Below are 276521 nucleotides of genomic sequence, written 5' to 3' on the forward strand. Positions count from 1 at the left end.
GCGGACCCCCGTCCTTCCCACGGCGCCTTGGGTTCGGGCAACACGGACGCGCCGTCTCCCCCCGACGCCCGTGTCACTGTCGTCCACCTCAGTGTGTGTCTGTGTTTTTGTTGTGTTTTGTGTTTTACTTTTAAAGGAACAAAAACCAGCCCTGGCCGGGGCATCTGCTGGAAGCATCTCCCCGGAGACCGAAAGGTCACAGGTTCCGTCCCTGGTGGGTGAGCGCACAGGAGGCCCGCGCTCCTGGGTGTGTCCCCGCCCCCGCCCCCACCCCCACCCCCTGCCGTGCGTGTCTCCATGGCCAGGGTCCAACACACGTGTTTACAGTCCGTGTGCTCCGCCGGTCAGGGCCAGATGTGCCCGTGCCCGACCCGGCGGCCCGTCTCCGCCCGGCCCTGCCAGCTGCACGCGCCCACAGGCGTGCGAACTCGAGAGAAGGCCTCTGGGGTGGTGGTGTCTCCGGCTCGCCGCGAACCAGACGGGTACCCGCAGGAACGCCGCATCTCTCCGTACGCCTGCCGACACGCTGCTTCTGCGGCCGCAGAAGGCACACACGCAAAGTGTCCCGCCTCCCTGCGGCGGTGGGGAACGGGGGCCGCGGGGGACTGGGATGCACCCCTCCCTCCTTGTGAGGCCGTGTCCAGCCACGCCGACTCTGCCTCACGCGCGTGTGGCTGGCGCACGAGCACCCCGTTTGTGTAAGAGCCCCAGGGACTCACTTCAGAAGAGACAGGCCCGGCCCTTCGGGCCTCCTGGCTCCGAGAGAGCTGCGGACCCTCGGCCACGGAGCCAGGACGGCACGGAGCCCGGCGGCCCAGCCGGACGACGTGCCCCTCGCCATCACTTGCCTTACCGGAACGGACTGTGCTCCTCTGCACGTGGAGAACTTTTCACCCCCCCCCATCTCTGTGTTCTGTTCCCTCCCCCTGATAGAAAGGTCCACCACGGTGAGACGTGGAGGTGGGCTTTGCGACAGGAGTCCCCCACCTCCGGGAAGCCGGCACCCTGAAAATAAACCGCTGTCCTTTCCATCAGCACCTGCCTCTCGCGTACTGGCGTTTGCCGCGGCGGTCCCACCCCTCCCGTGAGCCGGGTCTGAGGGAGAGAGAGCCGCGGACTCGCCCCGGCAGGGGCCGGCCCAGCAGTCACGGTTGTGGGAGGCTTCCAGCGCAGCCGGCGCCTGTGTCCACAGTGCCGGGCGGGCGTGGGGCCTCCGGGCGGGCGTGCACCGGCGGGGGGGGGGGGGGCTGGATGAGGAGCCAACTCCCCGCTCTGCACAGCCCGCACCGTGGTGCCGGCACGGCGCACCCGCGGCCAGCGGCACGGAGGACGGGCACCCATCCTCACATGCACGCACACACGGCGGGCAGGGCCGGGCTGCGGGAGGGCTGGTCTCCACGCTACCGCACAGGTGTGTGGCCGCCAGCATGCCGTGGTGCGTGCCCTCCATCCCTTGCGGAGGAGTAGCCAGGCGTCGGGGGGCTCGGACCCAGTAAACAGGGGGAGGTGAGCAAGTCGTCAGGGGACAACACACGCCCACGTGACGTGCGTGACGTTTTCCCGAGACCCCTGGTGGCCATGAGGAGGCCCCCAAGGGCCGACGAAAGAGGGAGGAGGCCGAGAAGAAACCGCCGGCTGAGCCCCTTTGGGGAGCAGCTCCAGGGGGGGCGGCAAGGGGCTGCCAGAGGCCAGGGCGGGCGGAGCGGCGGCCCCGGGGGAGGTGCCGAGGGGACAGAGGAGGGAATGAGGAACCCGCCGCACCAGGGCCGGCCTCGGCCGGGACCTGGGGCTTCAGAAATGCCAGCTTCCTGGGGAGGAAGGGGAAACCTCGCTGTGAAGTCCCCTCGCTTTTTCCACTTGGGGCCGAGGACAGGAACAGGGCGGCGTCCCTGAGCTCTGCCCCCCGAGGCCGCCCTCGGCCGGGGCCAGTGGGTGCCCCGGGGGAGCAGGCTGCCCGTCCCCTCCCTGCTCTGGGAACCCGTCCCCTGGGACCGTCCTCCCGGGCAGCGGGGCCCCGCCCGGCCGGCAGATGGGCCGCGGCCACCCAGAGAGCAGGCAGGACGGAAGCAGATGCACCGCCACGGCCCCCACGCGCAACGGGGGCCGGCCGCAGATTTGCATAACGAGGGCTGGTGGGTGCCCGAGCCGTCCCCCGAAGGGACGGCCCAGGCCTCGGTGCAGCTGACGGATTTCACTTCTGCTTTCCCACGTGGCGTCGGGGGGATGCGGAGCGTGTGAACCGTCCGGGAGCTTCTGTTCCCCCTTCCGCAGCGGCCCCTGCCTCCGGCTCCCGCGCCCCGGGCTCCGCTCCCCACTGCTCGTCACTCTCAGGGACACCAGGATGGGGGGGCTCCCGGGGTGCCCGCAGGCCTGCCCGCTGGGCCCCCCGGGCCGCGTTGCCCCCGGAGCCTGCCGCTCCCGCACCTGTGCGGCTCCCTCCCGGCCGCCGTCCCTCCAGCTTCCGGACCCACGCCCCGCCCCGCCCCTGGAGGCCTCCCCATTCCCATCACAAATGGACTTCACGGTGCCCACGGGAAACAACTGTCTGTGGACGTCCGTCCGTCCACGGACACCCAGAGAAAACAGGCTTGTGTGTGAGCCCGGGGTCGACCCCGGGGCTCCCTCGGGCCGCGCGCCCAGCCCAGGGTAGAGGTCCTCAGGCCCCGGCGGGGCGTCTGGGCCGGTCGAGTCCTGACCCCACGCCCGAGCTAGCTGTCCAGCCTCCTCCCAACCCCCCGGCCGGGCCTGACGCCCTCGCCGCTGCCCCAGAAAACCCCCTTGCCTCGCTGGCTTCTGCACGCGCCACGAGGCCCGGCTGAGCTCGGACCCGCTTTTGCGGCCCCTGCAGCCCAGGGCCCTGCGCTCCCGCACCCTCGTGCCGGCCTGTGCCAGGCCCCCCTGTGGCCGCCGGGTGCCACCACCCGCCCCCGCTGGACTGTGCGGGCGCACATCACGCCGCAGTCACCCCCGCACCGCGGCAGCAAGCACGGTGGTCAGGGCCCTGCAGCTGGGGACACAGCGTGCATCGGAGGGGCGGCCCTGCAGCCCAGGGCCCTGCCCCGAGGTCTGTCCATCCCCTTCCGAGGCGAGGACCTGGACCTCTGGCCACGGCTCTTCCGTCTGAAGGCCCCTCCCCCACCTCCCCACCTGCTCAGGGCCTGGGCATGCTCCCTGGACGAAGGTGGGCAGCCACGGGGCACGGACGTGGACCCCTGGCCCCCCTGCACCCTCCCGGCATCCGGGCCCTCGGGCCCTCTCGGGGCTCGTCCTGCAGGAGACGGGCCGAGCCATCCTCGGGGGCGGGGGGGGCTGCTGACCCAGGACAGATGGGGCTATGGGGTGGGTGAGGCAGGCCGTCCAGGCCGCCCCGGCCCGAGGGCGTCTCCCCTGAACCTCGGGAGACGGAGGCAGGCAGGAGAAGGAAATGCTGTCGTCCGGAACAGTCACACCGGAGGGGGCGGAAAGAGTGGGGGACGAGAAGGAGGGAGGGAGGGAGGAGGAGGGAAGGAAAGAACGACGGACCGGAGCGGAGAACAGCGCAGGAGCACACGTGGCCGGTACGACCCCGGCCGCGCCGAGACTGGCTGTGGACGCCGCTGTGGACACAGCCGTCGGCGCGGCCCCGGGCGAGGCCAGCTCTCCGAGGTCCGCCGGGAAGCCTCCGTAAGTACCGGACACGCGCCGAGTAAGGGCCGAGGGTCGCATAGACACCGCGAGGCCGGCACTCAGCACCAGAAGCCGGGGGCTGACTTCAGACGGAGCAGAGCTCAGGTGGGGGGGCCACGGGGGCAGAGAGGGGCGTATGCGACGGACGGGAAAGGGGTCACATCTCCAAGGAGACACGGCACCCCTCCCTCGGATGCACCTGACAACCGAGTGTGGACGCCCATGGGGCAGACCCGATAGGGCCACGAGGAGAGACGGTGGACGGGCTGCTGCACCCCGCCAGGACCCCGTCAGGAACGGGCAAGTCCTGCAGGCAGGGTCGGCAAGGGCACGGCTGAGCCGTGTGGCGGCATCAGGCAGAGGGACAGTGGGAGGACGGGGCCGGGCCCGAGGCAGGCAGCCGGGAAGGGCTGGCTCTCCGTGTCCCCGCTGGGCAGGGGACGGGGGGCAGAAGGGGGGCCCAGTCCCGGTGCTGGAGCCCCCGGCCCGGGAGGGGACAGCACGGCCCTTGGAGGAAGGGTGGGGATGGGCGTGAGCGCCGATTTCAGGTAGTGAAACTCGGGCCTGGGAAGCACGGGGACGTTCTCAAGGTCACCAAGAGTCACCCTTGAGCCACATTTCCTGACGCCCTCACCAGGGTGCAGAAAGGGGCATGGGGCAGAGGGCAGCCACTCGCTGCCTCCCGGACCATCACCATGCACCTCGGCTGCGGTGCGTGCGGGCCAGCTGCCCGCCGGCAGAGCCCAGCCTGGGTCCCTCCGCCCCGTTTCCCTGCCCCCACGCACTGTCGCTGTGGGAGGGCCGGCCTCTGGGCAGGGCCCACCGCAGCCAGCCTGTCCCCACTCCAGGAGAAGCTCCCTGCCCGTCCCTAGGTGCCGGGACCCCTGTGTGTCTCTCATGTGGTCCCCTCACCCCATTGGGATGCAGATGAAGACATAGTCTCGGCACGGAGACCCCAGAGACGCCCCACGATCTGGGGGCGGAGCCTGGGGGAGAACTTGGGGCCCCGGCCCGGAGCCCAGGCCCCAGCCACCTGATCGCTGGCTCTGCCACAGAAGCGTTCTCCTGTGAGTTCCTCCGAGGCTTCCAGAATCAGCCTGTCCCCAGGAGTGGGACCGCCCGGAGGTCACGGCCGCCTGCTGCCAGCAGACCGTGTAGCCAGGCTGGGGCCATGCGTCCCGTCCCGCCCCTGGACAGCAGGCCCTGAGTGTCAGTGTGGACCGGGAAGTGCAGGCCGCACACCCACCCTCCCCCGACAGGCTCCGGTTCGGGCCCCGGTGGACGCTGCCGTCAGACCAGACCGGCTGGGACGCGCTGGGAGGCCCAAGAGGAGGAGGAGGAGGAGCATTCGCTCTTGCTGAGCCACCACCGCACGCCAGGCCCCTGCGCCCGGGTCCCGCAGGAGCACACGCCTCCTTCTCCCGGGTGTCGTCACGTCTGTCAGCCAGCGTGGAACCCTCAGCAGGCGGGTGGCGGCCCCAACACAGCGCGGTGTTCGCAGGCCCCAGACGCCCAGGGAAGCCCCCTCTACCCCCACAGAGTAAAGGCCACACGCCCACCGCGCGGAGGCCATAGGACAGCTTAGTAACATGGCGGAGACGCCGTTTCTAATCTGAAGAAAACACACCAACTGAGCCACTGAGCTGCCCCTGTGTTCCCAGCGGGCCCTGGGGCTGTGCGCCGTCGGGGACCGGGGACCGCTCGCACCCACCAGGAAGGCAGACCTCCTGGTTTGGACTCGGGCCTCTGGCGTCTCGGGCAGGGGGGCAGGGACCGTCCAGTCTGCCCGCGGGGGCAGTCAAGGCCACGTTCTCGGACACGGCGGTTCGGAAAGAGTTTCCCTCACAGACCCTAGTTGATGCAACACAAAACCCGCCCCCCATCTGACGATGACGTGGCGTGTCCCCGGGGGTGACGGTCCCCGCCGGTCACAACGCACGTTTATGAAGCCGCACAGGCCTCGGGGCCTCGGAAACACTGACACGCACCCATGGGGCCAGCACGCAGGAGCAGGTGCTTAGCAGGTGCTCGATAAGCCTCTGCAGAAGGTCCACAGCCCTCGCTGTGCGGTGTGGCGCCGGTTTCCCTGTGGGTCTCTCCCAGCCTCTCCTCGCACGGGGAGCTAATGGGCAGGGAGACGTCTGTCCTGCCCCCCATCTCCCCGGGGCGGGGAAGTGGGGCCCCGTCTCCTCCAGCGCCTTCTTCCGAGGGGGACCCAGGAGAGGGCGCATCTCACGCCCGGCTTCCCGGTGCCGGACCCCCACCCCTGCTCCCGGAGGCAGGAGCCTCCCCCCATAGCAGACGCAGACACGCTGTCACCGAAGGGGCGTTTCTGTGGGTCGGCACTCGGAACAGAGACACCCGCGGCCGGCAGTCCCACCACCCGCCAATCCCGCACCCCAGCTGCCCTTGGCCACGCCGCACAGACAGGAAAGGCGAAGAAGCTTCGCACGTTGCCGACCCCGCCTGGGGCCCCCCACCCCGTGGGGCTGGGGGCAGCTCTGACTCCCGGGGCCGTGGCTGGGACTTGTGCAGAGTGGGACCAGGTGGAGCCACCGAAAAGGGAAACCACGTCGTGGTCACCCGTAGGACCACGTGGTCACCGGCAGGCGTACGCTCTCCCCAAGTGGCGCGAGGGCAGGCGGGGAGCGGCGGCAAAGGCCCGTGCCGCAGCAGCGAGGAGCAGCCAGGAGCAGCCCGAGGTCTGCGCGGTGCGCACCTGCAGCCCGGGGCCGCCAGGGGCTGCTCAGGCCGCTCCCGAGCAGAGGTTTGTCCGCAGGACAACGCTGTTTCGTTCAGCAGCCAAGAGCCGCGGGGGCTGCTCACAATTACCTTCATTAACATGAAACGAAACAGACAATCCCGCCCCCCTGGGCCACAGCCCTGGCCCACGTGCCCCCTGAGCCACACGTGGCCGTGGCTGCCGTGCTGGGCAGCACAGACGTGACACCTGTCCTTCTCCGTCGCCGTGGTCTGCTCTGCGGCAGCACGCCCACACGCACGCCCCACCCGCCTTGCTCCCCAGCCCCGGGGGCCGGCAGGGCCCCCAGAACACGGCGGCGGCGCCCAGCACTCCCGAGTCCCCTCCCCCAGCCAAGTGCCGGTTCCCGGCTTGTTCCCCACAGCCTGCCCTGGGGACTGGATCCTGAAGGCCGCCTTCAATATTCAAATAATGCAGCAACTTTCACTTCCCCGCTGGGGGCGGGGCCGCACTGTGCCAGCAGGGAAAGCACACATGCCCGGGGACATGTGCTCTCGGTCAAGCGGGCTTGCGGTCCTCTCAAGGTGTTGGCGACCGTGGGAACCGGCTCCCCCCAAGCCCGCGGGGCCCGAGAAGCGCCTCGACCGCCTCCCGGGCTCCTGGGGCTGGGCCGGGCCCTCCCGTGACCTCCAGTCCCTCCCCACCCCCCGCCCCGGGAGCAGCGACCCACAGAACTGAAAGCTCAGTGGGCAGGAGCGGAGTGTGGGATTTCCAGCAAATAGGGAAGGACCAGCTCTGCCCTGCCGGCCGGTTCTTGCAGGATCATCCTCCTCTCGGGAGAAAAAGAGGAAAAAAAGGCAAATCACTTTCCTCTTGCTTCTGCTTCTCCTAAACAAACTGCTTGCCTAATTTCCTTTGCAGTTAGAGAAATGTTCCTTGTGAAAGCTGCTATTTCCACACATTCTCACCCTGTGCGGATTCGGGGGTCCAGGAGACATGTCTGCGTTTCGGGGGCCCACCCCCGGCCGGGCGCCCCGCACGGCCAGGAGTTGGAGCTGGCTTGTGTCTCCGCTGGGGGGCAAACGCCAGCTCGGACGCCTGGTTCGTCTGCCAGGGGAGCGTGCTGGGCTCCGCCGGACCCCAGGGCCAGCAGGGATGAGCTCTGGCGGGTTCCCCTGGAGGAGTGGAGATGGCCCAGCCCCACCCGTGACCAGGCCAGCCGGCAGCAGCCACCAAACGTCCAGACTTCTGGGTGCCCTTGCAGCACCCACTCCCGGGGCCGGGGGCGCCAGGGCAGGCACTCGGGCACATGCGGAGACTCCGGGCGGCTCCCTGAGCCCGGGGTCCGTGTGAGCCGGGTCCGTGCGGCTGCCTGGCTCACGGCTCAGCCCCACCCGCCTCCTCTGTAAACGCCAAGGTTAAGGACGTAGGCGTGTTTGTCTCGGTGCCGCAGACTGGACTCGGGGGTCTCGGGTAGATAACGAGAGTGTGCCGGCACACAGGAGAAAGGGGGCGGCCCTCCCGCTCCAGCACCCCCACCCGCTGCCCCTGTCCGGCGGGCCCAGGGAAGAAGTCCACTCGTGAGGAGGGCAGGGCACCTTCCGTGCAGACGGAGGTCCCCCAGGAGCACAGACAGGCCAGAGCACGGCGCCGGGCACCGAGAACGCCCCCTTTTTTTATTTCAAAGTCTTTTATTGCAAACTCGCAAACGTGTCATTCTGTGCCGTGACCGTGCCGCACTCCAGCACACCCTGTGACACTTCAGGGGCCATGTTCGAGTTGGAGCTGTAAACCCTTAGGTCCCTGTTGTCACCCGCACCCACACTCCGCGGGCCTTCCTTCTGCCGGACCCTGAATGTTGGAACGTCTGGTTAATTAAGCATAAATGTTTTGTTAAGTGTCAGCGATGTACATTGGTGTAGACAAAAGGGAGGGACGCGTGAGCTTTCGGCGAGCTCACCGCACGTCTCCCGGTCTCTGCGTTGGGATTCCTGAAAACGGCGAGAAGACGGATGGATGGACCGACGGGGAAGCGGAGCGCGGCGGCGCGCACTGCGGAGGCCGGGAGGCGCTCTCCCCCTAGTGGTGAGAAGGACGCAGCGCAGGCCGGGCCGGGCCGAGACGGCCCGTCGGGGGCAGGAGGGGGTCTTCCGGCGGCTCCTCCAGCACCGCACACAGGGGAGAGCCCTTTCTGGCACCCAGCTCCACGGGAGGGACAGGCGGAGCCCCAAGGTGGTGAAAACTTAACCCGGTCACTTAAATCCGCCTTCCAGCTGCTTTGCCTCTGGAGGTCAGGCCTGGCGTGCACTCCGCCGACGCCAAGAGCCCGGATCCCTCCGCCCCGCGGGGCTGCGGGAGGCCCCGGCTCTGACCCTGACCCTTCTCCGGGACCGGGATCCCTGTCCCAGACTCCCCCGGAGTCCCAGGCTGGCTTCTGTCGAGCTTCGTCCCGGCCTGGGCGAGCAGCTGAGGGGCTCACCTGCCTCCTCCTCCGGCCCCTGTGCCCTTGGCCTCCGGGTTCCTGGAGCCCAGGTCCTGATGTCTGGCCGGGAGAGGGAAGAGTTCCCTCTGCCCCCCCTCCCCTCACCCTCAGGGTTAGGGGATGGGTCTGTGGAATGAACTGACATGAGTCAGGGGCGTCGGACTCGTTGTCACCGGGGGCTGCCTTCACAGGCCCGAGTGTACCTGCGGGACTGTGTAAGTGTGACTGCTCCCTGACAGGTAAGTGAGAGCTCGGGGCTGCCCCCGGGGGGAGACAAGGTGCCGGGCCAGGTACAACGAGGTGGGGGCCTTGTGCCTGCCACCTGTGCAGTAATGGATCCACAGGAGAGGAGGCGTGTGGTTTTGTTTGAGGTTAAACGGTGTACTGCGTGGAAGGGGGGGACTTCGCACAAAGAGGAGAAAATCCTCGAGGAAACAGCGAGGCTTGGAGGCTGCCGTGCCGTTGGGACGGCAGAGGTCAGGGTCACTGATGCCGGTCCCCCTGAGTGACAGCACACTCTCCCGGGGCCCGGCTTGGAGGCCCGGCCCCCCGGCTGGCGCACACCTATCCGCGGCCACCTCTGGGGGAGGCTCCCGGGCAGGGGAGACTTTGCAGGCAGGCTGGGAGCCGGCTGGCGCGTCTGTGGGAGAGCTCTGTGCTTCCCCGGGAAGCGCGGGGCCGGCGATGCCGAGAGCGTGTTCCGGCTACGGGCCGTGTTGTCGTGGGGGAAGCTGGGCGAGAGGGACAAAGCTCCCCGTCCCAATTTTTTGCAATTTCTTGTGGTCTCAAATTTTTTAATACGAGATATTTTTCAATGAGTAAAACATGTTTTAATCAGACAAAAAAAAAACCCACAACTGTGTGGGTGGGCCAGTGAGTGCCCAGTCGGGAGTGGGGTCCTGGCCTTTCAGACGAGGCACAGCTGCGGGAAGGCCCTCCGGAATCTTCCGACGCAGACCGCAACTCCTGCTTGGACCGCAGGCTTGACACACTTCCTGGGGCAAAACCATGCCTTTCAGCAGGAAAGTAACGCCCAGCACGGTACGTTTGCATTTGGGGCCACAAATTCCAGCGTGCCAGAAACGTCATTTTACTCGTCCATTGCTGGATCGAATCCGCCCCCAGACGGGACGGCCTCCCACAAGAAACACCTGTCCTCCCGGGCCCAGGGCTCCAGGTGCGGCCTCGCAGGAAGTCTGGCTCCAGGAGCCCCGCGGGCCGCCGTCCAGGTGTGTCGGTTGGGCTGAGGTCTTGCCTGTTGCCTGAAGGCGCAGCTGGGGGGCGGTTCCCCGGGAAGACTGGGAGTGCGATTGGCAGGGTGCACTTCCTGTGGGGCCGGAAGCCCAGCTCGTGCTGACCGCTGGCGCGGGCCTCTCTGCGTGCATCCCAGGCTCCTCTGGGGGCTGCAGCCAGCTCCTGTCGGAGCGAGCGGGGGGAGGCCGGAGAAGGCAAGGAGACTGAACACAGACAGGACATCCCGCCGCTCTTGCTGCGTCCTTAGGGTCACGCGCAAGGGGGGCAGATGACAGACGTCAGAACGACGGGGACCTCCCCTGGGTCCGTCCGCCGGAGCCCGCCCGGGAACTCCGCCCCGACACTGGTAAGACAGGGTCGCACCCCGTTCAGGCATGGACTCCAAGGCCCGACTCTCATCGCCAAAGTGAAGTCCAGGTCGCACCTGGCCCCTGAGGCTCATTAAGTGCCGTTGGCCTACAGACCGGCGAACGGGAGAGGGGTGTCATCTGCCCCGTCCCAGCCCATGTGCAGTGGCACTGGTGGGGCGCGGAGGTCGGGGGGTGCGGAGGGCAGCTGCACAGGGCCAGGCCAGTGCCGGGAGCCTCCGATGTTCCAAGTCCCTGTGGCTCGGGGCTGTGCCCTTGGAGTTCAGGTCCCTACCCCCCCCCCCCCCCGCAGCCATCCTTCCTTTTTCCTGCAAAGTGTCTGCAGGTGAGACGTCCTATCGGCCTCTTTCCTGCCCAAGGGTTGGGGTGGGCTCACGGGCCCCTTGCATTTCCACTCTCCTCGCTGGTCCCGGGCCGTCTGAGCCCGCAGTTTCTGCCCCGTCCGTTTTCCCAAATACCCCCCGGGGCTTCCTGTGGACTTCCTGGGCCCACGCCCCTGGCGAGTGCTGCTCACAGGCCTTCAGAGACGGCCCTGGCCCCTGTGGCGTGGCTGAGCGGCGCCCTTGGGCTTCCTAGAGGCGCCGTTTCAGCGAGAGCCTGCTTGAGATTTCCACCCTTTGGTGGTTTGCCCAAAGGACGCCTAGTCACGCCCCACCTTTCCCCCAGGATGCAGGGTCCCGATGAGAAATCTCTTCATTTTAGTAGACACTGACAGCACCTTACTTCTCCAATCACTGTCCAGGAAACCTCATCTACTGCGTGAAGGACAGCACAGAGATAAAGACGGGATGAGGGGGAGGAAGGGAAAAAAGCGTTTTAACGCATGTGAGCACGCCCCCGGTTATTCCCAAACACGCGTTTCTCATGGGCTCCTTGTGACTTTCAGGAAACACTGTCCTTGAGGAAATCAAAACACGGGCGTGAGGAGGAGGAGACAGGAGCGCACAGAGTCTGGCTGCCAGCGCGCAGAATCCCGCCCAGGGCGGGCCCCGCAGCACCGCAGCTGCAAGTGTGGGAAATGACGGCTGCTGCCAGGCGCACTCCCACTCCCGGCAGATCTGGGCCCGCCGCTCTGGCCTCCCCGGTGCAAGTGCGGGCTCTCTCAGGCAGAACAACGCAGCTCCAGCCCCGCAGTGCACTCCTCCTGCTTCAGGTGGACGCCTGATCTCCACGCGGCTCAGGTGCATAGTGTGATTTACCAAGTGGGCCGGGAATTGGTTTCCTTTTTTTTTTAAGATTTTATTTTATTTTTTAGAGACGGAAGGGAGGGAGATAGAGAGAAACATCAATGTGTGGTTGCTGGGGGTCATGGCCTGCAACCCAGGCATGTGCCCTGACTGGGAATCGCACCTGCGACACTTTGGTTTGCAGCCCACGCTCAATCCACTGAGCTGCGCCAGCCAGGGTGGTTTCCTTGCTCTTCTAAAGCTTTATTTTCTCTACAGGATTATGGAGTACTGTGTTTCAGGTAAGTTAACATTGAATGTGTTCAAGGGAATAGCATACCGAATTCTCCGGTTTTCAGAATAGGCCTTTAGGACTCCAACCCCCTCCCTGGGTAGGGCGTTAGAAGCATGTGAAGTGATAGAAGTGTACCCTGAGCTCCCCCGGCCAACCCACCTACTGTGTGCATGTGTGCGTGCGTGCATAGGCTGCAAGAGACAAGCCCGGCTCATCACTCAGCATTGTTGCTCACCCCCAGAGTCACCAGGGTGGAGGGGTCACAGTCCCTTGAGGTGCATGGGTGGGGCTCACACCCCGAGTCACCGGGGTGGAGGGGGGCATCACAGCCCCTTGAGGTGCACGGGTGGGGCCCCTGGGCAGTCGCCCGCCCGTCTGGCAGCGAAGCCCAGTCTCGCTAAGGCACTTGTGGTTAAACAAAAACACAGCCCTGGTGGCCAACCGGAGGAGACCCACTCGGTCCACAGGGAGTGGGTGTGTTCCCTTCGGGGGCGAGCACCTGGCGGCTGGGGGTCGCGTCTGGCAGCACAGGAGGCGCCGGGAGGCCACACGGCAGAGCCGAGAGCAGCCCTGGGCTGAACTGGAGCAGGGTTCGGGTGTCCCAGCTGCTGGAGCAACTGGGGAGACGGCTTTCGCCGTTTCTGTGCAGCTGCGGAGTGGACGCTGTGTGGGCGTTCACCCTAATTCACACGTAGACTGGTCGAAGGAATAAATAATGAAACGCATTTATTTTACATCTACTACGCCTGTCCATTAACACAGATTTACCTGCACCATTTCCCTTCAGGGGCAGTCATGCCCTCGTTTTCCAGCAATCTTCTGTGTTTTGTGAACTTGTGTGTCCAGATTGTCCCCCCTTCGCGCCGCTGAGCCCCGCGGGGCCAGAAGCGTGTGCTTGGCCGGGCGGCCTCCCCAGGCGGGGGAGGTCTTCGCCGCCTGCACCCCAGCCTCCGGGAAGGCGGGGGTCGTCCGGTCCCGCGGGGGCTGCGGGTGGGGCGCCACACGGGCACGCCGCCCGCCCAGCCCCTGTGTGACACGGGCCTCCGACCACGCGGTTTCCTAAAGCGAAGGGGGAACCCGTGTGTGCCTCCCGGCCTCCGTGAACGCAGTCCCGAGGGCCTGCAGCCGTCTGGAGACGGGCGAGTGACCCTGCCAAGGACTCTGACCCTGGGCGGGTCGCCTCTGCATCCGGTCCCACAGATGTGCACACGCGGATGAAAAGCCCGTTTTCCACCGACGGACTTGCTGTGTGGCCACCGCGTTCCCAGCCCCAGCCCCAGCCCACGTGCGACGCAGTTCTCTGAGGGGTGGACCGCGGGCCGCACTTCTGACCCCGTGCCCCTCTGCCCCTCACTCACAATCCTGTTGGTGCACGTCCACACACACACACACACACACACCCCCCAACCAAAAAGCCCACTTTATTCAACTGTGACATTCCACACTCTGAAAATACCATTGTGTTTTTTTAAAAAAAGCCAATGAGTCAACCAAAAAATCACCAGAAAGTGCATTACGGTAAAGAGTCAAAACGTCGACACTGCACGGGGAGTCCGCCGTGGGGACGGCCACCCCCACCCTCGGCCCCAGGACGGCGAGGACGTGTCCCCTGCGTCTCCCTGCCCCCGCCCCCGTGAGGACCACAGTGCTGCCGGCCCTTCCGCGGCACGGGGCCGGGGCTCGCTCCCCGCCGGTGGGCGTGCACTGGGTCGTTAAGAACCGCTGCGTGAGACCCCACGAGCAGACTCGACAGTCTCCGTTGCCGGATGTTTGGGTTTCGTGCTCTTTCGTGTATTAAATGTCCCGGCGACCTTACCTGTGCGGCACCGACCCCTGGCAGGGGACAGGTTCCGGCAGACACCATCAGGTTGCCTCCTGGAAAGCCGGACTCAGCACACGCCCTGCTACGGCCGGCCAGCGCCCGCCTCCGAGTCCGCACTGACGCGGCGGAGTCCGTGCTGACATGGTGGAGTCTGCACTGACACGGAGAGCCACGGGTAGGAAGTCCCCCGCTTTCCCCAGGGTTTCAGTGGTTCCTGGTGCTCAGTTCGGCTCCACGCTCATGGCACATGCAGGCCGCGGCGGCCGGGAAGGCGGCGGCAGGCCCAGGCCCCCAGGCACCCGGGCGCTGCTGTCTGCGGGGAGCACAAGGACAGCGAGCCAGCGTCCCGCCCCACCCGCCCCAACAGAAGGCTGACCCAGCCCACCCACGCACACGCTGGGGCCGGCGGCCGTGTGGGGGAGGTGCTGTCGCGTGTACTCACGTGGGAACAGCGATCACAGTCTGAGGACACGGCCTGGCTGCCGCGGTGAGCGGGACAGCCCGTCCTGGCGCCACACCCCGGAGAACCCACTCTCTGGGCAACGGGGATTTTCACCTCCCTCCCCGGGCTGCTCCCCAGCACCCAGCGATCCCATGACCAGCAGGCACCCTTCCCAGGGCCCCCTCCGCACACACCTACTCTCCAAAGACACCAGCGCCCCCGCTGCCAGCTGCCGCCGCACGGGGTCGACCACCAACCCCCAGCCAAACGTCCTTCACCTCCCCGCCCCGCGGTGCCCCTCGGGCACTAGGCTGCACCCCACTCTTCCCGAACACGCTTCATTCGTCAGTCCCGGCGAGGGCCGGAAACAGGGCGAGGCTACAGCCCCCGGTGGAAACGGGCCCGGGCACGGCAGCTCCGGGGAGACCGTCGACACTCAGCTGCGTGCCACCCCACGCGGAAAACACCACCTGGCAGCGAGAGCTGCGTGGGAGCCACACCACCGCGTGCACGAGTAAGACTCGGGGTTCCACTGTGAGCCCCCCAGGCGCCCATCACCCACCCCCCCGAAAAGACCCGTTAGAGAGAGAACGAGGAAGCTCCTTAGTGTGTGGCGCGAACAGGTGCACCTGTCGGCAACGGACACAACAGAACCCGTGCTTCCACCGCGCCAGGCGGCCAATCGGCTGCAAAGCCGCGCTGCCGCGTCCGCCGTGCGTGGCGGCACCAGACTCAGGGCGCACCCTCCGAGCACCGCGCCGGAAGCTCGCTGCTGTGCCGAGCGGGAGAGACCGCGCCACGGAGCCGCCCTCCTTCCCCTCCAGCGCCCGCTCACTGCCCGCTCACTGCCCGCAGCCGAAAGTCCTGTCCCAGCTCTCGTAGAGCTCCAGGTCCTTGGGAGACACGCTGGGCCGCACCGTCCGGAAGGCGTTCTCGAAGTCCACGTACGCTATGGGGGGCACCTGGTCCGCCGTTATGGTGGCGATGTCGGCGGTCCGGAGGCTGCGGATGGGGCCCAGGGACGCCTCCCTGCACAGCTGCGTCACGTCGGCGCCCGAGAACCCCTCCGAGCGCTGCACCACCAGCGCCAGCTCCTCCTCGCGGAGGCGGCACCGCTCCCGGGACATCAGGCTGAGCACGATCTGCCGCCGCGCGGCCGCGTCCGGGAGGGGGATGTACAGCCTCTTCACCAGCCTCCTCCGGGCGGCCTCGTCGATCTCCTGCGGCCGGTTGGTGGCCCCCACGACGAGAATCCGGTCTTCGGGAGACGTGGTCGCCCCGTCCAGCTGAACCAGGAACTCGGTCTTCATCCGCCTGGAGGACTCGTGCTCGCCGTCCCCGCGCTGGGACAGCAGGGAGTCGATCTCGTCGATGAAGATCACGGCGGGCTGCTGGCACCGGGCCACCGCGAACAGGGCCCGGACCATCTTCTCCCCCTCGCCCACCCACTTGGAGGTCAGGGAGGAGGCGGAGATGCTGAAGAAGGTCGCCCCGGACTGGCTGGCGATGCACTTGCCGATCAGGGTCTTCCCGGTGCCGGGGGGCCCGAAGAGCAGGATCCCCTTGGGCGGCCCGCGCAGCCCCGTGAAGATGTCGGGCCGCATCATGGGCCACACCACGATCTCCTTGATGGTGGCCTTGGCGAACTCGACCCCTGCCACGTCCTCCCAGTGCACCGGGGGCCCGTGGTCCACGATCTCACTCGTGATCAGCTCGACCATCTTCGGCTCCAGGCCCTTCAGGCGCTCGTCGGCCGGGGCTGTGGGCCCGGCTCCGTCGGGCCTGCACTGCATGCCCCCACCCGGGTCACCCCCATCTGGCTTGGGGACAGGAGGGACAAACTTCCCGAAAATCCCTCGGGACCTGCTGGCGCCCAGAGACTTTTTCACGCCACCATAGGAAGACCCCGACACACGGGCAGGCGGGCCGTGCCTTCTCTGTTGCTCCGCCCACAACTGCTCCTTCGCGGTTTTGAAGGTCGGCAGCCGGCTCTCCTCTCCCTGGCCGCCGTCTTCTGTCTTACTGAGGGCCTGGCTCAGGGGCGGGGCCGAAAGAGCGTCAGCGGGGCTGCAGCCGTAGAGAGCGAGCCTTTCGCGGGGACCCTCACCGCCAGCAGGACCGCTGGGCCGGCCGGGTAAGAACACACTCAGCCCCACGCTGGCTTTCGGAGAGCTGCCGTTTTCCTTCCTCACACCGCCAAATAACGGGGTGGCGTGCCACGTCGCAGGGGCTAGGTCCCCAAAAGGTGCTGAGAGTGGGGGACACGGCTTCGGGGTGTCCGTCACCCCGGGTGGATGGGCATTCCCAGGGCCCGACACACCGCCCGCTGGGATGTCTCGGGTCCCGTCTGCACCACGGGCAGGGCCCGGGAATGGGCCGCCCTCCCCGGAACCACCAGGAACACCGGGTTTCGGAGGACCGAGGACCGCGGCCCCCGTGTGGACCACCGCCGAGGCACCAGCAGCCGCCAGCAGGGAGTCTCGGGACTGGGCGCCGGCCCGCATCATCTCCTGCACGCTGCGCCTCTGGAAAACACTGGTGACTGACAGTCCGGACTGCCACTTGTCGCTGTCGGCCTGGTGGGGCCTTGCCAGAGCCAAAATGCTCTCCGCGTAGTTGTTCAAGCCGCTCTCGGCGTTGTCGGAGTCCACGACCGCAGAGTACCTCTCCGCGCACCTTCTGAACAGTCTGCATGCGCAGGCCGGGGAGAGCTCGGAGTTGGCCCGCGCGTACTGGATGCGCAGGATCTGCGCCCGGCAGGCGTCCGCCTTCTGCCCCGCCGAGCACGCGCCCGACGTGGCGGTGAAGTGGCTCTCCTGCCACTCGCTCAGGTGCGCGGCCCGAGCGCCGGGGGCCTGCATCCTGGGGCTCTGCAAGGAAGACGGAGAGGAGGCGTGCTGAGGGCGGGCGCAGGTTCAAACCCTGCTCGTCTCAGAGAAGGCGCACTGGCCTCTCCTTCGCTCATAAGGTGAATCCCTGAAGGCAGACCGCCTCGAGGGAAGCGCTGGCCACCCCTGAATGTCAAGCATTCAAGACCCAAAAGACTGCAGATGCCTGACTCAATAATGCCTCACGATGGGCTGGACTACTTTAGTCATTTACTAGTTTTCCCTGCAAAGAGGGAAAGCATTCATAAGGGAAGGATTTAAAGTTAATCAGCAAAAGAGAGGCGATACGGAAGGCGCCGGAGCTACAAACGAACCTGGCCCGGGGTTCACGTCTGGTCTCCAAGAGAAACTCGATGGACGATCTCAAGCGAGCCTCTTACCTTTGAGGCGCAGTCTTCAGTTTTATCTGTAAAGTGGGAGAAATCGTCATCAGAGTCGAGTCAAACAACAAATACAAAAATGCTCTGGAAACCACCACCGGCCCTACTGCGCAAACGCAGACACTGAGGCTGAGCCTGGGAGGGAGCTTCCAGCGCCAGACCTCGAGTGTAGTCTCGCCCTGGCAGCAGGCACGTCTGGGTGCCGACGCCACCACCAGAGGCCAGAGCAGCGGGCGTCACAATGACGGACACTGTCGTCACTGTTTTAAGGCCTTATTTCTGCGTGAGCACTAAAACCAGGGAGCCTGTCACCACCGCCCAATGTCTCACGAATGTTAAAAAGTGAAACTGTCAAAAAAGCAAACAAAATATAACCAGAGACACTGAAATTAAAAACAATCTGCCCTGGCTGGCGTAGCTCAGTGGATTGAGCACGGGCTGTGAACCAACGCATCGCAGGTTCGATTCCCAATCAGGGCACATGCCTAGGTTGCAGGACATGACCCCCAGCAACTGCACATGGATGTTTCTCTCTCTCTCTCTTTCTCCCTCCCTTCCCTCTCTAAAAATAAATAAATAAAATATTTTTTTAAAAAATAAAAACAATCTAACAACAGCCAGAGGGGAGGGTGGAGGGGACAATGGGGAGAAGGGTTTTCACTATAAAGGACACATGGAGACAAAACTAAATAAATAAAAAGTGAAACTGTCACAAAACATGAATGATAAGAACCCCACAACCTGCTAGGAAAGTGCTTATAGTTTAGCTTTCTTCTCTCAAGTTATTTTCATGAGCCTCCTCACATTGAGTTAAAGTTATTTGAGCACAATCGCAGGTGAACATACCACATTGCTGGAGGTGTGGAATTAACGTGCTGACCCACAAGGAAGACTTGTAAGAAAACTTTAAGCATCTTAACAGTATTGCAATACAGGGAAAGCGAAGAATGCATGCATCTTAAAGCATACCTTCCGAATTACCTGTACATATAGCCTAATAATCATAGTTTATAGTTTTTTAATGTCCCATAGTACCCTGCAAAGATTCTGTCACATTGTGGGCAGGTGTTCATAAATCTTTGTGAAGAAAATAAACGTAAGACCCAGGGAGATTCTCCTTTGCTCACAGTTATAAAGGTGAAAAAGAATCAGAGCTAGAACGGAGGTCTCCTGGCCACACCATCTCTCTCTGCTACACCATCTCCACCTCCTTCGTGCGGCCCTGGCAAGGGGAAGCTGCAGGAACACCCTCTTCCTCCCTCTGCGGGGCTCCGGCCCCCCTCGCCTGCAGCCCTGGGGCTCCTCCCGGCGGCTGAGCTCTCCTGGCTGTCCCCAGCACTCCGTCCCTTCCCCGTTCTCCAGAATTCATCTCCCCAGTCTCCCTGCTTCCTCCGAACTCAGCCACTGGCCCCACAGCTGTGCCCACGGATGGCAAACACCTGTTGCAGCGCACACCTGTTGCAGCGCACACCTGGTCGACGACGCGGCCCCTGTCCCCGGTGCTATTCCCGAGCCCCTTCCCTTTTCACAGCCTTTCCAGATCTTCCCTCGAACTGACCTGGGAACCGCATGCTCCCCTCTTTTATTCGGGTAACTCTCCGCTCATGGCAGGAGCGAGCTGTTCGTCCACCTGGACAGATGACTCCTGCAGGGAGGAGCGGGCTCCGTTACTCCCCGTCTCCCGGCCGCGGAGCCCGAGAGCGCGGCCCGAGCCCCACCCGCCGGGACCCCGCGCGGACCCCCGCCGCCGGCTCCCTGACCTCTCCGTCCCGGGGTCGCGGCTGCTAAGTCCGCGCAGCGCTCGGGAAGGTCGCCCCCTTATTAAGGGCCGCTCCCCGCAACAGCGCCCCCGCCCCGCTCCGCGGGCCCCGCCTCCCGTCTCCTCCGCCGTGACTGCGGCCTGGGTCACCAGCCGGGCTGGGCGTCGGGCCGCACACGGCGCCGCCGTGAGAAACAGCGGGCGCGGGGGCCCGAGACGCCCACGCGGGGCGTCCCCGCCCCGAGAAGAGGCAAGCCCTCCGGACGCACGGGTGTGGAGGGCACGCCCACGGCGAGAAACGCTTCCGGGCCCCGGCCTTTCCCCCGCCGCCCGGGCGGCCCCTAGCCCCGCCGGCCGCCCCGGGAGGGGCTGCGAGCGCCGAGCCGGCCCCTCCCCGCCCCCGGCTCCCGCCCCGCGCCCGGCTCCCCGGAGCCGCTCGGGTCCCCGCCGACCTGCGGCTTCCGAAAAGCGCGCGGACCGACGTGCGCCTGCGCGGTGCGGCCGAGCTCAGCCAGTGCCGTGCGTGCGTCGTGCGTGCCCGACGCGCTCCTCGGGGGCGGGGCCGCGCACTGGGGGCGGGGCCTCGCGGCGGAGGGGCGGGGCGCTGGCCCGGGGTCTGGTCCCTCGGGTTGCAGGAGGCTGTTCTGCTGAACGGGATGCTGTAGCTGTGCAGCCGGCGGGTCTACATAAGGGGACGAACGCTGCGCCTCCTTGCGAGTGTACTCCGTTCGTAAACTCCGAAATAAAGGCGCGCAGGCCCCGAGGTGACTACCGTCACCGAGTTCCCACAGCAGGCGCTCATCCGGACTCGCCTGGCTCGCGCGGTCTTTGCAGACGATTCCCGGCGATCCCGGGGGCGGGCCCCTTCCCTCCACACAGCACGTCAGTGGGTAGGCACTGTTCCTCACCCGGGGACATTGGGTGGAGTGGCGTGTGAAGTCCACGTGCGTTTTTAAGAAGAGGGGATTCGGAATGCCCGCTCTGAGCCCTGCGGCTCAGCCCCGCCCCTCAGCCCGCACCTCCACCCCGCTACCCCGCCCCCACGCCTGGGCTCCTTAGGGACCCTCCCCTGGAAGGCTGAAAAATGCTTCATCACTGCCTTGGACTGGGGCTGCAGAGAACCACGTTCACATTAGTTGACGGAATTGCGTTTTCAGACCAAGTGACAGAATAGTCACTAACAGCCACCTGCTTGGTAATTAATGTCAGTATATGACATAAGTCTGGAAGGTGGCCATTCCGCGTCTGATGACACAACCCAAGGGTGTCATAAAGGGCCGTCTCTTGGAAGCAGGGAGAGTCCACTCCCAGGAAACCGGAGGAGCCTTTCTCTCCCTCTCTGGGCTCAGCGGGTCCCTGGGTGGTCCCTTCTGGAAACAGAAGCTATCTGGAGGTGAGGGGTGGAGAAGATGACGGCTGAGCAGCAACTAACACATGAGACACCTGAGTGACTGAAAATAACCCACCCTGCGGTGGCATTTCTGCTTTTTATGCCCCTTAATCCTGCTAGGTATGGGTGGAAGTTGGAGTCATCTCCAAGTGAAAATGGGTGTTGCCAAAGCATCTGAAACCGTGCCTGACATGTCCTACACCCTCGATAACTATTGCCGAACACATGGACGCCGGTTATAAGTACCTGAGGACACCCTGTCTTTGGCCACATGATAGCAATCAGCTGGGTACAATGTAGCCCAAGACGCTCACCAGACACAAGGGCCACTGCACTGCAGATGGTTTATTAAGCACTGAGCCACGTGACAGAGCGAGGGAAAGGCCACAGGGACAGTCTCCTGTCCCATGACCACAGACTGCCCTGGGGAACATTTCAATAAGCTTTTCCACCAGGGATGACGCCAGGAGCACGAACCACCGATTTTCCTAATCAGCAGACATCACAGCCAAGTGATGAACAAAGCCTACGTCCACTGGAATCAAGGCCTCCTGCAGCACATGAGGTTTTTTCACTGACGAGAGGCTGAAGATGCACAGTCACAAGCTGCTGGGGAACTCTGGAGAGCGGCGTGAAGCTGCACACAGGCTCACTTCCGCGGAGCTGGGATGGCGCCTGTCTCCTTCTCCGTGCAGTTTTCAGATGTACTTCTTTTCAACTTTAGATCTCTGCGGGGGTGAGAGGGTGGGGGGGAATAACATGAAATCACGGCTCCATTCACAAAAACTCCAGAATCAGGTCTCTGTGTACTTCCCGTGCCGTGTGGGCTTTGCTATGACAGCCCCAGCCACGCACGAGGAAACCCGCGGTGCTGAGATTTCCGTCTCTCCAGGGAATCTGGCCAACACAACGTGGGCGCATCGTGACTCACTGTTACGGGCAACACCGAGGCACAGGTCCTATTTTTACCCTTTGATTTCAGAGCAAGTACAAACGAGCCCGCAGTAACTGTGACTTCTCTCGGAAACGTGGCTCTGCTTCCGATCATTTTTCAGAGCGACAGGCTCTCCCTGTGTTGCTGTGGGCACGTGGGGACACGACCGAGACGTGGCCCATACACCTGGGGTCTGTGCAAACACAGGGCTGCAGGAATGGGCATCCGGGATGTTCGTCTGACACGGTTCTGTTTTGCATTTATCTTCTAGCAGCTACCCACCCACACCCCCCACACATGCACACACACATCTTATCTTAGAGCAACGGAGAATGGAAATTGGAGCCTTTGCCCAGCACCTTCTAGAGATGCTCCAACTATGACTCACTTTGAAGTTGCTTTGGGCAGGGCAGTCCCCCTCAGCCAATGAGCAGTGCACCAGGGCAAGGTGGTTCCCCCTCAGCCAATGAGCAGCACACCTGGGCCGGTGCCCCCCGCCCCCTCAGCCAATGAGCAGTGCACCTTAAAGAAAAATCCTTTTTATGCTGGGAAAAGGGTCAGACAGCTCAGGACCAGCCATGACCACGCCCAGGGGCGGGGTGGGGGGTGTCTTTGACCTCACGGGTCAGGAGGCATAGGTTTCATCTAAATGAAACTCAACTTTCAACTTCTTGTTTTTGAGCACTGTAGTATTTCAGGTATTCCCAGTGAAAATTAAGGGCAAAGAAGGTGAATTCCAACGCCGCCAGTGGAGCCGTGCGTCACACCCTTCGGGGCTGCATGCCCCACAGGCCGGGGGAGCGGGCAATGGGGGGACAAGAAGGGTCCCAAAGAGCAGCAGTAGCTAAGGAGATGGTCACAGAGGCACGCCCACCACCCTCCTGCCCCAAAGTGGGGTGACCAGGCTAAAAAGACAGAGAGAAAGTAGGCAGACTCCAGTGGACTGACCTTCTTAAGATAATCTAAAGAAAAGGCTTGCACAGTTGCCGGGCCTCCCACAGACAGGCTTTGCACACCCTCCCCGTGGCCGGCTCTGCACCTGTGTGCACGTTTTCCGTACACGTTAGCCACGTGCCGTCCTCGGGGGTCTCACTGGCTCAGCGTAAACACCGCACACAGCGAGGAACCCGGGAGCCCGAGCCTTTTCTTCCTCAGAACCATCGACCACTCGGTTCCCCCGGCAGCAAATCGCTGGTCATGTCAAACTCCCTTTGCAATGCTTTCACTGATCCTCGTTTATCCACAGTGTGCCTGCTTAATGTGTAAGCTTGTCGTGATACTAAGTTGCCTCCGCGAACAGGGAGAAATCGGGGTGAACATTCTAGAAACACACCACTGGGAGTTTCACGGAAGAATTCAGAGTAAACGTCTAAGTCTCTCCAGCACGGAGGTTGCGCCTAGCTGCTCCCACCCCCCTCTCCCCTGCTCGCAGCGGAGGACGCCAGCCCGCTGCGCAGGAGGGCAGGAGGCGGGCAGCTCACCTGCAGCGCCCCCTGGCGGCGCTGACCCGCACTCCCGCCAGGCTCCCAGCAGCGCGGTCGCCAGCGCCTGGATGTGCGCCCAGGCCGACTGCACATGCGCAGACTCCACCGTGCGGGAGCAGATGGCGAAGCGCAGCACGAACTTGTCCCGCAGGTGGCAGGGCACCAGGTGGATTTTCCTGGCGGCGTTTATCCTCTCCAGGAGAGCTTCGTTCAGCTGGTTGGAACCCTGCAGGGATCGCGAGAGGGGGGCCACGTCTCAGGAAGGAAAAATTCAACCAAGTAATGGTTCCGTGGCCCTGGAGGGCTGCAGCTGGCCCCTGGGTGGCAGCAGGGGTCCCATTAAACGTGAAGGTCCAGAGACGACCTTCCGCGGTCCAGGGCTTGCAGAAAGAGTGCAGGCCCCCAGCTGTGCTCCCCACACACGGCTGAGCTCACGTGAGCTCACGCAGCAGACCGGACTCTCACGTCCCCAGGGAAAGGGTCCGTCCAGGAGAGAAGAAACTCTCAACGACCAGAGAAAGGAGCGTGGTAGTCAGCTTCTTGTGAGAATCGGGGGAAGCTGCTCAGGAACTGGGGACCCCGGGCGCCACTGCTGGATGGACGCTCTCCCTCCGGTAGGGAGCAGCCTCCAGCCGGGGCAGGGAGGCCGGGGCCCGGCTTCCCACTGACGGCGCCAGAGGGCGCCAGAGGGCGCCAGGCGGCAGGCTCGGACCACACGAGCCACGCATGGGGGAGCCACCAGGTTCCCGCCCAGAGGCTGCTCCCCCTGCCGGCAGTCTCGTGGCATCTCCTGCACCCCCCCCCCCCGCCCCCACCAGGAGACAGGGCCATCCTGTCTCCTGTTTCCCAGCAGCACCTCCAGCCCCCCATGCCGGAGTGGCTGCTAGAAGGGGCTGGGAGTGGGCCCTGCGTCCCTGGTCACGCGGTCCTCGCAGGATTGGACTGTCTGTGTCCTCGCTCTGTGTGGAGGGTGGGGTTGCAGAAGGGCCCGTGGGAGGAGAAGAGCCCAGTTCTGCCAGGTGGGGCACGCCGGCAGGACCCTGGCCACCAGTGGGGCTCCCACCGGGGCCCAAACGGACATGGGGGGGAGGGGCAAGCCCACTCGGAAACGCCAGCACACAGGGCTGGACAGGCTTGTCCCGCTGGAGCGTGCGGACGGGGAGAGGCGGCCGTGCAGAGGGCACAGCACTGCACCAGGAAGACTCAGCGGAGGAGCAAACACCCGAAGACGCTATCGGGCTGAGGCTCTTTAAGCAAGTCACTCAGGACGGATGTCCTTGGCATTTTCAACTGGGTGGGACGAGACATGTTTTGGATGAAATAGTGGTTTTAAATCAGGAAGGGCCGCGGGGAGACACAGCCCGAGATGGAGCAGCAGCCACGGAAGCAGAGGGGGAGAGACGTGGCGGGGGGGGGGGGGGGCAGGCGGGAGGAGGCGCTGTTGGAGGACGAGGTTCCACTCCGCAGCCCCACGTCCACTCCGAGTGCCACAAAGACCACACAGGCTCTGGGGCCGTCGTGGGGGGTGGGCCCAAGATGGGCCTTGGTCACCACCCCCCGCTGACACTGACACTGACGCTGGCCCAGGGCTGACACCAAGGGACCCCGGGGACAGGCGAGTCCTCAGCAAGTGCCCGCGGCCGAGAGGGCTGGCTGGCGTGTGTGCCTGGGAGAGCGGGCAGCCCCCGAGGAGACCTCGGAGGGCGCCGTGGGCAGGTGGGTGGCGTCGGGGCTGGGTTGGGTGGTCCGGGGATGCGAGGGTTGGCGCCCAGAAGGGAGGAGTGACACCCTACCCGAGTCACACTGAAAGGAAGTGGAGACGGAAAGGGACGCGAGCGTACCTTCAGGCGGAAGCAGACCAGCCCCAGAGTGACCTCCGTGCAGATCTCGAAGCGAGGGTCCTGGGTCACCAAGGACTCAAACTCGTGCGCCAGCTGCACGTGCTGGAAAGGGAGGGGCCGCCTGAGCGTCCGGGGGCTCTCGGTCCAGAGCCCGGCCCCCCCAGTGGGTCTGCACACGTCCGAGACTCAGTGCTGGGCCCGTGGCCATTTTCTCCCGCCCCCACCGGCTGCTCCCGCGCAGGCTGGGGCAAAGCTCCGTCCCCACGGGAAAGGGTGGTGCCTTCAGGAACACGCCACCCAGTCAGTCGCCTGTGGTTTTAGAGGGGGCGTGGCAGAGAGGTGTTCGCACACAGCTGCGCCCGTGTGCAGGTGGGGAAACCGAGGCTGGGCCTACGCAGCTGCCCGACGGCCCAGCCCTGGTTCTGCGGTGGCTGCGGTGGCTGTGTGTCCTGTGACAGCGCTCACCGCCACCGAGACTCACTCACACCTGTCCTGCACCCTCTGCCTTCCCCTCCTCGAACATGGTCACCTGATTGCCTGATTGGACGTCCAGGTGTTTCTGGAGCCCTTGATGGCACTTGATCTGGGGACCAGGTCTGGGAGTGTGCCCCGCTTATTCTAAACCCGGGCACCCAGCACGGCGCCCACCCTGGGAGGGGCTGGGGGAGCAGCCAAGCCCGTCACGCCCTCCTCCCAGCGCGGTTGGGGCTGAAACACCGGGGAAAGGAGCGGCCCAGTCACGTGAGAAGCTCTCGCACCACCAGAGGGCGCCAAAGCCCGGGGCCTGCAGCTGGGCTCTCCCCACAAGGGGGCTCCCCACCACCGGCCTGCCTCCCCGGGGCCAGCCTGGCCATCCCCTCTCCTGGCCAGTGGTCAGTCAGTGGGGCCCACTCGGAGGGAGGCTCTGAGTGTGTTTTACACGAGGCAGCGAGATCACACGGAGCTGCCGCCCCTGAACTTCAAGACGGCGTCATGACGAAGACATCACCCCTACTTTCCACGCGCCGTCCCCAGAGAAGCAGGATGCTCATCGTATGCAGGGACAGGCTCTCAACCCGGGGGGGGGGGTGGCCTCTCACCCGTGGACCCTCACACTCCTCACCAGGCCGATGGGGCCAGTGCGTGACGTGAGCGGGGGACGCCTGGCCACAGGCCCCGTCCCACGGCACGGGCCCGGGACCCCTGCCCGGCCCGCAGGGGCACAGCCTCAGCCCCGGGGCTGCCGACAGGCGGTCAGGTTGCCGCACCAGTGTCGGGAGCTGCGGGTGAGCCCCGTTTCCGGGGAGACAGAGGAGGCCCTGTGCCCCCGAGGGCGGGGGCACGGCTGCGGGTGGGGATGCCAGGATGGGAGGGATGGGCTGGCTGTGGGCCAGTCCTGGCACACACTCAGGCCTCAGTTTCCTCGAATGTTAAAAAGAAAAGGCAGGTGACAGCCTTGCCACAGACGGGTGTTTGTCACCCCGGAGGGCTCGTCGCAGCCGAGATCCCCCACCCCCGAGATCCGGGCCCCTCGTGGGGGGAGCGTGTCTGGGCACCACCAGGCCAGGGCACACCATCCCCACCCTGCCTCTAACTTCTCCTTTCCGGAATGTTCTTGAAGCAGAACACTGTGCTCTCCCCATTGCCCTCTTTGAGGGGACCCCGCTGCCGGCCACATGGGGCTCAGTTCACTCTAGTCTCCGGGGCTGGTCGCCTGCGGCCTCGATGGATGCGCTGACCATCTCGTGCACCCCCCGTGGCACCTGCGTGCTGGCCCTGACGTCTCTGGCCGCTCCGGAAGCCCCCAGACCTCCCCGGGGGAGCCCGGCGGGCAGCGAGGAGCGGCGGTCACCTTGCGGATGTGGGCCTGCAGCCCCGCGACGCCGTACATCCGGAAGACGAACCACATCTTCAGGGAGCGGAACCGGCGGCCCAGCGGCAGCTGCCAGTGCTGCAGGGAACACAGCGGGTCTCAGGGGCCCCGGGGGACAGGCCACCCCCCACCCCCGGCACGGGGCAGGTGGTCGCTGTGCGCTCATGGACGTGAGGGGCTGGGCTCGGAGCGCATTGGCCAGAGCCCACCCTCGAGGCAGAAACCATCAAGGAGCCCGGGGCCGCTGCGCGCCCATGAGGGAGGGAGGCCGAGTCTGGGCTCTTGGTGAGAGAGCCCAAGGCCGCCAGACACAGGGTCGGGGCGGAGGGCATGGGCTGCGCCTCAGGCAGCGGACACCTGGGCCTGTGAGGAGAGGGTGAAAGGAAGAAGACCCAGAGCGTGGGCAAGACGGGTGCCCCAGGCCCTTTGCAGGCCAGGGGCCCGGAGACAGGCCCCCACAGCCGGGCCTCCGCCGGGAGTTCCAGGTCGGCAGGGCCCTGAGCTTCTCCGAGAGGCAAATCCCCACGTACCCTGTAGTCAGTGATCAGCCCTGGAAAAGGGGAGAGAGAGAGAGAAGGCGTCAGACTCGTGGGTCGGTGACACGCCGGATCCTTCGCATGCTCAGGGTCAGGCCTCCTGAACCAGACCTAGGGCCGGCGGGCAGGGGCTGCGGGGTCTCTGTGGCGCTTCCCCGGGTGCCAGGGAGCACGCAGAAAAGCTGGACCGCGTGGGCTCCCGTCCAGGTCGCTCCCTGCGGTGACAGGAGTGCGAAGCCGCGAGAGTCCCCATCACCCAGGGTGATGCCAGCACCGGGCTCACGTTGGGCCCCATCACCCACCCACTCACTCACCCACTCACGCGTGGGAAGGGGGGTTGCGAGATCAGTGATTGGAACGGAGAAAAGGGGCCGCCCTCAGGGGGCGGTCAGCTCCGTATCCTGGGGTCTCGGTCCAGTGCCTGGCACAGGGCGGACCCCGGCGAGGGTCCCCTGAGTCAGTCTCACTGTCCGAGATGCCACGGCTTCTCCGTGGTCACGGGAAAGGCCGGCTAGCCTTTGCCGAGATCGGATGGGGAAAGGACGCTGGACCAGGCTCTCATAGACGGGACTTCCTACGTGGGGATCCCGGGAGGAACTGGGGGAAATTTGGAGATGTGCAGCTGTCCCGTGGTGACCCCTGACCCTCTCCTGCCTTCCAGACCAGGCACAGTGGGGCCCCCCAGGGGCCCCCACTCCCAGGCAAGAGTGACCGTGGCACGGTCATTGCAGCCCTGACTGCGGTCAGCCGGGACGTGCCGTCCACCTAACCCGACCCTCCACCCCCCTGCGCTGGGTCCGCGGTGCAGGCGGGCAGCTCTGCACGGCGTTGACCGGAAAACCGAGAGTCTCGGCTTATCGTGACTCCCCACCTGCCACCCGGAGGGGGCAGACCATGCGGTTCCTCCCCGGGTCTAAAACAGCAGAGACAGGGACCCGCTGGGCCGCTTTGTGAGGCTCGACCTCCTTGTTTCTTGAGGGACCCCGAGACAAAGCCACACAGCTGTGGGATGTCGACCGGTTCGGTCCGTGGCACAGCTGAGGGGGGGGCGGGGCGGTTAAACCTGCGTCCCCGGCAGTCGGCGGAAGGCACGGAGACAACTCGAACCTCCCCGAAGCACATGCCGGCGCAGGGGCGGCACTCAGTGAGGATGGGTTGGACCCCGGAGGACCTGGGGACCCTCCGTTTGCTCTGTGTCACCGTGCTGGCCGCACAGAGCCCCCGGCCACGTGTGGCTATTTGAATTTAGTGAAAAGTAAATGCAGGCACACATCGAGTTCTTCGCTCAGACCAGCCACCTCGCCGGTGTTCAGTGGCCATCTGTGACTCGGTGGCGCCCTGAGGACAGTCCTGTCAGCCTGGAGCGCCCCCTACAGGTGCCCGCTGTCCGGTAGAAAAAGCCTAGGCCCTCTGGGCCAGCAACTCCTGCAGCGAAGGTTCGACTCGCCCTGTGGACCATTCAATCGGTTCTACGTGTGTAGTAAGTCTTTCCCACCACGCAGGGCTCGCGTGGGCCGGGCAGCTCCTACGTGGGCGGACAGTGGCCTGGTGGAAGCACACGTGGCAGCGAGACTCTTGGCCACCCAGAACAGCGCCTGCACGGGTGGCGGTCACGGGAGCTCTCCGGCTCGCCCTTTGCGCACTCCTGGTTTCCCAGTGCGCACAGCTCCTGCACCCCGAAAGGACCTATCTGAAAGGCCTATGCACCACGCATAGCCCCTTGTCCCCGTCGCCGGCACTGGGGAAGGGTTTTCCGCGATCGAAACAAACTCCCCGCTGACTTTGGCCCCGGTGCCCCGTCTCCCACTGGCTGCCGCGCCTCCGAGGAGACCGCGTGTGAACTCGCAGGACCGACACGGGTATCATGAGCAGAATCCCTCCCGCCGCCGCCCCCTCCCCGGGGCCAGGCCAGCACCGTCCCAGCCCGGAGCAGCGGGGCCGAGGCCCCCACCCCAGGACCACACTCGTGAGGGAGGACGGTGACCAGGTGACCAGCGCAGTGAGCGAGGCTGAGGGTGGAGTCACCGCCCGAAGGAGCCACCAGGGGGAGTGACAGGCAGGAAGACGTCCTTGTCGGGGAGACTCTGGTCCTGGGTCCCCATGACGGGAGGGTGGCACCCTGAGGGCCCATCGGAGGGGTGGTGGGCCGGGGCCTGGGGAGCCGAGAGGCGCGAGGCCAGGGCCCCGTGGCCGGGCTACAGTGGGGTGAATGCCCCTTGCTCCCCCACCAGACGCTGCGGGTGGGCTCCGGGCCTGGGTCACGGCCCCCCCACAGGGCCGGGCGGAGAGCAGGTGTGCAGAAACGGGCATCGGGGTGCCCGTCCTTCCCGGGCCTGCAACTTTCTCTCCAGGCCCCTCCCACCTCTCTCCTCCTTTCCTCTCTGCCTTGTAGGTCCCGGCACCCGCGGACACCCACGTCCCAGAGACTTGGGCTGTCTGTTCTGAAGATCGGTGCAGGAGGGGCCACAGCCGTCCCGGGAGCTGCCCCGTGTCCCCCACGCCCCGCCCTGCAGGCCCCCGGCCCCTGCCCTGAGCAGCTCTGGCCCATGGAGCCCGGGGCCTCGTCACCATGGGCCCCGGGGCAGGGGGCGCATCGTCTCGGCTCCACACCCAGCGCCCCTGGGAACCCTCTGTGTTTGGGGATCTCCCTCTCGGGCCCCAGGGCACTGGGGACGCAGCCCTGGCGGAAGCAGCCCGCCCACGCAAGGCCGTTGCCCACCTGAGTCCTGGTGGGTGTGCTTCAGGTACACGGGGTCCATCTTGAAGGTGCCGATCAGGTCCGATCTCCGCTTCACCCTGGTGTCAGAGGACAGGCGATGGGCTTAGGGGAGGCGGCAGCCCCCTGCCCCTCCTCCACCCCACCCGGCAGGGGCCCACCTGCTCCAGGCCCCCGCCCTCAGCCCAGGCCCCACACCTGCGCCCCCACCACCCGGGGCTTCACGGTGCCACGGCACGCACCTGCGGAGCCCCACGCACCGCGGGCAGGTGGTACAGTCAAGAACAGGTATCTGGTCTCTGTGCCAGGTTCCCGGCACACACCCCCAAATGCCCGGGATTCTGGGTGGCGATAAGGGCGCCCTTAATGCGCCAAGGACACGGCAGGCGGGGGTGTCCCTGGCTTCAGAACCCAGCTGGTTGCCCGGAAGACTGGGCGGTGGGCCGGGAGGCGGAACTTCGAGCCCCACTGCCCCTCTCAGGAGAGGGAGGGGCTGCAGGCCGAGCTCCTCGCCAGTGGCCGGGGAGCCTCCGCCCCATCATCGTGCCCGTGCAGTGACAGCTCCGTCAAACGCCATGTGACGCGGCGGGGTTGCTGACCCCCGGACTCGCCTGGAGGGGAGGCTGTGCCCCGCCCCACCCCCCTCCTCCCGGGCGCCCCTTCCACGTGGTCGCTCCTGTATGTCCCTTCTAACGCACCGCACACGTGAGCACAGCGCGTCCCTGCGTGGGGAGACAGGGGGCGCGGAGAGCGGAGGGGCGGGAAGAGCCGTCGCTCCGGGCTGCTCCGCCCTTGGGGAGCTCCGCCCTTGGTGGCGAGGGGCGCACGGCCCTCCCTCGGATGCCGGCAGGACATCAGCGCTGGTTTTCCTTTCTTCCAGTTTAAAAATATCGTGCAGTGTTGACACTGTGGGAGCGGCGAAGGGGGGGTCAATAATAACGCTGCTTCCGGAGAAAACCCGGACACACGGCCCAACCCGCGTGACGCTCCCCCGCCCCCTCCCTCCCCCCGGGGGACACCGCCTGGCGCTGGCCACGCCCACGGGGTCCGGAGCTGCCCTCGCACCAATCCCTAACGCGTCCGTAGTGTCGTTGGGCACGCTTCTAAAACGTGACACAGGGATCTAAGCCTACGCGGCCTCATTTTTGTGTCCTTTTCTGCAATTTGCCTTTTCTCTCAAAAACGCACGCGTGCCTGTCTTACGCGCTCATCCACGGGCCCCGTCCGCGCTCGCTCCTGGCCACAGGCGGCTGCCCACTGGTGGTCAGACACGCTCCTGGTCGCGCACAGAGCGCCCGGGGCACCGTCTCCCACGGAGGGCTCGCCCCCGAGGTCGTCCCCAAGGTCGTGCGGCCCGTGAGCTCTGCCAGCACGCGGCCTGGGCTTCCTCCACCGACTGCCATCCGCCATCCGCGTGTTTCTCGCTGCCAAAGGCCGGGCGTTCCCATTATGTGCGACTGGAAGTGCGGGGGCGCCGTGTCCTGGGGGGCCGCACGCGTTCCCAGGTTGGCCTCTCGCGGGCGCCGGTTTGAGGAGGCGTCTCTGCCGTCCCCGAGTCTGCTGGTCCGGAGCAGTTTCGGCACAGCCGCACACTCCCCGCGACGAGGCTATGAAACCTCTGTCGCACCTGCGGCTCGGTCCCCGCAGCTTTCCAGGACAGGCTCCTGTGCCTTCCCCTCCGCTCCGACCTGGGACCTCCACTCTGACCGCCTTCCCGAGGACGCCGCCTTCGAGGCAGGCGAGGGCCCACGGGCGGCTCCATGACCCGCCCCATGGCGCTTCCACTCGCTGTTCCACCAGCGTCCCCTCCCCTGTGTGGTTTCCCTCCTGCTGGCCTCAGGGGCTGTTCTGTCGTCGTTTCCTGACTCCGTGTCCCGGTGGGCATCCGTCTCCAGGCCCCGCCCAGGCGCGAGGCCCAAGCTCAGTCCCAGCTGCGCACCCTCCTGCTCCTCGGAGCCCCAGCTCCCGCTGAACCGCACTCCCTGGATCCGCAAGCCCAGCGGGTCGGGGCGGCGGCTGCCCATCAGCTGCGGGCGTTTGGGCACCAGCTTCGCTGCTCCTGGTGGAGGGGACCCGTGCCAGGAAGAGGCGGCCTCGGTCAGACAGACCTGTGGGCGGGGTGGGGGGGCGGGGCCCGCACAGAGACGTCCCTCCTCCGCGTCGGTCTCACTGGGGTGGGGAAGGGCCGCGGGCGCGCGAAGTCTCGCGCCACCTGACACATTCCTGCCAGCTGGTCCTGAGGGACGGCGGGAGGGGGCTCCTGGGTGGTGCTGAACGCAGGGGCTGCCGAGGTCGTCTTAAAAAGCCTGCACTTATGCTCTGGCTGGTGTGGCTCAGTGGATTGAGCACCAGACTGCAAACCAAAGGGTCGCCAGTCCGATTCCCCATCAGGGCAAAGACCTGGGTTGTGGGCCAGGTCTCCAGTAGGGGGCGCATGAGAGGCAACCACACATTAATGTTTCTCTCCCTCTCTTTCTCCCTCCCTTCTCCTCTAAAATTAAGTAAATAAAATCTTAAAAAGACACTTTTAAAAATAAAATAAAATAAAATAAAATAAAATAAAAACCCTACACTCTTCATAAGTCTCCCTGAAGGAGGGCTCCAGTTACCAGCTTAAAGGATCCAAAACACCACCAGCACCGGGACCAGAGCACACAGAACCCAAAAACACAAAGCAAAACATGGTGCCCGGATGGCCGGGGACCAGGGTCACAACCAGGCGTTCCCATGACTACGGTGGTTCACCGTCTCCCAAAGTAACTGAAGGGGGGAAAAAACCCTCCGTGGAACAGAAGTATACCAAAGCTGTAAAACTTTCCAGGATAAAATTGAATTTTTTAAAAGATTTATTTATGTATTAATTTTTAGACAGAGAGGGAAGGAGAGGGAGGGTGTGTGGTTGCCTCTCACACGCCCCCTACTGGGGACCTGGCCCACACCCCAGGCCTGTGCCCCGGCTGGGAATCAAAACAATTTAATTTCATTTGGGAAAAAAAATCAAGCCTCTTCCTAAAGGCAGATAAAACGTGCCCTCGGTGTGGGGGGAACCAGCGGCTGCCTTTGGACGGTGCCTGGCACTAAAGCAACAGTAGCATCCGAGAGGAACGTTCCCTAGTCACTCACAACAGATTCAAAAGGCCCCACGAACAGTGGGAAGCTGGGGAAGGAGCGAGGGGGTTGCGGGGACCGTGTTCACGGCAACGGCGGAGCCCCGACTGTCTGGGGCACGCGGGTGTTCAGAAACCACAGCCGACGTGTTTACTTTGAATCACGGGCCCGCCGTGGGTGAGGTTTCCTTGGAGGGGAGAGAGGGCCGCCTCCCGCTGGAAGGAGCGCTGGAAAAAGAGACCCGAGGGCGGCCTGCTCGCTGCGTCAGCAGAACCTGGGAGCGCTGCGCCCGGCTTGCTGGTTTGCGGCCCAGGCCTGCAGAGGGCCGGGCCCTTTCTCTGAAAGGCGCCCCAACCAGCGTCCTGACCCCCATCGGGGGGGCGGGGGGCACCTCCTCTCCATGCAGTGACGCCCTAGAGTGGCCAGTCCCTGTTCCGAGGAGTGGACCCCCAGGACGGGCATCCACATTCTCCGGACCCGGCGTCACCCAGCTGCCGGGCACGGCCCGTCTACCCCCTTGCAGACCTGCCGGTCGGTCCTGCCCCCGGCCCGCACACCCGGCGGGCCCCCTGCTCCGGGGGGGGGGGGGGGCCAGGACAGAGCTGCTACACCCAGCCGTCGGCCTGGGGCCGTGAGCCTCTGCCCGCCTGGCCTCCCGCCGGGGGCAGTGAGGGCTCGGGGAGGAAGCGGAGGCAGCAGGGGCAGCCAGAACAGGGGCAGAAGCGGCCCCGGGGCCCGAACCAGCCTGGAGCCTCAGGCCAGAACACAGCAGCCCCTGCTGTCCCGCGTCCCCGGCTCCGTGGCAGCCGCTCCCGTGTGCTCCACGCACGCTGCTCCGTGCACAGAAGTGCGTGTGCTCCCGGCCTGCGTCCCGGGAGGCGTGCGACGCTCTCCTGTCACGCAGGGCTGGCCGCTAACCCTTCGCCCCAGCGGGGACCGTGAGGCTCCGTGAGAGGAGCCACCTCAGCCCAGCAGACCCTCACGGGCAGCGGCCACGGCAGAGCGGCCCCGGGAGGTGATGGGCGCGGTGGGCAGGGCCGAGAGCACAGGGAGGCAGGAGCCCCCGAAGGGCAGGGCCGACTTCTGGTGGAAAGGGCCGTGCCCGGTCCCATAGTTGGTCGGTTGGTCGGTCGGGTCGGCGACTGTGGCGGGGGGAGGGGTGGTGGCACCCCGGGCGAGGGTCCTCACAAGGACACATTTGAAGACAGTCTTTCAAAGGGTGATGAAGTTACACAAGGTCCCATGTCTCATGAGCACGGGTGTGTCCTCGGAAGACGAATCACTCTCACAACCCTGAAAGCACCAGCTCCTGGCGGCTCCTACGACCCCCGGTGCTGTGTCACTGTGTCTGTGCCACGAGCCTGCCGGCGCCTGAAGGTCCGAGCCCTGCTCTCGCTGCGCCCGAGCACGGTGCCACTGTCCTGAGCACGCAGAGGCGGCCTGGCGGGGAGCAGTGCTGGCCCGGTCCTGAGCACCCGCCTGTCGGCCTCCAGGCTTCCGTTCTCTCTCGACAGCCCAGTGCAGAGCGCGGAGGCAGCCGGGCTCGGGCTGCGGCCCAGGCTCCCCGCGCTGGTGCTCTGGGCGCGTCAGACCCCCGTCAGACCCCAGACTCCCCGGGCCAGCTTCTCCTCATGCTTGCCCTGGGTAACAGCGCCCCCACGGGGGCGGCTACCACCGGGGGAAGGGGGGGGGGGATGCTGTTCTAAGGCGCCCGGTCAGCGAACGCACGGGGAACTCACCACATAGTGGAGCAGTCAAAGTTCACCAGGAGCCACTTGTGGGGGTTAAAATTAAAGGAATCTGCAAACTGCCAAGAAATAGTAAAAACAGAAGGACACATGAGTGATGACCCCTGAGGTGCAAGGCAGGACTCACAGGAGATAATGAGCAGTGTGTCTTCTTGAGTAAAACAGGGAGGTCCCGTGGGGGTGGGAGTGGGGGGTTGGGGCCACCACGGCCTTGGGCCTGGTCTCCAGGGCCCCTCGGGGGCAGCCACCGGACCCTCGGGGCCTCTTTTTACTCCCTTTCGAGTGGCAGTGACAAAGCACAGCCCGTGAAAGGCGAAGCTGATACTCGTCCCATCCTGGGCTGGGGCTCCTGGGGAGGAGGAGCGGGTCAGGGTCAGCGAATGGGTTCCGGCCCCCGCGGGTCCCAGCTGCAAATGACTGGCTCTGGGACCATTCACCCGTGGCCGGCGCCGCCCGACCGACCGTGCAGCAGAACACGAGACTGCGGCAGCTACGGGGCCACAGGGAGCACGTGCCTTTCTGCAGGGCTGTTCTAAGGGCCGAGTTCCTGTGTTTTTCAAAGTGGGTGCCTGGGTCCCCCCGCCCCCCGACCGGTGATAGGACCTGGGTCCACCTGGAGTCCTGGGGACAGGGCCACGGCCCACGGGGCTAATCGGTAATCGGGGCAGAAACGACCCTCTGGCCAAAGCCCCTAAGGGGTGGGGGGGGCAGTTGGACCCCTCCCCAGGCTTCCTCTAGTTGTCCCAGGATGAGCCCCACGGAGGCAGGAGGGGACAAGGGGCCAGGTGCACATGTCGGGGCCATGGGGACAGCTGAGGGCCCCACTTGGGGGGGGGTGCAGGTTCATTTCCTGCCAGGCTTCAATCAGAGTCACTTTGAGACACAGACAGGAAATTACAAAGTTTCGTTTGTTGATCAAAGGTAACAAAAGGTGAGAGAAAGGCTTTGTTTGCTGGGAATGTTATTAGCCCGCTCCTGGGGGCTGATCTGTTTAAACTTCTTTCATTACCCGGCTGCGATATTTTCATCTTCCTGCCGACAGGGAGAAGGCGCTTATCTCCCGCCAGGATATTGCAGCCCCTTATCTGGGCAGCTGACAGGGGCGGGGCGGGAGGCACGGCCCGCCAGGCAGGAAAGGGTCCCGGGAAGATGCAGCCCTCCTCGCTGGACCCGACATCCTGTCTGCCTGTCTGCCGCTGATGGAACCCTCCCCCTACCCCCGGCCAGAGCGCCCTCCCTCCCTCCCCCACCACGCTGAGCTGACCAGAAGGCACCCCTGTGAAAGGTGAAACCTCAAGTTCATGGGGAAGAGAAGGGACGGCAGGAAAAGGTCTGAAACCCTAAACCGGTGGTTAGAGAGGCCTGGTCCTGGGAGAGCCTCCCGGAGCCCCAGGGACGCCTGGCCCTTCCCCTGACCCGCGGGGGAGGTCGGTCCTAGGGAGGCGCCTGTGCTGTCCCCGTGACAAAAGGCACTTCTGGGGCAGAGGGAGGGAGCCTTCCGCTCCCAGCACCAAACAACGCCAGCAAGAGGGCGGGGGGTCAGCACCCCGACACCAGTGCCTCTCACACAGCCCCCTGCTCACAGAGGGCTCCGGGGGCTCTGTGTCCGTCCGCCCCGAGGATCGGTCTGAGCCCCCACGCGTTCCGTGATCGATGAATCGTCACCGGACGAACGAGGCGATGAGCAAACGCGATGGGAGCGTGCACCAGAGGCGCGGGACTCATCGGTGCCCCGGGGACCGCCCCTTTCAGAGCGGGGGCATTCGCACTCGGCCCCTCCGACCCCCTCTGCCTGGCGTGCCAGCGTTCTGGGGCCCGGGCTGGTGACTAGGTGGCGGGTGGGCGGCCGGCGGGACGTGGGAGCGGAGACAGGCTCCGAGGGACGGTCTCCCCAGGCCCCGGCGACAACTAATAACAGCATCGGAGGCCGGCCCGGCACGGACTGCGTGCCGGGCCGGCCCGAAACCCGTTAAATAGGATTAACTCCTCTGATCTCGCAACTGCCCTTCGAAGGAGGTGGCCGCCACACCCGTCGTGGGAGATGTGGAGAGGGCACCCACCCTGCCCAAGGGGACACAGTGCCTCCTGGGGTGACGCGGGGGTCCGCACAGGCCGCCGAGGGCCCGCACTCCTGCACCCGCCTGGCTGGTGGGGTCTCCGGAAGCCCCTCCTCTGAGCACACAGCCGATACGTGTCTCCTGCAGCCCCGCCCTCTCCTCCCCCGACTCCAGACGCCTGAGGTCCGGGCGGGGGTGGGGAGCGGGTCCTCGGATGAGGAGTTACTGCTTCTGCAACGCGATCGCACCGGAGCGTGCACCCACCTCCACGCCATTGAGAAGGTGCCGGAACTCGGGGCAGATGAAGGCGCTGCCGGCGTAGGCGGCGTCGATGTGCAGCCACAGGTCCTCCTTGTCACCTGGAAGCCGGAGGCGGCCGTGAGCTCCCCAGCCCACGCCCTCCTGGCGCGGGCCTGACGGCTGGTCTCCGGCCCGGACCCCTGAAGGCCTCCCCACCTGGGGGCAGCGCGGCTGGGGGGCGGGGAGGGGCGTGGGCTGCTGGCCTGGCGTGCCCAGCACTGACCAGGCTCTCGGTGCACAGCGCGAAGTAGCGCTACGATAAAGTCTGAGCTCGCTGCATCATATTTAATGCCCGATCATACGAATCCTAACAGTGAGATGGCGCCGTGGCGGAGAACCCCGAGGAAGGTCTCCCCGACGCCCAGAGAAAACGGCGTCGGGAGGGAGTGTGGGTGGTACTCACAGACGGGCCCCAGCTCTGGGAGGCGGTCGAAGGAGCAGCAGGACGTGGTCCCCAGGGTCGCCACCACCTGGAGGGCACAAAGCAGGCGTCCACTCGGGCCCTCGAGGCTGGGTCTCCACGCTCCCCCCCCCCCCCCCCCCCCGCCGGGCCTGGGACGCGGTGCCTGGTGACTGGGCTGCGCGGAGACGTGACCCTGAACATGACCCTGAGCACGCAGTGACCCTCACGGGAAGCGTTGCAGCCACCTCTCCCCTCGAGTCTCCTCTCCCTCCCCCCCACCCCCACACGTCGTGGTCTGATTCAGTGCAGCGACTCCTGTTTGTGGGTCGTGGAAACGGGACAGGTCCCCTCGTGGGGATTCTGTTCTGTCTGTTCGTGGGTGCCCAGGGAGGGCCTAGGAGGAGACTGACCGAAGGTCAGCGCTGCTGGGCTCGTAGGGTGAGGTGCGGGCGGATGCACGTTTCACGAAAACCCGGGTTCTGGGGTCTGCACGTCCTGACTGGCGTCGTTCGGAGCCTTTTGTAAAAACGACACTCGGCTCCCGCCCCGGGAAGGGAGGAAGGGAGGCGTTCGCTCTGCAGACAGAACGTGCGGTCGCCACCACAGCCCCCTCCGCTGGACGCGGTGACGGTCCCCGCTGCGCCTGACCTACGTGCGACTCCGAGGGGGGCAGGGACCCGCAGGGAGGTGGGGCCCGGGTGCGGTCAACTCTTGTTGTCCACCCGGTTCAAGGGCCCAGCCCCTGGGCCGTGTCCCAGCCCCCGCAGCCAACTGGAGCCCACGCAGCCCCGGCAGGCGGGAGGGAGGCTGGGGGTGCCGGTGGGGACCAGACCCTGGGGGCAGGGGGGTGGGGGGCAGCCCTGCCTGCTCAGTGTCCTTGCAGCACGCCCTCATTCTCAGAAGCCACTCCAGCGCCCAGCACCTGCTCAGCCCCAGGCCCTGACAAGCGCGGCTGGGTGACAGTAACCTGATTTAAGCAGAGGCATAATCGAGTTTGGGGCAGGAGGAGGGAGGGAGGGGACAGGGCTGGCGCCTCATCTCTGACAGCACCCCCCACCCCCACCTTCCTGCTGCTCAGGACAGGGTCCCTTCCAGAGCCTTCTCTCCTGCCTTAGCCATCGACCTGCCCGCTGTGCTGGGGTGTGTGCCCGGGGCACTGCCCCCTGCCCCTGGCCTGACATCGGCAGCTGCCGAAGGCGAGTCCCCCAGAGGCAGCCGAGGGAGCCACCACCAGCCCCAGGCGTCCCCGCAGGGCGGAGGTTCGGCCTGCGCTACGGCTCTCAGCGGGGGGCCGTGGACTTTGAGGGGTGTGCAGCCCCTGGAGCATGCAACAAAGCCAGAGGCGCTGAGTTATTAGGCATGTGTGCGTTATGACCACTAGGTCTGTGCGTCCCGGCTCCGCCCTGAGGTCCGGGCGGCCTCTCCCGCTGGCGTCACAAGCCCTCGTTGCTGGGTTAGGACGCAGATCGGCTGCGTTTGCTCGAACTTGCTGTGATCATTCTCATCGCTGCTGTCCACGGCGCCGGGGCGGCTCCGGGGACCGGGAGATGCCCAGACAGCCGAGCGCCCACGGAGAGGCACCTCCTGTCCCGGGTGCACACGAGGACCCCCCACAGCTGCCGACTGCGCTCAGCGCCCGGCTCCGCCCTCGAGATTCCAGTAAAACTGAACCATCACCACCCTCAGGGCCGCCCCCCTGCGGCCGCTGCGCCCCCAGGAGTGATGCGGCTGGACCCCGCCCACTGCCTCGGCCACGTGGGGGCGACAGTTCCCGGGTTCCGGCGGCCACGCCCTCCTGCCGTCCCCATGGGAACACGCCGGTCTGCGCGCAGGAACACCGGGGCCTCCGTGCGGGCCGCTGTGTCACTCACTGCGCGGCTCACTGGCGTCTCTCACCGGGGTCGCGGCTTAGCGTTTGCCGACCACGCTGAGCTGCACCGCGCAGCCTCTCGCTTTAGCGGTGACTCGGCACACGCGCCCGTCACGCACACCGCTGGGCGGAGCCGTGACCCAAAGACCCTTCAAACTGTGACCTCCCTTCCCAGGAAGCAGGAGCAGGCGTCTCGCTGCCTAGCAGGGCCCTCCGCGCTGGGGTTCTCTGCCCGCTCCGGTATGAGGTTTACGCAGGGAAGGCAGATGCGCGCGCCCTGCTCCGGCCTCGCTCAAGCAGGGGCCCACGCGCCACCTGGCTTGGGACCTCCCTGGCCCTAACCCCGGGCCCAGGCCGGGCTCAGGCGTTTGCACCCCGCTCCCCGAACTTACGAAGAAAGGGATCAGACCGGCCGCCTTGTCCCTCTCCAGCGCCTCCTGCAGGGCGGACGCGCGCATGGTGAACTTGTCGTCCGAAGGGATGGCCTTGAATTTCACGCCTCCGATTAATGCGGCTCTTTCCACGGAGCTGTGGGCCTGCGGAGAAAGCAGCGGAGCTAGACCCGTGCAGCCCACGTTGGCCCCGCGTCCCCCTCCGCGCAGAGCGTGCCCACAGGCCAGGCTGCGGCTCCACCTGCCCGGAGAGCCCACCCTGGCCAGGTCCCGTCCTGCCCGCCTGCTGCCCCGGCCCCGAGGGGCTGCCCAGAGCACATCCCCGGGATCCACGGGGAACACCTCCAGCCCCGACCCCCGTCACATGGGAGTGACGCCTGGGGCCCCCAGACCTCCTCACTGGTGCAGTGAGTTCACCTGACCCCAGCACCTAGAACGGTGCCCACCGTGCAGCACCCTGGAGAGAGTCAAGATGCCACCAGTTGCCCTGGCTGGCGGAGCTCAGTGGATTGAGTGCGTGCGGGCTGCGAACCAAAGCATCGCAGGTTTGATTCCCAGTCAGGGCACATGCCCGGGTTGCAGGCCATGGCCCCCAGCAACTGCACATGGATGTTTCTCTCTCTCTCTCTTTCTCCCTCCCTTCCCTCTCTAAAAATAAATAAAATCTTTTAAAAAAAGATGCCACCAGTTTCTCTGGGGAAGGGCTAAACTCCCTCACCGACCCCCACAGGGAAAGGCCACCCCACCCCTACGTTCACGGCAGCTTCCCTTGTGTTCACCAGGCACCTGCGTGTGCGTTTTCTCGAGCCTCCTCCGGCCTCCCGGGAGGCCAGGGAGACGCGAGCACAAAGGAGTAAGTTGCTCCAGGTGCAGACGCCCCTGGTGTCTGGAGTCAGACCCCACACGTGGGGACCGGCCCCCACGCAGGCGGCCAAAGAAGGGCCTGACGCCGTCTTGGCCACCTGTCTTCGCCACCCTGCACCGAGCTGTGCCCGGCGAGACGCCTGGCTGACACACGCGTCCGGGGCGAACACCCAGGGCGAGCGCAGTGGCTCTGCGTGGGGCCCGGGCTCCCGAGGGCGCGGCCGCTGAGCCCCCCTGGTGACCTTCCAACCTCGGCCCCCCCCCCCCCCCCCCCCGCACCCTGGAGTCCCTTCCCCAGCTCCGGTCCGCTCCTCTGCCGGTTCTCACCCTGTTCCATTGCTGATCCTGGTTCTTTAACCCCCTTCAACCCCCTTCAAAGGGCCGGTCGGTGGACCCGCCCTGGATGCTCCTGTTTGCCCCGTTCGCCCCCCTGGGTCCCGCATCTCAGGTCAGCGACTGACAGAGGAGCGGTGACCCCCAGGGCAGGTGCGTTTGTCCCGGTGGACGGTGAAAAAGGCTCAGAGGAGTCATGCGGTTTGCCAGAGACCACAGAACTTAAAATAGCGGAGCTGGGAGGGGAGCCCAGGCCTCTGAGACCCGTGTCTCCGTCCCCTCACGGCCCCTCTGAAGGTGGCCAGGGGGTCTCAGGGGGTCCCTGCTCACTGTGGGCAGCCACAGCGCTGGCCGCCGTGACCTCACGGCCTGTTCGTTTCCAACCGGGTTTACCTAGTCCCCACCTGCAGCCCATGCCTTCTTGCGAGTGTGGGCGTCCGCCTCCGCGTCCCCGGACGGGGCTGCTGCCCGAGGCCGGAGGACACTGTCCCACGGTCTCAGTGCGACACGGTGCAGCAGCACCCGCGGGTCTGGGAGCTGGGCGGCCCCGTGCAGCCGCGGGGTGGCCCCGTGCAGCCGCGGGACGACGCCGCGCTTACCTGGTCCGAGAAGTATGCCACCAGCTTCTCCAGGACGGCGGCGTCCGTGAGCCCCGGGCGGGCAGCCTGCAGGCGGCGCGTCGCTCTGCTCCGAGCGGCCAGCAGGGCCATCAGCGTGGCCTCGCTGGCGCTGCCCTAGAGCGAAGAGGGGTGGACACGCGCCTCAGAGCCCAGCGGAGGGGCCGGAGTCGAGACTCCGGCGGGAGACGCAGGGTCAGAGCTGCCGTCCTCAGGAGGTGAGTCCGAGGCCTGGGAGGTCACACTCCTTCCCACGGGAGACCCGGGACCCCGGCGACCGCCCGCCACCTTAGATTTTCCTCCCTCGGAGGAGCCGTCGGGTCAGGGGCCAGCACCAAGCCTGGCTCCGTGAGCCTGGCCACTCGGACAGAGACAATTGTGTCCGCTGGCGGATGGGGGGTGCTGGCCCAGGGACTCAGAAATCACCCTGGAGCAGGGACCCCCACCCCCTGGGCATCAGCCCACGGCCTGTCAGGAGCCAGGCCACGTCCCACCACCTGCTGCCCAGCCCCTTCTCCCACGAAACAAGTCCCCGGTGCCCAAAGGGTTGAGGGCCGCTGCCTCGGAGGATTCCCCCAGTGCCCCGTGTCCCGTGTTAGGGGCTGATCACACCCTCCCAGGCCTGAATCCCAAGTGGCGGGTGCGCTCAGCAGCCGGGGTGGGGGGGGGCACAGACATGGATGCACGTGGAGTGGCGACCACCTGAGGACACTGGGAGACCACCATCTGCTGGTGGCCGAGGAGCGGCCTCCGGACGCCGCCACCCTGGGCTCGGATGCCCAGCCTCCGGGACTGGGAGCCAGCGCCTCTGGGCCGTTGGGGCCGCCCCTCAGCCAGCGAAGGCAGCGCATGCCAACCGCGAATCTGGGAAAGTGGGAGTGCAGGGGTGGCCTTCACTCCTCCGAGACCGGACTCGGTGCCCGCCTTGCCATCCCACGGGATGGGGAGGCAGTCTGGTTCTTAGGTTTCGTCATCTTCAGGTGGAGAACTGCAGCTCAGACAGGCGAGGGGACCCGGCCCAGCCGGTGGCCCGTGAGGGCTGGGAGCCTGTCCTGTCCGGGCTGGCGGGCGCCCCCCCCCCCCAAGTCTGAGCAGCGTCCCCCACACAGGCTGCTCGCGACCTCTGAGCCTTACGGAAATCCCACAAGGAACCCAGGAGCCAGACGGGACCGAGGTTAGAAAGACGACCTGTAAAAGGTGGGTGTTTGTTGACTGTGAGAAGGGGATTATGAGATTTTAGAGTTTGACCAAGACACATTCAATAATAAAAAAAATAAAGGTTAACCTCTCTGCTCACAGCTTATCCTCTCTCTGCATTTATCCGGCTCGCCTATTTTTATTACCGATTTAATGCTCTCGTTTCTTTCCAGCCAGCTCCCGTCCTCGGGGAGGACGGTCGGGATCCAAAGATAAACACGTTTCCTCCCGGCTCTAAGACGCACGCACTCTCCGCGGGTCCGGAACCCCCTCCCTGCAGGCGGCCCTCCCGCCGGAGGGTGGGGGGAGGGGGTTGCAGCAGGTGCGGCGTCGACCCTCTGCTGCACACCTGGTCGGAGACGCCAGCCGGCGCAGTGGAGTTGGCTGCGGCAGGGGGTCCAAGCTGCCCGGATGGGGCTCGGGGGCCCTGCCCCTGGGTGGCTGCTGTCCTGTTGCGCCCCCATGTTCCTTGTGCCCCGGACCCACACCCACCCTCGCTGCCGGTGGGAAACCTCACTGGAGGCCCAGCTGTCACGTGAGCAGCCTTGCCCCCCGGCCCTCCCGTGGGGCTGCAGGCTCGCTCAGGACCCAGGTGACCTCGCGGTGTCCCCATGCTCTGAGCCACATTTTCAGGAAAGACTGTGAACCCCCGTCCACGGCGGTGCCTCGGGGGTCCCCCCAGGCTCTGTCCAGGTCCTGAGAGAAGATTCCCCTCCTGCAGGCAACCAGAAGTGACTCTTAGAAAGCCGATGGGGGACATGACTCTCCGTGAGCACCGGCACGCTGGCCCGGGGGTGGCCCTGGGCTTGTGGCCCCTGGCTGGAAGCAGGCTCCTACAGGGGGCGCAGCGGGGCGCCCGACCTGGTGCTGACAGCTGACGGGGCCTCTGCTGTGTCACCCCAGACAAAGGTTGCCATGGCGAAGCTGCCCTGAGTCAGGAGATGCGGGGGGCAGGGGGCTGGCTGCTGAGCTGGGAGCAGAAAGGGCCCCCCACTTCCTGGGTGTTCAATGCCTCCCACGCACACATGGGAAGTGACTTCCCCCCACCAGCACGCTCAAACCCAATTACGAGGCAATTTGCAGCCCTGGCCGCCCCGCTCCGAGGAGGCTGTGACATCTGACTCAGGCACCCGCCGCTGCTCCGGTGCCAGCAGCTGTGATTATGGCTCCAGGGGGGCGGGGGGGGGGGGGGGCTCAGCGTCCCCTGCAGCGGCGGCCGGAGGGCTGTCACCAAGCTCGGGCTCTCTGGAGCCTGGCAAATTACCACCATCCGCCTGTCAGTCGGGAAGGGCGAGGGCGCACTTCCTGCCTCAAACAGAGCCTCGCTCCCTCCTGTCCAGCAACCCGCAGGGGTCAGGCTCCCGTTTGGGGGGGGGGGGCGGACGGAATCCCAGCCTAGGAGCTGCCAGGACTGGTCCCAGCCAAATGGTGGGACTTCCGTGGACTCTGGGAAACAGAGTGGACTCTCGGGAAAAGACCACTGAGAGATGTGCCCAGGGCAGCAGCACCCAGGGCTCTGGACACCGTGACCGAGCGGACAGTGGCCAGGCGAGCTGGGGAGACATGCCCGGGCCCAGCGCGCTCTGGGACGAGCCTCGCCTGTCACTGGCTTGTGCTCTGGGGCAGGACACACCGCCTGCTGGGGCCCTGCTTCCTCTCCTGCGGAAAAGACGGTCGGCCGTGCACCCGGGGGTGCCTGCTCACGCCCGGCTCGCTCAGGGCGGCAGCCGGTGCAAAGCGGATACTATCTTAACAGATGGCCTCGGCATCAAGGGAATTGAGAAGATCTTTTGAGCAGCAGCCCTTTAGAAGTAGCATCCCGGGCTGCCGCGGAGAAGAACTGGAGGACACACGGTCAACGTCCCAAGGCCCAGGAGCACCACGGGTGTCTGCTGGGTGTGGGTTTCAGGGGAGCAGGACCCTGGGCAGGAGCTCAGCCAGGGAGCCCGCCGCTGGGAGCTGGGGGCTGTTTCTTCAAAAAGACTGCGGCGCCTGGGCCTGGGGGTGCCCTCTGACACGTTATCTATGAGAGCGAACATGCCGACACAGTGCGTCTCGCAGGCTGTCGGTAGGAACCGCAACACGTCCCAGAAAACCACGCGACGACACTGCCCCCAAAGAGCGTTTGCGTGCCGGGAAGGGCTCGCGAGGGGCGAGGGAGGGCGACGCCGTGACAGGAGCCGGCACGGCCGTGGGGCCCGTCCCTGTGGTGTGTCTGCTTTGTCCACGCGCTGCACGCTCAGGTGTGGACACAGCGCCACGAGAAGTGCCCCACGGGTCCCTGAGTGCCTTTCCTTTTAACCACGGGGGTCGGTTTGTCACAAGCAGAGAGGGAGCAGCACTGTTTTCCGGACTGAAATAGGTAGCAGGACCAAAGTCGACGCTGAGGGCGATACGGCGGTCACGCGGGCAACCTAGACACGGATGCCGAGAAAACCGTGAGAAATCCCCCAAACTGAGGAGGAGGAGGAGGAGGAGGTGATGAAGATGGGGAACCAGAGACACCAGAAATCAGGAGTGGGGCCCGGCCCACACTCCCGAGGACCGGGCAGGAAACAGCACGTCTCGGGTCGCCGGGCTTCCCCGGTGCTGGGCTGGGGGACGGGGGGATGCCCGCAAAAGGGACCCGTGGGCAAACTGCGTGGGCTCCTAAAGGAAAAGGGAGTCCGAGGCACATGTCCAAGGCCGTCCTGAGGTGTGCGGTGGCTGTCCCCTGGGCCTGGACAGGGGTCACCCGGAATTCACACCCGAAGCCCCTTCCGTGCACGGCCCCCCTCGCTCTCCGCTGTGACTCTGCCCACCCCGACCCTGCTCTTCCTCGGAGGAGGACGGCCGTGGGTCCCCCGGAGGGTGTCGGCCCCTTCACCGGGGCTGGGGGCCCCCTGCCCCCACTGGGCGCCGTGCAAGAGCAGGGCTGTCTCCACCCAGGAGGCAGGACGCCCGGTGAGGAGCGGACTGTGCCGTCCGGGGCGATGCGGGGACGCTGTGCCTCCGTGAGGGAGCCCTTGCGGCCGGCCGCTCTGTGCAGGCTGGGCCGACTCCGCAGCCTCGTGAAAGCTGTGCTCCCGTCTCCGTTATCCTTCCCCTCAGCTCCCGGTCAGCACCCCCGACGCAGCGTGCAATGCCGCGGGGCAGGAGAGGACAGAGGGAAGGGGCCTGAGCCGGCCACGCGGGCCCATGGGCCCCAGAGACGCCCCACCGGTCACAGCCCGGTTAGCAGAGTGGCCCCGGCCTCTCTGTGTCTGCGAGGCTGGAGGTGCACGTCGGAATGCTCATCCCCAGGCCCACCTCTGGGGACAGAGCCTGGGTCAGCCAGCCGCAGGCCGGACGCGGCCCACGTGAGGAGGGCTTCCCGAAGACGCTGCGTATCTTCCTCCTGGAGCCCAGTGGCCCCTCGCCTTCCGTGGCCGAGGGATCTCGCTGATGAGATTAAGTTAAGAACCTTGACCCGGGGATTATCTCAGATTATCTGGGTGGACCCCATCTGATCCCAAGGGAGGGTCCTTGCGTGCACGGAGCCATCTGTGGTCACAGCGAGGGGAGGGAGGGCCTGCAAGGCAGGGCGTGGCTGGCTGTGGAGGTGGAGGAGGGGCCGTGGCAGGGATGCAGGCACCTTCCAGAAGCATCCGGGGAGGTTTCCCCAGGGCGCCCGGCCGGACTGGTGCCAGGCCCGCGGGGGGAGATGCGCCGGGCGCGAAGCTGCCTTCCTCACTCCCTTCGGCGGCGGCGGGCAGCCGTCCGTGTGCTGTTCCGCCCCGCAGGCCCCAGACCCCTGGCTGCCCTGTCCCCGGGGCCTTTGGGAAGGCCGCGAGCGTCCAGAACAGAAGCCCTTGGTCCCAAGGGCTCGGGGCTCTCCTGACGGCACTACCACCACCTGACTCGAGAGAGGTGGCGTGGGAGAGGGGGGGTTCCACGGAGCCCCGCTTCCTGCTTGGCAGTGAAGCAGCAGCGAGCACCAGTCTGCCCAGTGGCGCTGGCCCTGCCGACCCCCCCACCGGCGCACACGACCCCCCCCCCCCGCGGTGACTGCCCCCCACCCCGTGCGCCGTGGCCCCTGACGCGCGTTCTGACCCACAGTCTCGGTCGGCGGCGCACGCGGAGTGGCGAGGAGGGCTCTCGCGTCCCGTAGGAGAGGCAGCCCCCTGGGGGAGCTGAGGCCCCTGCAGGCACACAGCGGGCGTGCTCAGAGCCTTCGCAGCCCACGGCCGCGGTGGCCGTGCGGGGGCACCCGCCGAGTGACAGTCCCCCTGGGAGCACGGCGGGGGGCGGGGGGGAGCGAGGGAGAGGCGGCGCCGGAACCGGAACCGAGCGTTGTCAGCGGCAGCCCCGCGGTCTCCAGGAGAAATGCGAGGACGCCCCGCGAGGACGGCCCCAGAGCACCGCCCCCCCCCCCTCCGTGGCCGAGTCCCCGGTGGAGCCACGCGCCCCAGGCAGCCGGACGCCCCGCCCCCTCACCTGGATCACGCCGCCCCCTTCGCCGCCGCCGCTCTCAGTGAGGAAGGGCGCCGGCAGCCGCAGCATCTTCCCGAGCCAGTCCAGCATCACGGTCTCCAGCTCCGTGCACGCCGGGCTTGCGGCCTGCGGGGGAGAGGCGTGAGCCCCCGCCCGCCGCCTCCGGCCAGCTCCAGACCAAGGGGCGTGGGGACGGGCAGCTCCCTCCCTCCATCCGTGTAGCCGGAGGGTTTACAGGTTTGCAGAAGGCCCGGCCTCAGGTGGAGCTCAGCGGGGGGTGTGCCCCCTGTGTCGGATCTTCGGGGGGAAAGTGGCAGAGACAGGCCCCGGCACCCTCTCTGGGGCATCCCTGGGCCCTTCTGGGCCGGGGAGGAGGCATCCTCTCCGGGTTCGAGTCCCCAGCCCGTCCCACAGAAGCAGGCCCCCCCCCCCCCCCCCCCCCCCCCCCGCTCACCCCGTGTGCTCAGGGCAGGGCCCCTGCCCCCGTCACTCACCCAGGAGAAGCCGATGCAGCCGATGGCCCCGCTGAGCATGTCACCGAGGAGGGCCGGGAAGGAGCTGGCCGTGGGGAAGTAGGCGAAGAAGTGAGGGCTGTGCCAGTGGGTCACCTGCGGGGAGACGGCGGTCACTTGGGGGCTCGAGGGGCCCGCCCAGGCGTGGGACCCAGGCCCCGGGGTCTGCGCGGCGCGGGGCGGCACTGAGAACCGCAGCGTCTCCACCGAGGCCGGCGTGCGTGGGTGGTGTCGGGGCAGCTCACCCTGAGGCCCCGGCTCTGCGTGTGAGAAATCTGCTTTTTTAAAACTGCTCCATGAAAATAAAAAGTCTGTATCAGAAAAAATGTGGGAGAAGGCGTGCCTTCAGAGGTCTCTCCAGCTGGTGTTGCTGCCGGTCCCCCACTTCCTGTTCGGTGCCCCCCCCCGCCCCCCGGCTGTGTCCCCCTGTCACCAGACGCCATCGGGAGAGGGCGACAGGCAGGCAGGGTGCCCCACCAGCCTCGGAGTTTGGGGAGAAGGTGGGGGAGGGGGGAGCATGGAGGGCTGACCCTGGGCGTTGCGTCTTTAACTTGTTCTTGCCCCCAACGTGCACGTCATGTGACAACAGACCAGAGCCCCAGGACCCCCGTGGGGCTCGGGGGTGACGGGGAGGTGCAGGGGGGTCACTCGGGCCTCCAAGGGACTGGGCTCAGCGGCCCGGCCCCGCCCCCATTTGCCTGGCCCCGCCCCTGCCGCCCCAGGCCCTGCAGGGGCTCCCTCTAAGTCAGTCGAACGCTGCTGCCCGGACAACTCCTGGCACCCCCGAGTCTGAGACGAGGCACCGGAGCCCCCAGGACAAGAAGGTGGCCGGAGCTGGGAGTGGCTGGCCGGACTCCTGCGGTCCCAGCCGCCGGCTCCGGTGAGGCCGAGGGGCCAGGAGCAGCTGCGAGGAGCCCCAGCCCCAGGCCCCTGCTCTTCCAGGGACCTGGGGGACATTCTCGTTTCTTTGGAAACCCAAAGGGAAAAAATCTACCCTTTCAGATCAAAACCGAAAGTTTACTCCATAACATTCAGGTAACATTCATCTTGATGCCAGCGCACTCCCAAATCGTAATTTTCCCCACGTGTCCATGGAGGAAGGGCCCACAGCCGTGAGGGTGCAGCCTGGGCCCCGGAGGCCCCTCACCCTGGGGGTGGGTGGCCCCCCTCCCGCCCCAACACCCAGGCCAGGGCAGGAGCAAGTCTCACCGGGGGACACCGGCGGGCCTGCTCCAACTCTGACTAACCCCCACACGGCCCCGGGGACGCATGTCCCCACGCGCCCTCCAGCGGGCCGAGGGCTGGCAGACCCACAGCTATCGGGGGTGGGGGGTGGGGGGGTGGGGGCTCGCTTCACACCTGCGGCCGGTGGCCGGCATGAGGAAAGCCCCGTCCAACCTCAAGGGGGGAATTCCACAGCGGCGTCCCAAATCACCCTGTTAGGGCCGGCCCGGCTGTGTCCCCATAGTCCGGTGTGGAAGTCCTCCCCCCTCCGATGTGGCGGCTCTGGAGGGCGGGGGCAGGGTGGGCCATGGGGTCATGGATGTGGCCGTCGGCAAGCGGGGAGGAGAGAGCCCTCACCGGGAACCGGACCTGTGGGGGCTGTGACCTGGGCCCCCGGCCTCGGAGCCCTGACAGGGGAGGGGCGTGTGTGCTGCCTGAGCCTCCCCCCCCCCGTCCCCCGCCCCCGAGTGGTGCCCTGTGTGTGTGTCAGCCAGCCCGTGAGGCCGACCTTTACCCGCACGTCCCCCGCGGGGTGGGGGGGCTGCACGCTGAGGCTCAGCGAGCTTGCAGCTCCTCCGGGCCAGAACCAGGATGTGCACTCGACTCAGGGTGCAAATGTCAGGGGCCCTCCTGGGGGCTGGCTCCAGCCTGAGCAGCTGAGGCCCCTGGGTGGGGGGAGGGGCCCAGGCCATGGGTCCCAGGGCCTGCTCGGGGTCCGATCGGACAGTGGGGGGTGGGGTGGGGACTCTGAGAACCCTCCGGCCGAGCTGCTGCCTCCGGCGGCCTCCCAGGCGGGGACGACTGACTGTGGAGACACAAAGCACTGGTGTGCTCCTTCCAGGGCGGCTCTCAGGACGGCGCCCGGCCCTGGGCCCTGCCCACACCTGTGCCGGTCCCCCCCCTCCCCCCCTGGGACCCGCCAGAGCTGTCACTCCGGGCAGACCCAGCCCCTGCCGCCTGCTCTCCTGTGGCATCAACGGAGCCTTCCTTCCGCGAGTGCGGTTCACTCGCCTTCTGCTCCACGCGGAACAGCAGCAGGAGGCTTCGTTTTGAGGGAGGGGCTCACTGGAAACCAGCCACCGGGGGCTCTTGACCCCCAGCCGCCCCGTTCTCTGGCTCCCAGAGCGGGGTCTCGGGCAGGGGCGGGGCCGGAGGGGCTGGGGAAAGCCGCTCGCCGCCCTCGGAGCCCACGGACCTGGGCTGCGATCCTGGCTCTGTCACTCACTTACTGGCTGTGCAACCTCAGCCTGGTCGCCTAACCTCTCTGGGCCTCCCCGGCCGTAAACTGGAAAGGACGAGGGTGTCCGCCCACCGGGATGGTTGTGGGCAGGTGACAGAGCACAGGTGCGCCGCCCTGGGTCCAGGAGCCGCTCCGCGCACTCCCCGGGCGCCCTCCGGCCCGACCCCGAGCCACTCACCCCGGGCATGATGACCCTTTCCACGTCCTTCATGATGTCCTCGAACGTGTCCGGCTCCTGGGGGGCGCAGCTGGGGATCAGGGGGCGTAGGTAGCCGGGCTGCACGTCGGGGAACACCTGGCGCCCCTCGACGCCCTCCAGGTAGTCAGCGATGTAGTCCACCATCTCCCTGCCTCTCCTCCGGAACTCGCTCGCGTCCATGCCGACGGGGGCTTCCTGGGGGTGGGGGGGGGCGAGCTGCACCGAGACGGGAGAGACACCGACCGGCGGCCACCGCGGAGTCAGCAACCACGGCCCTGCTGCGGGGGAGACGGGGAGGGGTCCCCAGGAGCCTACGTAACGGTCGCATCAGCTAATCAGTACGTCGTGACCTTGGGAAGGTGGCCCCTGTCGGACGCCCTTCAATACGGACCGACTCGGTCCCTCCGCTCTCCCGCCCGCCTGGCCAGCTGCGCCGGCGCTGCCGCACACCCACGTTCCGGTTCCCGGACGGCCCCCGGCCCTGCATTTTCAGGTCATTTTCCACGGGGCCATCCCCAGGAGCAACACCCACGTGGGAACAGTGTGTCCCCAGACAGGCCACTTGTGGACACAGCCACGCAGAGGCCGTCGGGTGGGGCACCGCCAGGTTTTCATCCCGCTGAACAGGTGCGTGTCCATGCGTGTCCATGCAGGCCCACGCCAGCCCCTCCCACGCCGACGGTGGGCTTGCACGGAGGTTTTGGCAGGGAGGAGAAAGTGCATTTGGGGGGGGGTCTGTGGGTGAGAAGAACCGCCTGTGTTTCCCAAACCGGAGACCTGACCGCCCCCAAGAACACTGCTCACCCGGCCCTGAGTGACCGGACACTCGGGCTTCCGGACGCCTTCTGCAGTCGGAGGGGAGAACTGCGTGCCAAGCAGGGGGTGTGTTCCTGAGCTCCTGCCGCCATCCCGAGCCTCGCAATTCAAGGCTGGCTTTTCTAGGAGGGGCGGGGCGGGCCTCCGGGGACCGCAGAGCGAACCGCCTCCCGGCGCCCTGGACAGCGCGCTCCCAGCCTCGTTTCCTCTGCGCGGCTGTGGCGGGCTTTAGGAGGCTGCGGGCATCACGGAGAAACTATTCAAGGACCCGTGGTAACCACGGCAAGGCAGAGCTCGCTCCAGGCGGCCGCCGGGGCGGGGCGGCAGGCGAGAGGGGAAGGTTTCAGGCTCCTCGAGGCCCCCTGTTCTGCCCTCGTTCTGGGCACGTCTTCCCTCCGGCCAGGGCAGACGACCTCCTGGACTAGGGTGGGAGACCAGGTCCTGCACAGCGGCCCCCGTGGGTGAACCGGCAACGGCCTGGGTCTGCAGTTCCCCTGCCTCTGGGCGCCCCAAGGCTGGGCCTGGGGCGCTCCTGCTGCCTGTCCCAGCCTTCCCCGGAGGCTCCCGCTGCCCCCCGCCCCAGGCGTCCGGTCCCCAGGCATCCCGGGGCAAGGCCGCTGCGATGCCTGTGGCTTCCCGTTCCTAACCCCCGGGCCCTCAGGCTTCCACGGTCCCTTCCCACGTGGGCTGACTCTGGTCTTCCCGAACTCGGCACGCTGACTGAACGCGCCCGAGCTCTGTCCCGCAGAGGGTGCGCGGGCCGGCTGGCCTCTCCGCCGCTCGGCAACGCCGGCCGAGCCCGGCCCGTCGCCCGATTTCCCAGGGCGGCGTGGTGGCGTTCCCCGGTCTGGCGGGGCTGCGGTCCGAGGGGAGCTTCTGTGGGCGAACGTTTCGGCTCTGGCCAGCGGTTCCCCGCCTTCGGGGGGCGGTGGGGAGAGCTGGTGGGACACCCCGGCCAGGACTTCGGGTCGGGACCCAGGGGGCCCCCCGACTTGGGCGTTTACCAGCCGAGTGGCCTGAAGTGAGTCCCTGCGGCCGTCCGTGTCGACCACAAGGGCCCCGTCCCCTGTCCCCAGGGCGACCTCCACAATGAGATGGGGCCACGGGGACAGCCTAGAACAGGGGCCCAAGACACACATCCACTGTGTTAGTTGTTAGCTTTTCTGGGAGATGCTGGGATGGGCAACCTCACGCTGGCGTTTCCGAACACTGTTTTGCATTAAAAATTCGTAAAAGGAGTATTTATAATTTTTTAGAACATTTTTAAAAGATTTTATTTATTTTAGAGAGAGGGGAAGGGTGGGGGAAAGAGAGGGAGAGAAACATCAACGTGTGGTTGCCTCTCTTGCACCCCCTACTGGGGAGCTGGCCCACAACCCAGGCCTGTGCCCTGACTGGGAATCGAACCCTCAACCCTTTGGTTTGCAGGTCAGCAGGCAATCCACTGAGCCATACCAGCCAGGGCTAGAACAAATTTTTATAGCGACATGCATTTTTAGTGTTTTAAAATTACATGGCCAAATTTCTCCTCAAAACTTTGTTGTTGTTGTTGTTGTTTTAACCAAAGGACTGCCTCACAGGGAGGGACGAAGAACCATCCTTTTGCTGTAGAATCGTCACCGCCGGGTTTGCGCTGGCGTTTAGGGTTTGCCACGACAGGTGCTCCTGCTCTTGCTCTGTTTCAGTCCTTCCGAGGGCTCCCCGCCTCCCGGTCCCCTGGCGCTCCTTCTCGAAGTGTGCGCTCGCCGAGTCGCTCCCCGTCGTTTAGACCGAAGTGCAGAGCGGAGCACCTTCACCTCCGTCTGTGACACTTGGTGCACACACCGCCCTCCTATGTCGCCTGGCCTAACCTTGCTTGTGATTGTGTTCCGACCTATCGGAGTTTCCATCTTCATGTAGCCGAGTCCCGTGATCGTTTCCTCGGCAGCTGGCACCTTGCGAGTGACGGACAACAACGCCCTCAAGTATCCGAGTGACGACCTCTCCGTGCTTGACCGAGGGGCAGCCCACGCCACCCACGCGCAGGTGATGCGGAGCGAGGGGCGTGCGGGGTTCGGGGGGGCTGCCTGGCTCCCGGGGCCGCAGCTGCCTCGGAAGAACCAGACGTGCACTCACCACCATGCTCCCCCCCCGCCCCCCCACCCAGCTCAGTGTCCCCGGCAGATGTGAGAGAAGCCCTGGCCGCCCTGTCACAGAGTCACTGTCGGTGCTTACTTGCTGGTTGTTTCCCACGAAGAGCTTCCTGGGGAACTCTTCGCCCTGCCCGCTGCCCACCCTGTGCTGGTCGTGTTTGAGCTCCGAGCCGGAGAGGGTGGGCGTTGGCCGGGGGAGGGGGACGCTGACAGAGGCCCCGGAGCCGCCTCCCCGGGCCCCAGGGCAGCCCCTGTGGGCACCCTCCGGAGACGGCGCCTGTCTGTGCCTCGTGGTGTGTGAGCCGGCCGAGTCCCTGGACCCCTGGCCCCGCGGCACCGGGTCACGTCGGGGAGGCCCAGCCCGGCCTTGGCCTCCCACACCAGTTTCTGGGACCCTTCAGGGTGGGAAGGGGGCGGCTGCCAGGCCTCTCACGGGCTGGTCTGAATCCCCCCCCCCCCACGAGGGTATGTTTGTTGACTTTAGAGAAAGAGAAAGGGAGGGAGAGAGGGAGAAGAAACATGGCCGTGAAAGAGGAACATCGGTTGCCTCCCTCCCGTGCACGTCCCTCCCGGGGACCCCGCCCGCGGCCTGTCGGCGCCCAGGACGGAGGTTTGCGGGACCGGCGCCGTCGGGCCGGGGCTCCTGGGGCTTGTTTTCATGATCGTTATGCTCGTTGCCAGTCACCGGCGAACAGACTAAGCGAAGTAACACAGAGTGTCTACAGAACCCGGTGTTAGCTAGAGTCTGAAGAGTCAGAAAAGGTCTCAGAGGATTTATCTTCTGCGGAGGCACGATAACAGACCGCCGTCCTTATTATCAGACACATCTCGCTGCTGCTAGAAGCTTCTCTCTCCGCGGTCGCTGTGCAGGCAGGGCCCTGCACAGGCCCAGGCCGGCGGGCCGTGGCTCCTGCCTGGTCAGGGGGAGGCCCCAGGGAGCCCCTGTTGTCCAGCCGGCCTGCTCTGGATTGGAGGCCCTTCCCTGCTCCCGCCCACCCCATGGCCCCCTCAGGACTGCAATCCAGTGGGACAGTGTCTTCCATCTTAGCAGCCCCAGGGTGCAGGGTCAGGGGATCTGGGTTCAGAGTAAAGGGGCTACACCCTAACTGTGCAGAAAGAGGGGGTCTGGCTGTCAGCCACCTCTGTGGCCACTCCCAGCCTCCGCGTCCTCCCTTGAAAACGGGCAGCGAGGAGCTGAGGACAGCAGGCCGGCCGGCCCGAGGCCCCGTCTGTGTCTGGTGGTCATTATCATCCACATCAGAAAGAAACAAGGCAGCTGCCGCTCCTCGGCGGCCGGGCCCTGGCCGTGGGCAGGCGTCCGGGGCGTGCAACAGGCGCACCAGGGACCCGGCTCCGAGGGGAGCCTGGCCCTCTGGCTGCAGAGGACAGAGCTGCTGGTTCTCCGCCGTCCCCCTCCCTCTCGTGCAGCCCCGGCTGAGCCTTTGTCGGCCGACAGCCCTGGGTGCCGACAGGGCCCGTCAGGAGGTGATGTCAGGCTCTCCACTGTAACAAAGTAGCCAGTTTCGCACCGGAAATGCCACTGTGTCCACCGCGCACCCCTGGAGCTGGCTGAGAAGTTCTTACTTAGGCAACGTTGTAGCAATGATGTCGGCAACATCACACTCGCTGCTGCGGTTCATCCGACTCTCTCCTGACTGCGGACAGCTCACACACCGGCCGGCCGCTGTCCCAGCACACGTGTCCCCTGGCACCCTCCTTCGCTGACCGCCCCCATGGGCCTAGGTCCTCACCCACGATGATGCTCACAGTGTGCGGGTCCCGTTCCACCCGCAGGCAGGGGCGTCCCGGTGAGCCGGGCGCAGGGCCCAGGCCCCACAGCACCGTGTGCCCGCAGCACACATGTGGCACACGGCATGGCCTCCAGGGACCGGAGCAGCCACACCAGCCTGTCCTGTGCACCACCCTCAGAGACGCTGACTCCCCGGGGAACCGATGCGTGTTTTCGCTCCGTGTGATCGCGTGTTGCCCAGTTTCCTCCCACAGAAACGGGAGCGACGTGGAGACGTCACCCCCTGAGGCGAGGTGAGCCGGGGCACCCCGCCTCCGTGGGCTTTTACCTTTCACTGCACTGTGAGTGTCAGTTAAACCGAAATCTTAATGAAGCCGGTTACATTGAGGATGAAACTTAAAATTATTCCAATTACACCCTCCTCCCCCACCCTGGCTGTGCGGAAACCCTCGTACGGAGACCACCCCGCAGTCTTGGTTTTCACCTCCCCCCGCGGCCTCCATCTGCTGCGGCGCGACCCCCCCCCCCCCCGTCCCGGGGACGTGTCTCTCAGAGGGGAAGCACTCCCCTTCCCCCCAACACGTCTTCTTCCCTCGGCGCCCGGGCCCCTTCCCCTCCCCCTCCCCCTCTGAAGTCACATTAGCGGCCCACGGAAGGTCACGGCCACCTGCCTCTTCCGGAGACCGGAGACCACACCAGCGGTTCCGGTCGGCTGCGTCTTTTCATGACAGCGGCACCAGGGGCCGCGCCGGGGCCGCGGGCTGATTTACGGTCTGTTGGGACAGCTGCCGCCCTGCGACCGTGCCCTGGGCCCTGACACCCTCTTTGGGAGGGGCCGAGTTTTGCACCAACGAGTCCCGAGGTAAATGCCGGCTCCTGGGATCACTGTGACTCTTCGCTGCTCCTCGGGCCCAGGGCTGGCCCGTCACGGTGTGGCCCCCAAGTCAAATCTGAACACCGTACGGGGGACCCTGGGTTGTCACGGCCCTTGGCCCTCAAACTAAATGGCCCGGTGACAGCCAGCCGGCTCACCCACTCAGGCTGTGCCTCGGCCACATCCCGATGCCGCGCCTGCAGCGCACGGGCTGCCTGCCGCCCCCCCACGGGCTCAGGGGGTGCTGCCGGCCCTACCGCACAGCCGGGCCCAGGAGCGGAGCTGCGGGCAGTTCCGATGCCGAGGCCGGGCGCCCACCTGCACCGCCTGCCACCTCTGTCCCCCCGTGGCCTGAGGACTCGGAGCCCACAGACCCCAGAGGGGCTCTGGCTTGGGCCGGGGTGGGGGGCACTGCCTGCCACCGAGAGCGTGGTGGGGGTCCTGCCCCTTCACCGCACGCAGAGAAGTGCTCTGGGGGGGGGGGGCACTGATCCCGAGGGAAACAGAAACAGCAGAGGCCGGGCAGTGCCGGCGGTCCCCGGTGCCCGGGGGGGGGGCCCATCCGTCCGCCCACCCAGACCGAACAGGCGCGGAGTGGCCAGCGCACGTCCCAGGACGCACAGCAGCCGGGGTGCCGCTGCGCAAATGGGGCGTCGGGCTCGGCCGTTTCCCTCTGGCCCCCAGCCCCCCGGGACCCAGCCCCAGCGGAGAACACGGGAGGATCGAGCCCTCCCTTCGAGTCCGTGTCCGCTCCGAGACCCCCTCCCGCAGGGACGCCCACCCACGAGCCCCTGCACGCGGAGACTCTGACCGCTCCCCTGGACCATCGCGGCAGCCGCGTCGCCACAGAGCCCTGCAAGACCACCGGGCACAGAGGCAGTCCCCAAGGGGCCGGGGCGCCCCCTCCACGGAGGTCACCTTGAAGAGGGGCAGCGGATGTACCCGCACCTCCCGGCGGGGCCCTGGACCGGGCAGGGGGCTGGGGTTCCGTCTCAGCCATTTTCCCCACCCCCACCCCCGGCTGCCTGCACCCGCGCCTCTCGCGCTGGGCGGCGAGAGGAGGCGGGGCTCTGTCTCCCTGGAAAACGTGCAGGCGAGCCCCCGACCCCTGCCTGCGTCGTCACTGCTCCAGGACGTCCTCTGACCCCTCAGGGGGCCTTGCCGCCGTCCCCAGGCAGCAAGAACCTGCTTCTCTCTGGTCCCCTGGACGCCTATGGAGGGGGGGGCACCTTTTAAGCTGCCGCAGCCCCCTGGGCTCCTGTTCGGTTTCCGAGGGGATCTGTCGGACGGGGAGGAGCCCGGCCTTCGGAGCGTTTGGGAAACAGGATTGAGGGGAGGAACCCCACCCCCCCCGCCAGTTGGCTGCTGGAGTGTCCCCCCGGAGACAGAGAGCGCGGAAACCCCGGCGGCAGGGCCCCCACCCCTCCCGCTCCCAGCCCGACGGGCGTCGCCCGGGCTCCTCCGGCACCCTGAGGGAGGCCCCGGGGGGCTCTCTGCTGTGAGGCGGGCAGGGGCCGGGGCCCCCAGGAACCCCGGCTCCCGCTTCCCCCAGCCCGGGCCCTGGCCCCCAGCCCCATGCCCACGGGTGCCAGGAAGCAGCCGGAGAGCCACGTCTGCTCCCCCCTCCTGCCCTCTCTGGGCTCCGAGGGCCCACACTCAGCCCCGGCCCAAGTTCCCGACGCCGCGCCACGTGCCGCTCAGAGGGGACACGCACAAGCGGGCGGCTCAGGGTCACAACTGCTTTCTCAGAAAGTTCCCGCCGCCTCCCCATCGCCACGGAAACCACCCCAGCTGGCAGCAACAGGCGGGCCTCCCGCCACCCCCAAACCGAGGGGCAGAGCCCAGGCGCTGGAGCCCGCGGGGCCCCCGGGGCGCGGGGACAAAGAGCAGCACTCACGCTGGCCGGCTGTGTCCGCCCTCCGTCCGCTCCCGGTGACAGCTGAGCGGCACGGAGGCGGCGGGTCTGTGCCTGCCCCCCAGGCAGGCAGTGCCCACGGCCCCGAGCCAATCAGCGCGGCCGGCCGCCCGTCTGCCTGCTTATCGGCAGCATCTCCCCTCGCCGCTTCCTGCCCCCGCCCCCCGGGGCCTGAGGGCCAGCAAGGGCTGGGCAGCACCGAGAGGGGGGCAGGGCCCCGGGCACGGGGGGGGGGGGTGGCGGCAGGGCCACGGGAAGGGGGTCCCGGGCCCCCGGCTCGCTGAGCGGGACCCAGCCCGGGCTCGTCTCCCGGAGACTCCGGGCAGGCAGTCTCCCAGCAAGCCCAGCTCCCGGGCTCCGCTCCAGGGGTGACGAGGGCCAGCCAGGCACGGGAAGACAGGAGCGCCCGCTTTGTGAGGGTGCCGGGCCGCACGCCGGGCCGCACGCCGTGCCCGCTCCTCTCCCCCTGCCCCGGGGGCTGCTGGGACCTTGGCCAGGAAGGAGGGAAGCAGAGGCGCTGTCCACCCCCTGTCCCCGCCCCAGGCCGGAGAGGGGCAGAGGCAGGTGGGGGGTCCGTCCAGGCTCGCCTGGCTCAGCCCTGCCCCTCTGCCCGGGAAGCCGTCGGTGTTCAGAACACAGTGGCCGGAAAGTGCGTTGGGGGGGCTTTCTCCGCCCTCCTGCTCAGGCTGGGGGGGCAGGAGGGTGGGGTGCCCCCCCTCCAAGGTGAGGGCGCTGAGCCCCCAACACCTGGGAGCGGGGCCCAGGGGGAGCCCCTCAGGCCGGGAGGGGCAGGCGGGGTCCTGTGCCCGCACCACACACGCCCGCATGCACACGCGTGTATGCACTCACGTACACACTACGGTCTCAGGGCCCGGGGCGGTCTGGGGCTGGGAGCTCCACCCAGCCCTGGTTTTATCGAGCAGCATCTCCCTGGGGGCTTCTCAGGGTGGACACTGCGGGGACTGAGCAGGCCAGGGGCTATGGCCGGGGGGCGGGGCTGCTCCTCAGGGCAGGGCTGGTGGCAAGGGGCATGTTGGGGTGGGGCAGGCTGGGCATGGACCCAGGGCCAACAAGGCGCCTGGCCCCAAGGGTGTGGGCACAGGGCCCGGCTCGGGCAGGAGGAGGCTCTGCCCCCGACCCTGCGAGGTGAGCAGGTGGCGGGGAGAGGCAGGCTGGGCTGCACCCCGTAGGCACTGCATGGCGCAGGTGGGCCACAGGCAGGCAGCCGGGACGTGGACGACACACCGGGACCCCCGCCAGGCCCGGGGGGCGGGGCTGACTCGGACGGAAGATGCGCTAGACTCCCGGAGGACACTGACGAAGCTCGGCGGGCACCGCAGACCCCAGCGCATGAGAATGAACGCCTGAGGGCCGGCGGGCACACCCGCCATTGTAAACATCCCCGTTTTCCTCAGACCAGTGACAGAGTCAGAGCTGGGTCATCACAACCCCAACACGCACCCTTGGCTCTAAAGCAAACACAAATGGAAGAGCAGAAGTCTCCGGAAGGAGGATGTGGCCGGGGTCTAGCCCCACGCTTATCAAGACAGAAGAGGCTGTAAAAGTGTCATGTGTGTTTTTTTATTTTTAAGATTTTATTTATTTTTAGAGAGGGGAGGGGAGGAAAAAAAAATCCATGCGTGATTGCCTCTCACACGCCCCCTACTGGGGACCTGGCCCACAACCCAGGCCTGTGCCCTGACTGGGAATTGAACCGGCAACCCTTTGGTTCCCAGTCTGGAGCTCACTCCACTGAGCCACACCAGCCAGGGCAAAATGAAATGGGTTTCAAGATGTGATTTATTTATTTCAGAGAGAGGGGAAGGGACGGGGAAAGAGAAGGAGGAGAGAAACATCGATGGGAGAGAGTAACATCGATTGGCTGCCTTCCGTACATCCTTACGGGAGACTGATTCTGCAACCCGGGCACGTGCCCTGACCAGGAATTGAACCTGAGACCTTTCACTTTGTGGGATGACGTCCAACCAACAGAGCCAGCCCAGTCAGGGGAAAATGTAATGTTTCTGATGCAAGGGTACACACTTGACCAACAGAGCATCAGAGAGAGCCCAGAAAAAAAAATTCCACAAAGAGAGGAAAACTCACACACATGGGACTCGCAGGGGACAGAAGACTTGGGAAATTGTAGCTTAAGGAAAAAGTTACAAGTCTCGCAAGTCATGTGCATGGTAAAGCTTTTGTCTCAGAAACTGCAGATGAGGCCTGTCGTGGCCCCCCGGGAAAACGGCTGGCCCTGGGGCCCTGGTAGAAGGTTACCGCCCGCGGACATCCGGACCTGCTGTGCTCCGGGGAGCGCAGATGACAGCCCCCCCCCACACCCTGAGAACAGCTCACTGCCCAGAACTGGGGTGCTGCATCTTTGCTCACCTAATCCTCCCTGGATTTCAAAGTCCTCACCACCCCTTGTTTAGCCACCCGCCCCCCCCCCCCTTATAAAAGGTCTGGCCAGGAAAGAAGGGGGGGGATATGGTTTGTTAGGGTGTGAACCCGCCATCCTCTCGGATCACCGGCCATCTGAATAAAGCGCCCATGAAGATTCAATCACTGTCATTGCTTATTGGATTTGGTAGTGACAGGCGGCCCGAACGCCGGTGTCTTTTCCGGTTACAGAAGGACATCAGTCAAGGAAGGTGGACTAGTGAATGGCGTTGGGACAGCTGGTCAGGACTTGGGGACAAATGACATTGAACCTGGTCTCCCTCCTGGTAGGTCAAACCCTTCACGGAAAGGCCAAGTTTCAGGACAACAGAGAGGTGTGTGCTTACGGCCTTGCCGGGGGCGGGGGGGGGGGGTGGAGGGGGGAAGGCTTCTTACGGGGTCGCCTTCACCGGCGAACCGGGAAAGACCGGCCGAGGCGACGGCGTGGCTGGTGAGAGTGCCTGTCCTTCCAGCACGCGAACTAGGGACACGACCTCCAAGGCGGGGGCGGGGGGGGGGGGCGCGGTTTAAAATGCACAGTGCCAGCTGTGTGTTACACATTCGTGCCTTTTGTGTCAGGTGAGAATGCAAAAAGGCCTTTTCAGTAAGAAAAAAGGGCGTCTCAACAGAAAGACAAGCATCCGCCAGAAACGGAAACAAACGTCTCCTAAGTACGGGACCGAGACAAGGGAAGTATTAACGGTTGTGCGTCACCTCCCCCCGCCGGAGACTCTCCAGACCCCGTGTAATCATATCCTCGCGCGACAGGGAGCCCCCCATTTCACAGAGGGAGAGACAGAGGCTGCGGGGGTGGGGTGGGGGGGGCAGCGCCCAGCCTGCTGGGGCGGAGAGGGGCGGAGAGGAGCAGAGTTCGGGTCAGCTGCCTCGGGGCTGTCACTCGGGCAGCAGCTGGCACCAGCCGGAAGGAAGGGGCCTGTCACCCGTCACCCGTGTCATTCCCAGCCCCCGAGGGAATTAACCTTTAAGCGAAGGTTCTGCACTGTGAAGCCACAGCCCGAGGCGCTGCCAACAAGACTCCGATTAAACAACGAGAGCAGAGACTCACCTGCGGGCACGCCTGGCTCCTCACGGCCCTGGGCCTGCGGCTGTGGGGGGTGGGACGCAGGGAGGCGGCCGGGGCTCTCTGACCCGGCAGCTGAGACACCCCTGTCCCCACGGCCTTAGGCCTTCAGCCCCGCGTGCTGGTTAAACATTAATTTCCAGCCGAGATAAGCCCTTGCCCCCTCTCTGCCCACGCCCCGGCTGAGCTGTGTGCCCGTCTCGCAGAACGTGGCAGCCGCGTCCGACCTTGGCTGTGGCGACCGTTTCCGACCCCCGCGCCCCCACCTGGTGGAGACCCGGGACTCCCTGTGACCCGGACTGCCACCCCGCGAGGGACCCGCAGGGGGCACTGTGCCGGCTCCACCAGCTCCACCCTCGGCGCACGTGCACGCAGACCCGCGGCGGCTCCCCGGCTCCCTCGCCCCCAGCGGACGCCCCCAAGGGAACGGGCTGCCCCGGAGGGCCCGCCTGGCGCCGTGGTCGCCGAGAAGCGCCGCCCGCAGCCGGGACACTGGCCGGGGCGTCACCCGTCCGAGGCTGCAGACTGGCCCCCTCTCAGCAAGAGCCTGCTCCTCGTGGTGGGAATTCACGCCCAGCGCCTGCTTGCCCCCACTTCCCGGGGGCCGGGCGCGGCTCCCGCCCTCCAAGCGGTGGCGGTTCACCGCCCTTCGAGCCCGAGCGGGGGAGACTCGACCCTTGGACGCCACGCCCCCCAGGGCCGAGCTACAGGGCCGCTGGCGGCTGCCTCCTGCAGAGACAGGGCGGCCGAGTCGCTCCGGGCACCCCCCCCCGCCCCCAAACTATTGCTCGTGCCCAGCGTGGGGCCTGGGGACTCGGGGCCGTCCCTGCCGGGGTCCCCGGTGGCCCCTACGGGGAGAGACCCCACAGTCAGGTCGGGACCAACGCCACCTGACCCTGCGGGACACCACCTGCGGCTCCTTCCAGTTCCTGCCCTCCAGCCCCTCCCGCCGATGCCCCCTGCTTGGTGCAAAGTGACCGGAGCTCAGGCGTATGGGGGCTTTCCCTCAAGCACGTGGGATTCACCCTTCTCTCCAGGTCTGACGCTGACTGACCTCCGAGGTCAGGTTCAGCCCCGGTCGGCTGGTGCCTGCCAGGGGCTGAGCTTGCCCTGGGCCGTGACTGGGGAATGGTGAGCAGGCAGGCCGCTGTCGGGAAGGGCCTGCAGCGGCCCCCGGGCAAAGTCCCCCCAGCACGTTTCAGAGGCGCCTCCGGGCGGGGAAGTGTGTGTGTGTGTGCACACGTGTGTGCCCCCCACTCCCCCCCCCCCGTGGGTGGCTGGCTTTCTTTCACCTCAGTGACACCGTGACTCTTTCCACCAATCAGGCCGCCTCGTTTTGGCCACTGAAAACTGAGGCTGTTTTTGTGGCTCAGACCTCCAGGCCACGGGGACCTACTTTCTCAACTATTCAGTCTATTCCTCTGTGTCCCACAGGCTTTGCTCAATGACCCCGGGCTTCTCCTCGAACAAGTGAGGTTTAAACGTTGGCGGGAGTGGGGCTCTGTCGAAATGAAGGTCCTCCCCAATCCAGGCTTGTTGGGGAGATGGCCAGGACAAGGGGATGCGGGACAGTGGGGGCCGTGAGCATGCAAACTGCTGTCCGGGGTGGGGGGTGGGCCCGGGGCGGGGGACCAGCTCTGCCACGGGGCGGGGGGGCGGGGGGGACCAGGGCAGAGGGACTAGCCCTGGGGAGGGTGATGGAGGCCTGGGCTGGGCCCCCCACTGCTGGGACACAGAGGACTCTCCTGGAAACCGGTGGCAGGGGTGGGTGGCCAGGGTGCCGCTGGGGAGCTCCTGCCGGGGGGCGAGGCTGGCTCACGAGCCCCTCGCGCTCTGCGGCCTGGGGCGTGGACGGAGGTGCGGCAGGCCCCCGGGCGAGGTCCTCCGGAAGCGGAGACACGGGGCGGCCAGTCCCCTACCCTTTCTGCCCCTCTCCTGTCCGGCCGGAAAACCCACGTTCCTGGTACCGCCCCTGCCTCGAGCGCGGGCACGGTGCTGCCGGGCTCGTCTGGTGTGTGTCTCTGCAGGTTTCCCGGGGCCTTCGCTCGTCCCGGGCGGGGACCTGCCCCGAGGCCTCCTGTGGCCCACGTCCCCGCGCTGGGGCTGCGGCGCGGAGCCGCCTGGCCTGGTCAGTGACGGGGCGGGGAGGGGGGGTGGCTGCCGGCACCTGGGCGTGTCCCCTGTGGCCCCTCCCAGACGCGTTCCCACCAGCGCAAAGCCGCGTGTCGTTGACGTGCCATGTTGCTGCAAGGGCTTCCTCTGGGAAACACGGGCACTGGTTTGGGAGCGAGCGGCGTGGGCTGGCTGCCTCCCACACACCCCCACCACCGAGGCGCGTGACCCGACCAGGCGTCCAACCGCCCGCCTTCCGGCGAGAGGGACGGCTGACGCTCTGGTCGGCGGAGCCACCGGCCAGGGCCGCTGCAGAGGCGTCAGCTGCCGAGCCCGGGAGAGTCCCACGGCACAGAAACAGACGCTGCAGCCAATGGAAAATGAAGAACACTGTATTAATGTTTATTTCAAATTACAAGAAACAGATTATCAGTCCCTTATTGGTACAAAAATACCTGAAAGTTCACGATTAGGTTCATGAGCCAAGGAGCTATGTACAGAGAGGAGCAAAGCACATAGGATGAAGTTTCGTCTCGCAAGCGCACAACCTCCACACGCCCCCAAACAAACGCGTACGCACCGGCCACTCCGCGGGCCACCGCCCTCGCGGTGGCATCACACTCTCCCGGGAACAGGTCCCGCCCCCCACAGGTGAGCGGCCGGTCAGGCCGTCGGGCGCGCAGAGGCGAGCAGACAAAACTTCTAGACTGAGGCACATGTTTCTTCGAGGTGTGGCGAACGGAGGAGCGTCCGGAAGCCCGGCCCTCGGGAGCACGGCGCGCCCGGGGCCCGGAGCCGGCGCCCTCCTCCTCCACTCAGTCCAGGCTGCTAGCGGCGTGGTCGTTCAGACGGAGTCACAGGCGGAGACGGGGAGTCACCGGGCCCCACGACGACCCTGAGCTGTCCCATTTACATTCATGTCGTTGAAATACAAAAATAGAGGTCACATGCCCCTCAGCCCTGGCCGGCGGTGGGCGCCTGCCTCCCCTGGGGCCCCGGGCAGGGCCGGGCTGGCGCGGTGCCTCGCCTGCACTGGCCGAGGGCTCGCCGCTGCCGGGAGGCCGGGAGGCCAGGTCACACTAGCTGCGTACGCACCAGAGACGGGACGCGCCGCCCCTGCAGACAGACGCGTGCTGAGGAGCAGACCCGCGGCCAGTGCTGGGTGTCTGCTGGGCGGGGCTTGCGGGCTCCTCCCCCCGGGGCGGGGGGCCGCCCGCGAGAACCGCGGGGCAGCGCGGGCGTCTGCCGGTGGCGGTGGGGAGGCTTTCGCCTCCGCCCGGTGGAGGGACGAGTGTGTGTCCTGAAGGGTCAGGCCCTTCCATGAATTCGGGGCAGCTGGCCGCCAGGGAGGGTGACTCGAGACTCGCCTAACGGTCAATGGCTTGAAAGGGGGCGGGGTTACAGGGGAGAACGCATAACTGGGCGTCGGCTACACACGCTTCGCGGCGGCTGCCCCCTGGGTACACGGAGCAGTCCGGGGAAGCAGCCGGGACGCAGCCCGGGGAGTAAATATGGGGGCTGTTCCCGGCGGGGGCCGCCTCGGGGCGGCCCCCACGGCCCGTCGGGCCTGGGCTGGGTCTCTGGGGAGCCCTGCAGCGGGCGGGCGCAGGCCGGTGGTGGCGCGAGCAGAGGGGCGCGCCAGGACGATCGCTCCGGACAGGAAAATCACTTTTTGCCACAGCGGACTGTGTGCGCGTCGGGGACCAGGAGCGAAGGCGCGGCTGCGCGCGGGCCTGGGGGCGCCGCCCGGGCCGGAGGGCTCGTGGGGGGGGGGGCTCCCCGGGGGGAGCACACCCTGCTGACCCACTCCTCCGGGCCCGTGGCCGCTGTGAGGTTCCAGCCGGCAGGGGGAGCCTCCTGCCGCCTTGCACTCGGCCTCAGGGTGTCGGCAAGATGGGGTGGTGACACCCAGGCCTCCAGTTCCGGGCTCCCTTCCAACGCTCCCATTGTCACCGCCGCGGAAACTGGTGGCCCCGGAGGGACACCACGCAGGCGGCATTCTCTCGCCAGAGCCCCGGACCCCCGAGGGAGGGCAGGCGTGAGCACCCGGGGCAGGCGGCGGGCGAGGTCACCGGGTGTGTCTCAGGGAGGCCGCCCGTCTCCAGCCAGCGGCGTGGCCACTCCACCCTGCCGGGTGGGGGACACTGTGGGTGTCCCAGGGAGTCAAGGCTTCTGAACTGTGGAAGACGGGACCCCCAAACACGGGGCGTGGACGCCGGGTCCCCAGAGGAGACCGGGGCTGCGGCGACCTGGCTGGTCCACAGAACAGGCCCGAGGCCGGCCGACCCCGGGTGACACCTTCTCCGTGAGGATGCACTGCGGGAGTCCGGGCAGAGCGAAGGCGTCTCGTGTCTGGAAGCCGAATCCACCCACGGTGACGTGAAGAAGGTGGGACGCCTTGGGCCCCCGAGGGGGCCGCGCTCCAGCCCGGCCGCGGGCCCGCTGGACGCCGCCTGCCCGCCGCATGCACTGCGGAGCCACGCCCCTGCCGCCACGGGCCGAGTCGGACGTGGAGGACAGGGGCATGCAAACGTGATCAATACAAAACAAGTAAACATCTCAGTTTTAACGTCAAGGTTACTCCAGGGCAAGAGTTCACTTCCAATCACTTCTGTGCGAGGCGCACGGAGCCCGGCGGGACAGGCGTCCCGGGCCGCCCTCCAGGGTGCGCTCGCTTTGTCGTGCTCGTGCCCCGATCTGGCCGCCAGAGCCGCGGCCACACAGCGCCATGAAGCCAAAAAAACCAATCAGTCGACCGAGGCGGTCGGCACCGCAGGGGACAGGGGCGCCCCCACGGCGCAGCATCCAAGGGTACTCTCCACCACGCACAACTCCCCCGCCCTCTCCAGGGCGCCCCCCCCCCCCCGCCCGCCCGGGGCCCCCCGCCCCGCGGGCGCGGCGCCGGAGGGGTTCACAAGGCCACGCGGACGCAGTGGTGCTTCAGCTTGCAGGGCAGCACGCCCTTGTTGAGCTGGTAGAAGTCGACCAGCTGGATCAGGTCCGAGAACTTGGTGTTCCCGTCGTCCAGGCTGAAGAAGACCTGCCCGTCGTCCTCGCACTGTGGAGACACAAGGGCCCGCGGTTGGGGCCGCGGCTCTGCCGGCGGGGCGGGCCGGGAGCCGCCCGGCGGGAGGCGGGCAGCGGGGGTGGGGACTGGGTGCTGCCTGGGCCCCGGGGCACCCTGACCCTGAGGTCAGGAGCCCTGACTCAGAGCTCTGAGCTTGCCCCGGAGCAGGGGGGCGCTGGCCAGGTAGCCTGGGGTGTTCGCAGGCCGCCCCCGAAGCCCCCGGCGCTCACTGCGCCCCACTGGGGAGCAGCAGCCGGACCCCCGATGTGGGGACGGCCACCCTTCGGGCGTCTGGCCTGCCCCGGGGGGAGGGATGCCGGCTGGGGACCACACATCAAGCACACAAACCCTGGTGGGAACTGGCGAGCAAAGAAAAAGTTTCCAGTAAACTTAGGATTTTCTGCTGGGCCTCGGGCTGGGCGCCCTGCAGCCGTTCTCACCAGGCGGAGGACCTCCACGGTGAGCCTCCCGGGGCGCGCCCCGCGGCCGGCCTGCAGAGACCGCGGCGGGGAGGGGCGGGCGCAGCTGGGAACTCGTGTGTGACTTCTGACTCCCCTAAACTACCGGTTCTGAACACTCTGTTGTGTATGTTATATATATATTATATGCAGTTTTCTTATATTAATTTAGAGAAAAAATGTTAAGAAAATCTTTTTTGGTGTTTTCTACAATTTTGATTTTTTAAAAAAATTTTTATTTATTTATTTTTTAGAGAGGAAGGGAGGGAGAGAGAAAACTATCAATGTGTGGCTGTCTCTCTAGTGCCCCCTGCTGGGGACCTGGCACACAACCAGGCGTGTGTCCTGACCGGGAATTGAGCTGGGGATGGTTCGGCTTGCAGGCCCACACTCAACCCACTGCGCCACACCAGCCAGGGCTGTTACGAAGAATCCGCCCGTAAGTGGACCCGTCAGTTCAAACCCGTGTTGGCCAAGGGTCAGTTGTGTCACTTGACACTGACTTGAACACAACCCGTTCAAACTTCAGGGGCCGCACCAGGATGCGGGCTGCCAGGCCAGCCTGCCGGGCCCTGGGGAGGCCGTGAGCTGGGCCCGGCGTCCAGGAGCGGCCCAGGGCCACGTCCGCCTCCGGAGGCGCCACTGGGCCGCAGGCAGCCCCGCAGCCCATCTCTGAGCCTGGAGCCACGACCCCGTGTCCCTGTTCCCTGCCTCCCCGGGGAGCTTCTAGGACTCGGGCGGCTACTCGGGGAGGGGCAATGTGGGCTCCGCCCGCCCTGCAGTGCCCCCCCCCCCCCACTGGGCGCCGGAGCAGCCTCCGTGCCGCTGGTCCAGCGCGGGGAAGCGGAGAGGACCGTGACCAGAGCACTTCCTCTCAAACAGCGATGCCTGGGCGGCTTCGCACGCACCTCGTGGGGTCTGGGAGGCACTGGGCTCAGACCCAGCTCCGTCCCGTCCTCCCAGGAGGAGCGGGTGGCACCAGCGGCAGGGAGCAGCGCCGCCAGCTCGCCACGGCACCACGGCCACTCCCTCCCCCGCCTCCTGCCCCTGCGGGACTCTTGGGACCACTGGTCTGAGGTCCCGGCATCAAACCAGCTCGAACACCAGCAGGTTCAGGTGTGAAACCGTGCACTCAGGGCTGGCCAGCCTCCTCGGAGCCCGCCTGGCCGGCGGACAGGGGCAGGGACGTGTGCCGTTCTCCTGCACGCCTCATCCCCGGCCGGGCCGGGAGCTCCGGGAGGCGTGGCCAGGAGTCCGAGCTCCGGGGCGGCACAGACGGGGCCACGTCGCGCTGGACACGGCTGCTGATGCCGCGTGAGCTGGCGGTCACTGACACTCACGGGCGATGTTTCTGGGACTGCTCGGAGCTGGGCCCTGCGTTCCGACCCCAGGGCCACGCGGACAGAGCAAGGCCACTCCTGTGCGGGCCCCAGACCCTGAGTGTCCCCCATGTCCTGCGTCACCCGGGAACACGCCCGCACAGAGCAGGCAGCCTTGGGCTCGCGTGGCCGCAGCAGGACACGCCGGGGGCCGCCTGCCTGTGCTTCCTCCCCTGCCCCCGCCCCAGGCCCCCTCGCTCCGCCGCCCCGCCCACTCAGAGACACCGCCGCAAGGGTCTCGTCTGCGAGCCCGGCCCCGCCTGACTGCTGGTGGTCTGTGCCTGCTCCGTTCGCAGCCTGAAACTCAGTTAACTAAGGATCACGCCAGCCCCCACCCCAGCACGTCCAACAAAAACACAGCCAAGCCAGGGAGGGAGACCCGGGGGGACGCGGGTGGCAGCGCCGGCACTCACAGGCAGGATCTGGAAGTTCTTGATCTTCTGGTGGTGGCACAGGGTGAGGACGAAGGCCTTCGGGTTGCTCTGGCTGTCGCGGAGCAGGAACAGCCTGGGGGCGGGCGACAGCCGGCTGTTACCTTCCGAGCCCAGAGCGCCACCTGTGCGCAGGCACACACGCACACCCGCTCCGGCTGGCCTGATGGGCGTCCGGCCGTGATGCTCCGGAGGCCTCAGCAGCTGAGGGGCCTCTGGCGGGGCCGTGCCCCCCGCAGCCGGACGGTGGCTGCAGAGTGCGGCCCCTGCCGCCCCTCCCGCACAGAGGGACGGGGCTCCTGGGGACCCCAAGCTGCACACTCAGGAGGCAGCAGGAGCAGGGAGGTGCTCCAGGGTGCCGGCCCCAGAGCTGGCAGCAGAGGGTGGGGCATGAGCCGCAGAGCCGAGCGGGGACTGGTGCGTGCTCACCGGGGAGGTGCCCCCCTCCTCCTCCGAGCGCACGGCCAGGCTGCAGGCCGGCCTCAGCAGCCAACCACGCAGGCATCGCCGAGGCGGCAGCCTTCCGTGGCGGCGAACACCGGAGGGACGGCAGAAGGCTCCCGTCTCGGAGCATCCACCCCTCACACGTGTGATTCCGAGGGGGAGAGCGCCCGGTGCCCCCTGGGCCTCGAGGGCGACGCAGCAGCTGCCAGCCCCCCCCCCCCCCCCCCCCAGGCACCTGAACCAACCCTGAGCCCAAAGGCCCGCCCGAGCCGAGGCCCGTTCTTGAGTGACTGGCTCCGACGCCCGGCCACGTCCTGGGAGCCCGAGGAGACGCGCCACCTGGGGGAGGGCTCAGGGGGGGGAGCACGCGCCAAAGGGCCAGGCGGCATGTGCTCGGTGGCAGGGTGCCCCTGCAGGGCCGGTGGGGCGTGAGTGCGCACAGCCCCCGCGTGGGGGCGGCCCCTGTGCCGGGCCCGCAGCACCCACATCGCCCCGTGCCGCCAATGTCCTCGGCCCCACCCCCTCCCTGCTGCCACAGTCCCTGAGCCCTTCCCTTCCTCCCTTCCTCCGCGCTGCGGGGATCAGCAAAGGCCAGGCACCTGGGACGGAGCTGGCCTGACTCCCGGCACCCCCTCCCCACACTCGGGGGTCTCTCGGAAGAGAGACGGCGGAGTCCCGGCGACGGCACCTGAGGAGCCTTCTCTGAGTCTCTGGGTCGGCCAGGGCGCCGGTGGCGGGACGGCGGGACGGAGGGCTGTGGCCCTGGTGACGAGGAGGCCGGGGGAGGACACAGAGCCGGGGCCCCCACGCTCCCCCCACACCCAGACGATGGGATGCCCGCCCCGGCAACACTCAAGCTGGGGGCCGTTCGCGCGCAGATGGGGCCTGCACAGCAAGGAGTGGAGCTGGCACATGCGTCGGGGGCTCGGGGGGCTGCTCCGCCCCCCGCCAGAGAGCCAGCGCAGTGGCTGCCGGCCCGAGCCCAGGGTCCCCGAGGAAGTGCCTTCCAAACACCCCCCACCCCCCTGGCTGAGAGACCGCCGCTGCTCGGGGACGCGGGAACCCCTCTCATGGCCTCGGGCCTCTATGGCCACAGCCTGGGGTCACGGCCACAGCCCGGGGCCACGGTCCCTGGAGCTCGCGCCTGTCTGCCGTTCGACGTGGCCAGGCAAGCAGACCCCTCACTCCTCAGGGATGACTGGACACGCAGTGTCGCCTTGGGAACCGGGACTCTGGGCTCAGTCCTGACACCTGCGGGGCTGCCCCTGCGTGAGGGGTGTGAGGGGTGTGGGTGTGTGCTGGGTGCCCCGGGGACACACGCCGTGTCCACGCGAGGAACAGCTCTGCGGCCGGGCGCCTCTGTCCCTGCGGGCCAGCAGCCCCAGGGAGACACCCTGGCTCCCGGTCAGGGGGCGCCGTCCCCAGTGCTGGGGCAGGGACGGCTCTGCGACAAAGGTGACACTGCAAACGAGCGGCTTTGGGCTAGCCGTGTGGCCCTCGGAAACAGAAAATGAAATAGATCCGTTCTCTACATGGTCCCGCAGAGTAAATCAATTCTCAATGCATCTGGGACCTGAACAAACAGATGAACAAAAAAAAAAAGGAGAGAGAGAAAGAAAGAGAAAAATAGAGGGAGGGAAAGGGAGAAAGAGAGAAAGGGAGGGGGAAGGGAGGGAGGGGGAAGGGGGGAGGAAAAAAGACACAGGACGAGTGAGTTCTGGAAGACAGCCCGGAGGAGCCCCTGAGTGATTCGGAAGTGGGGGGACCCAGCCACACAGCGAGGCAGTCGCAAGTCCGGAGGGACGGGGGCAGAAACGACGACGATGAGACTGCATGAGGACATCTGCGTACCTGGAGGCACCAGGACCGCCCCCCCCCCCCCGCCCCCACGTAAGCCGAGCTGAAAGGAGAGGACTGCTGCTTCCCTGGGGGCCGGTGGGGGCCCAGGGTCAAGTGCGGCTCTCAGGCTTCCTGGGCGTCCCTCGAGGTGCCCGCCCCGCGGAGGGAGCCTGGCCCCGCTGCACAGTGTGACCCGCGCCCTCCGCCCCCATGCCCCCCCCCATGTCGAGACGCCAGCACACGCAGGGCCTGGCAGGGCCTGCTGGCAGCACGGAGCCCCCTGCTCCTAGCGAGGGGCGCAGGCCGGGGAGTGGAGCTTGGGGCCCCCGGGAGCAGGGGGCAGGACAGGAAGGTGAGTGCGCTCTGCCTGGGAAGGTAACGAGCAGCGGCGGCGGCAGGACAGACTGCCGCTGGAAAAGCGCTCCCTTCCGTGGGCTGCGCTCCAGGAGTGGCCGACAGAGGACACGCCCTGTTTCCTAGTTCTGACTGGGGAACTGGGGGAGAGCTTCCAAAAACCCAAGAAAGCAGCAGCCTCGAACTGACGGGGAAAAACCTCGGGTGCACGGGAGACGACCAGCCTGCAGCCGGAACAAAGGAGCTTGACCGTGCTGCAGGCTGGGGCCCCGCTGGGGGCGACTGGCAGCCAGGAGGTCGCAGGCCCCTCCGGGAGGAGGAGGAGGAGGGGGTCCTCAGGGTCCCCCCGAGGTCGAGGTCGCAGGTCTGCCAGGAGACAGCCGGTGGGGGAGCATGGGGAGGGGAGCCCGGGGCAGGGGGTTAAGGGCCTCAGCAAGACTCCCCGACAAAGCGAGAGGGAGACGCCCCCTCCCGCAGCTCAGAAGAGCGCGGGCTCCGGCTCCGCCCCTGGACAGACCCACGCCTGGGCTCCCTCCCAAGCGAGAAGGAGCGGGGGAAGCGTGGCGCGTGGGCCCGGGGGGCCGTCACTGCTGACGCTGAACAGCAGCGCTGGGTCTCGGGCGGACGGACTCAGGGGCCGACCAGAGGGCGCCCCGCGCCAGAAGGCTGGCGCTCTCAGCACCAGGGAGGACGCGCTGGGTCTGCGGTCAGCCAGACACGGGAGGGCCTGAGCTCGCAGCTCGTGAAACACAGTGCAGCCCCCGCCCGCCGCTCCCCAGGACAGCACACCCACAGTGACGCGCTGGCCCCGTCGTCTCGGGAGAGCGCACACACGAGGGTGGTGGTTTCGGCCGGGCAACGACGGCACACAGAGTCAGAACTGGGGGGCTCTGTGCCCTGGGAGACAGAGGCAGACAGGTGGGGGCCTCGGGCCGCCGAAACGGCGCGCTGAGTGGGGGGCGGGCCCATCGGGGGCCAGGCCCACGCCGCCCAGGAAGAGGGCCACCGGGCTGCCTCTGCGGGCAGGGGCGCGCTGCCCTGTGCCCCCCACGGCCTCTCCCCCAGGGCCAAGGCCGAGTCCAGCCCTCGCAGGGAGCGGGGGAGCCGAGCGCCGTGGGTCCCTGGTGATCGCGCAGCTGCTCCGGCCGGGGGGGGGGGGGGGGGGTGGCTGGGGAAAAGGGAGAGAGGACAGTGGTGGGGGGGAGTGGACAATGGGGTGGGTGGGAGACGGCTGCCTGCACGGAGACTGGACCACGCTGGGACTGGGGTGGTCGGCGGGCCCTGGCTCACACCGGCTCCACTCTAAGACCCTTTTTCTGAGCATCGGGGGAGGGGAGCGAGACCCCGGTGCTGGGCGGCCAGGGAGGTGTGCATGCCGGCCTCGTCACGTGTGATGGCGACCCTCGGCCGTGCGGGGAGACGGCGGCCTGGGAGTCCCAGAGCTGAGCACCAGGACACTCCGCTGCTACACAGCCCGGTCTCGGGCTTCCTGTACAACGCCCCAGGAGGCAGGCAGGCAGGCAGGAAGCAGGGGAAGAGGAGGAGGAGGAGGAGGAAACAGCGCCGGGGGAGGGGAACAGGCGCAGGGGGGCCAGCTGGGGGTCGGAGCCGGGGACAGTGAACGGGGCCTCGAGGCCCCACGGGCCACGGGGCCGCACCCACATCCTTGGCCTGCACCCCTCCCCACTGCAGGGTGCCGAGTGCAGCCGGGCTTTGATGGAGGGGTGGGCGGGGCCGCCGCCCCACGCAGCGGTGGCACACCGGTCACTCTCCATGGCCACCAGGCGTGTGAGGGAGGCCACCCGGCGCCTGCGAGCCTGCTCCGGCCGGAGGAGCTGCTCACCTGACTCCGAGTGTGAGCCACGAGCCGGTCCTGTTGTGTTTGGGGGTGTCTGCTCTCCGCAAAGGCTGCCTGACCTAACGCGTTCCCCAAAACCCACGGGCAGAATTCTTTCCCGCACTTGCCCGTGGCCTCACCGATCACCGCCAAGCAGCTCGTGCTCCGTGTCTCGGCGGGAGGCAGCAGAGCACGCACAGAAACGGGGCCGAGCCCTGTCCTGACCCCGCCGGCGGGCGAGCCTCTCACGGCACGCGCACCTCCCAGCGCACCCGCTCCCCTGTGTGAGGAGGACCGAGTGTGGGCACTGCTTACCCGTCCACCAGCCCCTGCTGCTTGATGATCCGGTGCGACTCCTCGCGGGTGATCCTGCCGTGGAACCAGTGCTGGGTGCGGTGGATCACTGTGGGGGGTGGGGGGGGGGAGGGCGGTCGGTCCCGGCCCCGAGACGGGGCCGCCCCATGGCAAGCTGGCCCCCTCCCACGCCACGCTCCCAGGGCGTGCCGCTGGGGGCAGGAGGGCCGCCCCATTTCTCTCTCACACACACACACACACACACACACACACACGCACGGAGAGACCAGTGTGTACCTGCACTGAGGTTGGAAGGGTGGAGGGGGCTCTGGCTACCCAGAGCGTTCATCCGGGTGCTCCGCTTCTGCAAAACCAGCACCCGTGTCAGTGGGACGCCAGCAGGGAGACACCACCCCCAGGCACCCGCACACACCCCTGGGGGACACCCGCGAGCCTGGCGGCCGCAACTCCACCCTGTGCAGGGCCCGCCCAGCCCCCACTGCCCACGGAGAACAAAGAGCTCTCGGGGCGTGGCCGCTCCAAACAAAACCCGAAGTGCCCTGCGGGGTGCCTGTGGGGCTCCCGACCACAGGGCACCCTGGGGTGGGGCTCTCAGCTCCCATCCCACCCAGGGGCAGCCACGCAGGGCTCCCCACCGCCCACCGCCCACCCGCCGGCCTGAGGGCTGGCGCCCAGGACACAGAGCTGGGGGGACGCCTGCTGCCCCGCACCCGCCCCCCCCAACCCCGGGCAGACATTCCGGGAGCACTGCTGAGCCAGAGCCGGGGGCTCTTGCTCCGCGCGCTCTCTGTGAGTGTGAGAACCACTTGGATGCGGGTGACGCCGTTCCACCTGGAGATGAGGACCTCGAGCCTCACGGGAAGGACCGTTCCGGGTCACGGAGCTAGCCAGTGGCGCAGCCACGAGGCCCCGTGGTCCGCAGCAGGGACAGTCCCGTGCCTGGGCCAGGACGCCCCCGTCCCCGCGCCGCCCCGTCGGGGAGCCCAGGGGACAGGAGGCAGTGGGGTGGCCCCATACTGGGAGCCGCCGCTTCCCACCGTGGAGAAATGGGCCCGCCTCCCCCTCCCGGCCCCGAGCCCCTTGCCTGCACCCACACAGTCACCGTCCGGGAGCGCAGCAGCGGCACCCACCCCGCGTGACCTCACCCTCCAGGCGTGCCCCTCCTCCAGGGCTGCGCTCTGGGCCTCGGCCGGGTTGTCGATCACTCTTCCCGTTTGCCCAGAGAAGTCCATGGCCACGAGGGAGTTCTCGGAGACGCTGCGCTGTAGGGGAGCCACAGGTCGGAGAGTCAGGGGGCGGGGGCCCCGGCGGCCAGGGCGCCGGGCGCCGCCTGCCCCAACTCTCCGAGGTGCGGGAGGCGAGGCTGACAAAAGGGCCCTTGAGCTAAAAACAGCTCCGGCTCCTTTTGAGGGGAGCGGGGGCGCACTCCGAGGGTGAGGGTGAGGCCGCCGGTGCCGCATCGGCCAGACCGGCGCTCCCAGCCTCAGAGCAGCGGCAGCGTCCCAGAGCCCCGTCCGCACGGCGGCCGTCCCTCCCGCGGGCACGCGAGCGCGGGGCGACGGAGGTCCCGGAGATGGACACCGCGGGTCTTTAGGCTCGCCTCGGGGCGCGCGGCGTGGCGGGGCACCCGGAGGCTCCCGGTGCGCTCGCTCTCCCCAGGGCGCCTGCCTGTCATGGCGCCCGGGGGCTCGGGCCGGAGGGGAGGCGGAGGCGGGCAGCGGCTCCTCGTGGAGCCTCGCCGCTGCACCCGGCCGGACCCTGAGCCGAGCGTCTACCTACTCGGCCTGGGGCTGCGGGGACGGCACGGGACGGCCGAAGAGCTGAGCCCAGCTGTCCCTCTGCTGCGAGGACTGAGCTGGCCTCCTGGCCTGGGGCGCTGTGGGTCGGAATGGCGTCTCTGGAATGCACTCGCTCGCTCTGAGCTCCCCACTGGGCGGGCGGGCGGTGGGCGGGCGCCAGTGCTGACGCAGCGGCTGGCTGGGCCCCTGGCTGGGGGGGGCGGCGGGCTCACTTACCACGGGCGTGGAGAAGGGGGACAGCGAGGCCTTCCTCTGCTGGGGGACGCGGTAGCTCTGGTAGAGGAGCATCCCGTACTGAGGGGGAGCCAGAGTCAGTGGCCGGCGCCGGGGAGCCCGAGCCCCCGGAGCCAGCCACCCGTCCCTGCTCCCTGTGGCCTCCTCCTCTCTCCGGCGCGGGCTGTGCGCAGGCAGACCGGAGAACCGCAGGAGCGTGCGGAGCCCGAGGGGTCCCCGCCACTCCTGCCCCTCGGCGGGCTCCCAGGCACACTCGCCCCGCGCCGTCCGCCCTCCCACGCACGCACGCACGGGGCAGCAGCGAGACTCGGGCGGCGGGCTCTCCGCGCTCGGCCCTCCTGGGCCCCGTGAGTCCCCGAGAGGGGTCCTGGGGCTGCCTCCGGCCTGGGCCCGGACGCCCCGTCTCCCCTGGGCCGGCCCCAGCGACGGGCACTCAGACTCAGGGCTGGCTGGTCGGGTGCAGCCGTGACCGGACGAGGCCCGGCTCGCCCCGCACGGACCGTCCTCGCCCGCGCCCAGAGGGCGCGGCCACACTGTCAGTCTCTCTGTTCCATCGGTGGCAGAAGCGGCACAGAGTGAGGTTCCGGGTTCCGGGCGGAGAGGCTCAGGGCGCCCGTGCCCGAGGCCGTGGGGCGTGCGTCCCCTCGGGGCGTCCGAGCTCAGTGCCCGCCCGCCCGGGCCTCTCGGGGCGTCCACCTGCAGTCTCGGGCCAGCTGGGCGTCGGGAGGGCGGCGGGTTCTAGCGACGGCATTCCCAGGCTCTGGGTCGGCCCCAGGCGACGGAGCGCACCGTGGCCAGTTCCTCTCGGCCGACTGCCGTGCAGCTCTCGGGGCCGTCCCACACACGGGCGACGGCAGACACGCAGGGTGGGCAGAGCAGGGGGCAGCGTGCGTGCGGCCCGGGCCCCGCCGCCACGTGCCCGCCCCCGCCGCGGGGCGCGAGGACTCGCTGCTCGAGGACTGGGAGCCGGCTGTCCAGGGCGCGGCCCCCAGGGAGCCCTGCCGTCGACCTCCAGGAGCTCCTGCTGCCCGGAGACGCCCGCCTGCCGGGCCACCGTGCGGGCTGCGCGGCTCCTCGCGTGCCCTCGGGAAAGCCGGGGCTGACGGGCAGTCACGGCAACGATGAGCCCTCTTGCGCACGCTCTGCGGCCGGTCCCCCGGCTGCTGTCCCTGCTCCTAGCCCTCTAAGCAGACCTTGTCCTCGGGGCATCTCCCCGCCCCGTGCCCGGGGGCGCACTCGGCCCCGTCCAGAGGCACCTGTGGCCGGCTCACCTGGTGGGGGCGCCGCGGCACCGCAGGGCGGAGACCTCCCCCTCGAAGCCCCCGTGAGCAGCGTGCGAGCCCCGGCAGCACGGGGCCGCCCAGCAACACCCCCCCCGCCCCCCCCCCCCCCCCCCCCGGCAGGCCCCCGCTACCTTGAGCAGCCGGAAGGCGGTCATCCAGCAGGTGCGGCTCTGCTCGTCCTCCGCACACAGCAGCCGCAGCTCCTTCGACTCGTGCAGCACCTTGTTCGGCTGGGGGGGGGGGGGGGTGAGCGCCTGGCCCGGGCGGGGCGCCGTGCTGGCCTCTGGGCCTCGGAGCCCCTCACGGACAGCACGGCGCGGCACACGGAAACACGTCTTCTCCAGGGGACGAGTCCCGTGTGAAACCACGTCACTGGGTCTGTTTTCCCCTTACAGCGGCGACCAAGGGAGGGTCTCCTGTGGGAGCCCCGAGTCCCAGTCCCAGGGATGCTCCTCGGGACGGAGCACAGGGCAGGGGCTGGCAGGGCCCCGGGGGGGGGGGGGGGGGGCGCAGGGGGCCGCAGTACCTTTATGCAGAAGCCGAAGTCCGTGGGGGCGCTGTACTGCTTCCGGCCCGAGATCAGGGAGAAGACGCTGCCGTCCTCCAGGTCGGCCAGCAGCTGCAGGTGCCTGGGCTCCTGCGGACAGCCGCAGGCTCACCGGGGAGGGCTTGCCACCCGCGGGGCCCAGGCCTCCCGTCCTCCCGACAGAGGGCGGTCTGCATGGGCGTCTCCCTCTGCCAGCCCGCCGCCCACTGCCGCGTGTCAGAGGGGTGCCGCGTGACCCAAACGCCCCTGCCCCCAGCAGCGCCCTCCGGCTCCGGACCGAAGCCTGGGGGACGCGCCTCACACCCCACCAAGTCGGAGCCCCACAGCCAGCCAGTCAGAGGGCAGAGGGGACGGAACCCGACCCCAGGGGTCAAGGTTAACAGCACAGGCTCAGAAGCAGGTGCCATCCCACTTCCCTGTGTGGCATGTCAGGCTCCCGCTGTGCCTGCTGTGTCCCTGACGGCACCCCCACCCCCCCCACCCCGGCTCACTCTCCTGCCCTGCTCTGTCCCCTGCTCCCGGCCACACAGGTCCCTGGCTCCAGTGCCCGTGAGGCGGCGAGCGAACCCCAGACCAGAGCTGAGAGGTGGGGGGTGGCCCGCGGCACCCGGGGTCGGACGAAGAGGCCCCCTCTGCAGAGGAGGGGGCCTGCCCCCGCTCCCGCCCCTGCTGACTGCTGTGCCCGGGGCTCTCCGGGCCTCCCTCTTTCCGTGGGCCAGAGCAGGCGCCTCAGCTCTTGGGGGGAACACGTGGCCCAGGCCATCCAGGCGTGGCTGCCATCGCTGGTGGCCACGGACCGGGTGAGAAGAGAAGCTGAGACACCGAGGGGACCCCAGCGGGGAATGCCAGCGAGCCCAGCTCTCTTCCCCCCTTCCCACCGGGGGTACGTGCAAACGGCTTTTTACTCCTCAAAACCTCTCCCCTGGCACGGAGCAGGCGGCCTCAGGACAGAGACGATCCACGCCCCTCAGGGCTGGCTGCTGCAGCCCCACGGAGAGGCGGGACGCAGCCTGCAGGGTCCTAGGTCCGCGTGAGCGCCCGGGGTCGGGGAGAGGCCAGCAGACGGGCGGCGGGGAGCTCCGCCTCCACGCAGGGCCCGGGACCTGAGCAGGCCGGGAGCACCCGCACCGGGCCCCCCCACGGACCGCCCCCGCGGCAAGGCGGCCGGCTGCGGGGCGGCGCTCACCTTCGAGGACCCCTTGGTGGAGCAGTAGAGGCCCGACCGCCGCAGACAGAGGTACAGCTTCTTCCAGGACTTCCTGCCCATCTCCTTCACGTGCAGAAAGCCCTGGATCTCCGGGCAGCTGCTGGAGTTGAGGAAGTTCTGTGGGGGCAGACGTGGACAGTCAGACACGCGGACACTCGGGTGTCGAAGCAGACGGGTCCTCGGCCTCGCCGACGGACATCCTCGAGTTTCCTGCGTCACCGAGACTCTCCCTCCTCGGGCCGGCTGAGCACCCTCAAAGGACGTGCTCCTCTGCAGAGGTCCTACGAGCCCAGCCCGGCTCGAACAGACGAGACGCAGCCGGCACCTGGCGGACCCCCGCCCCTCTGGGGAGAGCGCAGACCACACCGCCCCTCGGGAGGCGGCCCCGCCTTCCCTTCCAGTCTGCCCGGACCCCTGCTCCGTCAGCGGGGCCAGTGGAGGGGACGGGCCAGGAGCAGCCGACTGGAGGTGCCTGCGGTTACCCCCGCGAACCTGGGCTTGCTTGTCCGCACGAGGCCTCCCCTCGTGACGGCCCAGAGTCCCCGTGAGCCCCCGCCCCCCCCCGCCCCGGGCAGCCCTCTCCCTCCAGGGTAGAGAGGCTGGGAGGTGACCCGCCTGAGAGGGAACATGCTCCTCCCACAGGTGAGAGGGACCACCTGGGCCGGACCTTCCAGAGCCTTGGCGATAGTGGCAACCCTCACGACCACAAAGGACCTCAGGCCACACAGGGAGCCCAGACGCTGGCCCTTGCGCCACAGTCGCGACTGGGCCACGAGAGTCGCGACTGGGCCGCGACAGCCGCGCGTCCCCAGCTCCTGTCACACGTGGGGGGGGGGGGGCCTCTCACAGGACTGAGCGTGGACGCCCTGGTCTGTCGGGGCCCGAGGCACATGTGGGGGCCAACCAGCAGAGGCGGGGGTCCACGGGCGGAACTCCGTGGGGCCCCAGCTTTGGTGGTTTCTCCCACCCTGGGCGGCTGTGGTGCGCAGCTGCCCCGGGGAACGGTCTGTTCCGTCCCCAACGCGCCGTGAACACACGTTTGCGAGAGGCGACCGCAGATGCAGAATCGTCTTCCGAGGGCAGGCCTCCTGCAGGACAGGCCTCCCCCACCAGGCGAGTGCTCTGAAGACCCATCTGTGTCGGGGCGCCAGCGGGCGTTGTTGTGAGAGGCTGCGTCTGGCTCCAGTGCCTTGTTTTCAAGCCTCTTTCGGTGCGTTTGCCCATTGCATGACGCGTGATTTACGAGCGCGCCTGCCCACTCCGCACTGAGTGTTTAGCAGTTTTTGCCCAAAAATGGCACGACCCCTGTGCCCTACCCTCCCTATTCACCCAATCTTGCCCCAAACGACAATTTTTTGTTTCCCCCATGAAAAAAGTCCTCACAGGCAGGGAAACGTTTCGCCAACGTGGAAGAGGCGAGACAAAAAGCAGAAGCACTAGAACACATCTAAATCGACGAGGTCAAACAGTGTCCCGAGCAGCTGAAAACCGTCTCAGTGGGTGCCAGGCGTCCCGTGGCGAGCACCGGGGAGGGGACTGGAGCCTGAACACGAGGAGTCGACACACGAGACTAACACACCTTCTGCTTTTTGGGTCCCCTCGTGTCGGGGCGGGGGGCTGCAGCACCTTCCCTCGTCCGTCCCCGGCCCCCGGAACATCAGTGGCAAGCACACCGAGGCCTCGTGCTCCCCCAGCGGCAGCCGGGCTCCCGGAGCACAGGCCTCACGAGGCAGAGGGGCAGTGGAGACGAGGGTTCTCACTGGGGCTCTGAGACAAGCTCGGGGACCACAGCTTCTCCGTCCTGCCCGCTGCCCCGAGGCTCCCGGGTCAGAGGGAGTCCTTCCTGTTTACAGGGGCCGTGTGCTCTGGGGGAACCTGGCTCCCCACGGCTTCCCGAGTGAGCACTGTACGCATCTTTGATTCCTCTGAACCCTGCGGCTGCCCAGGCTAATCTGTGCATAAGAACGAAACCTCTCCAAGTCTCTGCGAGGCTGCACGGCAGCTTGAGGGAGGACTTCTGTCTGGGCACAGAGGCCCGTGGGCCCGTACCTGCAGGAGCTGGGTCTGACCGCCATTGGACTGCTGGCACCAGGTGACCATCTGTTCCGGGAAGAAATTCTACAGGAAAGGGAGAATGGACGGGTGAGGAGGCAGCGTCTACGGGGGGGAAGCACACTGGCAGGTGAGCCAGTCCATGGACACGGCACAGCGACAGTCACGAGCCCTGGCATCCACGCACGGCCCTGCCGCCTTCTGAATGCCCGGTGCGCACCCGGAGCGCCTCTGGCCTGAACGTGCGCTCACGCCTCCCCCAGGCAGCGGGCCATCTGCATCGTGGTTCTGGGCACGTCACAGCAGGGGACGAAGGACTCCCGAAACTCAGGGAGGAGCACAGTCGTGTGCAGAGGCTGTGCTGGTGCACCCCCCAAACCAGTTAGCACACTTCTCACTTTGCAAAAAGCAATGAGACTCTCTGAGTCAGAGACGGCTCCAGTCTGGTCCCCAGGTGGCGGGAGTGAAGGTCACACAGGGCTGAGGCCCATGTGCTGATAATCACAAGACGGGCAGCTCCCCCCACCCCCAGGTGCAAAAGGGAAAAGCCGAGAGCCGCCCAGGAGACTCGCTGACGCTCCTGGACGCTCGGTTCCCTGCCGTCCCTGCACGGACACCGCAGTGTCTGCTGGCTGCGCAAAGGGACGTGCTCTCGCTGGCTCGCTGGGCACCTGCCCAGCGTGCTCCCGGGCTCCAAGGGCCCTGCTCCCCCCCCCATCCTCCTGCGGCTGCTGGAAGAGGCGCCCGCCTCTGCCCTTGCGCGGGCCTGCGCTCGCTTGGGGACGAAATTTTGAGGGAGGAGCCTCGCTCAACAGCGACTACTAGTCTCCACCTGTCTGCTGCCCCGCCAGAACCTTACTCTGTGACCCACCCCCAGAGCCCCCGGCAGCCGCCGGAGAAGTGCAAGGGCCCCTCCCGCCCAGCCCCCGGAGCCGAGACTCACGGCGGGGTTTTTGAAGAACTCGTATTTGGCGTAGTTCTTCCTGAACAGGAACTTGCTCTCGCTGGCCATGGTGGTCTGCACCTGCACCACCAGCTCGTGGTCTTCCAGGCACCGCTCTGGGGGGGAGCGTTGTGTGAACGCAGGGCGGAGGGCGGAGCACCGCCTCCATGCAGCGCCCCAGTCAGCCCGACTCCCCACGCCACAGGCCCGGGGGCGCGGGGGGTGCCCGAGCTGGGACTGAACAGCAGCCCCCAGGGATGCTCGGCCACACGGGGGGAGGGGGGTGGGACAAGGAGCAGGAAGACTTCCTCTCCACCCAGCGAGACGGACAGTGAGGGGCGGGGGCAGACGCTGGGCCCTGCACTGAGACACGGTGGGGGGGCCCCCCCATGAAGCCCACGGGCGGCGGGAGCCACGGAGACGGAGTGGAGGACGGCGCCAGGCAAGGGGACGTGGAGCACAGTGCCGAGCCTGTGCTTCCGGTCTCACGGCCCACAGTGCCCGGACACGGGGCGGGGGCTGTGCCGCAGCCGCACCGTCTGCGAGCACGCTCGTCCCCCGCGCTGAAGCCCACGCTCCCACGCACCCACGCCCAGAGGAGGGCTCTCGCCCGCGGGCCGGGCAGCCAGGGAAGGAGGAGAGCACCGGGACAGGGCTCTCGTGCGCACAGGAGCTCCCGGCACGTGTGCCGCCCAGCCCAGTCCCTCCAGAGCCCTCCTCTGGGCCCAGTTCCCCCCAGGGCGCCAATGCCCTCTTCCCCAGTGGCATCCGTCGGTCCCACTGGACGACGCCGTGGCCGCTTTCCCCAGTGTCGCGTTTGGAGCCGCAGGAGCGCGCCCGGGGATCGCCGAATGGTGGGGTTCCCGCCCGCTCCGAGCCGGGGGAGCCCATGCTCCAGGGAGAACCCTTGCTGCAAGCGCACGCAGGGCGCTTCCTCCGGAGAGGACCGACACAGACACCCGGAAAGCGTCTCCACCTGAGACCCACCCCCGAGGAGGGCAGACACCAGAACACTGGCCCTCGACACGCTCTGCGCTCGTGAGTGCACATGCACGCACTCTCACACACTCACTGACACGCACACGTGCACACCCCCTGCCCTGTGAAAGCTCCCAAACCAGCTCAGAGATCACCATGGGACCCCCCAGGGGCCTGCCTGCACAGCCCCGCCCACCGCCAGCGGGTGCACCGGCCCTGGTGGGCACAGGCGCGGGCACGGGCTGCTCTCCGCAGTGGCCCCAGAACCCTGCTGGTGCCAGGCCCGCCCCAGAGCACGGTGTGCGGCACGCCCCACCCTCCTCCATGGCCCCCTCACGGGGGGCAACTCCCCACCGGGTGCAGGCCCCGGGGAGCCACTGCTCCCCCCAACCAGGGCCAGTCCCCGAGATCTCGGGGTGGGGGGGTGCTGCAGGTGCGTTTCAGGAAGAGAGGAGAGCGGGCGGGGACAGCAGCAGGCGGCCCGCTGCACAGGCAGGGCCACGGCAGCCCCCGCCGGGCGGCGCCGCTCCCTACCTAGCCCCAGGTGCAGGTGGTGCTCCACCAGGGCCCAGCTGTTGTCGTCCACGCAGTGGCTCCGGTGCGCCAGCAGCTGGCACAGGTCCCTGGCGGTCATGTCCACGGGGGTCTCCACCACTTTGCACGTCCCATCCTCACTGAAGACTCTCACGTCCTGCAACACACAGGGCGCCCACCGATGAGAGGCGCGGGGCTTAAGGGGCGAACCCTGGACCCCGGGGCCCCAGAAGAGGAAACCCCCGCCGTGCGCCAACACGCCTACCGCCGCCCCTGCAGCGGCGGGCACGCAGACGGTCACTGTCCACGCCCCGCACCCCGCGTGGGCCAGAGCGCGACTCGGCATGCTCACGGTCGTGCTCCGTGATGCTCAGGCTGCGACCAGGGCCAGGCCCGAGGGTGGGCGGGGCTTCTCCACGCCCTGTGTGGGGGCGTGGCTGGTGGCGGGGGTCCCGCACGGCGCAGCGGGCACCGCTCACTGCAGAACCCGGCGGAGCGGGAGGATCCCCCCCCCCCCCCCCCCGGGATCCCTGACCTGACCTCCGCGGGCTCGCCCGCCCTCCCTGGCCAGGGCCCCGTCCCCCTTTCCTGCCACGCCCCTGCTGTCTCCGGTCCACTAAGGCTTAGGAAGGAGCCGAGAAAGATTCACGTGGACATGCTGAAGGGTCAATGCCAAAGAGAAGGGCAGGGAAGGAACATGGTCACAAAACTCTGGCTTCTGCGCCCTATGAAACGACAAGCATGCTTCGTTTTCTGGGTTCTGTCCAGGGCCCTTTGAGCACATGGCTCCCAGGCAAAGGGGGGCCAGGGAGAGCCCGAAGGAGCACACTCTGCCCCAGGAACACACCTTCGGGGGCAGCCCGCAGGGAGCACGAGGTGCCGAAAGGCCCGACCTCCGCAGCCTGGAAAAGCGTCGGAGGAACAAGACGGCATTTCACGGACCCGCGGCCTCCTGAAAGGGAGTCTGTCTCTGGCCGCTCCCGTCGTCCCCGGGGGGCCGGCCCCTGCCCTGGCCAGCCCGCCAACCCCGGCCGCGGGGACTCGGTGGGCAGGCTGTCTCCGGGCGGCAGGGCAGCTGCCCCGGGCGCCCCACTCAGTGCTCAGGCAGGGAGTCAAACCACCTGAGCAGGGCAGTCAGGTCCCTCCCCGGGCCCGATGCCACTGCCCCTGGCTCCCCACTTCACGGAGCACCAGCCGCGGTGGAGGTGCCCACAGTGGGACACCCGTGCCGGGCTCAGACCCAAACGCTGGGCACGTCCCTGTCACCGCCCTGGCCCTGAGGTGACAAGCAGGGAGCTCAGAGCGAGTGTGCCCTCTGAGCGCTGCCCTCTGCCACGTCCCCAGACACCTGCATCCCCTGGGGGCCCCGCCTCTGGCGGCAACCTGGGGCTGGGGGTCCCGGGCCTGGCAGCACCCACCGTCGCCCCAGACGGCTGCGGCTCTGACGTTTATTTCTGCTGGGGTGGCACCGGAGACGGTCTGGCCGGGAGCCCCCTCCGTCCCCGACCCTCCCAGAGATCACCCTCCAGAGGGGCGAGTCCCCAAGGCTGCCTGCAGCCTCTCGGGCACCCCCAGCCCCAAAGACACCCTGTGCTACGGCAGCCCTGAAACCTGCTTTCAGCTCACATTCATTTCTAAGAAATCCACCCATCTTTCTCCAGAACCCACATTTCCTCAATAACAGTGATACTTTCACAACACAAATTGAATTTTCAAATACAGCTGATGTGGCAGTCTGTAAAAATAAAATGTAACTTAAACAAAGAAAATGTGCCTTTGAAACAGAGGCAAAAGCTTTTCCTACAACTGTATTGATGTGAAAAACAAACTCAGAAGCTACGAGCGGACTCGCGCCACTCCTTGTGACGACGACACGCTGACTGGGCCGCCGACCGTGCCCCCTGCACCCGGCGTGCGGTCGGCTCAGAGTCAGCCTGCTCCCCGTGTCCTCCTTCCTGAGTCTCTGAGAGCGTCTGGGACCACGACGGACGTGTCCTTCCCTGGAAGGGCTGGAAGGGCGCTTCCCAGCTCTCCGAGGCCGGCGTCCCTCGCCCTGCCCCAGATCGAGGGCGGCGCCTGTTCTGAAGTCTTTCCCGCCACACTGCCTCCTTCTTCCCCGGCTCTCCCGGTGCCCCCGCCCCCGCCCCCAAGGTCCACACTCAGCCCCGGCCTCAGAGGCTGAGCTGTGCTCTGTCAACGGCCCCTCCTCTGCCTCCCAGACACAGCCGGGCTGGGGGCCCGCGCGGGCCTGCCGCCCGGGGATGAAACAGCCCGACAGAATGCCGGACGACTACTGCACGGGCCGTCACGGGCACACGTCTGAGGCTGCTGCTGGCGGTGTTTCCAGTGCAGATGTGAAGGACAGTGTGACCGGAACAGATGGCTGCCACACCTCTCAAAGCCAGCGGTTCCAGAAGGGACCAGCAGGGAGCGGGGTGCTGGGAGTGGGCCGCAGGGAGCAGGCCACAGGGAGCAGGGCGCAGGGAGCAGGGTGCAGGGAGCAGGCCGCAGCACCCTGGCGGGGGCCTCGGTGCCCTGTGTGGGGCGGTACGCAGCGGCTCCACAGAGCCGGTCTCTGTGTGGGCACAGGTGCCCAGGGTAGGAACGGGAGCCCAGAGCTCTGTGCACGGAGGTAATGGCCGCCTTCCCGACCTGCCCCACGCAGGGCGGGGGCCCACTGCGGCTATCACTCGAGGGCCCACCTGGGCCGTGCTGTGGTCTCGTCGCTGACTGGCTGTGGGCCCCGGGCTGCGTGACCCGACCTCTCTGTGCCTCAGTTTCCTCATCAGCATGGTGGGAACCCGAAAGGAACACTGGCCTCCTGGGGTCGGCTGGGCACAGGCTCAGGACAGTCGCCTGTGCCTGCCCCTGGCGTGCGCTTGTTGCAACCTGGGGGTGCAGCTCTGGGGCGAGGCAGGGCGCCCAGGGGGAGGCCTCAGGGACCCCGCAGCCGCCCCACCCCAAACCGGTGGGCGGTTCTGAGATGGCCAACCTCCCGGCCGAGAGGCAGATCCCGGCCTGTGCGACAGCGCAGGAGCAAGGCCGCTGGCAGCGGCCGCCCGGAACTGTCCCGTGCTTTCCCCGAGCACAGAGGAAACCAGGCAGTGACTGCCTCTTGAACTGAGAGACTGACACTAAAGACTGTGACCTGTGTCAACAGTGCACGGCTCCTCTCGGAGTTAGTCGGGGGACTGATGCCTCGCCGGCCCCCACCCCCAGTGGGCTTGGCGCCGCACCGGCTGCCAAACGCACAGCCCTCAGGTGGCAGGGCGTCCGTCTCCCCAGAGCTGCGCTGCCACTGCTCAGACAGTGTTTGCGCGGAGGGGGAGCGGGGCTCACATCTGAGTGGACTGAGAGGCGGGAGCTCAGTGCCTGCCGGGGTGGAAGGGCCACAGTCTGCATGGCCCCCACTGTGCTCCGGGGGGCCCGGCTCTGTGTCTCGGGGCCCCCGGCAGGCAGACGCCGGCTTCGGGCACCAATGCACGGCGCTGGTGGGCCCGCAGGCTCCGAGCCTCGTGCTGGGTGGATGCAGGGGACGGCCTGGCCTTGGCCCAGGTCGCCTGCGCACACAGAGACGGGGTGCCGCCATCTCCCTGCCCCTCCGCACACTGCCCCACGTGGGACGGCCCCGGTGGACAGCCGCTACCGCCGGTGCAGGGGCAGAGCTGAGCAGAGGGCCCTGGGGCCCGCTGGTGAGAGACCAAGTCAGCCGGCAGGTTCTCAGCGGGCACCACCTCTCCGGCCAGCTTTCTCTTTGCTCTTCAGCCTGGTCCAAAGCTCTGAGGTCCCACTGAAGTGCGTTTTTCAGAGTGATGGCATGAGCTGGACACGCCAGTAAGTGCCAGGGATGAGTGCCAGCTGGTGACCCACCTGCCAAGAGGGGGCACTAGGGAGGGTCAGCAGGGAGAAGGGAGCCAGGCTGCCAGCCTGGAGGGGGTGGGACCCGGCCAGTGGCAGCGGGAGGAGGAAAGGCAGCTGCTGGGGCAGGTGGAGGGGAGGGGCCCTGAGACTGCAGCTGTCACTGCCCGGCCCCCCCCCCCCCCCCCCCCCCCCCCCCCCCCGAGGAGGAAAGGAAGCCTGGGGAAGGCAGCGTGGCTTATCCAGGCCCAGGAGATGAATCTGTAGGGGTTGGGATCTGAACCCGGGGCACCGGCTGCAGGCCCCCCGGCCCGTCCAGGAGACGCCGCAGCACCGCACCCCCCCAGGGGCTGTTCGCTGGCTCTGGGGCCCCGGAGCCCCGGTCTGAGCGGGCCCTGCTGGTCGGCCGGCCGGGAGGAAAGGAAGTGCACACCCGCCCGAGGCAGCAGCGGGGCTGGGCTGGGCGCCTCGCAGGAGAAAGCAGAGCTGTGGTTTCCCCCGGCTCTGCCCCACACCGCAGGAGCGCCGTGGGGCCCGAGGACTGGCGGGGGCGGGGGCGAGCCGCCACGTGGCTCTGGTCACACTGACGAGACACACGCTCGGGAAAGCAGAAACCCGTCTGATGCGCTCCTCCGTCTCAGGGTTTCAGTGAGAATTAAAAATACGTTAAGTCGCTGCAAATCCTTTCTTAAAAAGTCAAAGTTCTAAAAATACCTTACAAAACAGTTGCTGGAAGCCTGCCACCACCTCAGAGTCCCTGGGCGCACTGCCCCGAGGGAGGGGCGGCGACGGGCCCCGAGGGGGGGCCTCCGCACCCCGAGCAGGTCGGCTCCTCAAGAGAACCGACCCTGGTCTGCTTGTCCGTGTTTTCTAAACTGCTCTGGAGTGGGGTGCACGGCCTGCTACTGTGACAAACCTGGTTTTATGGCCACATTTTGCAGAGTAGGAACAAAAGCACTGTGAGAAGGCCTCCCTGTGTGGACGGAGAGGAGCAGAGCCGCGCCCGACGGGCGGAACTCCGGGCACAGCCGTCCTCCGGGCCTCGGCCCCCGCTGCCGGTGCGAGGCCCTCCTGTGGGCTCCCGCCCGGGCCTCTGCCCCTCTGGGGGGCCCGTCCTGTTGTCACTGGGCTTCTCTGCCCACCCACAGGCCCGGGAGGCGGGCTCACGCCTGCCGCCCACTCCGGGCTCCGCCGGCTGCCCTGCGCCCACCCGCCAGCTCAGCAGGGAGCCCGGCCTGGCAGGGGCCGCCCTCAGGCTCCGCGGCACGTGCTTTCCTCCCGGGGCAGGAAGAGCCGGCCTGCAGACCGCAGGGGTGAGCAGAGAGAGCACGAGTCTCAGGGGAGAGGTCCCCAGTAGTGCTACCAGAGGTCCTGTCCACCTGTCCCCAGCGTGACAAGGACACACTCCCGAGAGCCATGAAGTTAGAACATACACGGAGAAGGGCCTTGTTCAAGCGGAGACACCTTGGTGTTTGCAGAGTGCCCAGGAAATCTAGGCAAGGCACGGTGGCCATCACCTTAAAAACGACAGCAGACAACTCGGCACCTCTGCCGACGCGGCTCTCGGGGGCCCACAGGCATCAGGCAGAAAGCGGTTCTGGGCAGAAGCGGCAGCGGAGCTCCGGGGGCCCACCCTATAGGCTCCCTCTCCATGGCACGGCCAGAGGCTCCCAGACCCGATTTGGACCTCCCGGGTGCAGGGACGTGCGGCTCCCTCGGCTTCCCGGGACAGCGGGTGCCTCCGGGAGGTGCGGGCTGGGCACCGCAGGTGCCGGGCTCTCGGCGCGCCGGGCCGCGTGGGAAGGCAGAGGGGCCCACCACGGCTCGTCACGGATGACCAGGACCCAGGAGGACACAGTGGGCGGCCCAGAGCCTCCGTGGGGAGGCGCCCAGCACAGCCACATGGCCACGACCCGCGCCCACGGGGCTCGGGGCCCCGAGGTCTCGCTGCGGCAACAGCCCCCTGCTGCAGCACAGTGGGCCGCCCTGGCCGTCCCTGCCACGCTGCGGCCCCTGAGGGCGACCCCAGCGCTGCCCACGCGCCTCGCCCAGGGTGCCTCTGCCACCCACAGACCCCCTGGTGCCACACGGCGACAGGAGGACGGCGGCGAGGGGCACGGTGTGGCCGTGGGTCCTGCCTGATGGGCCGGGGGGTGCTCCAGACCGACCCCCGCCCCCCGTGAGCAAACGCCCTGTGAGCGCCCGCTGAGGCTCCCAGAGCCGTGTGCTGGTCCTGAGGGCTGCGCCGCGTGTCAGGGAGGCAGGGGACTTGCAACCTGGTGTCCCAGCTGCCCCCGCAGAGCTTCCTCAGGGACCAGCCCTCTGGCAGAGGGGGACGGGCTCGCAGAGCCCCCGGGGCTGGGGCTGGGGCTGCGGCTCTGTGTGCAGCACCCCGACTTCCTGAGCCGGAGGCCCCTCAGAGAAGCGGGGAGGCAGGGACCCCGCCGGGCTGCCCAGAGGTGGCCAAGGAAAATAAAAAAGTCTTTGTTAAACCAACTTCCTCGGAGAGTCGGTAACTCAACGTTCCATTTGCATATTGTAATCTTAAAAACCAACAAAAATGCTTTACATCCCTTCTCTAGAAAACTGTCCAGCGGAGCCACATGACTGATTGGCTGTGGTGGCCAAGAAAAAAGAGGCAGGAGCTAGGAGTGACCCCTCCCTCCGAATTCCAGAAGAGCAGCAGAGGAGGGGCCGGCCTCAAGGGGGAAGACGGTGGGTCTGCCGGGGGGGTGGGGGATGGGGACAGAAGCCCTGGGGTGGGCGAGTGCCCTCAGGGTGTGCAGGGAGGCACAGGGTTCGGGGGACCAGCTCGCCAAAGGCTGGGTGGAGTAAAGACAGTGGTGACGGGGACAGAGGGGCCCCTGGGAGGGGACACAGCACAGCTGCCTGAGTCACCCCCATGGCCCGTGGACTCTGGGTCCCCCGAGGGGTGGGGCCTCGGGGGTGGTGAGGAAGCCGCAGCTGTCCACCCATCCGTCACAGAAAGCAGGCAGGAGAGGGGCGGGGAAAGGTGCCCGCGAGGGGGGCTGAGCAGAGAGAGCAGAGAGGCCTCTGTCTTCTGAAGCGGGGGGGGGGGGGGGGGGGGCGGGGGGGATGTGCTGACGTGTACCCTGGGCTGGCCCTGGCCCTGGCCAGGCCACGAGTGACCACTACGGACAGCAGCTGTCCCCTGTCCTACCGTGGGTCCGAGCACTGCCCTCTGGCTCCTGTCCAGACCCACTCTAGGGCTCCCCCAAGTGCCCCCGCCCCGTGCCCCTGGGGCCCCCTGAAGGCAGCAGCAGAGGCGGGGTGGGCCCGCCCCGCAGGGGCTGAGAGCAGAGAGCTGGGCGAGGTGGGAGGCGGCTGCAGGGGAGGGACCGGGAGGAGGCCTGGCTCCAGGATGGCCGGAGGCTGGAGGCCGCCTGCATGGGGTGTGGGGGCGGGGGAGGCGGCTGCACCCCCCTCCCACTGTACTGGTACTGGCTGGGAAGTGACCAGCCTGGGCCGTTCACGAAGCCATCCTCACAGCCTCGGGAGACCCGACTTCGCTCACTAGTAGATGCGTGTCAGAAGCCGTGCAAGGCAATTAGTTTACTTCCAGAAAATTAATTTTTAAAACGAAGTAAAGAAAGAAGAGCTGATTTGGAACGAAGACACATTTGTGCCCTATTAAAAATGGGGTTAAAGTATGGACTAGTGTTTACACAACAAACGGGAAAACTTGCTGTGGCCAGTCACCCTGCATGTGTGTGTGTGTGTGTGTGTGTGTAGCTGCTGCCTGTAGCTGCGTGGAAAGCTTTCCTGGCTGAAAGGCCCGCCCACCAAGCCACCTGGAAGTGCCGGTGAGTCTTCAGAACTCACCTGGAACTCAGCGAGAGAGGCGTGCCCTTGGGAAACCCTGTCCTTCCTCACCAGCCCTGCCCCATCGCTCAGTCTTGCCCCTGCTTCCTCCCATCGGGACCTTCCCTGACCTCACGCCCGAGGGGCCGGCCCAGGCACACACAGCCTCAGTGTCTCTCTCTACCCCGTGGTGACGGGAGAGTGAGCAGCCCGTGCCTAGCCTACAGAGCAGCGGGGGGCGGGGGGGGTGCCGCTTTCAGGACCGGGGGCCAGGCCCCCAGAGCCTCGGCCCCCAGACCCCAACACACGCACATGCACATCCTCGCCACTGGGGCCAGTCAGGGCCTTCGTTTCCGCCAGCCTGATGCAGCCTGAGAGTGAGTGCGTGACGCACCAGTCTCTGAGCTGCCCAGGGACCCCAGACCCCGGGGGCTGGGGTCCCCGGGCAGAGCTGCAGGGTCTGGCCTCCCCACCCCCACTGCTTCCCTGCACTGGCAGCCCCTCCGGCGACACAGCTCGCTCTCCTCGGCCCAAGATGGAGTCCCCTGGGCGCCCCTGCAGCGTGCAGGCCGTCTGGGAGAGCGTGGCCGGGCAGCTCCCTCCAACTCCCGTGGAAGGACAGGGCACGCCAGCTCCCCACCACCCCCCCCCCCCCAAGCCTGTGGGGAAGACCAGGAGGCCTCCCGGCCCACGCCCATCAGCAGCAGCCCTGCCCGCACCATCGCCGCCGCCCGGCCCCCTCTCCACTGCAGCGCCGACAACACGACCATGTGACGTGCGCCCTTCACAAGACCCAAGGTCAGAGCTGAGTGGGGACCAAGGACCGTCCGATCCTTGAGGTGTCTGCACACCAGTGGGGGCACCCACGCCCTGCGAGTGCCCGCGCCTGCTGGGCCCCAGGGGCGGAGGGGTCTGTGCGACAGAGACGCAGGCACCAACACGATGTTCTCGTGGGGGACCGGCGCCAACCCCGAGAAGAGCAGCGAGCGGGATTCCTGGGTTTCCTGACTCTGCTCACAGAGCTGGACGGCCCGAGGGGGCGGGGGCGGGGGCGGGGCCCGCCCGCCTGCCTGCCTGCCAGCCAGCCAGCCGCCACCGCGGGAGCCAGATAATGTCTTCTCGGCCTTATTTCAGGGCGAGTGACTCTGTAAACAACCTTCGTGACCAACCCACAGATGACCCATCTGGACCCTTCTCTGAGGCAGAGGGTCACCGGGGAGGCAGGCGTCCCACAGGCACGTCAGGCACGTGACCGGGCGCCGCGGCCCGGCCAGCTCTGGCTGCGGACGGGCCTCTGCCGCACGCCCTCCGTGCGGACGGGGCTGCGGCGTGGCCCGTCTGGAGGCGTGAGGTCGGCATCGGGGCAGCGCGCCGGGGCGGGCGGGTGGGCGTGACGAGAAACGTCTCCCACAAGGGGCAGGAGGACCTGCAGGCACGGGCCCAGAGGCTCGTCGCCCTGCGGGACGGCAGGCGTGGAAAAGTACCAAGGGCGCGGGAGGGAGTGACTCCAGCAGGAGAGGCAGGGAACTCCGGAAACACTCTTGCCGAAGAGGGACACCCGGGGCCCGGGGAGCCCTTCCGGCGGCCGGCACGGGCGCTCCGGACCGTGGCCAGGCCACGCCCCAAGCCGAAGGCTCGCCCAGGGTGAGGCCCCAGGGCTGGGCCCACTCACACCCGGTCACACCCAGCCCCGCTGTGCACGCTGCTCCCAGCAAGGCCCGGCACGCTGTGACCGGCCCTCAGTCTCCCCACCACAGAGGGCAGGGGACGCCCACGCCTGCCCCTCGGGGCGGGCCTGAGGAGCAGACCCCACGCACGGAGACAGACCACACGGAGACAGACTGTAGAGCCCGTGGGGCATGGGAGACGCCTCTGTCGTCACGGTGGGCGCAGCACACTCATCCCGCCGCCCTCACGCTGGGGTGGACACCCCCGCGTCTCCCCCGGAGCCCGGACCGCTCTGGCCCCGGCCCCGCCAGCCAGGAGGGGCGGTGCTGCCAGCCCAGCCCTGGCAGGTCGGTTCCCGGCGACGCGGCCTTTTTTTGGGAACCCTCCCTGCCTCAGTGTGCCCCGGCGACGGCCCGCACGGCCCGCCGCGCAGCCCCACCTCGGGCATAAGCGGTCACCTTCTGGGCGGAGCCAGCGCCCCCGCCTGGAGCTGACCGCACTCAAAGGCACGATCCCGCTGGGGGCCCGTTGCAGGACGCCCAAGGCCAGGCGCCGGGAGAGCGGCGTCCGGCGCCGTGCTCGCCCACAGCTACCGGGCGCTGAAGACAGCGTGGCGGTGAAACCGGCTCAGGAAACTAGAGCTCGTCTTTCAAGCACAAACTGTTACCAAGTTTCAGCCATTTTCACGAGATCCCTCCTAAAACGTATAGGCCCATCCCTGACCGAATGAACGAAATTTCGGCCACTAAGTTAAAAAAGCCTTGCAAGGCAGCGGATACGATCTCGAGAGGAAGAGAACGAGGAGCAGAGACCCCACAACTCCCCTCCCTTCTTCCCAGAGCGACGAGCCGGCTCGCCCGTCCCGAGGGCGCGCTCACCTGCGTCGCCGTGGCCTGGCTCGGAGGTAGGGAGCCGGACGTGAGCGCGGGAGGGCTCTCTGTGCCGCACAGCTCCGGGAAGGGGTTGGGGATGGCCGGCAGAGACGAGGTTTTGAACTGCTGGTCTTCCTCCTGCAGGCGTCTGCGGGGAGAGACAACCGCCGGTTGAAAGCCACCACCTGACGTGACCCGGCAGCCCCACTCCTGGGGACACACCCAAGGGAAAGAGGCAGGTGAACGGATCGGTACTCGGTGATCACGCCAGGGCTGTTCACAACCGCCAAAGGGGGAAGCGACCCGTGCACCCACCTGCGCGTGGGCAGCGGGCACAGTGTGGCCCCCCCACAAAGGGATGCTCTTTCCCCTTGAAAAGGTGTGATGTTCTGCCACATGCGCCCCCTGGACGGACCTCGAGGGCACGGGCCACGGGAGAGAAGGCCGCCACAGAGGGACGGGCCCTGGGCGAGCCCGCACGTGGCAGTGGGCCGGAGAGGCGGGCGGGGCCCGTGGGGTGTGGGGCTGTGTTCCGTGGGGACAGAGTCTGGAGAGGGCGCATGGTGCTGCGACACCTGCAGCCCTGGGACTGCCCCGTGCACGGGGCCAAGACGGCGAGCCTCATCGGTGTGCCTCTCGCTGCAGCGGCACGTGCAGTCACACCAGCCGCCGTCTCGACTCCAAGGGGACGGCGCGGCTTCCCTGCCTCAGCGGGAAGTGCCGCAGGCTCACATCACAGACCAGGCTCGCGCCTCCCCCCGCCCGCCGCAGTCCTGGCCCGGGAACCCCTGACGTGCGGAGGGGTTTTGTGAACGAGGGCGTGTTTTCTGACGGCCCTGAATGGAGCCCATCTTCGACCGAACAAAACGTCGGGAGAGGCGCCCGTGTTGTCCGCATCTGGACTGTGACGGGAACGCCCCCGCGCACAAAGAGGCGGTTGACACGGAGCGAGAGCGAGTGCTTCCCGGAGCTGCCGCCCCGAGGCACAGCCACCCGTGCTCGCGGGGCCCGGGCCTGCCTGGCTGCACCCACCCGAAGCCCTGACGGAACCGCTTCCGAACGACACGCTGCCCCCTCCCTCCCCCACTCCGGCGTTTCTCTGGAACTCCCCCCTCCCAGGGGCTCCCCCCTCCCCTGCCACGCCCCTGAGCACAGCACCCACCAAGGACAGATCAGACGCAATCAGGAGAACGACAGAAAAAACAAGCAAGGTGCCCCATGTCTCCTCTCTTCAGCGGTTCTGCTGGCAGGCCCCGGGCTCCGCTGGTGGGGGACCCCACCCCACCCGAGGGTGTCACCGCCCAGTGTGCCGATGCCTGGTGCCGTCTGGCCCTGCCTCCGCTGGGAATTCCTGCTCCTCACCTGCACCTGCCCCGTCTGCCCCTCTTGGGGCGGCCCCTTCACGGCACTTGGTCGCCGGTTTTAGAACCTGACGGCACCCACGGCCCGTCCAGTCTCTGGGGAGGCTTGCCAGTGCAGCAGCAGACACCACCAAGACTGCTGCGCAATGCAGGTCCCCGCCCCCCCTGCCACCCCCGGCTCAGAGGGAGGCCCTGACTGCCCTCGCGCATGCCCACAGCCCCCGGAGACTGACTCCACGCTGGGAAGACGATCCCTTCTGTGGGCCCCAACAACAGGCCAGAGAGGTCGTTGTCGCCTCCAGGGTGGTCCCGCCAGGACCTGGCCCAGGAGCCTGAAGAACAGGAGTTAGGTTCACGGGACAAGGCCCTGGCATCCGGCCGTCCCCGAGGTCCCCCGAGGGTCCCCTCCCGCAGGCCCCTCTGAGCGTGTACAAGGTCCTGTGCATTTTCAGGTGGCAGCAGGATCACCCCGCACGACGGTGTAATGATGGGCTCGTGCTGCCGCCGTCCGCCCGCACAAACCCATCAGATGTCCGACACCAGGTGTGAACCGTCCGGTGTCCTAGGGACTCCCGGTGACGGCGCTGCGTTGATGTGGGGTCATGGGTTACAGCGAACACCAGTCACGTCCCTGGTGCAGGTGGTGATGACAGAGGAGGGAGTGTAGGGCCCTGCTGGGTGGGTGAGGTCTCCCTGCGAGGACGGGGGTGTCCTGCCACTGGAGACAGGTCGCTGCGCAGCGCCGGGGCTGTCCCGCACGCCGCACTGTCACTTTAAAGCGGCTATTTTTGTGCTATGTGGAAGTTTGCTTCAGTAAACCACGTTTCCAGGCTGACTTTGCAGCAGTTCCCAAAGACGGCCGGAAGCAAAGCTACGGGACATCGCGCGGGCTGGCGACACGGCGGTTCGGGAGGGCAGACCGTCCGGGGTCCCAGCGGGAAGCGGCCCCGGGGACCGAGCTCAGGCGCAGGGGCCGGGGGCTCACCAGGGCCCGGTGGGGAAGGCCCCGCGCCTTCTCCAGAATCCCCAAAGCGGGACAGCGTCCGGCGGCAGTGGCGGCCCTGCTCCCCGGGAGCCCGCCGGCGGGCGGCGCGGCGGCACCCAGCTCCAGGCTCACGGCGTTTCCGGCCCCCGAGGGCCCCCCACGAGCCAGCCGCGGGCCGTGTCGGTCCCCGGGCCCAGGCCGCCTCGCCTGGGCACTCAGGGTCCCCACGCCACTCGCCTCGTAGGGCCGTGGACACCCGGACACAGGCTGAGAAACGGGGACTCGACAGCCGTACGCACAGGAAGTGTCCCGCCTGCGCCGGAAGCGCAGGGCACGCACAGGCGGCGACGACGGGGGTGGGCGGGGCACGCACAGGAAGTGCTCGGCACCGTGCCGGAAGCACGCGCCGGGAGCAGGGGCGTGTACGGGGAGCCCCGGGCACGGACAGGAAGTGTTCCGCGGACGCCCCCACGAACTCCTCTGGGATCCTGTACGTGTTACCCCGAACTTTCAGCGTACAACGCAGCACCGCCAGCTAGGGCTCTGCGTGCCCCCTGCGCCCCTGGGACCCCCGCCCCTCGCGCGGGTGAGAGAGCCTTCCGCAGACGGCTGCCCTTTCCCCGCCCGTGCCGCTCTCTGCGTCTGTGTGTCACACTGTTCTAGATCCCGCGTGTGAGTGGGCCCATGTCGGGCTGCCCCCCGCGACAGGCTCGTTTGTTAGCGTCCTGTCCGTGTGGTCGTCTACGGATGAACGGATAAAGGAAATCTGGTGCATGCGTGCATGGAATATCGTCTACCTGTGAAAGGAAGGGATCCTGCCATTTGCAACACCAGGGACCCTCTCTTGTGCTCACAAAGTCTTTCCCCCGTGCGTGGATGCCTGCCTACCCTTTAACACCCAACTCGGAGACCCGCCACCTGCAAGGAGCGCTCCACCACTCCCTGGGTCCCTCCCCCCAGCCCAGTGTTTCCGGAGGCGCCTCTGCTCACTGCCCTAGGTGATGTCACCAAGCGTCTGCAGGCACACCTTTCCGACACGGGCCCGGGAGACCATTGTCTGGGTCCTGGGCCGTGGTCTGGGCAGTGTGGCCTTAGAGCCCTCTGCTAACTACTGAGCAGGTACCTGTCCCAACCGAGCGCTGCCATGCCGCCCAGGGCGGAGGTATGCACCCGCCTGCGGAGCTCAGGAGGCCAGAGCACCACGCCCTTGCACTCACGCACGCGGAGAGCGGCATGCCGCCTACGCAGCCGCACCAGCCCCCCCTCCCCGCCTCCCAAGGCCCAGGGCCCTACCTGGCGGCCAGGATGTGCACAGGCTGGGAACGCTGCACCTTCTGCTGTGGCGACGCCTGCGGCGGGGCCGGCTTGGCCCCCGAGGGCGGCGGCTGGTCACGGGAGTGCTGGCCATTCTGGCGCAGGGGCGTTGTATCGGACTGCATGCTACACGCTGCGTACAGGCTCTCCAGGGATGCACTCATGTCGCTCACCAGCGCTTCCAGGTCCACGTCATCCTCTGGGCAGCAAAAGGCGAGGCGAGAAAGAAACTTGAGCGACAGCGAGGGGTCACAGCCAAGTGCGCATCTCCGCAACCGGGTTCCCAAACTCTCTTTCAGAAACGCCGCTGGAGGGCACCGGAGCCTACCTGAGAAGCATGAATTTTGGTAAGCACGGACGCCTGCTACGCTCGGTAACATTTATCAATATTCCAGAGGCGGCTTGGCGATTGGAGCCCGCCCACGCCCACCCGCACCCGCCCGTGCAGGAGGCGCCTTGCAGGGCACCTTCTCAGTGCACGTCTGTGTCGTCGGGGTGGGGGCCGCACTCAGCCAGGGTCGGGCAACGTGACCCCACCCTCCTGGCCTCGGCTGGCTGGGTCACAGGGGGACGTGGAGCCCTCCTTAGGCCCCTCAGGATCCCCCCTTCCCTGAAAATCTAGAGGAAGCGCGGAAACAGAGCAGCACCCAATCAGGACACCAGCCCTGGCCCGAGAGACCCTCCAGGAGGGCTGCCCGGCGGCCGAAGCCATGGTGGAGAGGCCCCCTGCGTGGCCGTGGACCGCCAGGCGCCCAGCCTCTGCTCTCGCCTGGCCCGAGAGCCAGGGCAGGCCTGTCTTCATGGGGGAGGGCCTGCGCCGACGCAGGGAGAGAAGCAGAGATGGCTGGGGCAGAGAGCACCAGGGAGGCCAGAAGACGCCAGAGAGGTGCACTCGGGGACTCGGGTGGACGATTTTATGCAGCGACTTCGCTAAAACACGGCACTACCCCGAGATGTGGTCCAGCACGGCGCTAGATAATGCTGACGAGGTGTTGTCTTAACGTGACTGACTGTAAATTCGGGGACTGAGCGCAGCAGATGGCCATCTGCCGTGTGTGTGGGGGGGCCCCCTCTCATCAGGTGAAGCCTTAATAGAGAAGCCTGAGGTCCCCGCGGCAGGAGGGGGTCCCGCTCCAGCTTCCTCCCTGCAGCCGTTCCCTGGGTCTCCAGCCCGTCCGCCCACCCTGCAGGCTTCGACCGTGCAATTCCACAAGCACGCGAGCCAGTTCCTCAACTGCCCTCCTCTGCACGCGTGTGTGTGGACGTGTGTGTACACGCACATCCTGCTGGTCCCATCTCTCTGGAGGAGCTGGCTGGTCCCCGGTGAGGGGCGGGAGCCAGGACTCGCGGAGACGCAGGGAGGGCCGGGGAAGGGACGGCGCTGGCGGCCGGGACGTGGGCCGGGCTCCGGGCAGCTGCGCCTGGCGCGGCGCCCGCCCCGTCTCGGGCCTGGCCGCTTCCTGCTGGCAGCTCTGGAAAACATTCCCGCGTCCGCATAGCCAGCGTGCTGCGTGCAGCCAGCGTGCGTCGGTTTCTCTCGTCTGTAACCCAATACGTTACAATAACACTGACGCCTTTTTTCCGCGTTTTCCAGATCGGTCACTTTTTAACAACTCGGTAAGTAACAGCCGAGGGTGACTCCGAGGCAGCTCACAGCAGGCCACATATCCAGCCTCGCTCGTTCCCCTAACAGCCCCACGTGACGCCCACTCAGCAGACGAGGGGCCCGGGGCGCACGGCGGCAAGACCCTCGGCCCACCAGAGGCCACGGTCCCGACTGGCGGGACGGAGAGCCGAGAGAGAGAGAGAGGTCACTCACTGGGAACGGCGGACGCTGGCCCCGGCCCAGGGGCCCTGGTTTTGTTTTTTCTGGCTGGGGGTGAGCAACTGCACCTGCCGGGGGGAGGGTGTCAGCAGCGGGTTAGTTATTATCTGCTCTGGAGCAGAGCCTGGCACATGGCAAACACTCGGGAAACGTTACTTATTAGCTCCGTTCCACCGACCCCCGCGGAACAGTATAAAGGGTGGCCATTAACCTGGCCTGCCGGCGGAGGACCGGGCCTGGAGGAATTCAGCCCCTTGCCAAGCTCTCACGAGCACCGAGCAGCGGACCTTGACTTGGAAAACAAGCCTGGCAGCTACTCTTTGAGCTCCCCAGGTGTGCGCTCAATGAATGAGCTCACAGAACTTTCCGGAACACGCTGCCTTCCCTGCCTCTCCCGCTCCCAACACAAACACCTACTACGGCGCCAGGGCACAGAAAGACAGAACGTGACGCAAAGAGACGAACGGCCGTCTGAAGGGGGCGCCCAGGCGAGGGGGGCCGTCGACACATCACACAGGGCCTGCCGGAGAACGGACGGACAGAGGGACGGGAGGGGGCAGTGGGAGGCTGCGGGCACAGCTGCTCAGAGACACGGAGGCCCGGCCGGTGCGGTGGCTGCTGACACCAAGGACATGAGTGACGGCTCGGGGGGGTGGGGGGTGGTGCCGGGGCCGGAAGGCCGGGCTGGAAGGGGAGCGGGAGGCCCCACCTGGGCCCCAGAGTCCTGGCTCGGCGCTGCAGCTCTGGGGGCTGTGCGGCAGCTCGGGTCACGAGCAGTCAAATATTAATCCTGAGGCCAGATAGGAAGAGGACGAAAGTGCTGAATTAATCATTAATAATGACCATGGCATTAAGATTTAATGTGTCACACGGCAGGACGCCGAAGTCAGCAGAGTCCCGGGGGCGGGGGGGGGGGGGCGGGAGGGAGGGGGCGGACAGAAACTCAGGGCCCCAGCCCCCTGTCCCCATGGGCCGAGTGGCTGAGAGGGGCCCTCATCTGCAAACGCAGGAAGCAGCACCTACAAGGGCAAAAGTCGCAGACACCTCCTGCCCTCAGCCCGCCGGCTGCCAAGTCAGGCCCCAGAGGCCCAGGGCATTCGCTGAGACCTCGGGGCGTTCACCCGATGGGAGGGGCTGTGTGCTACGCGGCCGCTCACAGATCTGGGGGGGGGGGCGGCTCGGCAACGTTCGAGGAGGGTCCTGTCCATCGTCGACACCGGGCACGTCCTGTGCCGATACTCGGTCGACACGTAATAGTAGCTCACTGTAAGTTGTGCAGCACCATCAGTGCCCGGAGCCCCAGCTCACCCTGGTGACAACCCCAGGTTCCCGTCTTAAGGGGCCACTTCAGAGTCAATATGGGGTGGACATGCCGTCAGGGAGTGACCCCCAGGATGCACCCCAGTGGCCTGGAGGCCAAGGCCAGGCCGGCTGCCCCCAGGCTCAGGCAGCTGCGTTCTGGACTCGCTCGGCTACAGGAGGACACTCCGCAGACGGCAAAGGCCAGTGTCTGCCGCGGTCACCCTGCCCCCGGGACCGGGCAGAGGGCAGCTCGGGACGACAGACTTCTTCCAGGAAGAAAGGTCTTGCTCGCCTCGGGCGGACTTCCACTTGAGCGGGTTTTTCGGTGGCGTTCCCCAGAGCCCTGGGCTGTGCTCGCCGCGCGGGGCGGCCCCGTCTTTTGTCCTCCCCTTCTCTCTGCTCCCCTCAGCCACCCGGTCGCTCGCGGGCCACCCCCCTCTGCCCCCTGCTTTCCGGAACACAGAGCCATTCTGACAGCACTGCAAGTAGATGTTAAAGGTGAACTGGCCGCCAAGGCATGCACGCAATGCCACCCTCGCAGAATGCCCGCCTTTCTCGGAGGCGGGTTCCTTGGGAAGCTGCTTCCTGCAGGCGGGCATTTCGTTACGGCTCTGCGGGACTCGGCCGGGTCAGCCGGTGCCCTGCCCGTGGCAGGGTCTAGTTTTTATACAGCGAGCCCACTGTATTGGCGTGTTTCAAACCGGCCTGTTTTCCCCAGTCCTCAGGATAAAAATAAAGCTTCAGGTAAAGACTCTAAAAACCTCCTACTGTAGGACAAACTTTACATTTTTTGGTAGGGCCAATTAGCACTTCATCTTTTTAGATAATACAAGCCCTCACGGTTGCCTGGTTTTATTTAAACTTTGTTAGAGGCTCATGAGGACTCGGAATGGAGTCTTCCAGAGTGGGATTTTAAAGACCCCAAAGACGGCACTTCTCCACGTCCTTTGAAATGCTCCTCGTCTGAGACGTTCCCGAGGGGCATTCACTCCCTGCAAACGGTCCCCTCGGGGCAGCCCGTGCGCCTGCCGCTGTGGGGGGCCCGCGCGAGGCCTCGAGGACGGATGACCAGCCACCGGTCGAAGCCCTTCTGCACAGCCACGTCTGACCGGCAGGATCGAGTGAGCGGGCGCGAGCAAGAGAGAGGGTTCTGGAAAGGAAAGCAGACGTCATGTGCCTGTGGGCCGCCGACTCGGTGCCAGAACACTCTCCATGAGAACGCGCCTGCCTCCAGCAGGAATGCACGCTGGGGGGAAGGGGAGGGAAACGGTTTTGCAGCTCCCGCCTCGCCCCGCGCTCGTCGGCGAGGACGCAGTCGCTGCAACAAATATAGGTCAAACAGCGCGGTGGCAAGTCAGGATATTAATAGCTCCTTTCCTTCCTAGAATAACCCCATCTAAAACGGGCATCGACTTTTGTCCCAAATATCTGAGCAGCTCATCTGATCTCGGACTCACACGCGCTCCTCGCCCCACCGTGGCTCGCAGGTCGAGGCCAGGTTAGCCCTCCAAGGGACGGAAGTGCGGGGGGACACAGTCACGTCGCGCCTGTGGGCCACTCAGGGCGGAGCTCTTCCTCACACCAGGCTAGGAGGAGCCGGAAGGAGGAGCCCCACCCCACCGAGCAGCCCGCCGCAGGCCCAGGGGAGGGTCAGTTCCAGAAGACGCCCCAGAACTTGGGGGCCCCACCCGGCCTCCTCGACCACACCCGCGGGGTCTGCAGACCGTCTCGGGTCTGTGTGAGGGCTCAGTAACGAGGACCCCGGGGTGGCCCGCCTTACCAAAGGGCCTGGGCGCCTCGGATACCGGGGGGCCGCACGGTGTGTTCAGGACACATCTGCGCCACCCTTCCCGACAACCCCGTTTCCTCCCACCTTCCTCCCAACGTGTCCCAGGAGCAGTCCGCGCCGGGCGGCAGGTGGGGCGGGCTGGCCGACGGAGCTCGACCCCCAGGGTGATGAGGGACTGGGAGCAGATGCGCCCCCGGCCGGCCGGTCCCCGAGAGTAGGTGGCCCTCGGGAAGCTCTGGCAGAGGAAGGAGAGGGATCCTCTGGCCCCCGTGACCCTGGGGGTGTCCTAAGGGGTGAGAGTGCCAGGAGCATCTTGGGGATACCATTCGGTCTTCCGTTGTTCTGAACCAACTGCAGACGTTTTATGAAAGTGAAAGGAGCTGCTTCTGCTATTCGGAACCAGCTCCTGCCCACCACACCTGGGTTTATGCTGACGAGGCCCCCCAGAACACCACAGGATGGGGGCCGGGGGGCCAGGAGACCCGACCAGGTGATTCGGAGGAACTTGCAGCCCCACCCTCCTGGGCGCCTGGGAGAGATGGGCTGGGGGCTGAGCCCATCGCCGGCGGCCAACGACTGAGCCGTGCCTGCCTGGTAATGAAGTCTGTCTAAAACCCTGCAGAATGGGTTCACAGAGCTTCTGGGTGGGTGAGCAGGGTCAGGTGCTGGGAGGGCGCCACCCCAGGGAGCACAGGAGCTCCACGCCCTCCCCCCACACCGCACCCTCGCCCCACACCGCACCCTGCATGTCTCTCCCATCTGGCTGTCCTTGCCTTACACCCTCTCATGAGAAACTGCTAACAGGGGGAGCCCAGGTCCCCCCAGGCCGATCTTTAGACCGCCTCAGTAGGGTCGGTCTAGCCAAGGATCATGCTGGGCCCAGGTCCTTCCAGAACCGAGCTGAACTAACTGGGGGAGACCCGGCCGGTGCCGGGGAGCCGCTCAGTGCGGGAACCCCCACCCCCACTGCACGCCTGGCACGCAGAGAAGTCAGTGCGCACAGAAGAAAAGGGGACTTTTCTGTACAGTATTATACCTGGAAATTCCTGAACACATGTGCGCATGCCAAAGCCCTTACACATTTCTCTCTGGGCACGAACTAAACGTCCAGCCTGCAAAAGTATTTTAAACCCAGATCATGTTCGCCTGGCAAGCTATTTTTGTTGACCTCTAAGCAAGTAAAACCTTGTGCAAACATAACTCAACAGTCCACTGAAATACCTCTTTGGCACACCAATTAATCTTCCCTTCTCACGCACCCCAACCACACATACTTCATGTTTCATATGTAGAGTCGCTTGGACATAAGGAAGCAACCAAAATGTGAGTTTGCTGATATTCAGTAATTATTTGCCTTTAACAAGCACACCAAAAAACTAGGACTGAATCTGTTCTTTCTTTAAGCCGTTTTTAAAAAGTAAAAGCAGGGATATACCCACTCGCCCCCCACCCCCCAACTTAAAAGCCAAGATCCAAGAAGAGGTGCCCGCACCCCACTGTCCCTAGCAGCCTCGTGTGCTCGCCGCGGCGGCCGAGCGGCAGAAGCGGCCCGCTGCCCGTCACGGAGAGGAGCAAACCCGCGTCCATCTGGACAATGGGACATTATTGGTTCTTAAGCAGCAAGGGATTCAGATGCAGGCTGCAGCGTGGATGGGCCCCGGGGACATCACGCTGAGCAACATACACGAGCCACGAGAGGAGGAATCCTGTGAGATTCCACGTCCGTGAGGGGCTCGGTGGGGTCGAACTCACAGACACGCAGAGCAGAACAGAGGTCCCCCGGGCCGGGGGGCGGGGGCGGCGGGAGGGATTGTTTTACGGGGACAGAGTGGCAGTTCTGCACGGCAACAGGCGTGTTGTGGCGGGAGGGTGGTGACAACCAGGTGGATTTACTGTAAGGATTCACTGAATGGTGCCCTGAAAACCGGCCGAGACGGTCCATTTCATGTTGGGCGTGCTTTGCCACAGTTCACAAAAGAATAATAGTGAAAAACATTCTTAAAGTGGGAATGTTTAAGATTCTCAAATATGACCACTTAAGAAGTTGGTCTGGCTACTCTGCCCGGGCACCTGTCAGGACCCCCACCCAACGCCAGCCTGGTCAGAAGCGAGGTCGTATGTGGGGGCCTCCCAGGCCGTCCCTCTTGGGGGCCTACTTGCACCCCTGCCCTCGGCTGAAAGCTGCCCCCCCCATGGTCTCCCTGGCCCACCTCCCTGCCTTCCTCCAGCACAGACCCCAGGAAATGGTGGGTGTGGCCCATGCTGGCCCACGCACAGGTGGGCTCTGGGGGCAGGGGGCTGCAGGTGTGACAGGAATGTGGCCCCAGGTGACCAGAGGGGACAGGGATGCAGTTGGGGAGAAGAGTCAGGAGTCACCTCAAGAGGAGCAACAGTCCGTCCTGAGGGCGTCAGGACCCCGTCAGGAGGCAAAGCAAGATCCGGGGACACCCCAGGCCCGGTGGGTGGCGGGGAGGTGGCTGAGGGCTGCGGGGCGCCCCTGGGTCGGCCCCCCCGGGGACACCCAGACAGACAGGCTGGGGAGGGCCCAGGCCTCCCGAGTCTCATGAAACACGCACTCCTGCTCTAACAGACGTTACTTTCCGGGACGGCTGCGCGGTCTTCCCCCCCGTCCTCTGGGCCACAGCAGGCGGGCGCTCAAGCCTTAGGACAGGCGTGTGTCCTGCTGGCGCGGGCCGAGCTGGGCCCCAGGAGTTAGGTTCTGGGCGAGCAGCACCTGCGGTGACACGGCAGGCGTGTGCCCCGCCGCACAGCGGCGCCTGCAGCGCTCGGGCCTTCCCCAGAGCAGCCGGCGACCTGGGCGGGAAGGGGCCAGGCCCCCGGCTGCAGTGGCCCTCGGGGAGGGCGGCGGACTGTGTCCCTCCAGAGCCCAGGAGACGGCAGCTGTCGCAGGGAAGGGGCTGCCACAAAGTCCAGGGCAGGTCTCAGAGTCGAACGCAGACGCCCTGGCAGCCGCGCAAACAGCGTGGGTGTGAGATAATCATTAATCGCTCTGGACTTTGACTCCACGGGAGGTGCTGCTTCGGCCTACGTGTCAGCGAGCGGCGGAGCGATCCTACCCGACACGAATACCCGGACGGACCAGGGAGCCACCGCATCTCCCTCGGGGAGCCTCGTCCCCGAGGTCCAGGGAGGGGCTCCTGGCAGGCGGGGCGCGTCGCCTAGGAAGGAGCCCCCGTGTTCCCTCTTTCTCGAGTTCCATCTGGCTGCAGGGGTGCAGGAGAGCCCTGGACACCCCCAAAGCTTCGTCCGGGCCCCCAAGGCTTGAACTCTGCTCAGCACCCATGGGACACGGGACGTGAGCTGCCACACACGACGGACAGAGGCCCAGACCCCGAGGGGTAGCGTCTGTCTGTCCCGTTGGAAGACGCGACTCAACCTTCTGATTTCAACTCCTGCATCTTCTCTTTACATCGTACGCCAGGCCGAAGCCCGGGCACAAGGAACTGCGCACGCAGCTTGTCATTCTGGAAGGTTCTCACTTTCCACCCGCCTGACGCGGATGCGCCCAAGAGCCCCGAGACTGACCGGGGAAAACCCGGGTCACAGTCCACAAGAGTCACCGGCTTGCACCGAGCTCTCCAAAAGCCATTCTCCAGAAGGGAGTCAGACACCCGGACATGCTCATGGTCCCGCTCAACGTTCGACGCCCCGCGGCTGTAACTCGAAAGCGTGAAGTCCGTGCGAGAAGCCTGCGTTTCCCGCCCCTCAGCACATGTTCGCCGAGCGCCCAGGACATGGGTGACCTCGTTCCGGGCCCTGGGAGCTCGGGACGGGGCGGCAGTGCTGGACACGAAGTCACACGGCAGGGTCTGCAGCGTCTCTCCCCGTCCGGGAAAATAATTCCCTGCTCCGGGTCAGCGATGGCTCACGGGGGACCAGGCGGGCGGAGGCGCATCCTGTGGGGACATGAAGGGGCCCCCCCCCCCCGGAAAAGGGCTGAGCCTCAGCCAGAGGGAGGGAACCCCGAGACTGAGGGTCCTGAGAGAGGCCCGAGGACCAGGAGGACCTGGGTGAGGCACGTGGGGGGCCCCCCCAGAGCGGGCTCGCCCCTCGGCGGACGGAGGAGCTCTCAAACCAGACCTCTGTTCACAGGCGAGGGAGGGGAGAACACTCGGCCCTCAGAAGGGCCGGAGGTGCAAGGCTTCGGCACGGGGGAGTCGGTCCAGGAGAACGTTCCAGGCGGTTCCAAGAAATGGCATGGCTCCCAGAACTGAAAGGCCCAGGAGAGAGGGGCTGGCTTTCCAGGATGTGGATGGAAACAGGGTTTCACAGGAAGGGGGCGGGGGGCGTTTGGGATGGGGCCGGGCAGGGGGCTCCTTTGGGAAACCAAGTTCCCGGGACTCACCTGGACCCTCGCGGAACCTGCATCTTTGCGGTCGGTCGGGAAATGAATAAAGCTCATGACTAAGGGCTTGTTATTCTCCTAACTCTTTTTCCGTTAGAGAAATGGCAGCACACGCATGTGCAAATGGTACCTTCTGAATGGCGGTCCAGGGAAGGGACGCTCTCGGGACCCTCTCCCTGAATCTGGCTCTGATGGGCTTGCATTCTGGCTGAGCAAACATGGAGGGAGGGGTTCCACAGGCCGGGGGCGGGGGGCGGGGGGCAGTGTGTGCCTGGTTTTCGTTCTGTCTAGGTATGACACTGCATTTAGTGACGAGGATGAAGAACAGCCGCCATTTCTTTTTTTTTTTATTTTAATCCTCACCCGAGGACATTTTTTTTTCATTGCTTTTAGAGAGAGAGGAAGAAAGGGAGAGGGAGGGCGAGTTGCAGAAAGAGAGAGAGACAGAGAGAAACATCGAATGGTTGCCTCCTCATATGTGCTCCCACCAGGGATTGAACCCACAACCCAGGCATGTGCCCTGCCAGGGAATCGAACTCGTGACCTCTTGGTCCACAGGACAATGCTGCGAGCCACAGAGCCACCCGGCTGGGGCAGCAGCCTCCGCTGCCGGAGCACCAGCAGGGCCAGGCCCTGAGCCGGGCATACCGCACAGCTGCCACGGTCTCTAGCCTTCTCAGCAAACCAGCCAAGCGGGCATTTCACAGGTTTCTGATGGAGAAACTGAGGCAGGGAGTCACTCAGCCAATGGAGCGGGGAGTCCGACCGGGACGGCCCCGCCCCCTGGGGTGGGCGGGCTGCCTCCCCCTCACGTTTCTGGCCAGGGTGACTTTTCCCGCTTCCTTCCCCACTAAACCTGAGTGGCCAGAGGGCTGGGACCGCGCCTCGGCCTCATGATCCAACCTCGCACCCGGCGCACAGTAGGTGCTCAGCGAATGCCGGTGGGCTGCGTGGAAAACGGAGCTGCGGCCTGCATAAACCAAGCTGCAGAATTTTCCGAAAAGTCAGACAGCCGGGCTGCCGAGCCGCGGGAGCTGCAGCTCCTTGGAAAAAGCCCCGCCAGGCAGGTTACCCGCGGGCCACGGGGTGAATCAACGCCAGACTGTCTGCTTCCAACAAGGGATGGCCGGGGGCCAGGAGGGGCTGTCCCGGGCACGGCGGCTCCGTGCAGGAAGCGCCGCCTCGCAGGCCAGACCTGTGCCCAGGAGCCCGCCCGCCCGCCCGGCCACGCAGGCCTTCCGGCCGCGCCGAGGCCGCAGGGTCTGGAGATGGGCCCCGCTCGGCCCCCCTCTGAGAAGCACAGCCGGTGGCACCTCCCAGGGGCTTCCCCACTATGCGTGCCCCCCTGGCCCCTCCGCACCCCCACAGGCCCCTTCTCCCAGCCAGCCCAGGCTCCCAGGACACAGCCGGGGACCCCGCAGAGCAGACTCCGCTGCCCGCGGCACTGCCCTCTCCTCCTGTCCCACGGGGCGTCCCTGCAGGGAACCCCCGCTGTCCGTCCTTCTCAGGGCCAGCCTGTCCTCACACCCAGGCCTCGGATGCCGAGCTCGCCTGAGGCCAGGAGGACCTGGCCCTTGGTGGGACGCAGGCTCCGTCCCAGAAGGGCTTCCTCTCCAGGTGGGAAGTGTGGGAGTAAGGAAGGGTAGGTGTGCGACAAGTTGCAGACGTGCAGCTCGCGTCCCCAAGAAGCGCGGTCATCCTCGGTCCTCGGTGGCGCTCCTGGCGGAGCCTCGAGTCCTACCCTGGTGTGGCCAGCAAGGCCAGCACCCTGTCAGTTTCCCCCCGAAATTAGAAACACAAACACGATCTCAAGGAACGTGGCGCCGAAGCGGAAAGACAGGCCGGCCCCTGGCACAAGCGCAGAGCGACAAGTCCTGGGGAGGAGCAGGGAAGGCGGCCGGAGGGCACCCGGGAGGCAGCGGCTCAGCCAGCGTGCCAGAGGAGCGGGGGGCCAACGGATGGGAACCCTGGAGGACGCCCACGTAGGGTGCGTTGCTGCTGGGGTGCTCGGCATGGAGAGACCTTCGCAGGGAGGACGGACTTCGACAGCACGTTCCGGAAGAGCAAGCAGCCCATGCACCCGCTGCCCAGGTGACAGGCAGTGGGACACGCAGCCAAGGGCAGTGTGGGACCTGGCCAGCGGAGTGGGGGCACGCTCAGCGTCTGGGAAAGTGAGCGGTGTCCCCAGGCCGGGTTGTAACAGAAAGAACGCTGGTGGCCAACCAGAGCGGCCGGAGAGTGCCCTTGGAGGGAAAGGGTAGGGGCATGGGCGTCCCTGAGAGGTACCCCACGTGCCCCGAGGTCAGGAGACACCCCCTTGTGCTCCGACACGGAAGTCCAGTGGCCGTGTGTCGGTGGCCGGGGTCAGTGTGTCACGTCCCCAAGGAGGAAGCGTGGGTGATGCAAGGTGCCTCCAGCTGCTGATGCCCCAGCTGGTGCTGAGCCCACTGGGGTGATTGTTTTCATCCTCACCTAGCGCACGCCCGCTGACCAGAGAGGCGGGGAGGGCGGGGGGGAGGGAGGGTGTCCGGGTGGGAGAGGAGCACGGACCTGCTGCCTCTTGCACGCGACCTGCGACCTTTCCGCTCACGGGAGGGTCACACCCCGACCCGCGAGCCGCCGGCCGGGGCTGGCGCGGTGTTTCAACCCACTCAGCACAGAGGCGCTGAGGCGGAAGGATGGACAGGCCGTGTCCCCACTTCCTCTGGGCCCTGTCCCCCCCCCCCCCCCCCCCCCCCCCCCCCCGGGAAGGTCAGCACTACTCGTACAGCCTTTCTTGGTCAGAACTAAATCCGGACGCGGCGGCGGGTGTCGGTTACCGGCCCCTGGCACGTTCCGAGGGAAGCGGCCGAGGACAGCGAGGCCACCAGGCAGGCTCCTGGCCCCAGTGCCGGGTGACCGAACCGCGGAGGCACGCCGGCTCCTTGGAAGGAGGCTTCGAGGGCTAACCGGACACACATCCGCCATACCCGCCCACAGGAGGGGGGCCGCGGGTTCCTGGAACCCGCGTGGCGATGAGATGACCTCACGCGGGGGCACGTGGCGCTGGCCGGGTCCGTGAGTGCGACACACGCGAGTCCGCGTGCTCCGTCCGAGGGCGGCGGCGCGTCCCGTCCTGAGGGACGTGGGGCCTGCGTCTCCTTCCCCAAAATCTCCAGCTTGGGGTCTTCCTCCGGGGGCAGGGCTTAACAGTACACAGGGACGACCGCTCATTCCCAAAACCTGTTTACCGGGAATGGCTGGTGAGTGGAGGCTTAAAAAAAAAGTAAACTTGGGTGGAAATGCATTATTTGATTTTAGGAGACAGCCTGTTCTGGTTTCCCACCGAAGGGAGCGAGGATCTTCCTTCATCACTGCTTTTCGTGAGCGCTGACGGCTAAACGGCTCCCTGGCAGTCCGGAAAGGCATTTGGACCTCCTTGGACAAAAAGGGCCAGATGCGACGCGGCCACCAAAGTAAAAATGACGCGCTGCCCACAGCTGTGTCCCTGCGCTTCGTGTGGCCTGGGCGAGCGACAGGTATTTGTGGGAGGAAGGAAGGAAGGGAGGGAGGAAGGAAGGAAGACATGGAGAAAACAAAAAACAAAAAAAAATGCAGAGCAAGAGGATGAACAGCCAACACACCAGAAAACCAGGCGCCTCCAGGCCCATTCTGTCCCCATCTCCCCCGGGGACGCAGGACCTTCCCCGTGGAGAGGACGGGACAGCTCAGAGGAAAGGACGTTACTGGCGGGCGGTCCAGGACCGGGGCGGACACCCTGGAGACCCGATGGACTCTGCTGCTTCCCAGGCCCAGGGGAACCCGGCCCCGATGGCCGCCGTCTCGGTGTGAGCCAAGGACTCGGTGCAGAGTCAAGGAAGGGAGATACACCCGCGGACGTGAGCGGACAGCGGGCCGGTCCTGGGGCAGGACTGCACCGAGCTGAGACGCACACCTTCCCTGGGGCGTGATCTGTGCAGGTGTTCTGACCCCTGTGCCTCAGTTTCCCCCCGAAAGACAGCCCGCCTCAACGGACAGCCCGGGCACTTCAGTGGGTCAGTGGTGGAGCTCCGGGTCTCGACAGGCTGAGAACCTGCCGTGTCCACAGGAGGAAGTCGCTGGCGCGCGGGAGAAAGGGGGCGGGGCGGGAAACCGTGGCGTGTCTCACCGGCGGACTGACCATCCCACCCAAACGGGGGCCGCAGGGCAACGATCGGCGGCGGCCCATGCCCCTCAGGGCGGGAAGAAGGGTGTGCAAGTGGAGTTCATTTGTGGGGGGACAGCAGGACACCCACTGTTTGTTTGCCTCCGCGCTTTTTGGTCCCTCGACCCGAGACACTGAGTGGAGGAGGCGTGGGGTCGGGGTGAAATCAGCCAAATGGTAAAGGGCTCTGCACCGCCGTCCAGCCGGAGGCCAGCGCCCATGACCGCCTGGGGCTTGTCCTGGGTGAGCACTGCAGGGAGAGGACGCGGTCTCCGCGGCGTGTCACTCGGAGAGGACGCGAAGGAACTACACGAGGGGTGTGTGTGTGTGAGACAGAGAGGGAGAAAGGGGGACAGAGGGGATGAAACGCGGGCGGTGTTCTCTCGAGTGGGGAAGAGGAAGAGCAAGTCACGAAGGCCTCGGGTGGGCCGCCGTAGGACCCCGGTCACAGCACGGATGAGGAAGGGCCCCTGGTCCCCCCGGTGCCCCGGCCCCTCACACACGGCGCCGAGGGGAGGGAAGGCCTGTGTCAGCTGGGCTTTGTCTTTGCTCCCCCGGAACTGTCAGACCCTCCCGCGGGGTGGGGGAGGGGCGGGGGCGGCCCGCCTGGGGCCCGTCTGGGTGTGTGTTCGAGGCGCGTGAGCTCAGGAATTCGGTAAAGGCTCACCTATTAAACCAGCTCCGCACGAGGCGCCAGAGCAGAACCGGGGGTGAGCAGGCCGCGGCTCTCCCCCTCGAGAAACGCATGACCTCCCGAGAAAGGGGGACGGGGTGCCCCACGAGCAGCCCCCGCAGGGCGAGTGTGACACACGGGTGCACGCTGGGGCGGCCTCTAAATCACCTCCGAGTGCTGGGCTGGACGGACCTCCATTCTCGTTTAATCACCGAGCGACCTCTCTGTGACTCCTGGGCATGCTGCACCTCCCCCGCCCCACGTAGCCCTGGCTGAGGGAGGAAGCAGAGGACATGCGGGGGGGTGTCACTCATGGGCGCCACCACGGGGGCTGGGCGACGCTGATGGGCGGACTGATAAACCACCTGCGGCCTGTACGTACGGGCGACGGGGAGCACTTGGCCGTAGAAGGAGCGCCATCGGACGCAGGCCGCCACGGGGCGGACCCTGAAAACGGGAGGCCGCGTGAGATAAGCCAGGCACACGCATCATCATGCGTGATCCCCCCGACAAGTGGCCAGTGAGCAGAAGGGGTGGGTGGGCTCCGAGAGAGCGGGCAGGACGGAGGCCGCCAGGAGCCCAGGGAGTTGCTGCTGGACGGGCACAGGGGTGACAGAGGCGTCTCGAAAGTGGGGAGCGGTGACAGTCGCCGCAGGTGTCATGCATGCCACCGAATGGCACGCTCCACACGGTTTTACTGTGACGTCTACCGTCACCGCCCTGAAAACACTCTCAAGACCCCTGCGGGGCCGGCACGGCCATTCCAAAGACGACCGTCCTCCACAGGAAAAGGCGTCCCACACGGGGCTGCCAGGACCTGCGTGGGGTGTCTGCGCAGCAGCTGCCACTCAAAGCTAAGCCGCTTACGGGCGCCGGGCTGAGCTCAGGAGGACGGGGGAGTAAATCCCCTCGGCCGGGGGGAGGGACGGGTCAAGGAAAGTCACGGGGGATCCTTTCCTCCGGACACCAGGACCCTCGCAAAGCACCCGACGCCTCGGGTCCGTCGCCGGAGCGCCCGTCGGGGCTGGGACGTGGAGGAGGAGGGGACGGCAGCCGCCCCGCCCCCGTCTCTGTCCAGCCCCGCCCGCTGCCCCCAGGGTCCAGTTAAGAGGCCCCTGAGCACAGACTCTGCGTCGGACACAGCACGGTCAGGGGAGGTGTGGTGACTCCGCACGAGGGCACCCACACCCGCTCCCGGCACGCACCCACGGCTGCGAGGACACCCGAGGGACAGGCGGGTGGCACCCGGACACGCTGGGAGGACGGGCCCGTGCCTTCCAACGTGGCGTTCTCACTGCTCTCAAAGTCCCCTCGGCTCCACAGCTCCCTCCCGCCCTCCCGCCCACCACCCTCGGGCCGCCGGGGGTCCTTCCACCACCTCCACAGCCCTGCCCCTTCCAGAAGGTCAGGGAGCCGGCGTCCCGCCGTGGGCAGCCCTCTCGGACCGGCTCCATGCACTCAGTCACGTGTGTCTAACGTTCCCCCGCGTCTCTTCACGGGTCACCGCTCCTGTCTTCCGAGGGCCAAAGAACGTCCCACTGCCCGAACACGCCACAGTTCCTTTGTCCGTCAGCTACCGAGGGGCGCCTTGGTGGCTCCCAAGGTCTGGCAACTCTGAAAAAGGCTGCTGCGCACGCCCGTGTGCGGGCCTTTGGGAGGAAGCACGTGCTCAGCTGCCCTGGGCAGCGAGCACTGGGAAGGGTGACCGCCGGGTCGCATGGGGAGGCTGCGTCAGTTCTGCGAGCAGCTGCCCCGCCTTCCCCCATGGGGGCCGAGTCCCCGCAGCGACGGGCGGGGGTCCCTGTGGCCGCAAGTCCTCGCCGGTGCTGGGGCTGCCGCTTTGTCTTTCTGCGTCCACAGCACGCCGTCCGTGTCCCTCGCATTCCCACACTCGCTGGCCTGCGGCTGCCACGGTTCCCTTGCTTTGGTTCCTCCCGAGGGTCTGCTCGTGGAGGGCCGCGTCCCCCCCCCACCCCGTCCTCCCACCCCCGGGGGCCGGGCTGGAGGCCTGCCGTCGGGGGAGACGGCGCAGAGGACCGGCTTTCGGACTTGCTCTGTCCATGGAGACCGTCTTCGCGACTTCACGAATATCTGGCCCTCGTGTTCATCCTTCCTCCCCCCGGCTCCTTCGAGTGACTCGGTTTCTATGCCTCCAGTTTCCTCTTGTTTTTCTTTGGAGGCTCAGAGACGGAGCCCGGAAGGCCTCTCCCAGGAGGCCTGTCGCAGCCCCCCACCCGCAGCCCGCCCCTACCCCGTCCACCCTGAGCGGTGGGCAGTTGCGTCGCGCTTGCCTCCGGGGCCCACGGGGGAAGCGGGGGAGGGGTGCGTGTGTGCTACAGTGTGTGTCGACTCCTTTGAACTCCTTCTTGACTTCTGGTTCAGCCGCACTGGGTGAAAGGCCGCGGCTTGCGTGGAACAGATTGCCTAAAACGCAGCCCGGCTCCCCCTGCACGGCCCGCTTCTTCCCAAGTGCCCCAGGCCCCAGAGGAGAACCAGGGGTCTGTGTGGCGTCTGCAGGCTCCGTGCGTGTTTCTGGGCCTGAAGCCCGTTGACGCGGCTCCGGATCCCCTTGGAATGGCCTCTTTATTTTCTACTTTCTGCCTGACAGCCTTTTTCCTCCCCCCCACATTTTTTGGTCCTTCTCCGCTCGACGTTGGTTGTTTTTATTAAATATAAATGCCCTTCTGTGTGTTTTTTTCCCCCTGCTAGGTTTGAAACGATACATGTTAGACATACGCTTTTAGCAACCACGGTCAATATTTCAGTTACACGTTATCCTTTAAAGCACATAACTCAGCACACTCCCCAGCCGAGTCTCAAGTTACTGTACACTCCCCTTCCCGCTGGGGCCCCGCTGCGCCTTAACGGCTCGCTGGACAGACCCACTCTCCCAAGACACACACACAGACTCCCAGCGCCTAATTACCCCAAGCTCCAGTGTGACCTCGTTTCAATGGTGCGTGTGGCACTGGACCTCGGCACCACACCCCTGCCCTGGACACCATTGTGTCCGGCCCCGGAGCACAACTTCTAATAATCCTGCTGTCAGACTTGCCAGCAACCGATTTTCTCAGTCTTGGTCCAGAAAAAAAAAAAAAAAGAGAGAGAAAGAAAAACCCTTTATGGCTTTCACTAGCTGTTGGGATACAATTTTCCATAAAGCTCTTTTCCTCCCTGCACTTTGGAAACCCTGCACCCCCCTCCCCCCGCCCCCGCCCGAGTCCACTCTCGGTCCAAAGGCTGAGTGAGCCTCGTTGGAAAATCTGGTTTTTCCCTTCGGGTTGCCTCTGCGCCTCCCGCTTTCTGGAACAAGGCAACCTGCCTTCAGATGGGAACTGGCCTTCCTTTCTCCTTTTAACCCTTTGAGTGCAGAGCGGGGGTGGTGCCCCTTGCATGCCGGCCGGCTCCCCGCCAGAGTGTCTCTTCAGACGGCCCCCACCGCGCCCCGGGGCCTCCCCCGCCGGATGCCATCCCGTCCGCGTCTGGGCCCGGGGGCCGCTCTGTGGCGCAGGGAGGAGGCTCCGGCTCATTAATCTTCTTTAGACCGAATTTTTAAAATGCCCGTAACTAGATATTTCATTCCTGAGACGTCTGAGGAGCTCTTTCTCACGCCCGCCCCGTTCTGTCCTCGCCTCTTCCCCCTGCACGTCCCGTCTCCCGTCCGCCTGTCCAGGCGTGAGTCTGTCGTGTCCCCGGGCCTTCCCGACACCCTCTCCCAGACGCGCCTTCCCTGCAAGAGCGCCCGCCGGCGCCCTGGGACCCTGCTGGCTGTGCGGCTCGGCAGGGGGGAGCAGCCCCGGGACCCTGCTGGCTGTCCGTCTCGGCAGGGGGGAGCAGCTCCGCGTGCCGGGGTGCGGGTTTGCAGCCCCGTTCCAGGGCGCTCTGAGCCCTGGGGGGCTGGTGGGCCGGCCTGGCTCACACACGCCGTTCCCAGGGTCCCTCCGGAGCAGGGGCGCTGCACCCCAGCCCCCACCTGCATGGAAGGACCCGGGCCCTCACTGTCCCCCAGGGCCTGGACTGCCTGAGTCAGGGTCGCTTGCAGACCTGCTCTGGGTCGGCCTGCGTCAGAGCCAGGCCACCCTCGGCTCTCGCGCCTGAGGCCCCGAGTGCAGACAGGAGCGAGGACTGGCGGGGAGGCCAGCGTCGCGGCGTGTCACACAGGACGAACCCCCACGGAGGCTGGGTTCCGACCTGGAGACGGGTTCCCTCCGCAGGCTCTGTCTCCCTGCCCACTCCTGGGTGCCAGGGTGTGCCAGATGCCCGGCGTCCACCACCCGCTGGGGGCCCCTCACCGGGGAACAGCAGCCCTGCTCCCCCCCCCCCCCCCCCGTGCCATGCACGCCCCGTAACGGTCCCTGCGGTACCGAACGCCCCGCTCCAAGGAGCGGGTTTTCTTTCAACTTCCCGGTTCAAGCACTGACATGGGTTTCACACGAACGTTAACACCAGAACTTAGACTGTTTTGGTTCCACGAGACCGTTTGTGAGCAGCCGAAATGTCACGGATTCTGAGGTGTCGAAGCCGACGCTGACACGCAGGCCGGCTCCCCTCGCATCATCCCCTCGCATCATCACGTCTGCCAGAGGCTCAGCTCCCGCTCAACTCGGAGGTTGAGCTCACCCCCAACACCGCGCTCGCCCCGGGACACCCCGACCGCCGTGCCCACAGCGCCCTCCCAGCACCCGGGACCCCCTCTCCACCGCAGGCTCAGCTCTCGGCCTCCGTTTTTCCTGACGGTCACCCTCTTTCTCATCAAGCGACTTTTAGAAAACCGAGTGATCCCCGTTCCCACGAGTCCCAGCGCTTCCGCCTCTGGTCCTGACACTCTCCACTGACCCCCGGCCTCGCTCACTGGTCCCGCTCCATCCCGTGACCCACCCGACCCCCTTCCCGGCCCCCCACCCACGGCCGACGCCTGACTTCCCAACCCTGGACCCGCTCCGGCTCCTTCCCTTCCTGCCCATGGGGACGCCCCAGGAAGTCACAGGGAGGAGGAGCAGGGTCACAGAAAAGCAGCGAGTCACCAAGGGCCCCCGTGCAAACCTGGGCCGGGGTCACGAGGAGGTCACCTGGAGGAGGGCCCCCCCACCCCCCAGGCATGGGAAGGACGCCCAGGAAGACACAGAGACCGAGTGTGTCCGCTCTCCGGGTTTGGTGTCTTCCCGGGGAGAAAGGCGGGAACCCTCTCGCACCAGCAGGAGGAACGGCAGCGGAGAACACTGAGTCCCAGCAGCGCCCCCCCCCCCCCCCCCCCGGGTGCGCACACCTGTGCCCTTACCTGGGGGATGCGCGGATTGGCGAGACCGGGCTGCGGAGCTGGGTGCCGCTGGCTCTCCCGGGCCGCGAGGGGCGGGCGGCTCCGCCGAGTCCTGCGGGGGGAGACGGGGCAGAGGGTTCTGGTCAGAAGGCGCACAACACCCGCCACGTCCACCCCCCACACCCTGCATGTCCTTCCCTCCCGGGTCCCTCGCTGCCTTGTCGCCGCTCTGCCCGCGGGGCCTCCCAGTGACCAGTGACGGGGGCTTCAAGGGGGCTGCACGGGGGGGGGGGGGGGGGGACTCGGTCCTGAAAAGTGCAGGCTGCATGGGGAGGGGGTTCGAGGGAGGCGCTCCCCCGTGTTTTCTGCACTGAAACCGCTTTTTCTCTGAGCAGAGATTCAAGAAGAATTGTCAACCGCTGGATTTGAGTGACGACTGTGCTCACCCAGCGTCTCGGAGCAGGCACACTCTCCGAGACAACTACCGGGTCGCAGCCGCGCGCAGGGGTCCGGGACCCACCATGCAGGCCGTTTTCTCACGGTCCCCCCTTCCTGTCCTCCTCCCCCCCCCCACCCCACCCCGCAAAGCACACGGCGCTCATCGGCATTGGTTCGGCCTCATCAGGGTGAGCACAAACATGTCAGGCAAAGGTTATCACAGCAACAGGACGACCCAGCCCACCGCCCAGGAAGAACGTGGGATTATGATCAAGCCAGCGACAGACGCACACGGACACGTATGAAAACAGCATGGGCCTTCTGACATTGGTACCAAACACATGAGCAGTCATTGCCGAGAGCCGGGGAGAGGCCGGTTGTGTCTTACAGGTTTAAGAAACCCTTGGCGTTTTTGTAACGCACACTGACGCCTCGTAGTCGGGGTTGAGACCTGCACTGAAAGCGTGCGGCGTGCAAAGACAATCCACTGTTAGTGCCAACAAGACGCGGGTGGACGCAAAGGGCCACCTGCGGAGCCGCAAGCCCCCGGGAGGCCCGCGTGGGGGCCGTGCGCGCTCAGAGGCCGGGAGGAACCACCCGGGACGGCCTGGTCATGATGACCCCTGCCCGACACCGGGAGGTGGTGGGCAGTCACGTCCGAGGCTGCGGCTCCCCGGACAAAGGTCCGTCTCCGCCGCCGGCGAGGCCGTCTGGAGTCTGTGCGCCTCGGAGACAACGTGCTTTTAACAGGCAGCCTGCGCTCCTCCTGCAGCCCCTGGTGGTGGTCTCTGGCACCGGAACAGGAGCGCCCGGGGCCCCTCACTGCCGCAGCCGCGTCTCCCGAGTGCCCGCTCCGGGGGCGTGGACGCCGCCCGTCCGCTCGTAGCAGGGCAGCACAGGCGTGCGCCTCTCCGTCCGGCCCCGCCGCCCAACCCAGAGACCCCCCACCCCGCCTCGCTCTCCCCCTTAACCCAGCAGCAGCAAGATGCACGTGACACCCCTGCCATCGCCCACGGGGCACCCAGGGTGTAAGATAAGCTGTGAAACGGCCCTACCCTGGAGCGTTCTCTCACCCACGGAGGTTTCACCTCCCGGCAGCTTTCGCCAGTTTGGCCCAAATAAACTGGTAACAACTCTCCACAGGTCCGGGCGTCCCTTACATCGACAACGTCACAAACCGAGCCGGCAGTCACCCTGTCCCACGCCTGTGCAAAGCAGCCTGCCCCAGGTGGGAAGCTCCATGTGGGGCCAGGGTGGGAAGCTCCATGTGGGGCCAGGGTGGGCCCCACAGTGCAGACGAGGGCACTGAGGCACAGAGAGCTCCGCCCACCCCACGCTCACCCAAGGGTGAGGGGCAGCCCTGGGTGGGGCTGGAGCCCAGGCAGCTGGCTTCAGAGCCCACGCTCCTTCCCACCCACACTGCCTGGGAAACGGAAAGAAAAAAGCACATTCATTTGGACAAGGTGCCTTGTTGCTGAAGCGGTTCCCAGGAAATCTGGGGAAACCGAACAGGGCCCCTAAGGTCCCGGAGATATCCCCACCCCTCTCTCTCTCTCTCTTTTCCCTGCCTTCGAAAGTACATCTCTTTGTGTCTGTAATCACCGGTGTAGCCCTTGGTGGTCGTGAACAGTTAGAGGGCGAAAAATGCACAGAGAGAAAAGTCGAAAGAAGTATCTTGACCCTTGTCCCGTCAGCTGGGTGTTCCTTCGGAGAGAGAGGGAAAAAGAGGAATGCACACGTGTGTGTGAGTGCGTGCATGCACGCCACGCCTGAAATATTTATGGACGGCGTCCGAGAGGCAACCGAATCACATGGGGGCTGTTACAAATGACCCTGATTAAAAAGTGGAATCTCGGCCACATGGCACGCGGCGCTGGATTTGAACCCAGCTTTCTGAAATGCTCCACGTCAGCATGCACCCCCCACTCGGCATCCCCCCAAGCACATCTGCACCGCGGCCCCTCTCACCGGGGCCCAGCCAGGGGGAGGGGAGGGGAGGGGGGCGGCTGTGCAGCACGCCCGGGTGCAATGAGGACGTGTGGTCGGAGAGGAGGGGGCTGCCCCCGAGGGCCCCGCCGAGGCGGGGATGGGGTGGGAGGCAGCGCTTCCCGGTTCCCCGAATCCAGCAGGGACCCCTCGTCTGGGCGTTCCTCCTCCGGTTTCCACGACTCCTCGGCCAACGTCCCTCCACCCATCTGAGAGGAGCAGCTCTCTCCCTCCCGAACTCGAGAATGACCTATTTAAGTTTCTGGAAACTCGGGGCAGCTAGGAAACAAACAGGAGCCTCGCCCCGGCGACAGGACAGGCACCACCGGGCCTTGCCGCGGGGCCACGCACGGCTGAGATCGGCGTGGGCGTGGTTTTGTGTTCTGGGTCCCTCCTCAGCCCCCTAAAAAACACTGCAAGCGGTTAACTTAAACCCTTGGTCACTGTTCCTCGGATTCCAAACTGCCCCAGGGCACGCCTTCGGTCTCGTGCAGGTGTCGGGGAGCACGGGCACCGATCGCCCGGAGACCTTCGTGCCCACGACCCTGTGCTCACTTCAGGTGACCGCCTCAGGGTCCCTGGAGGTCGCACGAGCAGGCCGGAGGTCTCCTGCGTGTTTCGAAGGGTCCGCAGTCATGCCGCCAAACCGTCACCACTCACCCTGCGGCCCCAAACCCAGAACGGCCGGCGTCCCGGTAGCCGAGGGGCAGGTCGACGCCGGACGGTTCTGGAACTTCCTCCCGGCCTCGCCCCGCGGTTTTCACGAGAGGGTCTCACACACCGAGGCTGGGTGTTTTCTCGCCGGCTCGCTAGCGCTAGCTCTGCGCCTTTGTTCCCCTGGACCCGGCAGGCCAGCTGGACACGCGCCTGAGAGCACGTGGGGTCCTGCCACCCCCACCGCCCACCCCCGCTCAGGGGCTGAGTCCCTGGGTGACCGGCCGAGGGCAGCAGGGACCCCTGCGAGGGTCTGTCTGCCACGTGGAGCGCACAGAGCAGGGCCTCGCCCCCAGGGCCCTGGACCCCCAGGACGACCTCCCACCGGGTGGGGGCCAGGTCTGGCCTCTTGCACACAAAGCACACGGTCCCCACCATGTCTGCCTTTGGATCCCAGGTAACATCTGGCTCCCCAACGTCGAAGCCGGTGCAGCAACGCTGACCGGGCTTCTCCTCAGGGGCCGTGGCGTCCAGCTTGCTCGCGGCGTTCCCCTCCGTCAGGGGGACTCAGTGACACCCACCGGGGTGTCTCCTAACTTCTGGTCTGACTCCCGTGGGACGCTCTCCCCCGTCTGGCCGTCCCTCTGGCGGACGGGAAGAGAGGGGCCCCCCGGCCGCCCGGGGCGGACCAGCTCACCCAGGCCCCTTTGCTGCACCATCTTCCCTTCCGCCCCGCCAGGAAGGTCACGCTTGTCGCACGTGACGTCCTGCACGCATGTCTGTCTGCTTCTGCTCGCCCGACGCCTCGGCCCCACAGGTTCTCACCCACCCCTGGGCCGACACCCCGCCCCCTCCAGAGCCGGCCGGCACGTCCGTGGTCGGCAGATGCGCCTTCCCCACTCGCTCCCCCCACGGACATGTCAGGGGAGCTTCAGAGTTTGCCTGGATCGCCAGGACTTTCACCGGGAATGTTCACTCGGGGACGAACGGGCCGTCCCCGCCCAGCACTAACACGGGCGTCGGCACGCGGTCCTCCACTGGGGCCAGGCCGTCCGGATGGAGAGGGCACGCCTTCCCACCCCGTGTTTCAAAGCGGACGGTCCCCGGTGAGCTGTGGAGTCCCCAGCTGTCCGGCCCACACGCCGAGGTCCCCAGAAGTCCCCTCCTCGCCAGGAACCAGGACCCCGGGCCCCTCGAGACTCATCTCTAGAAGACAAGCAACTTCCTAGAGGCCGGCCATCCTGTCTATGCAGCACCGCCCCGCTCACCGGACAGGGCTCAGGAGGCCCAATGAAACCTGCATTTCAGACCGACAACTGCTAACGTTTGGGGTGTAGGTGTACCCCACGTATGGCTCAAGACCCCCCCTACACGTTTCTGTGGTGTATCCGAAGTCCGCCGGTCCCCCTACACTGTACCAGGAGGACTGCCCCGAACCTGGGGGTCACAGGACAAGCCCCGGCACTGACAACGGCGCCTCGGCGACCGGCTCGCCCCCTCATCCGTGAAATTCCCGGGGCAACAAAGAAACACACTTTCTAGAAGCTTCCAAAAAGAAGTCTGTTATCTTGAGAAGCCAAGAAAAACTGCAGCCATTTGAAAAATGGGGGCATTTATCACACAGAGGCCTCATGCCAAGGCAGCTAGGGAAACTGAGTCTGGACCAGGACAACCACCCCCTGAGGGCCGGGTGACGGCAGCGGGGACCGGAGCGAAGCCGGGGACCGTGCCGGCCAGGCCTGCTCTCAGGGCCGGTGTGTGGTGTGGGGGGTTCCTGCTCGGGGCTCAGGGTTGGGGTCTTGGGGTCGGGAGAGTGGGTGGTCTCGGCGGGCGGTGGGGACGGGAGGGGGCCACGAAGGTGGCCGCCAGGGTCCTCGTCGCCGTGCTGCCCGCCTCCGGGGAAGGGACAGCCCCGAAGCCCCGTGACCGTCCCTTCGCGGCTCAGCCCCGGCCCCCGGACCTACGTGACTCGAGACCTGCTTTCCGAGGTCGGACGCGGGCCCAGTACAGTGGGGCCCAGGACAGCGGGGCCGAGGTGGGGCCTCCCCCCGCACAGCTGAGGACGTGGGGCCTCTTGCAGGGGCGGCCTGGCCCGGTGATCTCATGCGAGCCGCTCTAAGCCCTGCGGGTGGGAGGGGGGTGGGCGGGGGGCCCGCGGGGGTGGCCTCGGCCAGAACTCCGGTCCTCTGGCTCCGCGGGCTTGGCGGAGGGGCGCCAGCACAGAGGGCGGGACCCGGAGCTGCCTCCCCAGCTCCAGCTCAGCAGTGCTGTGCTTCTAGAAAGTTCCTACGTGCGCCACGCCCCAGGACTCGCAGGAATGTCCCTGGCCTGGATCCTCGGGGCCTCTTTCTGGCCCCAGGCATGGCGCCCCCCGCCCCCGGCCCCTCTTGACTCCCCCACCCCTCCCCGAAACCTCCTGCAGCCCCGGGAACACGGCCAGTGCCCAGCACCGGGACCTCCGACCGCGGCGGGGTGGCTGGGGGTCCGAGTCCCCCGCTCCACTGACTGAGGACCCTCAGTTTGTGTGCTTCATTGTGGCCCCCACCCGAGGATATGATTTGAGGGGGAGAGAAAGAGAAACACTGGTTGCCTCCCACTGGGGCGCCCGGACTGGGGATCGAACCCACAAACTTCTGGGATAGGGGGCAATGCCCCAACCCACTGGGGCACCTGGCCAGGGTGAGGACCCGAGGTTTTAGAAATTACACCTGAGCCTCGGGTCGGGGTGTGGACTCTGGGGTCTCGCAGGGAACAGAGCTCCCTGCCCCAAATGTGCTCGTTGGGATAGTGGCTGCTTTTAGCTGGTTACTTCTAAGCAACAAAAGACTCAGAACAGAACAAAGCCGAACCGAACCTCCACCGTTCCCACCACCACCAGGGAGAATGCAGACAGAGGGCCTGCTTGGGGGGGCGGGGGGGGGGGCCGGGGGGGAGCTGTCCTCACAGGTGACTCAGGTGGGACGGGGGCCAGGTGCGGCAGACGGCGGGGAGCCCTCCCCGTGGCCCCGAGTGGAAGGCACCTCCGCAGACAACTGTCCCCCGTTCGGGAATACGATCCTCGACAGCCCAACACGTGTCCTCGGGAACACGTGTCCTCGGGTCCCGTGTGAACACGGAACCCCCATGTGCGCACACGTCACGGATTCGGCCTCTTTCTCCTGCGGGTCTGTCCCGCGTGGGTCTGGTTTTCAGTCCAGCCGGAAGAACTTAGCAGGGAAGAAGGCGAAAACCCCCGTCCCCAGCCTGGTGACAGGGCCCGCGCGCCTGCCTGCAGCACAGCAGGCATCCGAGTGCGGTCAGCACGGGGCGAGGGGTGCGCCACCCTCCCCCGGGGGAGCGTGCTGGAAATGCTGGCCCCCAGGCCCGCCGCCCTGCTGGGTCCCCGCCTCGGGGAGGGGTGGGGCCCGAGGCCCTCGCCTTAGGTGATCCTCTCCTGAGGAATGTTCCGGGGGCCGCCTGCCTGGCCCCGCGTCCCCGACGCCAAGCCCACGCCTCATGGCCCCTGTGCTTCCCCGTCTTGATCTGCCTGTGGAATCCTCACCATCTGGAATGTTCTCCGTCCCACCCTCTGCGCACACCATCCATTCCTCAAGGCCTCGCCCCAACGCCACCGCCTTTGGGAGCATTCTCTGACTGTCGGGGGGGAAATGCTCTTGCACCCCCTCCTCCTGCTGCCCAGTTTTAGCTCGGGGCGGGGGGCCACAGGGGGGCAAGCGGACCAGTACGCTCCCCCACCCCCGACCTGGGGCAGGGAGGACAAGACCCAAAGCGGAAGGAACGCCGTGGCCCGCTGTCACTGGTATCCCTCCCCCCACTCTGCCAGAGCCCACCACGAGACGCGGGGCAGCGCGGCCCCGGCCCCTGCGTGCGGGGGAGGCAGGGCACCTAGCCCACCCCGCCCGCACTGGCAGCTGAGCGGCACCAGAGGCCCAGGGCGGCCCCTCGGGGGGCCAGAGAAGGCCCGCTGAGCCGAGCTGGGGGCAGCTTCTCGGTCCCGAAAAAGGAGCCGCACTCGCTCTAAGAGCAGCTGGGGGTGTGGCGGTCAGCGCGGCAGCTGCTGGGTGACAAATGGGCACGCAGGGCTCGCGGCCAGACCCCGGGGGCCGGCCAGACCCCGGGGGCCAGCTCCCCACCTGTCGCCGTGTCCTGGGACCTCAGGCAGCCTCCTGCGCTGCCGTGGCTCCCTGGAGTGGAGCGGCACCTTCTAAGGTGGGCTTGAGGGGAAGGAAGGGCTTGCCCGGGGCAGAAGCCACCGGGTGTTGGGTGAGCAGAAGGTGCCGGCAGCACTGGCGGCCGGGTGGGCGCCTCTGAGAGGGGCCTCTCCCTGGGGGTGCCGGGCTGCGCCCTCCGCCCCGCCCTGGGCACAAGCGTCTCAGGGACCCGGATGAAGGCACGGACAGCCTTTGCCGCCCTCGATAACTCTGCTAAGAGACGCAGAACGCACAGCCACAGAGGCCAGACTGTCTGCGTCTGCGTGAGCCCTCCACCTACAGCCCCCGCTGCAGGCGTCAAGTGGGTGAGCTTTAACTGCTCCAGGCGCACAGAACCCGCCAACCGGCCAGCCAGCCAGCTACCCCTGAGGAGGGTGGTGTGGGGGGAAGGGGGCCAGCCAGGGGCCCTCGCCCGAGGGTGCCTTCACAACACAGATCGTGCAGCTCCCCCAGGCCCCACCCCACGGCCTCCCTCCAGCTGCTCCGGCCAACCCCACCGCAAGGCAGGGGAAAGACTCACCACCCGGGACCCTGCCCTGCAGGACCCCGCTGCTTCCGGGCCGTCCCCACCCGTAGCCCCCCTCCCCTCCACCCCCCAGAGCCTGACTCGGGGGAACGCCACTGGACCCCCACCCCCACCCCACGTGGAGCAGGCAGACGCCTCTGAAGGCCCCGTGGGGAATGCAGTCACAGCCTGAGTTCTGTCGTCTCACACGAGCCCCTTGAACGACGCCACTCGGGTCAGGCCGGGGGGCCCTCAAACAGGGGCCCCTCAGCCCCAGTACAGTGACCACACCTCTCCCATGTGCACTGCCTGCCCGCGGTTCTCAAAGGGGGGGCTCGTCGACCCCCAGCCATAAATGCTGTTATTCACCCAGCGCCTGCTCCTGCCAGCTGTGTGCAGGCCTCGCCCTGGGGGCCTCAGACAGACACAGCCAGCTGGCCGGGCGGAAGTCCCATGCGGACCCTCCCCCCGCCACGCAGGCAGCAACGGTTTGTGCTGAAATGGAGGCAGACGCCTCGGGCTCTGCACCTCGATTCCTAGGGGCCAGGGTGGGACGGCAACGGCTGCGTTCTCACTCACGTCCTTTCGTCACGGGCGCTGGTGTCACCCCCACTCTCGCAGACGAGGAAAAGGGGGGAGGGGACGGGCCCAGGGCCCCACAGCTAGTAACGGCGTGGGGACCCCAAGATTCTGGGGGAGGAGACAGCCCTGATAAGCCCTGGACCGCGGGGCACCCGCCCCCCCACCACAACTAACCAACAATGCGAACCCCCAAAACATCGGGCGAGCTGGCGGGGGCTGCGACGCCAGCTCGCCGCACGCTGCCAGCTGCGAGGTCTGGAGAGCCGGCCCTCCTTGGACACGACCCTTACCACAGTGACCTGGAGCCTTTTCTTGGCCCCGGACACACGGCCCGTTAGTCACAGCGGCTGCTGTCTCCGCAAGAGCCCAGGGAACACGGGATTCACGCCCAACGGACCCCAAACCAGGTCACGCCCCGGGCTTCGCCACCTTCGCCATTTCCCAGCGGGTCTGTGGCACCCTCGTGCGGGTGGGTGGGGGGCTCCCACCAGTGCGGTCCTGTGGCTCGGACAAGGAGCTCACCAGGTCCACGCTGGTGCCGCCCTGCGGCGACAGGCCCCGGGGTCTTGGCTCCAGACACACGGCGCAGTTCATTCCCTGCGCCGTTCCTGCCGCCAGAGCCGGCGGAGGGTCCTCCCGAGCCACCGAGGCGGGTTCCAGTCACAGCCCGGGGCTCCTGCCGACAACAACGTAAACTCTGCCGTGGCCATTCGGTCTGTCTAGTGGGAGCCACGCGCGGGAGCCAGGCATGTCTACAGGATGGTCACGGTGCAGGGGACAGAGGCCCCTTAGGATTTTTCATGCTTTCCCACAGCGAGGCCTCCAGCTGGAGCCCCCAGTTCTCAGCCCCCGGCAGCTGTTCCCCCAGAGTGGGGTGGGGGGGGCAGGCCCGGTGCCAGGTGTCCCGGGCGCCCCCTCCCCTCGGCGAGTCTGACTCAGGGAGTGCTGCCCCCGGGGCCCCCTTGCTCAGCCCTGTGGATCGGCCCAGGCGCACACTAACCAGAGGAGCACGTGCCGTCCCGTGACGCCCGGGAGTCCGTCCGTCCTGCTTCCGAAGCTCGTCCGCCCCGGGCCCACGGCCTGGCCTTTCCTCCTCCTTCGCCAGTGACCGCCCCCCACCCCGACCAGGCATGGGGGACAGAGCTAGGAGGGCCCACAGACAAGAGGACAAGGGAGGCCTGGCGGCCCCACGAGCTGGGACGCCGCAGACGAAGAGCAAGGCGGGCAGCAGCCCCCGGACCTGAGGTCCACAGCCCCCGCTGCCCACTCTGTGCGTCTGTCCGGGAGCCCGCTCCCTGGTGTGCAGGGAAGGGAACAGAGACCAGAACATTCCCTGCGTGTGCGGAAACAATGTGAACTCCCTAGAACCGGCAGCCAGTCAGCAGCCCTTACCCGACTGGGCAGGTCACCTGCTTCACCTCGCAAAGCATCTCTGTGAAACAGTGGTCGTCACGTTCAGAAGCATCCACCTAAACCGTCCGCAAACCCGTTTCGGGGGGCGGCGCCTCATCAGCGGGAACGGCCGCATAGAAACAAGGCCGTCTCCAATGACGCCGGGGTCCTCCCGACACCGGGGCAGACGTCGGGGGGCGAGCAGAGTGACTGCCTGCAGATTTCTTGAAGAAACCGTGTCCCGTGACAATGCATGTCCCTGTGCCGGGTGACGGTGATGGGTGTGTGAGATCAGACACGAGAGGACGGCACTCCTGGCCCAGTGGCTCAGCGGGTCGGAGCGTCTCCCTGTGCAGCAGAAGGGCGTGGGTTCGAGCCCTGGTTGGGGCGCATGCAGAAGGTGATCCATCAGTGTCTCTCTCTCTCTCTGTCTCTCTTTCTCTCTCTCTCTCTCTCTCTCTCGCTCCCCCCTTCCTCCCTCTCTAAAATTAATAAACATATCCTCGAGTGAGGATTAAAAAAGTGAAAGAACTACTCTGGAAAAAGAAAGAAAAACCCCAGAAAACAGAAAACAAAACACGCGCACACACACACACACACACACACACACACACACAAGTCCCAGGGAGAGACTTGGGGAATGGTATTCATTTCCACAGACTGATCCCAAATCGCCTCGGAGGGATGATGTCACCGTCCAGCTCCCGCGGACACTGCCAAAAAGTGGGAGGAATCCAGATGTCGGGGCTCCCGACACAAAACCCGCAGCTGCATGCAATCAGCAAGCCCCGTCCCCTCCTCCGTGGAGGGGACGAGCGGGCAGGGGGAGGTCGCCCTGGCCCCTGTCCACCCAGGGGATGCGTTCGAGCCATCGGCGCTGGCGAACAGCAGCGGGGAAACTTCTGCCGGGGAGGGTTCGGCTCCGCTCCGCGGGGCTGAGGGGGCCCCGAAGCAGCCACAGGCTGGAGGCACGAGCGTGGATGCGTTCCAATAAAACTTTATTCACAAAAGCAGGCAGGGGGCCCGACGGGGCACACGGGGCGATGCCATGCCAGCTCCTGCCCTGGAGAAGCTGACCCCTGGCCTGAAGGCCTGGGATCCGGACCGAAATGGAGCCCTAGGGCCGGACCCAGCTTATGCCCCGCCCCCCACCACGACGGGACGGGACGGGGGACACAGGGCTCCGCTCCCTGGAAACGCTCTGTCCCCGCCCCCATCTGGACGCTGCGTCCCTGGAGGGCCGGGTCCCCAGGGCAGCTTCTACGGCGCTTCGCGTCCGAAAGAAGCATGTGTGTTTCCAATTCAGAAATCGGGGGGGAAAATGAGAAAAGATGAAGTGTTGAAATAAGTGTCTGGACACCCCGCAGTCGCCCCCTGACCGAGACGGGACCCGCGCACACGAGAGCCTCGTTTCCCGAGTGCAGTGCGGCATTCTGTGCAGACCGCTCGGACCTGAACCCAGTTCAGTTTCCAGTTTCTGCATTTTTCTGAGGGATAATGAATGTGGCTTTTCTTCACCGCAGCCCTGGTAATAGGCACGCCTAATCCCTTCTTCAAAACCCCGGAGGCTCCCTGTGGCTGGGGGTTCAGAATGTCTCGGGCTGGAGGAAGATAAGGCAGGGTCCCGGGCGGGCCCGGCCTCCCGCCCCACCGGGGCCAGCTCTGGGCAGTGGAGTTGGACTCTGCCCTGACATGAGCAATGGAAAAAACCGCTCAGTCCTGAGCCTTTCGGATTTTAAAATTGCAGACAACGGCTGTAGGCCTCTATTTATAACTCCCCTCCCCCCCTCCCCAAGATCTCTCATTTCTACTTGACTGGAACCCAAACTCCTCCCAGGCCGGGCAGGCCGGGCCTCTCCTCCCGGGCCCCGCACCCCGGAGCCCTGCCTGGTCCTGCCTGGGCCCCACCCGGCCCCGGGCACTCCCCCGGGGAGGCCTCCCGACCTCCTGGCCCGGCTCGGCCCCTCTCGCCCGCAGCCTCGTTTCACTGGCTTCGGAATCGTGAGCATCCTTCTTGTGACGGCACCCGCCAGTTGTCCCAGGCTGGCCTCCCTCCCCAAGACACATGAGCCTCAGGAATCTCTCTGCTCCGCAGAGCGGCCCCTCCGGCCCCGAGACCACGTCTGGCACCTGGTGGTGTTCACTCAGTGGCTGAGGGACAGGGGGGGACAGCTCGGGCTGGGCGTCTGCAGAGCAGAGGGCCCTGGGCTGGGCACGTCCCCCAATCCGCACGTGACAGGACGCTGTGGACCCTGTGCACCCCCAGGGAAACTGAGGGCCACGGCCCCCTGAGGCCACAGGACGCCGACCCCATCACACGGGCCCGTTCTCAGTGTAAAAGGCGACGTGGCTGGTCCCCTACTCCCCCAGCCCCCGCCCCCAGCCCGTCTCTGCCTGGTTACCGAAGCAGAAAGCGGGTGGTCTCTGCAAACCCCCCCCCCCCCCGGGTGCCTCTGTGCCCATGAGAAACCCTGCAGGGCAGCGGCTCCCAGGCCGGGCCCCGTGTCCAATCCAAGCCGCAGCTGCTAGAGAACGGCCAGGATCAGAAAACCGTTTGTACGGGGGGGAAAATCTGGAGAAGAAATTCTTCTCTCTAAAAACTTGGAGACCAATCTCGCTGCTCTAAGTGCCGATTGCTCAAGACTGGACCTCGCTGTAAATCATCCCATTTTCTGAGAAACTCTGGAGCTGTCATCTAAGTTTCCAGGAACAGGGGGAGGCGCTGCCAAGGCCGGCTGCGGGGTTTTTACAAGAGCGAGACAGTGTCTTCGGGAGCCATGGGCCGGCGTGACCGAGCACTTCCCCCGGTGGCGGGGGCCTCTGGGAACGGCCACCATGTGTCCGTGGCTGCCCGCCTCCTGAAGAGCGGCCGTGACGGACAGCTGACACGTCCGTCAAGAGGCCGCTGGCGTGAGCGGGCGCTTCTGCCGTCTCGGTGCGGACCGGCAGGAAACCAGACGCCAGGGGGAGGGAGGGGGCGCAGGCGGCCCCTGTCGTCACCCTTCCCTGACGGCCAGCTCTGTACCCGCTGAAGAAGACACTACCAACTTTCAGACTGGCTCCCCCGGGGGAGGTTTTCCAGCGGGGGTCGGGGAGGGGTGGAGCGGGGGGATCGCACGTGGGCCTGCACGTGGGCAGAAGCCACGTAGCTGCACGAGGACTGGACCCGGGGCCCGCGGGTGCAGCGTGGAGCTGGACTCAGGCAGCGGGGCGAGGCTACCCGGGCCCCTTTAAGGACCAGGGCCCGGTCCCGTGGGAGGCAGAGGGCCGAGCCCGGGCAGGGCTCACCCACCACGCTGGCCCGTGAGTCACCCACACACGTCACGGGTCCGCTAAGGTTCTAGTCCTCTTTGCTGGCGTGAGACCCGCTCTGGCTGCGTGTCAAAGGCAGTGATTACAATGAACAGTGTTCCTAATCTTCAGCCTTTCTTCGAAGGTTTGTTTCACTTTGAGACCAAATAAATTACAAAGACGTCTGCCTGCCGCCGTGATGATCCAGGGAGTGCTCGTCACGGCCGCTGCGGACGCCTCCCAGCCCGGGGTGGGGGGGGCAGCTCCGGTTCCAGGGCCCGGGGTAGTGGGGGCACGGGCAGGGCAGAGGGCAGGGCTCCACGGGGGCTCCCTCTGGACCGGGGGGCCGAGGGGGCGGGGGCACGGCCTCTTGGCGGTCGAGGGCTGAGGAGGCCGAGCCGGCAGCCCCAGGCACCAACCATGCCGTGACGTGCAGCCCGCTGCACCATGCTGCACAAGTCAGGCTACATGGGCTTGGGGGGGCGGGGGGCAGGGGAGGAAACGCAGAGGCCAGTCCCCCCAGCAGCCCACGAGGGAGGGCAAGGGGCAGGGGTGAACTCACCCCCCAACCCCGCCCTGGTGCTCTCGGGCTGGGGGAGGGCGCCGCTCTGGAAGGAGGACCCACCTACAAAAAGCAGGTGGCACCTGGGCCGTAAACCACCGGCTCAGAAGCCTTTTCCTCGCCCACGACCTTGCCCTTGGGTGCGTTCATGTGTCCCCTCGAGCACCCTGCTACCCGCTGTCACCCCAACGGGCCGGGAGGAGTTTTAGGGGCCGGCAGGTGACGGATACGGCAGGCAGCGTGTGCCGCCGTGAGAACAGGACAGGCGCGGAGGTCAGGGTCTGAGGAACGTGAGGACGAGATGCCCCGGAGCGGAGCGAGGGCCGCAGGCCACGCGCCGGGTCTCCCGCCCCGGGCGGGCTCGCCACGGACCGGGGCCGAGGTCACGAACGCGCCTGTGCCGCGTGCGGCGGGATCAGACGCCCACGCTCACCCATACCTGAGAGTAGGGATGGTGCGGACGGGGGCCTGGGCGGCCGGCTAAAGCCATGGGCTCCTCCTTGCTTTCTTCGCTTACACCTACGACGGCACGGCCGCACCTGGAACAGAGAAGGACCGTGAGAAGCCGTGCCACACAGGACGCGCCCGACCGATGCTCGGCCCCGAGGAGCCGAGAGCCCTGCGATGCCCATCTTGACACCCACCGCGGGCCGGGCCGGCCCTGCTCCCCTGCTCCCTTGCTCCGGGTGGAGGGGCCGACTTTCCTTGTGACCAACCGCAGCCCCGCCGGACACCCGGTGTGGTCGTCACAGGGCCCACGGGGGGCAGGGAGGGTGACGGCGGCCCCGAGAGGAGCTCACATGCCCTCGGCACCCCCCGGGCCGCCGCGGGACCACGTCTCAGGACGCTCCTCAGCACCCTCTAGACTGTGTCAGACTTGGGAAGTAAGGCCTCAGCCTCCTTCCAAAGACGCGCCAGGCGGAAAGATGTGTGCCGTGGGTGGGAGTCCCCCGGGGCTGTCCGCGTGCAGGCGGGCTGCGCCGGCCACGGCCCGGGAGGGAGCGCTGCTCCTGGCAAGCAGCCGGCCACGACGTGGACTCCACGTGCTCCCTGCAGCCACGTTGCCTCCCGTCCACAAAACGCCCCCCGCTCCCGCCAGGAGCCCCAAGCCACAGGAAGCAGAAGTCCCGTCGTCTTAACGCTGTTTAATTCACCGTGGCGCACCAGCCGCATGCCTGATGCAAACAAAATGGTCGGCGGACACGTCGAACTTGACTCCAGCCAGGCCCCCCGCCCCCCGCCCGCCCTGCTGGCGGAGAGGGCTGGGGGTGGGGCCCAGCAGCGTGGCCTGGACTCCAGGGGAGCATGCTCGCCTCGAGACACAGCGACACAGCGCGAGGCCCAGGGACCGGCGCACAGAGACGACCCACGAGGTGAACGTCTCGGAGATGTGGCCTTCCTCCCGGACCGCAGCAGAAATCAGCGTCCCCTCCCCATGAAGGCCGGGGACGCTGCTGCCGGTCACCCTCCGGAGCACGGGCGGGGGGTCTGGGGGAGGGGGAGGGTGCTAACACCCCACTCTCCCCTGCTCCCCAAACACCGTTCCTCCCTGTCAGGGATGCGCGGAGAGCAGATTCTCCCCTCCTCTCCGCCGGGATCACAGCCGTGTTCGGGGGAGCGACAGCGTGGGCTCTCACTCCCGGGCAGAACCCACGCAGAGGGACCACGAGCTCTGTGCTCGTCTCTGGCCCAGGGCCCCAGAACGAGCAGCCATTCCTGACCCCCCCGGCCTTCTCGGGCCTCAGCTCCTGCAGGGGTTGCTCCAGCTCCGAGAGCTGCTGTCATTGGCTACCCGTGGGGATGGAACCTGGGGCACCTCCTTCAGGAAGTCCCCCCAGACGGCCCCTCACCCACCACCACGACCCAAGGAGGTGCCACCGGGTGGGCTCCCCCCCGCCCGCCACCCTGAGCTGTGACATCTCCCTCTCGGTGTCGCTCCTGCTGAATACACACGCTGCGCCTGCCGCCGGCGGAGGCCGTCTGTGTGCCGGCCCCAGGCCTGCCTTCCAGGAGGGCCAGGGCACGTCCCAGCATCTTCGCTGGGCTCTCACATCCAGCCCACAGCGGGCCGGCCTCACGAGGGCGGTGCCGGGGGTCACGGCCCCACCCTGCTCAGGCAGGGAGATCGCTAAGCAGCTCCCAGTGGGCCCCCCACCAGGTTCGGGGCCACCACGTCCACAGGCTGCCTGTCCCTGGCCACCCCCTCCCCTGTGGTGCCCAGGGACAGGCTGGTGCCCAGGCACGGGGGCACCGTCCCACCTCTGTGGCTACGTCTCAGAGGAGCAGGGGCGGTGACAGGCGGCAGGAGCCGCCTGGATGAGGGGACAGGGACACGCGGCACAGAAACTGCTCCCCGCCCTCCCCCTGGGTGGGGGGCACGGACGGAGTTGTGCCCGAAGACGTGTCACTGTGAAGAAAGAAACCAGGAGAAACTTAGAAAGTGGGTCGTCGCCCTCGGAGGCAGAGGGGCGGCCCCGAGACAAAAGGGGGAGCGCTGGAGAGAACCGTGGGGAGGGGAAGAGGTGGCCCGAGACGCGGCGGGCTGACCGCTGGGCGCGGGCCAGCCGGCGTCCGCGCTGCAGAACACTAAATCCCGGGGAGAGGTTCCAGGGGCCTGAAAATAGCCCGGGGAGAGGTGGACCGAAACGCGGCGGCGGATGGTAAGGCGAGGTCACGGCAGAGCTCGGGACACGGAGAGCAAAGGTCAGCGGCGGAGGGAGTGCGGGCGCGCGACCCAGAGAGACCGGAAGCCGGGCCGAGCGGGGCCCCACGCCGGCAGGCGCCGCAGCCAGGCCGAGGTCCTCCATCTCGCTGCGGTCTGATCTGTGTAGGACTTGGAAACGAGAGCCTCCCGGAGGGACCGTGAAAGACCCTGGTGGGGGGCATCACATCGGGGACACGGGCTCCGCCCGTCCAGAGGGCAGAAAATTCGAGATGAGGCCAGGCTGCAGGCCGGACCATGTGCTCCGCCCCCCGCCCCTACACCCTGACACTCATATGTAGGAGCCCCCACGCCCAGGACCCACAGTGTGGCTCTGTCAGGAGGTGGGGTCTTCAAAGGGCGTCGGTTAAAATGAGGTCCCTGAAGCAGAGGCGATGAGGGCTCAGACACACCCAGGGCGCAGACCAGGAGGAGACACGGGGAGAAAGCGGGCCCTACGCGCCCGGGAGAGAGGCCTCAGTCTGGAGAGGCTGCGGACACACCTCGATGCGTGACTTCTGGCCCCAGGAACTGCGGGGAAATGAGCACTTTAGAGCCCCCCACTCTGCCACACTGCTACGGCGGCCCCAGAAAACCAGCACAGACCCCAAATACGAATGCCTTGCAGCTACAAGGACCAGCAGCACCCTGAATCTGAAACATCCCCCCCCACCCCCCCGCAACCAGTGACGGTTTCTGCCTGTGTCCCTGCAGGGTCCTGCAAGGCACCACCAGGCTTGCAAGAGAAAGACCCTAGCAGGGCCCCCGGGCTGAGAAAGACCAGTGAGCAGCGTGGAGTGAGGGCGGGGAGTGCTGGATTCTTTGACTCCCCCTCCCTCACGGGGGTGGGGGACGGGGGCTCTGGCTGGGAACTCGCCCCCAGCCCCCCGCGAGTCCCTGGGCCTTGAAACTTCTCTGGCCTGCGCGTCAACCTTGCCCCTGTGATAGTGAGTGTCATGTGTCAACTTGTCCAGGCTCTGGAGCCAGCCGTGTAATCTAACACCGAGCGGGGGGTTGCTCGGAAGGAATTTCGTGGAAGCGGTTAAGATCTGCAATCGCCTGACTTTAAATGGAGGCCCCGCTACCCTCCGCGGCAGCCCGGGGCCTCCTCCTCCGCCCCGGCGCGGGCCTGCCCAGCGAGACTGAGGTTTGGGGGGAAGGAGGAATGCGGCGGCCCACTGCTGCCCGAGCGCCCCGGCTGCTGGCCAGCCCGATGGGTTTCAGACTTGCCAGCCCCCGGGCCCGGGAGCCAGTTCCTTACAATAAGTCTCTTTATATAAACACATCCAGGTTCTGCTTCACTGGAGAGCCCGGCCGGTCCACCCAACCGATGGCTGCGAGGCCCCGGGGCCACGCCGTGACGCCGCCCCGGGGCCTCCCGCCCCCACTCCACCCCCCCACCCCCCCAACCCCCCCCGCACGGCGGGTCTGCGGGCTGTGCTCGGACCACCTTCCGGCCCCTGGTCTCCCAACACGCCTTCCACCTTCCACTCCAAACACAGCCCTGCTTTCCCGGGGCTGCTGGCGGGGCCTTCGCCCACATCTTGGAGGGCTGGGGGAGGGGTCAGCGCCCTCCTGGCCCCCCTTTTCCTGCCACGGCGAGCAGCTCCTCCTGGTCCCTGAAGGACCCTCTCCACGCCCCCACCGCCCGCTGTCCCGCCCCCCTGCCTCCCGCCGGCTGCCACGTCCCACTCTCTCCCCGCTCCGGGGCCCTGCCTGCCCTCCGGAACCCTGGGCGTGTTCAACGTATGGAAACATCCTGTTATTTCCCCCTGAAGTTTCAAATGGCGCGGGCGTTAGGAATCCCAAAAACATCATTTAAGCATGCCAATTTTATTACCAAAACAGCACCTTTGAAAGCATTTGCCAGACGAGATTGCTTCTCGGCCAGGAAAATGTACGTCTCATAAGCCCTGTTGAGTCGTTTCCGTGGGGACAAGTCAGATACGGTAACAGCGCTGGATTAACTCTGGTCTCTAATAAAACGTGTCAAGCCCAAAGCCAGCCTCACACCCAGATGAAAGGTGAAAGCTTTTCCCTTAAGATCGGGAGCAAGGCAAGGAAGCCTGCTCCGGCCACTTCTGTGCAACATAGTATCAGAAGTCCTGGCCCCAGAAAGGAGGCAAGATAAAGTAGTAAAAAGTCTCCAAATCGGAGAGGAGGAACTAGAAGTATCTTTGTTCACAAATGACACAATCTTATCTGCAGAAACCGCTAAAAGTTACACATACACACACACACACAATTAGAGCTAATAAATATACTCAGTGGAGTTAGGTGACACAGACCAACGGGCAAAAATCAGCTGTGCTTCCAGACACTAACGAAAAATCTGAAAAGGAAATTTTTTTAAAGCTCCATTTAAGAGAGCTTCGTGAATAAAATAATTTGAAAAAGAAATTAACCAAGGAGGCAGAAAACGGGAGCGGTGTGCAAAACGACAAGACTATCCGGAGGACAGAAATGCGGAAAGAATCCCGTGTTCGTGGGCTGGGGTAGTCAACACTGGGATGAAAATGCTGCCACTCAGAGTGACCTACAGACCCAACCTTCCCCGGTGCTGGGTGCGGAAACAAAGCCTTTCTGAACTTCAGGGAACCTCTCCTGGGTCTCCACGTGGCCAGGGAGAATCTTGAAGAAGAAGAACCACCTCTGGGAGTGTGGGTCCTTCAAAGGATCTCCTGAGGTCCTCCAGAGCTACAGTAATGGAGACATACCGACCGGAATAGAACAGAGGGCCCAGAAATAAACCCTCACGTGTATTGATTTTCAACCAGGGTGCCAGCACCGGCCAATGGAAAAAGGACCGTCTTTCAACGCGTGGCCCTGGGAGAACCGGACAGCCACATGCAGGGGGGTGCAGCGGGACTCTCACCTCGTGGACTACCCACGAAAGCCCACCTGGGGCCCCAGGAGGATCCGTGTGAGTTTTAGAAAGGTTTACCCACCTCTGCGCCACACAGCAGTGTGCGGGGGGGGGGGGGGGTTGGTAAGATTACCCTGGATATCTGTACATACCTGTTTCCATAAAACCCTTGGAAGAAAACAGGGAAAACGTTCGTGACACTGGGTATCATGTTGATCTCCAGGACATTACAGCACACGCACAAGCCACGGAAGAAGAAAAACACACACACACACACACACACAGATTGAGAAACTGGGAGTCATCAAAATTAAATATCAAGGGTGTGGAAAGAGTACCCGCAGGAAGGGGCAGGAGAGCTGCAAGTCTGACAGGGGACGGACACCCGGAGTATGTAAAGAACTCCTGCAACTCAACAACAACGGAAACACCAACCAAGTCCACACTCTTGGGCAAAGCACCCGACCAGACATCGCTCCAGAGATCACGAGCACGCATGTGCATGCACACACACACACACGAGTGCTCGACGCCACCGGTCGGGGGGAAACGTGGCCGCGGCCCCAGGACGCAGCCCCACAAGCACGTGCCGGCGAGGACCGGGGAGGCCGGAGGCCCGCCGCACTGCACTGCACTGCGGCAGAGAATGCACCACGGGGGCGGCTGTGGCGGGGGACGGCGGGCGGCCCCTCCGAGAGCGCAACTCAGGCTGACATCTGTTCCGGCAGCTCCGTGTGTCCGTGCGCGCCCCGAGGGCTTGATGGGGGGACGCGAACAGACACTCACACATCCCCGCTCACAACGGCCCCATTTACCACGGCCAGAGGTGGAAGGGGTCCAAGCGTCCACGGGCGGATGAGTGGATGAGCAGGATGGAGTGGAGGCGGACAATGAAATTATTATTCAACCTCGCAAGTCACGGCATTCCAACACAGGCTGCAACACGGCTGGACCTGAAGGACACTGTGCGGAGCGGTGTGCGCCCGTCGCCAAAGGACAAACGCACTCTCGCTAACGTGAGGTCCGCGGCGCGGGCAGAGTCCCGGAGACGGAACTCGGGGGAGGAGCTGCCGGGAGCTGGGGGGCGAGGGGGCCGTGGGGGGCACGGGGAACTCGGGGCAGCGGCGGCGGTCACGCAGCGCTGTGCATGCACGCTCACCCACGGTGAGCTTTTCAACGTGGTGAACCTCCCCTTTCGTGTCTTTCTCTCCTAACAGAAACGGTCAAGTAGCTGGCTGTTCGGTGAGCTCCCTTTCGCAGAGGTAACACCTTCCGCTGTTGTTTCACTGCAGCCACGAGACTCGGCAGAATGTCTAGGGATGCGGGTGCCGGGCGGTACGTACGGTGGCCGTTCCAACCGTCGCTTTTGTGCAGTCTCATGTTCTTTAAAAACGATGCCGTCGGGCTTCCCGGTCACCCCGGTCCCATCACGGGGAGCAGCTTCCGGCCTTTCCGTGTTTGTGTCTCGGGACCAGGTGGGCCTTGTCCCGGCTCTGGGACTCCGCGGGGCCCAGCTGTTGGGCCACCCCCACCCAAGGAAGGTGCACCCATGGTCCGTCCCCCTGCCCCGGAAAGCCCCTCCCCACCTGAACACCACCCCCCGCTGCCCAGGGTCCCGCCACGGCACAGGGGACAGCCCGTGTGGCCAAGAGTTTCATTGCCACGTTATCAGCTGGTTTGTCCAGCAGTGACTGAGGACAGACACTGAGGAAGAGCTTCCTGAGCAGGGAGGGAGGCGGACACTTCTTCCCGGCTATCAGGACGGGCACCGCGGGCTGACCGCGGAACTGTGGACGAGGGCCGTCCCTTCTCTTCCTCCAACCCTAGGGCTCCCGGCCAAGTTCACCCTGCCTGCTGTCTTGGTCCCCCGTGTGCTTTGCACGGTGAATGCTAAGCCCACCTTTGCAAGAAGCCATCATAAATAATGGACTGGAGTCTACCCGTTTTAATTGAGTTTTGAATGTATGATGAAAATTTTAATAACTTTCATCAAAGTTGGCGCTTTTTCCCTTATTAGCGTGGAGGGCAGAAAATTAGTGCAAGCAAAGTCAAAAGTTTGCCGATTCTAGAGTCAACATTTTTCTTCACAATGTCAATATTTATACTTCTGGATCCAGTGGCTGAACTTGAACGTGCCTTTGTTCTTTCCATTTCATGTTTATTGATTTGTTTCCATTTTAAGGGCAATTTGTACTGGCGAGGCTAAAATGATACAATGTGGCCTGGAAAGGCATTGCGCCCCATGCTTTTTCTGCCGAGCACATGGGGCGTTCCTGACTGAGATTCTGGAGGCCCCGGGCAGACGGCAGATGCCGTTCTTCCACCTGTCACATTGCAACCGACTCGAGTTACGCTCACGGTGGATTAAACCGTCCCGCGCCGCCCCCCCTCCGCCCCCGAAGGACTTCGGGTCTGAGAAACATGAGCCTCGGTGCCAGCCGGGGCACCCAGGGGTCCCGGTGTTCACCTCCTGGTGCTCCTGGCTCCCGACCGCTGGCACGGGCTTGGGGCACCCCGAGGACCCCGCCGGCCCACTCTGCCGGTCCCTCTGCTGTGCTAGCAGCTCCTTATCAAGGCACGCTTCTGTGACCTACTAACTTGGTTTCAAGGAGTGACAACGGGTCGCCACCCACATCTGCAAATAAGGTCAGGTGTGGGTCCGTGGTTAGCGCCCGGCCTCCCAGCTCACCGGCTGGGCCCTGCACACCCGCACTCAGGCTGGGGCCGGGACACGGCCGCCCCTCCGGCCGCTCCGGGCCCTGCTCTCCTCGCCTCACCCCCCTCCTCGGTGGAGGGTCAGCAGTCCCCCCCCCCCCACCCCGGGCTCACCTGAGCGTCCGTGCCCACCCCCTCCTCTGACCCACCCCTGCAAACACACAACTGGTCTGCTGACGGCGACCGGCCCCTTCCAGGGTTCTCGAAGGCACCCGCCGTGCTACCTGCACCCTTTCCGTTTTTATTCAGCCACGGCTCCAAAGTGGGCGTTTACTGCTGCTGGGGAATGCAAGGATGTTTCCTGAGGAGACCTGCTTCACGCTCTCCAGAGCGTCTGTGTCGTCCTTCCTGCCGTGTCCCCCAAACACGCCCCCCCCCACGTGCCGGGTGCTCAGGCGACAGCCAGCACGCCTGCCGTCGAGAGCCCTGCAGCATGCGCAATGCCGGCACCGCCTCCTCTCCCATGTGACACAGCCCCCCCCCCCCCCTTGCCCAGGAGCTCCTCTGCCTCTGCTTCCGCCACCAGGGCACCCAGTCGGGACTCCAGAGTGACCCGCCAACTGGGAAGACTCACTGGTCTCAACTGTTGATGAGGGTGAAGGACAAAATTCAGTGTGAGAGCTCACTATCTGGTGACCATTTCGTGGCGTGTTGGAGTCTTTACGCCGGGCACCTGACACCGTGCGGCGTGTTGCTCTTGGGGCGGCGGGAGCCGGTTCACGGTGGCACCGTGGGGACCTTTAGTGCGGACAAAGCTGCTGTGACAATCGCAACCTGCGTGTCTCTTCCCTGATGACCTGTGAGCCTGCTTTCGCCCCAACCCATAGATTTTAATGGAACTGAAAAAAAAACAAAACTGTTTAATGGAAAATCAAAACACTGAAGTGCAAAAAGGGAAATTTCAAGTCTTACCATAAATCGCGGCGGGGTTTTAAAATGAAGAAAGCTGTACCTTCCGTAACAGACAGAAGATCCTGTTCTTTATTAGGAAATACATAATTGAGTAAATTTCATGATATATTAACACAACCGCTGGTAGAATTGAAAACAGAGTATTTGCATTCTCAGCCGTAATGAGGGGATAAAAAGAAATTAATACTCTAACCATCAAAGGGGACTGGGACGCAGGCAGAGGAAGGAGGCTTCCGGACAGGAACAATGGACCCCGAGGCCGATGACATGCGGCAATAAGTGTCAGCTGTCCGGCTCCCCTCCTTTCAAAACAATGCTGAAAAACACTCCAATTAAAAACAACAACACCCAGGGCGAACCGAAGCCGCCGTGCTTTAAAGGGACGGTGGCGAGGAAGAGGAAGGGAGCGATGGACACGGCGTGGGCAGAGGCCTGAGGACGGAGCGGGGACTCGAACCCAAGGACCGCAGGAGATACTACAAAGCCGTGGTTGAAGAGCACCGCCCATTGACACAAATGCTATCGGGCGGGGGGGACCGAAATACGCACCATGGGTCTTCCTCCTCCAATAACCAAGCAGCCACACGAACGCACCTTCAGGGAGCGGACTGGACGCCCAGCTCCAATGGGACATCGATGCTCAGAGACAACAAGGAGACAGGAGCACGGAGACCTCCGCGGAGAAACTGCGCACGCTGCCGGCCGCCGGCCGCCTGCCGGGGGTCTCCGCTCGGCCCCCAGCACCGAGGAAGGAGACCAGCCGAGAGCGAGAGAGCACGCGGCCCCTCACACGCTGCGGCAGCAGGTGGGGACGCCCACGAGGAGGCACGTTGGCGCGTGTTCACCGACACCTCCCGAGTGGGCGTGGTGGAAAAGACGAAGCCGCCGCGAATCTCACAGAAGGAGCTCAGGAGCTGAAGACACGCACCTGGGCCCAGGCCCCACCTGCCGGGGGGCCCGAAGACATGCACCAGACCCCACACGCCCCAGGGCAGGCAGGGGAAGGTGGCCGCCGTGCCGCCAGGCGCCGTGCGGAGCCGACCATGGCGCAACGCGCAATGAGGAATGCATGTGGGAGAGGCGGCAACAACCACCCAGCCGCTCGGAAATTAAAAACAAGCGCTGGTGTCAACAGCGGGTCCAGAGGGGAAATTGACACGAGAACGGTCTCGGGACAACTGGGACGGGGCACGGCCCCGCACGGGAGGGCGGAGAACAGGGAACCGGGGAGACCGCGGGGGGAGAGCCCGTGCCGTGACCTCGGTGCTGTCCGCAGAAGAATAGGGACGCCACGTGAATGGCACGTGCCCCTCCCAGGACCGGAGGGGGGGGGGAGATCTGGTGGGGGGCACGTCAGAGAGCAGACACGGGACGACACTCAGGGAAACCCCAGGAGGACGGTGAAAGGCGGCTGTCGCAAATACAGCAGAAAACGGCACGGACACATAAAGCTGTCCCAAAAGGGAAGGACAGACGGGATCATGACTTTTTAAGTACGTAGTGATTCTACGGACGTGGGTAAAGGAATCTATTTGGTAAGTTAGATAAAATGGTAGCTTTTATGAAAAACATAGTCTCAAGGCAGAATGAACAAGCAAACAAAAATAAAGCCGTAAGACAGAACATTCTGGAGACGAAACGGAGTAATACTCATCCCCCTGGCGCTCCTCCCGTACAGAGAGCGCCACGGACCCCGGGGTTCTCACCATCGACTGTTTCAGGGAGGAAAACCCGGGTTTCCGAGTCCCCGTGAGGCCAGGCACGGGCTGGCGTGTGTGCATGGCCATGTGCGTGCGAGCGCACACCCAGAGCGTACCCCAGCGTCCTCACTGTCCTTCACGGCAGCAGAGTGACTCGGGTGCTCCAGGTCCCGGGGGCCGGGCAGGGAGGGCCTGAGGAGGGGGCGCCCCACAGAACCCCGCAGTCCCTGGTTCGAAGTGGTGGTCCCTGGCCGGACCCCACAGGCAGCGCCTAGGAACCTGTGCGAGGGCCGTGACAGTGACCTTGACTAGACCTTCGCAGCAAGAGCCCTGCCTGCGATAGTCTCGTCAAGCGTGACCGGCCAAGGCCCGAGGAGGCCCGCCCCTTGCCCACTCTGTTCCCTTCTTGGCGTGAAGCGCCAGGTCCTCTCCATCATCCAGGTGGACACACCGTGACCTCCCCGCCCAACAGCCAGGAGCCCGAGGGAGGGCGGGACCTGCCCGTGGCCACCCATGCGGGCCAGCGGTCTGCTCTGCCCGATGCGGAGCCCAGGCCGGGCACGGGGCAGACCCCCAGGAATGGGCTTCGGTCCGTGGGCCCTGGGTACGGCCTACGGCAGTCGGGCATCTTTGACTCCCAGCTGCCCTCGCCATGCAGACTCCGGGTCCGAGCGGGGTGTCCCCTTCTGCAGGGTCAAGGCACAGACGTGGAGGGGGGTGGTGTAGGGACCGCTGGTCCAGTCCCTGAAGGCTCTGGCGGGGGTGACAGAGGTACACGTTCCTGGACAAGGTCAGTGAACACAAACGTCCAGGGGCCCCCGGGGCAGAGCAGCCTGGCGTCCCACCACAAACCAACGTGTCCCCAGGGAAACGACACTGGCCTGCGGTCCCGAGAGCAGGCACAGGGGTCGGGGTGGGCGCCACCCTTGGCCCTTGCCAGGTGCAAGCTCGGACTCAGAATGAGGAGACCCTTCCATGATGAGTGAGTGACTCTGGGCGGGGGACAAGGTGAAGCCCAAGTGCGTGCACGGGACCTCAGACGGCTCCGTGACCGGTGAAGGCACCTGCCCCGACTCCCCAGGTGAGCACGCAGGCTGAGATGCCGCACTCCCTGCCCAGGGTCCCCCGGCCCACGCAGCACCTCAGGGACCAGGAGCGTGGAGCCGGCAGAGGCAGCCTGAGTCAGAGGGGAGGAAGCCTCGGGTGGCTTCCAGGTGAGGACATGCTGCCAGCAGGTGACCCGGAGACACGGGAGTTGGGGGAGGGAGAAAAACCAGCGTAAGTAACTCTCCATTGAAAGCGGGGGCCGGGTACGCGAACGTCGAACCCTCCAGGCCTTTCAAAGGAACTCGTTGTCCCCGACCTGCATTTTTTTAATTCACCCGAGTTTTGTTTCCGCTACGGGTATCATGACTTAGGATAATCCTGGATTCTCGAGTTTTATGAATAATTACAAATGACTGAATGCCTCTGGCCGCCTTCCAAGGCATGGAGCTTTGTGTATCCGCACGACAAAGAGAGAGACATAAAAATTAAGAGACTAAGTCAATTAAAAGTCAAAAGAAGGAAAAGTTACCAGGATGCCACCCACACAGTCCAGCCCCCCCCCCCAGCGCTCAGAGCCCTGGCGCGGGGGGGAGTCAGTGAGCCCCCCCACCACATGAACCGGGGCACCAGGGCGTGCCTGCGCCGCCCTCAAGCCTGAGCTGACGTCCTCGGGACGGCCCACGTGTGGCCGGTGAAGCGGAGGGTGCCCCCCGTCCCAGGCCTGGGATTGGGTGTTTCACGGAACAGACCCGCCCCAGAGTCCTTCCCCTCACACCTGAGGGCGTGAGACCCAGCCCATGGACAACGGGCGGCTCCGTCTCACCTAAAAAAAACTGGGAAAAAAGCCCCAGGAAGTTGAATCTAAACACCCTGCCCCAGATTCAGGACCAAGGTCTCCGGCCAAACACTAAAGCACTGGAGATGGCGGCGTCATCTCGTTTTTCCTTGGAAGCTTCAGGAAGCCTGCGGCTCCTCCCCAACCCCCTGATCCGGCCCAAGTCTGGTGAGGGAACTGCTGGGACCTTGGGTCTTCGGGGCTTCTGAGGAGGGAACACGGATCCCCAAAGCCCTACACCGTCCTCTGCAGCGACACGGCCCAGTGACCAGGGGACCCGCACACAGGCCGCCGGGCTACTGACGAGGGCAAACTCCCGTGGACAGCCCGACAGCCCCGGACTCTGGATCACAAAACGTCCCGTGGCCACGCACACAGGTGGCCCTCCGTGCAGGCGCTCGGACTCTGAGGTGCGTGGGGGGGGGGGGGGGCGGGAGGCGCCGTGGGCAGCTGGGAGGGGCGGCGGGGACCTGACCACCCGGAGCAGCAGGCCTGCGTCTGCGAGGGGCCGCCCAGGAGACTCGGGGGCGGGGGGTCAGTGGCACACTCGTCGTCGAAGACCCTCCGCCGGGCCTGTTAACGGCTGTGCCGAGTGCGGGAACGACCCGTGCGGAAAGAGGAGTGAACGCAGTCTCTGTGCTTTAGTTCTTCAAGGACTGGCGCCGCTCCGCCTTCCGTGAGCCTCGGTGGGTCGGGCACAGGGGCTGCGGCGGGGGCTCTCGGAGCACGCGGCCCCTGCGAGGGCGGGCGGGAGAGAAGCCCCGGGTGTGGGGGGGCCACGAAGCGGCGAGAGGCAGGGGTCAGCACGGATGTGCACCTTGGCCGGGGGCCCAGAACCCGGGCCCAGGGCACACTGCCCTTGCTCACAGGGGCAGTTCACTTTTCCCTTCTCTTCCATCCTGGCTAAGGGGGCTATGGCGTGCCTTGGCGTGTGCTTCCTGGGGTCCAGCTGCTTTGGGACTCTCTGCGCTTCCTGGACTTCCTGGAAGTCTGTTTCCTTTGCCAGATTGGGGAAGCTCTCCCTCATTATGTTTCCAAGTAAGTTTTCAATTTGTTGCTCTTCCTCTTCTCCTTCTGGCACCCCTATGATTCAGATGTTGGAACGTTTCAAGTTGTCCTGGAGGTTTCAAAGTCTCTTCTCATTTTCTTGAATTCTTGTTTCCTCATCCTGTTCTGGTTGAATATTTATTTCTTCCTTCTGGTCCAAACTGTTGATTTGAGTCCCTGTTTCCCTCCCATTGCTGTTGGTTCCCTGTACATTTTCCTTCACTTCATTTTTCATAGCCTTCCCATTTCCTTCTATTTTTCAACCATACTCAACCAATTCTGTGAGCACCCTGATTACCAGTGTTTTGAACTGTGCGTCTGATAGGTTGGCTGTCTCTTCACTGTTTAGTTGTTATTTTTTCTGGAGCTCTGATCTGTTCTTTCATTTGCACATTGTTTTTTTGTCTCTGCATGCCTGTTATGTAGCAGTGAGGGGCCTCATGAAGGTTCTGAAGGGACCGTCAAGAGGTCACCTCCCCTGCCTCTCCCCTCCCTCACAGTCCGCCCTCTCGGTGTCTTGCCCCGGTGACTCTGCAACACCAGACCTCTGAGTACGGGGGCCTCAGCCCCCACTGCTCACACCGCCCTCCCTCCCTGGCAGCTCATCTGCCACCATCACCAGGCGCGGAAAGCCCCGGGCTCTTTGGCCCTGCCCACATGGCGGCCGCCCCTGGATTCCTGCAGCACCTGCCCAGCTCCCCCTGCCCATCGCCGCTCAGCTGTCCCCGGGGCCTCTCAACCCAAGCGTCTGAAACCCAAGTCCTAGCCGCTCCCAACCCCCACCCCACCCATGGCTTCTCCATCCCAACGCATGGAACGCCTGTGTCCACTGGCCCAGACGGATCAGTCTGGCCTCCAACCACCTCTTCGGCCACCGTGTCTGGTCCCAGCGCACAGTGTGGCTCCCCAGTTCCCTGCACCCCCAGAGGGTGCCACACACTGAATGAGGCCCCAATGCGCCACCCCACCCGCTCATAGGCTCCCTGGGATCCTGTCTCTCTTGAAATTACAGCGACGTCCTAGAAAGTGGTTCTCTGCCCCCCCCCCCCGCCCCAACCTCTGGTGGGGGGAAGGGGGAGACAGGGCGGCAGGGACAAAGGAAGCAGAGGACACAGGGCAGTGGGGGTGAGAGAGGAGGACGAGGGGGAGGCCGCGAGACCCCGAGGAGGCATAGCCGTGTTGCAAAGCGCCCCGGCCCACGCCCACTGCTCCGCTGGAACAACTAGGAGGACGGGAAGAGAATGAAGCCACTTGGCTTCGTGTAAAACTCACCTGTTGTTCTACGGACTCCCTTCTGCTCCCGACGCCTCGTGTGGGGCCCAGCGCTCCGGGCACTGGCTCCTGCTCTGCGCCCGGGCCCCCTCTTTCAGACGCACAGCCGAGGCCGGGGTCGGGCCCCCACCCCGGTCCCGCCGCATGTCACAGCCAGCCCCGGGCGGCCACGAGGGTGCAGGACGCGTGCCTCTGGCACAGGGTGGGGCCGTGACGCCCACCCGGCGGTGGGTGCTCACCCTCGGCATTTTCCCTGAAACACTCCGAAACCCATTTGAAAGCCATCAGCTCGCTCGGTGCCTTCCGGGGCAATTGCTAGCTACGGTTCCACAGAGCCTACCTTTACTCCAGCTCAGACCTCTCCAGTCTGGATACGATCTACACCTGAACGTTACAGGATTACAGGGTCCCCTCTCTTCCGCAGGGTTCCGCTGCCACTCGGGGTCACCCAGACACGGAGGGCCTCTGGGGAGACGGGGGCCCACCTGTGTCTGGGCCAGGCAGGAGGGACCCAGGTGGCGTGGGCAGCACAGGCCTCCCAGCACTGGAGCCCCGGCCGGTGGGCACGGTGGGGCGGCCCTGCGGGGGGCGGATGGGGTGGCGACGCTGGACGGGGCACACCCGACTGCAAACTGCCTCTGGTGACGCATGAGGTGGGGACAGACAGGCAGGAGCAGGGCTCTGCGGGCGGAGAGGGCCACGTGGCGGCGGGTGTGTGGGCCAAGCTGGGGACAGTGGCAGCGATCGGGCAGGGCCGGAGGCTGGGAACCAGAAGCAAACACCCAGGGGCCCTGGTGGTGGGCAGCTCAGTTGGTGGAAGCGTCGTCTGTGCACCAATTAGGTCGTGGGTTCGAGCCCCCGTCCTGGTGTGTTACAGGAGGCGACCCATCAACGTTTCTCTCCCCCATGGGTGTCTGGCTCCCCCCTTCCTCTCTCTCTAAATTCCATGAACAGGTCCTCGGGCGAGGATGTTAAAAGGACAACTACTACAACAATAACAAAAAAAGCAATACCAAGGTCCCAGAAGTGGGACGGGCTCTTCGTCCGAGCCCAGGGTCACCACGCATGGTCCCCTCCTCCCCTGCGGTCCAGGAGGCGAGGACAGCAGGTCTGGGCTTCAAGGGACACCAGCATGTCCTGTCGTGGCCGAGAAGGGGACCGTGGGGCCCAGCGCTCTGGGGACAGAGGCTGGCCGGGGCAAATGTCAGCACGTCTACTCGGGACACACGGACTCGGGGAGAGCAAGCCTGGCTCCATGGAAGGGGGTCCCACCCCCCAGAGGCGCGAAGCTGCAGGGCACCTCGGGGAAGGCGGGCACCGCGGCCGTGGGGGGCAGTGCTCACGGAGAACACGCTTTCTCAGCCACCTCGGCGTTACGCTGGGCCAGACGGGCGCTGCCAGAAACCCTTCCAACTCCGAACTTCTAGGTGTTTGGAAACAGACTTTGTGTAAAATGTGAATGTTTAACACAAAGTGCTTTACTGTGTGAGAGGAACGTGGAACTTCACACGGCTTTGTTCCCTGAAAAGCTAGACGTGCTCCCACTCCGGCCACGCCAGCCCTCCGCGGCCACACCTCCCCCCCTCCCTCCCCCCCCCCCCACCAGCAGTTCTCAGAACCGCGATAACCCAGACTGCAATCCTCGCCTGCCCGCCTGCCCGCCCGCCCGGAGGAGCCGCCACACCCCTGCAGCGCCCTCCGGGCCTCGGACCGCGGCGGCTCCTTCCTCCATGACGCAATCGGTCAAAATAACCCGGACAGGACAAAGAAAGGAGGCCTGTGGAACGTGCCCCCGCTGTCCTCCACCCTGTCCCCGGGCCTCAGCTGTTCGCTCCGAGAGCTCGAAATTCCTTCCGTGGCGCTGCTTGGAGCCTGCCCTCACCATAAATCTCCTCCCCTGCGACTGCATTCCCCCATCTCCCCTAATTGCGACTGTAGCTAAAAAAGAATTAATCCTCCTCTCCGCGTGGCCTGCACTGTAACCGCCTGGGGAGCCCGCTCCTCCTTCGGAACGCTGTCGCCAGACTGCCCCGGCCCGGGGGGGAGAGAAAGGAAAATCTATTTCTTGACGACGGCTGGAATGTCTGGCCTACGGGTCACGTGGAGGAGCACAGGCGCCCCGGGGCCGCTCTCCGCGGGGAAGCTCCCCCTGCCACCTCGGGACGGGGGTGGGGGGGCCCGGGGGGCTGGGGGGTGTGTGGGGGCAGCACGTCTTCTGCACCCGAGTCCTGGTGGGTGCTGCTCTTTCCACTCACACGTGAAACCCAACGGGAAAGTCGAATGAGCCGTGACACTGGAAAAGGACCAAAGACACACAACACACCACATACACACACACACACATGCACACACACACACACACAAGCAGGCGGTCTCCTCGCTGCCTCTCCTCTCGTCCCCCCCCCCGCCCCCCCAGGCAGGAGCACAGCTGCAGCCCTCCCTGTCACCCTGATCCACCCTCCGTTTCCGGGCCCCCCTGTGCGGCAGAGGCGCCCAGGACGCCGACCGAGGGAGAGCAGAAGGGCCCCAGCGTGCTGGGGTGGCCCCAGCGTGCAGGGTACCCCCAGTTCCGAATGGCCCACGGCGGTCAGAGATGCCCAGACGAGCGTGCCCGACGTCCCCGCAGCCCCACCCCGACATGGGTGCCCCCGCCGCAGCGGAACTGCTGTGGGCCGGAGCCGCAGAGAGGCACAAGGACCTGCTTTCGCAGGGGACAAAGACGGCCACCCCTCGGGGAGGCGACTTTCGCCCTCTGGCATCTCTCGGCGCGTGAACGCGTTACTAAAACTCCGCAGCACCCCCAAAAATGTATTTTTGGCCGATCTGCCAAAAAAAAAATAGGTACGCTTCTGACTCGCTCACACTGGAAGGCTCTTGCGCTGTCTGGTGATTTTTTTTTTTTTTTTTCCCTTGACAGTGTAAGGGACGAGAGGTCCGTGGCCCTGACTAAGCAAGTAGGTAGGCAGGTGTGGCATGCTGGGTGAGAATCGCTGTCTGTGGCGAGGAACTGCCCCGGGCCAGACTCCCCCGTCGCCGATCCCCAGGGCCCCGAGTAAGTCACTGCTGACCCGAAGATGGGGCCCCCCAGACTGGAGCCGGGGCTGCCCGGGGCTCCGAGGGGTGCTCCGAGCCGTCCTGTCCAGCCGTCCGCAGCGGGAGTAAGGTCTGTACAGTGAGGGGACACTCTGAGGACCCCCACGGGCTGGCCCCTGACATCCAGCTCGGACCGGGGGTGTTCCCGAGGTGTGGGTGCCCACGCAGCCAGAGCTCCCACCCGCAGGACAGAGGCCCACGTGCCGGTGCCCCCACCCCCAAGGGACCCTGCCCACAAGTCCGGCCCCTGCGCACCCCCGGACCGGAGCACAGCGGGCCAGCGGACCTGCGGGCAGGCCTCGGACCGGACACCCGGACCTCCGCGGCAGCAGGAGGACCCAGGAAGGCAGGACAGGGCATTCCTGCCCGCCTGGAAAGACGTCGTGGAGAAAGCGGTTCACAGCGGCTGTACTGACACAGGGAAAACCTGGAGACCACCCAGCCAGCCGTCGGCGGGGGCCCGACGGGGATGAGCCTGTGCATGGGGGCGACTGGGCGCCACACAGGGGCACGCGGTCACCGCGCGCCTCCACACGGGGTCTTGTCGGAGCGAGGACGCCGGGGGAAAGGGGCAGGCGGCGTGACTCCTGTCCGTGGCACTGCGGGAAATGCAAATCCGCCCACGGTGGGGGGAGAGGCACCAGCGGGCGGCTGCGGGAGAGGCCTGCAGAGGCTCCGAGTCGTCGAACCATCTGGGGGGGAGGGGGGACGCACTCACGGCCATGAACCCGCGGTGACGGTTTCACGGGGGTGGCCTGTCTCAGAACGCATCAAGTACATGTTAAACGTGTGCGTGTCAATGTCCTTCGGTCACACCTCCAACTGTTAAAAGAAAAAAAAAAGAAAACGTGGGGAAAAGAGGCTCGCGAGGGATGTGGGGGGCTGAGAGCGAGAACCCTGGACCCCCTCGTCTGAGGGAGCTGAGTTACGCCCTAGCATGGCGCCCCGGACAGCGAGGCGGTGACCCCCAAACCGCAGGCCCCGGGGAGCACAAAGTCGGGGTTCCTCGGGTTCCTCTCCTCGCAGCTATCTCTTCCAACACCACTTCACGCGCTTAGGTTTCAAGACGACCTCGTAAACGTGGTCGCCTCATTAACACGGGGTCCCCCCCCCCCCCGAGGCTGAGCAGACACCCGGACTTAGGAACACCCAGCACTAGGCTCTGGGGCCATTTCCACAGCAAAATCAGCAAGAAAAACACACGAGTGTGAAAAGCGCCCCACCGAACAGGCGGCAGAAAAGGTCGCTTGTTTACAGCCAAGAGCCGAGGGAAGGAGGCAGAGCCATTACCGAGAGGTATGTAGGGGAAAAAAAAATTTAAAAAAAGAGTCAAAAAGAAATTAAATTTCTGTGCGTCAGCAATAAACTCAGAAACTCTAATGCAAAAATATGTCGCCTACAACATCAGCAGAACCATAAACTATATAAATATGTAGAAATAAGTGGAGCCAAAAATTTGAGAGAAAAAAAGAAAAGGAAAGGGGAAAAAAAAAAAAAAAAGAGCTGAGTGCCGTCCGGCCTCTGACATTCCTTATCACAGCCCATAAGTCCTGGCCGGGACCCTGCAGGGATCTCCAATCAGGAGCCGCCAGCAGGCTCAGACAAGAAAAGCTGCAAGAAAGCCGGCCCCCTCCCCCTCCCCCAGCAACAAAGGCCCGGGAAAGGGTGGTCTAACTAAACCAAAATCCATCTCTGCAATTCCCCCCTCGATTTCAGCCAAATACCATAGGAAAAACCGCCCCCCACCCCCGCCATCCTGGCTGCAGCAGGCAGGCGCAGCTGACGTCCCCCCCCACCTCCGGGCCCCGACTTGGCAGAGGGAGGCGGCCACACCCAGCCCCCCCGGCGGGGGGGGGGGGGGGCCCGGCGTCTGCTGACCCAGCAGGGGCTGACTCCATGTCTCCTACCTGGTGGGCACAGACACCCGGCTCCCCTGCGGGGGGAGGCCCGTGGGGTCCAGTGGGGGCTGAGCCCCCCCACAAGGGATGGAGCTGTGCCTGGGGGCCCCTCACCCCTCCCCCCGCCCTGCGCTCAGGGAGCTCGGAGGACAGCTGCATCCCCCCCTCGCCCCCCCGACTTGGCCCCGAGGAAGCAGAGCCCTGGGAAGGTCCGAATGGGGCCAAGGAGGAGCTGTGCTGCCGCCCACACGGGCTATGTGCGCCCGCACCAGCGCTCCCCCTTTCCCGGGGGCGCCGGGGGGCCGGCAGGCGGCAGGCACCCCCCGCCCCACAGCCCCCCAGCCCCCAGCCTGCGGCTGCACCTCCGCAGGGAAACTGCCTGCTGAGAAGACGAAGCCACACAGGCCCAGATGTCCAGCACGGGGCTGAAAACGCCCTGCCGTTCCAAGACCCAGGGCCACGGGGGCTCCGACGAGGAAAGGCCGTGCACAGACGCCCCGGTGACTTGGGGTGGCGGGCCCCTGTCCGGCAGGGAGCGTGGAGCAGCCGCCATCAGTGCGCCCCCCGCATATCGCACACTCCCTGGACCCAGAGGAGGCCGAGAGGCCGCCTCCTGAAGCCCCTCACAGCAGGGAGGGCATGGATTCCTCTCCTTTGGACAAAGGAGAGGAAAAGTCATCTTAGATGAGTGACTTTTAGATTCTTTCCTTCAAGGAACAAGGCGCTGGCCCTGGCTGGGGTGGCTCAGCGGACTGAACACTGGCCTGCAAACCAAAGGGTCGCCGGTTCGATTCCCAGTCAGGGCACAGGCCTGGGTTGTGGGCCAGATCCCCAGTAGGGGGCGTATCAGAGGCAACCACTCATTGCTGTTTCTCTCTCTCTCTTCCTCCCTCTCTTCCCCTCTCTCTCTACAAAGAAAGATATAAAATGCTTAAAAAAGACAAAGGAACAAGGTGCTAAAACTCCAGCATTTCTGAACCCAACACAGCAGGCGGCCTGGTGGCGTGGGCAATGCCATCCCGCCCCGGGTGAGGCTGTGCCGCGGGCTGACTGGGGACACCAGGCCTGCCGCCCGGTCCTCGCCTTCCAGTCCCATCCGGGGAGGGAGGCATGCAGGCGACGTGGGCTCTCGGGGCAGGCTGACCCCCTGTCGAGGGCCCCCCACGAGGCAGAAATCATATGCACTCGCCCCAGAGAATGTAAGACGCCTGCCAAGAAGGGGAGGGCGCTCGCTGTGGAGTGGACGGCAGAAGTCCGAGGAGGGGGGACGACGAGAGAGGGGACAGGGGGAAGCAGCAGCAGAACAAAGAGGGAGGCACGCTGTCCCAGAAGGCCGCAGGGCAGAGGGCGCCCGGAGAGGGCGACGGGACCCCAGTGTCTCTGACTCCCGGGAGCCCACGGCCGGAGGCTCCGCGGTGACTTTCTGCCCCCGGGGAGAGGGAAGACAGACCCAGTCCCCGAGTTCAGTCTGGTTCGGAGGTCACCGGGCTTCGAGGGCCCCGAAGATGGGCACGGGGCAGAGGCAGGGAGGGAGAGGACCCGGGGGACAGGCGGGGAGACCCCGCAGACGCACGGAATTATAAAGGGTCTATTGTCACGCTCCCCGGCGGTGACATGCACTTATTGATCCCGGCACAATCGCGGTTTAACAGCCGGTTCCCCCGCAGAGAGAGGCGCTTCCTTCCGGTGAGCGCCTCGCAGGCCTCGCCCGCCAGGGGCTCGCAGGCTCTGTCCGGAGCCCCCCTGGCTCGGCCGAGAGGACCCCCGGGAGGACCCCTTGCCGGTCCCAGGGACAGGGCCCCCCCGCAGCTCCCTCCGGGGGTCAGCACCGTGCTCACCCGCCCCCCCGCCCACCACTGAGAGCCAGAGGTGGTCACCGCAGGCCCCGGACTTGTGAGGCTGTGAGCGCCATGCTCCACACCCAGCACTAACATTCTTGCACCAGACACGTGGAATGTTTTCTTTCTTTCTTTTTTTTTTTTTTCAGGCAGATAATTGAAGAGACTTCGAAGAACAGAACAGGGAAGGCGTGTCCCAGAAGGAGGCTTCTGGCTGCCACGTCAGCGACAGCAGGGCCTGAGGCTACCGTGCGGGGGGAAGACACGTCGGCCCCCGGGCCGCCGTCTGCGGCCCTCCCCCCACGAGCCCCGGGCGGGCGGGAGGGGCCGTCCAGACCTCTCGCGAGGAAGGCCAAGCGCCCCTCCAGTCCACGCTTCCAGCCCAGCTCAGGGAGGCAACCCCCCACCCCCCAACCCCAGCCTGCAGGGGCCCTTCTGCACTTCACACCCACCCGGTGGGGGTGGGGGGGGCAGAACCACTCACACGTGCCCTGCCGGGGGGCCGTCTGACCTCCCTTCTGTCCCCTGACCCTGATGTCTCTGCGAGGCCGTGGGGAGGAAGCCCCCTCCCCCAGGATTTGCCTGCAGCGCAGTGAGACAGACCACCCCTCAGCGCAGCGAGACCACCCCTCAGTGCCATGTGTCCGAAGAAACACACTCCCAGCGTCGGCGGCGGGCAACCGGCACGGAGCAAGGGCTCCTCGGGCAGGGACCGCGGGGACGGCGAGTGGGTGGGGCCCCTGGGTGGGAAGCCGACCCCCCCCACCAAGCCCTCACACACCAACCCACCCCGGTCGCACACGGTGGGAATGAGACCACCGTGCTTCTGCCCGGCGTGGAGGACCTTAGACACCCGCCCGGCACCCTGGCTGAGACAGGATGTGGGAGCAGGGGGCCTGGGTGACCGCCTGCCACCGCCCCACCTTAGGGCACGACGACCGGGTGACCGTCAAGCTCCCCGCCTCGGCGCCCCCAGCCCCCACGTCCCCCCCCCCCCCGGAAAGCCGGATCTCCCTCCAGGGCCTTGACCGAGGGGCACAGGAGGCGCCGAAGCGCTCACCACTCGGGTCTCACCCCGAGTCAATGTTCAACGAACGCCCGACACCATTAACCGGGCCGCCCGGGCTCTCCCACGGTCAGGTGCTCAGCACGCCGGCTGCCCGCGGGCGGTCACGCCTCGGCTGCTTAGAGGGCGCGCCGGTCTTCAGGATGCAGAGAGGTCACGGGGGACGCGGGACGCCGCGACAGCCCGCCCCCCCACCGCCGCCGCCGAGGCGTCCTACCCAAGGTGCCGGCCGTCTGCCTCGCACGGGGGTGCGAGTCTGAACGGCGTCACCACCTCGACGGGGGTGAGAGGTGCATCTCCGAGTTCTGGCGGCTGCTTTGAACATGAGCTGGTTTTTTTTTAAGGGGGGGGGTGGGTGGGTGGTCACACAGGTCTGGGGGTCTCTGGAATGACAAGGGGCTGGACGCTGGGATGGGAGCCGCAGTCACGGGGTCAGCGTGTATGCCTGTGGCACCCACGGCCCGACCCGCAGAGCCCGAGGTCTCTGCCCTCCCCCTCCCCCACCCCCACCCCCGGGGAAGACGGAGGGTCTCTCCCTGCACTCGTGCACCACAGCCCCCGGGCGGCCTCCTCCACCCAGAAAATTTACAACGCGCGCTGGGGAGGTTTGCTTCCCATGATACGGGCAAGAACATGGATCTCGAGTTACAGGAAGAGGGCCCGCAGCTGCCTGGGGGGCTGGTCGCCACGTCCACCATTTCTGTCCAGCTGCAGGAGCGCCGGCTCCGCAGCGAACAAAATGAAGACCATATGACCGCCGGCCCGGGGGCGGCGAGGAGTGACAGGGACGCGGGGCCTCCCCGGCATCGGCAGGGCCCATCGCCGACGTGGCAGAGGCCGCTGGCACGCACACCTCTCGGCCTCGCTGACGGCGGCCTGCCCAGCACCCGAAGGCAGGCCCCCGAGCGCCCCGGGGACCCCTGGGACCCCCGGCTCCCTGCCCGGCGGGGTCTGCCTGCCGCACCTACAGAGCAGGGAGCCCCTCTCGGGCCTGCCCGCAGCCTCCCGCCAGACTCGACACTGACTTGAAACGTGAAAGAATATATGAACTCGGGCAAAGAAAAATAAATGTCTTCACACACTTCCAAAATATTTCAGAAAGGGCCTCTTGATTTCTGTTTAGTATCTTTGATATCTTCCCAAAATTCCTGAGTTAACATAAAGTTTTCCTTCTGTTTAGCTTTCTCACACTAAATATTTAGAGTAATAACAGTGACTATTTAGACATTCAACAAATCCCCACTTTCAGGACCAGGATGCTCGGCCGGCGGGGCCAGACGGCGCGGCCGGAGCAGCCCGCCTCCCGGGGCCTCAGTTCCCCAGCGGGAAGACGGGCGTGGGGCTGCCCCGCCGGGGGCCAGGGCTGAGGGACTCCGGTCCCAAAGTGCTGCTCACGGACCGGCTGGGGGCGGGGGTGGGAAGCCAGGAAAGATGTCGCTGGAGGAGGAGAGGCGCTGAGAAGGGGAGGGCACGCACACAGCGGTGTTAAAGGGGGGAGGTGACACGTGTGTGTGCCTGTCACCAGCTCCACGCACAAAGAGACCCAGAAGACCCGGCCGGAGGAGGGCTGGCAGGGAGTGTCCCCGGGAGGGCACAGAGGCTGCGAGAGGGGGTTCGCTCTCTGCAGTCTCGGGGTCAGAAGTGGGACAACGAGGGACACCAGCCACCGACGACCCCACGACGAGACTCTGGAATCTGTCTCCCAGGAAAAGGCCCTACCCTCCCCCCGCCCCGCCCCGTGACAGACCAGTGGGCCTGGGCGCGTCCCCTGCCTTCCCGCCCCCACCCCAGAACCCGGGCGCCAAGTCCCCTCGCGGCCCAAACCCTGCCTCTCCCGCCCTTTCTAGGAATTCCAGAGGAATCGCTGCCGCGTCCCTCACACAATGAGGCCATTAAGCGCTCCAGCAGGTCACATGAGCCCAGCCGCAGGACTGCCGCTGTTCTGGGCAGACTGTTTCTAGAAACTCGGGAAGGACTTCGCCCCTCCATTTTCACGTCTCTGGCTTTTTCGTCCTTCCCTGAGTTAAAAAAAAAAAAAAAAAAAGGATAAAGAGCCAAGTCAGTGAAGACATGAGTGTTTGTGGAGAAAACACACACTCTCAGTGTTCGGGCAGGCACGGCCAGCGGCGGGCACCACGTCCCCCCCAGCCCTCGGCGCTGAGTCCGGGGGACGCGGCCACTCTGCGAACCGCCTGTCCTCCAAGCCAGCCTGCCCGCCCCCCCACAGGGTGTGCCCTGAGGTCCAATACCATGCCCCCCCCACACACACGGTTTCAGGACTTTGTATTTGATAGAGAATCTCATCTTTCCTTCCTCTGCCTCAGGGACCAGCATCCCAAGCAAAGGACTCGCCAGCCCACCTGAGTCCAGGTGAGGCTGCCACCATCCCCCGCTCGGCCGGAGCCTCGGCCGGTGGCCCGGGGCCTCCCCTGCGACGCTGGCTCCCATGGCGGCTGCCCCCGGAGACGCACACTCGGTGCCGCGTCACTACTCAGTGCTCCTCCTCCGGCCGGGAGCCACCAGCACGGTCGCAACAGGCTGGCCGCAAAGGGCCTCCTGCAAGGATGGTTGACAACCCGCACCTTCTCCTACGTAGGTTTTCTCAGCTCCGCTGTCTCCAAAGGCCAGAGCCATCCTTCCACCGACAGGGTCAGGGCTCCAGGGGCAGGGAGGTTCGAGTGGGGGCCCAAGGAGAAACCTCCGGAATCTCTCACTTTGACAAAAGCAGGCTGCAGCGTCAGCTAGGGAGAAGGCTTCTCTTTGCAAATGCAGATGACATGTCCCCCGTGTCCCTGACTCTGCCCTGCACTCTGCAGTCCCCTGGACGTTCCCCTGGACAAGCACGCCCTGTGGCTTCCTGTGCTTTCCCCTGTGACACGCGACAACACGGGCTTGGTCTCTGCCCATTTTGGGGCACAGCCCCTAAACCTCTGAGAGTTTCCGGGGGGGGCTGTTTCTTGCCCAGGTGGCTGGGGGTCGCCCCCGGAAGGGCGAAGGCCCGGTGATGGAGCTGGAACCCTCAGCCTGTCCAGAGAGGGGAGGGGCCTGGCGGCCCAGTTCGTCACCCGCAGCTGGGCCGGCCATGCTAGGCCACAGCAGCTCCTTAAACTCCCTGCAGGAGAGCGTGTGCAGAGCTTCCCAGCTGGGGGATGCTGCGGGGGATGCTGGGAGGGGGGTGCCCCGTGTCCCCCCACCCCTATCCTAGGCTGCTCTGCCCTGGGGCTGCTCCCGAGTGGTGCCCTTTGTTATAAACCAGTAAACCTAAGTAAGGTGTCTTCCTGATCCTGTGAACTCCATCAAGTGACTGAACCAGAGAGGGGACTGTGGGGACCCCCTCCCCCAGCTCACAGCCACAGGGTCAGAAGTACAGGCGGCCCAGGCAGGGCCTGCGCCTGTGCGGAGCCCTCCCCCGAGGGGTCCCGTGGGCGGCAACGGGGCAGAGGTCGAAGCCACGGCCCCGGCACCAGTAAATACGCCGCGGCCTTTCCCCCTTCTCCTTCGCTGCTTCAGACTTGAAAAGCAGTTGTTTTTCCCCTTAAAAGATGCCACTTGGGTGTATACAGGACGCGTTTATTAACATTCTCTCTATGGAGACGTGAGTCCCCTTGAAATGTCTGTCTTCACGCTGAAGGGGCAGGGAGCCACACGCATGGCCACAGGAACTCAGGTGGCTCAAGGACCTCCAGTCACTCTGACGTTCTGGGGGGTGCCGGGGGCACACGGTGGGACCCAGCCCCCAGCCCCCCAGCCCCCGGCCCCTGACGTGGCTGCCCACGCAGCTCTGCAGAGAAAGCGAGGAGACCTCTCCGGCCAGAAAATATTTTCCTAATCCTGTTTCAGAACTTTTCACCGGAGACGTGGCCGTGTAAATAGATGTCCCCGGCCAGGACCCCTGGGGTGGGCGTTCCGTCCGAGGGTGGCTCTGGGCAGCTCTGGGCAGGGGACCGGCCGGGGGCCGTGACCTCAGCGGGCGGCCCGGCCGTGCTGCCCGGAGGCGCGTCCCGCCTGCTCCTGGCAGGACGCACGTCTCTCAGTCGTAGAACATTCTTTCCTGCCTCCAGAACGAGCCGCCCGGAGGGGAGAGTCAGAAGGAAATGTCACAGGGCCAGTCTTTCCAGTTCTGCAGCAGGGCCCGGCTCCGGCCTCCAGGCCCCTGGGGGCTCCTGACCCCCACAGACACCAGGGCGTGGCCGCTTGGCCGCCCTCCCTCCCGCGCGCGGAGCCAGGGGCCTGAACTCAGCGCGCACACACGTCAGCGTCCGGGCCCGGCGCCCCGCCCCCACCCTGGAGAAAACGCAGGCCGCCTCCTCCCTGGACGCAGATCCGGCTGCGTGCCGGCCTCCGTGTTAACCGTTTGGTGCCGTGGCCGGCCGGAACCCACAGCCCGTGCGGAGCGGGCTGTGGGGGACAGAGGGCGGCTGTGTCTCCCCGGCCTGCGGCGGCCGCGGGATTACCACGCCCAGGCCCCAGCACACGCTTAGTGGGGAAAGAGGATCTATTTCTGGCCTGAGAACGTGAGATTTACTCTCCTAATAACTGGGGCAAGGACCTTGGTGATACCTGCTGCTTCCCCCCCAGACTCAGCCCCGGCGGGGGCGGGGGCCGGGAGGAGCAGCGTGCTGCACTGTGGTTCTCGCCTTCAGAAAGCCCAGGCCCACCCCGAGGGACTGCTGGAAGAGTCACACACACTCCAAGGGCCCCTGGGTGCCCGAGGACCTGCCAGAGCAGCCTCGGCCTCGCTGAGAGGGAGGCCCCTTCGCGCCAGGAGCACCCCCGGCCGTCTCAGACGTCTTGAGAGATGCAGGCGGGGGTGACACGGTGCAGGCCACGATGCCACATACGCCCCTTGCCCCCCAAACCCACTCAAAACCCAAGGCCGTTGCCGCAACTGTCCACGCGAGGAGGGGGCCGCCGCGCCTGGAACCAAGGTGGACGGCGTCACCGTGCAACACGGGACAACGTGCCGCCACCCACGTGTCCAAACTTCACAGCCTCCGGGCCGTTCCGCAGCTGCGAGCCCCGGGGCCGTGCAGATGTGTGGCCGTTCCTGAAAAACCTCCCCGGGGGGGGGGGCGGGCACTGAGTACCTCCCGGGGCAGGAGGGGCGGCTGGGGCACGGCCGGGGCATGAGTTCACGTACAATTGTGTTTAATATTTACAAGCCCCGAGAACAAAGAAGCAACATCCTTGAGCGAGGCCTTTTCTTAGCACACAGGCCCCCGCGCCCCACGAGTTCCAGCTGGGGGGGCTCTCGGTGCAAACATGGGACTCGCCCTCCCACCTTCTCCCACCTCTGCTGGCCCTCAAGGGCCCAAAGCCCCTGTGACCGGGGTCCTGAGGGTGTAGTTCCAACGCTTCCACCAACGCCCCCTCGGCCCCGAACACGGAATCTGGCTGTCAAGAGACCCCCCTCTCCTCGTCTCCCTCCCTTGCACGGCCGTCCTGAGGACCCAGTGCAGCCCTGGAAACCCAGCCCCAGGGACAGTGAGGAATGTACCACCCCCCGGTCACATTCTTGCTCTCCTCCTTCTCAAATGGCAGCACGCCGTCGTGTCCCGGCAGGCTCGGGAGCCGTGTGGGAGATGGAGACCCCTCCCCAGCGTCCCACCGGAGCGCTGGCCGGGCTGCAGGGGCGGGAGCCCCCTGAGCAACCAGTTCAAGGGTCTGGGTTTTGTAACAGGTTCTGCTGAACATAATTGATTCTGCAAACGTTCATATCCAAGTACAAGCAGCCCTCCTTAAAGCAGAAGGGTCATTGTAAGACGAGAATTCTAGGGCGAGGAAGGGCCAAAGAAGCTCTAAGATACATACCTCTCTCTCTCTCTCTCTCTCTCTCTCACACACACACACACACACACACACACAGCAAAACGGCAGAGGCACTGACTGAGCAGTAACGAAATATTAATGATTAAACCCTCCAATCGAGAGGCAGAGACTGGAAGCATGGAGAACAAAACCACACAATCCAACCAAACGCTGCCTCCAAGCCTTGACTCCCTTCAGACTGAAAGACACAACTGGATCACAAGTAAAAGGACACTGCACGCTGCCAGGAGCACAGACAGCAAGGTGGCCGCACCAGCATCAGCTGCCATACACGTTCCGTGCGCCCTGTTGCAATGACAAAGGAGGACATCGTGTATCGAGAAAGGGTTAACTCGTGCAAAGCATGTAACAGTTACAAACATACATGCACCAAAAGCCGGAGCCCCAAAAGATATGAGGCAAATACTGGCAGAACCGAAGGGAGGAACGGGCCGTTCTCCAGGAACAGTGGGAGGCTTTAACACTCCACCTCCAGACATGGGGAGAGCAGGCGGCCTCGCCGTCGGCAGGGACACCGAGGGCTGGGGCTGCCCCGGGAGCCGCTGGGCCGCCACGGACGTGCCCAGAGCACACCGCTCGGTCCCAGCGAAACACACACTTTTCCCAAATGCACACAAAAGATCCTCAAGGGTAAACCCTAGGCTAGGCCACAAAAAAAGTCTTAACAAATTTAACAGTACTGAAGTCATAAAAAGCATCTTTCCAACCACAACAGACTAAAACTAAAAATCCACAACAAAAGTAAAACAGGGAAGCTCAAAACTATGTAGAAATTAATAGACTCTTTAAAAACCAACGGGTCAAAAAAACAAAACAAAACCCCAAATGGGTCCAAGAAAAAAAAATTCACAAGAGTAGTTTTAAAATATCTTGAGACAAATAAACACACAAAAACATACCAAAACTTATGGGATGCCTCAAAAAGTGGAGTCAGAAAAGAAATTTTACGGCTACAAATGTTTCCTTTAAAAACGATGCAAGTAACCTCCTAAATTTACACTGCATGGGGCCACAAAAAAAAACAAACTACAATGACTAAGCCAGTTAAACTATTAAAATTAGAAATGAAAGTAAGGACACCACCACGGAATTCACCGAAATAAAAGGAATTACAGGAGAAAATCGTGAGCAACCGCGTGCCAACACGCGGGCCACCCGAGCGGCATCGAGAAACGCCTACAGCACGCCAGCTAGCAGCGCGGCATCACGGGGAAACAGGAGATCCGGACTGGGCTACGCCTGGTGGGACATTCACTTAATCACCGAAAGCCTCCGGACACAGAAAAGCCCTGAACCGGGGCGGGGGGCTTAGCTGAAGGACTCCCCCAACCAAGCCCTCCCCCAAGCTCCTCCAGAAGGAGGAACCCTCCCTAAAGCATTCTATGACGTGTGCGTCACCTGGACACTAAAGCCGAGTCACCGCGAGGAAAGACAGCCGTAGACCGACATCCTTGATGGGTCCTGTCGAGACGACCCCTCGAGGAGACACGAGCGGGCCAGGTCGAGCAGCGTGTGTGCGAGTGTGAGAGATTCCAACCTGACCGAGTGGGACGTGTTGGTGGAATGCAAGGACGGCTCGGCACACGCGCACACACATCAGCCAGGGCGATCCACGCGTCGGTGGAACGAAGAGGAAACTCACTCCATCGAGGAAGCGCACTGGGCAAAATTCAACGTCCTTTCACAACACGGCCACTCACGCAGAGCCCGCACGGCGCCCCGGCCCACGCTCGCCGCCCTAACAACACGCAGACCGGGGGGCTGGCACGCAGCGGACCGCCACCGCTCACGGGTCTGGAGGTGGGAGTCCCAGAGCACAGGGCTGCCGCCGCCGGGGCCGCTGATGGGTCTCGTCTGGGCCACAGACTTTGCCCCGTGTCCTCCCCTGGCAGGAGGAGCCCGAGAGCTCCTCAAGGCGTCCTTTACGAGGACACGAATCCCAATGGGGGTGGCCAAACCCTCACAACCTAGACACCCACCGGAGGCCCCCACCTCCAGGATTCCAACCGACACAGGCAGTCCGGGGCGAGACGTTCAGGCCGCAACGGGAGAACACTCCCAACCAGGATAGACTGTTCCGCACACGGAAACCCGGGGATGGCAGCACACTTAAGGGCTGAGGAGTGACAGCTCCCCCCTCGGACCGCAAACGGGCCGAGGACGCCCGCTCTCATCACTTCTAGGCAACACAGTCAAGGAGGCTTCAGCCATAACGACCAGGCATGCAGGGGGAGAAAAGGTACCTACACTGGAAAGCTAAAACGAAAATTATCTCTGCTCCCAGAGAACACAGTGTTGACGCACAGAGAACTCTAAAGGCTCTGAACACACACACACACACACATACAGACACAACTATCAGTAGTAACTGATAAATCCCTCCGAGTTACAGAGGACAAAGCCAGCGTGCGAAGATCAGCTGCGTTTCTACACCCTCACGGTGCACAGTCCGAAAAGACAATTAGAAAACAGTTCTATCTGCAGGAGCATCGGGAATAATAAAATAGAAGGAGATGTGAGCGAGCAGCGAAAGACGAGTCCGGCGAGGGCTACGGGCACACCCACGGGACCAGGAAGAAGGCCTGACTGAGAAAAGGCATGTCGTGTGCACGGACTGGGAGGCTTCACATGGTTAAGTCCAAACAATCGGCAGTTGAACGCAGTCCCTCACAAAATCCCACCAATGTGTTCTGGCAGAACTCTGGAAAGCTATCTAAAATTCATATGGATTCCCAAGGGACCCTGAACTGCCAAAACAACACTGAAAAAGAAACCCAAAGTTGGAGGACTCACACTTCCTGATTTCGAAACTCGCCACAGAGCTACAGAAACCAAGAGCGTGATTCTGGTGTGAGGACAGACACACAGACCGACTGGACAGAAAGGGGAGCCCCGAGAATGAAACCCTTACACGCCCGGGGAGGGGGGGTCACCTTCCACAAGGGCGCCCAGACCAGCCAACGGTAGGCTGTCTTTCCACAAACGATTCCAGGAAAACCCCACATCCACACCCAGAAGAATGACACGAACCCTTCATTTACCCCCTAAAAATGAACTCGAAATGGATCAAAGATCTCCATGCAAGAGCTGAAGCCACAGAACTCCTAGAAGAAAACGGAAATCTTCATGGCACTGCATGTGGCAGTGACGTCTTGGGTATGGCACCAAGGGAAGGGAAACAGAAGAACAAAATAGATAAATTAAACTGCACCGAATTTTAGAAAAACGTTTATCACAGGACGAGAGAGTGAAAAGATAACCCACAGGAAGGGACAAAAGAGTTGCGGATCATATGTATCTGATTAGGGATTAATACCCACAACATAGGAAAAAACCCCCACAACTCAACAACAAAATGCAAGTCAAAACCACGATGAGGTACTGCTTCACACCTACTAGGGCGGCTGTGATTATAAAAAATCATGAGGTCCCCAGGATGTGGAGAAACTGGGATCCCTGTGCGTTGCTGAGGAGAATGCTCGCAGGGACTCGCCCCACGACCCCCGAGTCCCCTCCCCGGTCAGTGTACACCCCCACACACGGACAGTGGGCACTCAGACCAAAGCGCGTGGAAGCACTCTTTGCACTAGTGGGACGGTGCACACGACCCAGACGGTCAGACAGCTGCACGGACAGACGAGAGGTGGCGTGTGCCTCCAGGGGAGGAAGCGTGACGTGGTTCGGCCACGAACGTGAAAGGCGTGCCAACATGGGCCACCAGTGGAGAAGCCCACGACCCTCACGCCGAGTGAAAGGAGCCAGGCACTGAGACCACAGATCACACAGCCCTGGTCGCAGAAACGCCCCAAACAGGGACCTCGGTGGGGAGACGGCCAGTGGGGGAGGGGTCGTTAGGGCTGGGGGGGGGTGATGGAGAGAGAGCCCTAACGACGGGGAGGGGCTCCTTTCTGACCTCACGAGTCCCTCCACAAGTGGTGGTGGCCCTGTCTCTCTGTGACTCTGTTAACTGGACACGGTGGGTACTGTGTTTGCCCGTCTACCTACACGCGCGCACTAACTGCACACCTGTAACGCAGTACCTGCAACCGAGCGGCGCCCTGCAGCTGGGGACGCTGGGTGATTTGTGGGTGACAGCTCAATAAAGCTGCTTTGGGGAAAAAGGAGAGGACTCGATGGAAGACTAGCCTTATGACGTCCGTAATCAGCACCGAGAGGGGCGCTGTGCCCCTAAATCCGGAACTGTCGTCATCTGTCTTCCACCTGGAGTGTCCCCCTAAATCTTCTGAAAGTTCTGCCGTAAGAAACGAACTGTGTCAGCCCCGGCCGGGCAGAGCAGCTGGTGGAAGCGCCGGCCCAATACGCCACGGCTGTGGGTTCAACCCCATGTCAGCGCCCACACGAGTCACCCAATGAGCGCGTCAGTCGGTGGCACAACAGATTGATGTCTCTTTTTCACTCCCTCCCCCTGCTTCCCTCTCTCTCTAAAAATTAATTAATAAGAAAAAATGTAAGGTAAGAAACGAACTTTATCTGCCCCGACGTTTCCAAGCACGCCGGGTTACGGACAGGAGCCCTGCAGCACCCACTGACCGCGGGAAGCCCTGGGTTATCTTATATCGCCCCACGCCCGGGAGACGCTTCAGAGAGGAGGGCCAGGGAAAGGGTCCGAGCCCCCTGGGGTCCATCCGCACAGGTGCTGAGTAACTAGGGGAGGCAGGGCCACAAACTCTCCAACAGCCCATTACCTGTGACCCCGGAAAGACTCTGGCAGCAGGGCACCCTCAAAGGTCTAACAAGGGAGAGGTGCTGTGAGACTCTCAAGCCGCTGGGATGTCCCGTCCCGCACAGGGACGGAGGGAGAGAGGGAGGGACTGCCCAGCCCCACCTAAATCACAGCTCACACTGACAACACACGCAGGGTCCCAGCTGGCAGACTCCTGGGGACAGCGGACTCAGGTCTCCATGGCTTGGGGCCCTCGAGTGCACCGAGTGGGGTTCTCGCCGGGGATGCTGGGAGGTGCACGTGCTCAGCAGGGCCTCCAGAGAAGTGGGGCTCAGTGGGGACACACCCCTCACCCCCCTAAAATGAAGGTGGGATCCATCCCAGGTCTCTCAGGAGTCAGAAGCGTTCAGGCCTTCCTAAGTGTTCCCGTATCGTAAACAAAAGAGAAACCACCGAGGCCAGCCCACGGGAACCCAAGACAACGTCCAGGCGGGACATGCCCATGTTTATAACTGCAGTAAAGTCTGGGCACACTTAAGAATGCCACTCGTAACGACGCAGGGCCAGCCGCTGAAAAATGCCTGGAAGAGTTCCTAGATTAAGTAATAGCACTGGTAACAAGAGAGCCTGCACAGAAAAGTGTCCTTTCCAGGGGCTTGTAAAGACAAAGCAACTGAGGCTGGGAGGGGAGGAAATCCGCGAAGAGCTCCGGACGGGACGCGTGGCCCTCCGCCCGGCAGTGGGAGCAGCCCCGGGAGGGAAGAACCAGAAATGCGGAGGCTCCGGCCCCGCCCTGCGCCCCCGGGAGCGGAGCCTGCTGCATTTTCCCAAGGCCTCCGGGAGGTGACACGTTGGTATGGAGGTTTAAGTCCTGTTTTCAGTCCTGTTAACAGTTCACTGGTGTCAGCGCTGAGATTTGCCAGCGCCCTCCAGGGAAGTAAGTGAAAGATACCTTTATATCGCTTCTTAATTGTCCGCCCACGCCATCCGCCTGCTCGCTGTCCCTTCCTCCACAGATGTCACTGTTCTCAGACTAAGTGGGGCGGGGGGAGGCACGGCAGATAAGGCGCTTCCTCACACACCCGTTGAGTGAGTGACGGAACAGGTCCTGGTTAGAAGCCGCCCAGGGGCCTTCTCAAAACCCTTAGGCCGGGCGGCCAAGGCAAAGGGCCAAGCAAGCCCCCTGACCGTCCCAGAACGGAGAGAGGTCACGCTCAGGGACTCCGAGGCACCGTGGACACACGGAGGCCTCGAGCCGGGGCAGGCATCTAGAGCTCACCCACGAACTACGGCCGAACCCGGCCCCTCGCACCAATTTTGGGTGTGACGTGTGGCCATGCCAAGTGCCGGGCGCTTGTCGGCGTCCCGTCCTGGGTGGCGCTGGGTAGCCCCGGGACCGGGACAACTTCCCTCTGAAGTCTGATGAAGAAGACAGACCGTACCCTCAGGGCCCCGGGGCTCAGGGCCCCTGCAGGCGCCCCCCACCCCTCGCCCCCGCATGCTGCCCTCAGCCTCCCAGTTGGGCAACAGCGCGGGCAAGCGGGAGGTGCCAACGTTCTGGCCCTAGCACCAGGGGCCCAGCGGTGGGCAGGCCCAGGACAGAGCCCCTGAGCTGGGGTGACAACACAGCAAAGTGACACTCCCCAAGCTCTGGGCCCATAGGAGTCTCTGGGGTGCTTCACAGAGACGTGGGACTCCAGGTCCCGACCCCGGACCGTGAGCTCCCCAGGTGGCGACGGGACCCGGGACGTGACGGGAGGCAGGCGATTGCCGCAGGTGAGTCAGGGTTCACACCTTGACAGTGCCTGGTCTCCCCCACACACACATTCCTCCACCTAGGCGTCACCGGGGCGCAACCCGCCTGTCCGGGAAGGAGCGTGCCCCTGGGCGAGCCCTCAAGCGGGACCTGAGATGGTCTCACAAAATCGAGGCCCACGCCCTGAGAGGCGGCCTGGCTTCTGCGGGACCCCGAGGGCTGAGCGTCGATGGGCTGTGAAATGTCGCCAAGTTCCGAGACTCAAAAGACCCAGTGTTCTCCGGGCATGCAGAACCCAGCTCTGGGTGGGGGCGAGGGGCGGAGAGCCCGAGGAGACGCGACGAGTCACTCACCCTCCTGCCCTCCCGCCCACCTGCTCTGACACTCCTCGAACGCCTGTGAGTCAGCAGTGGGGTTCCCGTTAGTTCCCCCCGCTGTGCTCTTCGGGAGCTGGGGTGCAGCACCCTCTGCCTACGAGAGGGTGCCCGCCGCCCCTGCCTCCCTGGTACAGGGACGAGGAAAGCAACCGGCACCCACCCTCAGTGCACCCCAGTCAATGCAACCTGCTTCTGCAGCGGGTGGACTGCCCCCACCTGTATGCATGGGAGCCCCAGAGCAGAGGCAAACCCCGGAAGGCCCCTCTCCTGCCCCCCTCCCCCCTCACCGCCACCCAACCCAGAGCCCGTGGGCCGCCGGCTCCCACCATACACGGGGGGGACACCCTAGCACACCCCACAGAAAGCAAAGGGCATGGACAGGCACGAGACAAAGGCAGTGCCTGGTCCCGCCGCCACTTGTGAGCAGCCTCTGAGGCCCAGCACTGCGGGGTGTCGCCCATCAAAATCCCCGAGGTCGTCCCGGCCCTCATACTTACAGAGAACGAGGGGGCCCAGGCCCCCGGGCCCTCACCGGGAGTGGAGTGAAGCCATCGGGCAGTGCAGACGGCAGCTTCCCCGCTCGGCCCCTACCTGTGCGCAGGTAAGCGCCTCTCGGACCTCCATTCACTCCCTGGCAGGGGCTCCCGCCATCAACGCACAGATGGCAGTTGATCAAAGGGACAATCAACGTGTGACACAGGTGATCTGACTGTTTTTTCTGCAGAGCTGGGGTGAGACAGCCCCACCCCTGCTGGGAGCAGGGAGTCCAAGGCCATCAGAAATGGGAGTTCTCCCCACATCTTCTCTCTTCGCCTCGGTCCTCTGGCGCGGTCCCCTGATGGCGATGGCGGAGGCGGATTTGTGGAGCAAGAGGCAATGTGACCAGATGTGTGTACCCCAGGCTTTTCTACCAGACCATGTACGTAATCAAGGTTTAAAAGAAGTCCAGGCAGGCCTTGGTATTTGTCTTTGGCAGACAGAAGGGTCCATTTCTCCAGCTACTCCCACACCACTGCCTGCCACTTGGCTAAGAGATAGCGGCGGGTTTATCTGGGTGCAGTCATTACTTGTTCCATATTAAACAATTAAGATTAGAAAGGGTTACACAACACGTGCGACAGCTACCATCCACAGAGGCTACGGGACCCTGGACTCCGCGGGCGGCCAAGGCCAGGCTGGGAGCGGCGCTTCCCAGAACGCGTAGCGTTCGGAGCCGTTGGACCACACAGGCGGCAGGCGGCGGGGACAGCGCGGCTGACTGCTGGGGCTGGTCCTCAGGCCGATGTGCAGAAGCAGACAACAGAGCCACACCGAGGACGGGTCGGCCAATGCACCCGCTGCGCGGGACTTGCCGCACGGGGTCGCTGCGCGCACGCAGCCGGGCGCGGGCACAGGCGGCGCAGTGCACAGTGCGCAGCGTGGGAAACCGCTCAGCCGGTCCGCCAACCGGCATGTAGTATAGGACAACAGAGCCACACCGCGGATGGGTCCGCCGCTGCACTCCCGTCGGTGCCTGGCACCTGCTGCGCAGGGCTTGCTGCACGCAGGGAGTCGCTGCGCGCATGCGGCTGCTGCGCGCACGCGGCCGCTGCGCGCGCACGGCCGGGCGCGGGCACTGGCGGCACAGTGCACAGCGCGCGGCATACGAGGTCTCTTAGCTGGTGTGCGGACTAGCGCGCAGAAATGGACAATAAAAGAATGCCGCGGACAGGTCAGTGGATGAACTTGCGAGGGTGCCCCGCGAGTTCTGCCGCACAAGACTTGCCGCGCGCACGGCGCCGCTGCGCGCACCGGGCCCGGCGCGTTCACAGGCGGCGCAGTGCGCATTGTGGTAGACAGCTCAGGGGTCCGCCGCCGGCGCGTAGAAGCGGTCAACAGAGCCACACAGCGGATGCGTCGGCAGCTGCACCCACGTCGGTGCCGGCACCTGCCGCGTTCCCAGGACTTGCCGCGCGCACGCGATCGCCAGGCGCATGCGCACACGGCAGAGCGCAGGCACGGGCAGCGCAGCGCACCGTGCGCAGTGTGGGAGTCAGCTCGGCTGGTCCACCGGCCAGTAGGCAAAAGCGGACAACAGACCCACACCGCGGACAGGTAGGCGGATGCATCTGCAAGGGTGCCGAGCCCTTGCTGCATGGATTTGCCGCACGCAGCTGGGTGCAGGCACAGGCGGCGCAGTGCACGGTGCGCAGCCTGGGCGACCGCTCAGCTGGTCCGCTGGCCGTTGCGCAGAAGCGGACACACCGCGGACATGTCGGCAGCTGCGCCCGCTTCAGTGCCGGCCCCTGCTGCGCTTCCGGGACTTGCCGCTCGCACGGGGTTGCTGCGTGCACGCCGCCGCGTGCGCGCGCGCGGCACAAGCGGCACAGGCGGCGCTGCGCATAGCGCACAGCGTGGGAGACTGCGCGCCGGTCCGCAGATTGGCGTGCAGGATTGGACAGCGGAGCCACACACCGCGAACGGATTGGCTGGTGGATCTGCGAGGGACTTGCCGCATGGGGTCGCTGCGCGCACGCAGCTGGGCGCTGGCACAGGCGGCCCAGAGTACAGTGCAGCGCCTGTAGCGTGGGAGAGCGCTCAGCTGATGCGCTGACGCACAGCTCCGCCTGGATGGACCTCGGAGCTTGGCTCGTGATACTTGGTCCCCGAGTCCGTGGCCCCCGTGACACAGCCTGGTATACTCCAACATAGAGAAGCGGGGACTCCATCTAGCAAGGCTGGGATACCGCCCTGCCTCCCAAATACGCCCAATGGGACACACCCCCAACACCCCACTACAGCAGGGCCCCAGCCTCCCTGCCCTGGGACCACACTTCTCCAATGCAAGGGGGAGGCACTTTTGGAATCCCAGGGCCAAGCCTGGTGTGATGGATGGGTCGTGTTCCAAGGCCCCAGAGGGCCCCTCCATTGTTCTGATCCCAGATCCCTGGTTCTCGTGGAAATCCAAAGAACCTCCCGCGCCTTCCATTGTCCTGTCTTCCGCCAAAAGCCCCCCCCACCCTGATGGGCAAGGACACACACACCGGCCACTCACAGAACCCCAGAGTTCCCCCCACCCACCCGTGAAGCCATACAGAACGCTGCACCAGGGGGAAATCTCAGGTCCACCAGACCAGTCAGACAGCTCCATTCCTCTCCCTACTCGCCTCAGAGGACCGTGGGACCCCGAAGCCAGCCAGCTCTGGTTGTCCAGGGTCAGTGTTGCCCGACATCCCTCCCCAAAAATGTGAGAGCAAGAACAGCAAGGTAGAGACGGGGTCTCGGAGCCACAGGCAGAAAGCCATTGGGCATCACGGGCAAAAGAGAGCCATTTAAAATGACAGTCAGCAAGCAAAGTAGACGCGGCATATGGGATCTCTGCTACCTGCTAGTCACAACCTATACATATACATACACACACGCGCGAGTGCGTGCATGCACAGATGCACAACCCTGCAGCGCATGAAGGAAGACGGAAGGCTGGAGGTGTTGGGTGACTTGCACAGGTGACAGGATGGGTGCACAGAGGCGGCACCCCTCCCCATGGGGGGCACGGCAGAAAGGGCTGGGAGCTGTCGATGGCAGCAAGGACAGTAAGCGCCCAGGGGGGCGGTGAATGCGGAAACTCAGACCCCGCCTCATGTTGAGAGGCGCCAAGGGAGCGGGGGGCCGTGCTCAAAGGCACACAGAAGCTGCCTGCAGGCGCCCCGAGGACCAGCGGCCAGGCCCCCTGGGGCAGGACCCCTAACCGGCCACACCAGGAGGGCGAAGCAGCAGCAGGTACTCACCCTGAGGAGGAGGGGCTCCGGGAGACCAGGCCCATGTCCTTTTAATACTTAGTTTCCATCAGATGCAAGCAGACTGGAGGCAGGCTCTGAGAGCAGCCATGAGCCAAGTGTCCACCCCAAAACGAAGGGCAACAAGCCCCCCTCGGTTTGTGGGGTGGGTCACCACGAGCCCGGCCTGCTCCTGGCCACAGAGAGGCTGCAAGAGGGACCCAAGGCACGGCGTCCACCCCTGGCAGCCGAGAAGAAATCCAAGTGCAGACAGAGGGACGTGCCTCGGGTCCCAGAGCCAGTTGTCGGTGGGGGAGAACCCAGCCTCCCTCTCGGCCTCCCGCAGCCTCCAGGGTAAAAAGAGGGGCTTGCCGGCCGGGAGGGCCCCCTCTGCCACGGGGCACTGGAGGAATCCCAGGGCTCCCAGCTCCCAGCAGCCGGTCCAGGATGTGGGAGAGCGAGAGGGAAGACAGAGGAAGAGGCCAGGAAGGGATCCAGAAGGCCCGGCCCTGGGCCGAGGGCCTGCCCTGCCTCCCCTCCCCCCGCTCCCCCAGGCCTGCACACTCAAATAAACACTCGCAGGAGTTCCTGCCTGCCCGAGGTTCTGCTTTCTGGGTCAGCCGGACACAGGCACACAGAAAAAATGTTAAAAATGAATAAATGCTGGAAAAACTGGAGAGAGGAAACTGCAGGAAAAAAAACTAAAACAGAAACCAGTATCTCCAAAAAGAGATTAAAAAAAAATAAACAGTGCATCTATGAAACGGGAATATTACACCATTAAAATAGGGATAATCATTGCGGGTGATGTTTCGTCATGGTAGGTTCACTGCCTACGACCCGAGTCCCAGTCGGGTGGGGGTGGTGCGGGGGAGGGAGGCGGTGGAGCCCCTGGGGCGGGCGGGGGTGGGGTGGGGTGGGGGTGGGCAGGCAGATAGGAAATCTCTCTCTTTTCCACTCAGTGTTTTGTAGGGAATCTAAAGCCATTCTGAAGAAATAAAGTCAGTTTAAAGAGACCAAAAGAAACAAAGAGGTCCTTAGAAATGAAAAATGAAGATAGAAAAATCTGCTGCAAAAGCCAGAGAGTCAAGTTGCTTTGCTCCCCAACCCCGAACACCACCACAGAGACGCCACGGGAGCTGGAGAAGCAGTCCAGGCCGAGGATGGGCGAAGAACAGCCGTTCTCCTGAGAGAGAAGAAATGCGTGGAAGAAAGGAAATGAAGGAATTAACTCAAAAATCTGTCCCACCCCCGGGGTCTCTGTGCTCCCGGTCTGAAGGGGCCCTGGGTGTGCCCGGCGGGGTGGACGAGGGCCTCAGCACGGCTCATCATCTTCGAGAGACTCCCAAACAAAGACACAAAGAGAAGAGCCTACAAGCTTGCAGACGTGGAAAAGGGGGGAAAACAAGCCAACGGCGACGGGGGGAAATGTTCACACGACAAACCAAGTATCCGATGTGCTGCCCTCCCCACCGTGGGCTGCCCTCCCCACTGTGTGCTGCCCCAAGAGGACCACAGCCTTCGAGTTTCCGAGGGAAAACTGTGGCCAGTGAGACGTGCGCTCTCGGACAAACTGTGAGCTGTGAGCGGAGACCAAGGACATTTGCAGACACGCGAGGTCTCCAAAAAATCTGCACGCACCTCTTTTTTGGAAGTCACGATGAAATGCACACCCTCACTTGCTGGAAGGAAACCAGGCGAGAGGGGTCCAAGAGCGGAGCACAGGGCAGCTCCCCGGGGTGATGGGGAAGGAGGATGCCGGGGCAGCCAGGATGGAGTCTCGGGGGCAACCAGGCCCCGGTGGGCGAGAGATGGCTTCCCGGAGATAAAACTGGCCACACACCCAGGGTGTGTGAAAGGACATTTGCACAACTGTGTCAGTTTGGAGTGGGGGCGGGGAGCGATAAACCACAAAGCAGATGCCAGAGCAACTCCGGGAGAAAACAAAACGTCCTGCGAGACGGACACAGACACCCCAGGCAAGTCCAGGGCCCGGCCAGGAGCGGCATTATGGGGGCCGAGGTCTGTGCTGGCCGAGCCCGCGCCGCCAGAAGAGACGAGGCGGAGAGGGAAGTTCAAGTGTGGAGGGCACACAGGACCTTCCCGGCAGGGAGCTGGGGGCCGGGAGGGCGGGGGTGGAGCAGGGAACAGGTGGGGAGGAGCTGCAACTCAGTACGCAGACATCTGCTTAGAAATATGAAGGCAAAGACAGAAAAAACCCAACTGATAAGCCTGCTCACTTCTGGGGAATGATCGGACTCTTCACGCACAGATGTCACTCAGGGAAAAAAAATCAAACCAAATGTAAAAACAGCCTGTGCTGGGAGTGGAGAGTTACGCCACCGGGGGACCCTTCCCACGGACAGGACGTGCCTGGCGAGGCTCCCCCGGGGCCAGCAGGAGATGGGCCCCCCGAAGGGACGGCTGGCTACAGGGCCACGGGCTCTGCCTGCCTGTGCCCCCGCCAAGGTGCCATCACCTCCAGGACACGCTGGCCCAGGCCTCAGTCCCATTTCTCTAGAAACAGCGGGAGGGTGTGCCATGAGATCCACCCAGTTCTTCGGAAGAGAGAAGGGCCTTCTAGAAAGAGCGAGGAGGAGACGCTCAGGCCACACACCCGCCCCCTGTGCTGGCCACACAGAACACCTAGAAGACCCTGGAGGCCGGCCAGCACCCCCTCCCCTCCCCCCGGGTGGGAGCAGCCCTCCCCAGCAGGCGCCCAGGTTCGGGGAGGAGGGGCATGGTCCCTGGGCCAGGGAACGCGCCCTCCATGCCTGAGGCCACTGCTGGAGCTTTTGAATTTCAAAGCGCCTTGGTTCCTAGTGGCTGCTGGTGGCTGCGGGTTTCCTGGAGCAGGGAACCCTGAAATTATTACTCCTATTAGATACGTGGTATTATAAAATGTTCATATTGAAGGGAGTGCTCGGCTCATAAAAGGCTGGAAGAAACCACTGCCCAGACACTCTCGGGGATGAGTTAAAAAGACAAATAACAAACCAGAGGCCCAGCTCATGGGAGAAGCCAGGGTGCGCAGGGTCCCTGCGCTCCAAGGGAATCGCCACAGGAACCCCGGCAGCCGGTGGCCAGTGGCCCCGGAGGCCCGTGCTGTGGATGGCCACCTGACCGGATGAGGGAGAAGGGGTCTCAGGCAACCCTTGGGGGTCTCGGCCTTCGGCGGCCCCCACAGGACTCCTGAAGTGATGCGCAGGACAGCTCACAGAGGGGGCCTGATGGCCGCGGACCACTCATTCATTCTACTTACAGAGAAATTCCACGGGAGGAGCTGGGCACGCGCCGGGCTCTTTCTGTGCCGGCTGCGTCGTGAGCCACGTCCCCAGGTGAGGTTGTACCTGCTGGTGCTCAGGCCCGTGGGCCGGGCACAGGAACCCGGTCAGGACTTCAGAGGGATGCCGGGCTGCCCACCGGTGTGCAGAAGCACTTCCCACAGCCCCCCAACCCCCACCAGGGGCACGGCCCACTGGCCGGGACCAGCAGTGCACACGCACCTCAGGCCCAGCTGGAGCAAGGTCTCCGGACACTCAGACACCAACCGACCTCGGGGTCCTAGAGACCAAACCCCCAGCCCCACCACCGACAGGGAGGCCCCAGCCCGTGCTGCAGCCTGGCTGAGCCTGAGCCTGAGCATTGCTGACTCCTGGTCTCAAGGGACCAACTTTTGACGCTTGGTCTTCACCGCCGTCTGGCCCGGATGGGTGCACAGCCAGGTGAGGCGGCCGTCCCACACCCGCCTCTGCTCCTGCATACAGCCCCTGTCTGCTGCCTGCAGGCAGGGAAAGGACTCGCAGGCATGGTGGGGGGTGGGGGGGGCTGCTCAGACCCTCAGCCCGAGAGGCTTTGTGCGGCTGACCCGAGCAGAGCACCAGGAGACAAAAATACCGAAAGCGGAGTTCTCTTTCTGGCGGACCTGGCAGATTAATAGAAAGCAGGGCACTCAAGCAGCTCAAAGCCAGGGCTGAACGTGCCAGGAGCGGCGTCTCCCCGCTCTCTCGAGGAGCCACGCACGGGGCGGGGGTGGGGGGAGCCCCGGGGGGTGTGGTACACACAACTCCAAGAGCATCTTACCTTCCCGACCCACTTTAACCCGTGACTCCCACCTTCCTGAGGAGCTGAGCTGGCTCGCTCGGGCCCCTGGAGCTAGCACACGGCAGAGAGCAGAGCCCCTCCAAGGCAGCGTGCGTGTGCACTGGTCAGCGCTGGCCACTGTCCTGGGCCAAGAGGGGGAGCACATGCCCCCTGGACCCCACTCCCGCTGTGGGTGCTGAATCACACAGTCCCTGACCCAAAGAAGAGCCTCAGATTCAGGATCTTGACTCTCCAAGGGCCCCTCCCCCAAACCCACAAGAAACTTGGCGGCTGAACACACAGGAAGGGCATTTTCTCTTCCCAGTGGCATCCAGTCGGGACGAGCCGCCGTCACCCCACGGGTCCCAGGCGGGAACCCCACAGCCAGACCCCGACTTCGGGGGCAGGGGAGGTGTCTCCACCCGACACCCCATCTGCACGTGTGGGCAGGGCAGCACAGAGGACAGCAAGGCCCCTCTGACACCCGGCCCGTCCCTTCCAGCCCGGAGCGAGCTCTCCCGAGAGTCCGTGTGTCCCCAGAGCAGGGAGTCACACACTCAGTCCCACCTCTGAGATGGCTTTTGTTGCCCCCGGGACACGGCTGCTCTTGTCGCCGTCTCCAAGGACAGCCATGCCGTCTTCCCTTCCATTACTCAAGGAGGGACGTCAGCCTTGCCAGCAGCTGGTGGCTTTAAGCTTCACCCGCTTGCCTCTCCTCTGGGTTGACAGGCCCCAGGGTCGCTGGGAGTGCAGACGAAAAAGCCCATTGCTCAGAGACCAGCTCAGAAGCAGCTCTGAGCCAGGGAGGGCAGGCAGGGGGGAGGCAGCCTCGCAGGAGAAGGCAGGGGACAGAGACAGCACCCCAGAAATGTGCAGCTGAAACACTAACACAAATCACACGCCAGCCAGGGCCGGAATGGATGAGATCGGTCACACGCCCATCGGCCCCAGCCCTGGGGAAGGCCCCCGGGCCCCCAGAGCACCTGTTTGTCGAGCCTCACCTACCACGTGGCTTGACTTGTCTTCATCTCTCCCATGCTCGCCCGTACTTCTGAGGGTAAACGGAAAAAAAAAAATGGGACGAGTTTAAAGAAAAAAATCTCCACCAGCAGAAAGAGTTTTATTTACATTTTGGACATAAGATGGGTGCCTTAAATGAAAAGCAAAGCAAATATCTTCTCTTCGAGAGCCCATGCAATTTCAGGGTGGGGAGACGGACACAGGGTTTGTCTGCCACAAACTGCAAACACACAGGCCACCTCCCCAGGACACAGGACAGAAGTCCCCTGAGCCAGCGCTGAGTTCTGGGGGGCACGCTCACACACCCCCGTCTCACGCCGGTGCTTCTTCCCCTGCGGTGAAGGGTCGTGCAGAATTTCGAGGGCGTGCGATCTTCTCGTTACACGGCCTTTAAAGCATGGGGTCTCACGCGGCACGCCACCCCCACATCTCTCCAGCTCCAGGACACCTCGACGTCTGTTCGAGAGGAATCCGGTCTCTAGACGCCGTGAGGTCTCAAAGCAGCTGGACCGTCCGTCTCAACACTTCTGGACCGGCTCTCGGGGTCTGACTTTGTTCCCCTCTCCCTGGGGAGGCCGACCGTCCACACACACACGGTCCCTGCCCCCGAGCCAGGGCTGCCCTGGGTTCCGATCCCGGCGCCCACCGCCATGCACGGCCCTGGCCGAGCACCGGGCAGGAGCCTCTCCAGCCCCAGGGTCCCGGTCTGCACACAGAAGGCATCTGGCCCAGCCCCGGCGCTGCCCCCCAGACGACGCAGACCACGGACCACAGGCAACGGGAGACTTCGGGGGTGCACACGGCTTTTATTAAAACACGCTGTGGTGACAATAAACACGGCGAGTGGACGTCGACGTCTCCTTCCAAAATAAACGTGTGTTTAAGTGTAAACAGTGAGTGGACAAAGGAAAATATTGGTGATGGCTCGGGCCGTCACGGCAGAGCGCGGGCAGGCTGGGAGCCCCCGGGAGGGTCCTAGAGCCCCCTTGTTCTCCAGGGGCGGGTCTGGCAGGGGCCGCCCTCAAGCTATCGCTCCCTCCGAGGCCCAGGTACTTGGGCAGAAGCAGAAAAGGCACAGAACTAAAAAGAAAACTCATCCGGAGTTTAGGTTTTGGTGATGGCCTCGTTGCACGCGGGCCATGGGACCCCGGGCGTGCCGATGTAACCTCCTGAGCCTCGGTGTCCACGCCTGTAAAATGGGGGTCTGGGGGCTGGCGGGGGGTGAAATGCAACGGGGCTCCGGACGTGCCCCAGGAGCACTGGTGGCTGCGCTTCTCAGTTACACGGGTGCGCTGGCCAGGCGGGCAACCCAGGCTGCCCTCGGACTCCCTGTAACCCGGAGCCTGGCCTGTGTGGCCCCCCTCTTTCAAGTATTCCCAATAAAACTCTAATGTTATGTGCCGTCATCCTAGAGTTCTGATCTGGAACAGAAAAAAAAAAAAAAACCCACAAAACCCAACCATCCAGATCATTCCTGGAAATACGTTGGGTTTCAGGGCTTTTACCAGATAAAATCCTCCCCGAAAAGACACTTCCCCTGTGCCCATAAATCAGGATTTTTTTTTTCCTGCCGCAGAAACCGAGGCTCTACCTATTTTCCCTTCCCGAGAGAAGGGGAGGGGGCTGCAAGGGAGCCCCTGGGAGGAATGGCCAGCTTTGTGCTGGGCGCCGCGGTCAGCGCCGGGGCCGCGCTCACATGTGCTCGGAGCGGAGGCCAGCGCGGTGTGGCGTGGGGCGCCGTGTGTGTCTGAAGCCGGGGGCTCCAAACGGCTGATTCAGCGTTTTCAGAAACAAAGTGTTCTGGGCCTGGCCTTGTAAACAGCGGCACCCAGAAAAGTTGTGCAACGACGCGCATTTACTCACGAGCGCTACTTGTTTGGGTCTTTTCTTTGCGTCCCTTGAATGAAACTGGGCACCGTGTTTGCAGGAAAGCATTCTTTCCAGGGCATGGGCCACACGGATCCGGGACCCCGTCCTGGTCACCTGTGGCTCCCAACAGTTCCCAACGTTCCCGTCAAGGCAAACGACCAAAAGTTGGCTTTTCTTCCAACCCCGAGAGGAGGGGAACGTAATAAAAAGTAGAGAATACCCTAATTTCCTTAAGGCACACGCTGCAGGGCCTTCTCCAGGCGGGCGTTTGGAGAGGCAATCGGGGAAGGCGGAGAGTTGCATCAGAAATTTCCTTCTGCAAACCGCACGGCTCTTATCACGTTTCCACGGCTGGCGGGCGGCTAATCCGCGAGCCCTCCAGTCTGGTTAGGCCCCAGCGGCGGGTAACGGGGTCACTAACGGAACCCAAAAAATATATGTGTGTGTCTACGTCCCGAGGCCGGGCTGCTCTGGGTTGAGGAGTGTATGGCCGCGCGGGCGCGGGCGCACCAGGGGTTGCAGGAGCGCGGGCGCCCATCCTCGGGGCGGCCCGGGAGCTCGGCCTGAGCCCTGACGGCGCGGCCCCCACCCAGCCCGGCCCTGGCTTCCACCCCGAGTTGCCGGCGTCCGACGGGATGGTTCCCGGAGGCGCCGCCGGCTCCAGGGACCCCCGGGGTCCGACACCCGCGCGCACAGCCCGGCCCGTTCGCCGCGCCCGCGCCCGCGCCCGCAGCCCGCTCCCCGCCTCCGCGCGCCGCCGGCCGAGCCCCGGGCGCCGCAGCCCCCGGCCCGCAGGCGACGCCCTTCCGCCCGCCGCGCCCCCGCGGCGCCCGGCGTCCCCAGCCCGGCGGCAGCGCGCAGACAATGACGGCGCGGGGACCGCCCGCCCGCCTGGCCCCGCCGCGCCGACCACAAAGTAACTTGCGGCCGCGCTCCCCGCCCAACTTCGTACCTGCGCGGCTCCGCTCCCGGCTGTCTCCGCGTGGCTACCGGCGACCCTCGTCCCGGCTCAGGCGGGCGAAGCGCGCGGGGCGTCCCGGGGCCCCGAGGGGCTGAGCGCAAACTTTGCTCCGCGCGGGTGTCCGCGGCCTCCGAGCGCTGCGCCTGCTGCCGGCGCGCCGCTCGGTCCTGCCAGCCTCCTCACGGCCTCCCCACCCCCTCGATGGGCTTTAAACTGGCCCGGCCCCGCCCGCCGCCGCCGCCTCCGCCTCCGCCGCCTCCGCCTCCTCCCCCGGCCGCTTTTCCTGCTCCTCCTCCCGCCGCCGCCGCCCGGACCGCTCGCCGCCAGCGCGGGCGGAGCCGGGGCCCAGGCGCAGGGCGTGGCGCGGGCGCGGGGCCGGACCCTCTAGCGGCAGCTGCCCGGGCCGTGCGCGGGGCAGGCAGCAGGGCGTGGGCGCCAGACCCCTCGTCCTTCCTCCCGGGACCCCTGGACGCGGGATCCCCACATCCCAGGCCCGGGCGCCAGCGGAGGACACATCGGACCTATCCCGAGAGGCAATTTGCAAGCGAATTCTCTGCAACTCAAAAGTCCTCCCGGTGCAGTCCGATCCCTGCATCCAGGCGCAGCGGAAGGACAAGGCGCAGGAGCCGGTGCTCCTGGGCGGGAAAGGGGGCCTGGGTTTGCGCTGTCTGCTCACAGCCAGCCAGGTCCGGGGCCTCGCCTCTCCGAGCCTCAGTTTCCCCGTCTGCGTGAGAGCACTGGAGTGCTTGCTAGTGGAGGGCGGAGGCCCTACACAGGTTCTTAATACCAGCGAGCCTCCCGTCCTATCTTTGAAATGGGCAGCAGGCCGGCCTGGGGGTAGATAAAGTCCCACCTTTGACACCTAGTGCCCCGCGCAGAGGACGCCTGAATTAATGAGGCCATTGTCATTAATACGATCACTAACGTCTCTACGGAGTCGACATTACCATGCAAATAGGATGATAATGATGTCTTTTCCTGGGGCTCGATGTTGGAAAAAAACAGCCACAACAATAACTCACTTTCACTGAACGTGCATTTGTGCCAAAAGCACCGAGGGGCCTCTCACCCCGCCAGCCCGCACTCTGGCCCCGAGAGCCGCCCCTGGGAGAGGTGCCTGGGGGGACTAGGGAGCTGCCTCCCGGTGTGGAGCAACTCGCCGGAAGTCAGGTAGTGGTCAGTGGGCAACGCGGGCGATCCCCCAGCCCCTTTCTGGCACTTTTTGTATATATAGTTCCTGCTTTGGGCGGAAATGTGGATGGGAAGACCCCCCTTTTCTGTGACTACACCCAGGCCCTCCTGCAAATGTCTGCCCGCCGGTCCGAGCTCAGACGACCGACCAGGAGAGGTGGGGGTGCCCGTGCGGCACCGTCTCAGGAGACCCGAACGCAGAGGACTCCCGAGAAAGTGGAGGGAGAGAAAACTCGATTTGGGCCAACGCCTCACAAGCGCAGCAGCTTGAACCTTCCCGCTGTGCTTCTGGGCCCCATCAGCACCAAGTGCCCGCACCGGCCGGAAGGCGGGCCTCCCGCAGGTGTGCGGAAAGCACCCGTGTCCTTCCCTCCGCGCCACCTGAAGGCAGGTTTAACACTCTGTGGGCGCTCTCCACGGTGCGCTGCGGGGTGTTTTAGAAGAGCAGCGATGTTATCTCACATCACCTCCGTGCAGTCACCAAATTCATAAACTTGTATCGATAAAAGGCGCGTGTGTAATCTGGGTCCACGTTCCGGTGCCGACGGATCTGACCCTCACTGTATTTCTTTGGCCTCAGCACAAGATCCAGTGGCAGGGGTCACACTGAGCTGCCTCATCGCTACTGACCTAGAAGGGGTCTACAGATGTCCTTGAGTGTTCTCCCGCTGCCGTGGGTCCCCAGGACCCCTGGGATGGGACGGGTGCCCCCCTCCCCACAGCGCTCTGGCCTGCCCAGGCTCCAACACACCTCTGCTACTTTCTGGGCAGTGCCCACCCGGGACCACTGTGGGAGCCAAGGGAGGCGCACCCGCTGCAGCCAGGTGTCCGGGCGGGAAGCGGGGTTTGTCACAGTGAGAGACCCAGTTATCCAGAGGAGTGAGAGACTTCCTTCAGCTGAAGGGGGCGGATTGGACAGACACTGATTATAGTTAGTGAGGAATGGGTGGACACTCGTCTCCCCTGCTGACTCCAAGCGTGTGACAAGGGTAACTGGTTGCTGTCCACCGGTGTCGTCCCAGCAGGTGGAGCGCCTGGCCCTGAGCGGGCACTGGTGACAGAGGCCATCACTGAGAAGGGAGATCGTGCCAATGACCTTACCAGCAGAGCTCGCCGATGAGATGCTGTGAGTGCCCGGCACCGTCTATGACCTGCCGGCAGCCCTGGCGAAGGGAGGAGAGCAAGGGAGTGGCACCCTGGCAGTGGGACGCTCTGGCCAGGCGTGGCCCTCGCTTCTGCTCACAGGGGCCGAGGCCAGTCCTGTGGCCCAGCTGGCAAGGGGGGATGGGTGGGAGCACAGCCCCCACGCCGGTGGCTCTCAGTGCCAGCGATCACAGGCCCTGAGGACCGCCGGCCCACCCCAGCCCTCCCCGGGGGGCCGGGACTGCTCTGCAGCTGCGCACCATCCTGACGCCCGCCTCTGAGCCCCCGTGGGCACATGCTGCCCCTGCAGACCACCGACCCCCCCCCCCACAGATTTTACCCCTGCATGTTGAACAGACTCCCCGTGGTCCACAATGCACCAGGTGATCCCCTGAATCCTCTCCAGAGGAGAAGCACAGGCTGCCCCAGAGTACATGCAGGGGACCTGGTGAGGCTGGGGAAGGGGTGGCCACGTGCCAGCAGGGTCCTGGGGTGCCTGAGAGCCCCAGAGGCACTGGGAGGGAGGGCCTGACGGAGGGAGAGGCAAGCGCCCAACCAGGAAAGACTTCACCTGGCTTCTGCAGCTCGTCCTGGGGCGCCGAGGCTGGGGCTGGGGCTGGAGGGCACGGGGCAGGTGTGTGGGGGGGGGCTTGGCGAGAAGCCAGGCTGGGAAGGTCAGAGGAGACTTCATCGCCACGCTCCGCTGCCGTTACCTTCCCCCAGAGGCGACACGTCACGGGTGCGAGGTCTCCAGCACATTCCCCCTCGGTGGGACCGTCCGTCAGTATGTGGTCCCGCCAGCAACACGCCTCCCCAGGGCCCCCGCCCGGCAGTTGGTTTGCTGGGGACGAGCCTGTGTCCAAGGGTTCACAGGCGCCTTGCCGCGTCTTTGGGCGCCTTTGCCGCGGGCTGGAGGGGTGGGCCAATCGGACGCCTGCACCTGGCAGTCTGGCCGGAAGCCCTGGAGGGCTACGGAGCCCGGAGCCCGGGGAGGGGCAGCTGAGCCGGCCCCCCTCTGGAAACGGAGGCGCCGAAAATGCCCCAAAGGGATGCCCTCTGTCTCCGTCCCCCCGGGCCCCTGGGTCAGGTTCCCATGGAGGTGCATTTTCCCCACGATAACTTCATGTGAACTCCCCCTTTCCCGAGACAAACTGGCTTCACAGCCGACTCGGGGGCTCACCCAAGGAGGGATGTGGCTTCAGGCTGACTGGTGGAGGTTGGATTCGCCTGCAGGAGAGAAGTCACACTGTGTGGAGTTTGGGAAGGGGATTCAGTCGTGTGAGCATGAAGTCCGCGAAGACACAGAACAACTTCCTGACCCCGGAAGGTTCCCTCTCGGCCCTCGAAACCCACCTGGCCCCCGCTCCCTGAAGCCACTGGGTGCTTTCCGTCTCTTCGAGGTTGTCCTGTGCCATATCTGACAAACGTCACTTGACAAAATATTCTGCAGCTCCATACACTTGAGGATTGTCATCCCCGGAGTTCCGAGCTAGTAGAATCCAAAATAGGATCAGAACTACAGGATGGGCAACCTTCAGTCCCCGCCACAGAACACTCGGCCTCGGTGCCATGTCCTCGGCTGTGCGGAGGTGAGCGAATGCACATTTTTGAAGGCATCCTCTTTGAGGTAATGTTTGCGTTGTTAAAAACTGGAGCTACTTCAACTAGTCAGCATCCGTTCTTTGAGAGGGTTAGCCTGCCTGTGTGGGGTGTGAGACTGCAGAAAATAGACCGGCTAATCCCAGAGACGTGCCTGATGGAGGATCCCCACGGGCACTGGTGTGACGTCCAGACTCGGGCCCGGGGGGGGAGGGTGTGTGAGTGAGGCCTGGCAGCCACTTTGGGCCCGGCGCTTCTGGCTGACATGTGGGAATGTTTCAGCTGCGCAGGGAACTGGGTTTCAAGGTCATGTGCAGTCCGTCTTGTTTATTCGCGTGTCAGCCTTGTTGGGGGTTGCCACCACTTAGAACTCGTCCAATTTCAAGATGGAGTGGTGGCATATGGCAGGCTGTTCAGGAGGGACCCTATATTTTCTCTTCCTCCCTGACGTTTTATTTCATCGTCTCTTTCTTTTCCTCTCCCTTCAGCCTCAAAGCAAGGTCAGGTGACGGGAGGATGACACACAGTTCGTGGAACACACGGCAACCGACCGTGTGCACGGACAGTTCGGTTCACCGTCTCGCTCGATCTCCTGGCTGAAGGCGTCAACTCAGGAGCCACGTGACTTCTCAGGACGACTTATCAATAAACAACCAATAAGTGGCAGCATGTTGGGCTGACTCAGGACCTGCCTTTTCCCACGAATTCTGTCTCCATGGTCCTTTCTTGCCATTTTATTATTTTCCATGTCACCAGCTGTTTAAATGTAGGGCCTGCTGGGACTTTTTTCTCTGCACTTCCGTTCTCCTGTATTTGGGGTCCCCTGCGTGTCCCCGGATCCAGGGTGGAGAAAGATATTAGATCCTTTATTTTTCAAGTTGGGGGTGTTAACCTGTGTGCCAACCCCACCTTCACTTTCGGGGAGCCTGGGTGGGAACTCAGCCCACCTGGACCAGGCCCCCCCCCCACCAGGGCCAGGCTGGTGCGAGGCAGGGAGTGGGAGGAGCTGGGGGAGAAGGGAGCAGGGTCATAGCAAACACGGCCAGGCCACGGACCCAGGTCCAGCCGAGCTAGGAGACTTGCGAGTGGGCGGCCCTTGTGGTGAGGAGACTCCAGGTGACATTTGAATGCTCGTCCCCGGGCAAGTGGATCAATGTGGGTACAAGGTCCAGGCAAGGACAGAAGTCCAGGCAGGTGTTCGGTGGCTGGGCAAGGACCAGACTGGGCTTCGGTCCAGCAGGAAGTGGGTCAGGAGGTCAGGCCGTGCGAGCAGGAAAAGGTGGTGTCCCACAGCCAGAAGTGGGACACAGGCCTCCGCGGGTCCTGTGATCCCGGCACCTCCGCGGGTCCCCTGGGACCAGACCGGACAGGCCCAGCCGCCGCGGGGGTTCAGGAGGGGGGGCGGGGGAGCGGGCAGGAAGCGGCGCGGCCCTGGTGCCTGTGCCGAGAGCGTCCGCCGGCCTGGGCCATGGGGGCGCGTTTGACGTTTGCACACACCGCGCGCGCGCGCTCAACAGAGTCCGGAGCGATGCTGAGCGAGCAGCACGCAAGTGGGCGGGGCTGGAAAGGCCGCTCGGAGAGGGCGTCGTGGGTCTCCCGAAGGCTCCCGAGCAGGACGCCGGGGTCGGAGCCGACTCCTGGAGGGAGGGTGCGGGGAGCAGAGGCTCCAGGGGTGGGGGGGGTGCCCCACACAAGGTGCATGCACAGACCCGGCTCCCAGACCGCCCCCGGCGGTGGGGGGTGGGGAGGGGCAGACGGCAGGGCCAGCAGCAGGGTCCCCAGGGCGACTGCCTCCGCCTGTCCCGTGAACTGCGGCGGGCTTCTCCAGCAGGGCCATTGGGAATCAGGGACTGTCCCCCCAGAGGCCACCGGCCCAGCGCCCGGACGGGCCCCCGGATGGACAGAGCACTGGGCTCCACACGTGCTGTTCCGGTCAAGGCCGGCGCTTCGGAGCCAGGCGCCCCGGGCTCCGGTCCTTCCTTTCGGTCTAGTGCGCGGCGTGAGCCGGGACAGGTTGCAGCCTGTGCTGCGCCCGGGGGCACGCCGGGCCCCGCCGTGGGTGAGCAGCGTGCCCTGTCGACCCAAGCCGCGCGCTGCGGCGTGATCGAGTCCCACGTGGCTTTTCCCGAAGGATCACCATCCCCCACGTTGCCAGAGACGCCGCCCCCGTGAGGACTCGCTCAGGGGCTTTGGTCACCCTGAGCGGGGCGGAGGGGCGTCTTCCGGCGATGGGAGGGCATTCAGCACCCCGTGCTGCGGAGCGCCTCGGGGTGAGAGGCCCGGGATGGGCGCAGCCGCCCCGGCGCCTAAGAAGCTCTGAAGGGCAGGGCGCGGTGGGTGCCCCCGTCTCTCCCCCAGACAGCAGGAGCAGAGCCCAGCAGCGGAGGGACGCTGCCCATCATCAGTCAGCTCGCCACAGCGCCACGGAGGGGCCGGCCCGGGCGTGGGCTGGCTCAGTGCGTTTAGCATGACCGTCACCTGCCTGTCTGCTTTGCCACGCGTGAGCCAGTGCCCGCCACACCGGGAACACGGGGGAGTCATCACACCTGGGCGGTGGGGTGGTGGCTGACCGCCGAGTCCACGCGCCGTGTTTTGCCATGTGTAAGGCACACCCACATTTCTGGACCGAACTTTTAAGGAAAAGAATCTTTCGTTTCCATGGTTCAATTCAATTATTTATTTATTTAGTTTAGAAACAGAACCGATTCCCATATCCCAGGGTGTTATTTTACATACAGATACCGTTATTGCTTTCTAGACCCCCCCTCTTGACGCAGAAGCATAAGTCAAAGAATTAAAACCATACAGACTTGGAACTGGTCCTACCCACGTACACGGCACATCCTTCTTTTTCCCTCAAAAAATGTGGGCGAAAAAGTGCACATTTCACACAGCAGGACATGGTAGACAGAAAGTGCTTGGTGCCTGCTCCCGGGGGGGCTGGGATGGCACCCCGCTGCTCTGGGCTGTTGGGCGTGCCGGGGGGACCCGGCCGCAGGGAGGGTGGCCCGACCGGGCGTGGCCCTGGCTGCTGCCCTCCCGGGGAAGGGGGACTCGGCACGGCAGCAGGGGGGAGCCAGGGGACCGAGTTCCAGGCGCGCAGTGCGGACCTCCTGCCCGGAGGGGACGGCCCCTGCCCGTCCGGCCCTGGTGTGGGACGGGTCCCGGGAAGGGACGGACCCCGGGGTGAGCTTGGAGCTGAGCCCCCGCCCCTGCTGTCCCTTAGGGCTCTCCTGCAGCCTGGGGACCGGAGCGTGCCCCGAGGCAGACTCAGGGGAAGGGCCTGACTTTGGGGGGTGCAAACGGACGCAAGACAAGGGGAAGCGGGGTGACACCGAGCACCTCTCCTCACTGCCCCCACTTCATCGCAGCTCCCCTTACACGCGTGAGCTTCCAGGGACGGTCAAAACACGTAAACTGTCAGCCATGTACGTGCCGTGCGCCTTTTCCCGATACACACGGGGGATGGGCTTGTCTCCACCTCCTCATGCGGGGGAGCTCCTGTCCCGGAGGCTGGCGGGCACCCTGCCCCACCACCTCCCCGCACGGTCACGGCGATGACCTCCCGCAGGTGGCCGGGCGCACCACCAACCACACCCTTTGGCTCCAGGGCCTTGCGCCCACGCGGCAGGCAGCTCGTCATCCTGTGCTGGGGCACCCGATGGGCTCCCCTCTTTCTTCTTGTCCTCAGGGGTGGCATTGCTGCCCCTCAGGCACCTGGTAGGACACAGGGTCCCCTGCCCCGGGCTGTGCTGAGCAGGGCAGTGCTCCTCCCCGGGCACCCCCGGAAGAGTGCAGGGAGAGGAGAGAGGGGGCGCTGCTGCGGATCCGGGTCCACTGGCTCCCTGGCGGCTTCCCGGCCGGTCCCAGCTTCCCGCCCCCGTTCCAAGTCCTGGCTCTCTCCACTCTCCACTCTCCGCGGTGGTCACTCACAGGGCTCCCGAAATCCAACCGATTTTAACCAGGCGCCTGGACTCAGGGAGACAGAGCACAGGAGGGGCTTTATAAACCGTCCGGGGCGGCCTAAATCCGTTGTCACTGACGCGAGAGTCCGGCCGGCGGGGTGGGCATCACAGGGGGAGCGGGGCCGCCGCAGACCTCCCGCCTGTGGGATGGGGACATCGATCTTCCTCCATCTAACGAGCCCCCAGGAGGGAGGCCTGTCCGAGCTGGACTTCAGAGGAGTCGTAGGTGGTGTTCGTGGGGATCGAGCGTCCTGTAAACCATCTCACCGATTTGCTTGATTGGAAAGATGACGCGGGGCAGCTGAGAAAAATACATCCTTGATCACCACCCCAAGCGGCAGAATCGGGCTCCCTCGGGAGAGGCGGGAGAGGCGGGAGAGGCAGCCATCGGCCCGGCCCGTGACAACACGCAGAGGACTCCAGCCCGAAGGAGCCAGCTTCCAGCAACTTCTCAGAGCAAACAGCCTCCCCGTGCCCTGCAGAGCCCGCCCATGGGGAGCCCCAAGACCAGGGCCCCACCCGGCCCGGAGAACTCACACTGCAAGGCCTGGAGCGCACTCACACTCTCTCTCACACTCACACACACGCTCAGGGGACCGGCGGCGCTGGCCGGCCCGAGCTGGAGATGGGAAGGGCAGCAGCACCCCCTGCAGTACAGGGCTGCCCTCCGCCCGGCCCTCCAGACGGACGCAGGCGAGCTTCAGCACCACAGGCAGCTGGCGCCGCCCCACGGCCGGCCGAGGTCCGGAGCTTTCGGGGGTGCCCTCAGCCGGGCCCCTCCTGCTCTGCTCCCGCCCACCCATCCAGAGGCGCCTTGCCTTGGTCCCCTCTGCCCCACGGTAGCACCCTGGGTCCTGAGGATGGAGCGATGCCTGTAAATGCAGATGGCTGCTGTGCACGGGTTCCCAGTGAGACGGGGGGAAGTGCCCACCAAACAGCCCTGAAGCTCAGTCATTCCGGCCTGAGGTGCCGGGACCTGGCAAGACACAGGGGGAAGGGGTCAAGGCCTGGGGGACACCCCCTGCTGGTCACTGCCCACAGCAACTGTGCAGCACACACCTGGCCTCCCTCTCACCGACGAGACCTGTCGACAAACTCTAAGTGTTGCCCTGACATCATCCACCAGCTTGAAACGATGCCGGCCACCACCATGGGGCACGCGCCTGAGGACCCGGGCGAGCAGGGCCGGTGCAGGACGCAGGGTGTGGGCGGCTCCTGCTCTTGTCCTCTCTTGACGGGGTCCCCCCACGCTGAGTCCCAACCGTGACCGCGTGGGAGTCCCATCAGGAGCTTGCTAAAGCGACTCCTGATTGGGTGAGTTTCAGGCAGCAATTCCGAATCTCTAACACGCTTCGTGGGCCCCACGCGGAGGAGCCACGTCAAAGACTTGCCGTCTCCAGAAGACCAGAACTCTGAGCAGTAAAATGGCAAACACAACTGTCCACAACTGAACCAAAAAAAAAAAAAAAAAAGCAAAACAAAAACAAACCAAGCAAACAACTGGAACAGGAACAGAATGACAGAAATGGAGCTCACATGGAGGGTTATCAGCAGAGGGGGAGGGGGAGAGAGGAGGAAAAGGTGCGGGAAGAAGAAGCATAGATGGTAGGTACAAAGTAGACAGGGGGAGGGTAAGAACAGTACGGGAAATGGAGAAGCCAAAGATCTTATACGTACGACCCACGGACATGAACTAAAGGGCAGGGGGATGCAGGTGGGAGGGGGGTGCAGGGCAGAGGGGAATAAAGGGGGAAAATGAGACAACTGTAATAGCATAACCAGTAAAATAAACTGAAAAAAAAAATAGTGCTGTTCCAGTTTATAGAATACAAAAAGAAGTCCCAGAAAGGTGCATGGTCTTTTCCGCCACCTCGCAGAGCTCCCCAGACACCAGGATTGTGGGCCAGCTAGCTCCCCAAGTCCAAGGGCGGAGTCCCCCGGACCCCAGCGGGGAGCCTCGGGCCAGGAACACCGCCCCAACCACAGGCACCCTGAGGCCCTTCCTTGGCCCTCTGGACATTTCTTCCCAGCGTTCCTGCGCGTTTGAAAACACTCACAGTGCAGTGGTCGCTAAACTGAGGCAAAGGGGGTTTGCTGTTCTCTTCCCACTTCTCGACGGGCTTAACGTTTCCAGATTGAAAGGCCAGGTGTGAGAGGACTGGGGTGTGCGAGTGGCTCAAGCACGCGTGACTGTGTGGCTGTGGCGTATGTGTTGGGGGGGACGCAGCTTCAACCTCGGGAGCCCAGAGTCTGCCCCCCCCGCCGGGCACCTTGGCTCCCGTGGGAGCCAGGTTCCGCCTGCCGATGGGGCGTGCGCCCTCAGGGGGCTTGTTGTTAGCGCTGAGACAGCGTGCGTGACAGTGGCAGGAACACGGTGACTGCTCGGTGACAGTCACCTCTGAGCCCTGGCCGGGCGGCTCAGCTCCACACTCCAAGGAGCTGCGGGTTGTGTGCCCCGCCGGGGTGCGCACAGACTGATGTTCTTCTCTCTCCTCTCTCCCGATGTCTCTCCCTCTCTCTCTCTCTCTCAAATCAGTGATAACAGAGTATTCTCAGGTGAGGGTTGTTTTTTAAGTGGCTTTTGAATCCTGCAAGGGGCGATGTTATAATAAAAGTATAACCAAGGTTTTTAGAGCCCAGAGACCTGAGTTCAAATCCCAGAGCTTGCCACAGTCCAGTCACCTGACACAAACTACTCTTGGGGGTCTGGCTTCTCACCGGCCGGGCGGCACAGACCCTGAAGAATTGTCCCCAGCGTTCGCCGCGGCCAGGGTGGGAGGGGGTCGGCCGAGAGCAGGTGTGCAATGCACCAGACACCAGTGCATGTACTTACCGGACGCCTTGGAGGGAGCACTTGCCACGCGTGCCCCAGGCACTCCCACAAGCGTGTTCCGACTGTTAACACCCAGACAGCCCCGCACTCCGTGCTGCAACGACCTCGGGGTTGCCCCTCAGGAAGCAGGCACCGAGAGGGTGTCGCTCGGCCCAGGGTCCCTGGGCTGGCAGGGGAGGGATGGGACACTAGTCCAGGTGTCTGAGCCCTGGCCCCCACCTGCTGCTGTTTGCCAGTGTCACCGTCGGGAAAGAAGTGTCGCATCCTTAGGGGCGTGTCCTGCCACACTGAATGGTTGAGTCGCTGGCTGGGATCACCCTGATGTAGTCTATGTTTACGTGTTGGATTCTACAGAATATCACATTAATAACCTAGCTTCCCCTGGCTGGCGTAGCTCAGGGGATTGAGCGCGGGCTGTGAACCAAAGCGTCGCAGGTTCGATTCCCAGTCAGGGCACATGCCTGGGTTGCAGGCCATGACCCCCAGCAACTGCACATTGATGTTTCTCTCTCTCTCTCTCTATCTCCCTCCCTTCCCTCTCTAAAAATAAATAAATAAAATCTTAAAAAAAATAACCTAGCTTTTCTAGCAATTCTGGCTAAACTAAGTAAACATGCCCCCCCCCCCCCCGAAACTCCCCATAAAGACAGATAATAATGCCATCCTGGTGGATGAAGATGGGAACTTAGGCCAGGCAAAAAATATGCTTCCTAGATTGTTAGCACTCGGCAGAAAACCGGCAGCGGCCAGGCAGGACGCTCCTGACCAGAACACAGATCTTCCCCGCAGATTTCTCAGTCGTCCCCTTGGGCTGGCCCCCTGCAAAGCAGGAGAGGACCCAGGGGACAGGGGACGGGCACCCAGGACACGGAAGGATCTCTGAGAAGCAACCACAGATTTTTTTTCTCTTCTACTCAAATCCAACACTTTGGTTGCAAAGACAGTTTGGATTCGAGTGCCCTTGTCCATCGGAAGTCCCGGTCGGTGCTGCCCTGGACAGAGAGCTTCCCCCTCGGGGATTCGAGCTGGCACCCGAGGGCCCGGGAGGGTGTACTGTGAGAAGGGCGCGTGCCGGACTGTGGCAACTGAGCGTGAGAAGCAGGTGAGTGAGCCCCTGCCACGGGAAGGTCTGACATTCCCAGCAGAGAGCAGCCGCCTCTCCTCACCAGGCTAACCCGGCAAACCGAAACCGCGGCACCAGAAGTCCATGTGCACAAAGCCGGAGACTTGGCGAGGTGACAGATGCCAGCCCTCCGTACTATGGCCGTCGTTTCAGGATGCACACGCATCTCAGAGCATTGCGAGGCCAACCTTAAACTGATGTAATCCATCAATTACACCTCAGTAAAGCCGTGGGGCCAACACCCAAGAAAAGAAGAAGAAATCTTCTCCGGGAATCGGGCTCCTCTGGGCTCAGTGGCCTCCTTGCCATGTCCCGTAACTGTGTGGCAGGCCCCCACCCCCCGTTGGGGCCCTGGGAAGGAGCAGCCTCCCACCCAAGCACGTGGTGGAGAGGGGGCACCGCCTGCAGTGTCCCCATCGGGGGAGGACCCTTCGGGCTGGAGAGGATGAGCCGTCTGGTGACCCGGCCACCACGCCACTTCAGCTGGAGGAGGAAACCCCTGTTGAGCTGCTCATGAGACACGCTGCCCTTTCAAACGGCGATGGAGCCGTCAGCTGGCGCACACCGACAGTGGGCGGTGCGCCCTCAGGAGGCGCTGCCCCGTTAGAGTAAAATAGGGTGGCTAAGCGACACCTTCCGTGACAGGCCCCCCCACCCCAGGTGACGGGCGTCCTGGGTCCCTTTCACTGGCAAGGAGGCTTGTCCCCCGAGTCCCTGCCTGGGGCCAGGTCCCACCTTAATGTTTGGGTCCAGTTTTAGAAAAAAACTCCTTAGAAACTCCTTAGAAACAGAGGAGACAGTTCTTGGGCCAAAACAGGGGACGAGAAGACAAGATGACGTCCAGTCTGTAATTTCCACCCACGGCGGGCTATTTGGATGAGGCCCTGTGGTCACCTCGGAGCTGAAGTCGCTAAAAATAACTCGGCCCCGAGATGACGTCACAGGTCCGGCCGCTGGCCCTGGGGAAGGGGCGATGGGCGGGGGGGGGGGGGGGGGGCTCCGGCGGAGCGCAGCCCCGGGCCCGTGGTGGCCAGCTGTGGTGGGAACTCACCGCAGGACACGTGTCCACTCGTGAGGAGGACACGTCCACTCGTGAGACAACCGCTGGCCGAGCGAGACTCAAGGGCACTGCTTGTCCTCGGGGCTCATAAACCTGGGGTTCTCGGGGGGCGCAATGTCAACATTTACTCCGTTGATTGGATAAACACCTTCCCCGGAACCCGGTGGGTCTCTCGGCCTCGACCTCTCGGTGGGCGTCAGGCCTCCTGGGGACCCTCCTGTGCGCCGGCCCCGGCCGCCGCTGTGGGGCTCGCCGGGCACCCTGTCCGTCCGTCCCGGCGCAGACAGAGCCCCGGGCGCTGTGCCCGGCAGCTGCTGCTGACTCCCGAGGGAAGAATCGGGGTGCTCTCCTCTTTCACAAGAGGCAGCACGGGCCACACATTCTTGACAACTGTGACATCCAGGGACAGAGGAGAGTTGTCCGCCAGATGCGCAGGGAGTGGACTCCAGGGAAGGTGAAGGGAGAGGAAGGAGGAACAGCACGGGGCTGTGGGGGCGGGGACTTGCCCCTCCGCCTGGGTCCAGCAGCTGGACCTTTCGGGTCGCCGTGCACCCCTGAGCTCCATGGGTCACTCACGGGGCAACACCAGGAACAGCGGCTGGCCTCCCGGGAGCCACAGGCAGGACCAGGGTGGGCCCTCAACGCTCCGCAGCCGAGTGGGCCGCCGTGACGTCTGTTCTCCGGCAACCGTCCTTGGGGGGCCTGGGCGTGGCGGCTGCAAGGGTCACAGTTACCTCAGGGTGGGCAATGGTGGGCCCTCCTCCCGCTGGGGTCCTGGAGATTTCGGTCCCCCTGGAATCGTGTGAGGGCTGCCCGGACAGCATCTCGGGCCAGCTGCCCGGCAAGATGGCCGTGACGGCCTTCCTGGGGTGGGGCGACTCTGACGGGGCCTCTTCCAGCCCCGCCCCCCGCCTCTGCAGTCCGACTTTGCTGGTAAAGGGACAGCTGGCACACGCCCCCAGCTGGGGGGGCCACAGGGTCTGCGCCCCGACCCCTGCCCCAGGGAGGGCAGGCACAGACTCCACGGAGTGAGTGGGCGTGGTCTGCTTCAGGGAAACTTCATTCACGCGCCCCGAGGCTTGAATCAGCTGCACTTTTCATGCGTCACAAAGCATCATTCTTCTTCTGGTTCTTTCCAACCAGTTAAACGTGGAAGAAACACTCTTAGGTCCCAGGCTGTGGGGGCGGGCAGGTTTGTCCCTCGACGGACGGTTGGTGGTGGGAAGGCCCACGGCCCCGAGGGTCAGCGTGGGCATCGGCGCGAGCTGCTCCCCCTGCACCAGCACGGACCACGAGAGCCATGCCCACCATGGCCTCTGTCGGAGCAGAGAACAGGCACCCCCCCACCCCCACCGCGTGGCCTGAGCCGAGAGACGGAGGGCCCAGAGTGCTGGTCTTGGGCGGAGCATGATTTCAAGTCGGCGGCGTCGACACTCACCGGCCGCCACAGACACGGCACAGTTTTCCTCTGTTGCTGGTTTGAGGGTGGAGTTTCTCCTCCTGCCCAGTGGTCCCCTCGGCATCATGGCACGCCAGCCCTCCCCGGTTCTCCCCCAAGACCTCCGGGACGGCTCTCCTGGGGGACCCTAGCCCGCCTCTCCCACGGCGGCCGCCTGGGACCCCACTGCCGGGCAGGAGCGGCGCCCGCCTCCCGGCTTCTCCTTTCTGCTCTTCGCCTTTCCACGTCTTCAGCCGGAAGCTCTGGTTATCGCTTCGAGTGAGGCCTTTCTTCTCGTTAGTGCAGGCAGGGACCCGGGGCGGCAGCGGGGCACCCTTCCGCTGGCTTCCCTCAAGCTGGGGGGAAGTTGGTCCAGTGCCCATTTCTAGACGTTGGTCCTCCTGTGACTGTCATAGCGTTCCTCGGAAAGTTCCTGGGGGCAGCCGCAGAAGGCACACTGCCGGCGGCAGAGAAGTTTTTCTCGGTTTTTAGGGTAGGTAACAATGTACTTGACATTGTTCTGATTGTGTACGAGTTCTGCCGTGCGAACCAGCGCACCGGCACCGAGATCTGAAGTTACCAACGAGGGAAGCGGCCACTCGGATGTTCGGGCCCATCAGTGCCCAGGAGGCAGTCAACAGGACATGACCCCTCCGTCTGCTCTCTTCGTGGGGCAGGGGGGTCATTGACTGCAGGGCTGGCCATGGCCCCGCCGTCCCCCGAGGGGAGCAGGGCACCGAGGTCCAGGCTGTGAGCACCCCAGGGGGTTCCCAGAAAGTGAGCAGTTCCCTTGGGGACCTTGTCCAGCAGGGGTGGCCGTGGTCCCGGTGGCGGTCAGGGCGTTTCCGGCGGGAGCTGCGAGGGGAGAATTTTGCCCGGCCATCCAGATGTCACAGAGATGTGGGCGGGGTCCCTTTCTGGCTCTTTTCCCCAGCGCCCCGACAGTGAAGTGGGTAGAGTACCGTGTGGTTCCCCGAGAATGGGCGTGGGGGAGGAAGAGCGCGTTTCGAGGAGGAAAGAAAGAGGTGAGCTCTGTTGCGTGGACGTGGGCTGCAGGTCTGGAGCCGGGGGGGGGGGGGGGGGGGCGCTGGGCTGGAGATCCCGGTTTGGGAGCGAGTGGACGGTGGGGCGGGGGGGCCCAAATGTTGGCGGTGCCAGAATCCACCGGACGGACCTTCCTTTTCCCCGGGGCCTACGGGAGGGACCAGACGTGAAGGGGACAGCCAGTCGTGCTGCAGAGGGGACAGAAGCGGCACGTGAGTGTGAGCAGGGCAGGGGTTTCCGGGGACAGCCAGGTCCGTCGGGGTGGCTGCATCTGGACGAGAAAGAAGCCCGTGGAGCCAAAACGAGATGGAAAACTGTGCCATAAAAAGCATGAGAGGAGACCCTGGGCCAGGCCACAGGTCATTCTAGGGAGGAGCGGTGACTCTGGGGTCCCTGGAATCCTGACTTCCTTGCCCGGTCCTCAGCGGGGAGAGGCGCCGGCCAGGGGTCTGTTCCCGGGGACCCTGCCCCTGACAGGGGCTGTGCGGGGCTCGCGGTCAGCGGCCTCCCACCCCGTGACCGTGGGCAGCGAGGACGCCCCGCGGCGTGCACGGGACAGGGGCGCAGGGCAGAGCCTGGTTCCCACAAGGTCCACTCTGGCCCTTGAACAGGATGGGGAGCTTCCGGACCAGCCCGTCGTGTTCCTGGGGCACCTGGGGGCTGAGGCCACGACCCGGTAAAGAAACAAGAATCTCTGAGAACATCACAGTGAAGCTCCATTCAAATGAATTCTCTTGATTTCCCTAAAAGGGCCTTTTTAAAACATCACAATTACACCTTTAAGATCCCAGGCAAACTCACTCTCTGTAGAGAAATGCAACAGCCTGTCCGTGAGTCTGGCTGAATGGGTGACCCGTGGAGGGCGGGGCCTAGGGCATCCTGAGACCTGGGGTGGCCCCATACCCGGCTTCCCCTGTCTCTGGGCAAACCCGAGCGGCTCCTTGGGTCCCCAGGGTGCCCTCCTGTAAGAGGAGGGTCTTGATGGGGCTGGTCCGACAGGGGTCCTGTGAGGACGAGGCGTGTCCGGTGCCGACCACACCCCAGCACCTCCTAGCTGGGGTTTCCTAGAACAGACCCCGAGGGGAGGTGGGCTCCATCTTCAAGGCTCGTGGCTGTTTCCCAGCTCTGAGGCCCGGGTCTGCGCATCCCGGGAACCCTGCCCGGCGGGACCGCTGCCGCCACGAGAGGTGTGCCTGGCCCCCGCCCCTGGCTGTGTGCACACACGCGCGGGGCAGTCATGCGGGCGGTCGCCGGACACTGTGCCTTTGTTCGGCCACTCGGTGACGTAGCCGTTGAAGAATCCTCTCTCAGATCGCTCTGCTGGGGACAGCTCCCCGGCCACTGACACGCCATCCTCCCCCCGTCCTCCCTCGCTGCGGAGCGGGGACAGGGTGCGGAGTCACGCGGGCTCCGCCCACACCCACGGAGCCTCCGGGCAGCGCCCGGGGCGACGCCGGTCCCCCGCTGCCTGCAGCCAGCACCCCTTCCACCCCGGGGACATGTGTGGCCCACGCAGGTGGGTCACCGTGTCATCAGTGTGACCCTCGGGGGTGTGGCGGCGATGCCACCAGGGGCCGGGGGAGGATCTCCCTCCCATCGCTGAGCAGGTCGGGAGGGCTCGGCTGGGGGCGGTGAGGGGGCAGGGGGCCTCTGAGCAGGCGGGGGCTCCCACGGCCCAGGAGCTCTGTCTTCTTCTCTAGGGGGGCTTCTCTGGGGGGGCCCTCCTCCGTGGGGGCAGGGGACACTTCCCCCCGTGAAGGAGAAGAGGGCATTGTCGGTCAGCGCGACAGAGCCTGGTGTGGGGTCGGAGGCCTGTTTCAGAAAGAGAGCCGGCGGGACAGAGAGCAGGCGACAGGTGATAGATGGATACGAGGATAGATAGGTGGGGAGATGACAGGTGTAACTATGTATATAGTTATGGGTATAACTATAACATGTGTATAACTATATACATAGTATACTATACAGATACACACTATCTATACGTATTATAGATGGCATGTATCTATATAGTATACGTATTATAGATAGTATGTATCTATATAGTATATGCATGTATATGAGAGATGACAGGTAAATGAGAGATGACAGGTAGGTACCAGCAGGCAGATGCAGGAAGATGATACATAGACGATAGTTGTAGGTAGATGTGTGGACAGGTGGATGATAGAGAGACAGGTGACAGGCAGATGACAGACACATAGATGGATACATGGACAGACAGACACACCCGGATGGAGGGGTAGATCCTGCACGGACAGACGCACAGACATGCAGGCAGACTGGAAGGTCTATGCGGCCGCTGGAGCCGGTCAGGTGAGCCTGGGGTCTGCAGGGCTGGCCTTCTGGGGGGGCCCAGCGAGGAGTCCCTGATAGAAGGGGGGGTTCTTCGTCCTCAGGACCCCTCAGTTCTGCATATGCAGCCTTCCAGCGGACTGCGTGAGCCCCGCCCCCGCCCCGCCCAGCTCCCAGGTGGCCTCCCCTGGACAGTGTCGGCTGACTGTGATTGTGAGTCACGCTCACAAAGACCCTCATGAGGACACGCATGTTAGAGCCGGACTGCCTGGCTGGGGCCCGGGAGCCCCCCAAGCCGCCACGTGCGATGGCCGTCGCATCCGGTGCAGCCGGAAAGTTACTTGGACCCTCGGAGACAACACCCATGCCCCCCACTGCCCACTCCCCTCGGCGGCTGCCCCCCGAGTCCCAGCGGCTTGACCATAAAGGTCAAGTGGACACGACCTGGGGCATTTTCTGAGACCATCGCTCGCGTCATCCTTGTCCCGATCCCACCCCGGCCGGCCTCACGGCCCCTCAGGGTGCCGCCCCACCGTGCCGTCCTGTTCTCCCATCAGGCGCCTCCGCGCTCGTCTAGGGGGCTGCGCACCAGGGCGCGAGGAAGCGCCTTGCCCTGCGTGTCTCCTCCTCCCCCAGCCCCGCCCCCGCTGCCATCGCTCACCGGACCCCTCACGGCCGGGGCCTGGCACCCACGCCACTCACGGGCAGCGTCTCCTGCGGTCACGGGGCGCTGTGACAGCGGTCCCAGTCTCGCTTTCAGCCCCCCGTGGACCTCCCGGCTGCTCCTCCCAGGGGCTCCCGGTGAGTCCCGGCTGGCGCTGGCTCAGCACCCGCGTCCACGCCGGGGTGCAGGTGAGGACGAGCTACGGAACGTCAGGGCGTGGCCTGATTTTGCCAGGTTTTCGCTGTCGGGAATAATGAAGGAGGCCGATGACGGGCCAGCGTATCCGGGCGGGTAGCATTAAATCCCGAAGGCTGTGGTTTTTAAAAGCTGCATCTCCCCTGTCTGTTTGGCACAGCCAGGTGGCCGGGAGGTGTGAAGGATGAGCTTCGTTCTCCTGGCTCTGCCCTACTCCTGCCCTCCCTCCCAGCCTCCTCCGGGCCGCCCACCTTGCAGGCCACACCCCAACCCTTGAACGCTGACCCCAAACACAGTGCCGGGCACAGGGGGGGCTCAGGTTCCGGAAGAGGCTCGTCCAGAGGGAGGGACAGACGAGAGAACCGATCCAATGAAAGATGGCCCGTGGCAGACTCAGTTCGGTTCATGCCGCAGCACAGGAGGGGCCTAGCCCTGCAGGGGGGATCGGCAAGGCCTCCCGGGGTCCGCCAGAGCCACCGGGAGGGCCCGCTCTGCCCCTCGCAGGTGGTGCATGCTCAGCTGAGAGGCCCCTCACCGCCCACCCCCCGCCCCCACCCCACGCCATCGTGTATAGGGCCTCAGAGCGCCTGCCGACCAGCGCTCGTCCTCTGGGGGCCCCTGGGGCCGAAACCAGAGCAAGTCGACGGGAAGCTGAGAGCCACCCCGTGTCCTCTCTCTGCCTCCACGCCCACGGGGGTGGCGGTCGGGGGGGGGGCGGGGGGAGCTGGCCATCCCACGGAGAAAGACAGTGAACCGTGGAGTCCGAACACTACGTGTTCTAGAAGAAACCCCCCAACCGTTGTCTCAGTAGGTAAGGTTTGGAACAAAAAAGGACCCTTACGGCCTCACCGTTTATAAAAACGAGTCCCTCTGGGACACTGGCCGGCTCCACTGGGACGTCTGTGTCCGTAGCCTTGGCCCAGGGCCCGGCTGAGGGGGCCCCGGCCTGGCGGAGTTGGTGGGTCCCGTGTGGAGACGGGCGCAGGCCAGACTCACCCCATCACACGGAGTGCTCCCCCATTCGTGTTCTGAGAATGAGGTGTTCTGAGGCGTCGGGGCTCCCGGGCACCGAGAATCGCCTCCCCAGCTGCCCAGCCCCGAGTCCTGGGGACCCGCTCGTTTCCACGACCCCAGGTGGAGTAGGGCCTGCGTGGGGACAGGTTCACTGGCCACTGGCCACGGGGAGCCTCCTGAGTGCGTCTCCCCCCGGGGTGTGGTCCGGGCCCGGGGGGGCCTTGCTGAGAAGCCCGGGAGCCAGGCGGGCTGGCCTGGGAGCCCGCTGGGGCTCTGTCCTGGAGCCCGCGTCCGTAGGGGCCCTGCTGTGGACGGCTCTCTGACGGGGTCCCGGGCGGGGCGAAGCCCGATGGAAGCAGGCGGAGGGTCCGCGGAGCCTCGCACCCCTTTCAGCCAAGACGTTCCCAGGAGCCGCGTGGGAGTCATCCCGGGGCCTCGCACTCCTCTGAGGCTCCGGCTCGCGGTCACGGCCCCCCCACCCCGTGCGGCCCCAGGACCCATGAGGGGCGGCCACAGGGAGTGCCCTGGGCCCGAGGCGGGGCCCCTCAGCCTCATGGGCCCTCTCCCGCCTCCCTCCCTGTGTGGAGCCAGCGGCCAGAGCCCCAGCGCCGTCTCCTCCCGCGAGGCAGAGACCAGTGGCCGGGCCTGTGCTCCACGGCCATGCAGTCGGTGTCCCGGTGGACAGGGCGTGGCCGAGCCTCCGCCCTGGACGCGGCTTCTTCTTGGGCAGCTGGGCCAAGGAGCACCTGACGATTCGAGGAGACAACCGACACGTGTGTGCAGACCCCCCACCCCATGCCCCGGCGGGGGAGGTGCTGGCCGCTGTTGCCTCCCAGACGTTCGCTTGTTCAGCAAACGCCGAGAGCGCGCGCTGTGCCAGGCGCCGGGGACATGGAGACGGACAGGCAGGCGCTGGCTCTCCCGGAGGAAGGTGGCCATGGACACGCGGGCTGGTGACGCATTCAGAGCACGTGCAGGTGAGAGGAGAGGGCCGGGCCGGGTGTGCGACCCGCGTGGTGGTGGGGACAGGCCCCCTCGGCGCCAGCAGCTGCCCCACGGGCGGAGGCACCCTGAGTCCCGAGGATGTCGCAGCCCCTTCCCGGGGCTCAGGGACCCCCGTACTCCCCGCCCGACCTCCCCTGGGCAGCCTCTGATGTCACCTGCATTTGTGTCCGCTCACCTGACCGTCCCCATTGGGGAATTCCGAGCACAGCCAGGGTGTAACGAAACACGCAGGGCCGTGTAAGGAGAAGGCCGGACGGCCAGCGGTCACGGGAGTGTCTGCTGTGAGTCCCCTGGGAAAGAGACCACGGAGGACGAGATCTGGGTGGCGGGGCGCAATGCCACCATCCTAGGCGCCCAGCCGGGGTGTGGCTGTGTGACCAGGGGCCAGCTCTGCGGGTCTCCTGGTGGCACCAGGCAGCAGGGAGGGGCGTGGAGGCCGGGAAGCAGGCGGAACTATGTTTGGAAGAGTCTGGAGCCTGAGCCCCGGGACCCACCCCGGGTCCTGCAGTGTCAGCTCGGAGGGGCCAGAGTGGCGATGTTCTCTCACGTGCTGGTTGCACAGACCGTCGGCCGACACACGATACCAGAAACCAACCTTAAGGAAAATCAGACCTGACACGGCGAGCGGATGCGTGAGTCACTGGGATTCCAGAGGATCCCAGCCAGACCCAGGAGCCCTGGGCGGGGAAGGAAAGGTGCTGAGGTTCTGACTTTGCTCGAGGGGCAGAGTCCACAGGCAACTTCTCGGTGTCGGCCACAAAGTGCAGTTTCAAGAAGGTTTGTATAAAAGGTCAGGAGTGGACACAAAACGAGCGGCAGGACCCACGGGTTTGGACGGGAAGCACCCCGGTGACACACTCGTCACCACACACACGCCCAGATCCGATCACACAAACACCCAGATGCGATCACACACACGGCGGAGGACGGGGGGGTCGCAGGAGCGCAGGCACCCGAAAGGCTGCGTGCGGAGGGGGCACAGCCAGCGCCGCCGTTCCCTGCGGTGCCAACACCTGACCGGTCCTGCCTGCCGACCTGCCGGGGCCTCCCCGCCCGCGGGCGGCCCCGCCCCCTGAGAAGCCGCCAGCTGAACAAAGCCGGCCCCTTCCCGCTTCCTGCTGTTTGTACTTTGATAATCCCAGGAGCCCGTGCAGGCTTCCACGCCCTGAAAAGTGCCCCGCGAGGCAGGAAGAAGTCGCGTGCGTGCAGGGAGGGCCGGTGGCAGGCGCTGGCGTGGCCCGGGCCGGCGGAGATGCCACGGCACCTGCCGGCACCTGCACTGGGGCCGGCGCCTGCACTGGGCGGTGGAGCGTGTGCGGCTCTGCTCCAGGTGTCCCGGGGGCGTTCTCTGCGACAGGCTCCATCACATTCTCACCACGGCCAAGCTCGCCGGGCAGCACGTCCGCTCCTGGCGGTGAGCCGGAGAGGACGGGGCTGCAGACGGGAAGGCAGGTGGGTGGTCCCTTCTTGAAATGGCAGCTCTTGGTGCCAGGGACAGGGGTGCGGAGGGCTCCCATGGAGCTCGAGGTGCCGAGAGCCTCAGGGGCTCCGTCGCCGAGGGCCTGGGAGAGTCTGGGCTCCGGAGAGCACAGCATGGTCCCAGCCAGAGCGGGAAGGCACAGAGACGGTGTGGGGTCCGATCCCTGGCGTGATGGACCCCCGAGGGGACCTGCCTTCGCACACCCCTTGTTGGCTGGCCAGCTGGCAGCGGGCAGGGCAGCGCTGGCGGGGCTACGGCCTCCACACACGGCCTGAGGCTGTCTGGACGGCCGGACTGCGACAGCTTTGTCAGGTGCTGTGTCCACAGAACACGAACCCACGCCGTCCAGAGCAGACAGACACTTGGGCGAGTCTTCGGAGGAGTTGGTCCAAGGCGCCCCAGTGAACCCCGCATCATCGGAGGCAGGAGACAGGGCACGCGGGGGGAACGGCGGCCAGGAGCGCGGGCGGGCAGATGCGCAGGGGGCAGCATCGCCTGGCCCAGGGGAGGGCAGCCACGGGCCACTGTCACCGCACAGGTGGTCTGTCGTGGGGGGAGCGCTCCCTGCTCCTCCGTCCCGCTCTCCGAGGTCCTGAGTGACGTGGGGACAGCGGAGTGGCCGCCGGACACGTTTCCATGACGCCCCGGGGATGCAGAGGCCACCACACAGACACACGGGAGAGCCCGGCTTCTCCAAGGGCGGGGGCCAGAGGGGGCGCAGGGCAGATGGCTCTGTAAAAGTCACGAACAAACCCCGGGTCCCGCTCCAGCCCTGACCCCTGTCCCGGGGGTGGGAGGCGGCAGTCGGCACGGGGGCTGCGAGGGTCCCTGAGTCGCCGCGTGCCACGGCGTTAGTGCCAATGGCCAGACGGTGGGAGAGGGGACCCCTGCAGCCCGGGACACCAGGTTTGGTGGCCTCCAGGCTCGTCCTGGGGCTCGAGGGTGGCGGAGGTGGGTGCACCCAGGGGTGGGCTTGCCTGGCCCCCGCACCCACAGTGGGACGGCGCCCGGCTGTGAAACCCGGGCTGCCGGGCAACCCCCCTCCTCAGCGTTTCCTGTTCCCGAAACACAGGCAGCAGCTCCCGTGGTGACGGCGGACATTCTCCCCTCCCATTTGGGGGGGGGGCGTCGTATACCGGGGTCAAAGGAGAATATTTGAGTCATCTCTTTGTAGAGCCATTCCCCGTGGATTTTATTTGGATGATAGATGGAATTCCTTGCACTTTTCATGGAGGAAATTGGTGAACAAGGGCCCGAGGTGGGGACAGCTGCACAGGGGAGGGACGGGAGCCCCAGGTGTGTCCAGGCCGCCAGCTCTGGGGACGTAGGGGCTTGGGAGTCAGCCCCTGCTGCCTGCCTGCCTGCGAGGCCTCTAGAGAAGGCCCGTGAGTCGGGGTACGAGGGGCTTTGTCCAGCCAACCCACGGGACCTGGGCCAGGGGGAGCCAGATCCGGCCTCCCTGGCCCCCAGCGTTCGCTCTAAACAGGAGGGCAGGAGGCCTCCCCGCTGCTCCGAGGTGTCCAGCAGGGCCGGTCGGGGTGGGGTGCGGTGGGATATGGCCGCCGGGCTGAGCCCGGGTGGGCGTCTCACCTGGTGGGGGAGGTGCAGCGGGAGGGAAGGGGGCTCTGCCGGACGGTGTGCCATGCCCCACTCCACGGGGACAGGGACCTTCCCCGGAGAGGAAGACCACAGAAGCTTTTTCCGGAGGTTTCTGCTTCTTAAAAATAACCGACTCAAGATAGTCAATACCCCAAGGAGGTGCATTTTGGGGTGCCAGACACCTGCCCCCCTTCTTGTGCTCACTGCTCCCCTGGGTTTCTGTCACAGGTGACAGGCGGCCTGCACAGGGGCCGCAGACAGCTGCAGGGCCCGGTGCCTGGGCTCCAGCGTCTCGGACTCGGGAAACGCAGAAGCTCGTGCTCACCGTGGTTGCGGGGCAACACCGGCCACAGGGGGAGGCTCGGACCACCCTGTCCTCACGTCCGTTGTGCTCCCTTCACCAGGATGACGGGGCATCTCGGGGGTCCTCGGCCTGACCTCGCCTGTGGGTCCTGCCTTGCTCCCTCGGTGGCCTGGTGCCTGCTTTCAGCTTCCGGCTCTTTCCGGGACTCCCTGCCTGAGCTGCAGCTGGGGGTGTCGGGAAAGCCCCCTTCGCTTCCCGTAGGCAACAGCTGGCCCTGGCCCCGCCCCTCGCTCTGGTGGCCGGGGCTCCCACGCTGATGTGGGCATCGGTCCCCCACTCGTGCGCCCACCACACTGCCGTCAGCGCCATGTCCCTGGACGGACCTCCTTACTTTCTCCTGAGAGACTCTAACCCCCACCCCGACGCCTTGCATTCCATTGCCCGCCTCTGGGGCCTGCTTTCCGGCACTTTCCACTCTGCCCAGAACCCCCGGCTGCCGCCTCATTCCTGGGCTACCAACGCAGGGGTCGCCTCTCCCGGGAAAGTTTCCCGACACCCTGGGCGGGGGGTTGGGGCCTCTATTCCGGGTCCCACAGCACTCTGCGTGCGGTAGTGCCCTACCCCCATGGGGCTGAGCCCCTCCTGAGCTCGGGACGGGCCATGCCCCCCCCTGATCTGGCAGCGCGCCACCCAGGGCCCGGCTCCGTCCGAGGCCTCCGAGGTGGTGGGATTTAAGGAGAGGACAGAGACAGCCCCGCGGAGGCCCACTCACGCCTGATTTTGCTCAAGACCTGTTCTCTCTTCACTCCCCAAATCCCCTGCGGGTCCCAAAGCCGATGGATCTGTCACGAGGCCGTGCACTCGCTGGACACCGTGGGTGCCTGACGCTTGCTGCCGGCCGCTTCCGGCCTGTCCCCCCTGGGTGCCCGGAAATCCCGCATTGCTGCTGAGCCACGGCCCTTTGCAACAAATCAGGGATTCATCAATGTTGTCCAATTTCTTGAACTTTTTCCCCCTTGGAGGTGGCTCATCCCAGCCCCTGACGAGCTGGGAATGGAGGAGTTGGTTACATCACGATGATTAAATTGTGAGACCCCCATGTTTCGTGGACAGGCATGTTAACTGTGGGGTGCACCGGGAGCACCTTGGAGTACTTCCTCAGCCACACGCGTTATTCAGGGAGGTGACGCACAAGGCCACGCTAACCTTTGGGGTGTGAAAGGTGTGGAGGCGTGCCCCCCAAAAATGTGGGTGGAAAAGGAAGCTCAGGCCTGCCCTTGGCACAGGGGGGGCCCCGTGTCATCGGAGGGGTTACCCGTGGACACAGAACTCAGATGTTCGCTGGGGGCTGGTCACCGCCCCCTCCCCACAGCGTGGTTGTGACATGAGCTTTGATGAGCATTGGCTTCCCTTGCCTCGTGAGGCATTAGAAGGGACCTTTCATTTGCCTTTCCAGAACTTTCTCTGTCTCTTTCCCACCCTCCCTGCTGCTTCGGGAGGCTGAAGGCGATGGATTGGACACAGTTCCCTTGCCCTTTTGCGCTCACGACCTTGTAATGTCCTTGCTGGGCTTCTGCCCGGGTTGCAGATGAGGAGACTCCGGGGCACTGTCACTGTCCCCATCAGGTGTCCTGGGGGGGACTCACGACGACAAGGCCAGGCGCGGTGGGCTCTCTGACCCCAGAGTGCCGTTCCTACCCCCCCTCCCGCCGCAGCCCCCCGCCGGGGCCTGTCCTGTGCGCCGACACCTGAGCCACGTCGGAGGGCAGCTGTGGGGTCCCACCGTTCGCAGCGAGCGGGTGCCCGGAGCTGGAACGGCCGTTCCGATGGGACAGATCACGCCGGAAACGTCACCCCTCTCAGGCTGGCGCCCACAGGAACCCCGAGGCCATTCTGGGGGGTCGCTGGCGACGCCAGGGTGTTGGGGGCCCGGCCGGCACCGAGAGTCAGCTCTGAGCCTGCCCAGCACACGGGAACCGGGGACGTGGGAGCCGGGAGCAGGTGACACCGTTCGACCAAGAGCCGCGTCCCCCTCCCGGGCAGGCGTGGAGTCATAAGCAGGGAGGGCTCAGGCCACACGTTGCTCAAGGCCACCAGGCCCAGGGCGGCAGAGCCAGAAGCCTCCAGCTCAGGAAGTCTCCCCGCTCACCGGGACCCGTGGGGCCCAGGAGCAGCCCCTGGAGGTCGTCCCCCGAATCAGGTTCCTGCCATGCCCCCTAGCGAGCTCTGTGCGAGCCCCCCGGGCTTGTCACGGCCCAGGACGCGTCCCGACGGGGCTGCGCACCAGGAGAGCGCGCCTGTACGCTCGGCTCTCTGAGTCCTGCTCCCTGCCCCCCCACCCTCCGAGGGGCCCTGGTGGCTCCCCAGGCTGCCCGGAGAAGCAGGGTGGGCGGGCTCACCCACCCGGGGACACGGTGGTCCCTGCTGGATGCTGCTGGGACACCCGGTCCGAGGGCAGGGCTGCAGCTGTGTCCTCAGGTGGGACCCCGGGCTCTGGAGTTCCAGGAGCAGAGCCCCGACCCCCTGCCCCCGGCGCCGTGCGGGGGACACCTTTCTACGGGTCGTGTCCCGGGAGCAAGGAACGGGCACTCCCTGTCTGTCCGAGACAGCACGGAGCATGCTCCGTGCCGCTACCTCCTGATGCGGGAACACCTCCTTCTAGGCCGTGTCGTCTGCCGGGGGTGGGGCAGTGAGGGCACGCCCAGCTTGGCCCCCAGCGCCACCCGCATTCACAGAGGGAGCCAGTGCAGTCCCGCTACTTTGGGGACAGTGCACGCAGACACACCGAAGCCATGACACACGCACCGTGGCTACCGTTCCAGAGTGTTTTATTTGTGGCACGAAAAGACACGCGTGTGGAGACGGCGTGGTCTGGGCGCCGTTGGCCAGGGCTCCCGCCGCCCACCCGGGGAGGGTGGGTGACGTCCGTCAGGCACCGCAGAGCCCAGCGCCGGGGCTGCCGAGATGGTCCCGGGAGGTCCCCGGCATCCGACCCCACCGGTGGCCTCGCTGGGCCGGGGGCTCCTCCCGAGACAGCTGCCTTCCAGGTCTCCGGAGCTCTGTTTGGGGTGGGGGGGGGGGGGCGGGCACTGTGAAAACCCGCCGCGGTCTCACGTCCTCATAAGTACCGGTGACTGAGGGCCGCCCGACCAGGAGACCGCCACGCGGTACCAGAGGGGGGGGGGGGCCCTGGCCTCCTGGGCAGACGTGTCGATACCTTTTCCTTGTCTCAAATCACGAGACCTCGGCCCATCTTGGGCCTGCCGCGGCGACACCCAGCATCCCCGGCCCTGGCCCCGTGGGGGATGGGTGAGGCCCCCAGGGCTCCGCGCTCAGCCCCCCCAGGGGGAGGGTCATGCCGCTTCACAGCCCCCCACCCCCCGACCCTGGGGACGGCTGTCAGGAGGGGCGCCGACCGCCCCCTGCAGGGCCCTGCGGGTCTCCGCTGTGCTGTCTCGGCGGGCCTCAGAGTGCCCCCCCCCCCCCCCCCCCCATCTCTATGCGCCGTGTGAGTGTCGTTCCGGGCGGTCACCGCTGGCTCTTGGGGCCTCAGCGGGTCTGCCGCCACCACTCCCCCCCCAAACCCCCAGGCTCCCGGCCGAGGCCCTGCAGGAACAAGGCGTCAGGCTTCCGTCTTCCCCCCCAGAGTGCGAGTGCGAAGACCTGGGTGGGGCTGGCCCCCCGGCGGCGCATGGACAGAGCCTCAGCGGCCCCCAGCAGGCCTGAGGCCTGGTCATTTGCCCGAGGCCCTGCAAGGTCACCAGTGTCCTGTCTGTCGGGCCCCAGTCTCCGCACTCCCAGCAGCCTGCCAACGAGGACCGTTTATTGGCAACTTTAAACAGAGGCAGAATAACACGTTTCCTTGGCACATGAGCCGCGCAGCCGGGGCAGCGAGCGCGTGCGCCTCCCCCTGAACCGTGGGCGGGACCGGAAACCAGCGGTGGGGTCTGGCCGCGGGCAGGGAGCGCGCCACGTCCTGGTGCTCCAGCTGCGTGGCATCCCGGAGCCGGGGCGGTGTGCGTCCGGCAGGGGCGGTCCTGTCACGGTCCCGTCGTCCTCCCGGCCGGTCACACGAGCAAGGGCACCTGTAGGGGAGAGGCAGCCCCGGTTACTCAGGGTCTGTGGGAGCTGCGGGTGCAGGCACCTGGGTGCCGTGGGCTCACAGACTGGTGACGGCTGCATCCCTCGCCCGACACGCTGAGTGTTTTTTTCACCCCCACCTGACGAGGTGCTGTCTCTGACTTTAGAGAGAGGAAAGGGGGAGGGAAAGAGAGAGACATTGATATGAGACAGAAACATCAGTCCGTTGCCTTCTGCAGGCACCACGACCAGGGACCAAACCCACGACCCAGGGTCGTGCTCTGACCGGGGATCGAACCTGCCATCTGCTGGTGTACGGGATGCCGCTCCGCGCACTAAGCTGCCCGGCCAGGGCCAAACACCGACGGCTCTCGTCCCTGGTCCCCATCCCCCTCCTGGGCCCGAGGAGAGATCACAGAAGCCACCCTCTCAGCCGCTCCCAGGGCCCGGCTGTGGCGGCATCCAGAGAGACACACGGACGCCCAGAGGTGCCATGGGAGTCGGGCCCCTTAGGGAGCAGCCGTGATCAAGGGCAAAAGGACCTGGTGTCCCAGGTCACATTCACGCTGGTCGCCCAGGTCTGGCTCTCGGCCCCGGGACACCTTGAACAGCGTTCGGGCGTCAGGGCCTCAGACAGGCTGAGTTCATGATCACTTGCCAGGCCTCTGTGTCCAGGACGGGGGGGGTGGGGCAGGTCACACGCTCCGACTGTTTCCAAGGAGCAGTGAGGACGTGGGCTCCTGGACGCCAGCCCCGAGCTGAGGTGGTGGGGGAGGTTGGCCTGGCCTCCGCCCCTCTCACCCAGGTGTCCTCCCACCCGCCCGGGGTCCAGACCCGCCCATCCGCGCCTGGACCATCACCGGGTGCCCAGCCGGTCCCTCTCTGGCCACTGTCCTTGCGTTCCCCCCCACTCCCGCTTCCTTTCCTGAAGCACCAACAATGTTCTCCGTTCCAACCAACAATCCCAGCTGATTCCCCGCTTTCTGGAAGGTGCAGGGCATGTGCTCCAAGAGGGCAGCCCGAGGCGGCTGGTCGCAGTGCCCAGCCCCTTGCTGGCACGCCCACGGCCCCCCCCAGCCCCGGGGTCCCGGGGACACCTGCAAGGTGGAGAGAGAAACGACTCCTTTGAAAAGCTCCAAAGTCACTCAGCGCAGTGGTGACATGGGTGAGTGGCAACCGAGTTTGCTGTTATTCAAAGGCTACTCAGAGCGCCGGCGGCAAACCGGAGTGGGAGTCATTCAGTCAATACTCAACACTTGCAGGGGTGCAGGCTCAAGCCCCCCAAACCTGATTGTGGCTGCTGATGTCCCATGGGTTTCCCTTTGAGAAACGGTGTCAAAGACAGTGGACAAGGTCCCCGGGGATCCGCGGACGGTCAGGTGGCCACCCCTGCGTGGCTCTGACCCCTCGAGCAGCACTCTGGCAGGGGCGGTGCTCTCTGTGGGGCCCGGCGCGTGTCCGGCCGAGGGGAGCTCTCGGGACTGACCACGCAGACCCGTCTCCCTCCCAGAGCACACGCCCCAGGCTCTGGGGCCCTCATTTCTCCAGGCACCCTCATTTCCTCACGTCCCCCCTTCTACGGAATAGAACTGCCTAAGTTCACCAATAGAAACTTAAAAATAAAACATGCAAAAACCTAGAAACTGTCGGTAATCTCCAACTGTGCCCTGCCCCCACGCAGGGAGCATGTGGGGTCTGCCACCCCCACCCCGTCCACGCCATCCATCAAGGACACTTCCCACCCCCAGTGCCCTGACCTGGGGGGGGGGTGCTGAGCTCCCAGGGACGGGGGCTCGCGTCCCTGCTGTGTGATGTCTCAGGCCCCACCAAGGGCCACGCACAGCCGTGGACGCCTCACTGTCACAACAGACAAGCTCCAGGGACCCCAGAGCCGGGCGGGACGGTGGGTGTTCAGGCTGTGCCCCCGCCGGGAACTCGGGGGCAGCTCCGGCTCCAGCGAGGTCTGCCCGCAGGGACGGGGGTCCCTCCCTGTCCCCTGAGGCCACCGGCTCCGAGTGGGGAGCAGCAACCTTTCGGGCAGGGCCGGCAGGCCTGCGTGACAGTGGCCCCCGCCCTGCGGGCCGCCCGCCCCGACAGGCACGCAGCAGAGGGACTGCCTGCCTGCAGGTGCTCCCTGTGCCCGAGCTGAGCCCCGCCTGGGTCCCCGGTCCTCTGAGCCCACTGATTCTCCCGGGAAACGAGGACGACATCGCAGGGGCCTCCCCTGCAGGGGCCGTGCGGCAGCATCGGCCTAGGGTCCGGGCCTGGGGGCTCAGAAAACCACACCGGCCGGCTGCCGGCCGCCAGCCACCACCCTGGTGTGTCAGCCCGAGTGCCCAGCCCCGGGGAGCGGGCGGGGAGGGAGGCTCCCCGCAGTCACCGACTCGTTCTGAGCTGGGGCAGGTCCCAGCGGCCCTGGGCCCGGGGCCCTTTGATCTGGGGACCACTTGGCCGGGGACACTCTCCACTCTCTCCCTGGGACCAGGCGGGCGGGCAGCGCAGCACAAGGCCGTGCGGTGTGTGTGCCCGGCCCACGGGCGTGAAACCAGCCGTTCCGCACACTACACAGGGGAAGGAGAAACGAGAGAAGTCACGGGCGGCCCCCCTTGGGCCGAGGACGGCGAGTGTGAGACGTGCTGCACAGGACACACCTTAGATTGCCGTCCGGCGCGTCCCTGGGCCTGCGGGGGCAGGGGTGGCGGACATGCGCAGGGGTTGGGGGCAGGACACGCCGTCCCTTGCGCCCCCCCACCCGGGGCTGGTCAGGCTGACTGCCCATCCCGGGGAAGGTGCGCACGGCGCCCTCCGGCCAGCGTGGTGTGGACGCGGTGCCGCCACCCCTCCCGCCCTCACCCCACTGCTGTGCGGGGCCCGAGGCTCTGCCCGCAGGCAGGTGGTAACATTTCTCCGTGTCCCTCTTGCTCCGTAGTGATGCCCACAGCACCCCTCACCTTTCTCAGCCTGGCCGCCCCTGTGCCGGAGCGGATGGCGTCCATCAAGGCCTGCCTGGCGTCCCCGGGGCTGCTGAGGGGACTGGAGCTGGACCTGGTTGCCGTCCTGGATGCTGGGGGAGCTGGGGTGGCTGGAGGAGGTGGGGGCGGCAGTGCAGCGGGGGGCCGGCTGGCCAGGTCCTCCAGCCTCGAGGCTTCCGACCCACTCGCAGAGCTTGCGGCCTCACGGAAGCTCCGGAGCTCCTCAGAGGCACAGGACGCCACCTGGCAAAGACACGGTTGAGCGATAGCACCCCGAGGGTCCCCTCCGAGGGCAGCACACGGCCCTGCCCCGAGCCGGGCCAGAGGCACATCTGCTCCCTGCCCCTGGGCTCCCCCCGTGGCCGGTGACCGAGAGCAAGCCGCAGGGTGGCAGTCCTGCCCCGCCCCACTGGGGCCTTCGGATTCCCTGCGGCCTGGGCATGTGACAGGCCCGAGGCCACACCCCCCAACCTGGCCAGGGGTCTGGGAGGACCCACACCGCTCCTCAGTGCGCAGTGTGTCCACCACGCTCTTCCCGGGGCCCCGGCCGCTCTGTGCCCCGAAGCCGCACTGGGACCCCCTCCGGGGTCTTGGAAGATGCTTGGGTGGGCAGGTGGGCAGGGGGGGAAGGGAGGGAGCCTTCCTGGGTGCTCTCACCCCGGTGCAGTGACCACCCCTCCACACCGGTCTGGGCGGCAGTGGCGGGGGGGGGGTGGGCACCAGGTGACGGCTCCCCATCGGCCGGGGAGACCCCGCGCCGCCCGGCACGCTCGGCCGGCCGCCCCCTCGCCTCACCTTGCGCAGGCTGCAGGCGCCGCGGTGGCCCCGGATGGCGGCCAGCAGGGCCGAGTGCTCGCTCTCTGCCTCCACGTGGGACGGCTTTCTGGGCCCTCCCTCTGCGCTGGGCTCCGCCGTCTAGAACAGGAAGCGTCAACACACGTCTCGTCACTCAGACGGTGGGGTCGTGCACGCCGAGAGGCGGCAGGAAGGAAAACCACGGTGTCGGTGTCGCACTCTCGACCCACGGACCCACCGTGCCGGCCCAGCCTGCGGGAACGCCGGGCCTCTGCCGGGCGCCTGTCATACTGAGAGGCGGTGTTGACCTTGTGCTAAGTAACAGCCGCCGTGCATTTGCGGTGACATCGGAGTCTGGCCCGTGATGTCAGGTCCCCCTGTGCCTGGCCCTGGCTTTGCGGAGCTGATAATGTGCTGTCGGGTCTTGCAGACCTGGGTCCCCACCAGCTGGCAGGGTGGCCTTGCGCCAGGTTACTGGGCCTCGCCGTGACTCAGTTTCCTCATCGAGAAACTGGAGGAGCCCTGGCTGGTGTGGCTCAGTGGATTGGGTGCCAGCCTGCGAACCAAAGGGTCGCCAGTTCGATTCCCAGTCGGGGCACATGCCTGGGTTGTGGGCCAGGTCCCCAGTAGGGGGCGCACAAGAGGCAGCCACAGATTGTTGTTTCTCTCCCTCTCTTTCTCCTCCCCCTCTCTCTCTATAAACAAACAAACAAACGAACAAACAGCAACAAAGAAATCAGAGGAAATGGTTCCCCAGCTTCCCCAGCTCGTCAACCTCCCAGGTGCCCGTGGAGAGCGACCCCCTGACATCACGCCACCCCTCTGATTTCGGAGGGACTGTTTTACTTGGTGTGAAAATGAAATGCGGTTACACTTGTAACAGGTTCAATGCCTCTTGCTGCTGAAGAATGCCGGGCAGGAGGGGCCCCAGGCTGACCATGAACTCTCCCCACTGCCCGCCTCCTGCTCCCCGGACTGTTTGGGGTGCCCTGCTCCCCAGGGTGGGGGAGCCCCAAGGGCTGGTGCACAGCCCACACCACCCGCTGCCTGTCTCCACCGGTTCTGCTCGGCCCCTCCATGTGCCGTGAGAGAGGGGCCTGGCCCCACTTACACCCGCGCGCCCCTCGTTTGCGCCCCCCTCCCCACCTGCCCCCAGTGCCCCTCCCCGCCCCGAGCGGACAGGTGTGGAAGGGGGACCCCGCCCGCCCTGCGCACGCACCTTGCGCAGCCTGTCCTTGCCCCCCGCCGCGTGGATGGCCTCCATGAGGGCGCTGTGCAGGGACGTGTCCTTGGGGGCTGGCCTCTGCACCACGGGCCTGAACTTCTTCTTCGGCCCAAAGACGGTGGGGGGCGGCGTGCTGTCGGGGTCCTCGATGTCCGTGCACGGCACATCGGGCCTCTCCCCCCGCTGGAGGGCGGCGTGGCGGTCCGGGCCAGCTGTCCCGGGAGCGCGAGGAGGCTCGCCGTGGCTGGGCACCCACCCGGAGCCGTTCACCAGGGGCCCGCCGGGAGCCTGAGCGCCTCCTGGGCCAGAGAGTGGGCGCTCGGGGCCGTCTGGGGTGCGTCTGGGGTCCGGCGCCAAGCCGGTCCTGGGGATGCCCGCGCCCTCCGTTCCGCCAGGACCATAGCTCGGTCCCACAGAATCCCGGTCCCTCTGGGCCGCCGTGACGAGAGGGACACGGGCGCCTCCTCCGGTTCCGGCAGCACAGTCCGGCGGAGGAGATGGCTTCCTGGGGGGGCTGCCGACCTGCCCCCCTGCCGACACCTCCCCGTTGGTGTAGGGCAGGTGGCCGCAGGGCGACCTGGCCTCCCCTTCGCGTCCCTGCGGCTCTGGGCATGGGCTGCGGGGGGTGTCCGCTCCTGTGGCACGAGGCCACCCTCTCAGCTCCAGCCCCCCGTCTGCCCAGGTCTTCTCCGTGTCGTCACGCCTCCTCACTGTGTCAGCATGGGCCCGTGGGGTCCCCATCCGCTTGGCGATGGCCGAGGCCACGTATTGACTGGACGTCCTTCTCTGAGGCTTGAGGAAGGGGACTTGGGTGGTGTGAGCTGCTGGCACCTTCACGGGACACGTGGCTGTCGAGGGCGGTCGGCTGGGCCCCTCGGGCAGCGGCCTGCTGTCACCCTGGTGGGCAGGGGGCTGCTGGGGCGACGGTGCCGTGGGGTCCGGGGGACTGGGCTCTGCCCCACCCCCGCCGTCCTGATGTGGAGCCTTCGCTGGGGCCGTGGGGGTAGGGGGTCCCCGGGCCGGGCTCCCCAGGGGCCGGCCAGAGCGCCTCTCCAGGGAGCCGGCCCGCCGGAGGAGTGTTCGGACGCCCCCCAGGGGCTGGGCGCCTTTCTCGAGAGCAGGCGAGGGCAGTGCCATGGTCCTGCCCCCGTTCACGTGGGGGGTCACCAGGTTCCCTAGCTCGTCGATCTTGATGGCGCCCGTGGAGAGCGACACGCCCCTGTCATAGCACCTCCTCTCGGACTTCGGGGGGACGATTTTATACGTTGTGAGGCCGTATTTAAATCCAAAACTGCCCCCTGGGTTCTGGCCTCGCTGACACCACGACGGAGGCACCGAGATGTCCTTCTCCTCGTCACTGTGCTTCTCCTTCCGTGGAGGAGCGCTCAGGGCCTCGGTGGTCCGTCCCCCCCCACGGAGAGCAGAGCCGGGCTCCCCAATGGTCTCCTGCGCACTGGGGGCGCGCTGGCGGAGCTGGGAAGTCACCCTGGGCTCCGCTTTGACGGGATGTGAGTCTCTGCAGGTGTCGGCCCAGGCCGCTCGGGCGTCCCTCCCGGCGTCTCGGGGAGGAGCAGCCGCACCGGACCCGCCCGCCCCCTGCTGCCCACGCTGCTCCTGGGGCCCCGCTGGGGCCGGCGGCAGGTGGGCCGGCCCGCCGGCTGCACGCCCCCGGTCGAAAGACCCAGCGTTGTTGTTCCTGTTGGAAAACAGCCCCGACTCCACAGGGTCGTCCACCTCCCCGATGAAGGTCACCGGGATGGCGTCGGGGTCGGCGTCGGGGCCCACGGCGTCCTGCGTGCCACGCCCGGACGTGCCGTCCACGGAGCCGGCGAGAGAGCTGGTGTCCGTCTCGTAGTTCTCCTCCCCGTCTGCGGAGCAGCAGAAACACGAGGAGTCACGGACGCCCGCCGACGCCGCCCTCCCACCCTCCCCCCCGCCCGCCCCAGCCGCCTTCCAGCTGGGCGGCCCCTGCTCCCACAGGCGGGCCGCCCCCTGGGGTGTCGCTGCACACGGAACATGCCCAGGAAAACCTGCGTGGGGGCGCCCCTTACCTTCTGGGTCCTCGTCCAGGTCCGCCTGGGCCGGCTCCAGCCGCCTGGCGGCGACGAGCAGGTCTCTGTCATCATCAGAGGCTGCAGCAGCGTTCTCGGTGCTAGAGGGGAGCAGAGGGGAAGTGAGGGGCAGCTCCTGTTCACAGGCGTGCTGCTCCGTGCTCCCTGGCCCGCCGGGTCCGCGGGGCTGCCGAGACACAGACAGCGCGTGGTGCACGTGTGCGGTGTGTGTGGCATGAGTGTGCATGCGCATGTGAGGTGTGTGGTGTGTGAAGGGTGTGGTGTGTGTGTGGGAGGTGTGTGCATGCATGAAGTGTGCATGCATGGAGTGTGTGTGTGCGTGTGCACGGCCCCACAGAGTGAGCAGCTCCCACCCCGTCCCGGCTCTCTTCCCCCGCACTCCCGAGTCCACCACGCTGCATGTGCACCGCCCGCCGCAGCACGGACAGGCTGACATGCCCAGCACCTGTCAACACAGCACCTGGCCCCACCTCGACGGTCATAAGGAGAGAGGCCCTCAGGGGGCCAAGTGTGCAAGGGCCCATGGTGGCCAGGCACACGTCCGCGCTGGCCCTGCACAGCCGGCGCGCCCCTAAGCCCACGAGGAGGCGCCCTCAGGTCCCGCAGCCTCCGGGGGTGGGGGCTGCAGGCTCTGGCCAGAGGCGCGGCCAGGCTCATGGCCTCTAGGGGCGCTCGCCCCGGCAGGGTGACATGTGGCCCGATACGTTCCTTTCCACGTTGTTACTTTGGCCTAATGTGCACCCTGGACAGGGGACAGAGGGGACAAGGGCTGGGAGGGCCAGAGTGTGCCACCCACAAAGCCACGCTTCCTGCGTTCCGGAACAGGAAGTAGAGAAACAATCGTAAGGACAGTGATGACAACAAAGAGTCGTGGTGGCGGCGGTGGCTATGACAGTAGTAACCGTGCCCACTCGTGCCCCGCCAGGGGCCTCCTCCCAGACCCAGCGGGAGGTGGCACCCGCCATCGCGTGTCCTGGTGCCCCTCCGCACCGATTCTCTCACTGTCACTCTCGCCAGCGGTTCACAAGGCAGAGGGTCCCGTTGCTGCCTCTGTGCCCACGGGAGACGGAGCTGAGGGACTAACAGCCCCCCTCCCTGAGGTCACAGGGCTCCTAGGTCGAGGGGAGGACCGGCCAGGTCTGGCGTCCAGGGCACAGCCTGGACCCGACCCCGGGCGTCTGGGAGGACATCCTCCCGCCTGCGCCTGCACCAGAGGGCTGGCCTCGCCTCCTGCATCACCCGGACAGCAGCACCCACGGGACAACCGCTAGGAGAGCGGGCGGGAGACGGTCTTTGCAGGGACACATGTCTCTAGGCTCCGGCCACACGGAGAACGGAGACTCGTACTGGGCAAGCGTCAACATCAGGGGGAGAAGGTGACGGTCTTCCCCGCTGCTCGTTAGAACCGAGGACAGCGTCTGGCACGGCCCCCCGGCCCCCGGTCGGGGTGCAGGAAAGGCACCCTGCACAGCCCCCACGCAGCAAGGCCTATCTTCTGACAAATGCGCCTTTCTTTCCTGGTTGTGGGGCCCTTCGGGGAGCCAGGAGGGGGCGTCCAGATTTCTCTCCGCTAATGTCCCCTGACAAGCCGGACAAAGGGGCTGGCTGGAGACGCGTGGGCTGGTGGAGCAGTTAACGGGGGCCCTCGGAGGCACGGACCGCCTGTCCCACGGCTTCTGCCTTGGGCCCTGTCTCCGTGCATCTCACTGAGGCTGTGTTTTCCTCTCTCACAGAACGGGACAGGGTCACACGCTGAATTCAAATGTTCAACAATGCCCGTGGCACAGGGAACGTGGGCAGCGTTGCATAAGGCGGTCCTACTTCCCTTCTACGTTAAAGCACCTGCCTTCACGTCAGACGGTGCCCAAGCACCTCGCTCGATGAGAACGGAGTGACATGAAGGGAAGTAAAAATGACCTTGAACCCTCCGCGGATGGCGCTCTCCCTGGACACACACATGACGGGGGAGGGGACAAGGCACAGCACACTGACGAAAAGGCAGCGACTCGGGTGCTCGCCCCGCGGCTCCTGGGTTTAACCGGGGAGCACGGTGGCACGGCCCTCGAGGAAGAAAAGTGTGGCTCCCACGTCGTAGGAACGCTGGCCCACTGGTCTGCTTCGACAGTTCACCCTAAGAAAGGAGCCCCGCGGGAGGGAGCACACAAACACAGTGCGGTCCCTGCCCTTGCGGGACGGTCTCCAGGCAGGAGGCGGAAGGGAGTGAGCGGACCCGCCGGGCGTCGGTCGGCACCCCAAGGCGTGGCCATCGGTCGGCACGGGGCCCGTGATGTCACCGTGGAAATACAGACCGATGTCCAGCGAAGAAGAGACCACACCTGCACAGCTGGCACTGGACGACACGGGTTTGAGTGCACGGGTCCGCTTTGGTGCTGGTTTTGACCGGTAAGCACACACACAGCCGGCCCGTCCTATTCCCGGGTCTGGTGTCTGGCTTCCGCCAACCGAGGACGAAAGTGGGGCGTCCTCAGAGGCGTGGGGCCAACTGTAGGAACCGTTCTGCGCCACCTTGTATCAGAAGCTTCAGTGTCTTTGGATTTTGGTATTCTCGGGGGAGGGGCGCACGCTGGAGACACGGAGGGGCAGCTAAGTGTTTGCAGGGTTGGAAGCTACACTCAGATTTTCAGCCGCACGGGCTGGGTGCCCTGGTCCCTCTTGTACATCGTCCAAGGGTCACCTGTGTGTTACGCACAATGACCGAGGACGCAAGAACAGCACACACCTGTGGACGGGGGTGAGGCAGCAATCTGGGCACCCACCGGCCAGCGGGCTTTGGAGAAATGGATGAATTATAGCCAATATTTTATCCTTTTTTTTTTTTAGAATCGTGTTCTTACAAAGCAGCTTGAGGGATAAAACAATCTTTTACATGGGAAACATTTTAAATCATCCTTTGGTCCTCCACTGAAGAGCAATTCTTTTTTGCAAAGTGGCCAGAGCACCCAGGCTGGGCGGGAGGGAGGGAGGGGGGGAGGAGGGCGGGCCAGGGCTGGCGTGTCCCGGGCCCGCAGAGCCTGCCGTCCCTGGGCAGACAGGTCACCTGGCTGCTGCAGCTGGCTCTTCCTGAGGCCACGCTGGCCATGGGCTCTAGGCCCTGGACTTCAGCATGAATGGTTCATCTGGCAAGTGCACAGCCACCGGCACAGTCTGTGCCAGAAAATCTCAGGAGGGAGCGATTTAGCCGGATTCGTTTCTCCTTCCTCACCTACCGCCACCGGCTTCTCCCAAGGGTTACTGATAGCCTTTCTTTCTTTCTGTTCCCTTCCTCCTTTCCTTTCCTTTCCTTCCCTTCCCTTCCCTTTCTCCCTCTCCCTCCCTCCCTCCCCAAAGCCAGAGAGAAGCACGCTGCCCCTGGGCCACGGGGCAGCGCACTGAGGACCAGCAGCGGGGCCGAGGTCACGTCCCTGAGGGGCGGGGAGCTGGCAAGAAGCGCCAGCATCTCTCAGCTGGAAGCGCCCGCACGGAGGCCCTCTTCGGGCATCGCTCCCCGGCCCTCAGTTATGTGCGGCTCCTGTGACCGTTTGTTTTGGCTTAAGACCAAGCAAACATAGAACAAACACGGCCCAGACATTTGGATTCCGGGCTGCACACGTTGAACAAACATGGCCAGTGGCATTTTCTCACACGAAGTGTGACTCTGCAGAGAACAGGGTGACATTCAGGACACGGCTGCGTCGAGTACGAGGGACAAAGGGCAACCCTGGCGAGTTTGAAACCACAGTCTGCCCAGACAGTGGGACTGCACGCTCCCCTCGGGCCAGGGGACAGGGGACAGGGGACAGGGCGGGAGCCCTGGGGGTGCAGGCCCCATCGCCTCAGCTCTCACGTGCACCGGGGGCAGCTGGTCAAGTCGGTGCCGGGAAAAATAGGTGCTTTTTGGTTGGGTTCGGTTTCATGTTCTATGACAAGGGGGTGGGGAGGAGCCTGGGCTAATGAGGACCCCTTCGGTCATCCTCCTGGTTGGTGCGGCTGGAAGAGTTTCTTTACGTAATTTATCCAACGGCAACATCATGGGAGAAGAAAGAGTTGGGAGAGAAAAGGTGCCCCTCTCAGGTGGCAACACCACGTGCAAATGCCAACAAAGCCAACGCACAGGGTTTCAGAACAAGGACTTGGTAAACCGCAGGCGAGAAGCCGGGGAGAAGACACAGCTGACAACGGCCCTGTCTGTGCCGCCACCCCCTCCATCACAGGCGGCCTGTGGTGACAGAGCCCCATGGAGCGCCAGAGCTCCGTGCCCAAGAGGGACGCAATGTGACCTGCCAGTGCAACCTCAGAGCCTCCCGGAGCCCCACCGACCGAGGCAGAAGTAGGTGAGACTGATTGCAGGGAGGTTCCTTATTCAACTTCAATGAGCGCACCTTATTTAACTCAGCTTTAACCCTAATTATTTTCACCATGTCTACGTGTAATTACTATAAAATTGCTTTTTGTCCTCGGGCCACATTTGGAGGGTGGCTCACACTCGCGGCCCATCCCACTGTGGGCGGGGCCATGTGGCAGGCGCTCGCGGCCAAGATGTGCCCAGGGGCCACCGTCCCGCACAGCCTCATGCTCCTGGGTCTCTGTAAATGTGGTTACAAAGTTTCCGGGTCTTCGGAGGTGTTCAAATGTTCCTGAATGTTCCCATGGGTCCAAAGCTCCCGTAGTTACAATGTTTCAGGGCTCTGGATGGCATAAAATGTTTCCGAAGTAAGTTCCTATAGTTACAAAGTGTCAGGGCTCTGGAGGCTATAACCTGTTTCTGAAGGTTCCTGAGGCCAGAGCTCCTTCGGGTGCGAACGACCAGGGCTCCGGCCAGGACTTGGAACCATGGCCCTGAGGGCCACAGCACTCTCTCACTCCCCCAGCCATGGTGCCCACAGCTCCCCGACAAGCGGGGCCCAGCAGGAACTCCAGGGGTGCCCGGCAGAGGGGACAAGGCAGCAGGCAACGCAGGGAGGGGCCCGCCACCGGGATACCTGGTGTCTCCTGTGGCTCTGCACGGCCTCCCCGAGACCCTGCTGCCCCACACGGGGCCCAAAGCCCACTGACCCCACTTCCCTCCCCCCCCTCCCCCGCCGTGTGGCGCCCCTACAAGGGAGCCCCGCCAATGCTGCCGTCGGGGAGCAGCAGCCCTGACGGAGGGGTCCCTCTGCAGCACCCATAGGGGACAGGAGCCGGGAGTTTCGCCCTGCGACTGCAGAGGTTAAGGAGGGTGCTTTCGGCGGAGCAGGAGGGAGCTCTGGAGGAAATAGTGCTGGCCTCCAGGTTGTCAGCCGGCCGCCCCAGGCCGCCCTAGACGAGGGCGTCTGCAGGACTGAGCCGCACACGGGCGCAGAGGGAGGAGAAGCACCCGCACACGCGGGCACTTCACCGTGTGGACCTCGTGAACACGGTCTTCTCAGGCCCCGGGGGGTCTTACCCGTCCCCAACAGAGCTCAGTGGATTCCCGAGGACCAGGAGGGCAGGAATAGTATGGCCCTCGGGTGACACGGCAGCCCACGGGCACTGCTCAGTCCACTGGGCCTGGCCCCACAGGGCGGGTCTGCAAGCCGAGGGGGCTGAGACTGCTGGGGACGGCTTCGCCACCTCTCAGAACCCACTGCCCCAGAGAGGCCCAGCCTCCCCAGTCTCGGCAGATGAGCCCCTAGGGCCTGGCATGGGCAGGGGATGGGGAGGCGGCGTGGTCACAGGCGGGCTCAGCCTCGTCACCGCAGGGGGGGGCACGACCTCTGGAGCACGGACCGCCGTGGGAGGGCTAACCTTGGAAGCCGGGTAAGAGGACCAGCAGGGCAGAGCCAGGAGGCTGCAGAAGGGACCAGCGGCCGGCACCGGTACAGGGGCCTGTCCAGCCCCCCGCCCCCGGGTGGCCGTGATGCACACAGGTCCGGGGCGCATGAAGAGAGCCCCGCCCGCCCCGCCCCGGGAGGTGCGGGTGTCAGGGAACACGCTCTTCGTGGCCGTCTCTCTCTCGCTCTCTGCCGCCGCTGCTCCCGCACACAGTGCTCCGGAGCAGGGTTCCCACGGCGGCGGCGTCTGTCCCCGGCTCAGAACCGCACCCCGCGGCAGGGGCGGGGTCTGCTCTCACACAGCGTCAGCCTGCTTCGGGCCGCCAGGGCCCCCGGCACTGGACCTGGCCGCTGACCAGTCTGGAAACCCGGAACCAGCCTGATGGATCGGGGCTCCCCGGGCTCTGCCGGCTCGCCCACCACCCAGCGCTGGACAGCTCCCCAGGCCCGGCGCTGGACAGCTCCGGCCTCCCTGCTGCAGACGGGCACGGGATTGCCCTGTCTCACCGAGAGGAAGGTGCAGCGACCTCCCGGGTTCGCTTGCGAAGAGATACTTTGCAGAGCCGTGTCCCCAGCGGGGTGGGGGGGCAAGTCACAGTGATGACACTCTGGCTGGACAACAGGGGGACGGAGGCAGGGCCCGGTGCCCTCTCACAGCCCGCAGCAGGCACACTCGGGGCAGGACATGCCCCGTGCACAGGCGTGCTGTTTGGGCCCGAAGGCTTGCTCGGTTGCCAGCCTTTAGAGTTGAGGAGACCCCGAGTAACAGGGAGATCTCTGGCTTCTCCAGGTGTGTGGTCTGTCGGGGCAGCAAGGGCCGGGCGGCGGGAGGGGCGGGCTCCTCGGAGGGAGGGAGCGTGCACTCCGCAGCCGTCTCCGCGCCTCCCTCTGAGTGTGCACCCCGGATGTCACACTGTCGGTTCTGCCTTCGAGGCGTCCCACGCTTCACCGAAAATCGTGCACATGGACACACCTGCCTGACACACCTGCCTGACACACCTTGGTGAAGCTCCGAGTTGCTCCAGTTTATCAGTGGAACAACTCCCGGGAAAACACACTGTGGTTGTTCCGGGGGAAGTCAGGGCAGGGCGGGGCGTGGAGCCCAGCTCTGGGTCAGAGAACAGAACAGCTCGAGCTGGGCTGGGGGCTCGGACCGCCGTCCCCTGTGGGCAGCGGAGCTGACCCCCGACGGAGAGCGACCTGCTGAGGATGTTCACGGTGCTCCCGTTCCTAGTGGACAGCAGTGGCAGTGACGATGGAGCCCCGTGCACGGGGGCGGGGCGGGGGGCTCATGGGCCCCCCGCCCCTCTAACAGGCGGGCAGCGTCCTCTGAGTGTGTGTGAGCAACACGCACAGCTCAGGGGAGTCAGGCGGGCTCTCGCGGGCCGGACAACCGGTCCGTGCCGGTGGGACTCCCCTGTGGGCAGGTGAGGGTCCGGAGCCCCCCCACGCCCCGTGCACCTGAGATGGGGGCAGAAAACCATGCCTTGCCCCCTGCCTGGATGAAGCAAGAGCCTGCAAAGACTCCGTCATTGTCCTGGCCGAGGCCACAGGCAGCACGAACTCTCACACGGCGGCGGAAGTCAGCTGGAGTTTATACCTAGGGAGGTGCTCCCCCGCCCCGGCCCCCCGCCCCGGCGCAGCCGCAAGTGCCTGCTTAGTTTGTGTCAGATGCGGCGCTCGGTGTGGGCGGCCCCCATGCAAACCCACAGACAGGGCCTGGGCTCTCGGAGAACGTGGTGTTTCTTCACGTTCAGTGGACTGAGAAGGAAACGCCGTGTTTTTCCCTGCTCTCACACAGGCAGGCAGCGCAGGCTGACCTCAGCCACACGCCTCCCGTGGGGGGGGGGTGGGGACAGGAACCCCGCTGCCGGCTCCGAATCTCCTGCCTGATGAGACACGAACTCGCCCTTGGGATTGTCGTTAAGACGGAAGAGCCAGACTTTGAAACTATTAGAATGTAAAACCAAACAAACAAAACACCGGGGAATGCCCATGACAAACAATTAGGTAAAAATGAATCAAAATGAAATACTACTGATGGTAACATTACATTAATCAGACGAATATTCTCGCTCATCTGGACACAGGTGCAGCAAAACAGCAAAAGGACAAAAGCCTTCATTCACGTTGGTGAGTGACCTACGAATTGCTTCCTATTATTCTACTTATTATTTTATTTCCACTCATGCTTTCATGGCATCATGTGATTGGCTCTTAAAATTATCTAAAAGGTTCAAAAAGTTCATGGGCTATAGAGAATGAACCTGCTATTTTTTCCTAAAAGACCAAAAAAAAAAAAAGAACTGTGGCCGAGACGGCCGCACGGGCGGGCACTGCGGAGCAGGGCACCGGGGCGGACGGGCGTGCATCTGGAAACTTCACACCTGACCTGAGTGGGACTCGGAGTCAGTGGGAGAAAATGGGTTTCCTTTTCACGTCACAGCCCAAAATGAACCGCAGGTAGACCAGAAGCCCAAATGTGAGAAAGCAGCACTACATTTTCACAAGAAATTCAGACGATGTTTGGTGTTTTAGGGCAGGGGACCCCGATCCCTGGGCGGGGGACTGGTACTGGGCTGAGGGCTGTTAGGATCCGGGCCGCACAGCCAGAGGCGGGTGGCGGTCCTGCGAGCCAGCCAATCACCACCCCCACACCCACCTACCCCCACCCCCGTCCGTCCGTGGAGAAACTGGCTTCCACACACCAGTCCCTGGTGCCAGAAAGGTCGGGGACCGCTGCTTGAGGGCGTGAGCAGGGTCCCTTAAATACACGAAGGACGCACCTATTCAGGGGAACACGGACGAGTGTAACGACACTAGAATCAAACGGCAGTTTCTACACAACAGCCAGAACGTCACACTCAAGCCAGCGTCTGCAGGGCTCTCTGCGTGTGACGACTGGCCAAGGGGAGATGGACCACTGTTTCCAAAGTCACACTGCGCTTCTCCAAAGAGGCCAACATCTACCAAGAGGCAACGCTTGGGGGAGAGGAAACCAGGCTGCCCCCAGGCGTGCGGCAGGCTGCCCGTCCTCACGAACCCCGGGGAGCGTGACCCGGAGCCCCACGAGACGCCATGCGCCTGCCACCCCGAGGGCGGGTGCAGCTGCAGAGCGCCCCCTGCTGGGCGGGCACCCCAGCCGGTCCTCCTGGGAGCAATGCGTCCGTCACCGAGAAAGTCAAGAGCCTGTTCCTCCGAGAGCCTCATCCCTTCTCTGCCGGGACACTCCCCGCGTGCAACCAGAAACACGTGCACACCGGGCTCCCGGCGGTGGGAACCCAGACCAGCCGCGTGCCCATTTGTTGACAAATAAAGTAAGTGAAGGCACAAAGGATGATGTGTGGGACCGTGGAGAAGTCTGGAAAGCAGGAAGCTGGGTGGACAAGCACCCCGTGTGAAGGGCCCCGGGTATCGATGGGCATGCGTGTGTGCACGTGCACACACACACACACACCACCACCCCTAGTTACTCACCAGTGCCTGCACACCCGGAAAGAGCAGGCCGACGTCACCGTGGGAAACAAGCCCCGGTCCCTGGGACAAGCGACCCCTCTCCCGGAGACCGGGATGGGGCCCCCATCCCCAGCTGTCCCGTCACTCACCCCGAATGCCAGGGCCCGGCGCCATTCCTCTCCCACGTGGGGCTCTTCGCAGCGCCCGGTTCGGGGGGCCCGGCCAGGTCCTGGTCGCTGCCGTCCTCCTGGTCGGTGGCCCACTTCTCTCTGGACTTGGCGCTGTCGTGCTGGGAGTCCAGCGAGGCGATGTCGGAGGGGGAGCTCACCACGCCCGAGTCCTCCGTCGTGTCCTCCGAGGCGAAGCAGCTGCCGACCGACACCGTCTCCTCGGCGTCCGGGGTGGCCGGCGGGACCCTGTCCACGGCGCCGGGCCCGCCGGGCCCCAGGGGGAGGCTCACTGCGTGGAACACGGCAAGGACACCCGTCAGCCAGCACCCGCGTGCCCGCACCACCCAGCCCGCCCGGCCACCAGCACTTTGGGGTTGGGGTGCCAGGAAGGCAGGGGTTCACACACACGGCTTCCTCCAGACACACCTCCCTTAGGTGTGGCGGAGAGCAAACAGCCCCCCAAAAGGCACCACCCTGTGTGCTGGCCTCTCGGTCCCAAGTGGACGGACGGTGGGCACACATTTAACGGTGCCGGCCGGCCACACGGCGGAGGCATCGGTTTTCAGACCGACCCTCGGCGTCGTGGACGTTGTTTTAAAACGAGTTCTTTTCTTTGAAAAGTGGGGTTTTGAAAAACATCTTGACAAATTTAGACATAAATAAATGTCCCTTTGGGAGCTTGTGACCAACAGACCAGGGGGACACCCGAACTTTGGCCTGAGACAGTGATGGCACGGCCTCCGTGGACGTTCGGCTGTCCCTCCGTGTTTCCACGGAGACAGCAAGTTCCGGCCTGGGGGAGAGACAGTCTGCGGGGGGACCTCCACGTGGGGCTAAAGGGAATCAGGGCGATGGCACCCCGAGCTTCGGTGCCGGGGCCCTGAGTGCCGAGGGGCCTCCCGCCGTGGAAGGGGTGGCAGGCGTGGGCTGAGCTGCGGCGACTCATCACCGAAGTCCCCTCCCCGCCCGCAGCGACGGTGACGCTGGGGATGCCGTGGCCACTCAGCACCTGCCCCGGGCCGTGTGAGAACGTGTTGGGTGCAGCGAGGCTATTGTTCCCCTTCCCACTGAGCTCCCAGGGTTTGTAAAGCCTGCGGGTGGAGCAGAAACTCTTCCTGGTGCGGAAGCTGGGAGACCGGGGTGTGTGACCGTGTGACTGTGTAACCAGGAGCCAGCCCTGCACCCGAGCTGCTCGTTTTAATGTTACGTAGAAACAGATTTCAAACGTTGACACCTCAAGATGCATGACGGGAGCGAGCGCTGTGTGGGGTGGTCCCGGAAACCGGGGGTGCACTGTGCTGCGGCCTCACTGTGCTCTGCTGACAGACCGCTCCCCTGGTAAGTGACTGAATGCCCACGGTGACTCAGGGCCACGGCATGCCCAGCACACACCCCACGCAACCGGGCGCCAGGAGTCCAGTGACAGCGGCGGTCCGGTGGCAGCCCCGTCACACTCAACTGGGGCAGCAGACTGGCAACCCAGAATTAACAGAAACATAGAAAATAAAAAAAGCCCCTGCCCGTGCTGGGGTATCACGGTCCCAAACAACGACACACAGCAGAGGACAGGGTTGCGGAGACAGACACGGCACGGAAGCTCCCGAGGGGAGCCGCAGCACAAAGGAGGGCTGTTCCGGGAGGCCCGGATGCCCAGGGCAATGTGTCCCGGCCCAGTGGCCGCCTCCCAACAAGGCCCCTTTCCCCCGGCTCCCTCCCTGGCTTCTGTTGCGGGGCCGTGATTAGAGGGCGAAGAGGAGAAGTGGGGCTGCCCAGGGGTTAGCACAGGCGGCCCTTTCCTGACAGAGGTTCGCCGAGAAGCTGTCACACCTCGGAGGGTGGCCCGCCGCTCCGGCCGTGCAGCCCGTGACTCAGCCTCCAGGTGTCACCCTCTGGCCTCGGCTCCCAGCTGCGCCCCGCCCTACCCTGCCCTGCCGTCGGCTGCTGCCCCCATGGCCGCGGAGACCCCAGTCTCTGGCCCTGCCTCCGCCACTGTCCCTGGACAAGTAGGTCAACTAAAGGGACACGTTTTCTTTCTCACAGTGCTGACGAGCACCAGGTGACAGGGACCCGGCCGCAGGTCCCTGCAGAGCCAGAGCGGGGGAGAGCTGCCCAGGGCGGGAGCCTGGACCCTTGGTCTCAGGTGCACCCAGGAGAGGGGGTGGGGTGCAGCCCGCAGGACTGTGGCGGCAAGGCAGAACGTAGTTCCGATGCACCTCGCAGGGAAGGGCCCCGGGATGGACCCGGGGACACCGGTCTCCAGTCCGAGAGCCAGGGCTGTCTGGTGACGCACAGTTCATGGGGGGACAGACAGAGAGAGACACACACACAGACGGATGGTCTGTGGCCTACAGAAACGCCCCTCTGGGTGTGTCTGCACGGGCAGGGGGCGGCTGGTCATTCAGTGGGCACAGGTTAGACTGTTTTGGGCGTACAACAAGTGGCGTGATTACCAGAGGCCCCTCCTGCCCAGGTGAGCCCTCCGTTTCTCAGGGGTAACCTCCCCTAGGGCTGGGGGACACTGCCCTTGAGCCCACCTGATAGGTGCTTGGGGAGGGCCCACCCCCCACAGGCGCCTGGGCCGGGCCGGGCCTGGGGAGCCGGTGCTGGGCAGGAGTGTACCCGGGAGGAAGGAGGGCAGTCCCCTGGGAACCGAAAGAACAAGTGTGTAAGGGAGCACATGTGTGTGCATGAGTGTGTGTGCCTCAGGGAGCAGGGGCCCGGTGCGCTGACGTGAGCCGTGGGCGGTGGGTGTGCCCGGGGAGGGTGGGAGGGAGGGGTGTGGAAGCTGGCGAGGATGGCGGCAGCACGTTCAAGGCTCTGGGACCATGCAAGCAGCACCTGAGTGTGCCTGTGGGGTGGCCGGCGGGGACAGCGGGGGCAGAAGGCAGGGGCGGGGCCCCCAGAGGTGCCCTGTAGGTCGGCATTTCCTTCTGCCCTCAGCTCTGCCCCTCCGAGTCTAGCTCAGAATCAGACGCCCCCCAACCCCCCCCCCCCCCCCCCCCGTCCCCTCATTATTGCTCCTCCTTTGGCTGCCCCTATTGTTAACCCCAGGCGCCGGGACATGTTTTGACAATCGCTGACTGAGACAATGGTGTGGGGGCCTGGGCTGTCCTCTAGACCCCCCCGCTGTGTCCTAGTTCCCACCCTCCGCCCCGGGGGCTCCCATGAGGCCAGTGGAGCAGGGACCCCTGCGCCGGGCCAGTGGGGGACAAGTGAGAGTCCGGATCCCGCCTCCTGGTCCCCCCTCCCCCCGGGTCCTCCTCCGGACTGCGGCAGGACCTTTCCCTTCCAGCGAAACGAGCAAGGGGGCTCTGATGAGCTGCAAACGCCCCCCAAGAGCTGGAGCTCCACCGTCTTTGAGACCCCCGATCGGAACCTGGGTGTCCCCGTTCTCCGGACGCCGGGCTGGTGACTCCCTGTGGCTCCGAGGTGGCGAACAGCACCACCCTTTCCTTCCCGCCATTCCTGTCCGCCCCGGACGTGGGAGCCGTCACCTCTGGGTCGATTAATGTGCCGGCGCCGTGGCCTCCCTTCAGGTGCGAACAGCCTTTCTGAACTAGAAAGTCGTCATTGCGTGATCTTTGCCAGTGTGGAAAACACACTTACTCTGTCTTTAGCAGAAGCCTAATGGAAACTCGTGCTGAAATCCGGTTCCAGAGGAACAGCCACAGAGCCGGACTCGGGAATACCAGCCCCCCCCCCCCATCCACGTAAAGTATATGACCCCGCGGTCCAAACGCCCTCATAGCTGCTCGTAAGCGAGACCTTGGGGGAACTCTCCGGACCAAATGGAAAGAAGGGAGGGCTAACTCAAAGCTATGAATGTCTCAACACGGAGCTCGCTCATCTTCGGTTCGGAACTATCCCCACCGAGTTTTCCTTGTGCGGAGCCCCAAAGACCACCTCGAGCCCTAAGTGTCACTTTCTTCCAAGAGCTTTGCCACGGATTCAGGTGTTTCTTGTTATCAAAGGCAAACGACAGGCCTCACACCCCATGACATCGCTTCCTTGCTGGCCATCACAACGGACGACCTCTCCAGGGTCAGTCTGGGCAGGCGGACTGGCCCAGAGGCAATGTGTCGGGGACAGAGTTCTTCCTCACCCCCCCGCCCCCCCAGTCCGGGGGCGCCTCCAGGCCCCGCCCACCACCCACAGCCAGCCGGAGTGCTCGCTACTGCCCCCCGCCTCGGGATCCAGCTCCCCGGGGTCCCGGCTCTGGGAGGAAAGGGGGCGTTGAGGTGCCTGCAGAGCAACGCCCCGAACTAGGGACGCCACCCGACCCGGTGCATGTGTCAGCACCGTCCTCACACCCCCCGCCCCCCAGGGGACTCGGAACCACCCGCTGTCCTTCCCACGTCTCACTGGCATCTGGAAAGTTCCACCATGAGTTCAATTGGTGGCGACAGATGTAATTTCTACTGCGTTGGAAATATTAACTTTTAAATGGACCGTTGTTTCTAAAATGTGTGCTAAAAGGAATCTGAACACGATAGTATTTTGATGTCCGGAAGACTCCCCTTCGCCCAGGCAGAGTTGGGGGGTGGGTGCGCTTGCACCCATGCCTGCTGCGAACGTTCTGGAGGGGGTGGGGCTGGCTGGGGGTGAGGCTCCGGGGGCCCCTCTGTCCCCGGCACCATGGCCGTCCTGCCCTGACTTGGGCTCCTTCTTTCCGGCTGGTTCCTCAAAGTGACGTTCACCTCATCACGCCGTTTGACTCGAGGACTCTTTAGGGGGGCACGGTTTAACCTTTGCGTTGGCCGTCTGGCCCTGGAGGCCCGCAGCCGTGGCCCCTCACCACACTGCAGGCGGGGGTCTCAGGGCGGCCTGCTCTCTACAGCCCGTCGCTCTGTGTGTGCGAGTGTATAAACATAATTCTTTTCAAGAAGGCAGGATGACGAAGAATGTCAAGGAGCCCGTGGATCTAAAATAGACCTGGGTTCTCTTCAGAGCCAAGTACTGTATTCTTGCTGCCCATCAGCCGGAGCTTCCCAAGGGCCTGAACCACGACTCGAATCCTAGAACCCCGACGTGCCAACTGGACAGTCTGGGCCGGGAGGCTCCGACCCTTCACTGTCCAACAGGGCCGGGCCCAGCTGCCGTTCTGTCACAGGCGGGCAGGAGGCGGCGGCCCCGCTGGTGGCCCCATACTCCCTGCCTCCGTGTCCGCACTGAACGAGGCCCTCCTTTCGCAGCCAACCCGACACTCAGCATCCCGGTCGGTAACGAGAGGAGCGGGCCCTTCCGCACATGCCCTCGCTGTCTGCTGAGCACGGAACTCGGAGCCTCCGGCGGGTGGGATTGAGGACCCGTCCGTGGGGCGGGGGAGGGAGGCTCCTGCCGGGGAGGATGCCCTTGGGTGGGGTTGGCCGACTCCCCTCCGCAGCCTCAGTGCTGGCCCTGGGTGACGGTCCTTGGACGCGGGTCCTCCCTCCAGAAATGGAGGTTCCCCTGTGTGTCCACACGTCTGCTCTAGCGTGTTTCTAAGTGGGACTCCTCCTCTGGGGGGTGTCATAGCTGCAGGGTGGCCTCAAATATCAGAGCGTCGGCTAATTACTGCCCAGGAGCACAGCCCAACCCCAGGACCTGCAGCCCACACAGGGGTCCCTGGGTGTGACACTGTGTAACGTTCAAGCAGATCCTATCCACCCAGCTCTTGCTTTACTGCACTGCCCCTGCGGATGGGTGTCACTGTTTCTCTTTTGCACATTATGTAAGAAGCCCCGGCCAGCACGTGATTCCTGAAGTTGCGTGTGGCAGAAACACGCCGTGCCAGGCTGCCAAACGGGCAGGTCCACTCACGGCCACACGGCCCCGTGTCGGGCACGAGCCGAATCGCGGTTCCTTCACCGAGAAACGCTGAAGCAATCATTGGCCGCAGCTACGCCGAGACTTTCCTGCTGGAACCCATTCTTCCGCGCTCCCAGGGAGAAGCTTGCTCTGTTTGTCCAGGGGTTTCAGTGCATTCTAAACGGGTGCCGAGAAAAAGACAAATCCGGGCCTTTCTGACATCAACGTTCCTGGGGCCTGAGCGCAGGCGGGGGCGGGAGGTGCGGGCCCGGGGGCGCACGGCATCCACACCTCACGGACAGGCCGCCTCCAGGTGGTCTGGTGTCTTAAAGAACGGGGGTTGGCGTTTAGTCGGCGCCTCTGGAAACCGGGCCGCCCGGGACTTGCCAGGTCCCCCGGGAACTCAGTCTCGAGGCCACTAGGGCTCAGCTGTGGCGTGAAGTGGGGGCCGCTCACCTGCCATGGGGGATCGATGATCTAGGGAAAACTTGGCCCTGTCCCCAAGTTCCACCTGTCGTGAGGAGGCCTGCAGCGGCGAGCACGGGCCTTACGTGTGTCTGGCTTTGTACAGCGCAGGGCTGGGCCGCTGCCGCCCACTGGACATTGACCTAAAAGTGACCGCATGAAGATGGCCTTTGTGTTTTGTGCAGGGCCGGGGCTGGGCGGAGGGTCCGTCTCGGCCCCCAAGGCCTTCTACGCAAGTGTCTGTTTAACTGGTCCTGAAAGGACAGCGCATCTTCCTCTTCCCTGTCCTGGGTAAACAGAGCCGTGCTGTTTGCCTGCATGTCCTCCCCGCCTTCCACCCCCTGGCACCCCCCCCCCCCCCGCCCCACACCTTGGTCCCCCATCCTCCGGTTGTGCCGGGAGGCGGAGGTCGGCGGGAGCAGACAGGATGGTCACTGTCCTCCTGCAGGGAAATGTTTTAGCTGGCATTGCTATGAGAAGATCAAAAGAAAAACAATACTTTTTGGCTTTTTTTTCTGGACTCTGTTTGATTACAAAGTGGCTTCTTGGTTGGCCTGTCCTTCCCTTATTCTAACGGTGGTTTCTGACTCTTGACCGTCTGTGAGGTCTGTTAAACTCGTGTTTCTAGCTGACGTCTGTGAAGTCAGAGCCGTCATGGCAGGAAACGTCTACAGGACCGTCTCTAGCCTGGCCCAGAGTCAGCAGACTATGCAGCTGGTAAATCCAACGTCTCCCACAAAACCCACCTAACCCACAACCGTGGTGACCCCAAATAACTCGGCTTTCTTGGCCAGAAGGCGCTCACCTCAGCCAAACCCACCGGGACCCCAAATCACCTCACAGGCCGTGCCCGGGCTCCGGCTCAGTTCCCAGCATGTGCTCAGGGTCTCGGCGGCAGGCGGAGGGCTCCGGGCACGCGCAGAAGCCAGCCTGGCCATGTTCTCACTGACCCTGCATGTGCCCGGCTGCAAGGGACCCGGCAGCCTCCAGAGCCAGGCTGGACGGACGAGCCGTGTCCGAGGGCCCAGAGAGCATCAGGCCCTGAGCGCGGGGACCACGCTGTCGGGAGCTGCAAAGGGGCTCATTTAAAGAAATCTCTCTGGGGGTGACACATACAGTCGCTGAAATCCAAAGGAAAAGCCGGGAGCTAGACACGGCCCTGCATCCTTCGTGTGAACTCGCAAAGCAGAAAATCGAATGTGTGAAGCTTATTGGACAACAGAGAGTTCATGTTTTTCTGATTTTTCAAAAATGAGGGCTTGAGTTCCTTGATCTCTGCAGGTTGACCAGGGCGGGGAAGCCCAGCTGACCCCCTCAAGGGGCCGGGGACCTCCAGGGGACACCGGGGAGGGACGGGGTGGGGCCTCGAGCGAGCACGGGGCTCGGAGGAGCGTGGCGTGTGCCTGCACCGAGCGCCGGCTGCCGCTGCCTCCCACGCGTCTCCCTCACGAGGGGAACTGGTGTTGCCACACCTGATGGTGTTGAGAAGGCAGTGGTCAGGATTTCAACGTAAGGTCCCTGTGTTTTAAACGTCGGCCTGTTTTGTGGCCGGCATTCGCTGGGAGCTGGCGGTTGCTCTAAATGCTTTACGGTCACCTGCACGGGTGGTCACCTGCACGGGTTGGTCTCAGAGCCGCCCTTGCCGGCAAACTGAACTCTGGCACAGAGAGGCAGCGGCGTCCGTGCTGTGGGTGCACACACCCACCCAAACACACGCGCACCCGGACACACACGTCAGATCTCCGCTCCCTTCTCGGTCCCAGTCCGCATCACGCCGGCCAGAGTGGTCGGAGAGTTGGCCCTCCGGGCACAGGCTGTCCTGCCCCGGCTGGCCTCACTGTCCCCTCTTTGTGAAGAGCAGGGCTCCCCCTCTGAACTCGGCCACTGAGCCTGTACTGTCACCAGCTGGACCTTTGTCTCCCAGCTCAGGCGGCCACCGCTGGGAGGGCCCGGGCTCCCCCTGGTGGAGGAGCGGAGCGGGGAAGCCACGGCACCGTGCGGGCTGGCCTCTGCAGCAGCTGGGTCACCCCGCAGAGCCCAGAGCGAGGGGCTGGTGGGGGCGGGGCTGCCTGGACGCCTGGCCACCCCTCGCCCCTTGGGGGACAGAATTCCAAGGCAACCCTTCCTTAACATTGGCGACTTTGCTCCTCAAAGGGGGCACGAGCGTGGATGAGTGGCGTCTGCCTCCCACTTTCTCCTCGGGGTTGGGATTCGGGCCACGCAGCAAGTCTTTACAGGGCCACTGCCCACCCACACAAAACAGACCCTCGTCCGTCGCCTCTGTCCCCCGAGTCGCTCACGGGCCGGGAAGGGTGCCTGGGCCGCGCTGGCCACTGCAGCCGGACGCAGGCCCCCCCTCTCCTCCCAGAGCCAGCCTCGGACCGCCACCCTGGGGACCATGTGGCCGGTCCCGGCGGTCTCAAAGGCTCTCCTCTCTCTTTCTTTTCTTTTCTTGTCTCTTCTTTTCTTTTCTGTTTCTTTTCTTTTCTTTTCTTTTCCTTTCTTTTCTGAAGGGTGTGGGTAGATATAACCTTCCGACTGTCATGTAGCTTCACGCAGAGTCATAAAAGCTTATTGTTTTCTTAAGGAGAAAAAAGGAGGGTTAGAGCGATTCAAGGCAGAATAAACTGAGGAGAAAGCGGGCATCCCGAGGCCCCTCGGAAGAAAGTGTCGGGGGGAACGGTGAGCGGCTCCGTGTCGCTCCAGGTGGCCGACCGAGCCGGGGGCTCAGGCACAGGTGACGCTGAGCCTCACGCAGGTGAGACCTGGACCTTCGTCCTCGCCGGGGCCTTTGAAGTTTGCTTGTCAGCATTTCACCACGGTGACTAATAGGGGGCAAACTATTGTGAGTGTTCCTCCTGCTCTGTGCTTGTTGGGTGCAAGCCATGACGTATCCAATACACACAGACACTGACACACACATGCACACAGGTGCACACATGTGTGAACACAGGAGCACACCCAAACTCAGGTGTGTGCACAACCATGCACACAGACACACATGCGCAAACAGGTGTGTGCACAAAAATGCAAACACACAGGTGTGCACACATGTCCATGAGCGTGCAGGGACACACACACACAGGCATGTGCACACAACGGTACTGGTGTGCAGACACATGTACAGGCACACAGGAGCATGTGCACATGCACAGGCCCATGCGTGTTTGTGGACACACAGGAGCACACACTCAGATGCACACACAGAGGAACAAGCGCACCAGCACACAAGTTTGCACGCACACTTGTGAACACACACGTGCACAGATGCACACACATAAGGGCACACACAGGAACACACACACACACACACAGCTGCAGGAACACAGAGCACACACACACACACACCACTCAGAGCACAGAGAAGAGGGCAGGGCCCCCCCTCCGTCCCCCAGGCGGAGGACGTCCTGGACAGTGGACGGTGGCCCTGCTTCGAGCCGCCACCAGCACTGTGTGAGGGGCCCGCACCTCCTCTCTGAGCGTTCGCACGGTGCCAACCTTGCCCCTATCGCAGGAAACTTTGCTTTGCTATGAAAAGAGTTAGCCTGCGAACGGACACATTTTACATCATATCACACGCGTTACGAAGGCTGCGAACAAGCGGTGTCGTGTCACGGACCCAAACCACACGGGAGCGAGCGTGAGCGGCTGGCCGGCACCACGCACGCAGGCTCCAGGCCGACTGCTGCCCGGCGAGCACACTGCACCGCGGCTCCTCCAGGGCGTTTCCCCGCGGAGCTGGGCACCCCCGTTCGCAGCTGAGCACGTGCAGAGCCTTCTCGGGAGGCCGAGAGCCGCGGGGACGCCAGACGGCGCACCCCACCCTGCAAACAGGAGGGCGGGTCAGATGCCGCTGCTTGCTCCCAGCCCCCCCCCCCCCCCCGCCCCACAGGACTCCCTGGTGAAAATGTGAGGGCCTGAGCCAACTGGGGACGGACAGTGATTCAGAGTCCATGTTTCTTGGGCCTCGGCACTGGCTGTGAGCTCCCACGGGGACCGGCCCCAGGAGGCCGGCTCGACCGGAGCCTCGCTGCTGGGGAAGGGGGCCACTTCCAACCTGCGCTCCTGGAGCCTCACTCCCGACCCCGCGTCAGGGAGAAGAGGGAGCAGGTGGGTCTCGTGCTGGCTTGTAGGGAGAACGAGCGATCTGTAAGGAGGGATGGGTTCTGAGGTCGCGCCACACACCAAAACATCTCTGGGGTGCAAGGGCTTTGAGAAACAAACAGTGTCCCTGAATGAACCTGCCGGATTCCTAGACGACGCGATCGCCGGTCAGCACCGTGTCGGGACAGGCGTGGATCCCCGACACCCGTTCACCGCGTCGCCCTGAGCTCCGCGCAGCCCCGTATCGGGCCGTCCTGGGGGCCGGGAGCCCTGAGGTTCTGCCAGGACCCACGTCATTGGCTAGCTGCACGCCCCAGGCGGTCAGGGTGCCAGGGCTGAGTCTCCCTCCTCCCGTCCCCGCCCCTCCACACCTGCGTCCTCTATTTCTCACAGAGTCGGCGCTGTCCTTTGCTCCACATGTTTGCCCCCTTAACCCACCATTCTAAGAGCCACCGGGCCCGCCCCGCCCTTCTCCGGACTGTGCGCCTGCCGACGCTGTCCTGCCTTCCCCCCGCGGCCTGACGGCCGCTTCTCTCTCGCACGCCTCCTGCTGTCACTGCACACCGTCCTCCGCGGCCCGGGAAGTCCGGGTCGTGGACCCCGGGGCTTCCCCCAGCGGTTAGGTGCACATTACCTCGTCCTGTGTAGACTTCCCCATTTAATGATTCGAGGGCAAGGGATGGCTCCTTATCAGACAAAAGTTCTTTATTTTAATGCAAAAGGGAAAAAAAGGCACTTTAAACTTGTTCTGTTTTCCTGTGAGTGATTTCTATAACCTCCTGGTTTTTTTCTCTTCACCAACTTACGGCACGAGGTCGGTTACACAGAGCTCCAGCTACACATCTCTACACTTTCTAGCTCCTGGTTCCTTGTTATGGACGCCGATGTCAGCGGCGATGACCCTGCATTGTCATCACTGCCGTTTGCAGCGTGACCCGCCAGAGAAAGTCACACACGTAAAAAAAATACCAACTGATTCTTTTTCTTGCTTTGAGCAACAACATTAAAAAAATCCTTTGGAGAAAGACACGACAAGCTTCTCCAGTTCAGCTGCACTTCTGCACGATAACGAACGTTAACCCAAGCAAGTGAGCCCCTTATCCTGAGCCCCGAACCCCAACGAGGTTGCCGCCCCCTGCCTGTCCGTCTCCGGAGAGCAGAGGTGACGGTGGGTTTTCCCAGGAAGGGAGGGGGATCTGTCGCTCCAGGAAGAGCTGGCCACGCCCCTCTAGGGACGTGGCGGCCACACCCTGGGACGCCACTATTCCTCGTACAGCCCTCCGGACCAGCGTTTGTCAATCGGAGCGGTTGTTACTTCCTTGGGCACGGTGAGCCCAGGTCAGCAAAACCCAGGTGTGTGGCCACCTGCCGCTCCCTCTGGCAGCCCCGGTGCGAGGCCGGCGGTGAGCGCGTCTTCCGTGTCGGGGGCGGGGCAGTGGGCGGAGTGCGCACGAGTGGAGGGCGGAGGTGCTCCTTCCTCGCCCCTCAGTTTGCGCGCGGCCTGAGTGCAGGAGAAGACAGTGATAGGGAACCCTGGAAAGCCCTTACAAAAACGTGGGGTCCTGCGCATCCCGGAGCACGCAGATCCCAGCATGAGCCGTGAGCCCCTACAGACACTTCTAGCTCACGCGTGTAGGCACCGAGTCGAACCGGGTAGGCAGACTGTTCCTACCCCAACGGACCACACTGGCCGATCTACAGACACGATCTAGCTCAAAGGCAAACAGGGACGGCATTCTGCAACTGGGTACCAGTGGAGAAAGATGTGAACTAATGATGAATTAAAATAAAGCAAGGTTCGTAGCAGAAGCATGTCCATGTATCGGTGAAAGTGGAATCTCAGGCGGGTCAGGGTCATCCACCAGAATTTACGTAGGACAGTCTCTGCCACCTACGGGGACATAGGGACCCCGGTCAATCCGATCTCTGCCGGCGACATGCGCGTCGGTCAGGTCTAAAGAGAGTAGACCGCGCTGCGCCAGCGAGCCCTGTGGTGTCGAGGACAGGAGCGTCGGGGCCGGGGCCGCGGAGGGCCACAGGCCAGGGGCATGGAGTTCCGCAAGGGCTGTCGTCAGAAGCGCCTGGCGTGGCTAGGAAACGACGCGCAGCAGTAAACTGTGGGGGAATAAACGGCAAGGTGAGAATGCGCCCCATGAGCACACACGTCGCCTTGGCATGCACCGTGCAGGCCCTGGGGACTCGGCAGCGCACAGAGAGGGAGCACCCGCCAGGCCCTCCGCCGTGGCCCCTGCGTTTCCTCCCCGTCTCTGTCTGCGGCCATCACGGAAGGGCCTCGTGCGCCGGCACGCACAGTTCCGTCTCCCGGAGGAGCTGGTTGGGGATGTCTTGGTCCTCGCGGCTGCATCCAGGTTGTCACATACAACTGTCTGGAGTTGGCGTGAACCTTGAGTCTCTGCTGGCGGAGACAGCGGCCAGCTGGCCCGCCACCGTTGCTGATGTCCGTGGTGTGCACGCCCCTCCTGTGGACTTCCAGCCACGGACCTCAGTTGCTGAATGGGCGGTGAGGGAGAGGTTCCCGGCAGCAGGCTGCTACATAGGATCGTCACTGATACAGACTGTCGGATCATACTGACCCGATACATGTAATGTATCGAGCAGAAACAGTCCAAGGTAGTAAGTAACGAGGAAGTGCTGAGCTTTCAGTATTTGTTACTTTTGTTTGTAGCATCACTTATTTAATTATAAGCTGACACAATGTACTCTTTAATAATGGCTGTATTTAGTGACTGGCTTGCCACATTCTTGAAATTGCAACAGTGTGTCCAGGTCCAGGCCCCCCACCCCACTCAGGCCCCAGTGAGCTGTAACTGAGTTCTTTAATCTCTCTCCAGTTGGAGACAGAGTAGCTTGTAAGTAAAGAACTAAAAAAAAAATGAACAAAAGGAAATGAGTTCATCAGTTTCCTTTTCTAATGCAATCACGCAGCTCTGTTAAGATTCTCGTTGCTTTGCATCTAAGGAGAATTCGATCTTTAGCTCAGATTGGGTGCACTGAATGGTTGTCAAGGTCGATACCGGCAGGCTAAGCATTTAGTTCCATTTTCTTGAGGGTACCTCTCAGCAGGGGCGGACTGTGCTCCCACAGTGTCCGATTTCCTCTCCTGTTGCCCATGTGAAGAGCAGAGTCCCCATCCCCTTCCTGTTCCCTGGCCACGGTGCCCTCTCCCGGGGCCACAGGAGCAGCTGCGTGGCCGGCTCTCTCTGGGCGGAGGCGGGGTGTAAAGTGGCAAGTGAGTGCAAGGTGAGGGCCAGAGTGCGTCCCTGGGCTGGCCCCTGACGTCCCCACACCAGCGGGGGCTCAAGGGAGCTTCCCCAACAAACAGGGCCCTCAGAATCACGCTGTCTCGCAGCTTTGGGCTTGGCTACTTTGTTTTGAAACAGGCGACCTGTTTAATTTCGGTTTAAACTTCAGAGCACGACACTGGGTGACTTGAACGCAGGTGGGCCCCAATATGAGGGCATCGGCCAGATTCCTGTCCTGTCTTCTCCGGCTCATGCTGCCTGCTTGGGCGAGTTCACGGCTGCTCCCGGGCACAGCCCTCACCGCATGCCTGGTCCCCTGCCAGGACACCACCGGGCTCTGCCCGTGCTGTCCCCACCATCTCGGTCCTCCTGCTGAGCCTCGCTGCCCATTCTGTGAACGATTACCGTCACTACTATCGATTTTACTACATTGAGCAAACTCGAATTACGGTCTTCTAATTGCAAATGCATGGTCTGATTCTCTGATTCCGTTTCCTCGTTTCGGAATTGCTTTCAAGTTCCGTAGAATGAGCGGCCCGTTCACAACTTGAAAGCCGATTGGCCCGAAGCATCACGGAGGCTCTTGAACTCCACGTGCCCCTCGGAACGGGAGACGATGACCCCCTTTTCCCTTTAAAATCATCTGCCGGTTGCCCTGGGCCCGTATACCCAGGGAGAGGCTGCTCTGCCTGAGGCTGGCTGAGGGAGACGTGTAAGACAACGGCTCTCGGGAGGCGGTTCAGTGGAAACACGTAAAAGGCAAACTGAGGGGCGGGAGCGGGAGCTCTCTGTGTGCTGTCTGCAGTCCCCAGGGTCCTCTTGCCGGGATGAGGCATTGAGAAAGGTTAGCAGCCCCGTCACGGCCAGCCCTGCAAACCTCCAAAACGAGTCACTCAGGGCAGCGAGCGGGGCAGCGAGCGGGGCAGGCCCCGTCCGCATCGTCATTTCACAGCAAGGTCCAACGGGCATCGCATGCGAGCAGCGAGCAGGCTCGTTAGAAAGTTACAAGGAAAACCACCCGTATGCAGTCCTGCTAGTCCAGACACGCGCCGGAAGCCCCTGCGTGCGTGAGGGCGCCGCTGCAGTGAACGGGGAAGCTTGTTAGTGGGGAGAAGAGGATCACGGGACACAGAGCAGCACACCACTGTCCTGCTGGACCACAATGACACTCGCACGCTTCGCCGGAGGCCCATGCGCCATGACCGCTGAGCCACAGCCTGGAGCCGGTCCACAGCTCGGCCACAGCTCGGCCGCAGCTCCCCCCCGCCCCGCCCCCCACACACATGCCGCATGCAGTGAGTGTGTGCCGGCTCGGGCTCCCTGGCCGGCCCGGTGGTGGCGGCCAGGAAGAAGCTGGCTCCACGGAGCAGCCGAGAGGAGCCTCCACTCTGCACCAGGTGATGGTGGACGCAGCTTCCCACCTGCCCCGAGCTGGCACTGCACGGCTACATTTGTCTATTGTCAGTTCACTTTGCAAGAGATTCAATTATGCTCCGTGTAGCAGGCAGTACCGGTCAATGAGACACAAGGCTCCAGAGAGTGACAGGTCAGGCACACGACTTCGCCAGCCCTATTCACTCTCCTCTTAGCTGCACGGGTCATCGAGCAACCAGACCCGCTAGTCGCTGGGCATTAAGAGGGCACCTCCTAACGTCAGGGGCATTTCCGGCAGCTCCTCGGGGCTGCAGAGTAGGAAATGCTAGACGCGGGCGGAAGCCAGGCCTGCATTAAACTCCCCTCTGAGGACCACGGTCGCTTGGCCGTTTCTGACCTTCAGAGGCACGGCCACCCTGTCTGTGAGTCGCCTACTCACTCGTCACCACTGACACCTCTGGGCACTCCTTATCACACGTCTTACACACTCCAGGCTGCAACCACCTTGGGGGCTGCAGGCCCGGTGTGGGGGTCGCTGCCAGCTGCCTAGCAGCTGTGAGTTCCCGCATTGCCAAGGCACTGAGCTCCAGTGTCAACCAGCACAGTGACACCTGCCCACACACCTGGGGAAAGTGGACCCGACCCCGGGTGGTCGGCTGGGCCTGAATTACCCACGGCGACTCCGTCCTTCCCAGGGACTGGGGCCGTGCGGTGCCCAGCTACAGTCAGTGGGGCATTCTCTTCCTGAAAATGCAGCCACAGCCCCTCACCCGCAGCCTGAGGAGGGCAGCCGCCACGATGATGCAGAGAAGAGACAGAGAGAACCTCAACCCTTGACCACGACTTCAGGCATCAGAAGAAAGTGACACACCGGGAACCCACTCCGCAGGGGACAGCGGCGGCCCCAGGCGAGGCCACGGAGCGCTGGTGGCCGTGAGCCGAACCCCCTGCCTCAGGCCCGAGACTCTCAGGGTGGTCTGAGCCCCGGCTGTCCCCTCAGCCCCCTGCGCCTCACCCCGAGTTTCTGATGCCCCTGAAAGACCCGTTCGCATCCAGAAGCGCGTCCAACGTCCAGACGATCAAACGCATTTTAAGGCTGGAACGGGGTGTTTGTGAAGAAAGAGGAAGCGGACCCGGACTGTCCAGCTGGGGAAAGGGACGCAGCCACGACCTCCTCCACCCAGAAGCGGGCAGTGGGCAGGTCTGCGTTTCCAAACGGGACAGAGGACGCCGCAACGGCCCAGGGCCAGAGAAGAACGGACTGTCCGGCGCTCCTGTGGGCACCGGCCCCTCCCTGCTGCGGAGCACAGCACAAGGTGGCGGACACGCTGGGGAAACACAGCCCAGGGCGCACCTGCCTTGGGACGGGCCGCGCTGGTGGAGACACGCACGGGCGCAGCGGCCGGGTGATGCCACGTGAGGAAGACACGGATCTGGTTACATATATGAAACGTGCCCCATCTGGAGGCAGGGCTGCTACATGCAGAGCCCATGAGTGTCCAAAAGGAGGTGCAGGGGACGGCGTGGGCCTGGCCTCACACCACGGGGGACAAGACGGAAACAGGAGGAGGCTTTCACGCTGGCCAGGGCTGCGCTCACACCCGGCCGTTCCTCCCTCTGGTGCCCCCATCCCCCTTTTTGCAGAGGATGGACAGGACTGGTGCTGGCCCCTGGCCACACGGCCCAGGACCTGGCTCCCCGGCCCTCCGAGCTCCCGGGCACAGCCCTGCTTCGCCCTCACGGTTTCCCTGGGGGAGCTCATGGCCAGGTCTACCCGCCGCCGTGCTGGGCTGCGCTGCCGCTGCCTGCAGACGGGCTGGGGTTAGCTCTACCCCGAGGGACCCTGGCTTCCCGCCGGCTGTCTCCGCCCGCCTGCTACGGCTTCGGCTGCAGTCTAACCACAGTCGGAGTGACTGGGGGGCTAAACCACTTTTGACGGGTCCCCGCACGGCACTCACCGGTGGCCGGGACACATTGCCGTGAGCATTTGGAAGGAGAAGCTGGAGAAGACAGACACAGACACCCCGGGGCGAGAACGGAAGGTCCGGAAACCAGCCCCGACACCAGGGACCAGAGAGGTGAGCGGTCAACACACACGGACAGGACGACGAGAGGCACCTACGTGTGGGTCTCAGCTCGCAGGCCTCGGGAGCAGCGCCTTCCCCGGGGAGGCCGAGAGGCTCTGCCGCGTCTGTGTCGGGAGGAGGGTAGGGCGGGGGCGGGGGCAGCACTAACTGGGGGGGCCCCCGAGCAGTGCCTCGGGGCGGCTTTTGTGGCACCTGCCGTCCAACACCTGATGGGATCAATGAGGGTTACTTCAGCAGGTTAAGGTCAGAGGCTCCCACCCTCCAACAGAAGGCACATTGCCATCATTCCCCTCACCAATTCCAGCCACACCCTGCACCAAATCCAACCACACCCACCACCAAGTCCAACCACACCCTGCACCAATTCCAGCCACACCCACTACCAAATCCAACCACACCCACTACCAATTCCAACCACACCCACTACCAAATCCAACCACACCCACTACCAAATCCAGCCACACCCACTACCAAATCCAACCACACCCACTACCAATTCCAACCACACCCACTACCAAATCCAACCACACCCACTACCAATTCCAACCACACCCACTACCAAATCCAACCACACCCACTACCAAATTCAACCACAACTTGCACCAAATTCAACCACAACTTGCACCAAATCCAACCACACCCTGCACCAATTCCAGCCACACCCACTACCAAATCCAACCATACCCACTACCAAATTCAACCACAACTTGCACCAAATTCAACCACAACTTGCACCAAATCCAACCACACCCTGCACCAAGTCCAACCACACCCACTACCAAGTCCAACCACACCCTGCACCAATTCCAACCATACCCACTACCAAATCCAACCACACCCACTACCAAATTCAACCACAACTTGCACCAAATCCAACCACACCCACCACCAATTCCAACCACACTCTGCACCAAATCCAACCACACCCTGCACCAAGTCCAACCACAGCCACTGCCAAATTCAACCACAACTTGCACCAAATCCAGCCTCACCCACTACCAAATCCAACCACACTCTGCACCAAATCCAACCATACACCCTACCAAATCCAAACACATGTGGCTTCACATTCAACCACATCTGACACCAAATCCAACCACACCAGGTACTAAATCCCTCTTCACCCAGCCCCAAACCCACACATGCCTGGCAGCAAATTGACTTTACTCAAAGTTTAGCATTTTACACACACGGTGTACGATGCTCTGGCCCGTTCGGGAACTCCTGCTCAGTTGCAATTTACTTCTGGTCGGCCCAGCTAGTGTTAAACGCTGGGCTTGAAACTGTTCTTAAAAGTGCCCAAACGTTCTCCGTCAAGTTGAAAGGAACTCATTTTATTCACGTCCGTCTGTCCCAGGCCCACAGACCTGTTGTCTGGCTCCCTCTCGTTGCCTGTCAGTGCCCCCCGCCCCCCCCATCACGGCAGAGTGACCACTGACTCAGCCCACCCCTCGAAGCCTCGCTACACGGTCAACCTGCTCCGCCGTTGGGGGCAACTGTATCCAGACTCTGTCCGGAAGAGTCGGGGAGTTTACACACCAGGGCCCCCTTCCCACTTCTACGCCGAGACGAGGCTTTCTTCTGCTAATGCAAGTTTTGAAAGTCCGTGACTTCATCGGTGATGTGAATGACTAGTGTCGTAAGTCAAGCTTCCTATCACTTCTCGCAAAGACGCTTTCTTCAAACTTTAATGTTTAGAATCTTCTAGAAACTAATAGATTCACTGCCTCATGCTCTTGATCAGGTCATTAGTGAAACTATTAAGAAGAGCATCATTCCTCCATCGAGAGACACACCCACTTACTCCTGCTCTTGGTTGTCGCTCCTCAGACACGGGGCACAGGGGCCTCGCCGTGTCTACCCGTCACGTCCTGCCTCCACGTGCCCGTGAGCTGAGAGGGGCGTGCATGGGCGCCGCCCGGCCTGGGCACGGCCCACGGGAGGGCCGGCAGGGCCACCGGAAGCTCACTGCCGTTTGCTGTGAAACTCGGGTGAGGCCCGAGTCTAGCCAGCTACTCTTTCTGAGTAGAAAAAGCTCAACTTTCACACCTTTGAACTAAAGCGTAGACTTTGGCTGCAAGTTCTCCTCACGGTGACGTTAGCATGCTTTTTGTTCGTTCCCGGGGATTTGTGGTGGGGGGAGGAGCCTGCCTCGAAACGTCCACGAGGACCTTCTCTGCTGGCCCGTGACCTCCGAGGAAGGGGTCCCGGCCCCCTCCACCCTCACACACAAAAGTTCTGGACCAGAAGGGGGGTCCGCGGTGAGGGAGCACCAGCCACACCTCTGCTCTGTGGCGTGTTCCCGGGCGAGGGGAGTTTCCGTCCGGGGGTTTTTGTGTTCAAACCCCCGCCCCGCTTCGTGCCCCGCCCCAGGCCCGGCTCTCCGAGCACGTCGGACACGAGGCCCTGGCCCGTCGGGTTCGGGTCAGGAGGTCCTGCCTGTGCAGACATGGGCCAGGTGGCCCGAGGACCGGCCTGGCTCAGCCACCTGAGCGCCGCCACTGAAAGGGGCCGCTTCTTAGAATTTCTACCAGGAAGGCTGCATCTGCGGGCTGCTGTCCCCTCACGGAAGGGCGGGGGGGGGGAGGGCTTGGAAGGGAGGGGGGGTCTCATCATGGACAAGGAAGAAACGAGGCTTATTTTAATGAGCCACTGAGCCTGTTTTCTTTAAACCTGAGCCTGTCTTCCTTTGGAAAGGGGTGCACAGACATGAAATACAGGCTCTTGCTCCTAGGGGTCATCGATTCCCGGGCCAGGAAATGCCCAGGTATCAGCAGGGAGGGGTGACGAGAAGGAAACGCTGACCAGCAGCCCAGGAGTTCTCCCTGCAGCCCCCACACCCACAGCGACCACTTGTCCCAGCACCTTTGCCCTGCAGGGGGCGCTGCAGCCATTGAGTCAAAGGCTAAGCGTGGGGCGACAGGTGGACGAAAGGGCGTCAGGGTGGCTACCCGCCCGCTCCCACAAGGGGCTCTGATGCCCCTGCAGCTGCGGGGTGTCTGCGGCACCCCGAGCTTGGAGAGCTGCCTCTGCGCTGCACCAGCGAGAGAGCCGCCACGAACGGCGTCAGAATAAGTCAACCATCCCCGTCACAAGGGGGTGGGACTTAGGTCTCTGCTCAGAGACATTGCTGTTCTAGCCTCTTTCCTCTGGATCCTGTTTTTTTTTTTTTTTTTCCCCTGAAATATCGGGGCCTTTGCGACATAATGCAGATCAGTTTCAAGCGAGGGGGTCAGAAATGACCCCACTGCCGTCAACCAAAGTCTGATTCCGAAGCACCGTGAATACACGTCACTGGGTGTCTCCTCTCTCGGAGACGCAGGTCACATACCCGCAGTCACGCTGTCCATGCCTGCCCCGCCCCCGGGCTTCCCCCGCTGTCCGCTGCCCCCCACCCCACCGCCTGCCTCCTGTGCGCCCGTGAGATGGCGTGAACGGCCACAGCCGGACTGCTTATGTCCACACACCCCCCGGTCAGCGTTAGTGCTTCCCGTGTTAATGCCAGGCCAGCGGCAGCCGCGAGGTTAGTGGCGGGGCGCAGGCACAGCCGCCCGGGGCAGGCACAGGCCGCAGGTCACAGGCCGCGGGCCGCGCACTCACCCGTCGTGCTCTTCCGGTTCTCCTCTCGGCCCTCGGTGCGCGGGGGCACCAGGGGGCTGGGCGGCGGCGGCGCCGGTGCCCGCCTCTTCTTCTTCTGCAGGTCCATCTGCGACCCCAGCGACATCTGTGGGCGCAAAGGAACACCCGTGTCAGGGCCCTGCTGGGGAGGAGGTGAGCGTGGGGACTACAGCTCGGGGGACACAGTGCTCTCGGGGGGGGCCTTCCTGGGTCCTGGGGCCCAGGGGGACAGGGCAGGCTTTCTGTGTCACTCCGGGTGGCCCCAAGGTGACCAGGGAAGCTCAGAGACACCCCCCGGGACCCAGACAAACTAGGCAATGTGGTAACTTCTCAGCGTGAAGGTGAGAAAGGGGATCCTTCGCTCCCAATGAAACACGAAGAAAAACTGCTTTTTTCCGGAAGCTGTATCGAGAGCTGCCATGACGGTGCCCACGCAGAGGAAGAGCAAAAGCCATACACACAGTTTCAAAGGTTTGGAAAATTACATATATATGCAAAAGGGAGGGAAAAATCCCTTCATTAACACTCAGTTTAACTACTACCACTTGGCATACGTTTTTCTGGTCTTTAGTTTTTCCTTTAAAAAATCATATTTTTTCCTTCCTTCTATACTATACTATTACCTATGCAAAATAAAAAAAACCAGTAATTACACATCATTGTATAAGTGACACCAAAAACCCCTCTGTATTTTACATAAAACACAGACATGAGAAAAAGCCAGGTAGTTCCCCAAAGCCCCAAGTCTAACCAGCAGCGTCTGGTCCACCGACCCCTCTTGCAGCCCCAGCTGCTTCAAGCTCCTTTTTCTCTTAGAATTTACTCTATTTTTGCAAATAATAAGCTTATTTCTTGACTATCTCCATGTTAGATATTGGCTTCCTAGTACACACAAGGGTTTAGCTCTTTGATACACACACACACACACACACACACACACCTTTCAATCCAGTTCCCCAACCTTTTAAAAAAATCGCAGCACGAGGTTTCCATTCCCTGTTTAGTCCCACATACCGGGTTTCACAGGTATCACAATTATGATGCAAACCAAGTTTCCTGCAGGAGGGGCCTCCCCCAGCTGAGAGATGCGATGTGTCTGTTGCCTGCATTTCTTTCTAGGGTACTTTTTGTTTGTTTTCTCTGAACTGGACGGCTGACTTGCTTTCTCACTCAGTTTCCTATCATTTCCTCCCCCCCACGCAGTTTTTTTTAGCCCTCGCTTCTTGGATCCTCCGCCTCTTTAAGAAGTCACGTCTTCATTTCCACGGAGCACCACCTCTCCCAGCTTTCTGAGACAAGACGCGCATGAGGTGACGTTAAGAGACCTTGAAAATCTGAAAGGGTTTCTAGTCCACCGCCCTGAACAGTCGGCGTAATTGCGTATGGGATCTAGGCTGTCAGTCATTCGGAGCCTCTCAAAATGCTGGCCCGTTGCCCACGGGCTCCGAGGTAGAAACCGCACCAGGTGCACCCGGGCCCCCGGGGCACCTGCTCTCCTCTGCAGGCTGGGGGTGCTGCCTCTCCCGGAGCCCTGGGATCTCCCCACGCGAGTCCTCGGTGGAGTCCTCCCCCGCGGTCTGCACACCTGCAGTCCCGCCGGACACCTGCGCGCCCCTGCATCCTGCAGAACGTTCTGGTGTGGTGTCTTCCGGGGTTCCCTTCCCTCTCTGCTCTCCCACTGATTAGCTGAACTGCTGAAGGTTCTAAATCGGTTTTCTGACTTTCCTGGGATACTCTTGCCTAATTTGAAAACACTCTTCTTTCTTCCTTGGAAATTTCCTTGACTTCACTTACCAGCTTTTGTGAATTTACAAAATCCTGTGACTGCCCTTTGACTGTGCAAGAGCCCTTTTCCCGTTCCGTAGCTTTAAATAAATACCCACAGCACTGCCTCTCCTGGACACAGCACCTTCCCTGGCTCTCCGAGGCCGTCATGCACGTCTCTTGAAATGTTTTTTGTTTTATTTCCTCCTATTTTATGCCTTGTCTCTAACTCCAAGTCCCTCTTCCCCCTCTTTGTCTTGGCCTCTGTCGGTCACCCTGTGACCTCTCCCCCCTGGCTGACTGCTTGTCAAGGTGTTTCTCTGGACGGATCGGCTGGCATGGCTGGAGCCTGCAGGTGCCCGGACAGGAGCCCGGCTACCCCGCGGAGGACCCCCAAGTAGCCAAGGACGGTCTTCTCCACGCGAGGGGGCCTCCCAGCCTTCTGCCTGAGGTGGCAGCTGGCTTTCAGCCCAGGGGTCGCCGGGGCGGTGGGGGGGCTGGGTCCCGGTCAGCGCGTGGAGTGCGACCCCCCCTGTTTTGGGGGCACTCGGCATGCCTGGGCCCTGGGTCGGAGTTTCTAGGTTGCTTCACGCCCACAGTTGCAGGGCCGACCCCTGGCTGCACACGGCGGGCCGCGTCTGCAGGTCTCCCCGCCGCACGCCCACGCCTCGGTCCTGTGTCGGCGGCTCCTCACGCTGGGGGCGGGGGCTCTGCCTCCCCTCCTGTGCCGTCCAGAGGCTGGCCTCTCCCGGCGGGCCCTCCGCCCCGGCAGTCAGCCCTCGGCCTCCGTCCATCCTTGTTCCAAAGTCTCCGCTGAGCAGGGTCGTGACTCCTCCTCCCTCCTCCGTGTGGTGCACGGACCCTCATTCTCTCATCTCCGGGGGCGTCAGGAGGAGGGGGCAGCCCAGCCCACGTGATCGTGATCGGCCACATCCTCTCGGCTGCCTGGTCCACCCTGCGCCCCTCGAGCCCTCATTCCATCCACCCCCCGGACTGTGGTGGGACATCGAGGTGCTTCGGCTTTGGCCAAACACTCAGAACACCCGTGTGAGTGTAGCTGTCCCGTCTGTCCCCCTTTGCTTTCTCTTCTCTCCTTTCTCCTCTTTCTTCTTTCCTTTCCTTTTCTTTTTTTTCTTTTCTTTTTCCTTTCCCTCCCTCCCTCCCTTCCTTCCTTCCTTTCTCTTCCTTCCTTCCTCTCTCTCTTCCTGAGTTTTCAGTAGATCCCTTCACTGCAGCCTCAGAGGTGAAGACCACTAACCCGGAGACACACAGAGTCTACCGCTGCTTCCCCGATTTACGGACCCCTGCTGTGCGGCTGGTTCGCAGGAGTGTGCGAGGAGGCCCCGGGGGCTCCGGCAGGTGAGTGTGCACCAGGCGGCCTGTTTCCCGTTCGCCCGCCTGCACTCCCGGGGCCCACGGTCTCCCCCGGGCCCGGGCTCTGGGGCGCGACGCCGGCTCCGCCGCCCGCACTGCCGTGAGCCTCTCTGCGTTCCAGCCAGCAGGTGGCACGCTGAAGGGCACCACCCCCCGGAGCCCTGGTCTCTCCTCCCCTTTCGGTGGTTGCCTTTTTCATTCTGCTGAGCACGTTCCGTGGGCAACAGCAGTAAAAGCTGCCCAAGAACTAAAACGGTGTGAGTCTGGTTGAAGAGTAGGTCAGCTGTTTCTAAAGAGGAAACTTACTGCATCACAGGGAACCCCGGTCAGACCGGGCTGAGCCGGGCGAGGACGCTCAGGCCGGGGTGGCACCGGGGGAGAACTCGGCACCTGCTTCGGGCCCCAGGGGCTGAGCACGGAACCGGGGCCTTCCCCACTGTGCATGGCTGGTAGTGGCTGCCATTCTAGAACCCGCTTGTCTGAGTGTTGATTATGAAGGTGCTTGGAAAGGACCATGAAAATACTTAGATGCAAGGAAGCAAAATAATAGCCCTGGCTGGTGTGGCTCAGTGGATTGAGCGCTGGCCTGCAAACCAAAGGGTTGCTGGTTCGATTCCTAGTCAGGGCACAGGCCTGGGTTGTGGTCCAGATCCCCAGTAGGGGGCGCATGAGAGGCAATCACACATTCACGTTTCTCTCCCTCTTCTCTCTCATCTCCTTCTTCTCTCTCAAAAAATAAACAAAATATTAAAAAAAGAAAACAAAAAAGAAGCGAAATAAAAAGGTAAAAGTGAAATCACACTCGTGCCAGTTCCCTTCGCAAGGAGAAGTGCACCGCTGACGGGACCGACAGGCAAACCAACGTGCAAGGGAGCGTGGGCGCCCGAGGCTGCAGATGGCATGTTTGCTCGGGGGCTGTTTGAACAGCTCGACCCGGATGCCTCTCGTGCCCGCGGCGCCCCGGGGAAGCCCACGAGGAGGAACGCTGCGGCAAGCCTGACTTCCATTCTGATTTCATCAGGGGCTCTCGCAAAATGTCACGCACCCTACGGGAGCTAAAGACACACAGGGCTGTAATCTTCAAACACACGCTGGCCTCTCCAGCTGCAGGCGTCCAGGGAAGGGGGAGAGTCCACAACAAAAGGTGGATGGGAAACGAGGAAAAGGGCTGCCGCTTCCTTTCTCCAGGGACGCGGAGGCCCGGCCACCCAGTTATCTGCGCCCCAGGGCCGCTCTCACGGCTCCCTCCGCTCTGCAGGGGGCCCGCGGTTCCCAGGGCTGTTTGCTTTGGGGAAGGAAGTGCACTTCCCGAACACAATGTAGCCTCCTCCGCCCTGGGCCCGGGAGCGGGGGAGCAGGGGAGCAGGGGAGCGGGACCGTCCCCAGCCCAGCGGCGGAACTCCTTGGCGCCTCCGCTTCCTCCAGCCGTTTGAAAAGGGTTGTTCCGGGCCGCAATAAATTTCACATTGGCTCTCCCCTGTCCTCGGACAGAGGCGAAACCTGTCCCCGGCTGTGGGTGGTGAAAGGGATTCGTGCGACTCCACGGTGTGGCTTTTCCCTCCTTTTGTTTCTTTACTAAGCAAGCGGGCAGCTCTCCTTTCTATCTGGGACACTGGAAGGGGCAAGGACACCTTTATTTTTCAAAATGCAGACGCAAAAGCAGTCTGGCCAGGTCCAAAACACCCGCACCCAGTTCTTCCCTTGCTTTACCCTTCACTTCTGGTGAGACTTTGGAAGCCCTAGAACGTCCTGATTGGGCAGACCAGCAGGGTTTTGGAAACTGGGATGGCGCCAGAAAACACAGGCCGCACCCCGAAAAGTCAGCAGATGCCCGGGTTGGAGCTGCCCCGGTAGACGTTCGTATGTATGGGGTGTGTGGCCACACCTGCAGCGTAGGCTGGGTGCTTCATTTCCTTTTTTAAAAATCCTCACCCTAGGTTATGTTTATCGCCCCCCACGCACCCCCCCCCCCCGCCAGCTGCCACACCAGAAGCCTGCTGGTGTTCGGGGACGACGCTCCAGCCCGCTGACCCACCCGGCGGGGACCCTTCCTTCCTCTCCCACGGTGGAGGGCGGGTTTCAGACCCGCCAAGTTTTCGTCTTTGGGACGGGCTCCGTGAGTTCACCTGGGGAACCGCGCCACACGGCACGGCAGGTAACTGTGCTCCCCCGGCCCCCGGCTCACGCCCCTTCCTTGACCAAGGTCGGGCGTGGCGGCGGCCTGGTTCCGCGCTGGTTCCGCCCGACGTCCCCCCTGCAGAACTCCTTCCCCGACAGGCGGGGGATGGGGGGGGTGGCCGAGGGGGCCGTCATCGACGCGAGGCACCAAGAACGGCTCTCCCGCGTGTCACAGAGCCCGTGTCCGTCCTCCCTCCAGGGCGTCCACACTGTTTTACCCTCCGAGTCTCGGTTCTCTCCGACAGCCAGCCCGCGGCGTCCCTGCTGGGGACACGCAAAGGCGGGAGGTCGCCCACTCCAAACGCTCGCTGCGTGTGAGAACGGCTCCCTGGCGGCTCGGGGCGGCGGAGGGGCACACACACACCCACACGAGCTCCCCCCTCGCCGGCTGGGGCTCCAGCGCAGGCCACAGCTTCCAGCCCGCCCACGCCTCGCCCTGCACGTCGCCACCTGCTGGCCACGCGGTTCCCTGTGATGCCAGTCAGCACCCAGCCCCCAGCCCCCAGCCCCCGCAGGCCAGGCGTCCAGCTGCCGTGCTGCCCTTCCCGGGCCCGCCTCAGTGTGGGCCTCGGGGCGGTGAAGGGAAGAACAGCGCCTACTGCGCGGGGACACGGGAAGGCCGACTCGTGCGGGATGACGTCTGGGTCTCCTCAGTTCCCAGAATGCTCTCTTCTGGGCACCTTCAGTTTTCGTCTCTTAAAACAGGCATTGGACACAGCCACGCAGGTGCAGCCTCATCGGCACGGCGCGCAGTGGGGCTGGCGTCACCTCGGCGGGGCCACGGCCACGCGTCTGCTGCGGGGGCAAGGGCCGTCCTGACCTCTGCACGGCCTCGGCTGACGGCCGGCACCCCAAGATACCTGTGCCCCTTCCTTGGGGGGGCTGTCACTGGCCAGACAGCCCCCTTTTGCCCTGGGAATCGGGGGCCCCAGGGTCAGTCTTGGATGGGTCGTAGGGAGGGGACGGATGGCACCTGGGGTGGGGTTGCTCTCATGTGGGACTGAGAGCATGTGGGGCACAAGGGGGAACTGCTCTCGGGGCCCCCGGAGTCCCCGACTCGGCCTCTACACCCCTGCCCCCACCCCGAATGACTGCCCACTGACGGGCGGCCCAGCTTATCCCATCACTCTGCATCCTGACAGCCCCCCACCCGCCCGCCCAGGCCGCCGAGGAGCAGCACACCACGCAGGCCCATCCTCTCCCTCCCCCAGAGCCAGACCCCTCCCCCCAGAGAGACCAGGGCTTGTTCCAGGAGACTGGGGACGGCCAGGTCCCGGATCCGCAGTGACTCTGCCCCGCTGCTCTGCCGCTGAGCCCACACCTCCCTGCACGCCAGGGGCTGCACGGGGGGCTGGGGCGGGGTGGGGGCCCAGTCACTGTCGGTCGGCACGGCACCGGAGGTTGGTGGTCACTGTCCGCAGGGCCCCGCCCCCTGCTCTGAAACGAGCGCACGAAGGGTCGTCACTATGACGACGTGAGACTGAAGCAGCACCAGGGCCCTGCGGGCAGCCTGGGCCTCCGGCTGCTGCAGCAGGTCTTCGCCCCAACCACGGAGACAGACGGGACCCTGGGGAGGGCGCCGCAGGGCCCCTGGGAGAGCGAGGGGCCGCCATCTGTGACCCCGAGTGCAGGGGCTGCTGGGAGGACCTGGGAGGGAACCGAGTGGGCAGGCCCACAGCAGGGCACTTGGCATTCGGCTGGGGGGAGGGTGCCAGGGGGGGAGTGCAGTTTTTTTGACAGGAAGTGACCTGCTGCACCCTGCTGGGGACAAAAAAGTGGGGGTGGGGGCTCACTCCGGGCAGAGGGGCTTGGAATGTCTCTTGTTCCGGGACTTCTGAATTTTCCACAGAAAGAGACATTCCCTGCCAGCCCAGAAACAGATGCACGGAAGAATCCAGAAGGTCTGTCAGGGCTCGGCCCTGGGGGGGAGACGCCCTTCCTGTCCAGACAAGGAGGGGGGACCCGCTGGGGTACGAGGGGTGAGGGGGCGCGGGAGGTGCAGAGGGTGTGAGGGCACAGGGGGCGTGAGGGGGACCGGCACCCGCTCAGCTCCTCTGCAGGAGGGGTGGCTGGGCCCTGCAGGTTCTGACCTGCAGCTGAACTCGGCCTCTACAGGGCAGAGCACCTGCCCTGCCCTTGACCTTCCCGGGGGGAGCTGGCCGCCAAGTGGAAGGAAGGGCGCCCCCCTCCCTCGTACCCACGACAGAGACGCGTGTCCGCGGCGGTGGCAGAGGGAGCAGGAAGCCTGCAGCCGCACCGGGGGTCCGGGCGGCCGGGGAGAAGGAAGCACCGTCCATCCGTGGGGACACGGGGGCCCCGCCCGGACGCCGAGGGCCTCTTCCTCTCCAGGGTTTGTGTTCGTCTCCGACAATGTCAGAGAGGGGACGTGCACCCTCCCCACGCCCGCTGGGCCTCGTCTGTCCTCCTCCTGCCGGTGACGGCGGGACCGTCACGGCCTCCCTGGTAGAGGGCAGCGGCGGTGGGCAGTGCCCCGTGGGACTGGGGGACGGGGAGCCGGCGGGGCTGCCAGCAGCTGCGTGGCCCCTGGGGTGCCCCTCCCCTCGGTGCCAGACTCAGTTTCCCCAACTCAGCTGGGGAAGGGACGGCGTCCTCAGCAAACCTGCCTGGAAGGTTGTGGGGTTATTTCAGACCATTTGTTTTTACACACAGCGAGAAGGCGTGATGCCCGTGTGCGTGGGACCTCGAGGAAGCGTGGACAAGAGGCACTGGGACACCACAGTGACCGGAGGGGTGGACAGGACGTCCAGCATGCGAGCGGCAGGCACCTGGGTCACAGAACAGCGCAGCCCAGGAAGGGAGGGGAGAGGGGACAGGAGGGACGCTGTGCTTCTCTGGTGCTCCCGCTCCCATCCTCCCCCCTGCCCTGGTGGGAGGCCCCGCACCCGCAGGGCAGACGAGACAGGGGCTCAGGGACACGCCCAGCCTTCGGGCGCACCTGTTGCTCCTTCCCTCGCCCGGCCCTCAGGACCCAGCACTGCTCCTGGTGTCTGCGCCTCGCACCCCATCCTGCTCTTCCTCACCAAGGACAGCAGAAGCAGTGACATCACGGTCCCCCGTTCCGAGGGCGGCCACGCCCCAGGGTCCCTGTCCCACCCCGGCAGCCGCTCAGGTCTGCACAGACACTGCTACGGCCACTCCCAGCCCCAGCACCCAGGGGAGCCTGCGCACCCGGGGCTCGCTGGCAGCTCTTGCCCCCTGGAGATGAGCGAACGTCGCAGGTGCTGTCCAGACTTGGCCCCTCTCCAGGTTGGCTCCCCGAGCAAAGCAATTCTTGACACGCCATCTGCACCCAAGTTCGGAAGTCCCTGCTTTCCACCGAGGGAGGCTCCACGGACCTCCCTGGGGTCAGGGGGCCGAGACTTGGTGGACCAGGGGGCCCTGACCCAAACTCAGGGGCCGCAAGCACTCCAGCCGGTGCTCGGGGCCGAGGACAGGAGCGGGTCATCCTGGCACAGGGACAGGGTGTCGTCCTCCAAGGTGGAAGACGAGGATGCCTGGTCCCTCCCGACACCCACCCCGGGGTCCCGGCGAGGAGGGGCAGCCATGCACTCGTTGTCACGGGACTCGGGGCCTCAGCGAATCGTACCTCATTATCACCGCATGGCCCGGATGCCCGCATTTTACCTAGCTTCCTGCGGAGGAAGCCCTCCAGGTCTGCGAAAGACACTGGTGCTGAGCGGACCCTCTCTCGCCCGGGATTGGCCCGAATCCAGAACAGGGAGGCAGCAGGCCGTGGGGTGGGTGTTCTCAGAGTGGGGTTCCCTGGGAGCCCGCAGACACACAGCTTCTCAGGCCCCACCCCTGACCTACTTTCCCCAGAACTCTCAGCGCGGAGCCAAGGAGACACGAGGGGTGACTCTGACCCCCCTTGGGTTTGAAGAACACCGACTCAGCACAGGGGGCCGTGACGTGTGCGCTGTGTCACGCCCGACTGAGTGCCCCACATGGTAAAAACTGCGCCCCAGGCCCTGGGAAGAGAGGGGGTCGGCTGGCACGGAGGCTGGTGCCGCCTCCTGAGAGACCACCAGTCCCGCCGCCTGTTCGGTCTGGTCCTCGGCCGACGGGCTTGCCTGCCCGCCCGAGGGCAGCACTCACTTCTCTCGCTGGAGCAGGTCTTTGAAAAGCGCTTTGAGAAATAACACAAACACGCCCTGGCCGGGTGGCTCAGCTGGTTGGAGCATCGGCCCGTTCACCAAAAGGCTGGGGGTTTGATCCCCGGGTGGGACGTGGGTGGGAGGCAACCCACCCATGTTTCTCTCTCACATTGATATTCCTCTCTCTTTCTTTCCCTTCCTCTCTCTCTAAAAGCAATAAATACATCTTTGGGTGAGGATGAAAAAAATAACAAACACTAATGACCAAATACGAGTATATAATCAGGTAACCGATACTGATACAAAGATGTTCTTTCTTAAAAAGTTTGAGCTGAACTGGAGGATGGCTGAAATGATTCCTCCTAGATGACCTGAATAAGCAAATGCTGGATTTTTAACACTAGGTGATAAGAAGAAAGCCTTTAGTACAGGCATGCTCATTTTCTTATAAAGCGGGCATGTCCTTCAAAACCTCCCTTGTCTTCTCACTCAGGGCGCTGGTGTTGGTAACCACGGCACAGAAACAAGGCTCCCCCAACAAATGCCTTATCTTCACAGGGAAGGAAGCTCACGCAGAAGGAACTGACGTTCTTCCCTGACAGTGACGACAATACATTTTGGGTTCCTTTCCCGGAAATTAGTAAATAGCAACATAGCTGTCATTTAAAAAAGAAAAAAAAAACCACGTTCGTAGCCCATGCTTAAAGCGAACCCATACACCATGCATGCGCCTGCAGGAGGAGACGGCCCCGTGGGCCAGCTTCCCCGGGCTTCCGAGCCCAGCAAGACAGACCTCAGCACAGACGCCGCCGGGGCCTGAGGGGAGCGCCGCTCCCTCCACGGGGCCGGGCGTGCTGCTTGTCTTCCGTTCGGAATCCTCAGTCTCCTCCTTCCTGAGCTCCTTCCCCCTCGGGCACGCTCTGTGCACCCCGACCAAGCACATCGAAGTCCGGGAAAGACGGCACCTTGTCTGGGTGCAAGAGATGTTTCCCCTGCCAGCGAGGTTTCCCGTGTCCGTCCCCTGTAAACCCGCCTCAAGTGCGTGCACGACACCTCCCCAGGAAGCGGGGCGCAGGGCCCAGGAACCGTCTCAGCTTCCAGAGCACACGGTGGCCTTATCTCGCACTGCAGGTCGGCCCGAAGCCTCAGGAGGCCCACGGGCCTGTTGCCGGGCACACGCCGCTCCGCATGCCCGGAGAACCCAGCCTCTAACCAGCCAGAAGCCTGGCCCCGCCCTGGCCATGCCCACCCAACGGAGGGAGAGCTGGAAAATAAAAAATGTGTGTGTGTCTTTTACCCGGTCACGTTCCCAGCCATGAAAGGAGGAGTCACTGTCGAAGAGTGCCCCCCCGCACCCCAGAAAAGTGAGGGTTTGATATTCCAAGTCAGGTTACCTTTGGGCCCCGGCAGGCAGGTGAAGGGAAGAACGGAGACACAGGTGCTTCTGGTCCCCAGGTACTGACAGCCCCTGGCTCTGGAGGCTGCCCTGGAAAAGGCGGCTCCCCAGGCAACTGTGACATCATGCATAGCAACGTAAGGCACACGCATTTCCGCCTGGCTGTGAATCGGCCGCTGGGGCATCCAAAGTACAGGGCGTGCCCCCCACCCCGCCCCGTCTCTCCAAGTCCAGGTGTCTCACCGTGTCCTGACTGTGCCACTTCCCCAGGAAGCATCACAACAATGCCCAGAATGTCAACGCTAAAAATAACATGACGTTGACCAACAAGCACAGGACTGGGAGGACTGCTGGCACAAAGCCAGTCTCCTGCCTCCCGTAAACAATGCAGGGCGGCATCTCACCGTCGCTTCCAGATAAAGCCTAAACACGCATCCTCAACAGTCTCCTCGCCCAAGCCACAGCCTGGCGAGACTGCAGCGCGCCCGGCGGAGGTCCAAGGATTCGCCGGTTCATTGACAGAGCGGTATTTTGTCTGCCGTGCCTCCTCCTCGGGCAAGGGAAGCAAAAGGAGGATAAACAAAGGCGGAGGCATCAAACTGAAAAGGTTTTGCACAGCAGAGGAAACCACCCACAACGTGAAGAGACAAGCTCCTAAGTGGGAGGACATATTCGCCAGTGATACCTCTGATGAGGGATTTATTATATCCGAAATTTATAAAGAATTCATGCCACTCAACGCCAAAGAAACAACAGTCCAATTAAAAAACGGGCAAAGGACCTGAATAGACACCTCTTTCTCCAAAGAGGACGGAGAGTGGGCCGACAGACACATGAGATGTGCAACGCCACTGACCATCAGAGAGATGCAGGTTAAGACCACACTGAGGTATCACCTCCCGCCTGTCAGAATGGCCACCACCAGTAAACCCACAGACGACAAGTGCCGGCGAGGACGTGGAGAAGGGGAACCCTCGTGCACTGGGGGTGGGAGTGCAGGGTGGTGCAGCCCCCGCGGGAAGCAGGATGGAGTCGCTCCAAAGGATTAAAAATGGAACTGCTTTATGACCCAGGGGTTCCACTCCTGGGAATACATCCAAAGAGTTCTGAAATATTGATTTCAAAGAATCTATACGCCCCTATAGTCATCCCAGCGTTATTTACAATAGCCAAGATTTGGAAGCAGCCCAAGTGTTCATCCGTAGACGGGTGGATAAAAAGAGCTGTATGACGCATACACAATGGAACATTAATTGGCCACGAAAAAGAATAAAGTTTTACCCTTTCTGATAGCATGGATGGACCGGGAGGGTATTATAATGCAGCGAACTAAGTCGACCAGAGAAGAACAAACCCCATATGACCTCACTTATACATGGAACCTAAAGAACAAATAGATGAACGAACAGAACGGAAACAGACTCACAGACACGGAGAACAGACTGACAGCTGCGGGGGGGAGGGGGGGCTGGAGGGAATGGTGCGGGGGCTGAGAAGCACACACTGTAGTTACGAGATGGTGACAGGGATGTCCGGCACAGCACAGGGGACACAGTCAGTAATGTCATCATAACCACGTGGGAGGCCAGGTGGCCGCTGGGAATATTGACGGGAACGCTGTCTAAAGTATTCGATTGTCTAACCACTATGCCGTACGCCTGAAACCAATACATAATAAAAAAAAACGCATCATGAGGGCCCTGGCTGGCGTAGCTCAGTGGATTGAGCGCGGGCTGCGAACCAAAGCATCGCAGGTTCAATTCCCAGCCAGGGCACATGCCTGGGTTGCAGGCCACGGCCCCCAGCAACCGCACATTGATGTTTCTCTCTCTCTTTCTCCCTCCCTTCCCTCTCTGAAAATAAATAAAATCTTAAAAAATAAATAAAAATAAAAATAGCACAATATTTTAAAAAAACGCATCATGAAAAGATCAGACACCCCTTGAAGTTACAGGACGATGAAAAACATCTTGATGCACTGGTTGAGAAAACAAAGCAGGCCCTTGTCCCCAGAGCTGCCCTCCCCTTACCTTCTCCGAGGCCTTGTCCTGCGCCGGCGGCGCCGCCCCGGGCGAGGCCGGAGGGGGTGGGGCCCGGCGCTTCTTCAGGTCCGACCGGACGGACACGCCCGAGATGTTGCTCAGCGACAGGGACGGGCCCAGCGTGACGGAGCGGGAGTTCACGGACGGGGAGCTGGGCGTGGTCAGACAGCCCTGCGGGGGGAGAGACAGACACGCGTCGTCATGGACACGCCCTCTCTCCGCGAAGCTCCGCCCCGAGCACCACGCCCCCCGGCCGCCCCAGTCCGTCCACCGGTGGGCGGGTGGGCGTGGCCAGCCTGGGCAGCGCTCCCATTCTCGCTTCTCCTCCGGGAACACAGTCGCGGAGGATGCGACACGGCAGACGCCTGCTGTGAGGCTGGGAAGCAGCCCGCGTGCCCCTCGGCAGGCGAGGGGATGCCAAAGCTGCGGCACCTTTGCACAACGGAACATTACTTGGCCGTGAAAAAGAATGGAACCTCAGCACTTGCCGCGCAACATGGGTGGCCCTGCAGGGCATGGTGCCCGGTGGAATGAGTCAGCCGGAGAGAGACCAGCACCGTGCGTTTTCTTCATCATGAACAACCAGCAAACTTTCCACTTTATCTCTGAACCCCCACCCCCCCGGGGACCTGCTCAGCGAGAAGAAGGGCCCATGCAGAAGGGGCGTTGGAAGAGCCGGCACCCCAGTTTCAAACAGAAAACGGGACCGAGCCCAGCCCGACCCGGTACACCCCCTTCTCCACCCTGCCCCACTGTCCTGTCCAGCAGGGCCCCGCAGGTGGCCGGGCACGCCAGGTCATGCTCCCTTGGGAGACGCCGGGCATCCCGGGGGCCCGGCACCTTGTTCACCAACTGCAGGCTCCCGAAGGAAGCAGGTGAGGATCTGCAGGACGTGGGTGGACACCCAGGAAATTCACCCACGCCCACCTGGGCTCCCACGGAAACGAGTCAAGAAAAAGCACACACGTTTGTCCCAGCCGTGGGTTCTGCACACAGCAGGCCCGTGACCGGGTGGACCGGTCACTGCACGGTGACCTCGGTCGGATGCTCGGCCTTCCGCCCACCTCCGGGGCAGCCGTGAGGACCCAAGGAGGCAGACCTCGAGGCTGCTGAACAGACCAGGAACCGAGGGGGGGCGCCGGGGTCTGGAGGGGTGCCGCGGTTTCCCTGGGTCGGGGCTTGCTCACCCCCCGCTGCCCCCCCCCCACACACGGGGAGGCAGATAGAAGATGCTGAGGTTCGTTCAAGCGTGTGAAACCCAGGGAGGAGTGCACACCATGCTCTCCAGCATGGCTGTCTCGGAAGTCCCCCGGGTCCCCCACAGGGCCCCGTGAGCACCCCGATCTCGACACTGCGCTCCCCAGCCCTGACGCTGACTGCTTCTCCTCCCTGCACCCTGTCTGGGCTCGGGACATCCAGGCCCCCTTGCCCGCAGCTCCGCACGCCTGACGCCCGCTCTGCCCCTCGAGTGCCCCGCGAGGTCTCTGAAGGTCTGTGCAGAACGGCCCTCGAAAGCACTTCTCAGGCTGTGCCCAGAGGTCGGGCTGGATTCCGCAGCATCCCCGCCTTTGTGGCCTTCCGACGTCCTGGCCTTTCCCCTCCTTGGGGGGGCAGGCACTGGCCTCGGTTCTCCTGGGCAGCCCCCCCCCCCCCCGCCAGGCGCACATGGGCAGGACCTCACTGCGGGGACGGCCCATCTTGGGGGCCGAGGTGAGCGCTGCTCTTCCACGGGAGCGCACAGCCACCCGTGTGCTCACACACACATCCCCCGCACAGCCACACAGGCATGCACCGTGCCTCACAGCCTGGGGAGGGAGCCCTGTCCGTGATGGGTGGGGGGAGGGAGCAAGACTCCCGCCGGAACATGCTTCTGGAGACAAACGGGACATGCTGTGCTTGCAACCCTTCTGTTCAAGACAAACTGACCCCCCCAAAGAGCAAGGGTGGGGCGTGATCGTGCCCCCATCTCTCAAACTGTCCACGCTGGCAAGAAAGACGCTATCGTGTGAGAACCAGCCACGTGAGCCAGTCTACCAGGTCTGTGCGCCCTCCGGACATGGCTGGGGAGGGACTCGGGCGGGCGGCTGCTGCTAAGGGCCACGGGGGACATCTGGGCGGCCCTCTTCAGCCCTCAGGCTGGTCTACAGCACCATGGAGAGTGCACTGGGCACAGGCTCTCCAGAGTGAGGTCGGACACTGCTAGGGTGGTGCAGCTTCAGAGTTTCCTTTTCATTTGTAACGTGTCTTTTTTAGACTTTCATTCACGTGCAATCGCTGAAATAATCATCTTCAGTAATTACTGCGTTCCACGGACATGACCGGCATAGGAGACTTTTCAATAGTTATTGCCCCCAAGGGTGGGACATTTAAATATGTCATCATTACAAATGGAATGAAAGTAAATATAAAACATGGAAACTGAAATGTTTTCCCGTGTGCTTCCCCAAAAGTTATTTTTCTCCATCAAACTGATTGCACATCGCGTGCGCGCTCTGACTGCCGTGGATGGGGATATTTTAACTCGGTTTTCTCCGTAGGGAGGGAACCAGGGCCTGGGGGGGGGGTGGGGCCGGGGGGCTCCTGGGACTAAACCTCCGGCCGTCTGGGACCCTGTGTGAGTCCTTCCTCTCTTTGCACCATGCTGCCCGCTGTCGAAGGAATTCAGCGCTTTTCTTAGTGGCTTGTCAAAGAATCAGGGGAGCAACTCCCCGAAAACACAAGCTGAAGGGCCACCGGCCGAGCACACGGTAGTGGGGACGCGCTGGGGCTCCCCGTCAGCAGGACGAGCGCCACCTCCCGGGTGCAGAAAGGGGCTGGCGGGCTCGGCTCCCGCTCCCCCGGGCCACCTGCGGGGCTGGCCCCTGCACCTGCTCACCAGTGAGCTGTGTCTGCACCTTAGCTGTGCCCGCGCTGCAGTGACCTGACTCGGGTGACGGCCACCTCTAAGTCACACCTCGTGTGATCTCAGGACAAAGTACACTCCTCTCCCAAAGTCCTGCGTCCTCATGCACACGTGACGGGGGGTTCACCCACCCGCACGTCATCAGGATGTGAGAGGCATTACGGGAAAGGCCGAAATAAAATGTAATGTAAATAATAGGACCTATGATAACAACACTGAGAAGCTGGGGGAAGCACATTCTGGCCTGGGTTGTTGGGGCCGTGCCCCGGTAGTTGCTGAGACAGAACCCAAAACGACGGGACTGTGTGAAGTTCAAGTCAAACTACATCAAGGGCTCTGCGTGAGCAGGAAAGGCTGTGGCTTGTTGGAGAGCAGCAGATCCCCCTCCCCCCGCCCCGCACACCTGAGTGTCCAGGTGACAGGTGGGCCCCCAGGTTCCTTCCCTTCCCTGCCTGGACCTCAGGGGTCCCCCACTCCAGGTCCGTTCACGGGCTGTCTGCCATTTTACGGAGCTGCCTCAGCCCGGAACCTCTCGTTAGCACACTTGCCAAACCAAAAGCAAGAGGAGAAAATGGGCATCGAACCACTAATCAACGTTCCCAAGGTACCCAGTGGCCTTTCGTTGGGCGAGACCCATCACCAGGAGGGCACCTTTGCTTCCTGCAGCCCGGCCTGGGTCTCCAGGTGCCAGGAGGAGCTGGCTGAGGGGGCGCAATCTCCAGGTGCAAAGCGACGTCCCGCACACAGGACAAATGTCCCCTCTCCCCTGTCCTGCCACCTGCCTGCGGCTGGCCGGCTGGTGGGGTGGCCCTGGGCTCGGGGCATCTGCAGTTCACGCCTGAGGCTCGACCTCTCCGGTGTCCCAGCCCAGGTATCTGGGGGGCAGGTGTCTAGGGGGCCACCCCAGGGACCCTCAGAACAGAGCACCCTGGAGCCGAACCCACCCCCGCCCCATGGGCGGGCTTCCTGTTTACCTGGGGCCAAAGCCCACCTGCCTCCCCAGCCTGTGGGGGCTTCCCGCCTTCACGGGGGCGCTTTTCTACGGGTCCTCCTGGGGATGGGGAGTCCCAGCTGCCGCAGCGGGGGGCTGCGGACACGTCATCTAACAAGGGCCGTCCCGGGGAGAAGCCCGCAGCCGAGGGGACGCTGCCCCCTCCCAGCCCACCGCCAGCGTGGGACCGGAGCGCGACTCTGAGGGCGGCTTCTTAACGACACGGCCCCACCGACTGCCTTTTATGGCTGCCCTTTAAGTGCCGTGGCTGGTCGTTACATGGAGAGTTACAGGCACGCGGCAAACAAATCGTAAATCAGTAGAATAAGGATTCGTCGTAGGCGTATGCCAAGAGGTACGCGTAAAATTTTAAATTTAATTTGAGTGTTTACGTTTCATCAAAAATTAATTTATTCATATTCGTCAGTATTGGATGGGTGACATGTTCGCCCCGGGGAGCCCATGGCCACCTTCCTCTTGGAGAGTGAGTGTCCCTGTCGCCGCCCCCAGGGCTGGGCCGGGGGTGTCATTAGTGTCCGGCCCCCGGCAGGCCCCCAGGCCACCCCGTCCCTGACCCGCAGTCACCCACTTGGACTGCCGTCCGAACTGTGGGGCCTCGCCTCTGTTCTGAAATGCTCCCCCCCCACCTCCGCTGCCATGAGGTTTTACTCGGCATCTCTGCTCCCGGGGGCGGGGGGTGGGGCAGGGGGTGCTGGGCCCACCCCTGGGCTGCCCGCCTCCGCACCGACAACTTCCTTTCCTCCCCGCATGTGGCCTGACTCCGCGTCTCTGGCACGGGACACAGGGTCTCACTGACACAGGGAACTGGAGGTCACCTCGCAGGGGTCTGATTCGGGCGACGGGCTCACGGGCACCCCCCTCCCCCCCACTCTGCGTGCATGGCGCGTGGGGTGCGGGCGTGGGGGTGTAACAGTGGTGACACGGACAACAGTGACGACAGAATGCAGGGGCTCTGGCCCTGGAGGTGGGGGGGGGGGGTTGGCCCAGCTGCACCGGCTCCGGGGACTGGAAGGAGAGGGCGAGAAGGATGCACGCCCGCCCGAGGGGCCAAGTGCGCGGTGTTTGGGGAGCACGAATCAGCGGCCCTCCTCGGTGGCCATGAGAAGGCTGCACCTGCCCGCGCATTTCGGGGTCAGCTGCTGCAGAGTTCGACCCGTCCCTCACGCGGAGGGTGCTCGGGAGCCGGGACCCGGGGAGGCTCGTGCCTGAGGGGCTCCGCGGCGGGGGTTGGCCCTAACGGGACGTTACGTCGCAGGGCGTGAGCGGCTTCGCCTCTGCGCCGGGTCCCGCCAGAATGACACGCGGACGCAGGCCTGGGTCGTCGGCGTCGGCAGTGCCAACAGTCCCGTCGGCCCGTCTCCGCGCGCCCACACATGGGGCTCAGGCCACACCGGGAGGGCGTGTCAGGACAAGCCAGATGCAAGGGAGACTCGTGGTCTTTCTCCGCGCATCCTGGCCTTCCCAAGGGAGTGAGCTCCCCCGTCCCCTGCTTCCACGGTTTGCCCGATTCCCCACTAGGAGCCTCGAACGCCGTGCGGACAACGGAAGACAGAAATCCATTTTGCTGAGAGAAGACCAAGACCACGGACAGCCCACGGAGGACATGCCAGGAAAGACATGTTCCTGTAGTTCAACCAACATACTGACAGACACACGTCACATCACATAAACACGTTCTTGAGCCACGGAGGTGAGACTATCGTCCCTTTACCTTTTCCCTGATCCTGGTTTTCCTTCCTCTCTCATCCCCCGGGAACGCCCTCCTCACAGCAGCTCTCGCCCAGCCGCATCACAGCCCCTCGGCCCGCAGCGGGGGGCAGAGCTCTCGGGCCGCCCGGCCCAGAACCGCTCTCGGCGTCTCCTCCCCAGGGAGACGCCAGGCTCCCCGGGGGTCAGCCGGCCGCCGGCCGCGTCCCCGCGTGGGGCTTTGTCAAAGGCCATCATTTGGAAGAGTGGCTCCCAGGGTGTAATTACAGATCCGTGCGCTGTCACCCGGGGCAGCAGACACCCCCAGCTGGGTTGGGGGGGGCACGTCTCTGGCCATGAGGTGCACAGGGAGCCCTGGCCCGTGTCACCCCGGATGGAGGTGACCGCAAGAAAGGTGGGGAACCAGTGAGTTGTTTGTGGCCTTCTGGACGTGTGGCACACGTTTCCAGTCACTAACAACTGCCCCAACACCCAGGCACACACGTGCACACCCACACACACATGCACACACCACGGACGATGGTCAAGAAAACCCTGCGTGGCTGGGATGTCCCTGCTGCTGGAGGTGCCCCCCGTCCCAGGCACGTCCGGCCACCCCCAGGGCTGATCGCAGGTGGGGACCCCGCTGAGCCTGCCCAGCCCGGACCCTCCTCGCCGTCCTGCCCAGGCCGCTGCCCCCCTGCGCCAAGGGCGTCTCTGGGTCTATCGGTCTCCAGGCTACAGCGGTGCGCCCGCCGTGGCTCCCGCGGCCTCACCTGGGGTCTCCCCAGAAGTGCAGTCCGGGCCCTGCCCCAGGGCCCTGCATCTGCATTCTCACAAGACGCAGAGGCCCAGGCCCCTGGGGTCGGAGTGGCGCTCACCAGGGGCTCGCCATGCCTCTCTCCTGAAGTCGGGGCGTGGCCCACCCCTCTGTATCCACAGCGCCCCCCACACCTGCGTCTCCCACAGCAGAGCCTCCATGACAGTGGGCCCCAGTGTGGCTTGTCACTGCCCCCTCCTCTGCTGTCTACCCACCCACCTACCTTCCTACCCACCTACCTACCTACCTATGTACCTATGAACCTACCTACTTATGGACCTATGAACCTACCTACCTACCTACCTTCCTACCTTCCCACCTACCCACCCACCTTCCTACCTACCTACCTTCCTACCTACCTTCCTACCTATGTACCTACGAACCTACCTACTTATGGACCTACGAACCTACCTACCTACTTACCTATGTACCTACTTTCCTACCTTCCTATCTACGTACCTACCTTTGTATCTACCTTCCTACCTATTTACCTACCTACCTACCTTCCCACCTCCCTTCCTACCTACCTACCTATGTACCTATGAACCTACCTACTTATGGACCTACAAACCTACTTATCTGCCTACCTACCTACCTACTTACCTATGTACCTACCTTCCTACCTTCCCACCTACCTTCCTACCTACTTACTCACCAACCTACCTACCTACACACCTACGCACCTAAGTGACATTCTTACTCTAAGAATTGAGCGCTTTGGGAAAAAAACACCTCGCTGAAGCTTTAAAAATAAAACCCTCTTTGACAGTTTCCAGAATCGCATGACAGAGTGTGTGACATGGAGACTCTCAAAACTACGTTCGCTGGGCAAGCAGGTGTGCAAAGCACCCAAACTTCATGTCTCTGAACCACAGTTTGGGCTCCGAGTTCCTTCCCACAGTTTGGTTTCGATTCCCCGACACCTTAGACGTCTGTTGCATAAGGAATCCCCCCCCCCAGTGGGAAAGGGCTTTGGGGGCCGAGGGGCCCCCCTACTGTTCCCGACGCTGGAGAAGAGGAGCAAGGAGTCCCCAGGCAGAGGGCAGGCCGCTCCACGGGGCGCTGCCCCGGAGGAAACAGACCCGCCCTGTCCCCAGTTCCCGGGAGATGCTCAGCTGTGAAGACCAGCAGCCCTGCGCCCGGAGCAGCCTGTGCAGGGCAGGGGCTGCCCGAGGGAGGAGCCCAGCTCTGTGCAGGCCGGCGCGGCCAGGGGCTCCGACCGGCAGCCAGCACCTGCTCTGAGGGCCTCCCGCCTCCCACTGACGGTATGAGCTTGGGCGTGAGGCACTTGAGGAAGGTCCACGCTCCACTTTTAAAAAGCCTCGTCAGTACTGGTTTGTAATAAAAATCAGCTCTGCAGCACAAACATGCGGCTCAGCTCTCAGGACACTTTTTTGTTATTAAGAACAACAACGAATTTTAGTAGGCTCTCCAGGCGGGGACGGTGGAGTGGCCGGGACTCCCGGTGCCCGTGAAGATACTGCCCTCTGGTGGCAGCACTGGCTCAACGCACTTTCCGGCTCCTCAGCGTCCGCTTGGGGCTGGGGCCGCTACAATTACGGAATTTGCTTTATACGATCACAGAAATTAAAACTGTAATCGAGAGAGACATTTACATTTTGTACCCCATTTCATTTTTTTTTTTATCATTTCACGTGTTGATAAAAAAGTTCCAGGCATGAGGCTATCCCGAGTGGGGGGGGGGGGTTCCCCGGCGGCTGGCGTGCAGGTGGGAAACCCAGAGGAAGAACAGCCATGAAGCCTCCTCACGTTCTAGGCGGGCCGGTCTTTGCCACATGCAGAAGCGATGGCGAGAACCAAACGTTCGTCAGATACGTTGTAAAGGTCGATATCTGTAAGAGGCTATCAGTGATGTTCTTTCAAGAATCTAAAATTAGGAAGGGCCTTTCCGTATGCCAGCGTGGAGGGGTGGGGGCCCAGGCGGTGTGATGACAGCGCCTCTCGGGGGGGGGGGGTGACTGCGGAGCGAGGGGGCGGGCGGACCCGGGCCTGGCGGGGTGTCTCCAGAGCCGAGGCCGGGCCGGGTCACAGACAGCACTGGGCCGGGCGAGCCTAAGTGAGGTCGGTCAGGCTGCCGGGTGGGGGGAGGGTAGAAACCAGGATACCACCTCACGTCTGCCAAAGGCGGCACCGGCCGCAAAACGTGAAGCCAAATGCAGCTTCTGCTTCTCTGGGCTCAGAACAAAACAGACGCCCCAAGGCCCCTAATACGGTCAAAGTAACCCACCCTTCCACTCTGTGGGAGGCCGTGCAAGGCATTGCACAGCTCTGACTGCTCGCAAGGGGCACCCCTCGGCGCGGTACTCACGTTCGAGCCCCGGCCCGGCGCCGGCCGCGAGGTGTCCTCGTCGCTGTCGGCTCCCGCCAGCCCGGGGGGCTCCGCCTGGAAGAGGGGCACAGCACACGTCACCTCCAGGTGAGAGTGGATACAAACCACCGCCTCTCCCTCAGCAAACGTTCAGGCGCACTGCCTGTGTGGCCGCGCGGCCTACGTACTTTTAGTCCACGGCCACGTCCTTCGCTTGTGGCCCTGGAAGCCGCCCTCAAAGGCTCGCTGGCCGGAGCCCAGAGCTCTGAACCCCCCAACTCAAGGCGCTGAGGTTCCTTTCCCTTAGCTCAGAAAACAGGTGGCGTGGGGCAGCGGTGCACCCGAGTGACAGAGGGAGCTCACTCGGTTGGCTAGGGCTGCAGCGCTGGCGAGTTTTGCACTCAGTTCAGCATCTCGCTGAGCGTTGCACGGGTGCACACAGGCATAACCGACCAGGTGTGCGCACCGGGAGCCCAGAGTTGCCTGGTTCCGCGGGAAAACCGGCTCCGGGGCCCCACCGGACCTCCCAGTGAGCGTCTTTGCGGACGTGACCCGGGAAGGCTCTGTCTTCAGGGGCCTGAGGTGCTCTGGGAACCACTGGGCCAGCAGAACAAATGTCAAAATGACACCCATTTACCGTGTTTTAAAAAGCACCACAGTTTTAAACAAGTTTTAAACAAGAAAGGGTACCTGCTGTCACCTACTCCGACCAAAGTACAACCCCTCTCAGTATAGTCTCTGCTGAGACTTCACACACACACACACACACACACACACACTTATTTCCTTTCAGGAGAGACAGTGAAGGCTCCTGCAGCTTATATGCCCGGATGCTCTCCGTGTTCTGTGCTCCGACACGTGTGTACGCTGTCGGGCACCGCAGGGTTTCAGAAATCATTACAATAACCGTTTACTCCAGACCCTCCCGAGGGAGACGGGGCTTGTCCCGGAACCTGCAGCGTGGGGGAGGGGTAAGTGAGGGCCCCGACAGAGTAGGGGTTGGCTCAGGGCGGGGTGGGGACTCCGGGCCCCTTCCCCTGTGATAGGGGGCGACCGACCGCTCCCCCCAGGTGTCCGCAGAGATGGACTGAGAGTGCACTGAGCATGGCATCTCGAACGATGGAAATGGAGAGAGACGAGGAACGAAGACCTGAATCCCCCAGCAGCCGCCACCAACAAGCCAGTAAGGACATGAACGGACGGACGATGTCCAGAGAACGGACACGACACTAACGTGAGGGAAAGACCCAGGGGAAGATGAGGCGCCTGCGAAAGGGAGACTCTCCGAGCCAGTCCAAGACGGACCGAAGGAGGAGGGAAGTCCCTGTAACCACGGACAGGCTCCGCCATCGCGGCGTCTCCCAGGGTCCCCCCTCCAGGAGCACAGGGAGTCCGGGGCCCGCCTCCAGCACGCAGTCTCACGTGGCGTGAGCACAGGCAGGCTGGCGTTGCGGGCCGTCTCTGACACTTGGGTTCGTCATCGGCAGGGATCCGGGCTGTGACGCGCTACCCAGCCCCCACCCTCCGCCCCCTCCCACTCCTGCGCGGGGGCAGCTTCCCTGAGCCCCAGCCCTGGGCACAAGGCCCAGGGGCCGCTGGTGAGCCACACCCTTCGCCCTGGGAAGGGCTTCGGGGTCCGCACGCGGAAGGAGGCTCCGTCACCGCAGTGCACACCGACGACCCCCCCTTTGCCCAAAGGAACCCCGACCTCCCGGGGGCTAGAGTGCAAACACCCCCGAGAGCATGGTCACGCAGTGACCACTACCTTGTTGCTGTGGCTCCTTTTACTGACTTTGAAGAATCCGAGGAACTTTTTCTTCTCCTTATCTGTCTCGTCGTTGCCAAGGGACGCTTTCCTGAAGGGTTCTGGGGGCAGAGAGCACCAAGTTATGTTTCAGCGCGAGAGATAAGCCCTTCCGGTTAAAGTCTCAAAAAATATGTCCTCTACCCTCACACTTTTAGTTCTTACTAGAGAGTAAAACCACCGCTGTTTCTTGAAAGCATGTGGAAGCCCCCCAAAGCCCCCAGTTCCCATTTATGAAATCTCTACAGTGGGCTCAGGGGCGGTACTTCTCAGGGTGCGGTCAGGTGTCCAGATTCCCCCGTCAGCCTGGCCAGCCTGTTTCCCTTCCTAATGACAGCCTCTAGGGGGCGCGTTTCCTCTTCTGTGGGTTTTTGTTTGTTTGTTTGTTTTTAATTCTTGAGCTCTAAATGCTCAACCTCCTTCTTCATCAGGATTCTATTTTTTAGTCACGGTTTCACTATTGTATTATTGGGGGTTGTTCACTATTAATTTTTCATTTTTCAAGCGCAGCTGGCATTCAGCACTCTTCTGTATTGGCCGCAGGGGCACAGCACAGGGGTTAGGCTGCCACTTGCGTTCCAGAGTGGTCCCGGATATCCCCGGCCCCCACCTGGCCCCCCAGGCAGCTGTCACAGTGTCCCCGGTACGTCCCCTGCGCTGGAGGCCAGCAGGACCTCACACCGGGTACCCCTGTGCCGCCGACGGGGACCTGCAGCCCTGTCAGACAGGTGGCCCACAGCTGAGGCCTGTGGTTCCCGGGACGGGGAGGGGCCGGCAGCGTCCGCAGCCCAGGAACTGGGCCCGCCGCACCTGGTCCCGGAGTCAGAAACTTCGGGGCTGGGCCCAGCTCCGGGCATCCAACGAGCGCACCCTCAGGGATGTGTCAGGGGGCACAGGGAGCGCTGAGGGCCGGGGGCGTGGAGGGGGCAGGCACCGCAGTGAGGGCCGCCCGGGCAGCCTGGGCCTCAGCCTTCTCGCCTGCAGACGGGGGGTGGGGGCGGGGGGGCATCCGAACCTGCCCGCACCCCAGGGCCACTCGCGGCGGACCAGCATCACGCGCTGGTTTACGGACACACTGGGGGCCAGCCCAGGCTTGTGCCACCAATTCACCCCGTTTTCTCTCCTGAGCCACAAGGACATGGCGGGAGGAGGAAATGTAGGTGTCCCCGAGGGACCGACACAGGACACCCCCACACCGCTGCCCGCTGCGGGCCGCCAGGCCGAGGGGGGTCAGGCATTGGGGCGGGGAGGGCCAAAGTCTGCCACGGAAACGCCAGTCCCCGTCCTGGGCGCCGGCCAGGACTCGCTGGTCCAGTCGGAGAGGGACGCGAGGTCGGTGTGCCTGTGACACGGCGTGCGCACTGACGCCGCCGCCCACCACGCAGCCCGGGGCGCGCCCGCCCGGTCACGAGATCACTCCGCGCGCAGCAAAGGCTCGGGTTCAGTCTCGAGCGCCGGGGCGCTGGGTCGGGCTGAGCCGTCCGCAGCCTCACATCACAGACGTCCACACCAGCGGGCGGGCACCCACGTGTACCCACGTGTGCACGCGGATCTCACGGTGAGTCACATCGAAGCCCCCGAGGGCACAGGGCTGGGAAGGTGAAAGGAGAGCGCGCTGCACTGCAGGGCATGGCTGGGCGTCAGCCACAGCGAGCGTGGGTATGCGCGGGTGTGCCTGGCCTCTGTCCACACCGACTGGCCGTGTGGGACACGGGTGGGGTGGATGCGTGACCCTGCGGTGCCCGACAGGTGAGCACAGGAGAGCACGCTCCTGGCACTCGGGCTAGGACACCACCCATAAAATGACACAGGGGTCAGACAATGGCCACCAGATCGAGTCCCTGGCATCTCCCCTGGAACAGCGACAGTGGCCGGCCACCGCTCTCCAGGATGGCACCGCTGCCACATGCCACATCCCACACTGGTGCCCGGCCAACGCCGAGTGTCCTGCATTGGTCTCTTTTTCTAGAAACGACACCTAGTGAGCCCTGGCTGGTGTAGCTCAGTGGATTGAGCGCGGGCTGCAAACCAAAGTGTCGCAGGTTCAATTCCCAGTCAGGGCACATGCCTGGGTTGCAGGCCATGACCCCCAGCAACCGCACATTGATGTTTCTTTCTCTCTCTCTCTCTCTCTCTTTCTCCCTCCCTCCCCTCTCTAAAAATAAATAAATAAAATATTTTAAAAAATTAAAAAAAAAACACCTAGTGCTCAACACTTTCACAAGAACAGAAAGTTTTGTAAAATATAAAAACCTCATTGGGATTTTTATGACCTTCCTGTGTGTGTGTGTGCGCACACCAAAAATTTCATTAAAATATGAATGCATATGTGTGTGTGTGCTTATGCATGTGTGTGCAAATATCTATGTATCTGTGTACATATATACAATTTATTAGAAATAGGTATCATAATAAATGCAAAATCCAGACTCATCATTTGCATACTTATCTAGGACAGCAAAGGCTAAATGTTACAAACCACGCTGGCTTAAATTCTGCAGCAGGCAGGATGAATCCCAAAGACAGGCAAGCACAGGCAAGCACAGGTGAGCACAGGTGAGCACAGGTGAGTGCAAGTGAGTACAGGTAAGCACAGGTGAGCACAGATAGGTACAGGTAAGCACAGATGAGTACAGGTGAGCACAGATGAGTACAGGTGAGCACAGGTAAGTCCAGGTGAGCACAGGTGAGCACAGATGAGTACAGATGAGTACAGGTGAGCACAGGTAAGTCCAGGTGAGCACAGGTGAGCACAGGTAAGCCCAGGTAAGAAGAAATGCGGCCTCTTCCACACAGGTGGCCTGGGCTCTGCCCTGGGTCCTTCACACGGGCCATTTCCCACACAGCAGCCTCCTGTGTCACCAGCCAGCAGGACACAGCAAATCCTCCCTCAAAGGACATCCTTTTCTCAGCCAACCAGAGAGCTGAGAACCCAAACCACAGCCTCAGGTGCACCAGCAAGCCTCCCCAGAGCTGCCACACTGGCACCCCCGCCGCCCACAGTCCCCGTGCGTCCATGGCCCTGGCCCCTAGCCATGCAGGCCGCGGCCCGGCGGGGGCAGTGCGGGCTCACCCTACCTCGGCAGCTCAGGGAAGGCTCCGACTGAGTCTTGCTCAGGAGAGCTGGAAAAGGCAGGCGGGGAGAGAGTGAGGGCGGGCAGGGACCTCCTGCTGACCCTGGCCGGGCTGGGCCCTCCAGCAGCCTTGGCGGGGGCTGTCGGTCCCCCATAGGAGGAGGCCAAGTGCAGAGCAGGCCCGGGTTCCTGGCCTGGGGGCTGTCGCAGCGCTGGCCGCCGCTGGCTGCTGAGCGCCACCGCAGCAGCAGGGGGCAGCAGAGTCCTCTGCCTCTGCAGGACGCGGGGGCCAGGGTTCCGGCAGAGGAAACCACTGCGCAGGGACCCTTCTCGCAGCTGCTGGCTGGGGGGAGGGGACAGAGCCGGAGGGGCAAAGGAGGGGGCTCCTGGGGGACGGCCTCTGGAACATTCTCTTTTCTGCTCAGACACTTCCTTGTCCTCTGGACACGGGGAGGCCTTCGTCAGGGATGGTCATCAAACGTTTCACAGCCAGCACGCACAGGGCGTGGTCTGGCCCAGAGGAAAGGGGCGTGGCCCCCTGGGCTGGAACCCCGCCCCCCACCATGCCAGGTGTTACCCCTACTCTCTGGGGAGGCTGCTGGGACCCCAGGAGGGAGGTGCCCAAGGCAGCGGAGAGGGGGACTCGGGGGCGTGGGCACCACCATTTCCCTCACTCGGAAGTGGTGGCAAATCTGAGCAGCCAGGTGTTTGCTCCAGGCGTCCTCCCGGCATGGGGGTCACCGCGGGGCCCCGGCTTGGGGGAGATTTCCCAGAGGGACGCTCAGCCCCCCAGCTCCGGACACCAGGGGCTCGCTGGGCAGCACCCCTGAGTGGAGAGGCCGGTTTTCTATGACGGCTCCCCGGCAATAGGTTCTGCGTCTACCTTTCAAGATATGTCTGTGATTGTGACACAGCCGAAATACGTGTTTGTGTGAGGCTCTCTCTCCAGCGCTCCAAGGCGGGACGGTGTTTCTGTCCTCCCTCTGGCCGAGTGAGGGCTATTCCCAAAGTCTCCCAGAAACCGGTTTAAACCGGGCAGGCGAAACCGGGCAGACGCGCCATTTCCAGGCCCGCGTGGCGCACACTGAGGACAGTCGTGTCTGCGTGTGAAGATGCCGTGCTCTCCCGTGTCAGGACGCTCCTTACGAAGGAACAAATAGCCCAAGCATCTGGCACTCAACGGACCGGAGACCCGTTCTCGAATGTCAAATGCCCTCCGCGTTCCCGAACCTCCAGGGGCAGGTGTGGGGGCAGGGCGTGGTTCCGCTATGATCGCGGACTTCCCAATAAGTTTTGTAATTAGAAAGCAATGATTTGATCACAAGAATTTCAAAAAAAGCTGTAGGAAAACTCAAGAAACTTGAATATATCTGTATGTTTAAAGCCCAACCTGCTCCGTGTGTGTGGAATAAATAAAAAGGCGACCAGCAAGGATGCCCAGGGCGGCTGGTTAAACTAGACCCTTCCGTGAGGCTCCCTGTGACAACCCCAAGGTCAAACAACATTAAACTGTGTGTGGGGGGGGGGGGCACGTCCTGACCGCTGCTGGGAGAGTCGGCCGTCTGAGTCGGCCAGAGACTCCTGTTCTCACACAGCACATCCGTCCGTGTGCCGGCCCTGGCCTCGCCGGCTGCCACGCTCCCCGTGGCTCTAGCTGTGACCTCCGGCCACGCGGCGTGTTCTCACGAGGACTAAGGTGTCTCCAGCCCCAATGGGGACCAGGCACCTGAGTCGTCTGGAGGGACTGAGTGGTCCCTCATGGGCAGTTTTAGGGATCGGCTGGACGTGTTTTCGTCACTGGCTTCGGTTAGGGGCGCTGTCTGAGACGCAGGGGCAGCCAGAGGGTGCTGGAGAGGAAGCGCAGGAGGATGCGGTGCCCGGGCGGGTCCTGGGGGGCTCCCTAGAGGGGAGGCTCCAGCTGGTCTCCCGTCCCTCCCCAACCCCATCCCACAGAAGCGCCCAGGGGATGGGGGGGAGGGGCGTGCTCAGGATGGAGGCCCAGAGGCAGAATCGCAACCAGGGCATGACAGCGAGTTCGGCCTGTCTCCTGCCCACTTTAGCCCCGGTCTGGACAAAATCTGAGTCGCCCGAAAGTTCATGTACCTGCCTGCCTGGTGTGCAGGGCGTTGAGCTGAGGGGAGGCAGACCTGGTGTGCTCCCTGGGTGTTCTCAGGGGCAGGGGCTCCCCTCTCTCTCCTTATGAGAACAATTTTTTATCGGTTTGGGAGAGACAGAGAGAACCTTCATTTTGTTGTTCCACCTACTGATGCACTCACTGGTTGATTCCTGCATGTGCCCTGCCGGGGGATCGAACCCTCAACCTCCGCGCATCAGGGCGGCACCCACCTCTCTTGTTGTCCCAGGCGTAGAGCTCCTTGATGCCCAGCTCGCTCAGGGACTTGGAGAGCTCCAGCTCCTCCCCGGCCACGTTGTCCCTGAGCAGCACCACGTGCTCCGGGCGCACGTCGCACTTGGCGCAGATGACGGGGAGGATGCTGAGCAGCGGCACCTCGGGGCTCACGCGCACCACGGCCTTCTGCGTCCGCAGGTAGTTCACGACCAGGCGCACGGACTTCTGCAGGAACACAGCGGGCGGGAGAACGCTGTGGGCGTGTCCTCCCGAGGGCCCCGCCCTCCGCCCTCCCCCCGGGACTGGGTCGGGCAAGGTTTCCTGTGGACTGAACCTTTCTCCCTCCCACTCAGCGGGTCATGGGGAAACGGCAGACAGGACAGCGGCCAGGAAACGCCCAAACAGTCAACCTACCTCAGAGTCTCCCTCACTGAGGGACAGACCCCTAAGGACATGGGGAAGTGGGCATCGGAGAGGGGCCCCGTTTCAAATCTAACACACACAGGGTCTCCTAAGAATTCCGACTACACTCGAACGCAAGGCACCTCTGTGCATTTCGTAAAGCAAATGCGTTCGGAAGTATTGCGAGTATAATTCAGTGTAAAGAAAAACCCTCAGCAAACAAGACCTCAGAGTCTTGTTTAAGAAATCAGAATATCCTGGCTGGCGTAGCTCAGTGGATTGAGTGCGGGCTGGGAACCAAAGTGTCCCAGGTTCGATTCCCAGCCAGGGTACATTCCTGGGTTGCAGGCCATAACCCCCAGCAACCGCACATTGATGTTTCTCTCTCTCTCTCTTCCTCTCTCTCTCTCTCTCTCGTTCTCTCTCTCCCTCCCTTCCCTCCCTAAAAATAAATAAATAAAATCTTAAAAAAAAAAAAAAAAGAAATCAGAATATCGCCCTGGCTGGCGTAGCTCAATGGATTGAGTGTGGGCTGCGAACCAAAGCATCGCAGGTTCGATTCCCAGTCAGGGCACATGCCTGGGTTGCAGGCCGTGACCCCCAGCAACCGCACATTGATGTTTCTCTCCCTCTCTCTCTCTTTCTCCCTCCCTTCTCTCTCTAAAAATAAATACAATCTTAAAAAAAATACTTAAAAAGAGAAACTAACAGCAATCCTTCTCAAAAGAAATCAAAATATCCACGTAAGTGCATAAATACCCATTACCTACAGAGCCTGAGTTGTACGTCTGTGCACACACCTGTTTATACACGCAGACATATTTGAAGCTAGCACAGCATTTTAGTGCTTCTGAACATCAGCTCTGTGATACTCAGAAGGAAAAGCAGCCACTTTTCCGAGAGCTGGTCTAAGTGTGTGCAGCGTGGCCCATCGGAAACACCGAACCTGGCAAGGCTGCAGGTGGCCGGCCCCACCCCTGCCTTTCCTGGCCGCCCCCGGGTGCCAAGGGCCTGCAGGGCAGATGTGGAGACCGGGGTTTACGGCGGCGCCGAGGCCGACCTCAGACCCCGGACCAGCCTCAGTGCGGGGGGTGGGGGGGGTCGGCGGATCTGAGGAAGGGACGCGGGGCTCACAGTCTGGTCCGTGTTTGTGGAACGGGCACCAGGCACTGCCCTGGGCTCACCCGCCCACGGAGTTTGCACCTGGGGGTGGGAAGGGAAGGGAAGCCACAGGGTGTCACCGAGGTATCTCTGCTGAGAACACAGACTTTCCTGGAAGAATTTGGGGAAACTCCCACACTGAGGGCAGACGGCGTCAGTTAAAATGTGTTAACTGCCCGGACCCAGAATTCCCAGCACGTGGACTGTGGGCTAAGTTGCCGTTTTTAAAAGCAGGAACATTTTGTACATATTCTAAGAATGTGAATGAATGAAATAGCATTCCTAAATTGGACCTAAAGAACCATAGCAAATGCTTACTAAAAAGCACAGTAAGCAGCTGGGATTAATGTTGATTGATGATTAAAAGCCTTAAATAAATCTATGTATATGATGAGATATTCTCCAGTTGTAATGAGTATTTCTCACATTGATTTTTCAAAAGAAAATCTCTGCCCCATCCCCAATCTCCAGGAAAATGTTCACATCTGCATCCGGCCTGCTCCCTGGGGCAGGAAGACCCCCAGACCCGAACTGGACCCTCTAGGCCTGGTCCAGTAGGGTGGCCACTGTGGCTACTGGCCTTGAAATAAACTGCAAGTTCAGTTTTTTGGTCACACTAGCTGCACCGGCTCAGTAGCCGCCTGTGACACGTGGCTGCCACCTGGCAAGTGCGGAACCGTAGACCGAGTCCGCCTGTGCTGGGAGCCGGGATGGCTGCCCGCGGTCTAGACCACGTCTTCTTCCGACGCGTCCAAAGGAACAACGTCCCGGCAACGGACGTCCTAAAATTCCAGAAACTTCCGTCCTCTCAAATAAACCCAGTTCAGTGCCCGACCTGCCTGGCACGGAGAAGTCCCGCCCCCCCCCAGCCGTCTGCAGGTGTCGGGGAGATAGCAGGGGCTCCCCGTCGGCACCTGCACCCACCGCAGGAGTCTGCGTGCACCTGGGCTGCGGTGGTCCCCGTGCCACTCACCTCGGGCATCTTGGGCGGGCCGGGCTTCGCCTTCTCTTCAGGCACCTTCTCCTTCAGGAACACGGTGTGCACATTCAGGGTCCCCACCAACGTGTTTGGCTTGAAGCTCAACGGCTGCTGGGAGTCCGGAGCCCAGATCTCGAGGGCGTGGTGGGATGGGTTCAGGTGGTTCTGCAGGCACAGCTCCACCAGGAGGTCCATCATGGCGTGGCTGCAAGGGGAGGCGGGGCGTGGTCAGCGGGGTCTGCACCCTCCCCCCAGGCCGGCAGAGAACGGCGGGCCGGCGGGTGGGTGGGCAAGCTTCCCAGGAGACAGCGGCTGTGCAGGGATTCCTTGGGCGCGAGGGTGCCGCCACACCCTGGCGTTCTCGGAGCTGGTGCCAGGCCCAGACCACGGAGCTGGGAAAGGAGCCAGTGTTCCGGCTCCCTCCGTAGCCATGAGCTGGCCGGCATCTTGTCGGGTCAGTGACCACGGCGACGGTGCAGGGAGTCCTCCCGCAGTCCCATCGGTGGGTTCTGCGACTTCCAGGGAACACCGCATACAACGAAACCCGTTTTGCCAAAGGCTAACTGATACACGCAAGAGGAAGTTCCGCCTACAGCATCTCATCAACGTTCTAACAAAAGGACAGCTGAACAAGATGTACTGTGGGGACCTGCTGTACCCGGGGGCGTGAGGTGTTAGGTTTTCAGTTCTTTGCATGCCTTAAAACCAGAAACGTTTTGCCCTGGCTGGTGTGGCTCAGTGGATTGAGTGCTGGCCTGAGAACCAAAGGGTCCCTAGTTCAACTCCCAGTCAGGGCACATGTCGGGGTTGTGGGCCAGATCCCCAGTAGGGGGCGTGCAAGAGGCAGCCACACACTGATGCTTCTCTCGCTTTCTTCCTCCTTGCCACCCCTCTCCAAAAATAAATAAATAAAATCTGAAAAAAGACCCTGAAAGTTTTAACTTGAAGAAGATTACAGCTTTCTTTCTTTTCTTTTCTTTTCTTTTTCTTTCTTCCCTAAAGAAAGTATGCCTTTCTTAGGACAGTGCCAGCCTATCCATTTGATGCCAGAGTTTGCTAAATAAATTTATTTATTTATTCCTATCTTGTCTTTTCCTACTTCTTTACCTCCGTTCCCCAGGCATCTTCTAAGTGCCCAGAATGTAGACTTGAAATTAATTGTCATCATTTGTGTGGTCTCTATTTTTAGACTTAAAAAGTGAGTAAAATTTTTCTACTTTTTTCTTTAAAAAAAGTATTACTTCCCAGATACAAAGAGACTTCAACATGTTTTCGTGTGAGTCAGTGGTGTGAAAAAGAAGCAAACTGGTCTTTTTTTTTTCTCACGCGGCTCTTCCTGAAACCCTAGGGGAGAGCTGGACAGAGCGGAGTGTGAGTACACACTGCTCCCCAACTGCGGGGGCCCTCGGGACCAGGGGACGGTGAGCGGGCTGTCAGGGACCCCACGGAAGGGACAGGGACACCGGAGAGGCCACGTCCGGTTTCCACGCAGTGGGGACGGCCGAGGGCCTCGTCCCTGTCCAGGGGACGGCACTTCTACTGAAGTCACAAAGTCTGCTGACACGACGCCGTCCCCGCCGGGGGGGCCTCTGGCACCACCCTGTGGGTCCCATGCAGCCCTCGCTTCGGCACCAGGGCCTCCCCCGGGACAAGGGCCTCAGGAGGTGCCCAGAGGAGCAGCCTGTGGACTCACTGGCAGGTGGGTGGGGCCCATGTGGGAGGTGCTGGGGTCCCAACCTCGTAGCTCCAGCCCCGGCAGACACCCCGGCCTGGGGGGTGGGGGGGAGGGCTGCTTCTCCAGCGTCTGTTCATAGGGCCCGTGGATAATTTAAAAAACGTATGGACCCCTTTACCCATTAAACGAGCACCTGGAATTTTCATTAGAAAGCTTAAATTTAAATATAAATTTTCATTAATAAGGTTTAGGTAGACCCTGAAAACTGATACTTAAAAATAAAACTGGTGCCTCACCGTGTTCAGTGTATTCACGAGAATAAAATACCCAGGTCCTGAATGCCCCCCCGCTCTCCCACCATCCAGTTTTAGAGCGCCCGAACAGGCTGCTCCTTAAATGCAAGTGTTTGCTCTAGCTGCTCTCGCTCCTCGCTCCCCAGAAGGGCTGCTCCGGCCTCAGCAGGCGCGAGCAGGCGGTCCTGGGGGAAGTCTCCGTAGCTGACCGCTCCGTCGTGCCCACCGCAGTAAGCGCTGCATCGACGACATTCACGTTTCCGTTTCCCGTGACTTCGTGAAGGGTTTTTACAGTGAAGCCAGCAGTAACGACCGTAGCAGCTACACAGAATCGATCAGCAACACGACCACGGTAAAGTGCGGTGCGTGGCGAGCCCACGGACAGGAGCTCCTCTGGGGATGAAGCCCGCGGCACGTGGACAGG

The 276521-nt window shown here is 64.3% G+C and overlaps 5 protein-coding genes across 11 annotated transcripts in view; 1 reads left to right on the top strand and 4 right to left on the bottom strand.

Annotated features, from left to right (window-relative positions):
• Positions 1-15029: 15029 nt before the first annotated feature.
• On the bottom strand, positions 15030-17060 carry FIGNL1 (fidgetin like 1). Its single transcript, XM_028526050.2, has one exon. It carries the CDS (start codon positions 17055-17057, stop codon positions 15039-15041), a length of 2019 nt encoding a protein of 672 aa, XP_028381851.1. The 5' UTR covers positions 17058-17060; the 3' UTR covers positions 15030-15038.
• Positions 17061-21295: 4235 nt separating this feature from the next.
• DDC (dopa decarboxylase) lies at positions 21296-50675 on the bottom strand. Of its 2 annotated transcripts, XM_036010380.1 has the most exons (14): positions 50472-50675; positions 47812-47925; positions 47321-47443; positions 41651-41785; positions 39855-39998; positions 37593-37659; positions 37154-37248; positions 34824-34891; positions 29980-30056; positions 27255-27274; positions 26704-26802; positions 24873-24974; positions 23029-23257; positions 21296-21341 (listed from the first exon to the last, which is right to left on the bottom strand). In XM_036010380.1, the coding sequence occupies exons 1-14, from the start codon at positions 50670-50672 to the stop codon at positions 21334-21336; spliced, it is 1482 nt and encodes a 493-aa protein (XP_035866273.1). In that variant the 5' UTR covers positions 50673-50675; the 3' UTR covers positions 21296-21333. The 2 variants fall into 2 exon arrangements, with proteins under 2 accessions (XP_035866273.1, XP_035866274.1); XM_036010381.1 differs by lacking the exon at positions 26704-26802.
• A 14621-nt stretch (positions 50676-65296) lies between these two features.
• On the bottom strand, positions 65297-177730 carry GRB10 (growth factor receptor bound protein 10). Of its 4 annotated transcripts, none has more exons than XM_036010382.1 (17): positions 177524-177730; positions 130648-130747; positions 116609-116699; positions 97172-97391; positions 93539-93680; positions 83313-83469; positions 81801-81916; positions 80855-80923; positions 78785-78922; positions 77578-77688; positions 77183-77281; positions 75751-75828; positions 74830-74997; positions 74012-74078; positions 73736-73823; positions 68929-69022; positions 65297-66669 (listed from the first exon to the last, which is right to left on the bottom strand). In XM_036010382.1, the coding sequence occupies exons 2-17, from the start codon at positions 130696-130698 to the stop codon at positions 66523-66525; spliced, it is 1836 nt and encodes a 611-aa protein (XP_035866275.1). In that variant the 5' UTR covers positions 130699-130747; positions 177524-177730; the 3' UTR covers positions 65297-66522. The 4 variants fall into 4 exon arrangements, with proteins under 4 accessions (XP_035866275.1, XP_028381262.2, XP_028381261.2 ...); XM_028525461.2 differs by having other exon boundaries at positions 74881-74997; positions 177524-177729; XM_028525460.2 differs by having other exon boundaries at positions 74866-74997; positions 177524-177729.
• On the top strand, positions 136666-148869 carry LOC118497023 (WAS/WASL-interacting protein family member 1-like). Its single transcript, XM_036010425.1, has 6 exons — positions 136666-136939; positions 141544-141767; positions 143029-143152; positions 144633-144777; positions 145402-145530; positions 148584-148869. The coding sequence occupies exons 1-6, from the start codon at positions 136666-136668 to the stop codon at positions 148867-148869; spliced, it is 1182 nt and encodes a 393-aa protein (XP_035866318.1).
• Positions 177731-205145: 27415 nt separating the features above from the next.
• The window catches only part of COBL (cordon-bleu WH2 repeat protein), a 113551-nt gene continuing 42175 nt past the window's right edge, over positions 205146-276521 (bottom strand). Inside the window, exons 3-15 of one of the 3 annotated variants that reach the window (XM_036010384.1) lie at positions 274124-274334; positions 271584-271812; positions 266125-266225; positions 264360-264434; positions 255599-255781; positions 242724-242847; positions 239159-239329; positions 222023-222332; positions 212608-212708; positions 210551-212424; positions 209332-209451; positions 208516-208779; positions 205146-205569 (exon numbers count right to left, since the gene is read on the bottom strand). In XM_036010384.1, coding sequence (XP_035866277.1) covers positions 205552-205569; positions 208516-208779; positions 209332-209451; positions 210551-212424; positions 212608-212708; positions 222023-222332; positions 239159-239329; positions 242724-242847; positions 255599-255781; positions 264360-264434; positions 266125-266225; positions 271584-271812; positions 274124-274334 — 3781 coding nt within the window. In that variant the 3' untranslated portion in view covers positions 205146-205551. Of the gene's footprint in view, positions 205570-208515; positions 208780-209331; positions 209452-210550; positions 212425-212607; positions 212709-222022; positions 222333-233065; positions 234515-239158; positions 239330-242723; positions 242848-255598; positions 255782-264359; positions 264435-266124; positions 266226-271583; positions 271813-274123; positions 274335-276521 lie in introns of those variants that run through there. The other 2 variants (XM_036010385.1, XM_036010386.1) reach the window with 2 other exon arrangements.

This window comes from Phyllostomus discolor, chromosome 10, assembly GCF_004126475.2.
Source record: "Phyllostomus discolor isolate MPI-MPIP mPhyDis1 chromosome 10, mPhyDis1.pri.v3, whole genome shotgun sequence".
Taxonomy (NCBI): domain Eukaryota; kingdom Metazoa; phylum Chordata; class Mammalia; order Chiroptera; family Phyllostomidae; genus Phyllostomus; species Phyllostomus discolor.

Bases quoted from the DNA above. Each gene is read 5' to 3' on its own strand.
- FIGNL1 (XM_028526050.2), bottom strand. From the start codon at position 17,057: ATGCAGGCCCCCGGCGCTCGGGCCGCGCACCTGAGCGAGTGGCAGGAG.
- DDC (XM_036010380.1), bottom strand. From the start codon at position 50,672: ATGGACGCGAGCGAGTTCCGGAGGAGAGGCAGGGAGATGGTGGACTAC. The intron at 41,786-47,320 runs GTGAGGGGGCGG...TCTTCGCTCTAG, and splicing joins AAGGGGGCGGCGTGATCCAG to GGCAGCGCCAGCGAGGCCAC. The intron at 23,258-24,872 runs GTACGCTCGCGT...CGATCCCTGCAG, and splicing joins TGGTCTGCTTCCGCCTGAAG to GGTTCCAACCAGCTGAACGA.
- GRB10 (XM_036010382.1), bottom strand. From the start codon at position 130,698: ATGGCTTTAGCCGGCCGCCCAGGCCCCCGTCCGCACCATCCCTACTCT. The intron at 116,700-130,647 runs GTATGGGTGAGC...CTCCCCCCGCAG, and splicing joins CGCACCATCCCTACTCTCAG to GACTCGGCGGAGCCGCCCGC. The intron at 83,470-93,538 runs GTGAGCGCGCCC...TGTGTGTTGCAG, and splicing joins GCCAGGCCACGGCGACGCAG to GACGTGAGAGTCTTCAGTGA.
- LOC118497023 (XM_036010425.1), top strand. From the start codon at position 136,666: ATGAAATTATTATTCAACCTCGCAAGTCACGGCATTCCAACACAGGCT. The intron at 136,940-141,543 runs GTGAGCTTTTCA...TCCATCATCCAG, and splicing joins TGCATGCACGCTCACCCACG to GTGGACACACCGTGACCTCC. The intron at 143,153-144,632 runs GTGAGGGAACTG...CCTCCCTGGCAG, and splicing joins CCTGATCCGGCCCAAGTCTG to CTCATCTGCCACCATCACCA.